The following is a 288358-nucleotide window of genomic DNA, read 5'->3' on the forward strand; positions in this document are numbered from 1 at the left end:
TGAATCTAGTTTTATTCAAAGTCTGTCACCCTAATAAGGAGGGTCACCCCAGTAGAACAGGAACTGATTTAGAAAATGAAGTGTATAAATTAGGTAATTTTACGCCTAATCTTATGATTTTGAATGTCAAATCCGAAGTTGAACTAATCCTGCCCACTATGTCAGTATTTCCAGTTAAGGGTGAATTATGTGTGAGAAAAGTTGGTTCCATACATATGGGCCATAGCCAATGCGTTACTACAGTAGAATATAGTGATCAAGGTAAATCTTCATTTAGAGCTTCTCGCCATTCTTACTTTATATGTGGTCAGACGGCATATATGCATCTGCCTCTAGATTGGGATGGTACCTGTTACATAGCATTCCTTTTGCCACCTGTTTTCCTAGCTCCCCCTGATTATTATCGAAATGTTCATTTAGTACACAATAGAGAGCGAAGAGATCTCCCAGTTGTCGATTATACTGAGACGGCATGGGACAAGTATGTAGATTTCAATAAAGGTATCTTTCCCTATATAGGTACAATATCAAATAGTAAGCTGATACGCAGACTCACCAAGACTCTTGAAGCTGTAGTAAACGAGACTATAGCCGCCCTAGGCAATCTGACAGAGGAACAATCAGTGATGAGAATTGTTGTTCTCCAGAATCGTCTTGTCCTTGACGTCATCCTGGCCGATAGGGGCGGAGCTTGCAGGGTCATCGGATCCAGCTGCTGCATATTCATACCAGAAAATTCGCCATCTGTATATAAAGCTATAACACGCCTTCATAAGATTGTAAGCCAGATACACGAGGATCCAGGCACTTGGACGTGGTCCGGGTGGTTTTGGAGTGTGATATCAGCCTGGGGATGGAGAGTTCTATCCTTCCTAGGTATTGGCCTTCTTATGCTATTCAGTTGCTGTCTATGTCTACAATGTGGACCAGCGATCTGTGGTCTGTGTGCCACATCGTGTATTCCACATCAAGGTTTTCGTTCAAAATGCCGGAAGAAGAAGGAAGAAGAAATGATGCTCCATGAGCAAATCAATGGAATGATGAAGATTGATGTCTCGTGAAGGGCAAGAAGGGGACAAGGAGGGAATGTGGAAATGTGGATTTTCCTGATCAGTTATGTCCCCTATCTTGGACCCCAACGGTTCTATATACATGTTACAAGTACATGTATGTTCCCTCCAGTTCCAGTTTCTAAGACGCAAACATATGTGTGTCTACCGTCAACATGTTCTCTGTCAGATCCGCCATGAATGGGCTGGATATTCGATTCCTAAGCATGACAGGCCACCGACTTTATATGGCTAAGTTACTCCGTTTTTACAGTTCAGGCAAGTAGGCCCGATTCTGTCCTCAAAGCCTTTCCCTGCTCTCTGTCTTTGACAGCTTCAGCTTGAGCTCGCATCTGTATCCATGAACTTTGTCCTACTCCCTGTGCAGCTAACGGTGCCTGCCTCGGCTAGTTTTCGCCTGTCTGCCAAGAAGCTGTATTTCACCTTCGAATTATCTATTTTGCTCTTCAGCCGATGCATTCCTGTCCAGTGATTTAGGTAAACATTTCCTTTAGCTCACAAGCAAAGGACTCAGCCTTTCCGTCCTCCTGCAAGTGATTCATAGCCCTGTTGCCATGGAAAGTTTTCTGCCCCTCGCATCTCATATAGACACTTAGACGCTTGTACACGCACACACAGTTAGTATAGAATAGATTCTGTCCGAGAGTCCTTCCTTGTGGATAACATAGTTCTCTAAACATAGGATGTTAGATATGATTTGGGATTAGGTTGACTTGACCCTCAGACTTCTCGTCTCCACATGCAGAGCTAAATGTCAAGTCCCCTTCACCCCCTAGTTGCACGTCAATCACACGTCATGCTGCCGCGCGCGCATCTATACCAAGTATTATCTTATAGATCCACCTATGTCTGATAATCCTAACCAATTATGTTTCTTTTATTCCTTATTACGCCTAGTTTCGATTATGTCACTGTCACGTCATTTTTCTTATCAAATGTTACGCCTTCTACATTCGTTTCATTGTAATGCACTTATTATAAAAATGTATGTCTATCAACAAATTATTGTACTTCACTTCCTGAACCCTCGTGGTGACGGAACCTGAAGGCCGCCACTCGAGTCGGCCATTTTGAATGGAATAAAGCCCATTAGAAAACCTCTTATACCACGGATTCTGCCTCTTGTTATTTTGAGCTATTTTACTTTATTTTAAGATTCCGCATGAAATTCAGTCCGGTAATATTTATTTTATTTACCACACTGCAACACCACAGACCTGATCCATTCCAGTTATGATAGAGGTCCAGTCTTCTGTTTTCTAGTTGAATTTGAAAGGAGATCTAAGAAGTTGGATACAAATCAGCCCTGAATTAGTGATTATAATGCAAAACACGTGTTGGCCGGATGTCTACTTTTTTGAGTCCTACAATATTTATGAAAACGATTGAAAGAATGCTACCAGAAAGCGAAATTGTATCAAAAATTAGACAACTGAATAAAATAATTATCTGAAGCAGAAAGATTGATGGATTTCTTAAATATATTTTCTCTCCGAGAACTTTGAATTATTAACTTAAATTATGATTAGCTTCCATAAAAGGAATGGCCACGCCATTATTAAACACCAATATTACATCATCCAGGATGGATTATATTTGCCTCTCCTGCAAAGGATACGATACATGTATGTGAGTTACTGGCGAAGTATTAGTGCAACAAAAAAAAAAAAAAGCAAAGAAAGCAGGCATCATACGAGCCGATGTTAATATACCAGCTAGAGATCTTGCGCTGTAAAATTTAATTTTTTTATTTCTTCTTATTGTTAACAAAACAACAGCACAGATTTCCTGATATTACAATCAAATTATCATAGTAGTCAGTGATGCGGTACATACAGTTCAGCATTCATATAAAATCCTTCATGGCTCGAGTTAGCTAGTATGCTAGGGGTATGATTCTTCTGGGGATAACTGACGGTAACTCAGGTGGCACACGTATATTTCCTCAATATTCGTTCCATTTCCTCCATATTTGCATCCATTTTCCAGGGCATCCCCTTGATATGTACACTGTTTTCTCTCTAAACCAATCCATATTGCCTTTCCACTCCCGCAATGTCGGAACCATCTGCACTCCCCACATTCTTGCACTGTTCCTCCTGGCGACCATCAAACCTAGTGTCACCCATGTTTACTCCTTGCTACCCAAGTACGTTGGTTCCCATATATTTATAAACACAGCTTGGCATCCGTTGTTATGGTCTCTCCAATGATTCCCCCCCCATACATGAGGTGACATCGCTCCGGTATCTACTAATATAAGGGCATTCCCCTATAATATTAAAGAATTTGCCTCTGCCACATAATCCTCTACAGCTAGACTCGTCTCTGTACCCCATCTTGCCCAATGTTTGCCCTGTAACATAGATTCTTTGCAGTATTTTCAGCTGTACCAATCTTAGTTTAGAGGATATTTCCCCCTCCCTTGGGAATGCTAGCGCTTCCAGCCACTCCTCCTCCACTTCTAATTCTGCTAAGTCACCCTCCCATTTTGCACGGCGGCGCGGAAAAGGGTCAGGTGAGTGATTTACCAGTTTTAAATATGTCAAGGAAATTGCCTTCTTGGGCATATATCTGCCCAGGATCCTATCCTCGAGAGTAGAGGCCTCAGGAGGGGTTTCTCCTTTCGGAATCACCGCTTCTAGAGCGTGCCGCACCTGCAGATATCATAACCCTTCAGAGTCAGCTAATTTGTAATTCTGCTGGAGGGCTGTGAAGGGCACCACCCCTCGCTTTACCCAGAGGTCGCCCACCCGAGAGATTCCTATTATATCCCATTTATCAAATCCCTTAGTTCTCCAGAGAGCCCAGTTGTTCGCTATCCCATTGTGGGGTGGTTTGTGTTATAGTCTTTGCCCATCCTATGCTATTTTGGACCGAATGCCAAGCCTGCGGGTCCCCATTCTCTGTCCGTAGCTCTGTAACCAGACGGCTCGCTAATTCCCTCTTGTCTAACCAAGCCAGTAGCTTCTCCGCTTTATCCCCAGCTCGTATATAATCCCCAGCTTATGGCTAATCAACCTAAGATGGATCTAGACAGCTCAGACTCTGGCTTTGACAGGTTCTCCCTGACCTCATCACATTGGACCTAGGAATGACCACAGTATCGAGGACGTATAAACTAACAAGACCCGATACTTTATAAATATAGTAGGACTATTAAAATTAATTAGTTGAAGATCTATGAAATGTATTCAATGTATGTTAAGTTCTGCTGTCACTGTATATAGAGTTTTATGCAAATTGTCTGTTGAAAAAGTTTTCGTTATGTTTGGATAATAGTTTCTCTGTCTTGAAAAAGAAAACTAAGAAATAGAAAAAATCCAACAAATACATCAATTTTGATAAGATGAACCCTGAGTTCACTTAGGAACGAAGTGCTCCAGAAACTGGATCTTCCTATCTATCAAAACAGCTGAACGCATGAGCCGAGAAGAATTGGAACAAATTACAGAGCTTGAAGAAGCCTTTTTTAGGAACGAGGCGATTGAAAACACGAAGGCTGCATTAACTAAGTTGGAAAAAGAAAACGCTACCTTCAAAAAGAACGCCGAGGATTTCAAAAGAGCTAAACTACAAAAAGACATAGCAAATTCCAGTCAGATAAGAACCTACCCCTACCTGGAACAAGCATTTTCAAAACAATGGGTCTCTCATTATGAAAGTTTGAGCTATTGGCGTTGCATCATTATTTGCAACACCAATAGCTCAAACTTTCTGTGATACAAGACCTATTGCACAGGCTTAGGGAGCGCCCGCCATGGCGATGTAAAAAAAAAAAACAAGTTTTCAGCTTCCTTGTCACATCATAAAAGCGGTAACGGGGGGATGGCGCTTAGTATCTAGAAGCTCTGGAGGTGAGCTGTCCATAAAACAAAATAAACTGGTAAGGTAGCTCAGAGGGTTCTGCTAAGCATCGCAGAGACCCACGTGTAACTGTATGCCACAGCATTAAATGGCAGACTCACGTTTAACTAATGAAATGAATGCCAATGATGTAGGTGAGAACACGTGATATGCCAGAGCTGCTCAGTTTGTGGCCTGTATGCCATTTTAATGGTCATTAGTATATTACTGAACCAATAAAATCACAGTGTGCGGGTAATACAATTAAGGGTCTGCACGTGCTTGTTTAAGGTTGTTTTATGCAATTATCGCAGAATGGATGCTGAATTAAATCACCTCGTAATCTCCAAGGTCAGCTAGACTCCATCTAGGTCGGTGTCTTCTGCGCTCCACTCTTTAATCTGAAAAATGTTCCTCTGGCTATGGTTCAAGCTAAAGAAAGCCAGCGCCATTTCTCGCGCCAGTGGTCCACCATAAAGGGCTGCTAGAGAGAAGCCGGACGCTTCTCTCCAGACGGAATGATGTCCTGTGAAAGCACACCGTCTCAACCGCAACGATCCATTGGCATGCATCGAAAGCCCAGGACAAGGAGCTTTCATTTTTCTTTGCAGATCCGAGTTGGATTGGTAACCAAAAATTGAAAACCAGCACCGATGCCGGCTGTAGGAGTAATGGCAAGCGGCACCACTGCTCACACAAAACAGGGGCTGGCATTCCTAGGATGCCATGGTTCTGAGGTGGGGGCGAACAGCTTAGCAGCTTTGTTAAACAAGGAAGAACTAAACCTAACTTAAGTTAAAGCAAAATATTGTGACGTGTGGGCGTGCGTTTTTCGTACATATAAAGTGTCAAAGCGCCTTCCAAAGCAGCTGCAGCCAAGGAGGAGGGCTTGCAACAGAGACGCAAGCAGCCTCACACCGAGCACAGCTGATGGCTTACAGTGATACCCGAGCAGTACCTCTAAAGACCGCCGATTTCCGGTTACTCCAAAGGCATTGAGTACACCAGACCAACACAGGCGGTGCGCATAGGTAGGGCGCTCTGCCGCTGCACAGGCAGAGCCAGGCTAGACTGCGAGGGGCCACTCGCTCTCAAACCTTGAAAAGCAGAAACCATCTTAAAACGCTTAAAATTGTTTAACGCACTGCACCGTAAATATCAAAACAAAAAAAAGCATGAATGATTTTCAATATCATAACACCCGAGGTTATCATTTTGTACAAGATAAAAAATTTCTTTTTTTAGAACGTGATCAGCAAAAATAAGCAAACATTACTTATAACAATATTTCATTATTGAAATATTTTAAATTAAAAAACTTACTATTTTATTATGGAAAAAAAGCACATGCGTTCAAGCCGTGAGCTTTAAGCCAAACCGCGCTCAAGTAACGCGTGTTGGTTTCAACGTTGAACACAAACAGGTTAGCTCCCTTTCAAGATGGCCTCTTCATTAACCTTCACCCTCACTTGTCCTTTAGTTCAATCGAAGAACCAGACTCCCAGCCGCTTTTCTCGCAAGATTTGCCACTGTGTGCCCTTGCAGCGTTGAAGATGGGGTACTGGGACGCAGAGGCCGGGACAGACTGTTTGCAGAAGACATGGATCCCCATCAAGCTTTGGGCACCCATTGGTGAGGGCATGGTTCTGCCAGAATCCTCCAAACTCAAAATAGTGGGGTTGTGTGATTTTGGGAGTGGGTGGTAGATGTGGCTCCCGTTTGGATGAGGGGCAGTGCGGTATATCGGTGACATTCAGGGGCGGGCAAAGCTGATGGAGAACTTCATTGGCTAAATTGTTAAGCCAACGGGTGGTGAGCGCCCAGTTACATTTACAGCTATGACAAGGGGCGGCAGGGAGCGAGCGAGCAGTAGGTGTGATCACGCCGTGCGCGTGCACAACACATGTTATCCGAGTTGTGCTAACACCGCTGTACGCGTGCGAGCGAGCAGAAGGCGTGACGCCATGAGTTGTATGTGTGCACATCTCCTGTCCTGCGAGTTGTGTTATCGCCGCCATACGCGTGCACAACTGCTGTCCTTTGTACACGTGCACATCTCCTGTCCCCCATCGAAAGCAAGTCGACAATAATAGATCTCGCCGATAGCGACCAGATTCTTGCGCTGCGTCGCTAGGCGAGACCTAAAAAGAGTACTACAAAGAACCGGACAACATGAGGATATTAACCTTCGGGGAAAGAAGCAAAAGACAATTCACGACCTTCTCTGACGCTTCTTCATATTCGGATAACTCAAGCGATGCCGAACCTACAACAAGCACAAGGGGCAATCAACAAGTACATTTCTATCAGGGACCACAACCTCTTTTAGAAAGAGGCAAGGTCCGCCCCGGAGTACAAAACAGACCTCAACAGTGGTTCAACCCAATCCCAACCAGTACCAGGGAGAGAGAACCACACGGAGGAACACCTACAGGTGGTAAGAGCTGCACAAAGTCCGATTTATAACTTAACCAAGCACGAGCTCACGACTGAAGAAATCCAATTCTTAACCAAAGGACTCTCCTTCATTCCGGCAAGTCTGCCAGACATGAGCCAAATGAAGTTGGAAATGATCCAGCTCTTTCGAAAAATGCATCTCAAGTCCTTCTTCGCTGAAAGACCGTACAATCCGAAGAAAAGTTATTCAGGACTTAAAGACCAATCATCGTTCTTCCCAGCTAACTTCTTGGTGTGATCTAGAAAGCTGAGGGAGGAGTCCATCCAGATTCCCAAGTTTCTGACCGCTGTCTTGGGGATAGGCATACTGCCGAGAGTGGGTGGCCACCATTGCTCATTCCACAGGCTCCTGTTCTTCCCCACCAACAACACCTCGGTTTTATTAGCATTGAGCTGGAGGCAGTTAAAATTCATCCACTCCGCGACTGCCGCAAGGCCGTCTCTAAACTTAGAAGCGTCCTGCATAGAATCGTCGGAGAGGGCCACCACCAGCTGTGTGTCGTCGGCGTAGGAGACCATAGAAAGACCTTTGTGCCTAGCCACCATCGCAAGGGGTTGCAAGTACAGATTGAAAAGTACTGGACTCAGAGCAGAACCCTGAGGAACCCCCTGCCCAATTCCCTAGACACAGGAAAGAAAAGGTGGGGTGGACACTTGGAAGGTTCTCCCTGACAGGAAGGATCTAAACCATTCCAAGGCTAAGCCAACAACACCTGCCTCCTCCAGACGACGCAAGAGAATGCTGTAGGAGACAGTGTCACTGAGATCTAATAATATCAGTGCCGCCGTGTGCCCTGTGTCAGAATGACTCGCAGATGTTCGGACACAGCCAAGAGAGCCGCCTCAGTGCTGGGGCCAGGGCGGAACCCATTCTGGGAGGAATCCAGGGGGCCATTACTATTAATTAACCCAGTTAAGATGTTATTAGCATAAGCCTCCGCGATCTTAGCTACCCAAGGTAGAAGAGAAATGGGGCAGAAGTTTTCCAATTTAGTCGGGTCCAGTGATGGTTTCGTCACCACCATGGCTTGCTTCCAAGTCTCAGGCACCACCGCGGTAGCAAAGGAGGAGTTAACAACCGGGCATAAAGGGGCCAGGAGCACAGAGAGAGAGTCTCTAAACTGTGCGGGCTTCAAAGGGTTAACTGGGGAACCCGATTTGATTTTACCACACAGCAGAAAAAACTCTTCCTGAGAGATGGAAGGAATAGTCTCCAAAAGAAGTGCGGGGAATAACCCATGAGGGGCAGTAGAAGAGGGGGGAAGCAACGGGAACGACTTGTAGATATTATCCACTTTGTTCACAAAATAAGTTGCCAAGTCATCACACAGTTGCTTAGAGCTGATCACCGGAGTAGTCAGGTTTTTTCTGACTCTAAGATCCTTAATAATTTTAAAAATACATTTAGCTGGATTTTGACTAAGTTTAATTTCCTTAGCAAAATAAGCCGCCCGAACAGAATGTATAGTTCTGTGGTAACTTTTAATTGCAGCCTGATAGCCGGCTTTGTCCCCGGGATCATAGTCCTTTCTCCAGATACTCTCCAACCTTTAAAAAGATTTGCGGATCAAGTGTCTCACGCCTGTACTTTTAGAGATAATTGAAGGGTGTGGAAGGACCTATATAAACCTATGTATGCTGTATTATTATTGTTTGATTATAATCAATCCCTGTTTATTTTTAAGGTACTAGGTGCTACTCTCGCAGTCCCAGAGGTTCCATCCTGGCTGGCCAGGTGGCAGCAGAAGAGTAGCTGTGTCATTTTCTTTTCTCTCTCTCTTCCAAATCCCCTTCCCTCTTGGGACACCTGCCAGGGCCCCTGTCTACTTCAGTAGCGCTGAAAGGTGTTCTAAGAGGATTGGGGAATAGACATTGCCCCTGTAGACGGTCCTGGATTTCAAGTTAGTGGCTGGACTCACATCTAACATAAAGCCAAGCCACAACATTCAAGTCTGTCTGGGCGATGGATTTCCCTACAGAGGAGACCCCCTCCGTACAGGAATTGTCCAGAGCCTTTATGGCTCTACAACAGGAAGTAACAGCCCTAAAACAGGGAAATCATACCTTGGAATGCGAACTACAACCATACAAACTACGAGATAATTCCTGGGAGGATGCCAGTTATTCAACCTCCTCGCTTTCATTTTTCCCCAACTACCACAGACATTTCTGGGGTTCAACCAGTGAATGTCACAGTTAATACACCTACGCCCATTCCTTTAGCCCCTCCCGAACGCTTCTTTGGAGATCATGTAAAATACAATATTTTTATGAATCAATGCCAGTTTCATTTTCTCTGTTGCCCGTCTGCCTTCCCGAATGATACTGTGAAGGTAGCATTCATTTTGTCATATCTCGGTGGCACAGCGGCTATGTGGTCAATTCCATTTGTGGAACGAAATGACAAGATACTGCATGATTTTGATAGATTCGAAGAAACAATGCGCAAGTTATTCGCTAAACACCAGTTCGTACAAGCAAGCGACAACGAACTGCTGAATTTACGTCTGGGTAACAAGGACTTGCTATCCTATACTACATCCTTTCAGAGATTAATAGCCGAAACATAATGGCCAGATGAAAAAAGAACGTCCTTGTTCTATCGCGGTATTCAGGACGAGCTAAAAGATGTGCTTGCTCAGATTGTGGATCCTCCCACTGACTGTGCAGAATTCATTGATTTGGTGGTCCGATTGGACCACCGTCTTGGTGAACGATGAGGTGAAAAAATGTGTGGATAATCAACACAAGTAGTCATAGTAAAACATGAAAAGAAAGAGGTTCTTGGTTCTAACTCTGCTTCTGATTCTACGGAACCTATGCAAATTGGTAGCATCAGGGGACCTCTGTCCAAAGACGAAAAAGACCGAAGGCGTTGCTTAAATCTTTGCCTTTGTTGTGGTAGGTCCGGGCATTTCGCTCGAGAGTGTTCTTTCAAAAGACCACCTAAAAAGGTAATAGGTCTCACTGAAATGTTATCTTCTGTTTAGGACAATGACCAGTCAGGAAACTCGCTTGCCCGGTAAGGACAGAGGCCTCCTTATCGAGTATGTTCAACAATATGGCCTCTTGTCATTATTTGGCTAATACTACTACACCCACACTACGACATCAAACCTTGATTGTGACATTGCTTTTTGCCACCCAGATAAGGAAAGTTATTCCTATTCTATTAGACTCGGGGCTACAGGGAATTCCGTAGACATCGGACAGGCAAAGACTCTTAATATCCCTATTATCCAAAAGGCTATTGCTGAACTAGTAAGGGCTGTTGATGGGTCCGAATTGTCTACCGGCTTAATTTTGCATCACACAGAACCATTGACTCTAATTTGTGCTGACGGACACTCCGAACAGATCCAGTTTGACCTTAGTGACACCCCTGTCTTCATAGCCATATTGGGAATTCCATGGCTTCAATTACATAATCCCAAGATTGACTGGACTAAACGCACGGTCACATTAGCTTCCCACATTGCTTGCATGCTTGCTATACAAATAGACAACAACCCATCACCCCGTTACATTGTGCTTTGATGCTTGGAGCTATGGAATAAGAGACTGAAGTCTGAATTAATCACTCTACCAACATTATATGACATTTTCCATGATGTTTTCTCAGAAAAACAGGCTACTCAATTACCACCCCATCGGTCTTACGACTGCTGCACTGATTTACTCCCTAGAGCAACCTTGCCATGTAGTCGGGTGTATACCCTATCTGAACCAGAAACTCATTGTTTACGGGAATACCTGGATGATTTATTAATGAACGGCTTTATAAGACATTCCACCTCTCGTTAGTTTGCCACTCTTCTTTGTGCCAAAAAAGAATCATGACCTTCGCTTTTGTATAGATTACCACGCAGTGAACCAGGTCACAATCAAAAACAGGTATCCCCTACTCATAATACCGGTTTATATTTAACCAGGTGTGCAATTCAACCGTTTTTACGAAATTATATCTTCGTGGTACATATCATCTTATACGAGTAAAAAATGGGAATGAATGGAAGACGGCCTTTTGGACCAAGTTTGGACTCTTTGAATATACAGTGATGCCCCTCGGATTGTGCAATGCTCCTGCAGCATTCCAATTCTTCATCAACGAAGTGTTGCAGGACTTCTTGGACGTCATTGTAATTGTTTACATAGATGACATCCTCATTTATTCATCTACAACTGAGGAACACATAGGGCATGCCCGGGTCGTCTTACAGCGCATGCGAGAACATCATCTATTCGCCAAATTAGACAAATGTGTTTTCAATGCCACCAGTATTGAATTCCTGGAGTATGTGATCTCACCCAATGGTATTGCTATGGATCAAACTAAAGTGCAAGCTATTCTGAGATGGGAAACTCCAGGATCCTTAAAAGACATCCAGCGATTCCTGGGTTTCGCAAAAAAATTTCGGCGTTTCAGTCACAATTTTTCCACTACTGTTTCGCTAATTACCCATCTGTTAAAAAAGAGGTTAGATTCCATTGGTCTCCAGCAGCTGAAGATGCGTTCCAAAAGCTGAAAAAAGCTTTTACTGAGGCTCTTATTTTACATCACCCAGATCCTTCTCAACCCTTTTATGTAGAGGCCGACGCATCACAAATAGCTGCAGGAGGAGTTTTATCCCAAAGGGATCCTGAGTCTGGTCACCTTCATCGGTGGCCTATTTAAAAAAAACTTTTACCCACTGAACAAAATTACACGGTGGCAGAACGCGAGCTGTTAGCCATCAAAGTTGCTTTTCAAGAATGGCAACATCACTTATTAGGAGCTCGACATAATGCTATCATTTATTCTGACCACCGCAACTTATAATTCTATCAGAATGTAAAGGCCTTAACGCCATGTCAGCTTCGTTGGCTTTTGTTCTTTAACAAATTAGATTTTATTATCACCTATAGACCTGGAATCGAACAACAAAAAGCTGATACCCTATCACGACTAAGTTACCCTAGTCCTGAGGTTACTTCAACTCCACCTATCTCTATCATTCCTAATCATAAGATTGTTGCTCATTCAGAAACAACAGTCATACCGTCATACACTCCACAACAACATAATAAGTATGCCACATATAAATTGTGATAACACAAAGGCAATTGGCATCCAAAGTATAAGGGTAGTGAGGTTTCAACTACCCAGTAGCCATAAACAACGCCAACGCGCGTTTCGGTGTCAAGCCCCAGCCGGGGCTACACCTTCATCAGGGCAAGGATGGGCCAATAGTGTGGAACAGACAAACCTGGCAGTAAAATTCTTTAGGGTAATCACAAGATGATAGTCACCCCTCAGGGCTGTAACAGGATCTTCCGGAAGGGAAGATACCCTATCAATATCCACTGTGTGTTTGTTTGTTTGGATTTTTGTCTGTTTCTCAATTCTTGTGTGAATCTACCACGATGGGTGGTTATTATTATTAGGACCCTTGTTAGGGCCTATTTTGAATCAATTGTGGCAGGTATTCTTTTTGTTGGTTGTTTCTTAATTGGCAGTACCTCCAGAATTCCAGATCCATCCGGTGTTCCATGTGTCCCTCTTGCGACCCTATGTACCCACCACCCGCAAGGGCCCACCACCTCCTCCAGTGAAAATAGATGTGGGAGTTTGAAGTGGCCAAAGTTCTTGATTCCAAACGAGTGCGGGGGGTTTTATACTATTTGTTGGCATGGAAGTGATATGGAACAGAGGAAAACTCATGGGGACCTGCATCCACTGTCCATGCCCCACGTTTGGTACAAAGATTCCATCAACAAAATCCCTCAAAACCACACCCAGTAGCAGGATTTTTGAGAGGGAGGACTGTCAGGAATGTGTACTGAACAGGTAGTTTCAGTGCCTGCGTCATTTATCAACATCCTAGAGGTTTCCATTCAAATCACATTGCAGTTAATAAATGTGTGAATACAATCACACTGCAGTCGATACATGTGTAAATATATATACTATCAATCAGGAGTGAATACCTGCCTTTTGTATGACAAGCTATGTTTTTATGGTCCTCATTTTAGTCTTAAAGCATTGCTGTCACAATCCTAGTGGTGCTGCCAATGCTTGTTTTGTTCTATTGGCAGCAGGGACTTCGTGTAATGAGAAATGCTGAAGCATGCAAGACTGTGGAGGATGACAGGTGCTAGACACGTGGAAATAAAACGTGGCTAGGCACGTTATAAAACACACCCAACAACGCCCTGTCAGTTGTGTTATGGTATATGTGCTTATAGAGCGCGCGAATTACCCCATAAGGGTATCTCTGCGCTAGGACCCCTAGGTGAGCTGGTGAGAGATGATTAGAACAGTGAGGTTTTCAACAGTTTCCTGAAAGCCAGGTAATCCGTGCATTGACGTAGGTGTAAGGGGAGTTTGTTCCAGTAGTGTGGGGCTAGATGGTAGAAGGCCTTACCACCTTGGCGTTTTTTTTTAAACTGCGGGACTTGAAGCAGGGCTTGGGCTCCGGAGCGAAGGGGTCTGGAGGGCACATAGTTAACAAATTTATCATTTAGGTAGCTGGGGCCTGATCTGTTTACGGCTTTGTATGCCATACAGCATATTTTAAATTTGATCCTTTTTCGTATAGGTAACCAATGTAGTTTATGAAGCAAAGGGATGGAGGCAGTTCTAGGGGGGGGGCATTGGTCACCAGTCGGGCCACGGTGTTCTGGACCACCTGGAGTCTGTTTATGGCACTTTCGTTGGCTGAAATCAGCAGCGCGTTACAGTAATCCAGGCGGCTTAAGATTAGTGCCTGGATCAGGGTTTTCCTGGAAGATAGTGGCAGGAAGGGGAAGACTCTTCTGAGCATGCTGAGGCTATGAAAGCAAGCTCCGAAAGTGGAAGAGACATGGTCTCCCAGCGTAAGTTTGTGGTCCAATCGTACTCCAAGGTTTTTTACCACCTGTTTTGGACATGGGGTAGGACCCAATTCCTCTGGCCACCAGCTAGGAGATCATTTCACAGTTTTCATCCACTCCGCTATAGTCTTCATTCCTTCAGCGAAGGTGTTTTGAATATTGGAGTTGGATTTATCAAACGAGAGGAGTAATTGGGTGTCATCCACGTAGGATATGGGGATAAATCCCAATTTCCTCAACTGTCTTGCCAAGGGAGTAACGTAAATGTTAAACAGGGTTGGGCTCCGGCATGAGCCCTGCGGTATTCCCTTGGTCACCTTGGTGGTCTTAGAATGAAATGGGCCTAGGTTAATGGTCTGTGTTCTGTCGGACAGAAAGTTGGACAGCCATTTCAGTGCATTTCCTGTGATGCCTATGTCGCCCAATCTTCTGAGTAGAGTTTGGTGGGAGATGGTGTTGAATGCTGCGGAAAGGTCAAGCAGCACCAGAAGCACCGCTTGACCCTTATCCAGCAGCATCCTGATGTTGTCCGTGACTGCCACCAGTGTGAATTCTGTGCTGTAACTGGGACGGGATCCCGATTGTGAGGGGTCTAGGCAGTTAGTGGATTCGATGAAGTCTAAGAGGTGTTTATTAATGTGTTTTTCTAAAATTTTAGTGTGAAGGGGAAGAAGAGAGATGGGTCGATAATTGGTTAAGTCTTCTGTCGAAATTTTGGGATTCTTTCTAATCGGAAGTAACTGCACAGCTTTCCAATCTAGAGGGAGGGCCCCTTCCTTCAGGGAGCTATTTAGAATAGAGCAAATGGGGTTGGCTAGTTGTTTGGACAGAGTGGTGGCTATTTTCGCAGGTATGAGGTCAAGTGGGGATCCTGACTTGGCGCACCTTAAAAGGGCTTCTGTACCTTCTGTTGTGAGTAATGGGAAGTTCTCTAGCGATCGAGAGATGGGTGGGATGGGCGGGAGTTCAAATTCAAGATTAGTTTGAGGATCTATCGAAGAGGTGATTTTATTATAGATCATGTCGATTTTCTGAGTTAGATGGCTAGCAATGTTGTCGCACAATGTTTGAGATGGGGCAGATGCAGTATCACAGGCCCTAGGGTTTGTGAATGTTTTCAGTATCTGATAGAGACTTTTCTGAGAACTCCCTGCTTGTTCAAGAGTGGTTGCAATGTAAGTTTTCCTTGCGTTTTTTTTTAATTGTGGTGGCAATGAGTTAAAGCATGTTTAATTTTTTTGTTATCTGTTAGGTCATGTGATCGCCGCCATAGGCGTTCAAATTGTTTGCATAAACCTTTTTCTAGCCGTAGGGAGGCCGAGTACCATGGTGCCTGGCATAGTTTTGTGTTAGTAGGGCATTGTTTCAGAGGGGCTAAGCTGTCTATGGTTGCAAGTAGGCTGGCATTGAAAGAGGCTAGGCATTTTTCAACATTTTCCGATTCTGAAATTTGAGGTGGGTAAAATGCAACTTCAAAGTGTGCTAGTGTGATTGTATGCCAGTGTCTGTAGCTTTTATTTGGCTAGCATCTGGGAGCAAGCTGTGCTTTGGGGCTGTTAATTCGGAACTCGACCATAGAATGATCCGACCATGTCAGGGGGAGTGTAGCTACGTAGGATATGTCGGGGGAGTTAGTTAGTATTATGTCTAAAGTGTGTCCAGCTCGGTGGGTAGGGGCTTTATTTATTATGGTAAGATTGAGTGCAGACAGTTCTGTCAAAAGAGATGAAGCCTCTGAGTTGTCTTGGATTTCACTGTGTATATTGAAATCTCCAAGAAGTAGACAATTCCTGGAGGATATGACGTGTGGAGCAACGAGTTCCTTAAGCTGTGTAGTGGTGTTGGTTAGTGGTCGAGGTGGGCGATACACTACAGCTCCTTTCCAGCTAAGATTATGTTGTACATTCATACTAGAAACCAGTATTTCCAACTGGTCATTGCTTACTTGGTCTAGAATGGAAAATGTGACAGGGTTTTTGTAAATTACGGCTATTCCTCCACCAATCCTGTGTGGTCTATCTATTTTTTGTATGTGGTAGCCATCAGGGAGTGCTACTGCAATGTCTGGGTTGGAGTCTGGTTTAGTCCACGTTTCTGTCAGGAACCCTATACAGCAGGTCCCATATGTTAGCTGCATGCTTTGGAAGAGACCTTACATTGGCCAAATAAGCAGCTCCAGCCTTCGCTACTATCTGGTCTGAAAGGATACATACTTTCTGTGCCTTGTGATCAGATCCAATGCTCTGCTTAGTTACTGTGTTGGTTCTCTGAGTGTGGGCTAGTGTGCTTTGGTATTGACAGTTGTTGCAAGAAAAAGGTCCTATTACTTCAGTGGGAGTGGGGCAAGCCTTATTAGCTGTTACTTTGTTTGTATAGCCATTCTTGATCTCAACCAACTCTCTGCTAGTATAAGTGTGAAGAAACCTCACCTCTTGATCTGAGTTTGGGTAAAACCGGCAGTGGTTCCCGCTCCTGGCGACGTCCGGGTGCGGACGGGCGCAGACGGGCTAGCCATAGGTGCGCCTTTGGTGTGCCAGCAGTGCGTCCGCTGCGCGTCTGTCCAGGCATGTGATTTTTATACTAAGGTAAGCTAGACTGCTAACCTCCCGTCGGGATTGGGAGGGAAGTGGTCAAGCTTCACTTCCGGTCTGTGGCGCCTCCCTCCAAACAACCGGAACAATCCGTGCTGGACCGGGAAGGACGCCGATTACGAGGTAAGAGGAAATCATTAGAATATAGTGCGCTGGTTTTTAGAACAATATGTGCAAATGGGGCAAATTCAGTAGCGATAAATAGACGTTGTAGGAAGGTGGAATGTGACTACATGGTTGCCCCCCACTTTTTTTCTGGTGTTTTGATGGTTTTTGACTTAGTTTGGCTGGGAACCTGCTATTCAGGTCCCCAACCTATCTGCTTTCTCTTAAAAAAGGATTCCAAGTACTTTAGGTACACTCCAGATTGGATTCTGGGGTACCCTTATAAGTCCCTAGTATATAGTATACTATGTACCCAGGGCATAGGTACCCCAGAGGCCTACCAGGGGCAGCAGCATGTATTTTGCCACCCCTGGGAAGCGTTCCAAAATGACACCACAGGTCTGCTACTGCAGCCTGAGTAAGGTGGTGCATGCACCCCTTACTAAGATATAGATTCCCTATATCTCACCCTATCACTGCACATATAAACCTATCAGTCACCCATATGGCAGGCCTTATCAATCCTGAAGGCAGGGTGCTTGGTTTTGTGTGAGAGGGTGCCCATGCATGAGCAGAGCCCCACCGCAGCCTTCGGAATCTCTTTTCTGGGGTTGTCTGTGATGCAGCCTGACCATATACTCTTAAGTGCATTATAACCAAACGGTAAATGCTAACTTTGGACTGGCTGCACGGAGACATGTTGTGTTTGGTGTCAAACACCTTGGAATCATACCCGATCCCACCCTTCTAGAGGTAGAGACATGACAGCACTGGTATACCCGATACCAGCTAACAGAGTCCTGGCATCACAAAATGGTTGCTGCCAGCCACAGACATGAGTCTGGCCTCCTGCTGCTGACTGAAACTCCGGCAGGGGAGGCCTGGACAATAGGTTTCCTGTCACAGGGAGGTGTTGCCACCTCCCAGACAGGCCTTAGTGGACTGGGGCTGGTAGGGTGCACTCCAAGAGTGCTTTGAAGTCCTGCACTGGGGGCACATTTGGTGTCCCTGTGCATAGTCCAGTTCAAACTGGTTGCAGGGGCTACCAGCCCCTGCTCTGGTGCAAAACTGGACAAAGGAAATGGGTATAGCCACCCCTCTTACCCAAACCCTCCCTTAGGTGGGTCCGCAGAGTTAGTCCAACCCTTCCTTGGGTATAAAGAAGGAACCCCTGTGTAATAATGAAAGATGTCTCGTAGACAGGCCGCTTAGAACAAGTCGTAGGTTTATTCATCAAGTTACAAAGTCCATATATAAGCTCATTTAAAGCCCATGTAGATCTCTTGTAGAGCTCCACCAGGAGCAGCCTCCCTGCTGCTCAGCCCATCTCTACCAACTGCCAACTCCTCCAGTCCCACACACTCAACATTCCAAGTGACATCACTCATGGCTGAGCAGCAAGGGACAGAATATTAATAAGGAAGGTGCACCACAACAGCAATAGGTTATAACACATCTCCCTTCCTTACGAAAACAAAGCATAAAGATATAAATGCATCAACTCAAGATATCACCAAAAATACCATCACTTACATAAACAGGAATCAATAAGAAAATACATTATGCAAGTAAATATACATCAAATCAGCAAATACTCGCAAGAAAATATTTAACAAAAGAATAATGAACCCCATCCCCCTCCCTAGGGAAACTAGTTAGATGGGTAAACACTACCAACAAATTAAAAGTAATAGGGTAAACACACCACCCTATAGAGGAATACACCTCCCATAGAAACTACAACACCTCCCTTAGACTGCAATAGGGGAAAACACCTCCCTATAGGGGAAAACACCTCCCAAAGACTCCTTGAACACTGTAATAGGGAAAAAATAACTTTCCCTATGATACTCCAAAATTCCAAATACTGTAATAGGGGAAAACACCTCCCTATAGGGGAAAAACACCTCCCAAAGACTCTGCGAACACTGTAATAGGGAAAAAAAAAACTTTCCCTATGATACTCCAAAATTCCAAATACTGTAATAGGGGGAAAAAACACCTCCCTATAGGGAAAAAACACCTCCCAAAAACTCTGGAATAGGGAACCTCCCTATGATACTCCATAACACTAAACACAGTAATAGGCGAACAACGTCACCCTATAGGGGAAAACACCTCCCGAAGACTCTGAAATAGGGAAAATAAACCTCCCTATGATACTCCATAACTCTAATCGCAGTAATAGGAGAACAACGTCACCCTATAGGGGAAAACACCTCCCAAAAACTCTGTAATAGGGAAAATAAACCTCCCTATGATACTCCATAACACTAAACACAGTAATAGGGGAACAACGTCACCCTATAGGGGAAAACACCTCCCACAAAAACTGAACACATCCATTTGCATTGAATGTTACATCCACAGCAGCACCTTTGCACACACACAACTGCGTTGCAGAACACATTGCTTACAGGGTTGCACATGTCAATCCACAACCAAGAACAACAGCATGACTAAGAATAAAATACAGATACAACACAAAAGCAAGGAAAGATATAACGAACACCGGTGAGCGAATTCTCACCCGAGAACTTGACATGAAAAGAAAATTTTCCAAGAGCTGCATGCAACTGCCGCCCTCCGATTCGCTGCTGCACAGCAAGTTCACCCCAGACCGTGTTAAGAACTGCTCCTCAATTGTGCACTGTGCACTCCCCCGCACCAAGAATAAAGATGTGAAAAAAAAACTTGAAAAACTGTCCTCCAACACTCTGTACTAAAATGTCTCAACTCTTTCTATCCAAGAAATGTCAAGTCACCAACCCAAAATGCTCACTTGAGGAGATCAGGATATTTGGCAAGAAAACGAAACATGCTCTTCCACGAACAGGCAGCGAGAATGTAAGTGATCCCTTTAAAATCTCCCAACCCAAAATGGATGCCAAAAGTACGCGTGAGCTGACGCGTGAGTTGACGTCTCGCAGGTCATCTCGTTGATGAGGAAAGTAGAACAATGCAGCGCGCACCACACGCATCACATTACGTACTTGGTCTTGTCGGCTGAGACAGGAAGAGGATTCCATTGCATCATCACTCCCCTGATGAAAACGAAGAGGAAACATCTCTCGCACCAACGGACATCCTCGTCGCCAGTGTAATAATGAAAGATGTCTCGTAGACAGGCCGCTTAGAACAAGTCGTAGGTTTATTCATCAAGTTACAAAGTCCATATATAAGCTCATTTAAAGCCCATGTAGATCTCCTGTAAAGCCCCACCAGGAGCAGCCTCCCTGCTGCTCAGCCCATCTCTACCAACTGCCAACTCCTCCAGTCCCACACACTCAACATTCCAAGTGACATCACTCATGGCTGAGCAGCAAGGGACAGAATATTAATAAGGAAGATGCACCACAACAGCAATAGGTTATAACACACTGACTACAGGACTTTAGATTACACCTGGACAAAAGCCTGCTATAGAAATCCCGATACTTCAACGATCTACACGACTAGATGACTGAAGAATCTCCCTTGAAGTAAAGGAGTTACGCCCCTGCTTGGCAGGCACCAAAGACGCATCTGTCTGGTCTGCATCTCTGTAGGTCCCGCCGGACGCTGAAGAATTTGCACCACAGGAGGTGGGTTTCCAGACTTCCCAGAGGCTGACCCGAGTCCCCAGCAAAGCTGAGAGCCGTAGCCCTCATGGGTACAGTGGAACCGGAACCCCTGGACACCGTGAACATTTGCAAGTGCATCAGCTTCTCGATGTCCTGTGAGGCTGTGCATTGGGTTACTTGTAGCCCAGACCCCGAGCACCTTTTACACCGAAGATTGCTGGCCTACACTCCACGAGTGTTCCGTGAGCTCGCTCTTTGTGTTTTAGCTCGAGGCTCCTTCGCGATCCCTGGTCCGTTGACTGGTGGGTCCCTGTGAAGGCAACTTTAACTTTAATTGGGCTATCCTGATTGCTCCAGACATACCCTAACTTTCCATCACTTGGGGCGTCCCCAGGGCCTTGCTGGTCCGCACCGAAGCATCTTTCCTCTTCCTGCGTGGGTTGCTGTTGCCATCGCTTGTTGTGTCCAATCCGGGCACCGACACTGCAGCACTTGACTCCCTTCGCGGGACAGCTTGAATCCAGCTCCTGGTCATCCTCGACGCCTCCTGGCTGAAGAGTCAAGCTTCCCCTCCTCGTACCTGAAGCACCCGACATCAGTGGGCATTCGACTATCATGCCCCTGGTCACTGGCAAGTGACCCAGACTCTGTCCCCTCTGCTTTCAGGTTCTTCACATCTTCGATCCAGACTTGGACCTCTTTGGACACTTCTCATCTTCCCGGCAACAGCTCTTTTCAGCACGCTACCATTGAAAATGACGACTCGACCCGTTGCCATTTGACACCTATGCACACGGCTTCCCTGGGTAAGGTAACACGAGTACTCCGGTGCTCCCGTGGGTGTTGGCCCTAGAACCATCTATGTCCAAAAGGGTTTGTTCCAAGTCCATTCCTAAGCGTCTTTAAACTCTAAAATTCTAACAGCGACTTTCTCCATAGAAGCTAATGGGAGCTCGCGGCTGTGTTCTCACATTGCACACGACCCCCGTGGGTCCCCTCTGTCACTACCTTGGGTGGTTCCTTGGGGTCCCAGCGATTCTACAGGCTCTAGGCCTTGTGTCGTGCTTCTCATACCACTTTCTTAATATATGGTTTGGTTCGCCCCAGGGCCTATCGTATATTGTGCTAATTTACTGTGATATTTGAAGTGTAACATATGTACTTTTACCTCTAGCCTCATAAAGAGACTAGTAGGGTGTGTTTAGATATAAATACATATATTTTATATATATACCTGGTGTGGTCTCCTTTCATTTAGCCATTCAAGAGATTATAGACTGGTAAAACAAGCTGCTTTACATTCCTTCAAGACTTAGCCTGAAGGCTGCTCTCCATAGCTACCACTAGGATAGCTTTCAAATATTGTTGTCTTTAACCTATCATCAATAAGGGGTTGTTTGGACTGGTGCAAGGTGCCCACTATAACTAGTGGACAGCATATACCAGGCCAACTTCTCACAGACGTCCCCTTCAGCACACGATGCTTGGCTTTTGTTTTCATCTCTTCTGAATGTGCATTTGAGCCTTTTTCCTCCTGCTGCCTGAGATCGGAGTTTCTTGTTGCCGGGCCTTTTCAAGGACTCCGGACCTGTGAAGGTCAAGAATTCCAGCTGGTTTCTCTGAGGATACATTCAGGACTTCAAAGCTAAGTGAACATTTCTATTTTTTCTGTGTGACCTCCAAAACTAAAGTGAACACTTTTCTTTTAATTGGAGATCTGCTCAGTGCAGTTTATTATTTGAACTGCCACTTTTTGTGGTATTGAATGGAGTGCTTTACTATTGTTTAGTTTCCCTGAAAAAGACAAGAATCTTCTTTCAGTGTTATTACTGCAGTACTTTTATGAGGACATCAACATTAATATTTCGGACTTCTGATGACATTCAATTTTGATTATTTTGTTGGAACAATTGGAGCAGCAGAATTAACAATAATCTTCATGCGCCGGAGATAAATATCGCAGTGGTTATTTGATATCTCCATGTCTTCCCATTATTCAGGTGAGAGAGTGTAGGAGTGAGGGCATATCATTACTTCCAAAGGAACTCTTATTTGCTAGCATCATACAAAATAACTTGTGTCTTCTAGATTTCAATTGTTATATTTAAAGCAATAGTTCCCCAGATCCACGAGATGAGAAAACGTGTAACAAGTGTCTCACGCCTGTACTTTTAGAGGTAATTGAAAGGTGTGGAAGGACACATATAAACCTATGTATGCCTTATTATTGTTGTTTGCTTTAATCAATCCCTGTTCATTTCTAAGGTACTAGGCGCTACTCTCGCAGTTCCAGAGGCTCCATCCTGGCTGGCCAGATGACAGCAGAAGAGTAGCTGTCATTTTCTTTTCTCTCTCTTCCAAATCCCCTTCCCTCTTGGGACACCTGCCAGGGCTCCTGTCTACTTCAGTAGCGCTGAGAGGTGTTCTAAGAGGATTGGGGAATAGACATCGCCCCTGTAGACGGTCCTGGATTTCAGGTGAGTGGCTGGACTCACATCTAACTCTTACCATAGGTTAATTCCAGCGTTGCTCTACTTTGCTACCTCCTAATTGGTTCACGCACCTGATACATTACTTCCATTTGTAGCTGAGGAGCATCGCTCAACTACAGATTAATGCCCGTTGATAAGTGGCCGTCAGCTTTGATACAGGTACTATTTCTTTAACCTCCTCCCATTCCCCCTGCCCCCTTTGCCATTGTATGCTTCTCTCAACCCCCGCAGCCTCCAGCTCCCCTTCACTCTTGTACCATACGCTTCACAATCCGAGAGCCTGCGGTTCCAGCCCCTCCCAGGACCACTCTGTCCGAGGACATGTTGGTAGGCACCTGGTAGCAACTGTGGGCGACAGCAAGAGCAAGCTCTCAGTTTGCTGTCCAATGGATTCCTTTTAGGATCGAGGCAGCAGTGTGGCCCCTCCCCTGCTCTTCGAGCCTTGCCTTTCACCAAAGAAACCAATCCTCGCATTTTTAGGTCTTGGCTAGCGAAGGCTGCGCTTGCGCAGTCTCGCTCGCGAGATTTAATGTTTTTTAGTACGGGGCTTTAACCCGCCCCTCTTCTCCATTGGCTGGCTTCCTAAACGGAGGCCAGCCATTGGAGGAGAGGGGCGTCTGTCCGTTTAAGCCCCGTCTTTTTCGGATTCGGGGGCGTGTTTTTTACTTTCTATCTCTCCTCTGGAATGTAAACATTCCAGCCAATGGGAAGAGGAGAGAAAGAAAAACACGCCCCCCAATCCGAAAATGCCGCTGCGTTTCTCCGAGGCATTTCTGCTTGACCTCGGAGAAAGGCGGTGGTGTTCATGGCTTCATGAACATCACCCTAACTTTTATGGCGAAGATTGGATAAGATATGCCCGCTGCCTCTTGACGCATGATGACAAAGACTTCTTTCAGCAATGACAGGCCAAGGCTTTGCACTGGGCACCCCTTTAAATGCGCCGAAAATGCGGGGCCGGGAAGAGCGCTACTCGCGCACGCGGACTAGCGCAGAGCCCAATTTCGCCATCTTTCTTCTGTTTACATCGGCGTCACCATCTTTCTTCTGTTTACATCGGCGACCGCCTCTGTCATTCCTGTGCTGGAGGAGCCTGTCTTGAGCCTTGGCTGTAGGTGGCCCAGATTGCATACCAGCCAGGGTACGAGATGTCAGAGGCGTTGTACGAGAAGTTTCTGGCACCAGAAGAGCCTTTTCCACTGATGTCTCAGCGCCGGGGAAGCGCCAGCGAGGAGGGTGGCGGCGGGACACTGTTATTTGATGTTAGTGATTTTGGCTGCCAACTCTCCTCATGCCACCGCACCCACCCGTTGCAGCACGGATTCCACGGCAGCTGGTGAGACACACGGCCCTCGTTCGTATTTGCAGACTCGGCTTTTTCAGGGGGAGGAAAGAGGCTAGCTGTTTTGGCACGCGCCCAGCGCCGAATCTCCACCCGCCAGACGCGGGACCAGCCGCTTCCCCGGACTGTTTACACATCAGATGTCTTTGCTAAATTTGGACCCGGGCCTGTTGGCAGTGAGTCCGCCATGCTTGGCGCGCCTGGCGCGACGCTACTTCAGGAGGCTGCGGTCTGGCGGTCAGCGCGCTGGCTCTGCGTGTCCTGAGCTCCAAGAGGGCCCGACCTCCGGACCTGACCGGCTTTCTGCTTCGCCATTCCTTGCACTGTTCGTGCGCCTTTGGACAATGGGAACATTTAGGCCATCCTGTCATGACTCGCTGCACGGGCCTCGCATCTTCAGGTGGTGAGATTTTGGCGCTAAAGGGTGGGAACACCTGTGAGTGTTTGGCCAACAGCAGAGAACTCCAGAGTTGAAAGGGCACCTCCCAGACCCAATCACGCCTCTCGCTCTAATGAGGCATTTGCCCGTTTCTGAACTTGTCATTGCCAATGGATGTACAGGTAGGTTACTTTGCCCCTGCCATCTGCAAGGCATAAAAAGGCGGCTGCCAGTAGGTCAGATACTTGTGTTCAAGGCCTTCGCACTTCTGCTACCCTCCAGAACAGAAATAATCTCTTACTGAAATAAGAAATGTATATAATAAAGAAACTGAGAACATGAAAAACAACATTTCTCCCCTGAAAAAAAATATTTCTCTCATGGTATGCCTTGCTCAGGAGCTCGCTCAGAAACATTTACTCAAAAGCATAAATTACAACTTTTTGCTGATCTACATGCATGGCAGCACGACTCATGTAATGTATGCCTTACTTACATTGCATATGCAAGTATATGGAATGTACGTTCATTGGGGACTTGCAGATGTTTTTCTCACCCCGCAACAGCATAATGTATGCTAGAAGGGCAGTTATAAAAATTCACCAGTGGTAACACTTTAGCCAAGCAAACAAAGTCTCTTAGTCTCTGACTGGGGGCCGGGTTGGGCAGAAGACCAAACCTATGGCTCCGGGAGATGTTGTCAGTCCCTGGCCCTCTTGCCAGTTGTCCATAGAAACTCCAGCCGGGATGCTTCCTGTTGACAGTTGATCCTGAGATAACGACAATGAGACACCACTGGTAGGCGCTCTCCTCGGTGTTTGCGGGGTTGCGAACATTGGGGACCATGGAGTATTCTCCACCACTCCAACATAAACAAAAATAATGTCATGAGCAATGCCAATAGCTCTAACTTTAACAATGCCGAGACCATTGCATTGTAAATGCTTGTTTTTAACCCACCACAGATATTGCTGCATAGCTAGCCAGTCACTGAATATTCCACCGTGCCTTTGGGCTGCTGTAGTCCGGCCCGTGAAGCTATTGATCAGTGTGATGCCAACGTATGCAATAAGGCTGGGTGCTACTAGTGCCAAGAGGTAGATGCGTACTGCTAGCGCCAAGAGGTAGATGCGTACTAGCGCTAAGAGGTAGCTGCGTACTGCTAGCGCCAAGAGGTAGTCCGCGTGCAATTGAGGATACTTTATAAGTTCAATACTGTGTTTTCTGAAGCATGAAACATGAGCATCTTGCAACTTGCTTAAAGTTCAGCGAGTCTGCTAAAATAGCACTGGCAACTTTACGGTAAAGTGTAAACAATTTTATTTCAGTAGGTTCAAGTACCCTTCCCTACCGAGAGAGTGAGTTTGTGAGCCAGGTGCCCAAGTCAGTAATGTGTATGTCAATATTAGAGCGGTGTATGTTAGAAAGAGATGCACCAATGAAGAGGTGTTTATGGTAAAATGAAGTATGAACAGAAGTGCAACCCACGGCCGTGCTCAGGTCAGGGATGGGATATCGCCACCCACTCTCAGTCCAGCATTTCCATACGTCTCCAGTTGGATCTCGGTTCTTTGAAGCATTACTCTTCTTAGCATTATAAAGGTCTTTGCTACACACAGAAATAATGCCGCCACGCTAGTAACGGAGGGTCTCGGTTACAAACAAGAAACAACTTTGGAGTTGACGTCTCTTACCCCATTTTTCTCCCCCACGGAGCACATTGTATTGTGACAGATTAAGTAAGTCGTTTTTCTGAATGGTTTCAGTGATAGGTATTTGTAAGCATAGTGTTGACTCGAAGATTCCTCGGGAGCGGAACGATGCAAAAAGGGGTCCACCTCTCGACAGCCCCAACCCTGACTGCTATTAAAGCACAGGAGAGTGGGATGGTCAAGCGGGGGAAGGAAAGGATGGGAACAGCTGGGAGGGAGATCTGAAAGTGAAAGACACTAAACACATTAGCCTGTTCTTTAATATGCTTGTTCAACTCACTCTAGAGGAAGAATGCGTACCTGCAAACAAACTTAAACAACGTTTTCTCCAGGTGTACTCATCCTGGATCCCACTCAAGCAATACCCTGTTCTGAATGATCTAGAGAGTTCTAGAAACAAAAGGAAGGCAACATGAAAACACTTCCTCACACTCTGTGGCCCAGCAACCCGCAACACTCTATTTGTGCTCCTTATCATACACACCACAAGGGTTGACTTGCTTCACTTCACAGGGGATGAGCAGACTGCCGCCTCATGGCCCCCTGTTAATAAACAATGGTCCGGAGTTAAAATGCTTCTTTCAACTCCGTGGCATTTATTTCACTGTCAACCGTTGGTTAATGTTTTCAGGGTGAATATATACAAGTTCCACTAAACACCTAAATCACCCAGGAACGTGTGCACAGGGAATGCGAAATAATAACACACATGAACATAGAGTAGTCAGGAGACCAAGGTAATCACTCAGCAAGGAATAGCAAGATATGGTCTCTCTCGCCTCACAAGAAAAGTCTAGGCAGGAGTACGAAGTCTTTGTAAGAACTATATCGAGAGCAGCGGCTCTCAATTATCCAGGTGGTGCATGTGCACCCTTACCCTACACGGGCGAACTGCAGACGTCGGGGATCTCGGCTGCAACGGGAGAATAATCAGCAACGAGTGAAACGCCGAACGGCGTTTTCAAGGTTTACCTCTTCCGGTTTCTTCCCATGTGATCGGACTTGGTGGCGGAAGTGCAGGGATCATGTGATCGGACTGGGTGGCGGAAGTGCAGGGATCATGGGAATTGTAGTCCTAACTCCCGTTTGGCTCTCGTTCCGTCTCCACCATCCGGCTAACCACCCCATCAGCGCTCTCGTCTTAGCGTCTGGTGAGCTATTCAGGGCATGACGTGAGTCAGGCGAGGCACGGAGAGGAAGGAGTGTGACAGCACATCCTTTCTTCGGGGCCCCTCTTTGAGGGCCAGGTTTACTAGGGTTCTTTTTATGAAATAGATGTATCAATCGAGGGGCATGCACGTTCTTTGCTGGCTCCCAGGAGTTTTCTTCAGGTCCATAATTCTTCCAAGCCAAAAGGTACCACAGGGATTTGCGTCTCCACTTGGAGTCGAGTATTCTCTTTACCTCGTACTCAGGTTGTCCATCTATTATCGCCGGAGACGTTGGTTGTCGAGGTGGTTTGGCAGATGGTTTCAGAAGGGAAACGTGAAAAACCGGATGGATCCTCATGTGTGTGGGTAAGGCGAGTTTGAACGCCACTGGATTAATCTTTTTCACTATGCGATACGGGCCCACGTATCGTGGATTGAATACACTGTATTTGCGAAACCTGAAATTCCTTGTGGACAACCATACATAGTCACCCTTCATATAGGTGGGACCTGGTCTACGATGCTTGTCGGCCTGTTTTTTGTATTGTTCCTTGGTTTTTTGTAGATTACTTCTGGCGGTTTTCAGAGTTTCTTGAATGACTGTTACTCTTTCTTGTACACTCGGTATTTTCTCATTATACTGAGGTTTCCCTATGGGAAGAAAGCGTGGATGAAATCCATAGGTACAGAAAAAGGGTGTCATTTTGTTGGAACTATGCTGAGCATCGTTGTAGGCCACTTCTGCTAACCACAGAAGGTCCACCCATTCGTCCGTTGTTTGATCCACGTAGCAACGTAAGTACTTCTTTAAGGATTGGTTCAGACGTTCTGTTTGACCGTCTGTCTGGGGGTGGAAGGCCGTGGAGGTGTTGTTTGCTATGTGAAGTGTTGAGCACCAGGTTTTCCAAAATTTGCTGGTAAATTGAGGACCCCTATCCGTAATGATGACTTTGGGTATCCCATGAAGACGCACGACATTAGTGAGCAGCAAGGTTGCCAATTGGGATGAGGAGGGCAAGTCAGCGCACGCTATGAAGTGACCCAACTTAGTTAGGTTATCCACGACCACTAAAATGGTTGTACAGCCTTTATCCTTTGGTAAACTGACTATAAAGTCCATTGATATGTATGCCCAAGGTTCTTCTGGAGAGGGTAATGGTTGTAGCAGTCCTTGAGGTTTTCTATGGTCTGCCTTGGCCTGACAGCACACAACGCATTCTTGGATTCTTTTTGTGATGTCTTGTTTAATCTTGGGCCACCAAAAGTGGCGCTGAATTTTTTCCATCGTTTTCTCCAAGCCTGTATGTCCAGCGCATGGGTCTTCATGGCACCAAGCGAAGACAGTTTTTCTTAGTGCAGAGACAGGTATTAACAGTTGATGCTGGCGCATGGGAAGACCGTCTTTTAAGTGCCAGTCTGTATTGTCCTTCATCCAGGTTTTCCAAGAGGGCTTTTTAATGGCCTGTTTTACTTGGTCTAGGAAGTTCTCTGTTTGTATTACACCCACAATTTTTGTGGAGGGAATGATGGCCTGCGGCTCCTGTTTGTTCTCAGCAAGGGAATTGTCACGACGAGATAAGGCGTCTGCCTTCCTATTCTCCACCCCGGGTCTATAGGTAACCACAAAGTCGAACTCCGCAAAGAACAACATCCATCGTAGTTGACGCAGAGTGAGTAACCGAGCCGACTTCATAAATTGCAGGTTACGATGGTCTGTATATACCGTTACGGTATGTCTTGCCCCCATTAGATGATGCCTCCATTCTGTAAAGGCGTCTTTGATAGCAAGGAGTTCTTTTTCTGCTATGGTGTAGTGGGTTTCCGCCGTGTTTAATTTTCGGGACATATAGGCCACCGGATGTAATTGCCCGTTCATTTTGTTTCTTTGTGATAAAATGGCTCCAATGGCCACATCCGAAGCATCTGCCTCCACTACGTAGGGTATGTCACTGTCAGGGTGGGCAAGAATAGGTGCAGTGGTGAAGGCGGTTTTTAACACCGTGAATGCCTTCTGGGCTCCTTCAGTCCACACATAAGGAACGTTCTTCTTCAGTAGTCTGGTCAGAGGAGCCGCCACTTGCGAGAATTGCTGAATAAAACGTCTGTAAAAATTGGCAAACCCCAGAAAACACTGCAGTTCTTTTACGCTTTTGGGGGGTAGCCAATCTAACACAGCTTGTATTTTCCGTGCTGCCATCTCTTGTCCTTCAGCCGATAGAATGATTCCTAGGAATTCCACCTTCCTCACGTGGAATTCACATTTGCTTATTTTACAAAATAAGCGATGTTTTCGTAGCGTGAGCAGAACCGCTCGAACGTCTTCTACGTGGTTTTCTTCTTTCTCAGAGTATATTAAGATGTCGTCAATATAAATGATAACCGTAACATCAAGGAACTCACGCAAGACGTCGGTCAAGAAGAACTGAAAAGCGGCTGGGGCGTTGCATAGGCCGTATGGCATCACACAGTACTCAAATAAGCCATATCTTGTGCGGAAGGCCGTCTTCCACTCGTCCCCAGCACGCATTCTTACCAAATGGTAAGCGCCTTTCAAATCCAGGCGGGTATATATTACCGCTCGGCGTACTTGGTCTAACAACACCGGAATGAGGGGCAGAGGGTAGCGATTCTTAATGGTGATGTTATTCAACGCCCTAAAATCCACACAGGCCCTGAGTTCTCGATTGGCCTTAGGGATAAAAAAGAGGGGAGATGCAGCGGGTGATTTGGATGGTCTTATAAACCCGTTGTCTAAGTATGTGTCTAGATAGTGGCGTAAATGCTCATTTTCTGGTTCGGTGAGCGCATAGATTCTTCCACATGGCACCACAGCCCCGGGAACCAGATCAATTTGGCAGTCGTAGCTACGATGCGGTGGTAAAATATTGGCTTGGTCTTCGTCAAACACGTCCCGGAGGTCGTGGTATGGTGAAGGTAAACGAACGTTTTTCTCCTCAGCAGTGGCTATCATATGCGTTCGAGAGGACCCTTTCGTTGTGCTCTGTCGATTAGAACTACAGTGTTCTATGCAATAGGGTGAATTAAATTCAATTGTCTCTTTCTCCCAATCAATTATCGGATTGTGTTTCCGGAGCCAGGGAAGACCCAATATGATTCCGTACTGGGGTGCCTTTATCACATTGAAACAAAGCGTTTCCCAATGTTGTTCTTCCCAAGATATCTCTAGGTTTTCCGTACAATATCGAATGGGACCAGAAACCAATTGTCGCCCATCTACCGTCATCACAATTTCGGGTTCTGCCTTAGGTATTAGTTTTAATTTCAAAGCGTGAGCTAAGTCCTTGTCTATAAAAAGACCAGTTGCCCCCGAATCTACCATGGCCTTGAGGGGGCGTTTCTGTTCTCCCAGATGGAGGTGTAACGACACATGTAAATGGGACGTCGAACTGTCATCAATGTTTTGTACGGAAGGGATCGCCATTATGCCCAAGAACCTCCCTTCTTGTCTTCTTGAGCCTTGAAGTTTTCCGTCTTCAGATTGTCTCCACTCCTACGGGATAAGACCTCTCTATCCCTTCCTGGAGGTTTAGCCAAACACTCCCTCACATAATGCCCTTTCTTTCCGCAATATAAGCACAGCCCATTCTAGCGTCTCTGCTCCTTCTCTTCTGTGGTAAGAGAGGCTCGAACTGAACCTATTTCCATGGGTTCCGAAGTAGAGTTATATCCTCCAGGAGCTGGTCTAGCTCGGTCAAACCGAAATGAGGTTTTCTCTCCTCTCCTTTTATCCACCCTACGATCTGCTAATCTGTGGTCTAACCTCTGGGTTAGTTCAATAAGAGCCTTGCAAGAGGTGGGTTGTGGATCTATCGTAGCCAATGCGTCCTTCAATTCGTCTTTAAGACCCTGATAAAACAACGCGCGTTGATTATTCTCGGGCCACTCTGTCTCTGCAACTAATCGTTGGAAGGCGTTGACATACACAACTAATTCTTTATTCCCCTGTCTTAATTCTAGCAGTTCACGTTCAGCTGTAAAGGTGGCGGCCCTGCGATCAAACACTCGTTCAAATTCGTCTCGAAATGCATCCCAGTCATACAAAAGTGGATCATCGCGCCGCACCAAGGGAACAGCCCACTGTGCGGCATCACCGTTCAAATAGGAAATGGTGAAGGCTACTCTAGATTGATTGGAAGGAAAGGCCTTGGGTTTACACGAAAAGTGTAGCAGGATTTGTGTAATAAATACCTGCACCTTATGGGCATCTCCTGAAAACCTTTCGGGTGGTGCAAGGGGAATAGGTGTAGGTAGTTCTACGCTAAATGGTGTGGCTGAGGCTGAAAAGCCACCTAAAGGAACCCGCCCCATACCTGCATCAAAGGGGTTGCGTTGCATTCCTTCAACCCTCTGTCTTAAGGCTGCTGTTTCGGCTCGAGAAGTGGCTAGTTCTTGCTGTACCAAGGCTAAGGCCCCTACAACTTCCTCTAATGTGGCCATGTTTTGCATCGACCCGCCCAGGAGGAAGTCAATTCGTGGGCTGATTATTCTGTTGACTCGAAGATTCCTCGGGAGCGGAACGATGCAAAAAGGGGTCCACCTCTCGACAGCCCCAACCCTGACTGCTATTAAAGCACAGGAGAGTGGGATGGTCAAGCGGGGGAAGGAAAGGATGGGAACAGCTGGGAGGGAGATCTGAAAGTGAAAGACACTAAACACATTAGCCTGTTCTTTAATATGCTTGTTCAACTCACTCTAGAGGAAGAATGCGTACCTGCAAACAAACTTAAACAACGTTTTCTCCAGGTGTACTCATCCTGGATCCCACTCAAGCAATACCCTGTTCTGAATGATCTAGAGAGTTCTAGAAACAAAAGGAAGGCAACATGAAAACACTTCCTCACACTCTGTGGCCCAGCAACCCGCAACACTCTATTTGTGCTCCTTATCATACACACCACAAGGGTTGACTTGCTTCACTTCACAGGGGATGAGCAGACTGCCGCCTCATGGCCCCCTGTTAATAAACAATGGTCCGGAGTTAAAATGCTTCTTTCAACTCCGTGGCATTTATTTCACTGTCAACCGTTGGTTAATGTTTTCAGGGTGAATATATACAAGTTCCACTAAACACCTAAATCACCCAGGAACGTGTGCACAGGGAATGCGAAATAATAACACACATGAACATAGAGTAGTCAGGAGACCAAGGTAATCACTCAGCAAGGAATAGCAAGATATGGTCTCTCTCGCCTCACAAGAAAAGTCTAGGCAGGAGTACGAAGTCTTTGTAAGAACTATATCGAGAGCAGCGGCTCTCAATGATCCAGTTATAAAAATTCACCAGTGGTAACACTTTAGCCAAGCAAACAAAGTCTCTTAGTCTCTGACTGGGGGCCGGGTTGGGCAGAAGACCAAACCTATGGCTCCGGGAGATGTTGTCAGTCCCTGGCCCTCTTGCCAGTTGTCCATAGAAACTCCAGCCGGGATGCTTCCTGTTGACAGTTGATCCTGAGATAACGACAATGAGACACCACTGGTAGGCGCTCTCCTCGGTGTTTGCGGGGTTGCGAACATTGGGGACCATGGAGTATTCTCCACCACTCCAACATAAACAAAAATAATGTCATGAGCAATGCCAATAGCTCTAACTTTAACAATGCCGAGACCATTGCATTGTAAATGCTTGTTTTTAACCCACCACAGATATTGCTGCATAGCTAGCCAGTCACTGAATATTCCACCGTGCCTTTGGGCTGCTGTAGTCCGGCCCGTGAAGCTATTGATCAGTGTGATGCCAACGTATGCAATAAGGCTGGGTGCTACTAGTGCCAAGAGGTAGATGCGTACTGCTAGCGCCAAGAGGTAGATGCGTACTAGCGCTAAGAGGTAGCTGCGTACTGCTAGCGCCAAGAGGTAGTCCGCGTGCAATTGAGGATACTTTATAAGTTCAATACTGTGTTTTCTGAAGCATGAAACATGAGCATCTTGCAACTTGCTTAAAGTTCAGCGAGTCTGCTAAAATAGCACTGGCAACTTTACGGTAAAGTGTAAACAATTTTATTTCAGTAGGTTCAAGTACCCTTCCCTACCGAGAGAGTGAGTTTGTGAGCCAGGTGCCCAAGTCAGTAATGTGTATGTCAATATTAGAGCGGTGTATGTTAGAAAGAGATGCACCAATGAAAAGGTGTTTATGGTAAAATGAAGTATGAACAGAAGTGCAACCCACGGCCGTGCTCAGGTCAGGGATGGGATATCGCCACCCACTCTCAGTCCAGCATTTCCATACGTCTCCAGTTGGATCTCGGTTCTTTGAAGCATTACTCTTCTTAGCATTATAAAGGTCTTTGCTACACACAGAAATAATGCCGCCACGCTAGTAACGGAGGGTCTCGGTTACAAACAAGAAACAACTTTGGAGTTGACGTCTCTTACCCCATTTTTCTCCCCCACGGAGCACATTGTATTGTGACAGATTAAGTAAGTCGTTTTTCTGAATGGTTTCAGTGATAGGTATTTGTAAGCATAGTGTTGACTCGAAGATTCCTCGGGAGCGGAACGATGCAAAAAGGGGTCCACCTCTCGACAGCCCCAACCCTGACTGCTATTAAAGCACAGGAGAGTGGGATGGTCAAGCGGGGGAAGGAAAGGATGGGAACAGCTGGGAGGGAGATCTGAAAGTGAAAGACACTAAACACATTAGCCTGTTCTTTAATATGCTTGTTCAACTCACTCTAGAGGAAGAATGCGTACCTGCAAACAAACTTAAACAACGTTTTCTCCAGGTGTACTCATCCTGGATCCCACTCAAGCAATACCCTGTTCTGAATGATCTAGAGAGTTCTAGAAACAAAAGGAAGGCAACATGAAAACACTTCCTCACACTCTGTGGCCCAGCAACCCGCAACACTCTATTTGTGCTCCTTATCATACACACCACAAGGGTTGACTTGCTTCACTTCACAGGGGATGAGCAGACTGCCGCCTCATGGCCCCCTGTTAATAAACAATGGTCCGGAGTTAAAATGCTTCTTTCAACTCCGTGGCATTTATTTCACTGTCAACCGTTGGTTAATGTTTTCAGGGTGAATATATACAAGTTCCACTAAACACCTAAATCACCCAGGAACGTGTGCACAGGGAATGCGAAATAATAACACACATGAACATAGAGTAGTCAGGAGACCAAGGTAATCACTCAGCAAGGAATAGCAAGATATGGTCTCTCTCGCCTCACAAGAAAAGTCTAGGCAGGAGTACGAAGTCTTTGTAAGAACTATATCGAGAGCAGCGGCTCTCAATGATCCAGGTGGTGCATGTGCACCCTTACCCTACACGGGCGAACTGCAGACGTCGGGGATCTCGGCTGCAACGGGAGAATAATCAGCAACGAGTGAAACGCCGAACGGCGTTTTCAAGGTTTACCTCTTCCGGTTTCTTCCCATGTGATCGGACTTGGTGGCGGAAGTGCAGGGATCATGTGATCGGACTGGGTGGCGGAAGTGCAGGGATCATGGGAATTGTAGTCCTAACTCCCGTTTGGCTCTCGTTCCGTCTCCACCATCCGGCTAACCACCCCATCAGCGCTCTCGTCTTAGCGTCTGGTGAGCTATTCAGGGCATGACGTGAGTCAGGCGAGGCACGGAGAGGAAGGAGTGTGACACATAGTACTTGTACGTGTGTAGTCATCGCTGCACTCTGCTTTTGTTATTCATCCATATGAGGTCATTGGTATTAATGGGGAGTTTAATAAAAAAGTACTCCCATGGTCGCAGTAAAGATACCTCTCCACAACACCAAATACCATTCCCCTAAATTACACTTGATAACACACAATCCCACTACACATAATTCCAGTCCACTCAGTACCACATAATTACTGAGCACACCATGCCACATAATTCCATTACACAAATCCACTCCACACCACACAATGCCATGCCACAAAATTCCATTACACAAATCCACTCCACACCACACCATGCCACGCCACATAATTCCATTACACAAATCCAGTGCTACTCACAGCAGCCAATGAAAACTTTTCTTATGTAAAACAAACTACATTTCCCATGATGCATATACCACATCACTTCCTGCAGGGCCCCATAAGAGCCAGTAACACCGGAACTAGTCCTCTTTCTTTGCTGCTCACGCAGACAGTTAAGTTGAGAGCTCCGATTTTACATTGATTGTACTATGGCTTTTGTGTACTGGTGATGCAATGTTATTGTGATAACAGTTTCGTGGTGCAGCAGTAGCATTGGCGAGAGCGCCCTGGGCTTATGTAACCCTCGGGTTGAACGGTCCGATTAACGTGCGGTGGCGCTTGGTGATTCCCGCTGTGTGCGGAGTGATCTTGGGGGCATTGCGGACGATTGTGGTCCGTGGCGCGAATGCGCGCATACTTGAATAATTGGTCAGTTTCAACGTGGCGCTCGGCCGCTCCGATTACCCCGATCAGCGCGTAAGCGCTTCCTTCGTTCAGGATCAGCACACGGTACCGCCCCACCTTCGGTGGGCTCAATTTTATGCTTTATGTGGCGCTGAGGCTCCCCTGATATGCCGATGACGCCGGGAGCCTGTTAGTTTTGCTTTCGATCACGTTCCCACGTGCGTAGCCCAATTGGGCTGTTTTGGTAGGATTTGGGCTACGCACGTCGAAACAACCCGGTTTGATGTTGTTAGTTTCACTTTTAGGCATTTAGGCTGTTTTTTCCTTCGGAGAGCACTGCTTACGCCTGGCAGGCTGCAAAAACGACCTGGGCCTGGAGGGAGCACACCTCCTTGGATCTTATTCTTGCTCTTTGGCTCCACTACGCCCTGGGGGCTGTAATAATTGGTCTACAGCTGCTGCTGAGGAGCTAGGTACCGGTGCTGTTGTGCTGTGGGTTGGCCCCCCCTTTGGATTATCCCTCCTTGCTGTTGCCTTATGAGCAAATACATTTACAAGTTTGGTTCCACTATGGATAATTGGGTGCATTACGAGGAGGATGATACCTTGTATGAAGAGGAGGTAGGCAGACCTGCCATTGAGGATAATATTGTTGAGGCCCTGGACGCTTCTGTGCAGGAGTCGGTCAACAAGGCCCTGGAAAAGACAGTTCCGGGAACTGTGCAGCAAGCTTTGGCGACTGCTTTAAAGCCTATTACTAAGCAGCTGGAGAAATTTGCGAAGAAGCATGGCTTCAATACCCAATCGGAGGGGACGTCAGGAGAACCCCGGGCTAAGTCTTGGCCGCATTCCGATTCTTATGAGTCACTTCCGCGCCCGGCTAGGGAGCATGAGAGGGTACAGGATACTGACTCGGAGTCTACTGCCACCTCTTCTGACACCCCTGATGACTCGCCTCCCAAGAAGAAGTCTCGGAAGGTTAAAAATGTGGAGACTTCTCCGCCGGCTCCCACGCCCTTTACATTCAACCCCTCGGATATCGTTCACCCCAGATCTTTGGACTGGTTGCCTGCCCCGGAGGTGGCTGCGTATTTACACGAGAACTTGCGCAAGTGCTTTGATAAGGAGGTGCGCAACAGGCTGCGGTCCGAATGTCCCAGACCGGATCTCTCGGACAAGGTAGCGGAAATGCCGGACATTGATCCAAGTATGCTTACATTCCTTAAAAAGTTCGCCAAAGACCCCAAGAAGGGGATAGATCGCGCTTGGCGAGGGTGCCAAGATAAGCTCCTGGACGTGGTCGGGCCCCTAGCGAAAATATTGGAGATGGCTCTGTGCTGGCAGGCTGGACCCAACGGGCTATCTGCCTGCTCGGGAATGCCAACTGCGCGATTTCACCGGAGCGCAGGAAATCAATATTGATGCGCATGGACTCTAATCTTACAGAGTTGGCTGCGGCGGAACCTGGGCCGTTGGCGGACGGCAACCTTTTTGGTGACCGATTCGTCAAGGACGTTGCAAAATACGTGGGCACTTTCACGAACCTGGACAAGGCTCAGGCTGGGATCAAACGCGTTTTCCACGCCGGTGTTTTCAACCGGGCCGGACGAGGTCGGGGACGCTCGTTTGGCCGTCAACATTCCCAAGGTCCTCAGTGAGGAGATTTCGGACGCGGCAGAGGAGACTGGGACTCCACCCGCGGTGGCACCTTCTACCCCACCAGGCAGCGCTTCAACAAGCGGCGCTTTAACAAGAGATCCTATCGGGGAGGATTCCAAGCCACCGAGTCTTCAGGTGAGCGCTCCAGATTTATTTCCTCTTCCCTTGGGGGGGCGTATTCGGCATTTCTATCACAATTGGGTTCAGATCTCACAAGACGCCTGGGTGTTACAGACAGTTCAGGGGTTCCACCTAGAGTTTTTTCAGACTCCCTGTCAGGTACATCGTCCCAGACAGCTTTCTTTTTCCCAACTAGAGTGCGATTTTATAGATTCAGAAATAGAAGGGTTGCTGCGGAAACGCGCGATAGCTCCTTGCAACGAGGGCCCTCGCGGTTTCTGCAGCAATATTTTTCTGGTGCAGAAGAAAGGCGGTGGTTACAGGTTGGTACTCAATTTGAAAGATTTCAACCACTTTCTGACCTACAAGCACTTCAAGCTGGAGGGCATCCATCTGCTGGCAGACTTACTAAAGCAAGGGGACTGGTTGGTCCGGCTGGACCTGAAGGACGCCTATCTGTCGGTCCCCATATATCGCCCCCATCGCCGATTCATTCAATTTCAATGGCGGAACCGATGGTACGAATATTTGGTCCTTCCTTTTGGACTTTCCTCAGCACCGTGGTGCTTCACCAAGGTTCTGAAACCGGTCGTTGCTTACCTCAGAGAACAAGGGGTTCGCATGATTGTCTATTTGGACGACATGCTCATCATGGCACACTCTCAGGAGTTAGTAGCGCTCCACTTGCGCATGACCACTCATATTTTGCAGAACCTGGGGTTTGTGATCAACGAACCGAAATCGGTCTTGTCTCCCACATAGCGGATAGATTTTCTGGGGTTCGTCATAAACTCGCAGACGGCCCAACTCAGTCTCCCAAATTCCAAACTTCGGGATATAAAGAAAGAGCTTCGCTCGTTCCTGACCAAACAGATGGTCTTTCTCAGGGGGATTGCCCGGATAGTGGGACTTCTTGCATCGTCCATTCAAGCGATATTTCCGGGTCCCCTGCACTACAGGGCCCTTCAGCGACTCAAAATTCAGCACTTGCAAATGGGCCTTTCCTACACGGAAGTAGTCCCTCTTTCCCAAGAAGTGAGGGAGGAGATGCAATGGTGGTTAGCCCACGTCGAGGCATGGAACGGCAGAGCAATTTTTGGCTCTCTCCCAGAGGTAGTCATAGAATCCGACGCCAGCCGTTGGGGTTGGGGAGCGCGCTGCGGAAATATTTCCACAGGGGGACGTTGGTCCCTAGGGGAGTTAGATCTTCATATAAATTGTCTAGAGCTCCTAGCAGGTTCGTTTGCGATCCGGACGCTGGCTCCCAAACGGATCTCATGTTGCATCCTTCTTCGGATGGACAACATATCGGCGGTACGGTACATCAACAAATTGGGGGGCACGAGGTCCTCAATGATGGTGGAGATAGCGAAACCACCAGATCTCGGTAATAGCGGAATACATTCCGGGTCAGTCCAATGTGGTGGCGGACTGGAATTCATGCCACCTCAAGGACTACAGCGACTGGCAGCTTCTCCCACAAGTGGTCCTGTGGCTGCAGGAGATTTGGGGGATTTGTGAGATAGACCTGTTTGCCTCCAGACTGAACCGTCAGATGACGAGATTCTTCAGCTGGAGGCCGGACCCTCTGGCTCTGGCGAGGGATGCCTTTGCGCAAGAGTGGACTCAGAAATTGAACTACGTGTTCCCACCATTCATCCTCATTCCGCGCGTATTCACTCAAGTGGTGCGTCAGAAAGCGGAGGTGATATTAGTGACTCCCTTGTGGAAGTCGCAGCCTTGGTTCCCATTGTTGCTAGAGGCGAGTTGTGACTTCCCCGGGAGGATCCCATGGTCCTCGACGATGCTTCAGGGCCCTCAGGGGGAGAGACACCCGATGGTCCTATCGGGGCACCTGTCCCTGATGGCCTGGAGACTTTCAGACAGCGTTGGCAAATGCCAGGATTTTCGGACCAGGCTGCAAGCTTTATCAATCAAGCGTGGGCCCCCTCTACCAGGAAGCGGTATGCTTCAGCCTGGGGAGGCTGGGTTCGTTGGTGCATGGGACAACATGTGGATCCCGTGGGGGCAGGATTACCCTTTATTGTAAATTTTCTGTCAGAAAAGGCGGCGGAGGGTTTGGCGTATCGCTCGGTTAATAACTTCCGTTCCGCCATTTCGGCAGGCCACTCTTAGATTGAGGGCAAACCTGTCGGAATGCATCCTTTAATTTGTAAACTCCTAAAGGGTATCAGAGTAGCTAATCCACCCAAACCGAAGTATTCTTCTTTGTGGGATGTCTCACTGGTTCTGTCTCTGTTTAATAACTGGCCGGACAACAACAGGTTGTCCAGGAAACAATTGTCGGCAAAACTGGCCATGTTGCTTTGCTTAGCGGCTTGCAGACGTTCTTCGGATGTTAAAGCACTGGATATTACAGGTAGAGTATTTACTCCGGAGGGAGTTTCGTTTTCTATTACGTCTAGGACTAAAACAATGTCGCGTAGTGTGGATTATCATGCTTTTCCCGCTAATGCTAAACTTTGTGTGGTCCAATGCCTCAAGGCTTATGAAGAATGTACCAGGTCTATTAGGCCTGATGGTGTGGCACAATTGTTAATAGCTCTGCAAAAACCGTACAAACCTGTGACTGTGGCTACCATAGCCAGATGGCTCAAAGATGTTATGCAAGAAGCAGGGGTGGATACCCAAGTGTTTGGTGCACATTCTGTTCGAGGCGCCATGGCCTCTAAGACTTTCATGCTGGGTTCTTCTGTACAAGATATTATGCATTCTGCAGACTGGTCGTCTGAATCAACGTTTAAGCAGTTTTATTACAAACCGGTGGGTGATATATCCTCTGTTGTTTTTAATCAGCGTTAAACTAGCATAATACGAAGCCTCCGGTCCTGTAATAGAATAAAAAATAAGCTAGCATTCGCGCCAAGAATTTTCAATTCTATTAAGGACACGGAGGCGAGGATTATCCCACCCGGTTAAATTACTGTAATGTAATTTTTTGCCCACCCGTTGTATATATTCTGATTATACAGAAGTTACGGGTTGTTTTATCTCTGTTTTTTTCAGGATCTGACAAGAAGATGGATTAATCCGGTGTGCAGATTGACGTTCTTCCCTGCTGGTCTGGTGTTCTTCCACGTTGGAAGCTGTTGTTGAACTTTATTACTTATTGGACTTTTGTTCGGAGCAAAGAAAGAGGACTAGTTCCGGTGTTACTGGCTCTTATGGGGCCCTGCAGGAAGTGATGTGGTATATGCATCATGGGAAATGTAGTTTGTTTTACATAAGAAAAGTTTTCATTGGCTGCTGTGAGTAGCAATAAATAGAAAGAGAAGCATAATCCTCGCCTCTGTGTCCTTAATAGAATTGAAAATTCTTGGCGCGAATGCTAGCTAATTTTTTATTCCCAAACTAACTAATCCAATCTAATCCACATAATTCCACTACACGCCACATACATACACATAGGTAAAAGACTTTGCCATTCACAATGCCAATACCTCTAACTCAAACAAATGCAAGACCCATTGCATTTCCAGTGCTTGTTCTTATGGGTGGGAAAGGCCCTTGCATCGTAGCGAAGACCTGAGCTTTCTGACAGTGTGACTGGGAGGGGCTTCCGAGTGTCTGAAACTTGGAGATCCCCACTTCCGGTCCTCTGATGTCATTACATGCGTCAGATGCGAATACAGCTCAGGTGGTGGCTTGCAAATACTACTGTAGGTATTCCTAAAATAGTGCGAACCGTTGTCTTTTCCAATGCTTGTTATAACTGACGGAGAACAAATGTCAGCATCCAAAACGCAGCTTGATGAGGGAGTGGGGGATATTGTGGGGGCACCTCATGACTTGTGTCTTTGACTCTGAATTTAACACTCTGGGTGAGCCCCGAGCATGTAAGGAGGTGGGGCTGGGGGGAGCCGAGCTCAGAGGGCAGCCTGGACTTGGAGACCGATATAACTGCACACAGTGCACACAGATCCGAGGAAACTCGCCGCACAGACCTTCCCAGCTCAGAAGGTTCCCTTCCCACCTCAGCTGCAGACACTCCCAGCTCAGAAGGTTCCCTTCCCACCTCCGCAGCAGACACTCCCAGCTCAGAAGGTTCCCTTCCCACCTCAGCTGCAGACACTCCCAGCTCAGAAGGTTCCCTTCCCCCCTCAGCTGCAGACACTCCCAGCTCAGAAGGTTCCCGTCCCACCTCAGCTGCAGACACTCCCAGCTCAGAAGGTTCCCTTCCCACCTCCGCAGCAGACACTCCCAGCTCAGAAGGTTCCCTTCCCCCCTCAGCTGCAGACACTCCCAGCTCAGAAGGTTCCCTTCCCCCCTCAGCTGCAGACACTCCCAGCTCAGAAGGTTCCCGTCCCACCTCAGCTGCAGACACTCCCAGCTCAGAAGGTTCCCTTCCCACCTCCGCAGCAGACACTCCCAGCTCAGAAGGTTCCCTTCCCCCCTCAGCTGCAGACACTCCCAGCTCAGAAGGTTCCCTTCCCACCTCCGCAGCAGACACTCCCAGCTCAGAAGGTTCCCTTCCCCCCTCAGCTGCAGACACTCCCAGCTCAGAAGGTTCCCTTCCCACCACAGCTGCAGACACTCCCAGCTCAGAAGGTTCCCGTCCCACCTCCGCAGCAGACACTCCCAGCTCAGAAGGTTCCCTTCCCCCCTCAGCTGCAGACACTCCCAGCTCAGAAGGTTCCCGTCCCACCTCAGCTGCAGACACTCCCAGCTCAGAAGGTTCCCTTCCCACCTCCGCAGCAGACACTCCCAGCTCAGAAGGTTCCCTTCCCCCCTCAGCTGCAGACACTCCCAGCTCAGAAGGTTCCCTTCCCCCCTCAGCTGCAGACACTCCCAGCTCAGAAGGTTCCCTTCCCCCCTCAGCTGCAGACACTCCCAGCTCAGAAGGTTCCCGTCCCACCTCAGCTGCAGACACTCCCAGCTCAGAAGGTTCCCTTCCCACCTCCGCAGCAGACACTCCCAGCTCAGAAGGTTCCCTTCCCCCCTCAGCTGCAGACACTCCCAGCTCAGAAGGTTCCCTTCCCACCTCCGCAGCAGACACTCCCAGCTCAGAAGGTTCCCTTCCCCCCTCAGCTGCAGACACTCCCAGCTCAGAAGGTTCCCTTCCCACCACAGCTGCAGACACTCCCAGCTCAGAAGGTTCCCGTCCCACCTCCGCAGCAGACACTCCCAGCTCAGAAGGTTCCCTTCCCCCCTCAGCTGCAGACACTCCCAGCTCAGAAGGTTCCCTTCCCACCTCCGCTGCAGACACTCCCAGCTCAGAAGGTTCCCTTCCCCCCTCAGCTGCAGACACTCCCAGCTCAGAAGGTTCCCTTCCCACCACAGCTGCAGACACTCCCAGCTCAGAAGGTTCCCGTCCCACCTCAGCTGCAGACACTCCCAGCTCAAAAGGTTCCTGTCCCACCTCAGCTGCAGACACTCCCAGCTCAGAAGGTTCCTGTCCCACCTCAGCTGCAGACACTCCCAGCTCAGAAGGTTCCCTTCCCCCCTCAGCTGCAGACACTCCCAGCTCAGAAGGTTCCCTTCCCACCTCCGCAGCAGACACTCCCAGCTCAGAAGGTTCCTGTCCCACCTCAGCTGCAGACACTCCCAGCTCAGAAGGTTCCCTTCCCCCCTCAGCTGCAGACACTCCCAGCTCAGAAGGTTCCCTTCCCACCTCCGCAGCAGACACTCCCAGCTCAGAAGGTTCCCTTCCCACCTCCGCAGCAGACACTCCCAGCTCAGAAGGTTCCCTTCCCCCCCTCAGCTGCAGACACTCCCAGCTCAGAAGGTTCCCTTCCCATCACAGCTGCAGACACTCCCAGCTCAGAAGGTTCCTGTCCCACCTCAGCTGCAGACACTCCCAGCTCAGAAGGCTCCCTTCCCCCCTCAGCTGCAGACACTCCCTCCCAGCCGAGCTCCACCTGCGGAGTCAACAGTCAGTTAAAGGACAAAGGTGCTGTGGGGTTTATAAGGAAGCGGGAACGGAACCACCCACTTTACACCCTGTGAGAAACTTAACTGAACTCCGCTTTCCCCCCTCTGCAGGATCATGGCTGCAGAAAACCAGCTCCGGAGCCTGAAGGAGGAGGCCACGTGCTCCATATGTCTGGAGTATTTCACCGACCCCGTGTCCGTGGAGTGTGGACATGCCTTCTGTCTGTCCTGTATCACTCGGTGCTGGGAGGGGCTGCAGACAGACTTCCCCTGTCCCCAGTGCAGAGAAACCTCTAAGAACAAAACCTTGAGGCCCATCAGACATTTGGGAAACATGGTGGAGCTCTTGAAACAGCTTCACCCCCCAAGTGCGAGCCCCCGGGAAGAGAACCTGTGCAGAGAACACGAAGAGAAACTGAAACTGTTCTGTGAAGATGACCTGAAACCCATCTGTGTGGTGTGCAGCATGTCACGTGACCATAAGCCTCACACGGTGCTCCCCATTCTGGAGGCTGCCCAGGAGTACAAGGTGAGTTTACTGCAGAGGGTTGCGCAGGTGTCTGCCACCGGTGTGTGGCCGGCTGGGGCCCCTTCCTTGATCCTCATTCCATCGGCTGTCCCAGGACTACAGACTGTGTATGCCCCAGCTTTGTGATGGGACTGGGGGTCTCGTGTGTGCCCCATTCCACAGGCTGCCCCAGAGCACAAGGTTTAAATGTCTCAGATTTCTGAAAAGACAGGGCTCCTGTGTGTGTGTGCTCCCTATTGCACAGGCTGCCCAGGAGCACCAGGTGTTTGTTACATGTTTGTGCAAGGGGTGAGGTGGCTTCTCCCATTCCACAGGCTGCCCAAGAGCACAGGGTGCATATGTCTCCTGTTTGTGACAGGAGTCGGGTCTGTCTGTGTGCTCCTTAATCCAGAGTACACGCTATGTATGTGAAATGTCGCGATCTCGGCGCTTCCCATTCCGAAGGCTGAACAAGAGTACAGGCTGTGTATGCCACCGGTCTGGTACAGAGGTGTGCCCCACTGGCCTCCCATGGCATCGGGTTCACAAACCTTTAGCTCAGGTGTAAAGTCCACCTCCCGTTGAACGTTTCTGTCCCTGCAGGAAAGAGCAAAGGAGCGGGGCAGACCATTGAAAAACTTTGAGGGAACTGCCACAAAAATCTATTTTGTTGGATTCACATGTGGTACTATTAGTTTCCATTCTGTAAATGTATCGAAAACAAAGCTGGTGCGTGTTTGAGGGGCGAGGAAGAGAGAACCCGCATCCTCTCGAGAAACGGAAAATAGATTTTGATGCTGAGCCCTGCAGACCGCCTGCTAGAGACGCGCCCCCTCTGTGCTGTGGAAGGAGCTGTACACCCCGAAAACTGCGAGAGACTAGACCGGTGTCAGGCACCTGTTCTGTGAATTCCAAAGTAAACACGTACCAAACATAAGGGTACCAGACGCCCCCCTATTCAAGGGGTCGCAGGGCAGAGATGGGTCACCCAGGGGGTAGTTGGAGACAAGGGTTCAGACTCAACAGAACCCAAGAGACACAACAACGTATTGTCTGACCCAGTGTTTGTCTTTTGGAAAAAGAAACCACTTTAAATTGCACAGCGGTGCTCATTAACACAGCGGTAACCCCGACCTGGGCTGATATTGCAAGCCAGAGGCGGCCTGGCCTGGGTGGACACACACAGCGAGGTGGGTGCAGCCTGCCTGGGGCCCTTGGGTGGATGTACTGAGGCGTTCATAGGCCTCTGCAGAGAGAGAGCGGGAGACCCCCACAGCACAGGGATCTTCTGGCTTCTCCCTGGCACTCCTGGTGTCCCCAGCTCTTCCTCAGGAACACACTGGGTCCCCCCTGGACAGTCTCCTCTCTTGCAAGGCCAGGCAGACTCCCTCCATTGCTCAGCCAGGCCCTGGCAGACCCGCTGGCAGAACATGCAGATTCCAGGTGCTGCCCCCTCCCCTCTGGGAGGCTGCAAGACAGACACTGGCCCTGGTTACTCAGCAGTCTCTCAGGCCCTCTACAGAGCACTCCCTTTCTTGCTCTCAAAGAACCTGCAACAAGAACAAAGTAGGGTTGTTTGGAAGTCTCCTTCTCGGGCTGCCCTCTGGTCACAGCCTTTGTGTAAACTTCTGCTGCTCCCAGCGGGCAGCACTGGGGCAAAATATGGGAAGAAAGCGGCCTCTCTGAAGCAGTAATCTGGGGGAGACAAAGGGGCAAGCCTGGCTTGGAAACACCTCATTATAAACACCAGAAACTGCAGGGTGCTTGGGTGGATGTACTGAGGCGTTCATAGGCCTCTGCAGAGAGCGAGCGGGAGACCCCCCACAGCACAGGGATCTTCTGGCTTCTCCCTGGCACTCCTGGTGTCCCTAGCTCTTCCTCAGGAACACACTGGGTCCCCCCTGGACAGTCTCCTCTCTTGCAAGGCCAGGCACTCGCAGACCCGCTGGCAGAACATGCAGATTCCAGGTGCTGCCCCCTCCCCTCTGGGAGGCTGTAAGACAGACACTGGCCCTGGTTACTCAGCAGTCTCTCAGGCCCTCTACAGAGCACTCCCTTTCTTGCTCTCAAAGAACCTGCAACAAGAACAAAGTAGGGTTGTTTGGAAGTCTCCTTCTCGGGCTGCCCTCTAGTCACAGCCTTTGTGTAAACGTCTGCTGCTCCCAGCGGGCAGCCCTGGGGCAAAATATGGGAAGAAAGCAGCCTCTCTGAAGCAGTAATCTGGGGGAGACAAAGGGGCAAGCCTGGCTTGGAAACACCTCATTATAAATACCAGAAACTGCAGTCCCACCCCTCACGCCAACCATCTAACACATAGCAGCGTCATGTTTGACAGTGTTACCACTTTTGTTTTTTAGCTAAGTGCGCCTTGCACATTGGGAATTTTTAACCCAATTTTCCTATGTTGGAAGCAAAACTACAGGTCCCACAATGCACTCGAAAAGCCTGGACTGCCAATGGTACCACATATGGTATTTGGCCTCTTTGCTAGCTATGCCACAGCACAGGGTGTATTAACTATGTACAGTTGAGTGGCGTGCAGCACATTCCTCTCTGGGGCCTGAGTCTCCTGCTGCTGTCCAAGAGTACAAGAGGTTTATGCCAGGGCAGGAGTTGGCCTCGACTGGAAGCTCACATGAACCTTGCCCAGAGACTCCCCACTGTGTTCCACAATTGGCAGAGAGATGAGGCAAGTCTTGCGAAGTGCTGTCTAGCCGTCCCATCCCAGGCCATGCTTTTTGATACAGGTTTAACTCTTGCCACGTGTTAGATCCCTTCTGGAGGTCCACAGGACAACGGGCATTACTGGGCTACAACCATGGTGGCCAGGGTCACGGTGCCTCTTTTGGCCTGAGGTTTGTTCTACTATGGCTCTGCAAACTGGGCCATGTGCCACCCTTTCTGCACTTGACTCTCAGAGTAGCAAGGGCGAGCAGTCACAGGCTTCTCAGGGGGGCAACAACTTACTTGTAAAAAAAGAAGTACTTTAATAATGCAACAGTACTTAACACTACAGATATGGAATTCTGTTGCAACCAATTGTAAAGCTCTTGGGCCTACTCGGTGTGGAAGATTTACAATCCTGCCAAGGAATTTGTGGTGGCTTCTTGCTGAAATTCAGTGTGCAGTTTTGAGGCAAGACCCAGTCTCTCAGTCAAGCTCAGCCTTGTGTTACCTGTCCATGCAGAGCGCTGTCCAGTGTTATTGCGGTTCGGCAGATTCCTCCAGCAGTTGGAGCAGGGTCGCTGCCAAGGTCTGGCCTCTCAAAGCGAGTCGGAGACTGTACCCTGGTGCCAGCAGTGGTCTGTTTCTTGGCAGCTGTATCTTCCTTCTATTGGTCTTCACTGCATTGTCTGGATGCCCAGGCAGATGCCAGACGGTACACTGCTACTTAAAGTAGATGTTGCTTCACATACTTTCCTAATGAATCACGGAGGGAATACCCACAAACATCAGTCCGATTCTTCTGGATGTTCCACACAGCTGTGCTTCTCCTCCTAGATAGGGTCCTCATGTTGGGTCAGGGACATCCCTCATACAGACGCACATCTTCTCTAGCAAGTTGTGCAGACTTCAGATGATGGCTCCTTACCTCTGGGAGACTGGCTGTCCTGCAGATGCCAGCCCTGGTCTCACAGCAGCTCTTTGAGTACTCTACATAGCACTCCCTTTCATGGTCGAGAAGAAATTGGTACTGGAAAAATGTGGCGTGGTTTGGGTCCCCCATTTCATAGTCTTTGCCATGTGGTGGAATGTTGATCCTCTGTCGATCTTGCAGCCACTTTGAAGTGGTTTCCTTTCTGATGTCTTCTTCTGGCTTCAAGGCCTTTGTGCAGGGTGATCACGCTCACAGCTGGCAGTGATGATGCTGGCTCCAAGCCGGAGTAGCCACCTCATCGGCACAATAAAGCATGAGGTTTCTGCACCTGGGAGTCAAGAGAACTCCTGAAGTAGCAACAGGGGACAGCAAAAGACATGGCCCTTCTCTAGAAATGTCTTCATCTCTAAACATAATCCGCTCACAACTTCTCCCCTATGATCCCTTGCTAAAGTCATTGTAGAATTTCCAAATGTAGCCCTGTCTGCATCCTCCCTCACGTCATTGTCTGGTTCTCCATCATCCAGTCAATGAAATGCAGGCAATATACTTCCACTGAGAAGCTGTAACGACTCCGCATCATGTGCCAGGCTGAACCACGAGCAATCAAAATTGGATCACTGGTCCCAGCAATAACTCTCTCATCGCCTAATGAGTCTTGCCACCATACATTTGCCACACATCCAACATGCATACATGCAGTCGACCAGCACACGGAGTGTCAGGCAATGGTTGTGGCGTTACAGTTCAGTGGAACTTTACACACCTACCCTGAAACAAAAAGGTCTGTTTAGGACCAGGGATTTCCAAACATCAATATGCTGCCACCACCGCTGTATGGCCACTAGCTCGGGCATGGATGGTAGTCACATGTTGTTACAGAGGGATGCTTGGTGTGCTCCTCCAGGTCATTGAACAGGTTCTGGACGTTGGCTTTACCATCAACAGGTTTAGGCTGCACTGCACAGACTAGCATGTTACTTGTTGCCCTAATTGGGCTGGGTATGCCCAGACGAGGGTCCCACGTTCACCACGCCACCGCATTCAAGCTAGCCTGGCTGATGAGGGATGAGCCCCTGAAACCGGTCCCAGGATGCTTGCTTCTTGTCCGGGGAGGACCTGGCCTGGCAATTTGACCTGGACTCTTCCCATTGGGAGCAGGGTCATGACTGATTTCCTTGAAAATGCGGTGCCAAAGGTCACTGCTGTCCATATACCATGAAGATTGGCTTCAGCCATTCCTGGATTATTTGTCAGAAGTGGTTTGGATTCTGAGGCTTGTGGTTTGGCTTCCTGGTTATAAAAAGCATTTGCAAAGCAATAGGTCTCGCGTTCACTCGAGCTTGAGCTATTGGCATTGTTAATGGCCATGCCTTTTATTTATGTTTTGGGTTTTAAAACCTGAATAAAAGGCATTGTCATTTACAATACTAACAGCTTAATAGCAAATGCGAGACCTATTGCATTGCAATAAAGGGCCTTCTCGACCACTTGTTAGATTGTAAATATCAGAGGAAGAGACCAGCCTGCGACGTCTTCAAAGTAGTGATAAATAGTGCCCTGAAGATGTGTAAGTGTTGTAAATTACACAGACACAAAATGTTAAGTGAGAGTTACATATGATCACAGCTATAAACACTAACAAAGACCTCCAACACCTTTTGCTCTGTGATTACACTGTTGCGGCTCAGGAGGAAGAGCGGGGGGGCTATTTCCTGTCCTCTCCATGATTTGAGTGTGTAGTGTGGCATTGCGTAATGTCATTGCTATCTTTGGCCTAATAAAACACTCCAGCTGTAGTAGGGCCCTGGCTTTACTTCCTGGTGCAGGGCAGGCTGTGCTTTATGGCAGGCATGGAGCGAGGGACAGATGGTCTCAGCTGCAGCTCCGGCCTCCTACAGTGCTCCTGCTATTACTAGAGAGCGAGAGGCGCTGAGGTGGTGGTATTGGTGGCAGTGGTATTGATATTGGTGGTGGCGGTGGTATTGTGGCGGTATTGGTGGCGTGGTGGTATTGGTGGTGGCGGCGGTATTGGTGGTGGTGGTGGCAGTATTGGTATTGTTGGTGGTGGTATTGGCCGTGCCTAGACACCTCCAGGTATTAGTGCGCGTTATAAATGTAAATTTCTTTCATTTCTTTGGTATTGGTGGTGTTAATACAACAGGCTTTTGAAAACCACCCGTCAGGTGGCTTGGTGCAGATCACATGTAACACAGATGTGGTGTTATCCGCTTCAGCCCATTAGCACACGATTTTGTGCTACCTGGAATTCACACGACTTAATTTGCCTTTCATTTCCAAATCCAGTTTACTTTGGCGGGGGTGGGGGAGGGTATGAAACACACAAGTTAATGCGGGGTAAAATTGTTTGACGTCTGGTGTCCGTGTTACGGGTTGGCCGTGCTGCTTAAAGTACACACGGTTTCAGCTGAAGCAGCACATGTCCGGCCTGCAGTAAGAGAAACTCAATTAAGTAAATAGTGCTTACAGACGAAATAACGGGTCCGGTGTAACAACCGAAGTAAAGGGGCCAAGTAGCCATGGGAGGTTACAAATGAAGACCAGGCTGTACTAAGTAGAGACTAACAAGCCTATTAACAAATCTGAAGGCAACATTTACGAAAGACAATGACACAAGCCAATGAAAAATATGGGAGGAGAGTGGGCGCAGCTTCCCTCCCATACTCTACTACAGCAGTCTCGCATAGCGAGCAGCTCATGCGCGCTGCCGCCAGGCTCGACGGAAAAAGGAGTCTAAAATCCCAGAGTCCAAAGTTCTAATACAAGGTTACTGAACTTTGACCTCTGGCTGATGTTAGAACTTGGAAGAGCGTGGCTTTAAAAGTGCAGACGTTTTCGCACTCGATCAACGCATTACCACTGACCTTTGTACAAAAAGTATCTGCATCTTTCACGATTTGTGGCCTTTACAAAGCAAAGGTGGCTAATTGAGGGGAGCAGATGCACATAAATATGAATGACTCATCTTCTGTTTAACAACATCCAGTAGCTATCCTGTTCAATTAATGTGTGAACTGTTCTTTCAGAAAACACTTCACAGCCACATGGAGCGACTGAAAAAGGAGCTGGAGAACCTGCATACGCGGGAAGCTGAACAAAGGAGGACCGTGTCAGATCTGGAGGTGAGTGGAGTCCTGCTTGTGTCGGTGGGAACAGTAAGTGAACAGAGATGCAAGAAACAAGGGAGAGGGGTCCCCTGGACAGTCAGAAGTGGAAGTCAATCAACCTATCATTGGTTTGTAAAGTGCGACTATTCGCCTGTAAGGGTCTCAAGGCGCTGGGAGGTGGTGGGAGAGCTGCTGGTCCGTTGGAGGCGCTGTGGTTCAGTCGAAGGAGGTGAGAGACATTGGGGACCCTTGATTGTCCGCATCTGATGTAAGCGACGTGAGGGCACCCCAGACCCTCAGAAATGGAGATGAGAGAGATGAGGAAACCATGACCGTCAGATCTGGAGGCCAGAAGCAATGCAGCTCCCCGACACTCAGAGCTGGAGTTGAGCGACATGGGGGGGCTACTGACAGTTAAAACTTGAGATGAGACGTGAGGTAAACATGAAAGCCCGATCTGAAGGTGAGAGGAATCTTGTGTGCACTTCTGGAAACAGTAATAGGGTAGAGGAGTAAGAGACCAGGGTTCCCCCATTAGTCACAAGAAGGAAAATGTCAGGGACGCACCAACATATAAAAACATTGGAATGGTGTTACCACACACAGTTTTAGTTGCTTTATAACTTGTTTTGTGTTAATGTATGTTTCTGGTGGAAGGAAGTAAAGGGGTGCCAATATCAATACTTTTACCAAAATGAATATCTCAGTTCTATTGAGGAGTTTGCATATGTGGTCCCCCTAGAATCTAAACAATCAAAGCCAGTCATCGGATAACTGGGAGCTGACCCTAGATTCAGAAGTGTAGAAACAGATGTCAGAGAAATACTTCACACAGTTTGACGAAGCCAATAGGTATGACCATTTTTGAAATGTAAATGATTCTTCACTGATTATCAAGTTTATGTACTTGGTGAGCTGTGAATCAATCAGTAGATTTGTAGAGCGCGTCTTGTCATCAGTGAGGGTATCCAGGCGTCGGCAGGGTTCTGTTGAATAGCCAGGTCTTCAGGGACTTTCGGAATTCTGAAACGGTGATTATATTTCAGCAGTTAGTAGGATGGGAGCAAATGTATGAATAAGTAACTCCGTGCCTGAATATGTGAAAAGTCAGTGCGTTCTAGGTGGATGGATAGTTGAATCCGTGAGTGCTTTGGAGGTGTTGAATGAATTGTGGGGGTATCAATGGATAGCAGTGATCATGTAATAAAAATGGCAAGAATTGCCAATACTCTGCTAGTGCAATTATTACATTAAGGCTGGTTTAAATAACACCTCACAGCAATATGCCAGGAGTTGCTGCCAATATGCCAATGCGAGCAGCACACCGTTGTGGATGGCATTATGACCAGAATGCCCACCATATGTCAATACATTCCACAACTACGCAGGCTTGTCCCATCACTATTAAGATTTGTTCACTTAATTTATAAAGCACACAAACACCATGGGTCTTTTGGCGCTGTATGAAGTGAGCAAGAAACGAAAGAATGAACAGGCTAATGAGGCAAAGAGGTAACTTATTTGTTGAAATGCATGGCCTCACGAAAGAGCGAGGTCTGCAGTTATGGAGGGATGTCTCATGTCCAAGCCCACCAGGACATGCCAGAGCTTGGTGGAATACATGGCAGTCTGCAACCACCCACCCTGTGCTTGAGGATGAAAAGCCGATTGGTAGAGCATGGTCAAAGAGTGTTCTGTACACAATGCAAGAGATTTAAATGTTCTCCTTTGCTTAACCGGTAACCAGTGCGGTTGAAGGATGAGACGACTGGCATGAGCAAAACAAGATGGGCCGGAGAGAAAATGTGCTGCCGGATTGTGGATAACTTGTAGTTTCTTCAGCAAATATTAGAGTATGAGATGAAGGAAATGGCATAGTCCAAGTGTGAGCCATGAATAGTAACAATACCACGTGTTAGTCATTGTCGATAGTACATATAGGGGGAGCTCCTGAGGACTCCTGGCCTGCCACTGAGAGCTGATGGTCAGTGTTCACTCCCAGGCTTTCACGGTGTTGGCGGGAGAGGCCGGCGGGCTCTTCTCAGCAGCCAGTAGGCATCAAGCCACAGGTCACTTAAGCCATTTGCGGTTTCGATGATATGTCATTGAACCATTATTATATCTCTAATTTCAGGAACCAGACGAGTCGTAAGACAAAGCAAATCATGGGGCTTGTTTATATCTATCGATTTGTAATGACTCAAATTCAGTTGAGTTTATTCTATTGCCCATCGCTTTTTCATGTTAATGAAAATCTCAAAGATATTTGAAAAACAATCGAACTACTTATTAAGCTGTTCCCATTACTCAGTAATCATTAGTGCCTGTTTAAATTTGCCTCCATCACTCATTCCTCTCGAGTGCTTGTTCAGGTTTGTACTAAAAAAAAAAATCTAGAGTCATCAGTAGCGGCTCCTCCGCTAAGGTGGAGGAGCGTCGCCCTCCTGCTTCTCAGCAGTGTAAATAAAGGGAAAATAAAATGATAATTCTGTTATCGTTTTTATTTTTTCTTGCTGCTGCAGCTTTGCGGGGCAGGGCTGCTCTGCTCACAGAGCAGTGGGAGGAGTGGGAGGCACTTTGTGAGTGCTCATGAATGCTTGGTCGGACAAACAGTCAGGTGGACTTTCCATGTTCTCCACCCAAGCTGTAATACAGCCTGGGTGGAGAACCTGCACAGGCTTCCAGTCCCCGTCTGAGCACTGAACTACGGTGCTCAGACCAATCACAATGCCAAACTTTGCACCTTCAATAACTAACACTGCTAGATTTCATTTGCAAGCATATGAAGGGAACCATCTTTACCATACAGCAGACACAGCGCAGTGCAATTACCACGCATCCATGACCATGCAATGCTTTTACCACACATTGCCTTTACAGCACAAGGTAAGTGTATTTAAGGTAAGTGTGTTCATTATGTGTGAAAAAGTGTGTGTGTGTGTGTGTATATATATATATATATATATTACCTACTGGCGGTCGCCAGTAGGTAGTTATAGTTAGGACCACGTTTCCATAGGAAAACCTCAACATTCTATTTTGAATAACTTTGGCGCCGGTCGACGAATCCTCGCGAATTTCTCAAAATAGGTGGGGCGCTACGCTCCGCTCCTACCCTGAAAGTCTCGGGGGGATTCGTCAAGCGGGGGCTGAGATAAAAGGGGGGTCCCAAAACGCGTTTTTCCCATGCATTTTTCCATAGGACCTTTAGAACGAGCTACAGCCCGAACGGCTGAACAGAATTACTAGAAATTTGGCAGAGAGGTAGTCCCTAGGTCAAGGAAGTGCCTTTTGTAGGTTTGGTGTAAATCTGTTCAGTAGATTCTGAGAAAATAGCCTTTAAATCAATATATATATCTGAGCCCGCTTACGGTACGCTTACCGTACGCTTACCGTACGCTTACCGTAAGCTTACGGTGGCGTGCGCGAGCGCGATTCTGATTGGCTCTTAGATCTTAGTAAACATTCGAATCGGCCGAAACCAGGAAGCGGCGTCCGCCATTTTGTCTCTCGCACTGAGTGTTGTTTATCAAACATGATGGCCAAAAACATGTTACGGGGCTGTTTTGACAACTCCCTCCCACATAGTCATGTTGACGGAGTCCCCAAACATCCCCCAAGAGCAAAAACGGTTTTATTTTTTTTTCGGCAATTTCGCGGGGTACGCTTACCGTACGCTTACCGTACGCTTACCTTAAGCTTACCGTACGCTTACGGTAAAAAAATAAAAATAAAAAAAACACTATCCACACTTACCCCACCCCCTGTGCTTTTGGTGGCCGCAGGCCACCAAATGTGCAGGGCTTATTAATAGAGAAAAAAAACGTAATTTTGGCAACATGAAATTATAAAATCGAAATAAAAAAAACACTATCCACATTGACCTCACCCCCTGTGCTTTTGGTGGCCGAAGGCCACCAAATGTACAGGGCTTATTAAAGTTGATAAAAACCGTGCACGGAACGAACTGCGTTAAGTGGGCGCGCACGCCACAAATGGCGTAAAGTAACTTAGCATTTAAAAAACCGTACAAATTCACTGAAAAAACCATAGGTTTCACACACGTTATAGTTAGGAAATAGCATTTAAAAAACCTTGCTAATTCACTGAAAAAACCATAGGTTTCACACATGTTATAGTTAGCTGGACATTTTACTGATAAAAAACCAATGAAATTCCCCCGTTATAGTTACTGTAGGCAACTATAACTCACGCGACCGTAATCCTCTGCTGATGACATATGTGTCTTTATGAAAAAAAAATATTTGTAATATATGTATAGCTAAAATTTAATGGAAGAAGATATGGGCAAATAAGTGTCTAAATACAGTATTAGCATCAGCAGAGGATTACGGTCGCGTGAGTTATAGTTGCCTACAGTAACTATAACGGGGGAATTTCATTGGTTTTTTATCAGTAAAATGTTCAGCTAACTATAACATGTGTGAAACCTATGGTTTTTTCAGTGAATATATATATATATATATTCACTGAAAAAACCATAGGTTTCACACACGTTATGGTTAGGAATTAGCATTTAAAAAACCTTGCAAATTTACTTAAAAAAACCATAGGTTTCACACATGTTATAGTTCAGGCAACTATAACTCACGCGACCGCAATCCTCTGCTGATGACGTCTAGCTAAAAATTAATGGAAGAAGACATGGTAAAAAACCAATGAAATTCCCCCGTTATAGTTAGTTAAGCTAACTATAACTCGCGCACCCACAATCCACTGCTGATGACTTCACATATTACATCACTCATGACATGGTCAGTGACATCACTCATGACATCACTGATGACATCTTAAATGACATCACTGATGACATCATCCAGTGAATGTGTGTTTTTCTGAAAATTAAATATGTTTTATATATGTATATCTCAAGGTCGATGGAAGAATAAATGGGTATATAAGTGTCTAAATGGATGATTTTTTTTGAAAAATATATTTTGTAACTGACTGATAAAGTGTATCAAAGTGAATACATGGCTTAGTGAGTAATGTTTTAATATGTAAATATCTGTATCAGTCTCTCACTTTGTGTATAAGTGGCTGCATGGGTTGGTGAGTAGCTACATGGGTGTCTATATAGGTTATTAGTTGGTTTTTTGAGTATCAGTCTGAGTGTCTGCATGGTTTGGTGGGGGGTATTACGTAGTGCATAGGTGCATGAATGAGTGACTCACTGTATGTGTTGAAGACAGCATGTGTGTATGGGTGGATGAGTGTGTGTATGAGTGTGTTAGTGAGTGAATGACTGTCTCAATAGTGTCTCCATGAGTAACTAGTTATGTTTTAAACTAGTATATGTGACTATTGTTGTATATAAGTGAGTATATTTGATATTGAGAGATTGGAAGAGTTCCTGTATCAATAAGTATGTGTTTCTATAAGTGATTGTTTAAAAGACCAAGTATGTGTAAGTTTCCGTAGAAGTAAGTGTGGTGGTGTGTGTATAACTGTATATGAAGGTAAATGGATGTTTGATTCTTTATTAGCATGAGTGACTATGTGTGTGAGTAACTCTATGGATGAGTGGCATTGTGTAACAGGATGTACAGGTGTATGAGTACATATGAGTGAGTACATGTATGAGTGACTGTATAGGACTGTTGGTAAATGAGTAGATGTGTATGTGGTTCTTAGAATTACAGAAGAGTTTGTTGAAACTGGTATTCGAATTTCCATTAATTTTTTATTTTTTAGTCTCTATTTTTTAATGTGTGTATCAAAGGTTATATTAGGGTGAGAGGAGGTCTGCCACTTTTTCACAAGGATGATGTCATCCGTGATGTCATCAGTAATGTCATTTGAGATGTCATCAGTGATGTCATGAGTGATGTCAGTGACCATGTCATGAGTGATATATGTGACGTCATCAGCAGTGGATTGCGGGTGCGCGAGTTATAGTTAGCTTAACTAACTATAACGGGGGAATTTCATTGGTTTTTTACGAGTGAAATGTCCAGCTAACTATAACGTCTGTGAAACCTATGGTTTTTTCACTGAATTTGCAAGTTTTTTTAAATGCTAATTCCTAACTATAACGTGTGTGAAACCCATGGTTTTTTCAGTGAATTTGTATGGTTTTTTAAATGCTAATTCTTATATTTAACGTGTGATTTTTTTTTTTTTGCAAGGTTTTTTACATCTTTTTATTTTTTCTTTATATTCTCTTTAAACACTATGGTAAAATTTGAAAAATTCTCAAATATATATTTTTTTCACCTTCTTTTTTTTTAACCAAACAGGTAAGATATATTAGTATAACAGAGTGATTCTTTTTTTCCAATTTGTTTTTTATTTTTTTACGTGCGCGTACAGTAAGCTTACCGTAAGCGCACGCAATTTACGTAGACGTGCGTACGCGGCGCGTAAGCGCATACGTTACACGCGTACGTTACGCGGAAGTGTTGGGGCGTGCCTGTTATGCGCATGCGCGCGTGTCTTTTATACGCGCATGCGTACTTTTACCGTAAGTGTATTTGCATTCCTCACTGCAACCTCAAACACCACTCGGTTGTGAATACTATGCATGATTCTACAGGATAAACAGCTGGGTGTGTGCTAAGAGTCTGCTTCTGCTGAAAAATAGCTGCCCCTTTCCTACCAATGCAAAACTAAAATTACCAGAGTAATACGCAATAAATCTCTGTCAACAATTCCTCTTTGCACACAGAGTCATGGTTTGATATTAGGCAGAAAACGAAATTTCTTTGACAATTTGAAAGCACACTTACTACTCTTTTTTTGGCAAGTGATAAGTACTTTTACAGTCTGGCACTTTTTCAATCCACTTTTCAGAATCTGAAAACAGCACATGTCCAAACAGCTTTTTGAGACCAGGAACATGTGTAACCTGGGTGAATGACTACACTCCAGCAAAGGCAACCAGCCTTAGTGATGTTGAATGTATTTGCATTACTCACTGCAACCTCAAACACCACTCGGTTGTGAATACTATGCATGATTCTACAGGACAAACAGCTGGGTGTGTGCTAAGAGTCTGCTTCTACAGTAAAAAAGATGCCCCTTTTCTAGTAATGCAAATCTACAATTACCAGAGTAACACCAAATAAGTCTCTGTCAACAATTCCTCTTTGCACACAGAGTCATCTTCTCATTCTATGCAGAAAACAGTATTCCTCATTTACACCAGTACACCTTAATTTATGGTGAAAACATAGTCCATAATATTTTACATGTTCCTTACATTTAAATTTCACACAAAATGAAAAACACAACTTCAACAAAAGGAATCCCAATTCTATTATTCATTTCTAAATTTACCACATACATCCCCTCTCAAACTCATAACTCACCTTTAAAATTAGTTAGTGGTGAAAGAAATGTGGCACTCAAACAGCAGATTATCAGAGCCAGGATCTCTGTTCTGTACACCTCTCTCCTCTCAGCAGAACCAGATAATGGCAATGTTTCCCTCTCTTTTTCCACACATATACATGTTAACTTCAAATAACACTGCTTCCCACATTTTTTCAAATGGAAACACACATTTCTATTGGTTGAAAATGTCAACCCTTTTCCAAATGCACCCTTCCCCCAACATGACTTCTACCTCCTAGCATAGCAACAGCTCATGGAACACTGGTGTGAGCAGAGAGGTCAGAAGTTCATCAAACAATGTTTCTATTACTAAGAGCAAGACTGCTTGACCTGTCAAACCTTACAGCAAATCCAATTTAATCTTCTGTGGGAACACAATTTTCTGAACCAATACAAAACATGCTTCTAAAAATGTAAACATGCAGCCTAGTTTTGAGTGTAGAATGGTTTGAAACAGCCAATGAGTTCTTTTTATTAAAAAAAATATGTATGCCTCCATTTTCCAACTGTCTTTCATTTCATTTTCCCATTCTACTGAAATACACCTCCTGAGTGCATCCAGATCTCCTTGGAAGATGTTCACAGTGTGGATTGTAGGGCACAGCTATGTCTTCTGGAGTGAAAAGTATGCAGAGAAAACAGGTATGGTGAGAGACCTTGCTTTGCCAAATGTAGACATTAAATGGATTGGTCAGAGAGGGTTAAAGTGGCACCAATTGATGCCATTGGTGAAATCCTTCATGCAAATCCAACACCCTGACCTCATAATAGTGCACTGTGGTGGCAATGACCTAGGCACTTTGACTGGCGTAGGTCTGGAAATGCTTATGAAGGAGACCTTTGCACAACTGTTTTCACTTTTCCCTAAAACTGCCTTTGCGTATTCTAACATATGCCAAAGGCAAAAATGGAACTGGTCCAATCAATTTTGTCCACAGATTGACAAAGCAAGAAAGCACGTCAACAAATCTGTTTCTGCTTTCCTCCGAGACTATGGTATGGGTTCCATTTACCACAACAACTTGCGTTACAACATGCAAGACATTTATAGAGGAGATGGTGTACACTTCACTGATGAAGGGAACAGAGTCTTCCTCTTGAACCTTAGACTCTGCATCGGTACTTACTTGTAGGTACCACTAAAAATCACTTCATAAACACAACGGCTCTTTCACTAAAAAATCACTTCTTAAACACAACGGCTCTTTTTAGAGCCCCCTAATATCTAAACACTTAAATCTGAATTTTATTTCTTTTTTTATTTTTTTTTCTGCCGTAAGCTTACCGTACGCGCACTCAGCGATTTTTTTTTTTTTTTTTTTTTTTTTTTTTTTTTTTTTTAAATTAATAAATTTATTTTTCGTACTTTTGTGTCCTTCTTTGACCCCCTTTCAAATGTTAGGGGGTCTATAACTCTCTTCCTTGCCCCCTTTTCACGTTATCTCCCTTTTTCTGTGTGAAACACACAAAATGGCGGCCGACACTTCCTGATTTCGTCCGATTCGAATGTTTACAGTCATGTGACAACCAATCAGATTTGAGCTCGCACACGGCACCATACGCGTACGGTAAGCTTACCGTGAGCGCACGGAGCGCGCTTACAGATATATATATTGCTTTAAATGCTATTTTCTCAGGAACTACTGAACAGATTTACACCAGACCTACAAAAGGCACATCCTTGACCTGCGGACTACCTCTCTGCCAAATTACAAGTAATTCTGTTCAGCCGTACGGGCTGTAGCTCGGACTAAAGGTCCTATGGAAAAATGCATGGGGAAAATGTGTTTTGGGACCCCCCCTTTTTCTCAGCCCCCGCTTGACGAATCCCCCCGCGACTTTCAGGGAAGGAGCGGAGCGGAGCGCCCCACCTATTTTGATAATTTCGCGATGATTCGTTAACCGGCGCCAAAGTTATTCCAAATAGAATGTTGCGGATTTCCTATGGAAACACGGTCCTAACTATAACTATAACTACCTACTGGCGACCGCCAGTAGGTAATATATATATATATATAGTTGTATACCTTGTAGTCGACTACATGCAAGTTCTAATGTATGAGTACTACACTCATATTTGTTGTGTAAAAGAAATTTTATTTTTTCTTTTCTTGTTGACATAAAGAAAATAATTTTTTCTATGTCTATTACTAAACGGTTGGGTAACTATGGCAACAAAGGATTTAAATAATGTGGTAATTGTGCTGTACCTGTGTTCAGTGACCAAGGCGGCGAGTCCGTCGAAACGCGTTTGGCCATTTTGCTGTAAATAAATATTTTTCTTTGACGAATTTCCCACGGAGTCAGCGCCTCTTCATAAACAGCTTGAACTGGATTGTTGAATTTACAGAGACCGGCCGGGATCTCACACGCTGACCCTCCTTGCTCTGGAGCTCTTCGGTTACCGGTGCACTTAATGGTATTTCTTTGGAGACAAGGAATTCGAAGAGCCCCCCGACGAGCCGAAAAATACGGGAACGAAGCGTTTTCAGTGCACTCTCACGGAAGCAGGCAAGCCGGGCCCCGAGGTCGCTGGAGGGCAATCCGGGTTCTCAGGTAAGCCTGTGAGTGAGCGTTGTGCGCGTAACGCGATCCCTCATAGTGGCTTGTGGGAAAGGTAGTTCGCAAACTTTCATTGCGAGCAGTGGGCGCCAAAGACTGACATATAATTTACAGCGATGGCAGAGGAGTGGGTTAGAAGACGGGAGGAAGAGGCCCTTGATATTTTCAGCGATGTAGACACTGGTGGGTCTTCAGCTACTGGCAGCAATATATCGAGAGATTTACAACCAGTGAGTGATGTCAAGAGGCTTACACATGAGCTAGAGAAACTGAGGAAGACGGAAGTCTCCAAATGGTGGGAGTGTAAATCTTTGCAGAGATACTTAGACGTTGGACGCATTCCAAGGGGTTTGAGAATCCTAATCGCCCCGACATATGAGAACCCCGATCCCGCAATGCTACAAATGTGGGCGGAAAACAGCGCACAGTCATCGAAAAATATGTTGCAAATTTTGATAAAATTCGCTGCAAGTGATCGTGAAAAACTAATGGAAAGAATAAATGAAATCCTTAAGCAACTGCAAGAATTAGAGAACCAGGATGAAGTTACTAAATTACTCACGGAAATTGAAACAAAGTTATCCAAACATGAACAGACCATAAAAGAACGAAAAGCTATGAAGTTCCAAAGAGATAGGAACGATTATCTCCAAGGAAGAATTTATACATTTTCAAAAAAGTTTGATAACATCAGAAGACAACAGTTATCAACATCGGCAAGTAACATCCCAAGAATGAGTGACCCAAGTGAGTCAGAATTAAGTTCGGAATTGGAATCAGATCCTGAAGGTGCAATGGCTAAGGACTCAATCCAGAGTGCTCCCACACCAATCCAAGAGTTTGGTTTTTTACGTCTAGAAAGAATTATGAGTCTCAGACCACGAACGTCAAGACCAGAACCAACACAGAAAAATCAACCAACACAAAAACAAAAACAAAATCAAGGCGAAGGAAAAACCGGAGGTGGGGGAAAAGTGCAGCAAAAAACCGGAAAATCAACATACAGAAGGAACAATCGCAAATGAACAGCAATGAAGAATCAGATAACACAGTGATCAATTTAAGCAAGATGGATATCACAGAAAAAGAAAAAAAGATTCTATCATTAGGACTCTCATATTGTACCGTCACAAATTTTGATTACACTCAGACGAGAATAGATCTATTTCATTACATCAGGAAATTGAAATTGTGCAAATATTTCTATAATGTAAATAGGAATCAGACACTAATGCCCTCGAAGGACAGCACCGAGCCCGCTACCAATATTTTAACAGTAGCAGACATGCCTCTTCTTCAACATCTAGAAGAATTGAATCAAGAGATGAGTCAGATATCTCCTACTGATGCAGCCACAGGTTCTAATATAAATATATTTTCAAAAACGCAAAGTCCCTTTAAACCGAAATCAATCTTTCTACCAATGATGCCCAGAGATGGCATAGACATTTTTTCAGAAAATGTGATTAAAGATCTGAAAGAACTAGCCACAATGAGTAGCAAGCAGTTCAGAACAAGTCTGAATAAAAATATCTTTGAATACAACAATCTAATGAAAAAGATCAAATCCAGGAATGACATCATGGTTAGATGGTCGGACAAAGGTGGCAATATAGTCCTGTGGCCTACAGACATGTATCAGCAAGAAGCAATGAAACAACTTCAGGACCAAGACTGTTACTGTCGCATCAGCTCTACATACTCAACAGGAGTTAAAGAAAGATTTCATGTAGCACTATATGATTGGAAGAGAATGGGTTTGTTATCTAAGGAAGAGATGGAGTTTTTAAAGAATGATTTCCCAGTAACACCGGAATTATATCTCATTCCAAAAATTCACAAAGATCCACTGAGTCCCCCTGGGAGACCGATCATCTCAGCTATTGGAGGGCTATTTGAAAATACGAGCAGGTACATTGACCACTTCCTTCAGCCCTTTGTTCGGAGTCTACCAGCATACATAGGAGACACTAGAGACTTTTTGAACAAAATTGACAATCATCTATGGAGTGACAACTATGTGTTTTTGACGTTGGATGTACAAAGCTTGTACACGAGTATCAGGCACAAAGACGGTTTGAACGCCATGGCTTTCTTTCTAAGCAAAAGAGAAATGGAACTTTACCAACACACAGCCATGTTATTGGACATGTCACAATGGTGTTTGAACAATAATTTCTTTCTGTTTGATAGGTTGTATTATAAACAGATCCAAGGTACAGCCATGGGTACCTGCTTCGCCCCCAGTTATGCTAATTTGCATATGGGCTGGTGGGAGGAGCAGGTACTCAGGCATCAATACTCGCAAGAAATGTCAAACAACATCAAACTGTATACCAGATACATAGATGATATTTTTATTTTGTGGGAAGGTACTGAAGAATCTGCTATCAAATTTGCTATTGATTTAAACCAAAATGATCTAAACTTAAAATTCACATGCACTACCAGTAATGAGATGATTCATTTTCTAGATTTAGAAATATACCACAAGAATGAAAGGATAGAGACAAAAACATTTAGAAAATTAACATCAGGGAACTCCATACTACACGCTAGTAGTTTCCATCCAAATAAACTTATTCACAACATTCCATATGGGGAATGTTTGAGGATGAAAAGAAATTGCAGCTCTGTCACCTCTTTCAATCAAGCTAAGAAAGAACTCTTTATCCGACTTAGTCATAGAGGATATAATGAACCAATATTGACTAAAGCAGAGAATAAAAGTGCAAAAATTCAGAGAATAGAGCTACTGAAACCAGACAACAAGAAAAAGTCAGAAGAGACAGGAGATTATCATAAAAACACACCCCCCAGACTCATCACTGGTTACAATCTCTATCACAACAACCTAAGAAAAATACTGCTCAGACATTGGCCATCAGTACGGAATGATCCCGTAATAGGCGAGTTATGTAAAAAACCACCGCAAATTACATTTAGACGGGCCAAATCTATGCGCCAAGAACTTGTCTGTAACTCCCCTAGAGCGAGTGCCACATCTGAATGGCTCAAACCGCAAAAAGGATTTTTCAAGTGTGCAAAATGTAAGGCATGCAAGTATGGGAGTAACACCCGTAGCCTTACACTACCATTCAGGAACACTCCGTTTGAAATCCGCAGCTACTACACTTGTAAAACCGATTTTGCGGTTTATGTCTTAAGGTGTTCTTGCAATAAGTTCTACGTTGGTAGTACCATTCACCAAGTACACGTAAGAATATTGCAGCATCTTCGTGCCATTAACAAGGATGATCCAACTTATCCGGTGGCCCGACATATAAACACCATACATAATGGCAGAAGTGAAGACCTAACATTCTTCGTAATAGACAACATCCCTAAGAACAACAGGGGAGGGAATAGATTGTTGTCTCTACGTAAATTGGAATCTAGATATATCATGTTACTAGACAGCAAAATCCCTACAGGATTGAACGCTGACGAAGCTCTAAGTGTACATCTGCAATAAGTATTGTACTTTAAATCAAGTTAATTTAGAAAAGTATGGGTTCTATTTCCTCTCTGTTTATCCTAATCCACTCCACCCACACAGGTAGCACCTTAGGCATGCAGATATTCGTTTCTTTCTCTCTTTTTGTTGTCTCCCAACCAATGTCAAAAGATCGAATAACAGAGTCACATGTTATCACTACCCACTAGGGTCAAAATTATTTAACATAGTTGTATACTTTGTAGTCGACTACATGCAAGTTCTAATGTATGAGTACTACACTCATATTTGTTGTGTAAAAGAAATTTTATTTTTTCTTTTCTTGTTGACATAAAGAAAATAATTTTTTCTATGTCTATTACTAAACGGTTGGGTAACTATGGCAACAAAGGATTTAAATAATGTGGTAATTGTGCTGTACCTGTGTTCAGTGACCAAGGCGGCGAGTCCGTCGAAACGCGTTTGGCCATTTTGCTGTAAATAAATATTTTTCTTTGACGAATTTCCCACGGAGTCAGCGCCTCTTCATAAACAGCTTGAACTGGATTGTTGAATATATATATATATATTCAACAAAACTTCCTCACAAGTAGGAAAGCCGACGCCGTGTCTTGTGCTTCAATAATTCTTTTATTCGGTCAGCTAAAACGTTGAACGCGTTTCGCTTGTCCCGCAAGCTTGTTCACCAACATTTTACATAAAGTTTTGCCGCCATTTTAAGTGCTCAGTGCATACGTAGTGCGTAAAGAACTAAATCATAAACAGTAACAACAGACTCGTAGTTCCATGTATATCGAAGTTGCTACGGAGCTCGGGAAATTAATTTATATATATAATTCATGTTAATGTAACCATTCTTATCACATTGGAACAATTCCGCGATAACAATTCTTTGTCATATATTTGCATGATACAAATTACAGAGAAAATAAGGCTCCTCCTCTGAATAGCCTTATATCAATAAAGACACTATTGCCCTAGTGGGCCAACATTCAAACCGCAGAATTGTTTTCGTAAATACAATCAGTACATGATCCTAGTGGATTAAGCCCAAGTGGGCATATACCAATATTATCAAGCTCAAATTCATTTATTCTAGACTATTGTTTAAACTAAGTCTGTTGAACATAAATGTGTACATAATCCATGAAACTACAAAACTCTACTTACAAAAAATAAATTAAAAAATGGTAAAAAAAAAGTTTACTGAAAGGAGAGGGAGGGAAGTTCACTTTAATTTTAATTTTATAGATGTGTATGAAAATCTTCTTCTATATTAAGGCCTTCAGGGATCTTAGTATTAAGCCTAATAATATAGTTAGATTCTAACCTCCTCAATTTTTTGACTCGATCCCCACCTCTCTCACTCAGTGGAACTGCATCAATTACAAAATACTCAAGTCCTTTGGTGTTTCTGTCGTGGAATTGGTCAAAGTGTCTTGCCACGGGGTAGGATTTATCCCCGTTTTTAATGGCCCTCAAGTGTTGTAAGACACGCTTGTGTACTTGTAGTATTGTGCTCCCAACGTAACGTAGACCGCATGGGCAACAGAGGACATACACAGCAAAATCTGTTTTGCAGGTGTAATGGCCCTTGATTTTGTTTAGAGCCGGTGATAGGCCTCCCGCATAGTTGGATGTATTTTTGCCGTGGACACAGGCCTTGCATTTAGCACATTTAATGAAGCCCTCTTTTTTACTGAGCCAGCTTTTGATAGTTCTCCCTTTCGTTGTAGGGAGTGTATTGCTGACCAGAGACTGCTTGAGTGACTTGGCCTTCCTGAAAGTTATCAATGGCCTACGTCCCACATGTTTTTTAAGCACAGGATCGTTGGCAATGATGTGCCAATGTTTTTGCAAAATTTTTCTAAGACTGCCCTCTTGCGTATTGAAGCTAGTGATCAATCTGCATTTGCTGTCACTGTCATTGTCTGGCATCTCATGTCTGTTTTGGTGACTAAACAGGATTTGTTCTCTCGTTTTCTTACGGGCCTTCCAGATTGCTGTATCTACCCATTTACTAGGGTAACCTCTAGCTGCAAATCTAGATTTCAAACATGTTAATTCTGTGCTAAGGTCTTCCTTGTTGCTGCAATTCCTCATGGCTCTACAAGTACACAAGCGTGTCTTACAACACTTGAGGGCCATTAAAAACGGGGATAAATCCTACCCCGTGGCAAGACACTTTGACCAATTCCACGACAGAAACACCAAAGGACTTGAGTATTTTGTAATTGATGCAGTTCCACTGAGTGAGAGAGGTGGGGATCGAGTCAAAAAATTGAGGAGGTTAGAATCTAACTATATTATTAGGCTTAATACTAAGATCCCTGAAGGCCTTAATATAGAAGAAGATTTTCATACACATCTATAAAATTAAAATTAAAGTGAACTTCCCTCCCTCTCCTTTCAGTAAACTTTTTTTTTAAACATTTTTTAATTTATTTTTTGTAAGTAGAGTTTTGTAGTTTCATGGATTATGTACACATTTATGTTCAACAGACTTAGTTTAAACAATAGTCTAGAATAAATGAATTTGAGTTTGATAATATTGATATATGCCCACTTGGGCTTAATCCACTAGGATCATGTACTGATTGTATTTACGAAAACAATTCTGCGGTTTGAATGTTGGCCCACTAGGGCAATAGTGTCTTTATTGATATAAGGCTATTCAGAGGAGGAGCCTTATTTTCTCTGTAATTTGTATCATGCAAATATATGACAAAGAATTGTTATCGCGGAATTGTTCCAATGTGATAAGAATGGTTACATTAACATGAATTGTATATATAATTTAATTTCCCGAGCTCCGTAGCAACTTCGATATACATGGAACTACGAGTCTGTTGTTACTGTTTATGATTTAGTTCTTTACGCACTACGTATGCACTGAGCACTTAAAATGGCGGCAAAACTTTATGTAAAATGTTGGTGAACAAGCTTGCGGGACAAGCGAAACGCGTTCTAACGTTTTAGCTGACCGAATAAAAGAATTATTGAAGCACAAGACACGGCGTCGGCTTTCCTACTTGTGAGGAAGTTTTGTTGAATATTATCGGAACGTGCTTGGGAGGTCCGTTCGTCGACGCGCCCACTGGTTTGGAGGCGGTAGGCATACCTGAGCAAACGGAGGAGCAATATATATATATATATATATATATATATATATATATATATATATATATATATATATATATATATATATAACATTACCTACTGGTAGTCGCCAGTAGGTAGTTATAGTTGAAACCATAGGTTTCAGTGCTGTTATTGAAATTCCTCCGTTATAGTTAGTTCTGCTAACTATAACTCGTGCGCCCGCAATCCACTGCTGATGATGTCACATATTACATCATTCATGACATGGTCAGTGGCATCACTGATGACATCACTGATGACATAACTGACATCTCAAATGACATCACTGATGACATCATTCAGTGAATGTAGTTTGGTTCGTTATTTAAATATGTATTACATATATATGTTCGAGGCATATGAGCTGCAGATTACACACTTGTGCATAGATCGCCATCTGGTGTTGGGCCCGGATGTTTACAGTTGTTTTTCCTCTTGGAAAGTCTTTGGAAGTCACGAGGTCGGTGACTCCTCCTTTGGATCGTATTGCGCATGGGCTTCGGCTCCATCCTCGGATTGTTTTTTTGTGCCATCGGGCTCGGTTGTGATCTTCGCACTCCGGTTCCGAACAGGTTTCCAGTTCAATCGACGCGCAATCCTCACCCCTATTCGCGGTATTGTTTCGATCGCGATCTCCACACTCTGCGCGGCTCTCATCGATCAAGACCTTCAATTCCAGTCGTCGACGCCGGCCTTCGGGCCTACCCAAGCTCTGGTCCTGGCTAATGGAAAGGACTCCCTTCAAGAGGTGCCCTCTATGTGGGTCCAAATTCCCCCATACCGATCTCTACGAAGTATGTAATCTCTTCCTCTCCCCTGAACACGAGGCTCGAGACTGTCTGGCGTGCAAGTCCTTCCGGTCCAAGAAAACTATTCGAGACCGAAGGGCAAGAAGAACCATGGCACACTCGTCGACAGCGATTCCAGATGACATCTTCGGAGAGGGCGTCGACGCTCCAGAAGAACACCACACTGACAAGGGCCTCGTCAGCACCTCCGAAGCCGACAATTCAGATGTGGAGGACATCACTCCGGCACAGAGTCGTGAGTACCAATTTGCCCCCCACCCCCACACCCTCACCGGCACCGAAAAAGGCTTCGTCACGCTTTCGCCTCTGGGCCTAGGTAAGACCAAAGACACTGCTTCCCACACCGCACCTTCGGGACCGGTAAAGAAGCCGATTAAGCCTTCTGGCGGCTCGGGCTCGAGCCAGCCCACCGTCGGTGCCGACAAACACTCCTCCGCACCGACACCGAAAAAAGAAAATGGCCTCCTCTTCGGCACCGAGCCCCATACCGAAACACTTGGTGCCGAAGCCCAGTTCCAGCTCCTCGGTACCGACACCTTCCCCGGAACCGACAAAAGCACACAAGGCCACCGGCACCGAGATCTCAAAGCCGTAACCCATCTCGGCACCGACCAAACAAAAAGCCCTTTCCAAGCCGCATAGTTCCAAACAGGACACTAAAGCCAGAAAACCAACGGCCCGATGCCTTCGGTGCCGACGGATAAACCACTTTCAGAAGAACTCTTTACACCGGATCCCTTGCAAAAGACATTGACCAAGGATCCCAAAACTGGACATTTGATGCTCCGCATCAAAAAGAGACAGCTGGAAAAACCTGCCCCAGCTCCACCTCCAAAGAGGAAGGACTCTGCTACCTCACCTTTCAGAATCCCTTCACCACCTCTTCCACCCCCTCCACCTCCCCCCCCCCTCCACTTTCTCCTTCTCCACCCCCTCCTCATCATTCCCCAACACCCCCTCCGGATGATGATCATGATAACACATATGATGACATAGGGGACGTGCCCTATGACTTACCTACAGGGGACCCCACTCCCACAGGCTCCTCAGATCCATGGAACGACTATAACATCCCCGACATCCCTAACGTCCCACAAGATGATCTCTATCCTTCGAGACCATCCCCACCAGAAGACTCTTTGGGGTTCAACCACTTACTCCAAAGGGCTGCTGTTGGAAAACGAGGCAGCATCTGTGATGCCTGCACAAATAACATGAATACATTTGTCCTTCACTGGGAACCAAACACCCAATTGTAGCGCCTGACTATCAGAGGGTAGCGTTGCAGAGCAGTCTGAGGCTTACTCAAGGGAGGTGGTGTGGGCTAGTAATTGCCATTTGCTGGTGCGCTAAAATAACACTCAATAATTGATTGTCCAGTCTGTAGTTTGCTTTATAAAAGTAAGAGTACATTTATTAAACATACACACTAATCAATACTATGCACCAATCTACAAATATACATAAGCTGTTGGAATTACTTTGTGACATTGCATAACATCTCCACCCCTCCCGCAAAGGGGGGGTGGGGTTTAGTACCACCACTCCCATGTATGCACATTGTTGTACATTAATTCCCTTAAGTGCATTCCCCTCTTAGCTGCTCAGCCAGAATGAATGTGATGGATGCGTGGAATGTTGGAAGGCCTGATGAGAGAGAGAGTGGAATGTTGGTGTGCCTGCTTGCGTGGAGAGAGTGACAGTTGGAGAGAGTGGGCTGAACAGCAACCATGCTGCTCCTGGTGGGGCCATCATCTAGACTAATCTTGTCATCTACTGAACTACCTTGTACCATCGGGTAACCAACTAATAAACCTACTTAAAATATACCTCAAGGCTACGTCTGGAATTTATTACTATTTATCTTTTCTACATTGGCGACGATCTGGAAGAAACCCTGCGTGACAAGGCTACTGAAGGTGAAGATAATGTGATTTATGCAGAACTTTATTTACAAGAAACTACTCTAAGCAAAGCAACTTTAAAAAGCTAGGAAAAGAACCCCCTCGCTGTTCCCACCAGTGTCCTTCACCATCTGGACAGCCTACCCAGGGCGCTTCACATTCCTCATACTTATGGATCTATACTTCAAAAGAAATTAGATACAGCGTTAATCAATATATGTTTAAGACTGGCTAACTTTCAAAATCCTGCCTACCGAACCGTGATCTTTTTTTTAAAAAAAAAGAAGGGAAAAGTTTAATGATCTTTAATCCACTGTCCTCAGCAGGTTTTAGCAGTGTGTTCAAGCATTTGGAGATGCCCTTATCTGCAATCTTTTGAAATGGTTACGGTGTATTGTACTATCTATGGGTGTGTAGAGACCACCATCCACTCGTAAACGTTTTGTTATTCACCTGATGTCGGAAGACACCGTTCATCTTTGTTCATCTCTGTGGCTTTCACCTTGGACATTACTGTGGCATTGGATAACTTGTCTATGGCGTTTGGAGATAAGCGCTCCCTGACTGACAATGGACTTTGTCTACTATGGCTGCTTGAATATTTCAACTGACATGTCAGCATTTGCTTTCCACCAGATTGGCAGCTACTGGACAAGTGTTGCGTCTCTTGAGTCATGGGCAATTATGGCACTTTACCTAAGTCTTGGGTGAGTTTTTGTCCATGTTGTTTTTTAAACCTTTGAGCCTTGTGAGGGTGTGAGCCGTTAGCAATGCGCGTTGCTGTTTGCCATTTGAAATTGTTGCGCGTGGATTCCTCGGCGCGCTCGAGCTCACCTGCATTCCCTCGTGAAGCGTCTCAGCTTCCATGCCTGTCGGATCTGCTCCTTGACGCTTGTGTGCACGGACGCACTGTGAGCCATCCGGCACTGCGTCATGAAGCGTGCCGCCATATTGCGCTTCCACCAGAAGCCATGCACCCAAGCCACGGTGTCTTCTGCTGTTCATTCAGCGGTGCTCCTTCTGCCAACCACGTTTGTTTTTCTTTTTGGAGGACAATAAAGTTTTTTTTTTTTTTCTTCCGAAAATAACACCAGGACATTGTATCCTGCTAATCCTTCAAGTGCCTGTAAGCTCAGATGTTCGGCGGGAATCGAGTAGCGCGGATTTATGAACAGTCGCACTGGTGAAAGAAAAAAAAAAAACCTTTTGAACTTAACTGATCTAAACATTTTTCAATAAGGAAGCAGAGAGCCAACCATTGAAGCACACACAGTAATACAAACGCTGAATGTTTCCAGTCTGGATGAGTTGGTACAATTGCAGAGAAGTACCTTTAAAAGTGGAACTACGGTGACAACTTTATTTGTTTTAGTTTATTGTGTTTCAATGGACAGTGTTTCTTGACTTGTGTTTTGCACTGTGGTTACTTCATAAGTTTTCATGTTTTCTTCATGTGTAATGTTGGCTTCATTAGTTATTTTACAATGTTAGTGACATCGCACAGTAGTGAGTTTTTCACTCTTCATAATATTCTTATTATGGTTGCCGTTGATACTTCATAGAGTTACGCTTTGCCTTATTTGTTTTTCCTGATGTAGAAACTTTCGGGGTATCTGGCATTTTCTTTAGGGTATTTGTTGTTTAGGAGCTGGTCTTCTTACACTAGTTTCATTCTTCGGTGGGGGTGGTGCGCACACCCTTCACACTGATTTCACCCTACACAGTCTTTGGTGCCTAGCAGTAGTGTTACGCTTGCATTACCCTTTAGATTGTTATCTATCAGTGATTACTTGCGCAGTGGGCTGTGTACCCATCTTTGGTGAAAAATGCGCAATGGGCAGTATACCCACATTTTCTTTAGTAATAAGTAACGGGCAGTGTACTCCTTTTTAGTTAAATTAAAACATGTAGTGGGCAGTGTACCCATCTTTAACTAAGATGCGCAATGGGCAGTGCACCCATCTTTGTTTGTAATGCGCAATGGGCATGTACCCACTCTTTAGTTTGTTATACTCAGAGGTGCTTTAATGTTTTAGTACATGAGGCGTGCAAAAGAGGATGAGTGTATAGGTATTTACATCTCTCGGGGCTCTTATTTAATGTATTAGTATATTAGGTGTGCTAAACATCTCCCGGGGTTCTTCACTCTCCTAGTCCTGCACTATTTCCTCCATGGTGCTGTGTGTAGAAGTGTAGTTGGGGTGTCAGACCTTTTAGTTTTTTTTTTCCCCAGCTGTCAGTTACGCTACCGCTTTGCACTTCTTTTTACCCACTTTACTTGTTCTGCCTTCTCTAATCTCTGTTATTATCTACTTATATTCTGTTTTTCACTTTAATCACACTTGAATGTTTTACATGCAAGGTTCCAACCTGTTCTATTGTTTTTCCCAAGAGAAGGGGAAGTGCTATTTGTATGTTTTGAACTTGAATCCTTGCTAACTACCATTCTTCTTTCATTCTTGTTGCTTTTGTGCTATTTACTCATCCCTTACTTCTATCTCACTGCATTTTCATATTTATTCTTCTTATTTATTGTGTGCGATGTTACATGCATACTTATTCTTATTTTTGCTGCAATTTATTTATTTATTTATTTATTTAGGTTACTTATAAAGCGCTAACAATCATCCCGAGGGATATCACGGCGCTGCGATTGCTACAGTGAGGATGCAGTGGGAAAAAATAGGTGTCTTTAGTCATAGTCAGGGAAAAGAAAAGTTTTCAGTTGTTTCCTGAACGCCAGATGATCCTCTGTAAGTCGAAGGGCAATGTCGCAATTAGTGTTGTTTATTGTTGCCAAGGGATGGGGATATGTTGTACCTTAATTCCCTTAAGTGCATTCCCCTCTTAGCTGCTCAGCCAGAATGAATGTGATGGATGCGTGGAATGTTGGAAGGCCTGATGAGAGAGAGAGTGGAATGTTGGTGTGCCTGCTTGCGTGGAGAGAGTGACAGTTGGAGAGAGTGGGCTGAGCAGCAACCATGCTGCTCCTGGTGGGGCCATCATCTAGACTAATCTTGTCATCTACTGAACTACCTTGTACCATCGGGTAACCAACTAATAAACCTACTTAAAATATACCTCAAGGCTACGTCTGGAATTTACTACTATTTATCTTTTCTACACACATCAACTTGCCCCCAATGCAGATAGTTGAACATAACCTGGAGCGAGGGCCCTGCGCACTGGCACCATCCCAGTGGCGACCCACCCTATTACCTCAACAAGCATTAAAAAGGGGTAAGCCTGCCTTGGTGACACATGACCCTGACTGAGCATCTCCTACTGACCATAAAGTATGCACCTCTATATCTTAAGGGCTAGCAGTCTGGGGTCTTCACCTAAGCGCAGCAGCAAGAATCCATGTTTACGCACACTTTAGAATGACAGTACTCATCACCTTGGTTGATCATTTGAATGCATTGCAATTACAGCCCCTAAAGGCATCACAGATGAAATCACAGGATTGCGCATATACAGCCAGACACCCTAGCAGGACTGTCTGGCAACATAGCCCCACTTGGCTTATGACATCTCCTTACACATGTGACTTACAGTCCCTTCAAAAGAAGTACTCCTGGCAACTACACTTCTCCTGCAGTGCGCCTCTTCACTTTAAAAGGAATCACAGGTAAAAGCATGGGATTACGTAAATGCAGCCAGACCCCCTAGCAGGAAGGTCCAGCAACATAACTCCATTTAGCTTAACATCACTTTACACAGGTACTTCACTTTACACATGTGACTTCCAGTCCACCTAAAAAGAAATAACCAATAGTAAATGCATTTCGGTGCAATTACACCACTTCACCTCCAGGGGATGCCCTTCTCCAGACATCCCCAACTCAGCCCTTCACTCCATGATGCACTTCATAGTACACCCTCAGCTGTAGAGCATAAGTTCCAGCCTAGAAGGTGTTAAAGGCTGGCTGAGCCCTTGAGGGGTTATTCTTGCAGATGCCCCGTGAAACTTATTGGTGGACTATTCTTCTTTATGCTGGGGTAGACTGCGGGGCTCCTGCAGCCCCCCTGCACCCCTTTTCACACATGAGGGTGACCCCCCCTCCTCTGGGGGCCACTAGGCACCAAAATGGCAGATTTCTTCGTGCTTAGGGGGGTGGGGGGGGGGGGGGGAGACTGCGCTCCTCCAGCAGCTCCCCAGCCCATTTTCACAGGTGAGGGTGACTCCCCTCCTCTGGGGGCCACAAAGCACCAAAACGGCAGATTTCCAAATGCCTGGCGAGGCATTATGGGGCGCTTCATGCTCCTCTTTACCAGCCCCAGCCACTGGGAACACTCTCCTCTGCCCCCAGGGTCTCTGATTCAGCAGGGGGCTGTCTTCACGGGCTCCCTGCACCAGCCTTTTGCCTGGCTCTCCTCCGTGGTCTCTTCTCCCTGCGCAGAGGCCACTGCTCCTGCACACCGGTCCTGGGCTCCTCTTCTGGTGCTGTTATGGTCCTGGGGGCAGTCAGTGGGTCTCTCCTTCCAACTGCCCATTGCGCCAGGCTCCAGCACCTTCAGCCTCAGCAGACCACACCCCAGAGCTTCTCTTCCTGTGCAAGCACTTTTTAAAAGTTGAGTAGGGGGCTGGCAGGAAGTCTCTGTTTGTCCTATCAAACAGTGACACATCACTTTCCTGCCCCTGCTCCCTCCTTCTTGTCCAGCCTCTGGGTTTGTTCAAAATGGCGTCGTTCAGGTTCTCGGCCACATGTCTCGGAAGCACCTTTCCCCCTCCCCCCCCCTCCCCCCCCCAAGCTGCCTTCCCTCCTTGGTGCAGCCTGGTGCCTGGCACTCAGCGACAGCGGTTGATGGATTGGCCTGTAGCCCCACCCATCTTCTCTTCGTGGAGAGGAGGCCCTCGCTTGTGGAAGAAAGGTCATCAATCCATCCAGCTGAGGTCAGCTCTCAGCCTGGGTCTGACCCAAAAGCAGTACAAATATGACTTTGGACTCTGCAGAATACTTATGTTCACATTCGCTACATTGGACTTTAAGTGCGTGTCTGGAATCTGTAGGCCTAACGGAAGTTAATCTAGCCATGGGCCCCACATCCCCATAGGGGAATAATGAAGTGAAAACACAGTAAAACAAAATGACTTTCCCTGGCATGTTTCTTTCCAGTGTATAAAGCCTATTCCATGTCACCACCCAATACTGCATAAGTCCTGCCACACCATTCACTTTGCTCCTGGACTGCGCACGCTAGCAATCTCCCCTGCGCAGCCTGTACACGTGTGCACACGCATGTACACATGTGTCTGCATGTAACCAGCCCGGTGTCCCTTACTCCAGCTGCTGCGCAGTGGCCTGGTCAAGCCAGGGGAACACCAGTAAAATCCCCATGCAGTCTCTTACATCCTGAGTTCACTGTGGGTGAGTCCCAACTTATGAGGCTCCCCCACAGTAAAAGCTCAACAATTAGGTGCTCAAAAAGTGAAAAATCTGGGCGGCCCATAGTGTCAAACCCACCTTCTAACAGCTGCACACTATCACGGGGTAAATCTCCATACCGACCCCATGGAGGAGGATATCCTCCTCGATACTTTCGACACCACGCATAGGGCCACCTCCATACTGCCCATGCTCAAAGGAGTTATAAAACCTGCGCCGGAGGTCTTTAAAGACCCAGTCAGAGCCAGTGTCCTTAACCCGCGCATTGAGAAAAAATATATAGCCGCCCCTACAGATCCCTCCTACATCAGAGGGCCAGCACCACTAGATTCCCTGGTAGTGTCCACAGCATGAAAGAGGGCAAACTCCCAGGCGTCAGGCGAAGCACCACCACCTGACAGAGTCAAAACTCTTGGACGCATCCGACAAGCGCACTGCATCACAAGCTGCCAACATATGGCTTGTCGCCAATACACAAGCGCTACTAGCAAGATATGACCGGGCCCATTATGACGAACTAGAAGCCATAATGCAACACCTCCCTGACAAATACAAAAATAGGGCAAACGAGTTAATTCAGGAGGGCAAAACAATCACTAATACCTCCATCCGTTGTGCCCTAGATGCAACCGACATTGCCTCCAGGGCCATCCATACTAGCGTCCTCGTCCGTCGCCATGCCTGGCTAAGGATCTCAGGATTTAAACCAGAAGTACAAGCTTCCATCCTGAACCATCCCTTTGACCAAGAACATCTGTTCTGCCCAAAAGTGGATAAGGCCCTAGAAAAGATCAAAAAAGACACGGACACGGCAAAATCTATGGGAGCCTTACAATCACACCCTCCCAGGTGTTCCTTTCACCTTTCATCTTTTCCGAGTACTTCCAGAGGCTACTCCTCTGATACCGCTTCCACTTCATATAAAGCCCCTACCCAATCCACCTTCACAAGGGGTTACCAAAGAGGCGGCTACAGGGGCAACAATAATAAAGGCAAGACAAACACCGCCCGCTCTGCCTCCACACCTACCCAATGACTTCCCTCCACTCCCCCAGACCATCCCACTCCGGTCGAGGTGCAGACTCCAAAATTTCCTTCATGTCTGGGCTACCATCACCTCAGACAAATGGGTAACACAAATAATTCGGTCAGGCTACTGCCTAGAACTAATATCTACCCCCCCCCCCAAACATTCCACCCAGACCACGCCCAATGTCACAGGAAACTCTAACATTACTAAAGCAGGTGTTAATCTCCCTTCTACAAAAAGGGGCGATAGAACACGTTCCTACCAACGAACGAAATCTGGGGGTTTACTCCCTATATTTTCTCATACCAAAAAGGGACGAGACTCTACGGCCCATCCTAGACCTCCGGCCCCTAAACACATACATACACTCAGACTATTTTCACATGGTAACACTTTAGCAGGTACTTCCACTGCTCTCCCAAAACGACTTACTGACCACTTTAGACCTAAAAGACGCTTATTTCCACATTCCTGTGCACAACGCTCACAGGAAGTTCCTCAGATTTGTAGTGGACAACCAACTCTACCAATTCAAAGTACTCGCATTCGGAGTCACAACAGCACCACGAGTATTCACCAAGTGCCTAGCAGTCGTGGTAACACACCTCAGAAGTCAACACATCCATGTCTTCCCATACCTAGACGACTGGCTAATAAAAGCCAGTTCATACAACCAGTGTGTACAACACACGCATGCCACTATCCAGCTACTTCACCAACTGGGCTTCACAGTAAACCACGCAAAGTCCCATCTACAACCATCCTACATGAAACAATACCTCAGTGCCACCATAGACACCTCAAAAGTGCTAGCCTACCCCAGTCCTGCCAGGATTACAAGCATTAAGGCTCTACACGCAAAATGTATGACACAACACTCTCTTCCAGCTCAGGTGTTTATGCAACTAATAGGGATGATGGCCTCTTGCATATTCATAGTACCACACGCAAGACTCCAGATGTGTCCTCCAAGAGTGCTTAGCGCGCCAATGGAACCAGGCCCAAGGTCAATTAACAGATCTGGTGTTGGTAGACGGTCGTACCCATCGCTCCCCGCAGTGGTGGACCACCACAAACCTTTCCAAAGGTCGAACGTTCCTGGACCCGGTTCCGCAGATAGTACTGACAACGGACGCATCGCTCTCCGGCTGGGGAGCGCACCTATTACATCACACCATGCAGGGCAGATGGACACCTCAACAAAAGTTACTCCACATCAACCATCTGGAGTTACTAGCCATATTTTTAGCCCTAAAATCCTCTCAAACACAGATTTCAGGCAAGGCAGTCCTAGTCTGCACAGACAACATGACAGCCATGTACTATATACAAAAACAAGGCGGCACGCGCTCTCCACAGCTCTCTCAGCTAGCACAGAGCATATGGAGATGGGCCATACCCCACTAAATCTTTCTCCTGGCCCAACATGTCCCAGGATGCCAAAACACTATAGCCGATCTACTGAGCAGACAAACTCAACAGATCCACGAGTGGGAACTACATCCACAAGTTCTTCACCCGTACTTTCAAATGTGGGGGCATCCACAGATAGACCTCTTCGTCACCCATGAAAACGCCAAATGCCCAAGCTTCGCTGCCAGATATCCACACCCATTGTCCAAAGGCAATGCGATATGGATGAACTGGTCAGGCAGATTACATATGCTTTTCCGCCTCTCCCACTCATTCTTTTAGTGGTGCGCAAACTACAACAACACTCCCTCACACTCATCCTAGTAGCTCCAACTTGGGCCAGGCAACCGTGGTACACCACACTGCTGAAACTCTCTGTAGTACTGCACCAAAAGTTACACCTCTCTCCACACCTCTTAACCCAGAACCATGGAGAGATCAGGCACCCGGACCCAGCTCCGCTCAACCTAGCGATCTGGCTCCTGAAATCCTAGAATTCGGTTACCTAAATCTTCCCCCTGACTGCATGAACGTCATCAAAGAAGCTAGGCGACCCACCACTAGAGCGTGCTATGCCGCCAAGTGGAAACGTTTTGTTGTCTATTGTCACACCAATACCATCAATCCCCTAGATGTGTCCATTCAACACATCATAGGCTATTTACTACACCTACTAAGATGCAATCTAACCTATACATCTATTAGACTGCACCTCGCAGCCATAGCAGCTTATCTACAAAACATGCAACATCTATCACTCTTTAGAGTACCTGCCATTAAATCCTTCATGGAAGGCCTTAAAAGAATAATTCCCCCCGGACTGCCACCCTCACCTGTGTGGAACCTAAATATCGTTCTCACCAGACTAATGGGGCCTCCCTTTGAACCTCTGCACAAATGTCAACTTCAATTCCTAACATGGAAAACCGCTTTTCTTGTAGCCATCACTTCCCTCAGAAGGGTCAGTGAGATACAAGCACTTACCATTCAAGAACCTTTTCTCCAAATGCACTATAACAAGGTTGTTCTCCGTACCAACCCAAAATTCCTCCCTAAAGTCATTTCTCCCTTTCACCTAAACCAAGCGGTAGAACTACCAGTATTATTCTCGCAACCACAGACCGTTGATGAGAGAGCTCTTCACACACTAGATGTCAAAAGAGCCTTACTCTACTACATAGAGAGAACACAACCTTTCAGAAAAACCAAACAGCTATTTGTCTCTTTCTCTCCACCACACAAGGGCAACCCCATCTCCAAGTCGGGAATAGCTAGGTGGATTGTCAAATGCATTCAGATTTGCTACCACAAAGCAAAACTAACGCTATCCGTTCCCCCTAAAGCCCACTCTACATGTAAAATAGGGGCTTCAATGGCATTTTTAGGGAACATCCCATTAGATGATATCTGCAGAGCAGCTACATGGTCAATACCGCACACTTTCACTAAACGCTATTGTGTAGATGTGCAAACTAAGCAACAGGCTAGTGTGGGCCAGGCTGTACTCAAAACATTATTTCAAAACACTGCAACAGTTACGGGTGGTCGCCGCGACGGATGGGTACTGCTATATAATCTATGCACAAGTGTGTATTCTGCAGCTCATATGCCTCGAACGGAATATGCTACTTACTAGTATGCATCTGTTCTTGGCATGTAGAGCTGCAGATCTACACACGCCCACCCGCCTCCCCGGCTACCTTTATCTGTTCCAGTTTATCTTATTTAGATAGTACACACATAGGCATCTTTCATGTTATTACTAAGCTCCATCTTTTTCTGCTGGCGAAAAACAATCTGAGGATGGAGCCGAAGCCCATGCGCAATACGATCCAAAGGAGGAGTCGCCGACCTCGTGACTTCCAAAGACTTTCCATGAGGAAAAACAACTGCAAACATCCGGGCCCAACACCAGATGTCGATCTATGCACAAGTGTGTAGATCTGCAGCTCTACATGCCAAGAACAGATACTGGTAAGTAGCATATTCCATATAGCAATCTGCATTGACGAATGAGTGGATATATAAATATCTGGATTGAGGGTTTAGTAGCAGTGTGATTGACTGTTTACTTGACTAATTTATAGTGTCTCACTAAATATATTGGATAGTGACTAAACTGTGTGAATATCTGTATCACTTTGTCAGTTGTTGTGTAAACTGCTGCACCAGTTGGTTACTAGCTACGTGAAAGTCTATATTAGTTATTGATTAGTTAACTGAATATTTGTATGGGAGAGTGAATGGGTGTGGTTCGGTGGGGGGGTGTGTGACTGCTCAAAGATGTGTGAATAGTTGATTCAGTAGGTATATGAGGTTAAGACTGCATGTTATAACAGTTGTTTGGGTGAGTGAATAGCTTTATGGGTGTGGTGATGAGCAAATATATCTCTCAATGGTACATGTCCAACAAACTAGAAAAATAAAAGGCAGTGTATGTGACAGTTGTATATAGAGAAGTATACATAAGACTCAGTGATTGTATGAGTGACTGTATGGATAACTGTATACTTGTAATAGTGATTTTATAACACACTAAGTATGAGTTACTATGAAGTGGTGTTTGTATAAGTGTGTAGTTGACTAAATGGAAGTATGATCCATTGTTTGCATAAGTGAGTAGGATGACTGCATAAGTGAATAGGTTGTGTGCTGGTGTGTAATGTCGATATAGGTGTATAAGTATATTTGATAGTGTTCTATTGATCATTGACAGCATGTATGAGTGAATCTATAGGTAAGTGATTAGATGTGTGTGTAGATCTAGGAATCACTGAGTGGGTTTTTAGAAACTTGTATTGGTGTGTCAATGGATTCAAATATAGTACTCTGTATTTTACAGTGAGTGATAGGTTATACTAGTGTATGATGAGGTGTATCTGATTGTCACATAGATGATGTCATCAGTGATGTCACTGACCCTGTCATGAATGATATAATATGTGACATCATCAGCAGTGGATTGCGGGTGCGCGAGTTATAGTTAGCTGAACTAACTATAACTGAGGAATTTCAATGGTTTGTACAAGTGAAATGTCCAGCTAACTATAACAGCCCTGAAACCTATGGTTTTTTCAGTGAATTTGGAAGGTTTTTTAAATAATAAGTTTTAAATGTAATAATAGTTATATGTATTTTTTGGATACTGATTTTCTAAAGATTTCATAACTGTTTATTTTTACATATTACATTACATATATTTAATATAAATGGAAATAAAAAATTTTTGGGAAATATTGAAACTGAAATATTATCTTTTTTTTTTTTTTTGTTGAATGTAGAAGTGCAGAACTAGAAGTGTGTTGGTTAGTTGGGGGACTGCATGCATAGTGGATAGGGGTTTGAAGCAGTCCATGTGCTAAGGCCTGGCTCGGTGCAGGAGTACTTGGGTACTGACTGAATGATAAGAGTACTGCAAGGAGAGTGTCTGGGTGAATTTATAAGTGGTTGGGTTTTGGCGCAGTGAATGGATTAGTAGATTGTGCTGAATGGGTCACTAGAGGAGTGCAAGGGGAGTGACAGGCTGTTTGCTGGAAGTGTATGGATACTGACCGGGGAATTGAAGGTGTGAAAGACAAGTGTGTAGGTGGTTAGAGGACTGCATGAATAGCGGATAGGCGTTTGAAGCAGTCCCTGTGCTAAGGCCTGGCTCAGTGCATGAGTACTAGGGTACTGACTGAATGATTAGAGTACTGCAAGGAGAGTGCCTTGGTGAATTTATAAGTGGTTGGGTTTTGGCTCAGTGAATGATTGAGTACATGGTGCTGAATGGGTCACTAGAGGAGTGCAAGGGGAGTGAGTCCTAGAGCCAGTGCTATGCTAAAAGATATTTAGAATACAGTTAAAACACCTACATACACTAGGGAACACTATGCGTTGGGGTACCCCTGTGATTAGAATGACCTCCTCTGTAAGCCCCTACTACATAATAGGGCAGGGGGATTAAAACTCCCTCTTAATACGCGCCACAGGTGAAGGGGCGGGGCTAAACTGACGTGTGCAAACACGCCCTGTGGCTGTTTGAATTTGGGGGATAAAGACCCCTTGAATCCTGAGTGTCCCTTGGGTCCAACTAGCCCACCAGGTATCTCCAGTTAGTGCCACAGAGCTGCATTGCAGAGAGGTGTAAAAAGTAGCACGGCCTGGACCACCTCTGCAACGTGGCGCTTACTGGAAGCACCTGGTGGACTAGTTGGCCCCCAGGGGCCCTCAGGATGGAAGGGGAATTAATTCCCCATCTTAAAACGCGCCACAGGGCATGTTTGCACACGTCACCTCAGGCCCCGCCCCCTCCGTTCACCACTGTGCAAACGCGCCCCATGCTGCGTTTTAAGTTGGGGGTTTAACTCCCTTTGAATCCTGAGGGTCCCTGGTGTGCAGCTAGCCCACCAGCTACCTCCATTAAGCGCCACAGAGCTGCGTTGCAGTGGTGTAAAAAAAAGGGGCCTGGCCTCGGAACACCTCTCTGCAACGCAGCCCCCTGGCGCATACTGGAGGTTCCAGGTGGGCTAGGTGGCCCCCAGGGACCCCCAGTATTCAAGGGGATTTCGTTCCCCATCTGCAAACGTGCCAGGGGGCGCGTTTGCAGAGTGCGTGGCAGAGGGGCGTGGCCTCAGGCCCTATCCCATTTTTTAAGAAGGGGGGCTGTGTGGCCCCCCCTTCTTTTTCTAATTTATGGGCCCTGGGGACCCCATCCCCCAGGCCCTGTCCCCAATTTTTTTTTTTTTTTATAAATAAAATAAATTAGGAAGGGGGCCGCGAGGCCCTCCTCCCGAGGCCTTAATCAGGGCCGGCCTTAATTATGGGGAGGAGACCGCGTGGCCCCCCCCCTCCCAGGCCACTTGTAGCCCTGGGGACCCCATCCCCCAGGGCTGGCCTTCTCCGATGGGGCTTGTTATGGTCAATTGTGCACTGCTATGGTTAGAAATACGTGTTCAAAGTCTGTGCCGTGCTCCAGGGTATCACTCCCTGCCAGAGAGTGTGAGCAAATCAAACAATGGGTAACGACCCCACCCATGTGGGGTGTCTCCCCGGGCACTGGACTGTAGTGAAGAAGCTTATCGTAGTTGTCAATAAATGTTTTGCTCAATTATGCGTTTGAGAGTTTAAAGTTGTTTTAATTTTGCAACCTTGGAAGAACCAGACACTGCTTTACTTGAGATTCATCGATGACATTTTCCTATTATGGAAAGGAACCCATGAAGAACTTGAAGACCAAATCACACTACTAAACCTCATTGATGACAGAATTCAATTCACCCACGAGATTAGTGAACACACGATCAACTTCCTGGATGTAAAAGTCACTAAAACTTTGAGAGGTTTCGAAACCAACCTGTACAGAAAAACTTCGGACAGAAACAACACTTTAACATATGATAGCTTCCATCCCCAACCACTCAAACAACATTTACCGTACTCCCAACTATTGAGGGTGAAAAGGATTGTCTCAGACTGCGTTAAGTCCACCGAACAACAAGAAGACATGCTACAAAGATTCAGACAGAGAGGATACCCAGAACACATATTGACACAAGCTAAAGATCGAGTCAGCAACTTTACCAGACAACAACTCCTCTCGACAAGACCCAAAACTACGGATGAAAGAATAACATGCGTAAGCAAATTCTCTACTATGAGCCAACACTTGAAAAAGTCAGTCAAAAAACACTGGACTTTGTTACAACTAGAACAGGATTTCAAAATCACCTTCATCCGTGAACCAGTATTTGCTTACACACGAGGTAAAAATATTGGAGAGCTCATTAAACACCCACCTACAAAGTCTTCTCAAGCTACCTACAAAGGCACGAGTCCATGCTTAAATTGCAGTAACTGTCACAATATTATCAAGGGAACTTACATCACGCATCCCATGAAAGGTCATAAAATCAAACTGCATGTGACAGCCACATGTGACACTTCAAACATCATCTACTTGCTAAAATGCCCATGTGGGAAAGTCTATGTTGGGCAAACAGAACGCAAATTAAAAGTTCGGTTGAACGAACACAAAAGCAACATAAGAACAAAACAAACTAAATCAATGGTAGCCCACCACTTCATTGAAGCTCAACACCACAACAGCCAACTAAAAGCTTGCATCTTAGAGGTCGTGCAAAAACGAGAAGGAAAAGATAACCACACATCATTACTGCAAAGAGAAAACTATTGGATTTACCATTTAAATTCATTACAACCGCATGGAATGAATGATAGGGTGGAATTTTCATGTTATCTATAAATCATGAACATCTCTTCTAGCAGACTCAACTACCTGCGATATTGGCCCTGGGTACCATATCGGAAGGCTGCCGTTTCCTCCTTGATTGATCGCGAGATCTTTGAACTGACCACTTGTAATATTTATACAGACTTTTGTTGGTAAACAGTTTGCACCACGTCCCACATTACTAGTACACTATGTTCGTTTGACACTTTTTTTTCAGCAACTTTTTTTAGCAACTTCACTTTCCCTTCATACACACTCATGCAGTCCTCTTTCCACCTTTAGCAGCACGTCAGTTACGTTAAATACCACACCAAACAGCGATTTCGAATCAGCAGCACACTCACGGAAGACACCTGAGCGCATTGACAGTCACAGCTTCGGTAAGATCTTGATACTTGCTAGTAACCACACATAGTGGCCTTCTTAGTCTTTCTTAGTCTTTCCATTCAATCTTTAATATCCGCTACACTTTTATTTAGTGATTTTTGATATAACCACCAACCATTTTCACTTAGCCAGCAACCGCTTTAGACACGCCGCTCATCCACACGTTTTTCCTTGCAGTTGGTTTACAGATCACATATGCCTCCCGAACTGTAAAAACACGCTAACACATTCAGACATCACCTGATTAGCATTCTGACAATGTATGTGAATAGTACTGTGTATTATGTATATCTTTCTTGTATCACTACATATAGTTTAAATCTTCTGTTTTAGATGTTCCCTGACGAAGGCATTATGCCGAAATGCATTGGAACACCGATTGAGACAACGTTGTGAAATTAACATGTTGCATTTTGGGAAATGAAGTTTTCCAATGGATTAATGAAAATTTGATTGCAAAATTAAAACAACTTTAAACTCTCAAACGCATAATTGAGCAAAACATTTATTGACAACTACGATAAGCTTCTTCACTACAGTCCAGTGCCCGGGGAGACACCCCACATGGGTGGGGTCGTTACACATTGTTTGATTTGCTCACACTCTCTGGCAGGGAGTGATACCCTGGAGCACGGCACAGACTTTGAACACGTATTTCTAACCATAGCAGTGCACAATTGACCATAACAAGTTTCATCTAATCTTCCTGCTCTACAATTGTAGCACGCGAGTTAAAATCATGTCATATGAGGAGATAACAAACCTCACGGAATCGAGGGCGGAAACTTTCGCTTTCGCCAATGAAGAGATTTCCAGAATATATGCACTGATACAAGAGGAAACCACTGTACACACTACCAGCCGCAGCAAAGAACAGAACATCAGGCAACTACTCTACCTATCCAGAAAGGCTATCAATCAACGACTACACGCCAGCACGATGATACGATACCACAAAGCACAAAGAATTCCTAGAGGTCTGAGAATATCCCTAAAACCCTCATTATGCAAAAACGCACAGAAATTCACAGAAAGGTGGTATGCTATTTTAAACAAGTGCTCTTTGGATTTGATCCTCCTCATTATTGAGGAATTGTCAAACATATTGGAAGAATTAAACCAAGAAATCTTGACGATAAAAACTGAGCTGGATAAAACCATGTCCACCGAAGAACTCACGAAAGTACTAGACGACATTAATAACCAGCTCGCCAAACACTCACTAGAGGTCAACGAAAGAAAAATTCACAAATACCGTAGAGACACGGTGGACTACAAAATGGGGGAAGTCTACACGTGGGCTGACATCTACGCTAAAAGACGACAAAACCGCCCATACACCCCCCAAACCAATACCTCATCCTCTGAGAATGAAACCACGACAAGACCACATCAGACATCTTCAATCACACCAGAAACACCAGCCTCAACCTCACGAGAAATGCCTTTTTTAGACGCAGGCCGCGAAGAACAGGACGACCCAGGCGGGCAAAAAGAAAAGGACAAAACAAAAGGGAAAGAAACACCTCAAACGAGGAATGTCACAGCAGCCAAAAGAGACAAGAACAAGAAAGGCACCCAATAGAAAGTTTGGTGATCAACATATCGGATTACCACTTCAACGAGTTTGAACTTAAAACACTACAAAAGGGAACTTCGTTTGTGCCCACTACACAATCTAATCTTTTAGAATCCCACATCAGTCTCTACAAACTTATGAGAAAGATACGCCTACGGCATTTTTTTGAAAACATCATCACAAAACCAACTACAGAGATTGAAGACCCACTAAAAGGATTGAGAGCTACCAGCACATATGGAGCCCCCATAAGTCACAAAACCATCGACTTATTTGAACAATTGGTAAAACAAGACTTAGCCAAAATCAACTTCCAAAAAAGATCGCGACATCGAAACCTAAATACCAAAGAGTTCGCCACCCTAAAATCCATATCTAACAATTCTAAGATTACCTGCCAAAAGGCCGATAAAGGGGGAGCCCTCGTAATCCTAAACACCACCTACTACCAAGAACAAGTTGAAACCCACTTAAAAGATGAGAATACCTACATGGAACTGACTTCAAATCCTACTGAGGAGTTTAAAACGATTCTTACACACATCATACAAAGAGCCTTTGATGGGGGCATCATCAATGAAAAAGTAAAGAAGTACCTTACGCAACCACAACCCAGGAGTCCTAAGTTTTACATGGTACCAAAAATTCACAAAGACCCCATTCACCCTCCCTGTCGCCCCATAGTCTCGACACGTGGGAGCATACATGAACCAGTTGGCAAATTTTTGGATACTTACCTCCAACCATGTGTTCTTAAAATGACATCTTTCCTCAAAGACACCACAGACTTCCTCAATAAGCTTAATCTCACAAACGTTACGGAAGAGGAAACCACACTACTGTGCACAATAGATGTTAAATCCCTATATACATCAATCCCACATCAAGCAGGGATAGAAGCTGTCGAAAAGGCCCTATTAAACACAGATTATGATGAAGGCATGAAGATTTTTTTGATGGAACTTCTAGATTTCACCCTTCTACATTCCTACTTTCAGTGGCAAAACACATGGTATTTACAGAAGACTGGCACTTCGATGGGCAACTGTGCAGCGCCCGCGTATGCCAATATCTTTATGAACTACTTTGAGGAAGAACACATTCTAAACAATCAACCTTGGAAGAACCAGACACTGCTTTACTTGAGATTCATCTATGACATTTTCCTATTATGGAAAGGAACCCATGAAGAACTTGAAGACCAAATCACAATACTAAACCTCATTGATGACAGAATTCAATTCACCCACGAGATTAGTGAACACACGATCAACTTCCTGGATGTAAAAGTCACTAAAACTTTGAGAGGTTTCGAAACCAACCTGTACAGAAAAACTTCGGACAGAAACAACACTTTAACATATGATAGCTTCCATCCCCAACCACTCAAACAACATTTACCGTACTCCCAACTATTGAGGGTGAAAAGGATTGTCCTCAGACTGCGTTAAGTCCACCGAACAACAAGAAGACATGCTACAAAGATTCAGACAGAGAGGATACCCAGAACACATATTGACACAAGCTAAAGATCGAGTCAGCAACTTTACCAGACAACAACTCCTCTCGACAAGACCCAAAACTACGGATGAAAGAATAACATGCGTAAGCAAATTCTCTACTATGAGCCAACACTTGAAAAAGTCAGTCAAAAAACACTGGACTTTGTTACAACTAGAACAGGATTTCAAAAACACCTTCATCCGTGAACCAGTATTTGCTTACACACGAGGTAAAAATATTGGAGAGCTCATTAAACACCCACCTACAAAGTCTTCTCAAGCTACCTACAAAGGCACGAGTCCATGCTTAAATTGCAGTAACTGTCACAATATTATCAAGGGAACTTACATCACGCATCCCATGAAAGGTCATAAAATCAAACTGCATGTGACAGCCACATGTGACACTTCAAACATCATCTACTTGCTAAAATGCCCATGTGGGAAAGTCTATGTTGGGCAAACAGAACGCAAATTAAAAGTTCGGTTGAACGAACACAAAAGCAACATAAGAACAAAACAAACTAAATCAATGGTAGCCCACCACTTCATTGAAGCTCAACACCACAACAGCCAACTAAAAGCTTGCATCTTAGAGGTCGTGCAAAAACGAGAAGGAAAAGATAACCACACATCATTACTGCAAAGAGAAAACTATTGGATTTACCATTTAAATTCATTACAACCGCATGGAATGAATGATAGGGTGGAATTTTCATGTTATCTATAAATCATGAACATCTCTTCTAGCAGACTCAACTACCTGCGATATTGGCCCTGGGTACCATATCGGAAGGCTGCCGTTTCCTCCTTGATTGATCGCGAGATCTTTGAACTGACCACTTGTAATATTTATACAGACTTTTGTTGGTAAACAGTTTGCACCACGTCCCACATTACTAGTACACTATGTTCGTTTGACACTTTTTTTTCAGCAACTTTTTTTTTAGCAACTTCACTTTCCCTTCATACACACTCATGCAGTCCTCTTTCCACCTTTAGCAGCACGTCAGTTACGTTAAATACCACACCAAACAGCGATTTCGAATCAGCAGCACACTCACGGAAGACACCTGAGCGCATTGACAGTCACAGCTTCGGTAAGATCTTGATACTTGCTAGTAACCACACATAGTGGCCTTCTTAGTCTTTCTTAGTCTTTCCATTCAATCTTTAATATCCGCTACACTTTTATTTAGTGATTTTTGATATAACCACCAACCATTTTCACTTAGCCAGCAACCGCTTTAGACACGCCGCTCATCCACACGTTTTTCCTTGCAGTTGGTTTACAGATCACATATGCCTCCCGAACTGTAAAAACACGCTAACACATTCAGACATCACCTGATTAGCATTCTGACAATGTATGTGAATAGTACTGTGTATTATGTATATCTTTCTTGTATCACTACATATAGTTTAAATCTTCTGTTTTAGATGTTCCCTGACGAAGGCATTATGCCGAAATGCATTGGAACACCGATTGAGACAACGTTGTGAAATTAACATGTTGCATTTTGGGAAATGAAGTTTTCCAATGGATTAATGAAAATTTGATTGCAAAATTAAAACAACTTTAAACTCTCAAACTCATAATTGAGCAAAACATTTATTGACAACCACGATAAGCTTCTTCACCACAGTCCAGTGCCCGGGGAGACACCCCACATGGGTGGGGTCGTTACCCATTGTCTTCTCCGATGGGGGCCATTGGGGGGTCCCCAATATCCCCCCACGGTCCCTCCTGTGGGAGCCGGCATTGCTTTTCCACACTGGGAGCTGCTAAGATGCAGCTCCGCGTGTGGAAAAGCAATTTGGTTTGAATTTTGAAAATCCAAACCAAGTTTGCTATGGCAGGGCAGGAGCTGTGAGGCTCCCGCCCTGCCATAGCATACTTCAGTGTCCCGGGGGTGGGCACCCCGGGACGCTGCAGGAGCTGGACCTGGGGGGTGGCGGTCCCGAGGGCCACGACAAGGCTCCAGGAGGGGGGGCTGCGCGGCCCCCCCCTCCCACCATGTCCAAAGCCCCGGGGGGTGGTGGTCTCCGGGGCTTGGGGGTCCTTAACGAACCCCCAAATTTAAAGAGTTAGTGCCCCAGGGAGGTGGTGGTCCCTGGGGCATGTGGGGGGAGCTCTAGCCCCCCTCACAGGATTATTTAATTTTTTTTTAAAAAAAGCCCCTGCGGGTGGCGGTCCCCGGGGCTGTGTGCCCCCCGCTACACATAAATTAAATATTTAAAGCCCCAGTGGGTGGCGGTCCCCGGGGCTTGGGGGGGCTTGGATGCCCCCCCCACGTTTAAAATTAAGGCCCCGGGGGTGGCGGTCACCGGGGCTGTGGGGATCCTTTGTGCCCCCTCCCATTTCTTTTTGTAGCCCTGGGGGGCAGTGGTCCCCAGGGCTGGGGGGGGCTGAGAGCCCCCCACATATTTGCAAAAAGCATCGGGGGTGGCGGTCCCCGGGGCTGGGGGGGCCGCCCTGGGCCCCCCTTTACATTAAAAAATATTGCCCCCCAGGACTTGGCCCACCCGGGGGCTAAATACTAACGAAGCGCGGGAGGCCGCGCTTCGTTTTCTTTTTTTCTTCTCAGCCCAAATTCGCGCTGGGTGCCCGAATCCATGAGACATTTAATGGTTATATTTAAAAAAGATAACATATTAACTATGTTCTTTTCTTTGTTCGGTGTGTTTCGGACTCAGCCCTCTAACATTTAATTTACTCTGATTCATTATCCTCGACACTAAGCAATTGTTTCATCCGAGAGAACACATTGTAGCAATTATTGTATAGTACCCCCAGGGGCACCCCGCTTTCCCCCTTCCCCCAAACTAGGTTACCCAATGAAAACACAAGAAACAGTTGTAAGTGGGTAACAAATGCTGCAGGTTTTATTACATAATTCCAGGGTATGTAATAGGTGGGTTATCTTACGGGCGATCCAAGGGCAGGCGGCCATCTACTTCACCTGCCCGCCTGATGAGCCGGGCAGCACGGGAACGACACGCAAGTGCTGCCCCCCAAGTGATTCTTTTTTCGATCACGTGCCGTTGAAATTCTACTCACACCCCCCCTCTCGGGGCGGAGCGTCGCATAGCAAGCCCCCGGTTGTTCAGGCCCACAACCGCCCGCAGACCTAGCGGGGCGCCGACCGGCTTCCGGGACCTCTCTGGAGGCTCCTCGTTTTGGCTCAGGCACCACGTGGTGCCGCGCAGAGGTACCCTTTGTACCGGCCTGCTTCCAGATCGCCCTGTAACTCCGCCTGCAACGAAAAGGAAAAACATTACAACGCTCAGCAAAAACCTCACCCCACCACGCCTACGCCGGGTAAGCGGTAGGGAGGGAAAAAGGCGAGGTGGGCGACAAAGAGGTCGCCAGTGAGGGTGGGGGAAGGCTAAATAGCCTCCCCCTCACACCTGGGCCCGGAAGTGACGCGCATTGCGCGTCACTTCCGGCCCTGACACGAGGGGGGGGGGCACCAGTCGGAGTCCCTGCCCCCGCCCCCCCCGAAGGAGGGAGTGGGGAGGGGAGACCGGGGCCCCGGGGCCACTAAGGCGCCGACCGCCGAGTGGCCCCCTGCGGGGGCCGCGGTCAGCGGCATAGTACCCCCAGGGGCACCCCGCTTTCCCCCTTCCCCCAAATTAGGTTACCCAATGAAAACACAAGAAACAGTTGTAAGTGGGTAACAAATGCTGCAGGTTTTATTACATAATTCCAGGGTATGTAATAGGTGGGTTATCTTACGGGCGATCCAAGGGCAGGCGGCCATCTACTTCACCTGCCCGCCTGATGAGCCAGGCAGCACGGGAACGACCCGCAAGTGCTGCCCCCCAAGTGATTCTTTTTTCGATCACGTGCCGTTGAGATTCTACTCACACCCCCCCTCTCGGGGCGGAGCGTCGCATAGCAAGCCCCCGGTTGTTCAGGCCCACAACCGGCTTCCGGGACCTCTCTGGAGGCTCCTCGTTTTGGCTCAGGCACCACGTGGTGCCGCGCAGAGGTACCCTTTGTACCGGCCTGCTTCCAGATCGCCCTGTAACTCCGCCACAGCCCTGGAGGCGGCTAACCGTCGCAGCCAGGGCCCCCCACCAACCCGCTATAGTCTTACCTGCCACCTCTCCTATCTAGGGCTTCCTGCGACTAGCTGGAAGGGAACCATCCTAGCAGAAGGGAGAGTTTGAAATTCTGCCACTTCATGACAGTGTGACAGCGCTAGCGGGACTCAAACCTTGTGAGATCCCTTATATCCACAGGCCAAAAAGATGATTCTGAAGTTTTGCCACCTTATGACACTTTGACAGCGTTTCCTGGACTCGAACCCTTGTCCTGTGAGACCATTACAACCGTAGGCACAAGACCTACCATTGAGCTATGGCTCCTGGTTGTTGAAGAGTTTGAAATTTGCCAACTTCTGACACTTTGACAGCGTTTGCGGGACTCGAACCCAAGACTTACCAGTGAGCTATAGCTCCTGGTGTTGTAGATGGCCCCATCAAAGCCCCCAAGGCCCGAGACGCTATCCTAATCGGAATAGGGTCTGCTGAAATAAAGGACCCATTGGGCCTGGGGAGATGTGCCAAGAACTATTCGCCCCCCATGCGGGCAGGTTACCCTCTTCACAATATGGGCCTGCCCTCTTAGGCTATGAAGGCGAGAAGGGGTTTACTTAACCTTTGGCCAGCCCCTCTGATTGCTAAACCCGGGGCACAGGAGTGCTCCTCGCTGCCAGCACGTGACCATGGGCAAGGGGCGACTCCTGCCCCTGCCCCTGCCCACCATCCCCTATTCCTTATGGGAATTATGCCCCTACAGATCCCTCAGTGATGTAACCCCCTAGGCATACCAGCTTCGGGAATCTATCCGGCTTAAACATTGCGCGCTGACTGTAAAGTTCACGCATTGAGGATTGACTAAGTCCTGCTACGCCCTTCCCATCATGCTCCTCAGAAGGAGGGTGGCGGGGGGTGCCCCCCACCACAACCCAGAGCATCCCCAGCGGTGCCAAATTCCCACTCCGTTGAAGTAGAGATTCAGTGCACCCTGGGCGTGACCAATGTTCTATTGCCATAATGTCCCCTTGTGTTTGCCCCGCTGACACCCCAGTTATTGGGACAGCAGCCCCCATATGCTGGCTGGCGGCGCCCCCTGAGAACGGTAAAAGTGTCCGTAACCAGGATCCCAGTCTCCGCAGCTGCAGTACGCGACCAGTGATTCCGGTGGAGAATGCCACCAGCCGCAATGGTCCTCTAGGCATTACGAAAAGCACTATTTTACCTGGGCCTATCTCCAAATGATGGTGATTTCACCCAGCTGACGGCCGGAGGCCCGCCTCTGGAGCCTATTCACTTGTTTTGCTACTCGGGCCCCCTTCTGGGTGGGCCTCAGAGTTAGGGCAACGCGCGTGCTCCCAGGGCACGGTGCTGCTGGAAAGCAGATATCTGATACCCGCACGCTGGTACCTTATCTGTTGCTAAATGCCCTACCGCTGGAAGCTTCCCAGGAAACGTAGACTTCGAGGTCCCACCTAAATTGATCCCATCGCCTGGGGGGAACCCAGTGGTGGCAGGACCTGCATGGTAACTCCATCCCGGCGTAGCTATCGCTTATTTGTGCCGCCGAAGCAGGCAATGCCCCCTTAGTCTCAAGTTCTACCCCTAGAGGATAACCTTGGGGGCAGACAAGTCTGTGGGAACCAACCGGAAACTTTGGTGCAAATACCGGCCCTATTCTGAACGTTGCGAATGCTGCACGGTCAATAAAGCCCTGACGCCCTGGGGCTCTACGTGGTCTTTACCAAACTTTGAACGACCGCACACTTGCTATATAACAACTATACCACCCACAAACCGGGTGGAAGGTCTTCATTGAAGCAACCCGAAATCTGTCTTTGGTTGCATGGGAATGCCCCCCAAAGTACATCTGGACCTATTCCTATATGGTTCCTTCAGCTACTCCTCCTGCAGGCCTAACTCTTGGTTATGGTGCCCCGCTCAGTGTTCTGCAGGCTAATCGGCTTAACCATGAACTATCGGTCGATTTGAGACAGAGGTAAACCACGGGTTGCCATCCGCTCGCGAGCGGCGCACCCGCAACCACTTGGACAATCACGCTGGTAACCTTGTGCCGTGATTTAGGCCCTAGTGATGCGCTATGTGGTGACCACTTATTCTTTGCCGCTATGTCAGTGCGTCCCCGTATTCAATGCGATTGGGGCACTGACCTGCACCCATATCTAACCCATCTAGTGGCTCAAACCAGACTTCCTTTAGCATTAGATAATAACTACCATTCTATCTTGGTTGCGTAGCCCTGCCCGACTAGGCACCCACCCGGGTGTCTAGGTTACAGTTAGATATGTGTGAGTTCCCCATATCAGTGACCGTTGAAGGCTGCCCACATAAGCATGTTGGCGGGGCCGAGTTGCAGGCTTAAGCATACCTCTTTTAGACTGTCGGCAGCGACCCGTGTGTAACTGTCACTAACATGGCAATGACCGTTCTACGTTAGGACTATCTCCCCATGGTCCGCCCTGCCCAAGGACTGATGCACCTGGGAGGGCGAGGCCGTAAGGAATGGGGGGTGGGTGTCGAGACAAAAACAACAATGACAAACGACCCAAGCCCCCTTTCAGCAAAAGGTTGGAGACGAGCGACACGTGGTCACGTGTGGTCGGGATCGGACTGCGCGACCCTTGCTGTAAGTAGCACTTTTATGACGCGTGAACTCGACCCGAAGTTATGGCAACACTGTGCATGAGCAACATATTTACACACATATTCGGGCACGGGAGTGAGATCATGAGCCGCCAGGTCCACCACCCTCGGGAACCCCGACATACCAGGTCCAGCAGCTCGCATACATATTCGGGCACGGCGATATTCATTGATTTACCCAGCATCGCAACCCAGCGTGAACTCGATCCGAAGGTAATGGCGCGCCGTTCATGAGCACTGTATATACATGCATCATCGGGCACGTGGATATTAAATTATCTGCCCAGAGTCCCATCGTGACCCGCCCGAAGGTGTTGGAGTGCAGTACATGAGCCATAGGTATTAACATACCTATTCGGGCACGGTCGATTAGTGATTAGCTCAAACCGTAATGTGCGCGAAATTAATCGAGCGCCGGACACAAGCACCGACTGAATAACCCATTCGGGTGCAGGGGGTGTCGTAATGCCCGTAATCATCTACTGCGCGCGAATGTGGGCACAAGCAATTCTTGTGAATAATACGTGCACTTGTATCATGTGTCTGCGTTATAGGAAGCCAGCAATACATGCTGCATATTTATCTAGCGTGAAATCGACCCGAAGGTATCGGAGCAAAACTTGCGAACTATGCCTGCACTTGTATCAAGTATCTGCCTTATAGCAAGCCAGCACATACACGTTGCATATTGTATAGCGCGAACCAGACGCCAAAGGTATTGCACCGCTTCACATGAGTAATGTCTTTACGTTACAAATACAGGCACGGGGGGCGTGAGAGATACGTACCATAGAACACGATCCCCATTCCAGGTCACGCGAGCACCGCACCAGATTAAGCCTTGAGGTGCGTGGGGGGATTAGTAATACCCGTAATCGCCTGATGTGAACAGTGCATGTACTGGTATCATGTATCTGCCTCATCGGAAGCCTGGAATTACATGATGCATATTTATATAGTGCGAACTCGACAATAAGGCATTTGGAGCACTTTACATGAGCACCGTATTTACATTACATCCTCACGCAGGGGGTGCTTAAGAAATTCGTATCATATTACCCGATCCCCAAAACCGGATCACGCGAGCACCGCACCAGATTTTCCATTGAGGTGCGGGGGGTTTATTAATGCCCATGATCGCGTATGTGAACAGTGCACGCACTTGTGTCATTTATCTGCCATATAGGAAGTCAGCAATACATGTTGCAGAATTATATAGCGCGAACTGACCTGAAGGTGTTGGAGCGCTTTACCTGAGGTCCTTATTTACATTACACATTCAAGCACGGGGAGCTTACAAGATTCGTATCATACTAAACGATCCCCGTGCCAGGTCCATTGCGCCAGCCGCACGCAGCCCACTGCATGCCCCCCCACCCTCAACGGCAGCGTAGCCGACGGGGGGCGATAACCTTAACCAGGGAGCGCCACAGGTGTTGCACCTCCCGCGATCAGCGGGGACCCAGGCAGCTCCCAGCCGTGCAGTGCTGGTGTATTGGGGCCGTGAACCCACGCTAATCTCCAACCGGCTCCCACGGCACAGAGTATGCGGCTTCTTAGCCGGCCGCCCCCCCCTTAATTTACTCTGCTCGCGAAGCCGGACCGAATACGAACTATTCCCCCCTTACGGGTCTCAAGGCGCCGGGGGCCACTGAGGAATTGGAGGCCTTGTCCAAAGTCACATGGGGCTGAGGGTGTCACCGGGGATCGAACCGTGAGCTTTGTGCTCCAAAGTCGGGTGCCAAGGCCACCGCACCACACCGCTCCACATTAGGCCACAGTGACTGTATGGCATCACGCTGCTGCGACGCTTGGGCAGGGGATAGTCTAATCGCTGCCGAAAATAGATGTTCCACAGCTTGCCTCTTTATAGACGGGGCCTCAACAACGCTGACTCATGGTCAAACGGGCTCCTGATACAGGAATCAGGACATCATGACCCACACCTCGCCCATGGCCAGAACCGGAAGATATGGTGCTTTGCTGGACATCCCCACAGTAACTGAAAGACGCAGCGAATTAATTTAACTGGAAATGGTGCCTGGCAGCTGCCGCCTGCATCGCGCCAGAGGCCCAGCCAGGTAGAACATATCGCGAGGGAGAGGGTTGTCTCGCGCAGCACTGGAATCGAGCTGCAGAGAACCGCGGTGCGGGCCGCCACCGCGACCCTGGAATCAACCCTGGCGCAGATCCCTATCCCAAAGAGGCCCGCAGCCAGCAAATCCTGCCCTTTTCTTTGACAAGGTGACAGGAGGGTTCTTATTGTGCATGCTTAAAAAGCGCGAAATGGACCCGAAGATATTGGAGCGCTCTACTGAGGACCTCTCTCCGAAAAGTAGGGGTTATCCTGTTACCTTGGAGTGGAGTGGGGTCGGGGGCAGTGGCGCACCGGAGACGGATTAGGAGCAGCGCGGGAGCCGCTGTGCACCTCACTGCTTCCCACCACGGGGGGTCTGGTCTGGGCGCTGTGGGGGCAGTGGACGCGGCCCCGAGACTCTAAAACACCAACCAGATTGAGATCGAGGACCTCAGCCTCGGTCCTTGACTACATGTAGCTCTTTATGCATATCTTCTTTATCTAGCGCGAACTCGACCCGAAGGTATTGGAGCGCGTAGCACCGTATTTACATACATATTTAGGCACGGGGAGATTAAGTGATTTGGCCCGAATCACAGAATGCGGCTGCGGCCCCGAGACGCGAAACACCAACCAGATTGAGGACCTGAGCCTCGGTCCTTGTATACGTTTCGCTCTTTATGCCTATATTCTTTATCCAGCGCGAACTCGACCCGATGGTATTGGAGCCCGTATCACCGTATTTACATACACATTTAGGCACGGGGAGATTAAGTGATTTGCCCCGAATCACAGAATGTGGACGCGACCTCGCGGCTCGCCCCCTGTATTCCTGCACCAGAGAACGGGGCAACCAGAACACATGCGTGACTGTACACTAGGGGGGGGGGGGTAGCACAGAGACGGGAGCCCAACGGGCGGTCATACATATCACTTCTTACAATATACCGCCTCGCCCGCCTCTACCCCCACGACCCCCCAGCCGCGGCACCTGGTACGGCACTGCGGCCTTGGAGGATGCTAATTTAGCCGGCGCCACCCGCCTAGATGTAGCGGCGCCAATTCACGACCATGCAGCCCCCGCACTAGAAGCGCCTCCCTGTGTAGCATTGGACCAACCCGAAGGTAATGGGAGTGCTTAACGTGAGCGCTGGTTAAAGCGCTGTTGTAATTGTGAGGAGGGGGGGGGGGAGCAGGAGTGCCTATCCCCCCCCCCAATATTATTTATTTCATGTACGTTTGAATAGCGCGAAGGTATGACGGCGCTTTACATGAGCATCAGTTACAAGCTTACATGAGCAGCCATCAAAATATTTATTTCATGTAGGTTTGTACTGCGCGAAGGTATGACGGAGCTTTACATGAGCATCGGTTACCATATTCATTCAATGCAGGTTTGTACAGCGCGAAGTAAATGAGCACCGGTTACATTATCAGACCACAATCGCTCTCCTACAAGGCACGATGCAGCCGCGGGCCCGAGCGCGAAAACCCCGCCCCCCGGATTGAGGACATGACCCAGGCCCTTGTGAAGGTTTGCTCTCTAAGTCTGTATTCGTTATCGAGCAACCGCGCGACCCGAAGACATTGTAGCGCGCAGCACCGTCATTAAATTAATATTTAGGCACGGGACTAATCCCCCTATCACAGAAAGCGGACGCGGGCCCAGGATTCAAACGCACCACGCCGCTTGAGATCGCTAACCTGGGCATGCCTGTATTCGTTATGTAGCGGGAAAACAGGCCGCAGTTATGGGCGCGAAGTAGCGGCGTAACGTATATTACATACATCTTTAAACATGGGGAGATTAAGTGATTTACCCCGAAATCCAAGATTGCGGACACGGCCCCGCGACTGGAAAACCCCGACCGGATTGTGTTTGAGGACCTGCGCCTCAGTCCTTGCAATCAGATTCCTTATCATTGTTCCTTATCCAGCGGGCACTCGACCCGAAGGAATTGTCGCAGCGCCCAGGAGCAGGCAGGCCGCAGGGCCCAACCATCGACACCAGGGGCCGGGGCCGCAACTCAATGGCATCAGCCATGCTTGGCCCGCACTCCCCAACCTCCGCAACGGTCCGGGCGAAATCAAAACAGCATGCTCTTTAGCCCAACCCCGCCTCCCCAACCCCCCATGCCCCCATCTTGCGTCCCCTCCGCCCGTGGCGATCCTCGCCACAGGGCCCCGTCGACCTGGTACTGCCCAGGGACAGGGCCGGGGCGGAGTGGGTACAGCAAGACTCACCAGAACAAGAAGCGTAGAGGCGACGACAATCAGCAGTGCCACGGGGGCCGGAGGCGCACGAGGACGGAGCGGACGACGGACCGATGCAGCGAGGAAAGGCGAGGTGGGCGACAAAGAGGTCGCCAGTGAGGGTGGGGGAAGGCTAAATAGCCTCCCCCTCACACCTGGGCCCGGAAGTGACGCGCATTGCGCGTCACTTCCGGCCCTGACACGAGGGGGGGGGGCACCAGTCGGAGTCCCTGCCCCCGCCCCCCCCGAAGGAGGGAGTGGGGAGGGGAGACCGGGGCCCCGGGGCCACTAAGGCGCCGACCGCCGAGTGGCCCCCTGCGGGGGCCGCGGTCAGCGGCATATACCCAGGTTCTGAGGAATACAGGGCTACCCCGTTACAATTAATGGGTCATACCACTTATTTACCATTGGTTCACTCCACTGTTCTTCTTTGCTTCCTCCTAACTTGTTGGCTTTGCAGATTCGTCCCTTCCCTTCCAGACGGTGATGCACAGGTAAAGTGCAGTTTCCCTGCGCTTTGGTTCTTCAACTGTTGTGTGGAAGAATTTTGTTTTAAAATGTTTACTTTCCACTGTTTATGCAACTGTGCGCCTGAAACGGACGTTTTTCAACACATTGCTGGTAGTTCTGGTGCGGCACTCCTGCACACAATTTGTGCTGCTTCAGTGCGGGCCGCTCTTCAATACACTTTTCATTATTCGATTTATGGCGCTGCGCACCCGAAATGGATGCTTTGTTACGTTTCAAACACATTACCCGAATTTAGTTACTGTGCAGTTGTTTTTTTTTTTAACAACTGAACGTGTTTGAATGCGCCGTTGAGTGCCAAACTGGCAACTTGAAGCAGTGTAAAATGGTGTTTCAAAATAACATCTATATTATCAGATTAAATAACTGTTTTCCCCTTGCGCCACTGCGTAACCAAACTTGAGGGGGCCCTCCTGCAAGGTACGTCGAGGGCCCCCCTCCACAATCAATCTGGAGCTCTCCGCCAGAGTACTGTGCAGAGGGGGCCCCAGGGGCGGCTCTAGGCTTATGGTGGCCCTGTGCAGGGAGCGCAGGTAGGGGGCCCCGGAAGAGGGGGTCCGGGCGGGGCGGAGCTCAGGAAGGTGTTTTAATAAAACGTCCAGAAAAGGCGTTAGATGACCAGTAACATGGTAACAGAAAAACGAAGTTTACTTTTTGAGTGCTCATCACTTGGATACTTTGTTTTAGAATCTGGGTCTCTGGAGGGACCCCTTTCAACAAGAAAAACACGTTGCGTGTCCGTAAGAGAGTTCGGCCACAAAGCAGAATCCCTCCAATCACATAAATCATATTCAGAACACGGGTCTGTAACATGGTCTTGCTCTTTGGCTTCCTTTTCAATACCAGCATCATCCGTCTGTAAACTCTGAACCTCCTTCAGAATGCCAGATGTTGATGGACCAATGAATGATGTTTCAGTTTCTCTGTCTGAGGGTCTTTTGCAATAATCCTCACCCTGAGTTGGTAATTGCTGCATGTTTGTATCAATTTCAGAGTCACCTTGTTCATTTTCATTGGTCTGCTCATGAGTATCATTCTACTCATGGATATCATCATTTTTTTGTTCTTCTTTATGGTCGTCAGCGCCTGTTTTACTGAGTGCATCAGCAGTACTCTGGCCAGAGGATTCTCCATCTTTAGGTTTCCCTTGGGTGATAAGGTTCAGGATTGCTCCTTCCTGTGACACTACGAAAGCCTGCTGAGCCACCTTTCTCTTTCGTTTCGAATAACCAGATTTGTGTACTCGAATTCTCTTCATTTTGCTTGCAATGCAGCGGGCGAGGCTAGCAGTGGGTAGGGAAAAAAAGAAGACAATCAGCAGTGGCGGCTGCTGAAAGATTTTGATGTGTCATTTTTATTTTCTTGCAAAAACAACAGTTGATGGACAGAATGCAGAACAATGTCATACCTTCACCCCAGTACAGACATCTGGGCCTAAATCCATCGTTTGTTTGCTCACCACACCACCCCAGTTCAGACATGGCCATATGCAAATCAGCCTTGATCCTGTGCCTCATGGGAACAGTCCAGCCCGAACTGCCAAGCCATGTCTTCCCTGGACTACACAATGAAGGACCAGCATACCTTAGTGAACGAGTGAATTTCCACCAACCTACCAGGAAAATATGTTCCAGAACCATCTCCCTAGCAGCCACCCAATGCAGCCGCTGATAAAACAGTGGAGGCCGCTACTTCTCCCACCTGGCAGTGAAGACCTGAAAACCCTCCCCCTGCACCTCAGAGTCTCACCATCGCTCCAGCAGTTCAGGAAGGACCACAAGACCTTGCTGTTCAACCAACAAGCAGCATGATCCAGCAGCATGAATCCCACACCGCCTCGAGACCCTTATGTGTGAAGCAGCTGAGCTTTACAAACCCTGACTGATTGATAGTAATTACCCTTCCCACTACATGTATGACACATTATGAGGACTAGCCACATATGGAAGGTTTATTTGAAGAGTGTTATAAAACTATAGGGTAGATCATGTGACTTGGCATACAAGGTCTGTTTTCTCAGTCCACTGAGAACAGTAGAGCCTGGAGAATAGTTCATGATCTATTTGGGAAGTGACCTTAGCAGGAAGAGAGTAAGCTACCTTGAAATCATGGCACACAGAGACCTGTCTCAGTACGTCACTAACTGATCCTGAAGACAGCCTACAGGTAACCAAAGACTCGTCCACTTTACCACATTGTCAAAAGACAAAATACAATATATTTAATTAAGGTTTCTTGTATAGTGCCATATTCCAGCAACCAGTTCTGCTCGCTTTCAGAGCACCTATTAAACAAGGATTAATTACAGTGAGTCCTAAGGCTATGAAAAGGCACTAGAGGTTCACTGAAGCAAAATGAATGTGCAAGGAACATCCAGTCAGGAGACAACTTTCAAGCAGACGTACGAATCACTAGCACAGCGTACCAATGACCCCATGGGCCGTGGCATAAGCAAGGAAAATGGCCCCTTTGGCTGCTGCTCAGGAAGTAAAATATAGCAATTATCAGGGTTCAATGGGCCCCTGAGGGTTTTGGGTCTCAGTACCACTGTACTTGCTGAACCAATGGTAACTATGCCCCTAGTATGGACAGAGAAGGCTGCTTCACCAATTGCAAACTGAGGACTAGTTAAACTAGTTTTCTCTGCTAGTCACATGACAAGCACTGGAATGTAATTAAAGAAATGATCAAGAAGCCAGTCTCCTACCAAGGTCTCTGCAAAAGGGCATTAAATTGAGTTAACATGGGTATGCACTGCCATCCTATTCCAGGCGTCCATCCATAGGTGCTTGCATTTCATGTCTGCCTCAACACCATATAAACAGACATAACCAAATGCCAAGTACATTCGAACACTCGATGTTTTAAAAGATTTGTGCAGGCAGATCCACTCATTAGATCACAAGTATCAGCTTCATACTCTGTTTTCATGATTGTTGATAAGTAATTGTAATCATTTTAATGAATCCTTAACATTACGTCTAACACCTCGTACCCTGCTCTCCTCTTCCCCCCAATACGACCGTGCCTCCCAAGTTACACCTCCAAAAGTCACCGTGCCTCCCCTCAGCCACAAGTAAACACCGCCCCTGCACTCCTGACTCACTCTTCCCTCCGACCCGCGCCGTCTCAGAGATGAATCGTGAGAGAGAGCCTCTCTCTCACGATTCATCATGCCCTCCCTTCCCATGACCACCAGAATACCTCCAGCTCGCCACCTCACATGGCTTACCTCCACCCAGACCCAAAGCACACACCATCTACAATAACATCCTCACCCCACCTTCCCCACGCCCCCGGCTCCTCACCCCCACGGGCTGGGATACATTCCTACGCCTGATCTGCCCTCCTCCCCAGGGCTCCCCACACCCTCGTCCAATGGCTCACCTTCCCTCGGGTTCACTCTGCAGTAGCACACGCTGACCTCCTCACTCCCCCTCCCCATGCCCTGACCCTCGGGCTGCTCACCTCGTAGCTGGCACCAAAGGTTGCACACTGGCATGCTATCCTCTGCAAGGCGGCCTTTCTTGCCCAGGGTCTCTAGGCGCGCCGGTGCATGGCCTCGGCCGGTCTCGGTGCTGCTCGCTGCACGCCGGGCACGGGTGCTGCCACCCCTCCTGCCGCCAGTGATGCGAGGTGCTTCTGTAACCCCTTCGCTGCAGGACTCGCGGGCACTGCTCATGCGCGCGCATGCGAGCCTCCGGAGGTGCCAGATCTGGACTATTAAAACAAGCTCGATTCTCCTGGAAAAAAGTTCTAAACAAGCACAAGACCTACCAGAAGAGCCCGAAACAAGGCCGACCCCACACAAAGACTAGACTGGGTTAGAAAGGAAAAGAGTAGAACAACCATTCAGCGTGCATCACATTGGATTTAGCACGCCTCAGTCGTTTATGCGCCAAATCCCTGCCAGGGGCCGCCAGGAATATGTATTGTATCCGATTCCTCGTGGTGGCCCCTGGGGTTTGGTGGCCCTGTGCAGGTGCACAGCTTGCACATGCCTAAGGCCGCCCCTGGGGGCCCCCTGGAGCTTGCCCCCCCCCCCGCACTGCAGGGGCTGCGGAGGCTGTGTTACGCCACTGCCTTGTGCCGATGCCAGTGATGCTTGTCTTGACTGTGTAAAATGTTGAGCACCCCGCGATAGTCGAGGTGTACATAAGATTGTCATCACGTACAGGAAAGACATGCATAATTTGCAAAAGCAGTGATGAGCCCTGGAACCTGCAGCACCCTTGACTACTCTCAGCAAATGAAACCCAAGTTTGAATTTCTTTTTTCTGGATAGTCTTGCTTCTAAGACCCCCCTGTTATGTCATCACACATAATATAGTGGTGTACATGAGACCTCTGAGGGCCTTTTTAAAGTTTTGTATTTTGCATTACCACATATGAAAGAATGTTTGTTACTGCACATAAAAGTGCAGAGTTGTGGAGGTTTGAAAAGTATTCTGATTCACAAGGTTAGGGACCCTGAAATTGCCCTGGAAGGACAAAGAGGTCGTCACAAAAGGGACACATCCTCCCTGTTAAGTATATCCACAATGAAAACAAGTATCCCTTCTGGAACCGGAGTGGTTTCTTCTAGGAAAAAAAGGAAGGGGGGGTTAGTTTTCTCTCGAGTAGACACAACACCAAGAGTTCCTACGTCAACCTAAAACCAACCCACTATTGTGGGTGGGAAGGGAAAAAGACCCTTCTCTTACTATAGCCCTCACTCACTCTAATAGTGACATGCTTCATCTGGCTCACCCCAGCTGCTAAAGGTCGGGGTGGGCTCAACCATGTTTCAGGGAGTTCTTGTGAGAAAAAGCTGTATGGGGGCGTAACGTTAAAGATAACATTCCTCCCCCACTCCTAAAGTATCCTTTATTAGTGGAGTGGGAGGGGAGGCTAAAAACACTGTAGTAGGGCTAGAGGATGTAATGGTTCTATGACCCTAAGCTAGATCCCAACATGTTTCAGCCCTTTCTAGTGGCCTAACAACGGTCCTGGGCTTTCGTCAGGGTGGGATGCGATGAAGTCACTTCCCCCAAAGACGTAAGTGCACACTGGGCATGCTTTTTTCATGTGTCACATTAAAGAATATTCTTAGAACAAGTCTGATACTTGCCGCTGTTTTTTTAGAAGGAATTACCTCTAGGAAAAAGACCAAAACAAACACAAAATCCAAATTGCAGTGGATGTGCTGTAAAACCAAATGGAGGCATTCTGCTGCCGTGAAACTTCAGTGTTGTCTCCCTGGAGAGAGAACGTGTAGGTGCCAGAAATGGACATTGATATGTTCAGGTGGCGCATGAGGTTTTATACCAGTGGTACTCAAATATGCTTGTTCTAAACACCATAAGTACTACGGGATGAACATACATGCATTAATTTATTCACACTTGTCATTCGTAATTAGTGCTGCTACTTAGTGTCACACTTGTACACATCATCCTAGTTGTGTAGTCCGTCATAGGCGGTAAAAAGGCACTCACTCCACAACAGGGTGTCTGTTCTCAACGGGGGCATGAGGGGGAGGCCTTGTAGTCACACACTGTAGGTAGGGGAAAACATAATGTCAGGATATTGTAAGAAAAAAGGTCTTTTTTGACCATCAATGAGCATGAGGCTTCTTGTATGCCAGGCATCTCAATGTAAGAAAATCAGTCACTTACTTCGCCAAAGGTCGATCCCTGCTTCAGACCTACTTTGTGCTCTGCTCCCCTGCTTGTCCAGTTTGCGAGTGCGGCTGCATAGATTAAATACCCTTATTCCGCATGTGCATGAAGCCCCGGACGCTGCTGGTTCAGCCTCGCCTCGTCTTACTTACTGTGCCAGTATTGGATGCAGAGTGGGGGCTTGGCTCATGTGTCGAAGGGAACATGACTTTTCTCATGCTTCTGTGAAGTTTCTAGACTTCTGTCAAACTGACAGACCTGTAAGAAGGCACGTAGTTGTGGTGCTGGACCGCTCGCGCCACTGAGTAAGCCGCGTGTCTCCAAGCAGGTCGCGTGCTGGTTCTTGTGTCAGCCTAAGAATCGGGCGGTGCTCCTGAAGTCAGTCAAACGTGCCTGCGGAGACTCCATGTGAACCAGTGATCTCGCCGAAATGGGCAGATAGGTTAAGGGGGGGGGTGGGGAAACCATTGTTGCATAAAAAGGTGAAACGACCAAAGGTATTTTTTGTCGCCTTATAGACAACAATCCTGGACTGCAGGATAAGGTTCTTGGAATATATTTGGCATTGTTCGTATGGACTCGAGGAAATGGTATATAGATGCAAATGAGGCTTAATACAAACGTTCCCATGTGCGCATCGCGTCATAGTAAAGGGAACCTATGTCTAGTTTGCACATACACAATATACACCCCAGAGGCGGGCTCCCGGACAGTCTGGTTCTGCGCTGTGGTTACTCCGTGGGGTGTCATGAAGGAGTGAGGGTTTGTTGTAAAAAATAGTACTGTGAATATTGTGAAAGATGAGTAATACTAATAATGGTACTGCACTCGCGATCTGAAGTCGCTGGTCCGAGTGGATTTTTGGCTATAGCAACATGTTGAGCTCTATTCATTATCCATTGAGATTATTCAGCTAATTCCAGGGAATGTCATCATTTAGACCTTTGCTGTGTGTCTGTAATCGGTACACCCATCTTTGTTCTTTCAAAAGGAGTGTCCTGTGGCCCCCACTTTGTTGTGTTGCTTTTTCTAGTATTGTCCACTGCATATCAGTGTCTGTATGGTGGGTCTCTAGAAAATGAGCCGTGAGTCTGGTCGTGGCTCTCTTGCAACGAATTGCACTCCTGTGCTCACTCATGCGGATCTATATGTTCCTGGTAGTCATGGCCACGTATTTCAAGCCACATGGGCAGGTGGTTATGGGCACAACATTCATACTGTTACAATTTGTGTATGTTCTCTGTTCACATGGGGTCTTGAGTCCCAGATCGATGGTTCTGGTGTGTGACGTCAGAGGGCATACAGAACAATTTCCGCATGGGAAATGGCCCATGACTGGTGGTAAATTCCAGAGGGTGTCCCGTCTGTTAGTAGTTCTGCTGGTGATGTTGCTGTGCACCAGCCTGTTTAGGATACTCCTATCTTTATTTTTTCCCTAAATGAAAACCTTGCTTTTTCAAGGGCCAATTGGTTTGATGTCAATATGCGCCAATGTTTGTTGATGGTTCGCTTGATTAGGTTGGAGCCTGAGTTATAGGTTGTAACGCATATTAGGTTGTTGTGTTCCAGTTTGTTGGTCTTTTCAATGAGGCTTTCTCTGGGGATGTTGTGCACTCTTTTTCTTGCATTGTTTACTATTTGAATGGGGTAACTGCGATCCTGGAGTTTCTTGGTCAGTTTTTCTGCCTCCTTCTTAGAATCCTCAGTTTTAGAGCAGTTACTTCTAATGTGCATGAATTGTCCTACTGGTAAGTTTTCTCTTAGTGTTCTGGGGTGTGCACTTTCAAAATGTAGAAGAATGTTGTGATCTGTGGGTTTGGTGTAGAGTGAGGTACAGAGTTTTCCTTCTTCAGCAATGATATTGACATCCAAGGAGGACACCTGTGTGTTGTCATGGTGAATATCAGTAAGGCGTTTCTTTCATTTATCCATTCGTTGAAAGAGTCTGTGGTGGTATTATCTGCCAGATTACCAGGATGTCGTCCATGTATCTAATCCAAAGACCTATCTAGTTGCTGTATGGGTTATTGGCCCAGATGTTTTGATCCTCAAACCAACCCATGTACAAGCAGGCCACGCTGGTGGCAAAGGTGCTGCCCATCGATGTTCCGTGGCGTTGCAGGTAGATCTTGTCTTTGAAGGTGAAGAAATTCTTGGTTAGGGCTAGTTTGGCCAATTCCTTGATCCAGTGTATTGGGGTGTTCCATATCCACTCTTGGGTTTGTAGAAGGTCTTGGATTACCATTAAGCTCTCTTCTTGAGTGATACTGGTGTAAAGTGCTTCTACGTCCAGGCGCATTAATGTTTCTTTGTTTCGATTAAAATCCACATCTTTGAGTATGGTGTGCGGTATTCTTGACGTAGAATTTGGGCTTGTAATCCACAATTTGTGACAGGGGTTCCAGGACTGAACTGATACTGGAGACAATTGGTCTGCCCGGTGGTGGGGTACGTCCTTTATGTATTTTCAGGATCGTGTAGAATCGCGGGGTTCTGTGTTCCTTGGTGGTCAGGAACTCCCTCTCTTCGTTGTTGTTCCAGCCCTTCTTACTTGCTTCTTCTAGTAGCAGCTTAAACTTGTTTTGAGGTCTTCTTGTTGGGTCGATGTGGAAAATGGTGTGGTTTCTCTCTTCTTGTAACAGCAACAGGCATGCTATAGTCTTCATTGCTCTGGATTACGATGGTGCCACTCTGATCTGCTGGTTTCATCACAATGTTTTCTCTTGTACTTAGTGAGTTGAGGGCAGCTGTCTCCCATTTGGAAAGGTTGTAGAAATTGTTGGGTTTGGGTCTGTACATTTCAATGTCTTTTATGACTGCCTCCTCAAACGCCAGGATCTCTGGAGGGATAGTAGAAAGGGGAAGGGTGAAGTTCTATTTTCTCTTGAGGTCTGTATGTCCCTCTTTTCTTTCTGCTGGGGGGTAGTTCATGAAGAAAGCCTTGATCCGGATTTATCTGAAATTCCAAGTTCACACCTGGTCCTGAACTTTTCCATTTTAGTTGTAGGAATGAAGCCTAGCTCTTTGTTGAGAACCGTAAGTTCGTCTTCTGAGAAGGATTCATTGGACAGTTTGACCACCACATTCATTGTTTGCTTGGGCCTGGTTGTGCATGTTCCCTGGTTTGGCTCCTGGTGTTGGCCCCCTCGATCGTTCCACTGGACCTGCCGCCCTCCTCTCTGACTTCTTCCTCGTCGTCCGCCAAACCCTAAAAAATGTTGGTTGGGTTGGTAAAAGGGTATCGGTTGTGGCATCGGTGTTATGTTATGTTATAGTGTGTTTATATAGCGCACGGCTACTCCAGAGGAGTGTCCCGGCGCTTTCCACAGGCAGCTCAGTGTAACACAGCAAAACAAACAAACAGCATAGCACAAGGCAACAGGGGAGAGAGAAAAACCTAAAGGTTGAAAAGCCAGGTCTTCAAGCTCTTTCTGAACTGCAGCAAATTAGCAGAGCTGCGTAGAGCCAGCGGAAGCGAATTCCAAAGCTGGGGTGCCTTAAAGCTAAAAGAGCACCCCCCAGTGCGCACCTTCCTAACCCGCGGCACCACGGCCAGAAAGAGAGAATCTGACCGCAGTGAACGGGCTGGACGGTAAAAAGACAACCTCCGTTGCAAATATCTTGCACCAGTGCCAAAGAGTGCTTTGTGCATCAGCGTCAAAGATTTAAACATAATCTGCTTCCGAATAGGGAGCCAGTGGAGCGTCTGCAGCAGCCCAGATACTCGCGCTCGCCTATGAAGGCCAAAAATGGCACGAGCAGCAGAGTTCTGGGCCACCTGCAGGCGCTGTACCAAATAATCCGGGAGACCAAGGAAAAGGGCATTCGCATAATCCAGCCTGGATCCAATCAAAGCTTGCACAGTAATCCGCCTGTGCTCCACAGAAAGTAATGGTAAAAACTTGCGGAGCATCTTTAGAATGCCAAAACAGGAGCCAGCCAAACCAAGAACATGTGCTCTCAGCAAAAGTTTATTGTCCAGCTTAACTCCCAAGTTTTTGGCAACCAGCGATGACTGTGCAGGAGGACACATATCCGGCGGCCACCAATCCTGCCACTCTGGGTCGGTGGCACAGCCGAAGAATAGGACCTCCGACTTACTGGAATTGGCCTTCAGGCTATTCTGTTGGAACCAGTCGAAGACCATCCCCAGGCACCCCCGAATGCTCTCTCCATCAAATGCCTGATCTTTCCCGCATGTGAAGAGGAGTTGCGTGTCATCTGCGTAGGACACGATCTGGGCCCCATGAGCCTCCACCAAGGCCGCCAGGGGAGACATGAAGATGTTAAACAATGTCGGGCTCAACACAGAACCCTGTGGAACTCCGACTCCCAATGGCGGCATCTCGGCGGCGCTCTGGGAAACCCAAATCGTCTGGCGGCGGCCCTCAAGAAAAGATGTAAACCATTTGAGCACCGTCCCCCTGATGCCGATGGCATGGAGCCTGGCGAGGAGCGCCACGTGGGGGACGGTGTCAAAGGCCGCCGACAGGTCCAGCATGACCAGCATGGCCTTACCTCCAATATCCAGAGTCTCGCGAATAACCTCCGAGACCTCCAACAGAGCCGTTTCCGTACTCAAATTAGGGCGGAACCCAGATTGGGATGGGTGCAGAAGATTATTGGTTTCGAGAAAACCCGACAAGATGCCATGCACATGTTTTTCTGTGATCTTCGCCAGAGCAGGAAGAAGAGAAATAGGCCTGTAATTGGCCAGGACCTCAGTATCCAAACCGGGCTTTTTCAGGAGGGGATCACCATCGCCCTTTTCCAGGTGCGTGGGACACTCCCTTCCCTCAGAGGCGTTAATAAGAGGATTAACCAGTGGATTCACCACCGCTGCCATCCTAGCCAAAAATTTGGCAGGGCAGGGGTCTAACGGCGAGCCTGATTTCAGGCCGGCCAGCAGCAGCAGGGACGCATCACTGGAAACAGATGGAAAAACCGATAGTGCAGCGGCAAATATGGGCGGTGGAACGCAACCGGCCCTAGGGCCGCAACACCCCTCCTTCGGCCTGTCCAAGAAAGAAGCCTGAATCGCCTTAATCTTGTCAGTAAAGAAACTGGCCAGATCACGCGCCCACAGGTCAGGTGAGACTGATAGGGGTAGGTTGGAACTGGGGGTCGTGAACTCCTTCACAACCGTGAAGATCTCCTTACAGGGGTTCCCCGACTCCTCAATCCTCCTAGCGAGATAACCCTTCTTAGCACACAGGATATCCCGATGATACGCCTTCATAGCCAGCCTATAGGTGGATTTGGCCTTCTCATCATACTGACGGCGCCAGGCCCGTTCGGCAACCTTACATTGGCTGCGCGCCAATCGCAACCCCTCCGTAAACCACGGCGCAGATCGCCGGATTGCCGTGGACCGGGGGGCCGTTCCAGGGGCAAGATCGTTTAGCCTTTCAGTCAGCCAAAGCTGCAGAGCCTCAGTGTCCTGTTCCAGAGCGCCCAAAAAGGGGCAAGGATGATTCACAAGCGCCTGCTCCAATATATCGGGCGTTACTCTATGCAGCGCTCTCGCAGCTGTTCTGGGCAGTATGGGGGCACTACTGTTCGTTCGTCCGTTCTCCAACACGGAGAACCTGATCAACCTGTGATCCGTCCAGAGCACAGGCAGAGTCTCAATATCCGCAATCGGGACCGACGAAAACACTTGGTCCAGGGTATGCCCTTTCTCATGTGTAGGACCAACCACAAAAGGTACAAGGCCCATCGAGGATGTAATATCCAGCAGTTTAATTGAGTCCGCATCCCCCGCCACATCGAGGTGGCAATTGAAGTCGCCTGCCACCACACAATGCTGTGTGGACAGCACCAGATCAGAAATAGCAATCTGCAGGTCCTCCAAAAAGGAGCCCATAGGACCAGGAGGCCTATAAACCAATAACCCCTTCACGGCTTGGGATGAAGACAATCTGAGCGTGAAAGCAAGGGACTCAGAACCCCCGATAGAAATCTGGGGGAGCACAGAACAAGACACGCTCTTCTTCACCACCACAGCAACCCCACCACCCCGACCCTTCACTTTGTCCTGCCGAAAGATATTATACGCCGGTGGGATGGCAGAGAAGATGTCCGGATTAGATGCCTCGCCTAGCCAGGTTTCAGTCAGTAGCAGACATAATGGATTTTCCCTGACAAGAAGATAATAAATGTACAGGGCATGGCTACCTACTGACCTCGTGTTGAGCAGCAGGCAGAGATGTGTAACACGAGCCGCGGCTGCTCGGCAACCGGTGACCGAAGTCCACATAGGGGACCAGCCACAGCCCGGGCAACGCCTTTTGCCCTTAACACGGCCCGGAAACACAGAGCGACAGGAGCAAGAAAATGTCTGTAGGGCGCGCAGCGTCGCCGAGGAGTAGCAAATCATCTTCGGCTGAGGCTGGCCGGGCCAGAGTCTACCCTCGCTTCCGAGACGCTGACGGGCGCAGACGGGCAGGACTCTGGCGCAACTCAGGCGCAGCGAAGGCGCCCACCGCTGCGCGTGCAGGTGGCTGGCTTATATGCACCGACCGAGCATAGGCTGCAGGTCTCCTCCCCCAATATGGCGCCCGGCAAAGTCCCACCACTACCCCAATCCAAGATGGCGAGCAAACACTCCCCGACGCTACCCCAGAAGGACAGGACCCGCCAAACAGCAGTGCTCAAACAATTTAAGGTGCAGGTAAGTGGACAACGGTGCAATTAAAAGCAAGGAAAAACAAAATAAAAGTTAAACGCAAATATTAAAGAGGAGATTTAAAATAGTACTACAAACAGCGCTGCACTGAGCTGTGCGCTAATATCATGCCGGTCAAAGCTGAAATACCTTATCTGGCTGACCCGTGCAACTGCCCGCCTTATATGCACCGACCGAGCATAGGCTGCAGGTCTCCTCCCCCAATATGGCGCCCGGCAAAGTCCCACCACTACCCCAATCCAAGATGGCGAGCAAACACTCCCCGACGCTACCCCAGAAGGACAGGACCCGCCAAACAGCGGTGCTCAAACAATTTAAGGTGCAGGTAAGTGGACAACGGCGCAATTAAAAGCAAGGAAAAACGAAATAAAAGTTAAACGCAAATATTAAAGAGGAGATTTAAAATAGTACTACAAACAGCGCTGCGCTGAGCTGTGCGCTAATATCATGCCGGTCAAAGCTGAAATACCTTATCGGTGGTCCCTGGTAAGGGGGTGGGACATACCCGCCTGGCCAGTACATCATCTGTGTTGGTGTTAAAAGGTGGGATAGATGAAACTTCCTCTTTGTTGTCTTCTGCGTCTTCTTCTTTACCTATTGGATTAAGAGTTGTCGCATGACCAGCCATCTGTGTCTGAGGTGGTTGATCCATTTTCGCTTCTTCCTGATGTTTACACATCGGATTAATCTTTTTTTATTGTAGTCTCCTCTCGTGTTGAAAAACGCATTTGTGGGAGAGTTTCTTTAGGTCCTTTGTAGTTTGGTGATTTTAGATAGTAGATAGTCTATGTGTTCAGAAATTTCTTTGTTAACTTCATCAAGTTTCTTTCTTGAACATCGAGATCTTAATCTGAGTGCTAAGGGCATCCTCACTGGTTTTCATTTTTTATCAGCATGGCTCTGAAATCCATTTTGTAGTGTTAATGATTAGTATTAGTCAATCGCGGGTACACCGCCACGCAATTAGTGACCACTCTTTACTGAACTGGGGATCTTGGATAAAAATGTGGGGTACATTGGTCACCATGAGTCCTGTGGGAGCTGCATTGCCGCGCCGGTATTATGTCATGATTACCCCGTGCAGTAAGGTCTTCATCTGTTCTCTCTTTAGTTCCTTCATTTCGTCCCAGTTTTGGACTTGTGCCAGACTCTGGGTGATGCTTGTGTCTGGGAGTAGAGAAGGGGCTGCTAAGATGAGGGAAGCCATCTCATCTGGGTACGCAAGGCCCATTTGTTCCACCATGCTGGTGGATTTAAGGACTAGCAGTGATGTGTGACAAAAGGCAGCTTTGTTAGGCCACTAGAAAGGGCTGAAACATGTTGGTTTCTAGCATAGGGTCATGGGACCATTTCAGGCATGTTTGCTTTCGGATGGCGTTGTATTCTGGTAATTTATTTGAAATGGTGGCTTTCAGTGCTGTACGCGGACCTCTCTTCAATCTGACGGGGGCTTCCAGTGGAGCAGCAATATATAATTCCACTTCTAAAACACCTCTTTATTAGTAAGCTCGGGGACAGCACAGCTGAATTTGTTTCTGATAAGTTGTTGGAGCATTTATACAAATTAATGTAATTTGTAGTAATAAATCAATGCCAAATGGCAGAAAGGTCATTCAATTGTCAAAACCGTATATGCACCAGACCATATATATATTTAATATTTAATCCTTTCCTGACACCTGAGTCCACTGAAGCCTTGATATGGCAAAGCAGCAAATAATTACATGTATTCATGCCCACTGCTTCATTTTCCTTTCCTCTTCTGTACTATCCTGCCCTCTCTCTGTTTTACCTCTGTTACCTCTTCTTCACTCATTCCATCTTTTTTACCTTTTATTTAGTTGTATTCCCTCCTTTTGCTTTCCTGTTCCTTTCTTCGCTTCTCCATAATTCCCTCTTGTGTCGTTTTATATGCCAGCCCAACTTTTCCTCTCCTTCCCATATTTTCCCTCTCCGGTCTCCTCATACACTCCACTGATCTTGCACTCTCATATTCCCTTGGTCTCTAAATGTGCAACTACGCCTATTCTTGCAGATTTCTACCACACCTTTCCATGCTTTCCTACCAGTTCTGCTGTACGATTATTAGAGAACGTTTCAAATCCTCCCACGTAAACTACACGCCTCGCCCTGTAAAGCGTGCCCTTTGAACTGGGGGTGCCCACGAGCCCGGTGTGAAATCAGAGTGCTTCACTGCCTCGGAAGGAGTATGACGTGCTGTGTGATATAAGCGGATAGTTCAGTGTCTTTTTAAAAAAAAAAATCCATAATGCGTGTTTCTGCTGCTAGCGACTGGGACACTTCTCTTTATCTAACTATCTTTCTTTACCGGTTCTTGTTTTTGAGTAATAGTTGTTCTTAACTATGACTGCTGCCCTGAAAGCGCTGTGGATGCTGTAGAGCGCATGTGTGACTGTCATTCGCTGTTGTTTGCTTACTTGTGCTCCCAGCTGCCGTTGTCCCAGGAGGGGCTGTGTCCACTTTGTTTTGGTCAGAGCTGCTGCTGTCGGGTGAAGGGCCTCTGCACTGGACTGCGTTTTCCAGGAGTCCGTGCGCTACACCAGCTGGCTTCCCACCCGCCCACCTGCCTATTGGTTGACGCCTCAATAACAATCTGACTCTATCCGCTGAGCGGAACGCGCGCGGGACGTGCCGGACGAAGCCCGGACAAAGGGCGGGCCGTCTGAGGCCGTCCGAGGTCTTGTGAGGACAGGACGGGCCACCCCCCCTTATATTTTCTACAAGGACCCGTCACCGATTATGGCACGGACATAAAGGTACTGTTGACCCTCGAGTGTTATTTGTTTAGTCTACATAGCATCGTAACATTGCAAAATATCGGTGGACAATCTTAACTGTCGAAACATCAATTCCTACTCACGGATTGGGACATTCAGTATAGAGTAATAGTGTGGTATTGTCATAAATTGTTTTTGAGATATGTCTAAACTAAAGGTCTCCTCTGTGCCTAATACCATGGACAATTATCTGGTGCAGGTTGTAAGTAAAATCAATAATGATAGGAGGGCCTCACTAGGGTTGAGCTGCTCTTCCATTCCCTCTACGACGAGATCCCTATCAGAACCTTCGCTAGATTCCTCATTACAGGTTAATAGCAGTGTCGTTGCTGACGTGGAGGTTTTAGTTAGTGACACCTCTGAACAAAGTGTGTCTTTTGTCACCAACCTGCAAACTAATCTCGAAACAGATGTAGCTTCAGATGTTGAAGTAGTGAAATCCCCGTCTCCAGTCCCCCCTCCTATGACCAGAGCAGTTAGAGCATGTAGAAAAGCTCAGTGCAAAAGTAGTGGGTCTCGTCCAGGTAGGAAAAAGTTAACCACCGTATCTAAAAGCCTGGATAAGAATGAGACAAATGGGACACACGATAACAAAGAGAATGAGGATGAGCTAACCATAAAAATAGCTAGCATGATCGATTCTAAGATTAAGTGTATTATCAAACCATTGGTGGCTAAAATTGAACTGCTTACGGCAGAGGTATCAAGACTGTGCGCTCTTATAAATAAGACTGTGGAGGAGGTGGATAGCTCTTCAACCCCGGTGCTAAGTAGATCTGCACCAAATGTGGTGCTCCCTAGTTGTGGGGTAGGGGCTGAAGAAAAAGTGATAGTGAATCCTCCCCCTATTCAATCTATAGTAGATAGGGACGTACAGAATGTAGCCATTGAAGGTCCCCCATTAAGACCTATTAAACTAGACCAAGCGAGAGACCCATTCCAATGTATTGTTGAGACTTCCCCATTTGTATTGGTTCTTGCTAACGTACCCACTCTGTTACCTGGTAAAGCGGAATCTACATCCTCTTTGATTAGTAAATCGCTGCACTGGTTGTCAAATATGAAGATGTCTCCTTGGGGTAAACAACAATTAGCAGGGGAAATTATTATGGCAAGAAGAGTAGCATGGTTAGGGAACAATCCGAAAAAATTTGCGGGAGACTGCATAGTCCTTAATTTTTCAAACCTAGGCGTTCTCCCCAATGTCCTGACGAACATATTTCCCCCACAACGAAGGTGTACCGCTATAATTCCACTAACGCTAGAATATTTCTATCGTAAGGGAGGCAGCGAAGCGAATCCAATGAGATCAAGACTAAGGCGGATTTCCGTCTCTAATAATTGGGGCAGGAGTGACTTAAACAGTAACTGGAGTATTAGCTTGGAAAACAGGTTCGGGGTCTTGTCTGATCTGAACGAATGTGATTTACTTGATAGGGATGATAGATTAGAGAATAAGAACAAAGACAAGTTTGATAGCCCGTGTGCTCCCATGGTGCAGAGATTATTTTTATCAAACGTCGATCCTATCCCCCGACCTGAAATGAGGGGAGCATCTAACCTTATAGAGAGACAGTTCGAGACAACTGACCCAGGCATACCGATATGCTCCAGCCCTCCAGAATGTGATAGTCCAGGATCTAAGGTACTACTAATAGAGCCACCTGGTAGCTCATGTATTAATGCTGAGCATGAGAATGGGACGGAGGGGGGAGGCCCAAAGCTTATTAACAATACAAGACCCTTCCTGTTTTTTAGCAGCCGAGGCAGGGTTGCTTCTTCTTTCTTGGAACCTTCTTGAATTGGTAATAAGCTAGGGTCTCCTGAATGGTGTAGCTTTGTTGACCAGTTTGACATTATCCTATTTCTGGAATCCTGGTCATTGGTCCCGGTATACCGCTTGGGGTTCCTTAACTTTCAAATACCCGCCATTAAAAAAACCAAAGGTCGACCATCAGGGGGTTTGATAATTTTGATCCGTCAATCATTAAGCTGCAAAATCAAGCAACAGAGCTCTCCATCCAATGACATTTTGTCAGTGAATATCACATGGTCACCGGCCATGGAATGGCAATCTTCAACATTTATGCTAGAGGGATGGCCGGGGGACATTTATCTGAGGTAATCACTGTTCTTGATCATCAGCTTGCAGCACTCCCAACTCAGCTGTCTATTATTGTGGGAGGCGATGCTAATACGAAATTTGAGCCACTTGGACCTGAGGACCAATTTCTTGCTGCTGAGGAGGACAGTAAATGGGGCGTCCCTCAGTTGGATCTTCCCGCAGTCAGAAGATGGTCAGCAGTAGCTATCCAACTTAAAGCTCTATGTCTAGAGAGAGGGCTTAGAGCAGCCAACGGGCGTACGTCGTCTGATCGCCTGGGAGTAAGAACATTTGACAATGGCAGGTCTTCTAGCCGCATAGATTATTTCCTGGTGGATATTAGAGAATGGCATAGGCTGATTGATATGATTATAATATCCAGGGTGGAAAGTGATCATAACCCTCTTTGCATGGAATTCAAAGCTCCTAATGAGTTTAGAGAACCTAAACTAGGGGGGGAGAAAACTACTCTGGACATTGTAGCATCGAATAACATGCGCCATGTTAAATGGGGCAGATTTATTGAGAACCTAGAGAAACTGGAAGATCTTAAAAAAAGTGGTGATTGATGAAGTGGCTAATTTAAACATTCAATCTGCCAATCAAAATTTTCCCCAAGTCATGCTTGAGGCTCATATTCTTTTCTTTATTAAACTTCAAGGGTTCTTTATGAAGACCATAAAGATAGAAAAGACAGAAACGGCCAATAAAATAAGAACATTTGAGGCGGGATGGTACAATAAAGCTTGTAAAGTAGCGCGCCAGAACCTTGGTGCTGAAATTAGATCTAGAAACATTGAAGGTGTGAGAAAAGCTAGAAAGATATACAGGCACACACAGAAAGTGGCCAAGAAACAGTGGGATGAGGAACAGTGGCGTGATCTGCAACTTGCTTGTGTAGCTAAAGATCAAAAGCAATTTTGGGCTATAGTCAAGTGGGATAGAGGAGGGACTGCCCAATCGCCCCAAAATAATGTTGCTAAACATCAGTGGGTTGATTTTTTTAGACCGCAATATGCTTCCAACCCAACTGAAGGAGTGTTCACTTCCCCCCCACCATTTTTTATCAAAAACAGATATTCTCGATCAAAGACGTTAATTTAGCACTAGATTGCGTGACTGGGGGTAGAGCCCCAGGAATGGATGGGATCCCAGCCGATCTAAGTGATAGATCATCTTGGTGTCAGTATTTTGAATGGTTAGCTAATTCTGTGGCTATGGGTGCACCTATTCCCACCTCATGGAAAGGTGCGGAAATAATTCCGGTTTTTAAAAAGGGTGACCAATCACTTCCTAGCAACTATAGACCTATCAGTCTTATAGACTCAGCCCAAAAACTTATAGGTCGATTAGTGCAAAATAAACTGCAATCATGGGTAGAAGAAAATGATAATTTATCCGGTCTTTATAGACCTGAAATCAGCCTTTGATTTAGTTCCCCGTTGTAAACTTTGGAGGGTTCTTGCTGAAGCAGGGATGGCGTCGGAACTGTTAACGTTACTTGTCCGCCTGCATGAGAACAACTACGCAAGAATCAGGTGGGGGGCTCAGGGTGAGGTGACCGGCCCATTTCCTGTCGAGCGTGGTGTCCGACAGGGGTGTGTCTTGGCACCTACGCTGTTTTCTCTATACTTTAACGGCATTGTAGATCACCTTAGCTGCTCCCCTACGGATGCCCAGGTACTAGCAGGGGCTCGCGTGCCAGTCCTCATGTTTGCGGACGATACGCTGATAGTTTCGTGGACACCGAGTGGGCTCCAGAAGGCATTAAACGCGTTTGGAGTTTTTTGTCAAAAGCGTGGACTTGAGATAAACACCTCCAAAACCAAGTTCATGTCCCTGAATCAGCGGAAAACATTCAGAGGTGTAATTAATTTTAATGGTACCCCATTGGAACAGGTTGAGGCATTTACGTACGTAGGAATATCTCTCCAGCGCAACATGAGCTGGAAAAGTCATATTGATATGGCTACTTTAAAATTTCACCAGCTGGCGGGTGCAATTGTCTCTAAACATAAATCTTCCTTAACTAAGCCCATTACTCCTGCTGTAGAAATCTATAATATGAAAGTCATAAGTGCTTCTTTGTACGGCTCGGAACTGTGGGGTTTCGCTAACTTGAAACAACTAGGACTGGCAGAAAACAAGTTTTTACGTTGCTTAGCTGGGGTTCCACAAAGTACTCCAACCGTTCCGCTCGCATATGACCTGGGCAGGAAAAAAATAGAGGATCTAGTACGGTTACGTCCCCTTCTTTATTGGCGACGGATTATGACAACTCCCGAACTAGCCCATTATGCCATTGCCCTGAAGGATATCATCAGGGCTGATCGCTTTCATTCTATTCTATGGCTTAAGGAAATCAGGGGCTCGTTAACAAAACTGGAATTAGATTACCTATGGGATGATCCAAATGGCTCAAGTATTCCATCTAAGTCAACCCTTAAAAAAATGTACTGGGATATGACCTTGATGCATGTGCCTAGACCTGGCCAAAACGCTAAGTTAACGGGTCGTTTTCTTGATATCAAATCAATACCATTTTGTGAGGCTTACTGGGACATTATAGAAAGGGTCCCTGATAGAAAACTGTACTTTCAGTTCAGAATTGGGACCCTTCCTGTAAAAGCATTCACCCATAAATGGTCTTCTACTCAGGACAACAAGTGTCACCGTTGTAAAGATCTGACCGAGGACATTGGCCATCTGCTGTTTGCTTGTCCCCTGTACACTAACCCACGCCGTAGGTGGCTAAAACCAGTGTGTATACATTTGGGGACACGCAGGTACAAGGAGGCCTTAAGAATACTCGAATCAGATTGCACACCCTGTATGGCAATTGCTGTCGCAAAATTTTTAGGGTGGGCTTGGATCATACGCTCCCGCACCTTAAAGCCTTCAGAAGTTGGCCAATGAACTTTTGACATCAAAGGATGTATGATTAACTTTTAAAATTAAGTTTTCTTTCTGAATTGTTTTTATCTATTGTTGTTGAAATCCTTTTTTTAATCCCTGTAATCGACAGCATCATGATTTCATGAGTTCTTTAAAAATGTATATAATGAATTTTATCTTGTAGTATTTATAGTATATGTTAGGATGTTTACTTGCTTTTATGACATGCTGTCGAATAAAGCTTTGAAATCGTCATTCGCTGATAACGTGGCATCACATTGGCGGGGGATGGGGGGGGGGCAGCTTTTTTTATCGTCCGTCGGATTTCACAGGAAATTCGAGCTCGAAAGAATCCTTTTGGGAATGAGGCAGCAAAAGCAGAAATTGTATCTCTTTATCTAATAAAGTTTGTATTTAGCCTCAAGCCGAGACTTGGTTTTACGGTGCATTAAGACGTATTGTGAATAGAGGTTGGCGAGCCGCTGAAAGCTCGAGTCTGGTGGCTGGCTCTGGCTCAGCTTGAGGACCAATTGAAACCTCGGGCCCAATACGAGCCGAGCTTTCACAGGAAGTGAAGTGGCTTAGCGGCTACACCCACCAACCATGCAAAATGGGAAACCCAGGTTCGAATCGCTACCTCGGCTCAGCATACGTGGAATCTTGGCACATCTATCTCTTCCAGAAAAAAAGTGTAAATTAGTGTGCATGTCTTGTGAAGCGCTCTTATGACCTTGTGCAAAGTGTGCGCAATGTAAAAGTGCCAAAAATACAACCTGGATTCTGCCTGTCACCCACGCTCCTCCTCCAAGAAGTAAGGACCATGCATTAACGTTTGTTGTCTGAAAGATATTCTTCTTGTGGCTCAGTTGCAGAGCTTGAAACTGAAAAATCTGGGATCCATCCCAGTTTCCCTGCTTGACCAAACTGTGTCCTTCTATGCAAGTCGCTCTTTCTCACAGCCTCTTTTGTGTGTTCATTCACATATGAGAGCACCTTCTGATACCGGTGTTCAGGCGCATTGTGCAAACACTTCTCGTGTGTTTGACTTAATAGTCTATCATGTTGCACTATCTATAATAAGACAATCAATCAATCTTTTATAAAGGGTACACATTTGCCTCTTAGTTCACGGTGCATGTTTAAAAACGTACTTTTAATAAATACTCCGCAACGCAGAGATATAATCTGATGTACTATAGTAAAATGCTTCCGTGTGTTAAAGATCTACCTCTTTTTAAAGATCCCATATCACATTCTAAAATGTTAGTTGCATGACTTGCATGCTAAATATTTTCAAGGCTCGAGTTGTGCACCAGCTCTTGGAGTCAGTCGACCCTTGACTCGTCTTCGGCTGGGCTCTCCCTGTAAATTAGTTGAATTGACCACATCTATTCTTGAAGGCCAAATTGCTGCACCCCTTTTTTTTTTTTTTTTTTTTTTTTTTTTTTTTTTTTTTTAGGGTAATCCTCACACGAGACGCCTTGACCTGGCCTGGAGGCTTTGGAATCATACAGTCTTGTGCCAGGATTTTCTTCAACTCTTTTGTCCACTTTTTAGGTCGAGCCTGGGCAGCTCATGCGCTGCTCTGTTAGGCATGCTGTATTCAGGTAGGGACCTGAGGCTCCGCCCACTCTCTGACAATATTTTTCATTGGCTTGTGTCATTGTCCACTGTAAACTGTGGCTGTTTATTGGTCAATAGGCTTGGTAGTCCCTCCTTCGTACCGCAATCTCTCATTTTGTAACCTCCCATGGCGATATCCCCTGTCACATGGGAAGCTTTAATTACAGCCTCTGAGCAATATTTGCTCAAATAGCTTGGACACACTCTCTCCTAATGCTTTTTAAAAAATGTTACAGCACGGACGCCAAACGCATGTACAATGCAATAGGTCTCGCATTTGCAAGAGTTTGAGCTATTGGCGTTGTAAATGACAATGCCTTTTATTTATTTATCTGTTTTATTGTTTTATAAACAACACCTAGATAAAAGGCATTGCCATTTACAATGCCAATAGCTCATAAATGCGAGACCTATTGCATTGCAAATGCTGGCTATAGCTATTTGTTGGGTACAGGGAGATTAAGGGGTTTAACCAGAATTGCAGGATGTTGAGCGTCCCTGCCAAGGCTCAAAGCCACTTCTCCAGCTCTGAGGTCGACCACCTTAGACGTAGGGCCACACCCTCTCCCATCTAATCTCACATCTAATGTTAACCTCTCACCTTTGCAAAGAAGTATACACATGAGAGGGCTTTCGAAGAGTCACACCATTTTATACCATCCTATAAACGAAAGTGGAAATATCAAGGCATGTCCTCATATGATGTGACATCGATACATCCAAGCAGTTACATCCATGCAACCAAGCAGATGCAACTTATTACTTGGCTGCTCTGGATGCAGTCCTGCTGTTGTGTGATTGGCTGCCAGTTTCTTCCTGACCTGAAAGACCGGTTCCTGTATCTCAACCAGATGCCAGTTTGATCTTCCACAGTCTCCATACTTTTGGTCTCAAACTTTTCTTGCATGTATTTATTGCTTTTTCCTCGAGTTTGTTCTGAGCGCAAATATTATCCTGAAAAGCCCTGCTTCGGGATTTTCTTTTTGAAAATAAAACCAAAAACAGTTTGATGCAGGGCATTGTGATGTTGATGGAGCCCCGCACCAAGCTGAAAACCGCACTGACAGGAACCGCTGTGAGGCGTTCCCTGCCAATGATTTCAAAATTACTGTCAGCTTGGCAGTCATTTCTAAAGTGCGACTGAATAATTTACTCCTGTCTCCCTGACGGAGAAACAGACTGCAGCCGTTATATAAATTAGTCCCCAAGTCTTTTCTACGAATCTTACAATAATTGTTGCTGTTCAGATATCCTCCTCCGTACTATTACATGTTTCTTATTTCACTTTGATACTTTGGGTGGAATAAAGAATAAAGTTCCATTACCCCTTTGAACTGGATATTCCAGAACATTACGCTTTGGTTGTCTCAAGAGTAACAATGAGGGGGAGGGAGCTGGAAGCGCAGCGGACGAGCGCAGCGGGCGCGCCGTCAGCGTGCCGAAGGCGTGCCTAAGGCAAGCCCGTCTGCGCCAGGACGAGCCTAGGGCCAGGGACTCTGGACCTCTCTACTCAAGTAAGGCTGTCATACTCCAGAGACTCCCTGCTCCAACTGAACCAGTCCCTACAGCCTTCCTGTACTAATATCCTTAAAGGTGAGAGCTTGTGTGCCCACTGCCCTCATTGCCCATTCAAACTTACTCCTGCTTTGAAGAACCAAGCACCCCTGACAATCACTAAAATGGCTTTGTTAAATTGCAGATCTCTGCCCAAACATGCGCAGGAAATCCATATGCTACTAGATGAGGAGCAATTTAAGATTCTGTTTCTCACTGAAACATGGCTCACCCCAGACTCAGACTACGATATTGTACAGGCGCTACCTGAGGGCTACCTCCTGCAACACTTGGACCGAGCAAAGGGAAGGGGAGGAGGGATTGCTATTATCCACAAGGAACAATTTCCATGTAGATTTCACGATAGTCCCCTATTGGATTGTGAAAATGTACACTTTAGCATTCAACTGTCCCCTTGTAACTCCCTCTCAGGAGTCCTCATCTACCGCCCACCAGGGCCTCTGGGCCAATTCTGTAGCTCCCTCCTGGAATTTTCGACGGCCATGTCTAGCACTTTATCCAACATGATAATTTTAGGGGATCTTAATATCCATATCGACAACAGCGATGACAATACCGCATCAGAACTACTTACAGACCTGGCTGCTCTTCATCTCCATCTTCAGAGCGACCAACCTACGCATACGCTTGGACATTTACTCGACCCCATCATATGCAATATTGACGATCTTAAAACTAATGCCCCGATTCCCCCTGCCATGGTCGGATCACCTGCTCATCCCCTTTAGGTGGGAGATCCCTAATATCTCTCCTCCCAACAATCCCCCCGGCAAACCGACGCGTCCTTGGGCCAAACTAGACATCGATAAATGGAAGCAGGTTTTGGAACTCCTTAAACCAAACCATGAAATAGACCCTGTTACAGCAGATATGGAGTTTTCCTCTTGGATTGAAAACTCTCTCAACACGATCCTTCCTAAAAAACCATATTTGACCTCCTGTAAAAAAACTTCCTCCCTATGGTTCACCCAGGAGACTCGCCATCTGAAGAAGCTCTGCAAAAGGGCCGAAAGAGTGTGGCGGAAAGACTTCGACCCTAATAGCAAGAAGGACTATAGATTGTCCATTCTTAACTCTAAAAAAGCCCTGAAAATTGCCCAAACCGCTTTTTTCCAAGAGAAAATCAGTGCGGCATCTTGCTCATCTAGGGAGACTTTCCAAATCGTAAAACCACTTCTAAAAACACCAGAACCCACAGGCTCGATTGATCCTTCGGACAACCACTGTGATAAGTTGGCTACGTTCTTTGATCAAAAGATACAAAATATTCTACAGCAACTTCCGCCCCTCTTCCCTATGGACCCCTCATCGCTGTCCGTAATGCAGGTCAACAACCTCAACACGGGACTTGACATACTCGTACCCATAAGCCCGGACATTCTGTCCCCCATCCTCCATTCACTTAAAAGTGGCTCACCGTCAGACCCCGCCCCAGTAAAAATTTTAAAGCAGGTAGCACCTTCCATTCTCGCACTAATGGTAAACGTGATCAATGCCTCTCTGACAAACGGATTGGTACCCCCTAGCTGGAAGAAGGCGAAGGTTAGGGCCCTACTTAAAAAACCTAATTTAGATCCCCTCAACCTATCCAACTTCAGGCCGATCTCTCTTCTCCCGTGTATCAGCAAGATAACAGAAAAATTCATCAATTCCCAGCTGTCTAACTACCTCGAAATTAACGAACTACTCAAATCTTCACAGACAGGCTTTCGCCCGGGCCAGGGTACTGAAACTGCGATGGTGACGGTGGTCGAGGAGGCCAGGAAGATCATGGATGCAGGAGGATCAGTGGCAGTGATCCTCCTGGACCTGAGCGCGGCCTTCGACACGGTCAACCACCAGATCCTGGCCCAGCGACTTAAAGATCTTGGGATCACAGGCACTGCCCTATCTTGGCTGAAATCGTTCCTTCAGGACCGTTCATTCCAGGTGATAGAGGGCAATTACACATCTAAAGAGACCCCTATACGTTGCGGAGTGCCACAGGGCTCTTCTTTGAGCCCCACGCTCTTCAACGTATATATGTCCCCCCTGGAAAAGATAGTCACCCCATATGGGATCAAACTCCTGACGTACGCAGATGAAACGCAGCTGGTTGTCACTCTTACTCAGCAGGAAAATCCGACCATCGACCTCTACTCCTGCCTGAGAGACATAGTCAGCTGGATGGACAGATCTCACTTAAGCTTAATGGCGACAAGACGGAGATTCTGGTGATGGGGAATCAGGCCCACTTTCATCCAGACTCTCTCTGGCCCCCATGCATGGGCAAGCCCCCAACTCCTAAAACCGAGATTAAAAGCCTCGGTCTATGGCTAGACCAAAATCTCACCATGCATACCCAAGCTAGAAAAACGGCTGGAGTCTGCTTTGGTCTCCTGCGCTCCACCCGGAAAATCCTACCACTGCTCCCTTTCCAATCAAGGAAACTTCTGATCCAGGGCCTCATTTTGTCAAGGCTGGATTACGGAAACGCACTGTACCTGGGCGCACCGCGGAAAGTTACAACTAAATTACAGGTAGTGCAGAATGCGGCCGCTAGGATTCTGACCAACACTAAGAGTCGCTGTTCGGCCAAACCAGCCATCAGAGAGCTGCACTGGCTACCCGTCGTGGAAAAAGTGCAGTTTAAGGCACTCTGTCTAACGCACAAAATTCTCAATGGAAAAGCACCCCCTATCCTCAAAGACCTGGTGACTCCCTACACCACCTTCAGACCCCTCCGATCCTCTAATGCCCACCTCACTCTGCCGCCCAAGATCAAGAGAGCACGTTCAGGAAGTCGACGTTTTTCATACAACGCTTCCAAACTGTGGAACTCCCTCCCCTCTGACCTCCGCGCACAACCCAACCTTCTGACATTCCGCAAATCTCTGAAGACCTGGCTGTTCCCGTGAGCTTCCCCTCTTGATTCCACCTGTACTTGTTCAGCGCTGGGACGCTCACGGGCAGCCATGCGCTTTAGAAATCCGGTAACATTTAACATTTAACAAAGAGGCAACTTGTATGTAAAATGACAAATGTGCTCCCCCCACCCCCCAAGGCGTCTAGTCAAGACTTCGGCAGCATCCACCTCAGCTAAGTGTTAATCTTTTTTTAACCTTTCTGTATGGCACGAGACAGTAAGAGATAATGCTCAGTCTTTGTAAAGTCACTACACCTGTGATATGTGGTAGATCAGACGCACTGTACATGGTGTTGGCTCCAGGGAAACGGTTCTGTTTGTAATAATAGGTGAATGGTTAACATGGAAACCAGTATCAGTGAAACGTTCAGGGAATGTGATACATTTCACTGTAATATAATACAGATATGATGTGCTTTGGTTGTTGTTCATTAAGGAAAGCTTCAAGAACCAGATTGAGAAGATCATGAATACATTTGAGCTTCTGAAGCAGTTTCTGGAGAAGGAGAAGCAGCAACTTCTAAGCAAACTGGAAGAGGAACACAAGGAAAAGATGAGGAAGTTTCAAGAGAAACTGAGTGAACTGGAGAAGCAGCAATCCACCCACCAGAACCTGATCAAAGACATAGAGGGGAACTGTCAGCAGCAGGATGTGGAGCTACTGAAGGTGAGAATTAAAAATCTGTAGGACTAGAAGAGTAGTGATCCTCTGAGGGAGTAAGTGTCAGCAGCAGGATGATGGAGCACTGCAGGTGAGAGTTTAACATCCAAGGAAGTAGAAGAGTTGAGGTCCTAGGAGGGATAAGTGTCTGTAGCTGGATGTGGAGCTACTGAAGGTGAGAATTAAAAATCTAAAGACATAGAAGAGTAGAGTTCCTCTGAAGGGTAAGTGCTAGAGGCAGGATGTGGAGCTGCTGAAGGTGGGAATTAAAAATTTAAAGACATAGAGTAGAGTTCCTCTGAAGGGAAAGTGCCAGCGGCAGGATGTGGAGCTGCTGAAGATGGGAGTTACACATCTTTAGAACTAGACGAGTAGTGTTCCTCTAAAGGAACAGCCCACCTGCGGAGGTTGGTAATGCCAGTTTTTGGATACCTCGGCAATGGGCCACTGAAGGCAGGGTCTCCTCAAAGTGTTTTATGCCACTTGCAGGCAATGGCCAACATATTGACAATGTTGGGTTTTTCCATCAAAATGCCGAAGTCACAACGGCTCACTTACATCAGAGGCATTCTAAAGATGGTGTTCTGTCGAGCTTTCTCTGTGCCTCAACGAGTACAGGACGTTTGGGCTATGATCCCGATGTAACAACCCTTGACCTAGGTCACAGTGAGAGCGTCTGAGGCTTCTCGATCGCTTGATCTCCAGCATCCTGCTCATGCACCACGACAGGTGGTACATGCGGGTTTCACAGTGGGACCTGAAGTCTCAGTGGGCTCCACACCAAAGGAACCTCTTAGATTCCATCCAGGTGTCAGAGGTGTCTGCAAAAATCTGCAGTGGTGGCTGTTCTACCACAGTTGAACTGGCAGCAGGACCCCTCACCCAAACTTATCCAGAGCTAACGGTCATTACTGATATATTGTTGCGGGGTTTGGGAGGCCATCTGGGAGAGGCAGAGATCTGAGGACTCTGGTCACTGGCAGATACTTACCTCCACGTCAACTTGTTGGAGTTGCGAGCTGTTCGCTTGGCACTGAAGGCATTCCTTCTGACTATTAAGGGGTGGTAGGTTCTCACAGACAAGACAACTGCCATGTTGTACTTCAACAAACCGGGCAGTGTGGGGTTGTGGGTCTGTCATGTAGTTCCTAGGAATTCCCCAGGACCTGCGCGTTTTGGATTACCTAAACTGAGGGCTTGGTGTACAAACGGACTCTGGACACACCCACAGGATACGTCAGCCGCTAGACCAGCTAGTTCTACTGTGCAACTACCACCCCCCTGTATTCTACAGTGGTGTAGGTAGTTTCTGGCAAACACGGAACACGACCACCCTGATTGCTCAGGGATCGTGAAAAACAGTACTTTTTGCTCAGTCACTTGTGCTCGCTTATTCTCATAAAACACATAGAATGGCGATTGAAACATTTTCAATAAGTATTTATTGGTCAAGCGTCTCAAGTGTAAAACATATTTGCTGCGACAATCCGGAGACCGAAGCATACGAAAGAAATTGTAAGTACTGTAGGAGAGTAGGGTCTGCTATCCTATGGTCACCCCAAATTTTTGCTTTTTGCTTCACTGGTTTTTGACATATTGAGGCTGTGGGCCTGCCAATCAGACCCCCAGCCTGCTGTTCTCTCTACTAAATTAAAACTATGCACCCTAGGTGCATAACCAATTGGAAGTGGATCACCCTGTCAGCCCCTGTACCAGTGTACACTAGGTACCCAGGGCATTGGTGTACCCAAGGCCTGCCAAGGGCTGAAGCATGTATTATGCCACCCCAGGCTTGGCCTAACAATTTGACACAACTGGCTGATCACTCAGCTGGGGTAAGTTGGTGTAATCACCTCTTACTTAGGTGTAGTATACCTATACCTAACCTTAAATGGGACACCTGGTAACCTATAAGTCACTCCTATGGCAGGCCTTAACAATCCTGAAGGCAGAGTGCTTGGTTCCATGTGAGATGGTGCTCTGGCATGAGCTGAGCCTGTCTGCAGTGGTCGGAACAACTTCCTTCTACTGTTTCCAGATATCGTCAAACCATATACTCTTAAGTGCATTATGAACCTCGCGGTTAAATGCTATCTTTGGTTTGGCTTTATCAAAACATGTCGAGTAAGGTGTCATACGAATTGGAATACTAACCCCTCGCCAATTCTGGCGACGGGGTTAGCATTCCACCCTTCTAGAGGAACACGACATGTACAGTACCTGAAACCCGGGTAAAATCAGACATAGCCTCAGCTCCACAAAATGGATGCTGCCACCACAGACACAAGTCTGCCCTCCTGCTGCTGGGAGTCCTTCCAGCTTGGGAGGTGTGGACAAAGGGTTTCCTGCCAGGGGAGGTGCGTGCACCACCCCAGACAGGATTTTGTGTATTGGTCAGGTAGGGCTTGAAAGAAACCAGACATGCCTGTGGCTCACAAGGAGCCTCGGTGCATATGCCAGTTCAAACCGGTCCTGGGGCACACCAGTCCCGGGCCTGGGGCGAGCTGGACAAAGGATTGGGGGTGTAACCACCCCCCTTCCTGGTCCCACCCATAGGGAGGGACCTAGCAGGTAGTCCGGCCCCTAGAATCCGCTTAAAGGTAGGAGCTGTGTCCTAAGACTTCAGACATCCTGGAATCAACTTAACACTAAGAAGAAGACGGGAACTTCGACGCTCTGCTGCACAGAGGACTGAAGCCAATCTCCCCTGTGGTCAGGGAGTGACCACCTTGCTAACGCAAGCACCATCCAGCGAATCAACGTCTGCTTTGCCGCCGCCTCCCGCCGGAGCCCGAGCCCAGAGACTGACAAGACCTGGACCTCCAGACCTCTCACTGCCCGATCCACAGTCCCTGAAAAGAAGAGACCCGTGGAGGCACCGAGACACGTGGAGCCAGCCATCTTGGAACGACTACGACAAGCTGACAAGTGCAACAACCGAGGCTCCCTCCAAGTTGTGCTTTGGGATCTGAGAAGCCCAACACTCGAGCAGCATCTGCACCAAAGGTGAGCCCTCCAGCATCTCCACGATCTGCGTGGGGCCCTTCTGCATTTTGCCACGCGACGCGCCTAACCGGTTGCTGGCCCGCTGGCTAGTAGCCATCTTGGCGACGAACTCTACGAAATACACCGCTGGTCTGGTTGCTCCAGACTGGCTCTTGGTCCCCTCCAAAGGAGCAGTCCTTCTGACCTTGCTGGTCAGAACCACCAGCTTATTTCATCTCCTACAACAATTGCTTTTGCCAAGGCTTGTTTGCTTCGATCAAGTCGCCAACACCGCCGACAGCGAGAGCCTGCGTGGGACAGCTCGTGAACCGACTCCTGGACGTCGTCGACCTCCAGGGACCACGTGGCTGCAGAGACAAGCTACACCTTTCTTCCTGTTTGCACCCGACATTGCCTGGTACCCACCTGGTGCCACGCTGGTCACTGGCTAGTGACTGTGAACACTGTCCCCTCTGCTTACAGGTCTTCAACATCTCCGATCCACTCTGGGATCCACTGCATCTCTCCCGGACCGACCGCCTGCAGCATCTTTGTCTTCAAGCTCCACGGAACAGATAGAAGAAACCCGACGCACTTCGAGGCCTATGCACCCGCTTCCTGTGGGTGAGGTAAAGCTGGCACACCTGTGCCCAAGTGTAGTATTACATCTCTAGTGCCTGTGTTCCAAATCTTGAGTTCCTAGTCCATCCGGAAGATCCTCTTTGCAGTAACTTTGTACTTTTTACGCACCCATTGAAACCTATGGGAGCACGCGTGTGACTATTTGCTCTGCACACGCCACCCGTGGACCTCCTGGTCACTAACTGACGTTAGCTCCTTGTAGGCCCAGCGATTCTAGAGGCCCTAGGCCTTTTCCCTTTTCTGTTCGTGGTACTTATACCACTATTTTAGTATATGGTTCGAGTGGCCACCAGGGCCTATCCATATAAAGTGCAACTTCTGTGTATTCTGTGATAATCTTGTTTGACGATTTGTGCTCCTGTGCTCATAAAGAGACTAGGGGTTACTTTGAGAAATAAATACATATATATTTTGAATATATATCTGTGTGGTGTCCTTTCATTGGTATAAAAGGGGGTTGCATTTGGTAAAACAGCTGGCTTAACACGCTTCACGAGTTTAGCCTCAAAGACTGCTTAGCCTACGCTACCACTAGGGCAGCTAGTCCGAAAAGTTTGACTTACAACCACACCATAAGGGTTGCTTGGCATGGTACAAGGTGATCACTTTAACTAGTGAGCATCATATACCAGGCCAACTTCTCACAAGTACCGATATAGTAAACGGGAGATACATTTCTACCATAGTGCTAAAAAGAGGAACATGGACAGTTTTTTTAAAAGCGATAGCATTTGAATATTCCTAAAATGCGCATTCTACTTAATATGCCTAAATGTACCTGGCCTAGAGATGTAGGTGTAGCATGTATATGTATGTAGGTAGCCAAGAATCCCCTAGAGAAGCTCTAACCCCCTCTCCTGATTGTAGAGCACAAAGGACCCCCTCTCTGCTCCGAGGAGGACACCCCGCAAAGCATGTCAGACCACTGCATGTCGAAGATTCATCATGCAGGACCCCAGCTCGGCTTGGAAGGAATTCTTCTCTAATTTGCAGGGGGGAATGAGGGTCTTGTATACTAGAGTGGTCACTCCAGGGTTTCTTCTAGAATATATATGTTTTGAAAACAATCATAAATGTTTATCAAAACAATGTGCTCCTGCATAGGTAGCCTGTTGGCCGAGGATGAAAAAAAGCGGTGACCCTTCTACAGACTATGTATGCCATGCGGTGACCCTTATACAGAGTATGTATGCCATGCCTTGGGACATATTTATGTACGTCAGGTACAGCGTTATTTTCATAATATATCAAGAGCCTGTTCACGAAGGGACAGAGCTAACTACTAGGTAAAAGGTTACCCTTCAGAACCGTTATTGTCATGTGGATGGGACAATGTATGTAAAAGGGGGTATACATGACAGGACTAGCCTAATGAACATGACGGGTCCTGTCCCAGGAGGCGCTACTTCTCTGGAGATAGCTGAACGCTCTGGGCATCTCCCTGATCACCCAACTTCTGTCAGATCTTTAAATGCCAGGGCGGACAAACTTAGCTCATGTTGACTAACGCATCACAAATGGCAACTGTACTCTGGAGTGGCACACGGCCCAGAAAAAGAAAGGACCCGTCTCAAACTATTCGCCACTGTGGAGAACACACAGGGGCTGATTATGATCTGGTTAGGCAGTGCTCCAAATGGGATTGTGAAAAATCAAATCCGATTCAGAGCCAATGTTTCTGAACGAATCGTACCCCTTTCAGAACGACCAAGTACAATGCGATTAAGCTGTCAGCGCTGACCGAATTGGTTCTGAACCCGAATCAGTCAATCAGAGCCGTTTTGGAGCAGAGTCGTCCAGCTCAATGGGGACGGCTTCCAAACGAGCGAGTACGATGACCGAGTCGAACAGCCGTACTGACTGTTTTGTGGAGATGAAACGGCAGTGGGAATCTGACTTCTGGGGGCTGTAGCAGGCCCCCTATCACCCGGGGCCCTCCGATTTGGTCATAGGGGGTACCAATGGATTCCCCCTGTCCGTGGATGCACAGTGTGGTGGACACCATGGGGTGCCTGCCACAGGGTGCGCAATTTTCTCCACCTATCCCTTTTTTCAATGGGAGCCTGTGTTCATGTTGGGTACACAGGCCCCCATTGAATTCAACGGGAGTCCGACCGAACCGAGTCCGTACACACACGGACACATCGTACTCTGTCAGTGGGACTCCCGGAGTGCGATTCGTACGGAAAGCATTCCAACCCGGTTCGGTGGGAATGCTTTCCAAACGAGATCGTAATCAGCCCCACAGTGTCCAAAGTTTTGGACATTGGATTTCTGAGGGCAGCTCTCCCACAGAGACACCTTCTGCTTAAACTGGGGTTCTAGATTTCTGTATGCCTTTCCATCCTTACCTCTTATGCTGAGAGTACTGAAAGAGATCAAGAAAGACCTGGCCGAGGAAACTGTGGTACCCAGAACTTCTGGTCATGAGCATTTATTTTGCTGCCCCTTCAAGAGCACCTCCTGACACGGTGGCACCGCTGAATCCTGCCTGCACAACCGACAGTTCCATGTTTGGAGACTTAACAGTGACAGCTGATAACTTTGAATCTCCTTGCCAAAGTGGTTTGTGTCATCTTGGCAGTCCGGCGTCCTTCCGTAATTGGTTGGTTTAATCTTGGCAGTCCGGCGTCCTTCTACTAAAACTATGTATGTAGGACTCTGAGACAAGTTTGTTGTGATATCCAGCCCTTAAATGTAAAGGTTTTTGACACTTTACAGTTTGGTCTCTTCTTGAAGCTTAAAAGTGCCTATCAAATGTTTTACACTGCATTCTGTCCTCTTGGCAGTTTAGGGTCTACCCTAGGAGTGATTTGCATGTAATAAAAAGGGAGGTTTAGGCCTGGTAAAAGGATTACTTTTCCAGGTCGAAATGGCACTTTAAAACTGCACACAGAGGCTGCAATGGCAGTCTACAGACTTGTTGTAAAGGGCTATTTAAGTGGGAGGCACAATAAGTGCTACAGGTCCACAGGTAGCATTTAATTTATAGGTCCTGGGTACCTGGAGTACCACTTTACTAAGGACTTACAAGTAAATTAAATGTCCCAATTGGGTATAAGCCAATTTTACCATGTTTAAGGAGAGAGCAGGAGCACTTTAGCACTGGTTTACTGACAATTGCTGGTCTCTAATCCCCTCCTGTGTAGCCCCTGTTTATGGTGGGATTTCCATTGACAAGTTGTGCTTGGTGAGTGAAAATTGCTTTACTCGAATTGTTTAATAGTGGTTTGTATTGGTAAACCTATTTATGTGTCTGATTTATCAGGCGGTGTTTTTGGATGTATGGATGGTTTTTGTGAACGATTTAGACAGTGTTTGGTTCATTGGGTTTCACTGAGGTGATTTGTCCATCACTGGTATTCAATCAATCATTTGTAGAGCGCGCTACTCACCCGTGAGGGTCTCTAGGCGCTGGGGGTTGGGGGATGGGGGGGGGGGCTGATACTGTTCGAACAACCAGATCTTGAGAAATCTCCTGAAGGTCAGCAGGTCCTGGGTCTGTCGCAGATGGATGGGGAGGGTGTTCCATGTCTTGGAGGCGAGGTTGGAGAAGGATCTGCCGCCGGTGGTCATTCAGTGGATGCGTGGGATTGTGGCGAAGTCGAGGTCAGTGGAGAGGAGCTGGCGGTTGGGGGTGTAGAAGGTGAGTCGCTTGTTGAGGTATGCTGGTCCGGCGTCGTGGAGTGCCTTGTGAGTGTGGGTTAGGAGCTTGAAGGGGATCCTCTTGTTGACGGGGAGCCAGTGCAGGTCTCTGAGGTGGGAAGTGATGTGGCTGTGGCGGGGTATGTTGAGGATGAAGCCTGCGGAGGCGTTCTGTATGCATTGGAGTCTCTTCTGGAGTTTGGGTGTGGTTCCCGCGTAGAGAGCATTGCCGTAGTCCAGCCTGCTGGTGACAAGGGCCTGGGTGACCATCCTTCTGGTTCCAGTGGGGATCCATTTGTAGATCTTGCGAAGACTGCGGAGGGTGTTGAAGCAGGAGGAGGATACGGCGTTGACTTGCTGGGTCATTGATAGAGATGAGTCCAGGATGAACCATAGGTTGCGTGCGTGGTCGGTGGGTTTCGGCGCAGTTCCCAGCGAGGCCGGTCACCAGGAGTCGTCCCAGGCGGATGGGTTGGAGCCGAGGAGGAGGACCTCCGTCTTGTCCAAGTTCAGTTTCAGGCGACTGCTCTTCATCCATTCAGCGTCTGCCTTCATTCCTTCGTGGAGGTTGGTTTTGGCGGTGGTGGGGTCTTTGGTGAGGGAGGGGGGATCAGCTGGGTGTCATCGGCGTATGAGATGATGTTGTTGTGTGATCGAAATATAAAGAAACAGTCTGTTCTACCTATCTCTTTCAAAGAACGCAATTAAGTCACTAAATAGATAGGTCACTCCAGGTATGCCATGTGCTTAAAACAGAAGAGTGTAAATAAGTTGTTTAAACAAACATTTTATTTTTGTTTTACTGTTATTCAAAAATTACAAAACCGTGCTTGTATCAGGTCTTTACCTCATGAAATATATACAACAATGACACTGGCCCAAAATCGTGGAAATTCCCATGGACTACCTTTCAAACCAATCGTTCATATAAACCCATTCAGACTGTGAACACACACTAAACATTCATCAAACGTTATATCTGGTTATGATTTACAGTCCCTATACAAGTGCAACATAGAACAAGTTTTTTCCTTTGGGCAATTGGGTTAATGATATACAGTTCAATGCTAACGAGAGTTTACATCAAAGATTACGTGACTTAATATAAACAAGTTAAAGAAATTAATCAAATCAGCAAGATTTTTTTTACATAAATTGCACAGTAGGATTCAAGTATAGGGAACAAATCACGTTCAATCAAACCACGCTGACGCGTGTTTTGGTGTAACCACCCCCTTTGCGGGGGTATCACCTTCTTCAGGGTGTGAAGGTAAATTCGTATCAAGAGTCCATCGGGCCTGGTGAATGGTAGAAAATGTCAAACATAATAATAGAATTCATTTTTCAGACCAATAATACATTTTCAAATTTATGTAAATACTACTCAATTAAATAATTTTAAGAAGAACATGGTCAGGCTTGCGGGTGTGAAACCCTTAATAAAATTATAATTTAATAGATTTACTCTGCACACATTGTGACAGTACATAGAACAAAAGAATGCTGACATATAAAAAAGAGAAATAAAAGAAAAACAATGTCAAGCAACAAATACAAGAAAGATAAAAAAGAAGGAAAACAGATAAAGACAAGATAACTACACATTGCATTAGTTTCTTAGGTCTCGCTGAGCCCAGCGCATGCGCTGGCTCAGAGAGACATTTTGTATGTACGTTTTTTAAGTGCTGCTGGCTGGCCTAGCGCTTACGTGCATGTGAGCGTGCACGCGCGCAGCCGCCCTGCGCTAGGCCAGCCAGCAGCACTCAAACACCTTTAGCGCGTCATCGCGATCACTTTCTCTTTCACAGCGATCGTGATCACTTTCGTGGCCAATGCTTGTTTCAAGCTGCAGCCTTGTTTTTTTGGAAAGCATTGGCCGTGGGCGCACACAACTCCCGCTTCTCCCGCCACGCGCGCGGCCAATGCTTGTTTTTCCTTAACTTTGGGTATAATCACGGCACCCGCGCTTTAATTTTAACATTAAAAGTAAAGCGCGGGTGCCACGATTATACCAAAAGTAAAGAAATGGATGTTTTTTCTATTTCTTTACTTTTGGTATAATCGCGGCACCCGCGCTTTACTTTTAATTTTATAAGTAAAGCGCGGGTGCCGCGGCTGCCTGGCAAGCGCTTGTTAATTTAAATGCAGAGTGTTCTTACTAGACATGGAAATGTAATGTCTGCTTAGCACATAGCAGGGCTTTCCATGCACTGTTGTGTGAGTGGTCAGAAGTTTTACAGGCCGCTGCAGCATTTCTTTGTCTACACTCAAGACCTGAGTCTGAGCTCTTTTTCCGACTCTATACCCTTGCAGCTTCAATCTTCGGAAAGCCACTTTGTTGTGGTGCTAAGGAACGGTCTTGGGCTCCTGTTTGCCTGAAGTGCCCAGCGGGTCTACACATGGGCTATTGCATGGAATTCTGTCATAAAATGGGCTTCATTGCCAGTGGTGTCCTTCAGCATCTTTTTCCCCCCGGTTTTCTGGGCCGTACCAGCGGAATCAGTCCTGTTCTTCTCCCTTATGGGACAGCAGAGCGAGCTTCTTCATTGTGTGTAACGAGAGTACCCGTGCAAGGCCATCAAATGTCAAGATTTGTGAACTTCACAAGATCCACATGAAATCCCAGAATTAATGCTCTGACTTTCAGCATCCTCCTCTTTGTTGCGAATTGTTGGGCAAGAAGTGGAACATGAAGGCACAACAGGCTTTGATGCAATGCCTTAATGACCTCCGAAATTGGAACCAGCCCCTGTAGTGTCAGGGGTGCCGAGAGGCAAGCAGAGGTAGCAGCCGCTACTCCTTGCCCTCCCTGATTTACTACCACGTGTTAAAAGAATTTCTGGTTCCATTGTCACTGGGGATTGGTACAAGTGTGAGGGCACATGATCACCCTACCCCCTGTCAGTGTCCACGTAATTCTGTTACCAGCTTCATTTGCTGCTCAGTACGAGTGAAAGGGCTAATCCCCCCACTCCCCCCCAAAAAACGTTTCAAGTGATTGTGATGTAAGTGTGTGACCCGGTACAAGTAAAAGGGACAGATGACCCCACCCAGCCCCCACATGTTCCAGTGATTCTAGTGTGGGGCTCATCGGAGTCTGGTGCTGAAGACTTGCCTCCTGGTAGCTGCCTTGAGGGTCCTTCTCTCTAGAGTGCATTGGGGTGCCATGCACAGCTCTCTCCCTGGAGTAAAGAGTTGTCTAAATGTGTGTACGAGCTGCACTTCCACAACTTATTCAAACATTCGTGGTGACACGCAGGAAGCACATCTTCTCCTCCAGTTCATCCTTTGCGATTCTGAAGGATCCTGAGGCATTGAGGGTCGTTTAATCACAGATGCTTAAACCAGTCCACCTGTCTGACGCGGGCCTTACAAAGGATGTACTAGAAGGTGATAATAGACATGATCTAGAAGTGAAAAGGCCACTTTTTGTATAGTGAACAGATTATCCAACTCTTTCCTTCCACACACAGGACATGCGCAGCGCCAAGCTATCACATGGAGAGCCTCAAGGATCCAGTGACTTCTTCTGGAGAGGGAAACGGCGTGTGATGTGCAGGGCAATCCTCTCAAAGGGGTTTTTATAGTTTGCCCCCAGGCACAAGCTTCTCTGTAGAGCTAAGAGGGCACTGTCCCGGTTCCAGTGCGTTGAAGGAATCATTCCCCACATTTTCACTATGGTGCGAGCGACCAGTTGCATGGGTGAGGGCGCTTTCTTTGCTGTGACTTTGTCTCGCTTGTCTAGCCCGCTTTCTTACACTAGTGCGCGCTAGTGTCAGTCATTCCAAAATGCAAAAAGGTCTGCAATTTAAACTCTCCTAGGAATCCCCCAGCCTTTACCCCCAAGGTTTAACAATCTTGAGAACACCACCATTCTGACACTTCACCAAACACCAGCCGAGGACATTTTCTTCCTGAAATAGTTTTAAAACAGATGTCAGTATAAAAAGGGTCTGGAGCATTTCCCTGATAAAAAAAACCCAAAAAAACCAAGCTCTCGCATTTGCGCGAGTTTGTGCTATTGCCATTGGAAATGACAATGCTTTTTATTTATCTGTTTTCAAAACCAACATATAGATATAAGATTTGTCATTTACAATGCCAATAGCTCAAATTTTCAAAACAAACACATAGATTCAAGGTTTGTCACTTAGAGTGCCAATAGCTCAAACTTTTGCAAATGCGAGCCCTATTGCATTGCAAATGCTTGTCCTTCATGGCTGCGTGATTATACCTGCCTGTCAAAGAATGGAAAACCAAGCAAGATACGTTTGTTAACGCGGAAGATCAAAACCGGGCAATTCAATTGATGAAAAAGTCTGCAGTAGAAATCAAACAGACGAAAAATGCAACATCCAAAATAAGAAACGATCTAATGGAACATGAGCAAAGAAAGACAGCTGTTCATTTAGTTGCTTTCCTTAACAAAAAGATAAATGAAAGATGCCGAGAATCGAACTCTAAAGATTACAGCGAGTAGATTCGTATTGGTGTACCCAACCACTAGGTGGAGTCATAGGCCTGCAAGTAGAAACAAGAAAACAGATCGTGCTCAATTGAAATAGTTCCCTGGTTTTATCAAGACTGGTGTACGTATTTAAATGGACAAAATGAAAAGATTAAATGCAGAAGCGTTTTTGAAGGCTATAAATATATCAACACGAGTTTTACTAAACTACTCCTTATATAGTTTAAGGCATGCTGGCGACATAACAACGATCTGACTCCAATGCTTTCAAAAAGCTTCAACATGCAGTCAAAATCGTAATCAATAGCCGATTCGCTGAATAGTATAAGGCATACAAGTGACCACACACTAATACTGCGGATAGTCGCACGTGGGGGGGACACAGTGGTCTACCTGGGGAGAGCGAATCTCGGCTAACCAGGCGATGGCGAGGCTGCTTAAAGACCAGAAGTTTTAAATGATCTGTCAAATTCTGTAAGAGATCAAACAAAACGATAACTAAGTGGAACAGACTACAATCCACAATCGCGCAAATCCGTCAAGTCAGCCGACCAAAAGCCCGCAGATAAGAAGAACGGCTACCTGATAATCCACTGGGTCTGGTCTTCCGGCAAGTTTAGTGGACAAGCCCCGAGTCGGTAGTCCAACGAGAACAGTAGTGTATAGCTCCAAGCAAAAAGCTCCTAGAATACAAATGGAGCTTAAATAAGATAAACAGACTATGGCATAATGCCAAACATTGAAACTGGAGCCAGCTCGAAATACGCACCGGGGTACCCAGATAACAGAAATGTTTGGGGGTGGGGGGACCAGGGACCAACAGGATACGGTAGCCCGCGGGGGTCCGCGAAGTGCTTAAGGTGGAAACGCGTTCTTTAAATACTCACTAACGCACGATTGACGTGTGGTGGACGTACCACCTGACAGTCCTGGGGAGGGGACGATGGCACACTGTGCCGGCAAAGAGGAAATTAAAGGGACAGAAGTCCAAGAGAGATAGAAACTAACGCTGTTAAAAGGAATGTAAAAAAACACTAATGGAAACAGTGTTGGTCAAGCGATAGAATCTTACACTATAGATAAATTCTAGTTGACTGTGCTCATTGATGCACAAAATAACTACATCATAGACACATGATTATAGGGAATCGCCTGAATGAATTACATTTTCTCGTCAGTGTATTAATCAAATAATACACATCTTTAAATGAGACAAATACCAAAAGATGCCAGAATACAGTTAGGGTCTTTAAAAGAGATTCAAAAGGACAAGATGCGGCATCAGTAAAGATCAAAGGAATTTGCGCATTTAAATGATGGCATTTTCCCATTGTAGAGATTCATTCAGACCCTTCTCTTTTGAATCCAACAGGAAAATCCCAAAAACCTCACGCTTTTTTCGAATGTTGTTGCTGTCTGATCCCTTCTGTGCACACATTTTTTCCAAAATAGTCCATCGAAGATCATTTTCAGTGTGATTTCGCCTCCTTCCAGTGAAACACTATAGGGGCTGTAAGGTTACCACGCCTGGTGTTGGACTTGTGTTCCCCTATGCGAATCCTGCATTCTCTAGCAGTTTCACCGACATAGGGGATGTCACAGGGGCATATGATCACATAGACGCAGTTAGAGGTTTTGGAGTTAGTCATTTCGCGTAAATCGATAGTCCGATTGTTGATTTTGATTCTCTGGCTCACAATGGCATTGAGGCATGCATGGCAGGTCCCACACTTATGATGCCCGCGTACTAGATGGTTCCCAATAATAGAACTCTGTACGAAGTTGTTTGGTTCAGGTAGTAGGTTGGCCTTGACTAACAGGTTCCTAAGATTTTTGTTTCTCCTGAATGCAAACAGGGGTTTAGGAATCCTGAATGTTTGACTGTCAAGGTTTAATAAATGCCACTGTGAGTTCACTATTTGACGAATCTTGTGGTCAATGGAGGAATGTTTTGTAATACAGACCAGTTATTCTGTTCTGAGGTTGTGTGATTGAACAAGGTTGGCGAGTGGTGTCATGTAGACGCTGAAGATGGTCGGGCTGAGGGATGATCCTTGGGGTATGCCGCAGGTGATCTTGGTGGCTTTGAATCGGAATGGAGGCAGGCGGACTCTCTGGGTTCTGTTGGTGAGGAAGGAAGTGAACCAGTCCAGGGCTTTGTCGTGGATCCCTGCGATGTAGAGGCGTGGGCGTAGGGTGTGGTGGCAGACGGTGTCGAAGGTGGCCGAGATGTCCAGGAGGATTAGGTCCGCGTTTTCGCCGTTGTCCAGCAGAGCCCTGATGTCGTCGGTGGCGGCGAGGAGGACGGTTTCGGTGCTGTGGTTGCAGCACAATCCGGATTGGGACGAGTCCAGGGTGTTGTTTTCTTTGAGGAATTGGGTCAGTTGTCTGTTGACGATCTTCTCGATGACTTTGACCAGGAACGGGAGCAGGGAGATGGGACGGAAGTTCTTGAGGTCCTTTTGGTCTGCCCTGGGTTTCTTGATCTCTGCGTGTTTCCAGCTTTCCGGGAAGGTGGCGGTCTCGAATGAGCTGTTGAAGATCTTCCGGAGTTGAGGTGCGATGATGTAGCTCGCTTTGTTGAAGATATGGTGGGGGCAGGGGTCTGATGGTGAGCCGCAGTGGATGGTGTTCATGGTCTTGATGGTGTCTTCGTCGTTGACGTGGTTCCAGGAGATCAGGTGGACGGTGAGACTGGGGGGCGGTGAGTCCAGGGTGTCAGTGGCTGATGTGGGGGGCTGGGTGTTGACGCTGTATTCAAACAGCGAGGGTATTTTACGAATTGCCTTAAATAGGAGTGAGCCAACGGACTCTCCATAAGTACACGCACTCTCTGCTCTGAATCTGCTGCTAAGCTTTCACAAAACAGCTAAAGATATTGCTTTTTGCTTCCTTGTAAGTTCTCTTTAAGATTTTGCGTCAAGATGGCCTCCTTTGGTGCACAAGGTGCTTCATAATTTTTTTAATAATAGAGTATTACACACCAACGTGCATTGTGACTGTTCTGCTCTCTCAACCCACGGTCCGTGGTGAATATTTGGCTGCCTAGTGGCTTAATATAGGCCATTTTACCATGCAACATGTCAGGAATATCTAATAGCAGCTCAGTGTCTCTTAAAAAGGAAATCTGCACTCAGAATGATGTGGTATAAATACTTATTTGTCCACTTTCTCTCTTTTCTCTCTAGGGAGTGCAGATTATCTTGGGCAGGTATGTTCTCTTTTTCCTATGGACAATATAATGAAAACTTAATTTTGCCCTTTGTGTGAATTTTTGTTCTCACTAATATTATGACGCAAGTTTTTATAAATGATAACTGGTTCACGAAAAAGTAGCGTCTTGCTGCTATTATTTCAAAACTGTGAACTTGTATATCAGTCTTAGATGGCAGAATAAGTAGCCTTGTTTTAAAAAGTTTATTGAACTGATATAATTTGCGCAAAACTAAGGATTTGCTGGCACTGTGCTTCAAAAAATGCCTTGTGAGTAACACAGCAGCCTGCCACCCACACACAGCAGTATGAAGCACCCATATATGATAGTGGCCCTCCCATCCACACACAGCAGTATGAAGCACCCATATATGATAGTGGCCCTGCCACCCACACACAGCAGTATGAAGCACCCATATATGATAGTGGCCCTGCCACCCACACACAGCAGTATGAAGCACCCATATATGATAGAGGCCATGCCATCCACACACAGCAGTATGAAGCACCCATATATGATAGAGGCCCTGCCACCCACACACAGCAGTATGAAGCACCCATATATGATAGAGGCCCTGCCTCCCACACACAGCAGTATGAAGCACCCATATATGATAGAGGCCCTGCCATCCACACACAGCAGTATGAAGCACCCATATATGATAGAGGCCCTGCCACCCACACACAGCAGTATGAAGCACCCATATATGATAGAGGCCATGCCATCCACACACACACAGCAGTATGAAGCACCCATATATGATAGAGGCCCTGCCACCCACACACAGCAGTATGAAGCACCCATATATGATAGAGGCCCTGCCATCCACACACAGCAGTATGAAGCACCCATATATGATAGAGGCCATGCCATCCACACACACACACAGCAGTATGAAGCACCCATATATGATAGAGGCCCTGCCACCCACACACAGCAGTATGAAGCACCCATATATGATAGAGGCCATGCCATCCACACACACACACACAGCAGTATGAAGCACCCATATATGATAGAGGCCCTGCCACCCACACACAGCAGTATGAAGCACCCATATATGATAGAGGCCCTGCCATCCACACACAGCAGTATGAAGCACACATATATGATAGAGGCCCTGCCACCCACACACAGCAGTATGAAGCACCCATATATGATAGAGGCCCTGCCACCCGCACACAGCAGTATGAAGCACCCATATATGATAGAGGCCCTGCCACCCACACACAGCAGTATGAAGCACCCATATATGATAGAGGCCCTGCCACCCGCACACAGCAGCATCAAGCACCCATATATGATAGAGGCCCTGCCATCCACACACAGCAGTATGAAGCACCCATATATGATAGAGGCCCTGCCACCCACACACAGCAGTATGAAGCACCCATAGATGATAGAGGCCCTGCCACCCACACACAGCAGTATGTAGCACCCATATATGATAGTGGCCCTGCCATCCACACACACACAGCAGTATGAAGCACCCATATATGATAGTGGCCCTGCCATCCACACACACACAGCAGTATGAAGCACCCGTGTTAGACCCGGCCCTCGTAACATAGCCAGACCTGACCCCTGCACCTCACACAGCCCCCGAGCCCACGGCCTAGCCGATCCTTCCCACCAGAACACACACACCCGACCCGGGCTTCCCCCCGTCCGTGGCCTTCCTCCTTTCGGCCACCCCGGGCCCGCGTGCCCACTTCATGCACCAAGATGGCCGCCCAGCCCCAGCGCGACCCTGGCCTAGAGGCGCCACTCCGGCTGGAGGACATCGCGCTCCCCTTGGGATGAGAAAGGGAGGAGCAGTTCCATCACACCTCTGCGCTTCCCTGGGAAGGTGGGTTTCGATCGACCCGCCGGCCTCCCCGAGGGCTGGCTCCACGCCTGCTGGGTGTCTGGGACTGATCCCGACCCGGCCCTGTAAGCATCAAAGGACAATGGCAGGAAACCCCAACAAGCAACCCCCAGGTGACAAGACCCCTGCCTGCACAGACTCCGGACATCAAAGAGGAGTCGACCTATAACAAAGGGTGCTCTGGGACTGTCCGGCAGATTCGCCTTGGAAATACCTGAGCCCTGCTGAGTGACTCGCGGCTCCCTGAAGATCGTAAGACCTCCGAACTTATGCTTGAGCCCTGCTGAGTGACTCGCGGCTCCCTGAAGATCGTAAGACCTCCGAACTTGTGCTTGAGCCCTGCTGAGTGACTCGCGGCTCCCTGAAGATCGTAAGACCTCCGAACTTGTACCTGAGCCCTGCTGAGCAACTCGCGGCTCCCACAGACTCTCTTGGTCCCGCCGGACCCCACTACGACCAGCGTATCCCCCAGCTCGAGGATTGTGAGCTGTGCGCCGGGTACGCTCCTGCATCGGATCCTTATCCCCAAAGACTGTCCCGCTACCTCCTACCCCCCTCCAAGACTTTGTGAGCCCGCGCTCCACTTGTATATATTTGCCTTGCTGATCATAAAGATCCTACAACTCCGATCTGATAAAGATCTATTCTTAAGAACTCTCGGTGTGGTGTCTCTTTGTCGTGTGGTGCCGAGTGTACGATCCTAGATACGAGATTTCTCCCCTGAGGAGTCTCCCGCCAGTGCCCAGCTACGATACCTCCTCGAGGGTGGGTCTCAGGACCGGCAGGGCCCCCTCCGGGCCCCTCTGAGGTCGCCTTCTAACAACCCATATATGATAGAGGCCCTGCCACCCACACACAGCAGTATGAAGCACCCATATATGATAGAGGCCCTGCCATCCACACACAGCAGTATGAAGCACCCATATATGATAGAGGCCCTGCCATCCACACACAGCAGTATGAAGCACCCATATATAATAGAGGCCCTGCCACCCACACACAGCAGTATGAAGCACCCATATATGATAGAAGCCCTGCCGCCCACACACAGCAGTATGAAGCACCCATATATGATAGAGGCCCTGCCACCCACACACAGCAGTATGAAACACCCATATATGACAGAGGCCCTGCCACCCACACACAGCAGTATGAAGCACCCATAGATGACAGAGGCCATGCCATCCACACACACACACAGCAGTATGAAGCACCCATATATGATAGAGGCCCTGCCACCCACACACAGCAGTATGAAGCACCCATATATGATAGAGGCCCTGCCATCCACACACAGCAGTATGAAGCACCCATATATGATAGAGGCCCTGCCATCCACACACAGCAGTATGAAGCACCCATATATGACAGAGGCCCTGCCATCCACACACAGCAGTATGAAGCACCCATATATGATAGAGGCCCTGCCACCCACACACAGCAGTATGAAGCACCCATATATGATAGAGGCCCTGCCATCCACACACAGCAGTATGAAGCACCCATATATGATAGAGGCCCTGCCACCCACACACAGCAGTATGAAGCACCCATATATGATAGAGGCCCTGCCACCCACACACAGCAGTATGAAGCACCCATATATGATAGAGGCCCTGCCACCCGCACACAGCAGTATGAAGCACCCATATATGACAGAGGCCCTGCCATCCACACACAGCAGTATGAAGCACCCATATATGACAGAGGCCCTGCCATCCACACACAGCAGTATGAAGCACCCATATATGACAGAGGCCCTGCCATCCACACACAGCAGTATGAAGCACCCATATATGATAGAGGCCCTGCCACCCACACACAGCAGTATGAAGCACCCATGTATGATAGAGGCCCTGCCACCCGCACACAGCAGTATGAAGCACCCATAGATGACAGAGGCCATGCCATCCACACACACACAGCAGTATGAAGCACCCATATATGATAGAGGCCCTGCCACTCACACACAGCAGTATGAAGCACCCATATATGATAGAGGCCCTGCCACCCACACACAGCAGTTTGAAGCACCCATATATGATAGAGGCCCTGCCATCCACACACAGCAGTATGAAGCACCCATATATGACAGAGGCCCTGCCATCCACACACAGCAGTATGAAGCACCCATATATGATAGAGGCCCTGCCACCCGCACACAGCAGTATGAAGCACCCATAGATGACAGAGGCCATGCCATCCACACACACACACAGCAGTATGAAGCACCCATATATGATAGAGGCCCTGCCACCCACACACAGCAGTATGAAGCACCCATATATGATAGAGGCCATGCCATCCACACACAGCAGTATGAAGCACCCATATATGATAGAGGCCCTGCCACCCACACACAGCAGTATGAAGCACCCATATATGATAGAGGCCCTGCCACCCGCACACAGCAGTATGAAGCACCCATATATGATAGAGGCCCTGCCATCCACACACAGCAGTATGAAGCACCCATATATGACAGAGGCCCTGTCACCCACACACAGCAGTATGAAGCACCCATAGATGATAGAGGCCCTGCCACCCACACACAGAAGTATGAAGCACCCATATATGATAGTGGCCCTGCCATCCACACACACACAGCAGTATGAAGCACCCATATATGATAGTGGCCCTGCCATCCACACACACACAGCAGTATGAAGCACCCATATATGATAGAGGCCCTGCCATCCACACACAGCAGTATGAAGCACCCATATATGATAGAGGCCCTGCCATCCACACACAGCAGTATGAAGCACCCATATATGACAGAGGCCCTGCCAACCACACACAGCAGTATGAAGCACCCATATATGATAGAGGCCCTGCCACCCGCACACAGCAGTATGAAGCACCCATATATGACAGAGGCCCTGCCATCCACACACAGCAGTATGAAGCACCCATATATGATAGAGGCCCTGCCATCTACACACAGCAGTATGAAGCACCCATATATGATAGAGGCCCTGCCACCCACACACAGCAGTATGAAGCACCCATATATGACAGAGGCCCTGCCATCTACACACAGCAGTATGAAGCACCCATATATGACAGAGGCCCTGCCATCCACACACAGCAGCATGAAGCACCCATATATGATAGAGGCCCTGCCATCTACACACAGCAGTATGAAGCACCCATATATGATAGAGGCCCTGCCACCCACACACAGCAGTATGAAGCACCCATATATGACAGAGGCCCTGCCATCTACACACAGCAGTATGAAGCACCCATATATGACAGAGGCCCTGCCACCCACACACAGCAGTTTGAAGCACCCATATATGATAGAGGCCCTGCCATCCACACACAGCAGTATGAAGCACCCATATATGATAGAGGCCCTGCCATCCACACACAGCAGTATGAAGCACCCATATATGATAGAGGCCCTGCCACCCACACACAGCAGTATGAAGCACCCATAGATGACAGAGGCCATGCCATCCACACACACACACAGCAGTATGAAGCACCCATATATGATAGAGGCCCTGCCACCCACACACAGCAGTATGAAGCACCCATATATGATAGAGGCCATGCCATCCACACACAGCAGTATGAAGCACCCATATATGATAGAGGCCCTGCCACCCACACACAGCAGTATGAAGCACCCATATATGATAGAGGCCCTGCCACCCGCACACAGCAGTATGAAGCACCCATATATGATAGAGGCCCTGCCATCCACACACAGCAGTATGAAGCACCCATATATGACAGAGGCCCTGCCACCCACACACAGCAGTATGAAGCACCCATAGATGATAGAGGCCCTGCCACCCACACACAGAAGTGTGAAGCACCCATATATGATAGTGGCCCTGCCATCCACACACACACAGCAGTATGAAGCACCCATATATGATAGTGGCCCTGCCATCCACACACACACAGCAGTATGAAGCACCCATATATGATAGAGGCCCTGCCATCCACACACAGCAGTATGAAGCACCCATATATGATAGAGGCCCTGCCATCCACACACAGCAGTATGAAGCACCCATATATGACAGAGGCCCTGCCAACCACACACAGCAGTATGAAGCACCCATATATGATAGAGGCCCTGCCACCCGCACACAGCAGTATGAAGCACCCATATATGACAGAGGCCCTGCCATCCACACACAGCAGCATGAAGCACCCATATATGATAGAGGCCCTGCCATCCACACACAGCAGTATGAAGCACCCATATATGATAGAGGCCCTGCCACCCACACAGAGCAGAATGAAGCACCCATATATGATAGAGGCCCTGACACCCACACACAGCAGTATGAAGCACCCATATATGATAGAGGCCCTGCCACCCACACACAGCAGTATGAAGCACCCATATATGATAGAGGCCCTGACACCCGCACACAGCAGTATGAAGCACCCATATATGACAGAGGCCCTGCCATCCACACACAGCAGCATGAAGCACCCATATATGATAGAGGCCCTGCCATCCACACACAGCAGTATGAAGCACCCATATATGATAGAGGCCCTGCCACCCACACACAGCAGAATGAAGCACCCATATATGATAGAGGCCCTGACACCCACACACAGCAGTATGAAGCACCCATATATGATAGAGGCCCTGCCACCCACACACAGCAGTATGAAGCACCCATATATGATAGAGGCCCTGCCATCCACACACACACAGCAGTACGAAGCACCCATATATGACAGAGGCCATGCCATCCACACACACACAGCAGTATGAAGCACCCATATATGACAGAGGCCATGCCATCCACACACACACAGCAGTATGAAGCACCCATATATGACAGAGGCCCTGCCACCCACACACAGCAGCATGAAGCACCCATATATGACAGAGGCCCTGACATCCACACACAGCAGTATGAAGCACCCATATATGATAGAGGCCCTGCCACCCACACACAGCAGTATGAAGCACCCATATATGATAGAGGCCCTGCCACCCACACACAGCAGTATGAAGCACCCATATATGACAGAGGCCCTGCCACCCACACACAGCAGTATGAAGCACCCATATATGATAGAGGCCCTGCCACTCGCACACAGCAGTATGAAGCACCCATATATGATAGAGGCCATGCCATCCACACACACACAGCAGTATGAAGCACCCATATATGATAGTGGCCCTGCCATCCACACACACACAGCAGTATGAAGCACCCATATATGATAGAGGCCCTGCCATCCACACACAGCAGCATGAAGCACCCATATATGATAGAGGCCCTGCCACCCACACACAGCAGCATGAAGCACCCATATATGATAGAGGCCCTGCCACCCACACACAGCAGTATGAAGCACCCATATATGATAGAGGCCCTGCCATCCACACACAGCAGTATGAAGCACCCATATATGATAGAGGCCCTGCCATCCACACACAGCAGTATGAAGCACCCATATATGATAGAGGCCCTGCCACCCACACACAGCAGTATGAAGCACCCATATATGACAGAGGCCCTGCCACCCACACACAGCAGTATGAAGCACCCATAGATGACAGAGGCCATGCCATCCACACACACACACAGGAGTATGAAGCACCCATATATGATAGAGGCCCTGCCACCCACACACAGCAGTATGAAGCACCCATATATGATAGAGGCCCTGCCATCCACACACAGCAGTATGAAGCACCCATATATGATAGAGGCCCTGCCACCCGCACACAGCAGTATGAAGCACCCATATATGATAGAGGCCCTGCCACCCACACACAGCAGTATGAAGCACCCATATATGACAGAGGCCCTGCCATCCACACACAGCAGTATGAAGCACCCATATATGACAGAGGCCCTGCCATCCACACACAGCAGTATGAAGCACCCATATATGACAGTGGCCCTGCCATCCACACACAGCAGTATGAAGCACCCATATATGATAGAGGCCCTGCCATCCACACACAGCAGTATGAAGCACCCATATATGACAGAGGCCATGCCATCCACACACACACAGCAGTATGAAGCACCCATTTATGACAGAGGCCCTGCCACCCACACACAGCAGCATGAAGCACCCATATATGATAGAGGCCCTGCCACCTGCACACAGCAGTAAGAAGCACCCATATATGATAGAGGCCCTGCCATCCATACACAGCAGTATGAAGCACCCATATATGATAGAGGCCTGTTAGAAGGCGACCTCAGACGGGCCCCGAGGGGGCCCTGACTGCCCTGAGACCCACCCTCGAGGTATCGTAGCCGGGCACTGGCGGGAGACTCCTCAGGGGAGGAACCTCGTATCTAGGATCGCACACTCGGCAACACACGACAGAGAGACACCACACGAGGAGTTCTTAAGAGCAAATCTTTATCAGATCGGAGTGGTAGGATCTTTATGATCAGCAAGGCAAATATATACAAGCAGAGCGTGGGCTCACAGAGTCTTGGAGGGGGTTAGGAGGTAGCGGGACAGTCTTTGGGGATATGGATCAAATGCAGGAGCGTACCCGGCGCACAGCTCACAATCCTCGAGCTGGGGGATACGCTTGTCGTCGTGGGGTCCGGCGGGACCAAGAGAGTCTGTGGGAGCCGCGAGTTATTCAGCAGGGCTCGGATACAAGTTCGGTGGTCTTACGATCTTCGAGGAGCCGCGAGTCACTCAGCAGGGCTCAAGCACAAGTTCGGAGGTCTTACGATCTTCAGGGAGCCGCCAGTCACTCAGCAGGGCTCAAGCACAAGTTCGGAGGTCTTACGATCTTCAGGTAGCCGCGAGTCACTCAGCAGGGCTCAAGCACAAGTTCGGAGGTCTTACGATCTTCAGGGAGCCGCGAGTCACTCAGCAGGGCTCAAGCACAAGTTCGGAGGTCTTACGATCTTCAGGGAGCCGCGAGTCACTCAGCAGGGCTCAGGTGTTCCAAGGCGAATCTGCCGGACAGTCTCAGAGCACCCCTTGTTATAGGGCGACTCCTCTTTGATGTCCGGAGTCTGTGCAGGCAGGGGTCTTGTCACCTGGGGGTCGCTTGTTGGGGTTTCCTGCCATTGTCTTTTGATCCTTTCAGGGCCGGGTCGGGAGGAGTCCCAGACACCCAGCAGGCGTGGAGCCAGCCCTCGGGGAGGCCGGCAGGTCGATCGAAACCCACCGTCCCAGGGAAGCGCAGAGGTGTGATAGAAACTGCTCCTCCCTCTCTCATCCCAAGGGGAGCGTGATGTCCTCCAGCCGGAGTGGCGCCTCTAGGCCAGGGTCGCGCTGGGGCCGGGCGGCCATCTTGGTGCATGAAGTGGGCACACGGGCCCGATGTGGCCGAAGGGCGGAAGGCCACGGACGGGGAAGGCTGGGTTGGGTGCGTGCGAGTTCTGGTGGGAAGGATCGGCTAGGCCGTGGGTTTGGGGGCTGGTGTGAGGTGCAGGGGTCATGTCTAGCTATGTTACGAGGGCCGGGTCTAACACGGGTCACCCCCAGCTGAAAGCCGGAGAGAACTACCCATCTTCTTGGGGGTTCTCTTCGCTGAGGCGGAAGAACCGGGAGAGGCCATCGGCGTTGGCGTGGTCAGTCCCAGGGCGATGTTCCACGGTGAAATCCATTCCCTGGAGGGAGATTGACCACCGCAGTAGCTTGGGGTTTTCTCCTCGCATCTGCATGAGCCATCGCAAGGGGCGATGGTCGGTTTGGACCTTGAAATGGGTGCCGAACAGGTAAGGGGGTAGTTTCTTGAGGGCCCAGACTACGGCGAATGCCTCTCGCTCGATGGTGCTCCATCTCTGTTCCCTGGGTAATAGCCTTCAGCTGAGGAAGGCTACGGGCTGGTCTAGGCCTTGGTCATTTACCTGGGAGAGGACTGCCCCGATGCCATGCTCGGAGGCATCAGTTTGTACCACAAACTCTTTGGAGTAGTCGGGGGCCTGGAGGACGGGGGCAGTACACATGGCCGCTTTCAGGGCCTCAAACGCCTCTTGGCAGGCAGGGGACCATTGCACCTTCTTGGGCTGCTTTTTGGACGTGAGTCCCGTGAGGGGACCGACCAGGCTGCCGTAATTCCGGATGACTCTCCGGTAGTAGCCCGTGAGGCCCAGAAAGGCTCGGACCTCCGTTTGGGTAGTGGGGGGTTCCCAGGCGAGGATGGTGTCGATTTTGGGCTGTAGAGGGGCGACCTGCCCGCTTCCGACCTGGTGCCCCAGGTAGGTTACCGAACCTTGCCCAATCTGGCACTTGCTGGCTTTCACGGTGAGGCCTGCCTGGCGCAGGGCGGTCAGCACCCTCCGAAGGTGCTGGAGATGCTCACTCCACTCAGAGCTAAAAACTGCGATATCGTCGAGATATGCGGCACTGAATTTTTCCAGCCCGGCCAGGACTCTATTTACCAGTCGCTGGAAGGTGGCCGGAGCATTTTTCATCCCGAAGGGCATCACGCGAAAGCGATAGTGCCCATCCGGGGTGGAGAAGGCGGACCGCTCCTTGGCTCCTTCTGTGAGCGCAATTTGCCAGTAGTCGCAGGTGAGATCGAAGGTGCTGAGGAACCGAGCAGCCCCGAGCCGGTCAATGAGCTTGTCGGCTCGGGGAATGGGGTGGGCATCGGCTCGGGTGACTTCATTGAGTCCCCGGTAGTCCACGCAGAAGCGGAGTTCTGGTGCGACCCCGGGGGCAGCTGCTTTTGGGACCAGGACCACGGGGCTGGCCCAGGGGCTGTCTGAGGGTTCGATCACGCCTAGGGTCAACATTTTCGAGACTTCGGCTTGGATACAGGACCGGACCCGATCAGGGACTCAGTAGGCCCGGTGTCTCACTGGTGGACTGTCCCCGGTATCCACGTCATGGACACACCAGTCGGTGACCTTAGGGACCAGGGAGAAGAGGTCCGAAAACTGCCCTAGGAGCTGGCGGCAATCTTCACGTTGCTGGGGAGTGAGAGACGGGGAGAGGTTCACTCCCTCTACGGAGCCGTCCTTCTCTTTGGTGCACAGGAGATCGGGGAGAGGATCTGACTCCTCCTCGGACCCATCATCAGTGGCCAGTAGGAGGCTCAGCTCCGTTCGCACAAAGTGGGGCTTGAGGCGGTTCACGTGGAGGACCTGGAGGGGGTCCCGGGGGGACTGGACGTCCACCAAGTACGTGACCTGGCTCTTCCGCTCAACCACTTTGAAGGGCCCGGTCCATTTATCCTGGAGGGCGCAGGGTTTCACGGGGGCCATGACCCATACCTGCTGGCCCGGCTGAAACTCGACCAGAGTGGCGTTCTGGTCGTACCAGCGCTTCATCTCCTCCTGACTCGCCTCCAGGTTGGCCTCGGCCATCTCTCGGAACCTTCTAGTCTGATTTCGGAGGGTCAGGACGTAACGGAACACATCTCGGGGGGGGCCTCGGGGCGCCGCCTCCCAGCCTTCCTTGACCAGGCTGAGGGGCCCCCTGACGGGGTGCCCGTAGAGTAACTCAAAGGGGCTGAACCCCAAGGATTTCTGGGGAACTTTGCGGTATGCGAATAGGAGGCAGGGAAGCAGGATGTCCCACTTACGCCGGAGGGGCTCTTCCAGGCCCGCGATCATCCCCTTCAGAGTCCGGTTAAACCGCTCTACCAGGCCGTTTCCTTGGGGGTGGTACGGGGTGGTGAACTTGTAGGACACCCCGCATTGTTGCCATAAGGACTTCATGTATCGGGAGATAAAGTTGGTACCGCGACCGCTCACGACCTCGCGGGGGAAACCCATGCGGGAGAAGATTCCCATCAACGCCCGGCCCACCACGGGGGCCGTGACGGTGCGCAGGGGGATGGCCTCAGGGTAACGGGTGGCATGGTCCACCAGGACGAGGATGAACCGGTGCCCTTGGGAAGTTGGGGGGTCCAGGGGTCCTACAATGTCGATCCCGACCCACTCAAAAGGGGTACTGACGACAGGGAAGGGTTGGAGGGGAGCCTTGCTCTTCCCTCCGCTCTTCCCACTGGCCTGGCACGTGGGACAGGACTTGCAGTGGGCTCCTACATCTGCTTTCATACTGGGCCAGTAGAAGTGGGTCACGAGGCGACTGTACGTTTTGTCCTGGCCCAAGTGGCCTGCGAGGGGAACATCGTGGGCCAAGCCCAGGAGGAGGTTTCGGAAGCGTAGGGGTACCACCAGCACCCGGCCGGACCCTAGCTCCAACGACTTCTGTTCGCTGTACAGGAGGTCATTCTCCCAATACACCCGGTGCGTCCCCGTCTGGTCGCCTGCGGCCTGGGCCTCTGCCTGTTTCCGGGGCCCGACCAGGGAGGGACAGGTAGCCTGCTCTCGGCAGAACTCTTCTCAGGAGGGGCCCCCCTCGTGGCGCCACTGGGCTAATTCGGGCAGATCGCCTAACTCGGTGACTGGGGTGGAGTCGGAAGGCGGTGGTTCGTCACTGGCGATCGACTCTTCTGGTGGGGGAATGGGGGGACCCTCGGCTGGGACCATCCTATCTTCAGGGGTCGGGGCGTCGTCGACTTCCCTCAGGGGGGTCAGTCGAGCCGCCATGGATCGAGTGGTGGCGCACACCCACTCAGGGAGGCCCATCATCCCTAGATGGGTCTTGCGCTCAACTTGTCCCCAGGGGGAACTTTCCAGGTCATTCCCCAGGAGGCAGTCGACGGGCTGGGAGGTTCTCACTGCAACCTTCAGTTTACCGACCACCCCTCCCCACTCAAAGGGCACCAGGGCTACCTTACATAGGCTTTCTGTGTTGTCGGCTGAAATGACAGGGCAAAAGACGTTGGGGAGGACCTGGTCTTCGTGTACTAAATGGCTGAGGACACCGGTGATGCTGGCCCCGGTGTCACGGAGGGCTTCTACTTTGTGGCCATTGATCGTTACGAGCTGCCCATATTTCTTTGTGTTAGAGGGCAGGAGGCTCCCAGGGACCATCTCTCTATCTCCTAAGGATACTAGGGCCATAGCGGCGGGTTCCCACTCCTCGGCCTCCTCAACCTCCTCCCCCAGGGCTACATTGGCTATCTGTCTAGCAGGGGGTGCTGCCTGGGTGGTGCGTGGGGCCATGGGGCATTCAGGGTCGTTGGCGTAATGCCCGGGCTTCTGGCAACGGAAACAAGTAATGGTTACCCGGTGCCCCCGTCTAAGGGGGGGGCCGGATACAGCTGGTGGGGGTGCCGGGAAAGGTGGAGGTTGGGACTTCGGGGGACTAGCCTGGGACTCTCTCTGCCCTCCCTGGTTTCCCCCCCCTCTCTGGCGGGGTGGTCCCTGACTTGTTCGGGGGTACTCTCCTACAGGGCCCCGGGAGACCCTGGTGTTGGTCCAGCGATCCGCCTCGACAGCCAGCTTTCTTGGGTCTGTGGGCTTGCTGTCGAGCAGATGCTGGCGTACTTCCACAAAGCAGTTGGCCGCCAGGTGTTCCCACAACATAAGGTCGGTTAGTTCTTCCAGGGTGGTTACCTTGCTGCCCTTGATCCACCCATCGAAGGCTCGGCTGAAGAAATTCACATATTCCACCCAGGTGGTACCCGGGATCTTCCTGCAGTCCCGGAACCGCTGGCGGTACATCTCCGGGGTGAGGCCGTACCTTGTGAGGAGGGCCGCTTTCATGTGTTCATAGGAGGTTTGCATGGAGGTGGGTCGGTCGAGCAGGGTGTCTCTCCCTTCGCTCAGGAATCATCCCCATAACCCAGCCCCCCAATCCTTCTGCGGGACCCGATGGGAGGTCATGGCGACCTCGTAGGCCCGGAACCACTGCTGAATGTCATCATTTTTGTAATATTCTTTGACCACATCCTTGGGGATGTGGACCTTCTGCTCCGTCGGGGCGGCCGCCTCCCGGTTCCCCGGGGGCCGGGTTTCTTCGCTTCTTGCTTTCAGTTCTATTTCCTTCAGGCTGCGTTCATGTTCCAGTTGAAGTCTCCTTCCCTCGTGTTCTCGTTGGAGTTTCTTCTCTTCTAGTTCTCCTTGTACTCGCAACTGTTCTACTGCTAGCTTTTTCTCGGCTAATTTCAACTCGCCCTCAATTTTGAGTTTGGCTAATTCGAGCTCGTGATGGCGACTTTTTTCTCTGTCTGCGAGTTCCTCCGGGGATAAGCCCCCGTCTGGTACGAAGCCTCGCACCTGGTTGCTGCTGCGTTCTCCTTGGGAGGGTCCCGCTTCGTCGTGGGGCTCCCCCGCTTATTCTGGGCGGGAGGCTCCAGAATCCACCCAAGCTTTCAGGCCTTTTGCATATCATCTTTGGTGTTGAGACCAGTGGTAGCGATTCTGAGTTCCTTACAGAATTGTTTTAGTTCTTTGTGAGTGTACTCTTCCAGCTGTTCCACCTGGAACACGGTACTGGCGTCGTTTTCTATGAGAACCACGGCGTTTCCTTCTGCCATCTTTGTCGGTAGTGTGTCAGCCGTTCACGGTACGATCTCTAGATTATGGGCCCGAATCCCGTCGCTTGCCACCAATGTTAGAAGGCGACCTCAGAGGGGCCCCGAGGGGGCCCTGACTGCCCTGAGACCCACCCTCGAGGTATCGTAGCCGGGCACTGGCGGGAGACTCCTCAGGGGAGGAACCTCGTATCTAGGATCGCACACTCGGCACCACACGACAGAGAGACACCACACGAGGAGTTCTTAAGAGCAAATCTTTATCAGATCGGAGTGGTAGGATCTTTATGATCAGCAAGGCAAATATATACAAGCAGAGTGTGGGCTCACAGAGTCTTGGAGGGGGTTAGGAGGTAGCGGGACAGTCTTTGGGGATATGGATCAAATGCAGGAGCGTACCCGGCGCACAGCTCACAATCCTCGAGCTGGGGGATACGCTTTTCGTCGTAGGGTCCGGCGGGACCAAGAGAGTCTGTGGGAGCCGCGAGTTACTCAGCAGGGCTCGGATACAAGTTCGGTGGTCTTACGATCTACGAGGAGCCGCGAGTCACTCAGCAGGGCTCAAGCACAAGTTCGGAGGTCTTACGATCTTCAGGGAGCCGCAAGTCACTCAGCAGGGCTCAAGCACGAGTTCGGAGGTCTTACGATCTTCAGGGAGCCGTGAGTCACTCAGCAGGGCTCAAGCACAAGTTCGGAGGTCTTAGGTTCTTCAGGGAGCCGCGAGTCACTCAGCAGGGCTCAAGCACAAGTTCGGAGGTCATACGATCTTCAGGGAGCCGCGAGTCACTCAGCAGGGCTCAGGTGTTCCAAGGCGAATCTGCCGGACAGTCCCAGAGCACCCCTTGTTATAGAGCGACTCCTCTTTGATGTCCGGAGTCTGTGCAGGCAGGGGTCTTGTCACCTGGGGGTCGCTTGTTGGGGTTTCCTGCCATTGTCTTTTGATCCTTTCAGGGCCGGGTCGGGAGGAGTCCCAGACACCCAGCAGGCGTGGAGCCAGCCCTCGGGGAGGCCGGCAGGTCGATCGAAACCCACCGTCCCAGGGAAGCGCAGAGGTGTGATAGAAACTGCTCCTCCCTCTCTCATCCCAAGGGGAGCGTGATGTCCTCCAGCCGAGGTGGCGCCTCTAGGCCAGGGTCGCGCTGGGGCCGGGCAGCCATCTTGGTGCATGAAGTGGGCACGCGGGCCCGGTGTGGCCGAAGGGCGGAAGGCCACGGACTGGGAAGGCTGGGTTGGGTGTGTGCGAGTTCTGGTGGGAAGTATCGGCTAGGCCGTGGGTTTGGGGGCTGGTGTGAGGTGCAGGGGTCATGTCTAGCTATGTTACGAGGGCCGGGTCTAACAAGGCCCTGCCACCCACACACAGCAGTATGAAGCACCCATATATGATAGAGGCCCTGCCATCCACACACAGCAGTATGAAGCACCCATAGATGACAGAGGCCATGCCATCCACACACACACAGCAGTATGAAGCACCCATATATGATAGAGGCCCTGCCATCCACACAGCAGTATGAAGCACCCATATATGATAGAGGCCCTGCCATCCACACACAGCAGTATGAAGCACCCATATATGATAGAGGCCCTGCCACCCGCACACAGCAGTATGAAGCACCCATATATGATAGAGGCCCTGCCACCCACACACAGCAGTATGAAGCACCCATGTATGATAGAGGCCCTGCCATCCTCACACAGCAGCATGAAGCACCCATATATGACAGAGGCCCTGCCACCCACACAGCAGTATGAAGCACCCATATATGATAGTGGCCCTGCTATCCACACACAGCAGTATGAAGCACCCATATATGATAGAGGCCCTGCCACCCACACACAGCAGTATGAAGCACCCATAGATGACAGAGGCCATGCCATCCACACACACACACAGCAGTATGAAGCACCCATATATGACAGAGGCCCTGTCACCCACACACAGCAGTATGAAGCACCCATATATGACAGAGGCCCTGCCATCCACACACAGCAGTATGAAGCACCCATATATGATAGAGGCCCTGCCACCCGCACACAGCAGTATGAAGCACCCATATATGATAGAGGCCCTGCCACCCGCACACAGCAGTATGAAGCACCCATATATGATAGTGGCCCTGCCACCCACACACAGCAGTATGAAGCACCCATATATGATAGAGGCCCTGCCACCCACACACAGCAGTATGAAGCACCCATATATGATAGAGGCCCTGCCATCCACATACAGCAGTATGAAGCACCCATATATGATAGAGGCCCTGCCACCCACACACAGCAGTATGAAGCACCCATAGATGAGGCCATGCCATCCACACACACACACAGCAGTATGAAGCACCCATATATGATAGAGGCCCTGCCACCCACACACAGCAGTATGAAGCACCCATAGATGACAGAGGCCATGCCATCCACACACACACAGCAGTATGAAGCACCCATATATGATAGAGGCCCTGCCACCCACACACAGCAGTATGAAGCAGCCATATATGATAGTGGCCCTGCCACCCACACACAGCAGTATGAAGCACCCATATATGATAGAGGCCCTGCCACCCACACACAGCAGTATGAAGCACCCATATATGATAGAGGCCCTGCCATCCACACACAGCAGTATGAAGCACCCATATATGATAGAGGCCCTGCCATCCACACACAGCAGTATGAAGCACCCATATATAATAGAGGCTTCCAGCCACAGATTCCTTACCTTAGAATATTTCTCAAGTGCCAGACTGCATCCAGAAATTTTCAAGCAGGACAACTGCGTGCCGGGAGGTGGTGTTTGGCTCCGTATCAACACCGGCCACACTAGCGCGCTGAGGTCAGTTCTTTTCTTTCTGTGCCAGTCAGAGGCAGCTACCCAGAGGCAGCTACCCTCAGTCATTTGTTTGACTGAGTTTTTTTCAATGTTTTGTTGAAATGTTTTGAGATTTTCCTACTGGTGTGTGAGGGTGTCCCCCCAAGAAACAAGCGGCTCCATGTGGTGACTGTCGCAGGCAGATGTCTGCCAGACCCACGCTTGGTCTGTTTGTGGTGCGTGGAGCAGGACCACGAGTCCAAGACCTGCGAGGACTGCTCCACCATGATCCTCAAAGTGTTGTGGGAACGTTATCTGAAGCTTCTGGCCACCCAACGTCAGAGACCCTACGACGCTCATGATCGTGGTCGCACGGAAGTTACTGGGACTGCTTGTGGAGTTGCTCCCTTCGCCGGTCCATGTAATCGGATGAGGCACAGGCACATCCTCACTGTAAGATCTTCTGTTGTGGAGCCTGTGCCAGGGTCCGCTCCAAGCCTTCTTGAGTTTCCAGGAGAGGAAGCAATCCCCGCCCAACTCAAAGAGTTCTCGGAGGACATGATCCTCGTATTTGGGCAGCCCGACCCCTCTGGAGCACCTTCAGGCTCCACGGAGCAGGAGGGGCCCCTACTGGATTTCCACCACCGGGTCTGCCGTCACTGCCAGTCAGGCCCCTTGGATCGAGTGCTGGGTCCAGAGCAGAAAGGTCTGCGAGACCGATCTTCGGTCCCCTTTCCGGTGTCATCACTCCCAGCGCTGCCATCCCCATCGTCATACCCTACTCCAACATGGACTCGGGCGCTGCCTGGCACCATGCCCTCCGAATCAGAGCCATTGCCTTTTTCCTTTGACAGACCTCATGAGGGTGACAATTGGAAGGGGACCATTACCACCTAGATGAGCCAGAGGACAACTGGGAGAAGGAACTGGCAGGCGCCAGTAGTTGGGACACCTCACCAGGCACTGGCCCGGTCTCTCTCCCTACCATGCATGATACACTGTGACAAAAGTTCATACAAACCCTTAAATTGTACCGGAGGACTGGTGGTAAGCTCTAAATTTGGTGGGCAGAGTAAAGGCAGAATGGTGGATGTAAAGTCCTTTGCCACCCTCACTACACCATCCGCCAAAGTCTACTGTAGTGTAGTTCCCATTTCCCTTATAGGCTCTGCGCATTGGAATAATATACACTATAGTTTTTGCATAGGACTACGGTCAGTATAATCCTATCGAGTACATTAAACGTAATTACTTTTGTGTGCCAGCTAACTCAGAGGTCACTAGAAACTTCTTTAATGAACAAGAAGGGATTTGTTTCTTACAACGGCATAAACATGACAACTTTGTTTCCCCTAGAATCGGAACGCGTCTCAGAATCGTGGAAACAATAGATAACAGTTTCACTCAGTCAATCGTGCATGCTTAGTTTCTCCAGAGTTACACAGAAATAGACGGGCGTTTCAATAAAAGGATTTATTGAACAGTCTTGTTTCTCGTGTAAGAGATATGAGATGTTACAATCATTAGACAGTAAGCAAGATATAATACGCACTGCGTAAGCAGTATGAAGAAATAATACTGCAATAGCATTGTCTTTTAGCTATGACATATATTCATATATACATACATAAATAACACAGGCTAAAAAGTGAATACTCGTCTGATGCTTCTAAATAGTTCTACCCCAGTGTACCTAACCTAAGTGTAGTGCGAGGTAAGAAGTAGGTGCTGTTTTCTATAGCTGTTTTCTATAGTATGGTATATACAAAGTTTAGTATGACAAGTGTCCCTCTAGGTTCTAGTCAGCTCCATACCTTTAGAATGAGAGAGGTGGGTATCTCTTTCCGGGTCTAAAACTCTAACACCCCGCGAAGGGAGTCAGAACACTGGAAGCTGGATTCTCTGCGAGCAGGGATGACAGCGTCTGGTCAGTGTGTCAGGTCGGGATATGGTCTCTTCCGAACTTGCTGTGGTGAACCGTGCAGTCAAGTCGTGCTGAGTCGTGCCGTGGTTTGCCATGGTAAGGGAAGGTATATTTATACCTGGAAGGTGCTTAGGAATGTTAGCATTGACGTAAAGTCGGGCAGAGGAAGAAGTCATGAATGAACCCCTAAGGAATAGTAGTTTATGCATAATAGATGAGTTTTTGGAGAAATCAATAATCCTAGCTGGGGAAAGTCCTGTCGGCTTAAGGGTCTGGTTTCTAAGAACTCGTTGTGACGTGTGATGAATGGATGTAGGTGACCATGCCTGTATTTGGTTAGCATGGCTAATGCCTAAATAAGGACTGGGAATCTTATGCCTAAATAAGGGCAATACGAATTGTGCCTATACAAGGACATGATTCAGGGAAACCTATATATGGGTATCTAAATCGAAACACAACACTACATTGAGCCCTAAATGGTGGATAAATATAGTGGTTGTGAGGGATGACCTCCGCATGGGCTGCCTGCTGCCATGACCACGTTCACTTGATTCCGTCAAAAAGTGTGCCGGGAACAGTTTTGAAAAATGATCATTTGGGTGGAAGGTGAATTACAAGTTGTCTAATGTGATGGTAGAACATTCCAAAATAATCTAAAATAGAATGATGGGTTCCTTGGAGCAGCAATAGAGGAGGAAGTAGGGCACTTTCTACTCAGGCTTGTTTTATGCCTGTGTGGAGGTTCCCCAAATAGGCCTGGAAGTTAGACCTGATGAGATCTGCTTTGTCAAAAACAGGACGCCAGGCACATTTTAATGTTGTGGAATATGTTCCTTAGGATGCTAGTGACTAGTTGATGCTTAAGGCAAAGCACAGACTTTACACGAGTGAAAAGCTCATGAAGGAGTAGAGTTTTAAAGAGGCTTGGTACCATAACTGGTTAATGGATCTTCAAGCCAATTTGTCCTTGCCAGAAGAAAATGTATAACCACTTCTTAACCAGAGGGTTGATGCCCTGCAGTGATGAGCATGTACTACCCTTGTGACTTGGTATGCAAATGGTACTTCAGGCCCTTGGACACCAGCGGTAAAGGGCAATGAGATCCAAGAGAGAATGGTGCTCCCTTATAACAATCACATATGTGCACTGAGATCCTGTAGAGTTCCTACATCCTAGAGTAAATAAAAGTGTGCAGTGAGTGCGAACAAGAAGAATGTGCTGTGAACGACGAGGTCATCTACAATATTGTTTTCTAATCGGCAGGTGCGATCAGATGAAAGCTGAGAAACCCCAGGAAGATGCTGCTGTGGAGCAGACGCTTCAGAGCAGACAACATGGCTCCTGGCAGGATAAGCTTCTGGAGTTAAAAGGTAAATACATATCTGATCACAAATGAAACCCATCTAAGGAAGAATTGATCATGGTGGAAGGTTGGGCGAATGGCCAGGGCACTTTTACATACTATAAAGACTACACTCCTAGGTTAATGTTACAGTAAGTGCTGTTATGGCCAATAGATTACCTTATTGTTGGGTAGGAGGGTAGTATAAAGTGTGTGAGTTTGGACTCTGTGGAAAGTGAAAGAGAATAAAGCGTTGTGAGATCTCAGTATGAATGCTGCTGCCAATGGAGGGAAGAGAAGCATCGGGTAGGTGTGCTGCTGATAGTGTAATGCGGGAACAGGACCGGTGAGAGTTCTCTGTGAATTTTAGAGCTGTTGGAAGCATGAGCCTATGAATCCACAAAATTCCTTCCACCCTGCATTTCTACATTTCTCTTGATAAAAGTGGCACCTCTCTTGTGTGGGTGGGCCAGGTACCTGAGACAAGAACAGACAAAACTGTGGCCCATATTGACTTCATATGGTCACAGTTTTCATCCTTTCCTGTTGCAGAAGCTATGCCGCCAATCAATCAATTTTTATTATGATTTGGCACGCCTAAGAGTTCCACATAAAAGTATACAAATAAAAAGGCACTGATGTATTCAATCCTGAGCTATAATAACAATAACACAATAAAATACATACAACACCATAAATTCAACAGTTTTGTTGAGCTTTGCAAGATACAAGCAGCATGCTAGAATTAAATGTGCAAATAGGCAAATATTAGACCAATTTCCCCATTCTATTGAAATACTAACAAGACCGTTCGGATCGAGCTGTGCCGTTAAATACTCTAAACTTTAAGTTCATTATACAACATCTTAAAATTCTATATATAATAGAAGTACAGGGTATATGCAGAGACCTAATGGTTACAGATTTCATTGTACATACTAAATTCATAAAAGTGTATAAGATAATCAGAAGTGCACGTGCGAGTATAGTACCAATATCAGTCATCCTATAACAAATTCCATTAAAAATAAAACATTATTTGCTCAGACGGACCCAAGCAGAAATACAAGCAATGACCTAAAGATGCAAAATACATTCATTATGCTATACAGCCTACATAGCAGCATACATGATGTTGCAAGTGCGTAAGTGCTCTGCCAGTTCCATTAATCTTTTGATCCTATAGGAAGCCAACCATCTAGGGAGGTGTTGTTCAGATTGTACCATCAGATTCTATAACATCATCACAAATGTCGTACGAGGACCCTCAATCAGAGTTTGTAAAGCGAGCTACTCAACTGTGAGGGTCTCAAGGCGCTGAGGAGGGGGGGCAGCAGATCCGTTGAGCCGAAGAGCCAGGTCTTGAGTCTTCCTGAAAGTGCTCAAAGAGGGGCGTGCCTGATGTCTGCTGGGAGTTCGTTACAGGTTTTGGCTGCGATGTGGGAGAAAGATCTTCTACCTGCTCTGGCTCTGTGGATGCGTGGGGTTTCAGCCAGTGTGAGGTTGGAAGATCGGAGGTTCCTTTTGGGTACGTGGAAGTTGATTCTTTCGTTGAGGTATTCGGGTTCGGTGTTGTGCAGGCATTTGTAGGCGTGGTTTAGGATTTTGAAGGTGACTCTTTTCTCCATGAGGAGCCAGTGGAGCCTATTAAGGTGTGGGCTGATGTGTTCGTGCCGGGGGATGTTGAGGACGAGTCTGGCGGCGGTGTTCTGTATCATCTGAAGTTTGCGGGGTAGGGACTTGTTGATGCCGGCGTAGAGTGCGTTTCCATAGTCCAGCCTGCTGGTGATGAGTGCATGGGTGAATGTCTTTCTTGACTCAGGGGGGATCCACTTGAAAGTCTTGCAGAGGATTCGGAGGGTGTTGAAGCAGCTGGAGTTGACGACGTTAACCTGTCTGTTCATGGTGAGGGATGAGTCTAGTTCTATGCCGAGGTTTTTGGAGTGGTCTGAGGGGGTCGATGGGCTTCCGAGGGCGGACGCCCGCCAGGTGTTGTCCCATGCCGAGGGGTTGGTTCCAAGGACGAGGACTTCTGTCTTCTCCGCGTTGAGCTTACCACGGCTGTTGGTCATCCAGATTGCTACTTCCTGCATCCCATTTTGGAAGTTGAGTCTGGCGGTGGCGGGGTCTTAGGTGAGGGACAGGGTGTCGTCGGCATAGGTTACAATGTTGAGGAAGTTTGGACAGACTATGGCTGCGAGGGCTTCTTGGAGATCGGCGGTGAACCAGGCGGCTTTCCTGGGGCGCGGTTTGTCGGTGTTGCTGGCTGCGGCACTGATGTTGGATACCAGGGTGTGGTTGTCTTGGGTGAGAGTGCAGTTGAGTTGCTAGTCTATGACTTTGCTCCAGCTCCTTTGTGTTGGGTGTGGGGTTGGTTTGTGTGCTTTCGGTTTGTCGATGGTGAAGTGTACGCAGTGGTGGTCGGTCCATGGGGGTTGCGTTGTGTGGGTGAAGTGGACGCTGTTTCCTGCTGTGAAGATGGGCTCGAGGGTGTGTCCTACCCTGTGTGTCGGTGCGGTGATGAGTTGGTTAAGTCCGATGTTGGCGAGGTTGTCCTGCATGGTGGTGGAATTGGGGTCGCTGGGGATGTCGAGGTGGAAGTTCAGGTCGCCGATGAGTTTGTAGTTCATTGAGGCTATGGTGTGGGGTGCGATGAAGTCGGTGATGGTTGTGGTGAAGGGGGCCCTGGGGCCGGGGGTCTGTAGACGAGGGTTCAGCGGAGCGTCAAGTTGGGGCTGGTCTGGATCTGGAAGTGCGGGTGTTCGGCGGAGGGGAAGTTTTCGCTGGTGGTAGTGAGGCGGAGGGTGTTCTTGTGGGCGATGACGAGGACCCCTCCCGGGTGGTTGAGGCGGTCCTTCCTCTGGATCTTGTATCCTTCTGGGATGGCGGTGCTGATGTTGGGGCCAGAGGAGGCATTGGTCCAGGTCTCTGTGAAGGTGATGTCTGGGGAGATGGAGTTGAGTAGGTTCCAGATCTCCATGGCGTGTTTGTGCACTGAGCGCACATTGAGGAGGATGCATCTGAGGGTGTCACTGGTGTTGGTTTTGGTGGTGCTGGAGGCAGGGTTGGTGGTGAAGGTCTGGCGGCAGTGGAGGCAGGAGAACTGGCCATGGGTTGTGTTAGGCGCAGCCTGTTGGCAGTCTCTGCATCTTCCAGGGTTGAGTGCGTGGAGGGTGGCTGAGTTGTACGGTGGGATGCAGAGTCCCTGGTGCTGGTAGCGGTTGGGTCACGGTCGGGTGCAGACGGGTTTGCCTTTGCCGCGCCGCTGCCGGCGTGGCCGCGCAGCATTCTCAATTAAGTAGGGGAGGGGGGAGGCAGGAAGTGGCGATTGGGAGGTGGGCGGCAAAAATTTATTTTTATTTTATTTTTATTTTAGCGATTTCTACAGCGCCTGGTGACCCAAGGGTATCCCCGCGCTATGTAACTTGAACCTATTGAGACGGGAGGTAGTCGAAGGGTGTTACTTGGGAAACAAGTGGGTCTTAAGTTTTTTTCGGAACGCAAGGTAATTGGATTCCAATCTGAGGGCCAGGGGGAGTGCGTTCCAGCCTTTGGCCGCCTGAACGGAGAATTGGCGGCCTCCCGTGCGGACTTTTTTGAATCTGGGAATGTGGACTCGATTCTCATTTTGCGATCGTAGCACTCTGGTTGCTGTATAGGGTGTAATCATGTTGCTGAGGATCGCTGGGCCGGAACCGTTGTAGAGCTTGTGTGTGATACACATTGCTTTAAAGTGCACCCTTTGGCGCACCGGGAGCCAGTGCAGGGTTTTAAGGGCTGGCTTGGCAGATGTTCTGGAGGGGGTGTGGGTGATCATACGTGCTGCCGCGTTCTGTGTGCGCTGGAGTTTCGAGATGGTAGCCTCGGGGGCACCCAGATAGACTAGATTGCTGTAGTCTAAGCGGGACAGCACTAGGCCCTGGATAAGGAGCTTTCTGGACATAGGAGGGAGTAGGGGCAGGATTTTACGAGTCTTACCCATGAGCCCAAAACATGTGCCCGAGGTTTTGGTAGCCTGGGTCTTCATCGTGAGTTGTGGCTCTAGCCACACCCCGAGTGTTTTGATTTCAGATTTAGGGGGGGGGATTTCACCGAACACATCGGGCCATATCGTGGGAGGGATAGATGTCCATTGCTTACCGAGTAACATTACCTCTGTCTTTGTGCCATTCAATTTCAAAGATGATTCGTTCATCCAGTTGTGGATGTTTATGAGGCAGTTAGTCAGGTTTTCCGGATGGTCAATCAGCTGGGACAGGGAGACAACCAGTTGGGTGTCATCGGCGTAACTCACCATTTTGATGTTAAATGGTGTTACCACGTCCTCGAGGGGGGCCATATAGACATTAAAAAGCGTGGGGCTCAGGGAAGAGCCCTGAGGCACGCCGCTGGTGAGTGGGAGGGTGGATGAGTGGTGACTGTCATCCCAGACTTGAAAGGTGCGTCCTGTAAGATAGGATTCGATCCATCCGATAGCTGTCCCGGTAAGTCCTGCTTTCGCCAGAGAAGAACGACAATCACAAGAGACAAATACAGAAAAAAGTAACTGGGAGGAATGGAACCACAATGAGGCAGGCACTGAAAAAAGAAAAAGGTGCAGGGAGCGGGTCGAGAGCGGTCTCGAACCCTGCTCTTCTGTGTCAGCGGCGGCAACAGCTGGGCTGTGTTGCGTGGAGGGAGAGCTGTTCCTAGGCCAGGAGGTCAGGGCAATTGACCCTCCAATTTGAATTATATGCAATAAATATTGTCCACAAAGGACCCTCTTCAGCATACCACAGCCAACTTCACCACATCAGTTCTTCTCTAAAATATATTTAAAAATTGTTTAAAAAATATATCTATTTTAAAACACACCTGTTCGGGTGGGGGGAGGGGGCCCAAGAGGAAATTTCAGGCTTCCTCGCCTGTGGCAATGTTATATTTTTAATGCAGTAGCCTCAACAATCGACGTCGTAATGATTGTACTAGAGGACAGACAAATAAAACCTGATTTAGATCCTGTACCCAGCTTCCACATAGGTGACAAAGTCTTCCCTGCCTGGTTAATCCCTCCCACGCCCCTGTTATAATACGTAGGGGCAGCAGATTCATCTCTAACAAAAGGATAGTTCTGCACACTCCATGGGGGAGATTCCATACAGCATACGGTTGAGGTTGTTTATAAATACCGCTCCCAACTACTGTATCATTGCTGGAATGACCGAAGCACAAGGCAGTATCTCTTTTACGACAAACTTCTTGAATGGTCCTATGAATAAGCATTTTGCCAATTTCAAATAAGTCTGCCGCTTGCACATAATTCCTGAAAACCACGCTTTTCCCCTTCAGGCTTGCAAATATTTCCAGTCTTAGGGCTGCCCGTCAAGGGTCTTCCACGCTGTTCAGTAAGGCATTACTCCATCTCAAACATGCAGCCATGGCAAACACATAGGTCGCAAGGATCCCGAATTCAAGCCGGATCACCGCTATGGGGGCTGCTCGGTTCAAGTTACAGATCTGACGCCAAATCCGCCCCTCTACCTTCTCAAAATAAACCCACTGCTGTTTGTTCAAAAGCATAACTCAGTATGGGCGGGATTTAAATTTTGTATACTGATAAAGCGTGTGCAAAGTGTCTTTGCCGCAACAATTGTAAAATCTACCAATTGCGCTTGCCTGAGATATTGCCTTACTTCTACATTGGTCAGTGTGATTACTGCTAGAGCATCTCTTTGTAAAAATTCTTCCTGGGTACAATTACACGACATCAAGTTTGTCTTTCCCCCAGAAACCAAAGCATATTTTTCTTAACTCGACACCACGATATCTAAAAATCATAATTTTACTTTTTGCTGTATTTATCTTTAGAAAACGATCATTCGCATAGCGTGCTAACTCATTAAGGCGCCTTTGAAGTCCTATCGGGTCTAGATCCATCAGGATGGCATCATCCACATAAAGCAGACCACTCAATTTCATTGTTCCTAATTTTGAGGAATCCCCTTTACGCAGCCCCACCCTACTCAGCAAGTCATTCATATAAAGAGGGGATACAGGCACCCTTGCTTGAAAGAGTGAAATAGAATAAAGTGTTGTTAGATCTCAATATGAATGCTGCTGCCAATGGAGGGAAGAGAAGCATCCGGTGTGTGTGCTGCTGATAGTGTAATGCGGGAACAGGACCAGTGAGAGTTCCCTGTGAAATGTAGAGCTGTTGGATGCATGAGCCTGTGGCTTTTCTGAATCCACCAAATTCCTACCACCCAGCATTTCCACATTCTCTTGATAACAATGGCATCCTCTTGTGTGGCTGGGCCCATTACCTGGGAACAGACCAAACTGTGGCCCATATTGAGGTCCTGTGGTCACAGTTTTCATCCTTTCCTGTTGCAGATGCTATGCCCAGCCACACAAGTGCAGATGTTGTGTGTAAAATGATCTGAAATTGAGAATGCAATGCAATTCTGTCCAAGTGAGTGTACTACAGAGACCAGAAAAATCAATTGACTCCAGAAAAAGAAAAGTAGCACTTATTTTTTTATCACTCTGTGTTGCAAAGAAGCTAAAAGTGAAAAAACGTATCCCATCAAATTGCAACACACACAACAGAGTAAACAAATGCATTTTATCCTCAAAAAGGACACATTGTCATAGCAATCCCTGGTAAATCAGGGGAAACCTTTGTGTTAGGTTGTGTCTTTAAGAAAAGGCAAAGTGCCATCCCTAAGAGTGAAGGTAGCCAGTAGCTGAAGTAGGCAAACACTATGCCGCATGCTGTTATGCTAAGATGGGCCCAAAACAAATGTGAATGACAAAGGTATGTTCCAATGGTAAAATTAAGAGGAGTGTGGAGATCACCATCAGTGTAAGATAAGGAATGTCACCGAAACGAGTGTCATGGCCATCAAATACATTTCCTGAAAAGGTGCCATCAGTTGGTGAGAAACGAGAAAAGCTTTTCCTTCGGGAACAGGTGAAAGTCCAGCTTAAAGATTGCAAATTTGTCTGTCAACTTGAAATCGCGGGTGCCCTTCACACTAGAGACTGATGAATCCTCATTTGCTATTGGTGTGGTATTGTTGCCAAGAGATCCTGAGACGGAGGCAGTACATCTGGTTGCATAATAATCAATGTTAGAAATTGGGGTTCTGGTTGGCAGAGGTGTGCACCCTGTTCAAGCAGGAACCACATCCCTAGTCAAGATAAGTCAATAACACACTTTAAATTAACCTGTGCTCACCCTCTAGTAGCTTGGGACAGAGCAGTCAGGCTTAACTTAAAAGGCAATGTGTAAAGTATTTTTGCAACACTTCTAACAGTAATGCAGTGAAAGCTTCACTAAAAACACTCCATGCCACTCTAGAAAACTAGCTTATATTTGTACGAATAAAACAAGACCAAATCACCAAAATTCCAATAAATAGAAGTAAAGATATGAATTTTAAAAGAATAAACTGTTTTGTAGTGCTTAGAAACAAATAGACCCAGTTGGTGCTATCTGGTTGCGCTAGACCAGGTCAAATCCAAAAGTTCAGGCTGACTCCAATACAGCGTCGGTCATATGCAGGGTGGCCCGTTGAACAGTACCTTGGATGTGTCAACGTTAAGGGCGAAGCACGAAGCAAAGAAAATGATCTGTCATCGTTGATCTTGCAAATGTAGGCGATGCATTGGTTCTGGGCTGCACACTGTTGAGGATGCGTCGAGGATCAAGATGCGAAGAACACCGAGACGATGCATCATTGTCGAACCGCCTGGCTCTAGATGATGCTAGCCGCACGAAGCGATGCATTGGTGCCGAACCACCAAAGTCAGAGATACATTGGAAACTGGAGGTGATGCATCGTGCAGTCGGCGATGCGGAGTCTGCGGTCCATGCAGCAGCAGCGATGGGCCAGTGTCCAGGGAAATGCGCCGGTTCTGATTGATGCAATTTTGTAGTTTTTGAAGATGCAGCACTTAAAACTCACTCCCAAGGGCCCAGGGCTGGATTGGCACCACTTGGCAGGCAGCAGGTCAAAACAACGATTAGCAAAGTGACAGAACCTCCAGCAGCACATCAGTTCTTTATCCTGGTGGAATGCCTTCAGTTCCAGAGGTGTTTTGAGTTGGTAATGTCAAAGGTTCTGTACTTATGCCGAGTCGGGCCATTAAAGTGGGGGAGACTTCAAAGAGATTCTTTTGAAGTGCAGAAGTACCTTTCTTTCCTGGCCTGGCTCTGAACTCACTACGTGGGGCATGTAATCCTTTGTGTGGGGACAGGAAACAGCCCTTTCAGATGTAAGCGTCAGCTCCACCCTCCCATCTTGCCCAGGATGGCCCATCAGAATGCAGATTGCCAATCAGTTACACCTACCCTTCCTTTGTGTGTGACTGTCTAGAGGGAATGCAGAAAGCCAGCTGTCACCCACCCCAAAAGTGTGTCCCATAGGTATGCAAAAGGCACCAAATGGGTACAGTAAGAAAATGCCAACTTTCTAAAAGTAACAAAAAAGGAAATACAGCACAAATGCACTCAAAAGTGATCTAATTAAACACAATAATCTTTTCTTCAAAACTCTGATATTAAAGTGTGCACCCTGCAGGGGGCTCTGTTCGCCTCCTCAATACAAAAGTAGACCAGATTAGCCCGGATGAATGTCCAGGAGCTCAAGGTGCACTACTGCAGTGTCACTTAATCCAAAGTGTACAATCTCAAACAAGTGATCAATGGGTCATTTTCTTTCAACACAAGTTCTCAATACATTTCCAAAACATATCAAACAAAGAGGATATCCAAAATCTGCTTTTATTCAGTCCATAGCAGAATTACTTCAAAAGAAATGCGATGATGCTTTACTCCGCATAGTAAATCAGGTAACAATTGTATTTTCCTTTCCCAATGCATTTTGGGCGGGAATCTGCCTTTCGTCAGGGGAATCTACAACATCAATGGTTATTATAAGTATCAAAAAGGTATCAGGCCTTAGCATATTTAAAGGGCTAATTAAGTGGGTGCCACAATCCGTGCTGGAGGCCCACTAGTAGCATTTTATTTACAGGCCCCGGGCATATGTAGCGCACTTTACTAGGGACTTTTAGGAAAATTAAATATGCCAGTTGTAGATAAGCCAAGGTTACCAATTTTATAAGTATAGAACACATGCATTTTAGCACTGGTTAGCAGTGGTAAAGTGCCAACAGTCCTAAAGCCAACAAAAACGAGGTCAGAAATCCAGGAGAAGGAAATCAAAATGTTTAGGTTCACCCTGCAGAAAGGACCATTTCCAACAATCAAGGGCCCTTTCCACTTCAGAATGGCAGTATGTGATCTATGATAGGGAGTTACTAGTGATAAGGAAGCCTCAATACAGTGATGACACAATTTAGAAAGGGCATTACTTGATGTCACTTTCAGGATGGACAATAAAAATCTACTGTGTATATATAATCAGTGAAATGTCTAAATGCAAAACGTGAGATATCTTTATTTTCTCTAAATTTCAGTATGCAATCACTTGTAGAGCAAATAATCAACATGGCAGGGTGGATGTTCTCTCAAGACAATCAGAAGTACAGGAATAATTGAGGCCTGCTCCTAATATCTTAAGAACCATGCCACAAGCTTCTGATATAATCACTATGATTTTAATACAACATACGAGGCAGACAAGGAAAGTTAAGCGGGGAAAAGTAGTTAGAGAATAATTTAAGAGATTGGAATAGAGTAGGAAAATTTGCTATATTTGCCTTATCCAAATTTGTAACAACATGGAATTGTGCCATGTGTCACCTATTGTAGGGCACCCAGAACACAGAAAGATGAAAGATGTATTGTAAACATTTTTGGTGGCCTAGCGCGTCAAAATCTATTCAACAATATATCAGTTCATGTTCCTTCAGACAGAGAAAGTCAAGCCCATGGGATTTTAACAACCTTTTCAGGTGCCCTCACAACCTGGGTCAAGAATTTCTATGGATTTTTTTGTTGAACTTCACATGTTACATGGGATTAACTGATATTCTGATAGATACTTATAGATAGATAGACCTCCTCGACAGCACCACTCCCAACATCACCTTCCTTACCGAAACCTGGAAGAACGCCACCTCAGAACCAGACATCGCAATCACCTTCCCCGAAGGATACAAAGTCACCCGAAAGAACTGCCCTAATCGCCCCAAGGGAGGCATCGCCATCGCCCACAACGTCAACCACAACGTCTCAGCACCTACACCGACGAACTGTCCGACCTAATGGAACAACTCCACTTCAAAATACAGGCCATTGAGTCCACCACCCTCCAAGGCACCCTCATCTACAGACCCCCCGGACCCTGCGCACCTTTCTCCAACTCCATCACCGACCTTATCACCCCGCACGCCATCACCTCCACCGAAATACACCTTACTGGGAGACCTCAACTTCCACCTCGAACTGCCAAGATCCCAACTCCACCTCCCTTCTGGACAACCTCCACATCATCAGACTCAAACAGATCGTACTAGAACCAACGCACTCAGCAGGACACACCCTTGACTCCATCTTCACAGCAGGAAACTCCACCACCTTCAGCTGCACCTCCGAACTCCCATGGACGGACCACCGCTGCATCCACTTCACCTTCAAACCAAACATCTCCCACAGATGCCCCCTCCAGCTACAGCGCAGGAATTGGAACAAGATCTCTGCCACTCTCTGTCATTTCTTGGAGCCTAATGTCCTTCACTGTTCGATGTATTGTTGATTTGTTAATGTTAAACTTCAGCCCGGGACTAAAAATAAAAGAATATGTATAGAGTTTGTTAAACTTTCCATGCTGTAGAGCTTGACACATTGTAGATGTGTTGGATAATTTAAACAAAATGGATCATTTTATACCCCTCAAAGGAGTTACAACGTGCTATACAACTGGCTCACATGTTTCCTAATTTAATTTGGAAAACTACTGTGCCTAGCATATGTCAGGGACCCATTTCTGGGTATGGGCAGAGCGAGTCTGGCATAACCTGGCATAGTCTGGCATAACCCTGCCCCACAATTTCTAGAAAGGAACTGGTTTGGAGTTACAGGGAGGGTAAACTCGCCCGTCTGCAGGGGGCTCAGCACCAGGATCATTAACAGTTGTGTTTGAGAATAAAAGTACATCCTAGAGTCTGCCCTGGATAAGAATCCACCCGCGCTAGTGAGGAAACTGTATATCCAATGTAGGCACGGGGTTCTCCCGCTGCGCGATGTTTCCAACTAATGGGCAGGGGCACTCAATCTAGGCTGTCCGGCCTGTAGCAATGCAGAGGAGTCAGAGTTGCATGTATTTTCTTTGCCCCGGTTACAAAAAATCCAGACGTTGTTGGCTGACCCAAATATGTAGAAACCTGGGTACCAAACACTGTGCAGAGGCATCTAGGCTGCTGAAATACAATACTTTATCGCCAATTGTATTTACGTTGTCACACTTCCTACTCTCTATGTGGTGTGTGCGTAAGTCACTTTGGAAAACTAATGTACAGGATTAAGTTGATGGGAAAAAATCTAATTGGGCTTGCTCTAATTTTAAACTAGTCTTATCTGTGATTTTATAGAGTGCTCTTTTAGTGTTTTATTATTATGAAATGTATTACTTTCATTTCTGCCAAATAATTGTATATGTTCGAGGCATGTGGGCTGCTGAATTCATATCTGTGCATAGATCGCCGCCTAGTGTTGGGTCCGGATGATTGCACATTGTTGTCCTGGAAGAGTCTTCGAAGTATCACGAGATAGGTGGCTCCTCCCCTGGACTACAGTGCACATGGGCATCCTCTCCATCCTTAGATTGTTTTTTTCCGCCATTGGGTTCGGATGTGCTTATCTTCGCTCAAGTTAGGAAAATTCAGTTTAAGGCCAAAAGGCCTTTAGTTATCGTCGGTACTGTTCCCGTTCGGTATCGACTAGTTTCTTTAGTGCTTTAGCACCTTCTTCCAGCTTTTCGGATCCGCTTGGTCCGAACATCGAACTTCGATCGATGATGGAATCGAGGACTCCCTTCAAAAGATGTCCTTTATGCCACGCAAAATACCCACACATCGACGTCCACCCGGTATGCAACAAGTGTCTCTCACCGGATCACGATGAATCGAAATGTATGGCCTGTGCCCGATTCCGCTCGAAGAAAACTCTCCGGAATCGACGGGCAGCGAGATTAGAGGTGCAGCAATCGGCGCCTACCCCAGCCAACATCTTTAGCACCGAGGACGCCGAGAGCGTGGAAGACGTAGACTCCAGCCCCGCTTCCGAACACGAGTCCCGATCGGAAGACGACGATGAGGTGATCTTTCAGGGAGAAGAAGTCGTCGAAGAGGTAGGAGACTACGATGAGGCCCTTGGGGCCGAGGAAGATAGGTCCAGCGAAGAGCTAGGCCAAACCGCCGATACGGAGGCCGAAAAAATAAGTCGTCATAAGGCTCAGGTCGAGGGATCGCCTTCGGGCCTTACCCAAGATCAATCTCGAAGACGACTGGGTTCCCTTCAGCGAAACCGAAACCATCCATCTGACCAGTTCCATCGAAACCGAAAGTGAAACTGGTTGTGATCGGCTCGAAGGCCTCGAAGCCTTCCACTCCTTCGACGCCGACAAAGGTCATCGGCTCCGACCGCGCAAAAAGGGATTTCGGTGCCGAGCTCACCGCAGCGGATACGGGTGTCGAGCCAAAGAAGGCCTTCGGTCCACACAAGGCGCCTCGGCCTCTGGCACCGAAGACTACGGCCCCAACCACCAAAGTCAAGGTGGCCGCCCCGTCTGCGTCGACGTCGAAGAAGGCGGCGCCTGCCAGGTCATCGACTCCGACGAGCGTCGATGCCTCCCTTCGGATCGATGACCCCATGACTGCAAAGAAGTCGGATGCCGCTTCGACGCCTACCTCCAAGGTGCCGATCGGTTCCAAGGAGCCATCTGCGTTCACCGTGCAACAGGTCTCGGCATCATTGCAGCGCATCAGAGAACGGGCAGCTCTCCCCTCTACGTCGGGCCCCGACACGCACAAGGCTGCGAAGGCACACTCGGCGCCCGGCAACATCACGTTTGGGTTGCCGCCGCCCACGGCGCCGAAACTGTTCGAGATTCGGACACGTGTCCGCCAAACACAGTCCCCATCCACTGGACGAACGGATTTCGAGCGTTCCCAGCCACAATTTATCGACGCCAACACTGGTAGGTTGATGCTCCGCAAGCGGAAAATCACGCCAGAGAGGGGATTGGACTCCTACAAAATTCCTCTCAAACACAAATTGCCGGCAGAATCAGAGCCAGTGCTTCATGAACACTTTCAACCCTTCCATCAGGATCCACCGTCCTTTTCTCCAACGCCTTGAGAGGCAGACGCAGGAGAGGACTATCTAGGGGATGATGCCACCTACCCTGGGGATGTCGATCCTGATGATCACTTGCAAGACCCAGATCAGGCATGGGATGACACCACCGACCAGGGTACCGCACCAGATACCCATGACACGCAGCTTTATAACATAAAGACATCTCCCACAGAGGACACTGTTGCCTTTAATGCCCTCATAGAACGGGCTGCTTCCAATCATGGAGTAGAACTCCATTCTGACACTGTCGAAGAAGACTTCTTGGTGGACACTTTCGCCTCTTCTGAAAAAACTGTCAAGACTCTGCCCATGTTAAAAGGAGTTCTAAAACCTGCAAAAGACATTTTTAAAGAATCAACCAGGGCACGGGTGCTGAACCCCAGGATCGAAAAGAAATACAAGCCTGCACATGTACATTAGGGGTCAGTTACCTTTAGACTCCATGGTTGTTGCCAATGCTCGCAAACGAGCCCACTAACAAACAACGGGTGATGCTCCTCCCCCAGACAAGGAGTCCAAAGTGCTGGAGACATCAGGCAAACGGATTGCAGCGCAAGCAGCAAACATCTGGCGCATTGCCAACACACAGGCACTCCTGGCCCGTTATGATAGGTCCCACTACGACACACTAGAGTCACTCTTACAACATTTGCCAGATGAATATAAAGAGGCAGCGGAGCTCCTTATCAGAGAGGGACAACTCCTTACCAATGCATCCATCAAGTGGGCATTGGATGCAGCCGACACAGCGGCGAGGGCAATCAACACAAGCGTCATGTTGAGGAGGCACGCATGGTTGAGAATCTCAGGCTTCAAGCCTGAGATTCAGAACAATATCTTAAACCCACCGGTCAACCCAGACTATTTATTTGGCCCTGAAGTTGACACTACCCTCGAGAAAATTAAAAAAGACACTGACACTGCGAAATCAATGGGGGCTCTGCAGACGCAGCAGTTTCGTAGTGGCTCCTTTCGTCGCCCCGGGAATAGAGGAGCAGCTAGAGGTCAGGGGTCACAGCAGCAGTACAATAAAGGGGCCACACAAAGTAACTATGATAAAACCACCAGAGGTGGATATCGTGGATCCAGCACCAAAGGCAGAGGACGTGGGTACGGCAACACCAGGTCCTCCCCCAAAAACAAACAGTGACGCCCTCTCCCTGCCCCCCGACCACATAACACCTGTCGGGGGGAGACTTCAACAGTTCCTGTCAGTCTGGAAAACCATCACCACAGACAGGTGGGTCAGGGACATTATCCAGCACGGTTACTGTCTCGAATTAACGTCCACTCCACCCAACATACCGCCAAAGCACCGTCCTATGTCCGTAGACCACTTGGCATAATTGCAGCAGGAAGTGCTAAGTATGCTGCGAAAAGGTGCAATAGAGGTCGTGCCCGTCAACCAACAGGGGACAGGGGTGTACTCTCTGTACTTCTCAATCCCAAAAAAGGATGGTTCGCTCAGACCTATACTAGACCTGAGACCCCTCAACCAATACATTCTCTCGGAGCATTTCCATATGCTCACCCTACAGCAGGTTCTACCGCTCCTCAGTCAGGGAGACTTCCTAGCCACACTGGACTTAAAAGATGCGTATTTCCACATACCCATACACCCTTCACACAGGAAATATCTCAGGTTCACTATTCAGGGGCATCACTATCAGTTCAAAGTTCTCCCCTTCGGAGTAACAACAGCACCCAGGGTCTTTACCAAGTGCCTAGCAACAGTGGCTGCACATCTACGGAGACAACACATTCACGTCTTCCCTTACCTGGACGACTGGCTTGTTCAGGCAAAGTCAGCCCAGCAATGTGCCAGCCACATGTCCCTCACCATTCACCTTCTTCACAGTCTGGGATTCTCACTAAATTACCCAAAATCACATCTCCATCCCGCACACGTACGACAGTACCTGGGCGCGACCATAAACACTCTGGCAGCCACAGCTCAGCCAAATTTAGTGAGGATCAACAGCATGCAACTGCTGATCTCAAAGTTCAAACCTCAACACTTCCTTCCTGCGCGAGTGTTCATGCAGTTGATAGGCATGATGGCCTCCTGCATTTTCATAGTCCCGCACGCGAGACTACATATGCTCCCGCTTCAGGAGTGCTTGGCACGTCAATGGAATCAGGCTCACGGACAATTAAAAGACCTAGTGTTGGTGAGCGGTCGGGCATACAACTCTCTGTATTGGTGGAATCCACAAAACCTTTGCAAGGGCCGACCGTTCCACGAGCCCGTTCCACAAATAATACTGACAGCGGACGCCTCTCTCCAGGGTTGGGGAGCTCATGTACTCACTTACACAGTGCAGGGACTATGGACGACACAACAGAAGAAGATGCACATCAACGTTCTAGAACTGATGGCAATCTTGCTAGCCATGAAGGAATTCAAAGTACACTTGTGCAACAAAGTCGTGTTGATCCGGACGGACAACATGACTGCCATGTACTACATACAGAAGCAGGGAGGAACACACTCTCCACAGTTGTCTCATCTGGCTCAGAGCATGTGGAAGTGGGCCATTCAGAGGAACATATTCCTCATGGCGGAACACCTCCCCGGCAAGGACCACCAGATGGCGGATCTGCTCAGCAGACACAGCCACCAGATGCACGAGTGGGAGCTACATCCGTCAGTGCTCCAACCGTACTTCCAACAGTGGGGTCATCCAGAGATAGACCTATTTGCCACAAACGATAATGCAAAATGCCAAAGCTTTGCCGCCAGGTTCCCACATCCGCAGTCACAGGGCAATGCGATATGGATGAACTGGTCCGGCAGATTTGTGTACGCTTTTCCACCAGCGCCATTGATACCGCTAGTGGCACGCAAACTGCGACAACACTCACTGACACTCATCCTAGTTGCTCCCACATGGGCGCGCCAACCATGGTACACCACCTTTCTAGAACTTTCCGTGGTGCCGCATCAAACGCTGCGGATCAAACCCGCACTTTTATCGCAGAACCATGGCGAAATTCAGCACCCAGATCCGCAACAGCTGAACCTGGCAATCTGGCTCCTGAAGTCTTAGAGTTTGGCTACCTAAACCTGCCACCTGACTGTATGGATATCATCAAGGAGGCCAGAAGACCCACTACCAGAGCTTGCTATGCGGCTAAATGGAAGAGGTTTGTCATTTACTGCAACAACAATGACATTAACCCCCTGGATGCATCCATTCAAAACATCATCTGTTACCTCTTACACTTATACCGATGCAATCTGGCATACAACTCCATACGTATCCATTTAACCGCGATAGCAGCCTATCTTCAAAACAGGCAGCACCTCACTTTATTCAGAGTGCCTGCCATCAAAGCCTTCTTGGAGGGACTTAAACGAGTAATTCCCCCAAGACACCCACCGGCACCGGTGTGGAACCTCAATGTGGTCCTCACCAGACTAATGGGTCCACCCTTTGAACCTCTCCATTCATGTGAGATTCAATTCCTCTCCTGGAAAGTAGCTTTCTTAGTGGCAATCACTTTGTTAAGAAGAGTTAGTGAGCTCCAGGCACTAACCATTCAAGAGCCATTCATACAGGTTCACGCAAACAGAGTTGTACTACGTACCAACCCCAAATTCATGCCCAAAGTGATATCGCAGTTCCACATGAATCAAACTATTGAACTGCCTGTTTTCTTTCCAAGTCCACAAAATGTCGCAGAGAGAATGCTCCATACACTAGATGTAAAGAGGGCCCTCATGTACTATATAGACAGGACTAAGGACTTTAGGAAAACAACTTTTCGTTGCCTTTTCTCCACAACACAAAAGCAGCGCCATTTCCAAAGCGGGGATAGCCAGATGGATCGTTAAATGTATTCAAATTTGCTATCAAAAAGCTAAACGCACATTAACGATTTCCCCACGAGCCCACTCAACACGAAAGTTAGGGGCGTCCATGGCTTTCCTAGGAAACATTCCTTTACAGGAAATATGTAGAGCAGCCACATGGTCCACTATACATACATTTACCAAACACTACTGTGTAGATGTACACTCAAAACAGCAGGCAGCTGTAGGACAGGCTGTTCTCAAAACTCTTTTTCAGACTGCTGCAGCTGGCACGGGTAGCCGCCGCTAATGGAGGAACTGCTATGTATTCTATGCACAGATATGAATTCAGCAGCCCACATGCCTCGAACTGAATATGCTACTTACCAGTATGCATCTGTTCTTGGCATGTAGGGCTGCTGACATTCATATCGCCCACCCTCCTCCCCGGCACCTGTAGCGGCTGCAGCACTCAGAATTACTGTATAGCATGGTCATGGGGGACTCTGTCAACTAGCTGTCCCCCGCATCAAATTTGTCAGATGGGGAGCCAGAGCCTTTTCCGTCGTCGCTCCGCAATTGTGGAACTCCCTCCCCATGGAGATAAAAACTCTCCCTTCCATCGACTCTTTCAAAAAGGCTCTAAAAACGTATTTCTTTAAGAAGGCCTACTCATGATTAAATAGGACTAGGTAGGGTCTTTAGTTGCTGTATTTAATCTAGGCGCCTTGACGCCCACTGGGCTAAGTACGCGCGATACAAGAATCTCCTCATTCATTCATCACTTACTGTATCTACTCCATCACTGCCACAATGGCGAAAAACAATCTAAGGATGGAGAGGATGCCCATGCGCACTGTAGTCTAGGGGAGGAGCCACCTATCTCGTGATACTTCGAAGACTCTTCCAGGACAACAATGTGCAATCATCCGGACCCAACACTAGGCGGCGATCTATGCACAGATATGAATGTCAGCAGCCCTACATGCCAAGAACAGATGCATACTGGTAAGTAGCATATTCATTTATCAACAGGGCACCCTATACATGTTGTGATGTTTCTTGTTTATTTATTGGGGTGAGAGACAATAGTCTGTAATTGCAACATAGGAATTTGGGGCTTTGAGCTTATGTACTGGAAGATGCTTTTATGTATCGTCGGTTCAGTTCATTGCATTTGCACTTTTTTGGTCTAATGACCGCAATAAAGTATTTGAATTGAATTTAAATTCCATGCTTTGGTGGACATTATTTTTTCAGATTGAGGGCACAATTCATTGCACATTTCCAGAAAGAATTAATGAAAGTCACAGGAATCAAACATTTTCAACCAACATTGTATTATGTACAGAGAGATCATAACATAACTTAAAATACCTCAAGACTGGACCATGTACTAGAACAATACAATTGCTGTTTCTTAATGGAACTCCCAAATGCATAGATTAATTGGATCTCCCTGGCATAGTTTGCATGGAGCAACTCTTTACACTGTTCCAGAGGAGTCCCTCTTTTCTATTGCTCATTGCTCTTCTGGTGTCCATCCTCAAACCTTTCATGCCCCTCCCTCTCTCCTAGATCTGTTCCTGCTGTAATACATCTCCTCACACTTATCAAGGCAGTTAGGAGAGGGGTTTATTATCCTATTTCAAAAGCAAGGGCAGCATTTAAAAGACCGGCTGATAAACATCATAAACCTGCTTCAGAGTATTAGGCGGGACAGAAGGGTGAGCTATCCATGAAACACTTACACTTGCCTGATTGCATCTTAAGCTTGCTCCTTGATTTGTGGACCACTTGCTCTATTTTGAAGCTGCTAGGACAATCTGCAATTCAATACGTTTGCCTAAAATGTGGAAATTGCACTCTTTGTTTTATGTTTCTAGAGTAGAGCCATGGATTACAAAGACTGGAGCACCTGCAACTCTGATATTACTAGAGTATGTGGTGGAGACTATACTAGATTGCTGAATTCATTTTGGCAATCTCCAATGCTTAGGTCTAGATTTTGAAAACAGTCACAGAACGCAGCACAGCAGCCAAATTTGATGCCTGCGTTGCTTGGCAGGGACTGAGCATGCGAGCGCTGTATATCCATAGAGATATGGCTCAATCCTCCCCTCTCCCTAGTGCCAGTGGAGATTTTAGTTGCTGTGCATCAGGCACACGCCTAGGCGCTGTAGTGCAAGGGTGTGTTCCTGAGTCAAGCATATGTTTTGTACTGGAAGGATAGCGTTCCAGTACAAAATACTATGCTTAGACACACTTAAACTTTTCCTTTGTGCACCACACATGCAAATTTAAAAAAAGAAAGGAGAAATAAAAACATTTCTCCTCTTAACGCCTTCTTTCCAATGGCATTAACAATTGGCTCTAAACCCGGTCCACTATTGTTTGTAGATAGGGTTTTGCATCAAAAGGCATGAATGGTTGCATGGGAATTCCCATGGAACACCCCTAACGGTAGCTCCTCTAAGAGAAATTTCTCGATGGAGGAAAGCTCTGACTGAACTCCGACATGCTGACGTCTTAAGGGCGTCTGCAGGGATGTCACCAGCAAGAGCACTTCTGGAGGAAATCATATGGGGAACAGGAGAGGATGGCATTCAAGGCCACTCACAGAGATAATAATATGGCTGTTACCGAAGAAATATCTCTCTATTTGACTAACTTATTTGAAATGCATGAATCCTCTAAAGAGCATTTTGCACTTCCCAGCAGGTAGCTGCACCTCCAGTATGTCCAGAAATAGAGAGATCCCAAGAGCTTTTTAACAAGCTTGCTGTATTTTTTCAGCATAAAATCACGAATATCTATTCTGAACTGGACGCCCTTAACACCACTGATGAAGATGTCTCCAGTCTTAGCAGCAGAGCCCTATGGCTCCTAAAAAGGATGAGGAGCAGCGCCTAAGGATGCTGGGGGCTTCTCCGCTGACTACAAACTATCTCACTGAATCACTCCTCTTTCATATTAAATCTGGATTCCCCAGGAGCCCGCCCTGTAAATCATGGCTTCCATAGGAACCATGGAACAGAAATGGCTTTGATAGTTGCTATGGACCGCATCGGGCGTCTTGTCGATGCAGGGGAGCCAGCGGCATTGATCCTGCTGGATCTTTCCACTGCCTTTGATACCATCTCTCCCACCCTGCTGACAGGGCACCTGCATGAACTGGGCATTAACAAACCCGCTCTGAATTTGCTCTACTCCTTTCTCTATGACAGGTCCCAATAGGTATCATTGAATCCGTTTTACCCTGAGCCTTTTGTGCTGCCATGCAGGGTTCCTCAGGGCTTGGCCCTGAGCCCCACCTTATTCAACCTTTTACGTGCCTCTATTGGCTAAACCTGTCTGCTCCTTTGGTTTTGAGTCCGTGTCATAAGCTGATGACACTCAGGTTATTGTGTCAATCTCTAAAGACCCTCTGGGCATTGCACACAACTTCAATCTCTTTATGAAGGCTGTTGCACTTTGATTGGCCTTAAGCTAAAAGGAGAGCAGACAGATACTGCTTTTTGGCGATCCTCCCTCGATCTGTAATAATAACTTGTGGCCGGATTGTTGGGCACCCCACCCATCCCAGTGGACAATGCAAAACCTCATGGTGTCCTCCTGGACAGTGATCTCTCACTGCATCACCAGGTTAACTGCACAGTCTCCACATGTTTCTGGATCATTAAAATGCTTAGGAAGGTATTGCCATCTCTGACCCTTCCAGCTCCTAAGCACATTGCTCCTGCATTGTTGCCTTCAGAGATAAATTACTGCAATTCAATCTACCTTGAGACGAAAAAGTTAACCTTAGCAAAGCTGCAACTTGTGCTGAATGCACCTGCATGACTTACGCTGGACATCCCTAAGTGGCAGTCTGTTTCAAAAGATCTCCGAGAACTGCGCTGGTTACCGCAAGAGAAACATATATGGTTTAAGACTATATGTATGGAACACAAAGCTCTCTACACTGTAAATCCAGTCCATATTAAAACCATGTTTAAATTGTATGTGCCCCCGAAAACTCTCCATTCAGCACATACAAATTATGGGGATGCAGAGTCTTGTCAGTTGCAGCAGCAAGGCTGTGGAACACTCTCCACTCTGTCTTACATCCTTGAAAATGCATTTCTCTTAGGAATGCACTAAAAACCTGGTTATTTACCCTATGATGGGCACTATATCTTTTGTATTTTACTAGTCTTCTGCATTCTGTGCTATTCTATAGCACCTTGATGCCAATGGGCCTTTGTGTGCTCTATAAATCCTGATCAGATCAAACGCAAAGCAGTGCATTGCGTTACTTTGCGTTACTATTAGGGTACTTTCCTGTGTATAACCTGTTTTGCACTGGAAAGTAAATTAGGAAAAAAAATAATTGTGCCGATTAGTGTTACTTTTGTGATGCTAACCTAGTGCAAAATGTTTGTAAATCTACCCCTTAATTTCTTGGAAGAGTTATGGTGCCTTGGAAAGATCCCTTTTTCTCCTGATCATGGGATCTGGCGACCTCGGTGTATCCCCTCAACTGTTTTCTCCATTCATCAGTAGTACCCAAAGATACTAGATCCCAGTGCAAAACTCCAAGGGAGGGGTTTTGACGATGAGGGGTCCATCATTCAAGTTCAGAAGAGTTCAGGATTAACATATATGGAAGACAGGAGATTAGCTTAATGGACACTTACAATTCGCTGGCGGGACTTCTGGGAGGTAGTGTAAACTCAGTGTAGGTACTGGATCAGTGTTCAGCAACATCCATTTCTTTCAGCTCCATTACTACCATGAGGTTCGGCCCTCTGCAGCCCCTTGTCACACCCTAATTGTTTAGTTCTGGCCAGTCACTTCCCCTCTCGAGAAGCTTTGCACTTCCTACCTGTAATACCTCCTACTTACCATCTGATTCCTTCCTTTGACCATCCTGGAGCTTCCCCATTGAAGTTTTACATCTTTCAGCAGCCAGAAGGCTCATCCTGCTTACTGCTGAGTGAGCCCCATTCCTACATCTCAGTAGTTCTGGAGACTCTCCTTGGCTCCTCCACTCTAGGCCTGATGCTGAGTCTGACCGAGGCTGGTCAGTCTTTCCTCACTGAGACGCCTAATGACGCCCTTGGTGTTGTAAATGATAAAGCTATAACATAGAATATTGCAGTGTATTTTGTGTTTCTTCTATTCGAGATGTCTGAGCAGGTTCTGAGAGGATCTTGTTGGTTTGAAATTCATTCCAAACTGGTATCTTTGATGTTGTTTTCCTTTTTCCCTGGATTCCATAACCTACATATTTTTGTACCTGAGTTGGAACAGGTAGAGGATTGGGCTCGGTGGTTTAAATTTTCTTGGGAGGATTACATTTTACCCCTAATCCTGATATATATTTCACCCTTTCACATGAAGGCTACCTCTGTGGTCCTTTCATGTGTATGTGACATTGATATTTCCAGCCACAACCCTTATGGTGTATAGTCTGCTGTTATGTTTTGGGTGATTTGATATTACAGGATTGCAAAACTAAAAGATTTGAATATTTCAGTTGAAATATATAAAAATTTCCCTCACATACATATTTACAAGGTATTCAGTATAAGACATTCAAAAGTAACGTATGAACCTAGATTGTTTTCAAAGCATCAAAACATATCTGTTGAAATCAGTTTTGCCTTAAATAAACATGTTGGAGTATAGAAATAAATAGAGGAAAAAGATCTAACCGTATTGTAAGGTTAATTCCAATTACTACTCAGTAAGCCCTGGGGCAAGGGTCTGGGAAATTCATAATTCATCTGCGCTGCAGGCTGCTTAAAATAGATTAACCCATTGTTTGCTTTCACACCCCCAAGGTTCTGCCACCTTCATCTATCATAAGGAGTTGGGGCTATTTCCCTTGGAGGATCAAACTTATGTTGTGGCACAGACTCTGGATTAATGAGGCATGAGCATTAAACAGGTCGATAATTGAGGGCTGCCTGTCTATGGACCACGAATGTAGGAAGCTGGCTCTTTATATAATATACCAAAAAGAGGTCTATTGTGTAGGGAGTCCACGTATCACCAACGAGTGGCAGGGCTTGCTTTAAGAATCCCATGGTGCTCTTTTTGTGGTCGAGCAGCCTTAGGCTTATCAAGGAGGAATGTTTGACACTCACTCGATAAATGATATACAAACACACTCGATCAGGAGATCCACACCAAAGTAGAAAAAGAACACATGTTTATAGAATTTTAGACCCCAAGACCTTTGTTAGTGACTAAGTACTTCTTAAAATAGCAGTTCTGAAGAAAATGGGTAAATACAGTTGTATCCGCTCAAATGCGGTAATATTATCTTGGAGGGGAAAAACGCATAGTCTGCATACGGGCTCTTAGCAGTGACCTACAGAACCAATCTTCTGGAGTTAAGGTAAACATGCAGCAAGGTCCAAGGCAGCACCAACTGGTCACCTCGGGGGGCTATGGGAAGTCCGGGTGCAGAATTTCTCTTCCGCGTCGAGTGCCATGTTGGTTTCAGTGGGAAGCGGTCCTGGGACAAAGAGGCTGCAAGTAGAGACTGGGGGGCCAGTCTGGCTGAACGAACAGGGGGCACAGGTCTCGAGATGCTCATGCACGTAGGGACACTGTCGGTCCATTTCCGCTCAGGCTGTGGGGCTCGGGTACAGCGGTGTTTTCAAGCATCAGGGCCACTCAAGGGAGACACTTGCAATTACTGGGGCCTCCACAAAGAGGCTGCCAGCAGCACAGTACCCATGTCTGGGCATAACCGCCCCACTTAGGGCAAAAATGCTAAAAGAAGAATTGAAGGATGGAATGCTGAACAATGTCAAATGTTCTGCCCCAATACAGAGATTGGAGGGTGAACTGGGGCGGTGTGGTTAGCACAAAAAGGATGGATTTAACCCAGATCGGTGACTAGGGGTGAATGTTTGATTTGATCTGCATTCCCTCCATCATATGTTCTTTTTTGCTTTGTCGCCCTACGTGGGAAGGATATACCCAGACGTAGGTCTTGTGCTCACTATACCACTGGATTCAAGCTAGCCTGGCTGAGGGGTGATGCCCCGAAACCGGTCCCAAGATTCTTGCTTTCCATTCCAGGGAGGACCTGGCCTGGCAGTTCAGTCTGAACTGTTTCTATGGGGAGCAGCGTCGAGATTGATTTGCATTTGGCTGGGTCCAAACTGGGGTGGCGTGGTGAGCAAAAAAAGGATGGATTAACCCAGATCCATGCCTGAGGGGATGAATGTTTGACCTTCTCTTCATTCCATCAATCATTTGTGTGTTTTTAGGCTTTGTCGCCCTAAGTGGAAAAGGTATGCCCAGATGTAGGTCCGTGCACACTATACTACTGGATTCAAGCTAGCCTGGTGGTTGAGGGGTGATGCTTCGAAGCCGGTCCCAGGATGCTTGTTTTCCGCTCCAGGGAAGTCCTTGCCTGAGAGTTATGGACCTGACTGTTCCCATGGGGAGCAGGGTCGAGACTGATTTGGCTGGGTAATTGTAACTTAGTGGACTGATGCGTCCACTACAGGGGCCTGTGTTCGACCTCATGGTCACAGGTTCAAATTCCGGCGGATCCACTCAGCCTTTCATCCATCTGAGGTCGATAAAATGAGTAGTATTGAGTTGGGTAACCATAAATATTGGTTACTCAGCGCCAAGATACCCAAGGGTGAACGTGCACTTTACAAATACACATGTTATGTTATTGGCATACAGTTGGGTCCAAACTGTGGTGGTGTGGTGAGCAAAACAACAATGGATTTAACCCAGATCTGTGACTGAGGATGAATTTTTGATTTGTTCTGCATTCCGTCCATTATTTGTGTGTTTTTTGTGCAGTGCAGGGGGTTGGCATTTCCCCTGTCTGGGGAAGGCGTGGTCACATATCAAAGGGGGCAGAGGCCTTTGAAGCCTCCTGACTTGATATGCTGATTACTTAGCCATCCTGCTTAGAGGAGGTGACAACACCTTTGGCCAGAAGAGGCATTGCTTCCATCCTCTTAGAGTGTAGGGTCTCACCTGCAGGGGGTCAGAAACCTATCTGTGGTGGCAGGCTGGCCTACGCCAGAGGTTGCTAGGTTTTCAGGGGGCACCTAAGATGCCCTCTGGGTGCATGTATTAATAAATCCTCCACTGGAGTCAGTTTGGGTTTATTAATACAAGATGTTTGATACCAAACACCATAGAGTTTAGTGAAACCTTCATGTAGCTGGGAACTTGTTTTCACCAGTGTCCAGCACATGTACTTAAAATGGCTTCCCTGTTCACATGTGATATCTAAGAATTGACTTAGACATCACAGGGTCATAGCTGCTAAGAGAGGTATGTCCACACATATAGTATAGTGCACCTTGCCTTAGAGCTGTAAGGCCTGCTGTAGGGGTAACTTACTTATACTGCATCCAGTATCTGTAGGCAATGTACATATCGCGTTTTCACTTTTGGCTGCGCCATGGCATGCAACCTGCATGACAGCGTGCATGTTGGTGCTGAGGGTCCCATAGTGTGGCGCAATACATACTGATGCCCTTAGGGACCCTTTTAAGCCACCTTGACCTAGGTTCCAGGGGTGCTATTTACTATAGACTTAGTGGGGGTGCTAAAGGTATTGCCAATTGCGGGAATAATTGTGCCATTTAGGGAATGCGATCTGACACTGGGGACCTTGCTAGCAGGAATCAAGAGAATTTTATGTCAAAATTGCATCAGATACCAGACACAAAGTGGGGGTGTCCATGCCAGAAAGTGGCACTTTCCTTCACAGCTGTCTTGAGATCCCTTCGCTTAGGGAAGTCGGGGACACTGCCACAGGCCTGTCCAGACCGGATTGTTTCAAATCCTACAACTTTATCCTCTTTGGGAAAAGGGCAATCAGGGATATGTGTTCCACACTACATGTGGCTGCGAGGTGGGAAAAAGTTAGAACATTGCCATCTGTTATTTCCTACCTATCGTTGGCCCCCTATTGATGGTCGCCAGATATTTCTACTACTTAATGCACAGCATTTGCTGCACTTTAGTCTTTTGAGGTTTAAATGAAACGTACTTCATAGGTTAGTTGCCTTTTCCCACTACAACAACTGGGAGCATAATCTTGAGTTGGGCCATTGCGATCCGGTTTCCCCACAAAGCATTTTACATACAGTGCTCTTCTGTAGTTGTATTCAAAACTCAGATCCTGCACCATTCTAGCCCTGTTGAATAAACACTTCATGAGACACTGCACACAAGCACTTTAATTTCTTCAATGCTTAGTATCCCATAAAACAATAGTGACAGTTTGTACCTACCTGAGACTTGTGCTTAACATCAGAAAGACTTATGAGCATGCCTCTAAGTGATATGTCTGGGTTTATTTTGATTTGCAGTGCTGCCTTGAGGTATTTGTTTTGCTATTTGCTCCAGCAGGAGCACATAGAGGACACATTTATTTCATGTTTATGTTCTCTTTGCGCTTGTTCGATTAATGTGTCTGTGTGAGAGGGCCTTGAATTCGCGCTTTTGAACATCAAACTATTGTTTAGTAATGACGACTGATGAAATCTAGAGCTGCCGATGCATTATGTTTTAGATTGCAATAATTCTAACTATTTGCACGGTTTTAACATTTCTTTATATTATTGTATTTGAATGCATCATATTGTACTTTTAAGGGCCTAGAAATAGACCCGAATAAAGTTATTTGAGTGATTGATTGATATTCAGTCAGTCAGTCCACCAGAATTCCTAATTCTGCTTTCGAAGCACCAATGATGCTGTGAAGTCATCTCCTCGTCTCAGATGCGGGAGCGCCTCAGCAGGCGCAGGAGGAACTGTTTTCCATATTTGCTCATTCTCAATAGCCTTTGTAGTGGGTTTAAAAACAGTACTATACCTATACATTTCAAGTATTTTCAGGGTTTAGAAACAGTACTAGTTTCACATACAATGAAAATGGTCACTAGGTAAACCAAGCTCACTTCTCTCTTGGAGGAACCATGTTTTCAGGACCCCATTGGTCATGATGGGATGATGTGTCTTGCTACATCAAGTCCATCCAGTCTCAACAAGGCTTAGATCAACGAGACAATTTCCTGAGTAAGGAAATGCTTCTGTTTTTTTGGCAAAGAAGTATAAACTTAGGGATTTTTAAGTAAATTGATATTGTTCATTGTATTACTGTCAGGTTACATTTTGGATACAGTGGCCCTTGGGGCAATGAGTGTAAAGGAAACAGCATATTTTACATTGAAATGGCCGCTGAATTTTCAGACTTTGTTTACTAATACAACTATATTGCACAGAAATAATAGTAATGTGTGAAAATCCGGTTTCAGGGAATATTTATTAATTGTGCATCATCAAGAAGTGTCTTGATATGTGTTGATGCTATTAAAGTCTTTGTTTACATCAGAATTCAAAATAAAATGTGCTTCATTTTTAATTTCCCAACTTCTCAATGTGTACAGTTCATTTGCAGGTATTTATATTTGTTGTGCGTTACAAAAATGACATCCTACAGCCTTGCCTTTCACACTCCCTGCAGCCCAGCAAGACTGTCACACAACTCACTTTACATTTCTTTTTCTGACTAAAAAGTGAAAGGAGTTTGTAAACCCCAAACCCCAGGTTGCAAAATAAGCAGCAATTTGTCAGAAGACCAAGCCCGACATTTGGCTTCTGTCTTCGAAGTGCAGCAAATGTGGCCAGATTAAGGCAGAGTTTAAAGGCATACTTGTTTCTTGCTTGGACTGTCGCCACCCCCATTTTGAGAAACACTGACTTAGATTGTAATGGGGAGTTCCCCAGGATACATTCAGTAGAGACCAGCATTCTAGTATGGAAATTACATCCCTTCTCAGTCTCTGACCATGTATAGAAATTGTCTCTTCCATTGATCAATTCTAAGTGTTTAATTTGAATATGTTTGATCATATAACCCAGAGCATGGTAAGTAAGTCTCTAGACCAAAAAATGATTTCAATTTATCATGGTGTCGTTTATCTTTCATCCGTTTTGAATAATATTCGATAATGCTTATCATCGTTTTGAAAGATGCCTCTTGTATCTGCATATGCACTGTCTGTAAAGAATTTAGTTACTGATTTTCTTGTGTAAATTCCTGACTTTACCTACGAATGTCACCCTATTCTAGAAGGGGTTCAAAGGTGAGGATAAATAACATTAGAGAAAGCGGGTAACCATGCTGGGTACCAATATATAACGAAAGGCTCCTAGAATCTGGGTATTTACAAAACAGCAAACCTCTTTGCAGCCATCTAAAAGAGATGCTTTCTCAGCATCATTAGATATTATTATCAGGCATTCTTTTTGAGGCAGGTTATTGTTTGGGCTACGAGAATTATTAGAAAATATTCTATCTGGGGTTTGTTATAATGCTGTTAAACCCTCCGCTGGCCTCCAAGTCTATCTTGTTTTTGGAGACCATCAGGAACTCCCTCTTATCCTTTGCTGGGGCTTATTAGTCATCGCCACAGGCTCCATGAGCTGGTGCCATTAAGAACTGGCGAATGGATTTGGTGCTCCTTACAAATGTATCTACTTTGTTCTTAAAAGTATTCAGATGGGTTCCCCGCTAGATCCTGGTGCTGTTCATGTTCTCTATAGTGTCTTTGCCTAGTCATTACTGACCTACATACCACATTTGGCCTTAGCGTTTTATCCTCTGGACTCCAAGACATCCCTGATGTTTCCTCTCCTAAAACCTGCTGGCCCATTGTTTCTTAGCAATGTCTGATGGATTTCTCTGTTGCCCTTTCTGGCCAGAATCTGGTGAGTCTCTTGCTTTACTGAGGTAAATTAATTGCCTACTTGACCCTGTGCAGTCTGGTCTTCGCCTTTATATGTGGGACAGAATCCAGAGCTCTTGCTTTCACAGCTGATCCTCGCCTCTTCTTACATTGAGGATGGCTGCACTGATTGATTGGATATTGGTGCAACTACAGTTTCTCATGGCACTTTATGCCACAGCTTATTTCAGTTTAATGTCCAGGGACAAGCCCTAGCTGTCCTATAATCCCTTACGATGAACAGATGTTGAGAAATCAATTAATCTCCTAATGATTCCTCTTTTCATCCTTTGCCTTGTGACGTCTCCCCGCAATATTCCCTCACTCAAAAATATTTTCATATTTTCTGTGATTCCTCTAGTTCCTTAATCCTATGCTTTGGATTCTCATTAAGGTCTTCGGCTGAGAACCCGCAAATCCTTGTGTCTTTTCAGGGAAAATATCAATTGGTCCTGATCGAACTTCCACAACTCTGTGGTGTTCACCGCATGGGTACTAGTTTGTTGAAGCTCTGCAGTTATGAGCCTTGTGTTTTGACTTTTGGAGTTGCCCATCTGTTTGGACCTTGGCGTGGTGGTCCTCAGAGTTAGGTTCTTCGCCGTCACCTTCCGCTTCTGTGTGTAATCTGGGAGTCATTGTTTACTTTCATTTAAGGAGCAAGTCAATTTGGTCACTTCTACGTATTTTCATATTCTTTTTATTTGCAAAACTGTGCCCTTCTTAAGTCCTAACTGAAGGCAATGCACAGTACGAGAGCTTATCCTCTCACGCGTGGAGTACTGTAACTCTTTAACCCCTTCCATGCGGGGCGGATTCCCCCGCGGTGCTGACCGCTGCTTGCGCGGGCGTGGTCATGACGGAACGGTTCCGTCATGAGCACAGCTCAACCGACGCTCATGACGGAACCGTTCCGTCATGAGCGTCGAAGGGGTTAAATCTAGGTCACCCAGAGTGTCCAATGCAGCATCTGTAAATGGTTCATCCATCACCACGTTTCCTTCTTTGCTGGTTCTTCTATTTCCCCCCATCTGAACCCTTTTAATTGACTCCTTGTTTTAAAGTCCTTTGTATTAAGACCTTTTAGTTTACAAATAATTACCTTCAGCAGAACCCCCACCTTATAGACCGGTTAGGTCACTTTGTTCCAGTACTTCTAACCTACTTCAATTAATTCCCTGCCTGTCAAACTTCAGTCTGTGTCTCTGGTTTTCCAACCATAATCTCCATTTAGCGCCCCTCAGATCCCCTTTCAGCATGAGTGCGCCCTTTTTGTGTAACCGAAAGCTTAAGGCTTATTTAACAAGACCTAACAGCTTCACATGTCTTTTCTGTTATGCTGAGAATCTTGCATATCAGCCTAGAATTTGTTCCTGCATGTCTGTCTTTGATAAATCTGTCGTGGTCACATTTGATAAAGTTGGCGATGAATTTTTACTAAGTGCAGAGATAGAATCTTTGCAAATAGACAGATCCCCACTTTATTTACTCTTTCTAATGAAGAGCTGCATACTGTAGGCCATATCTAATACTGTGACTTAGCTAATTAACATAACAGGAATACAAGTTGCATCAGTGTGACCCTGGCTGTCCCAGCAGCTGGGTGTAGTGGCTTTCAGAGTTTGGTTCTTTGCCATCCCCTTCAGCTTCTGTCTCATCTGAGAAAAGTCTGTTTATATGTTCGCTTTGGGCTCAGAGTGACTTTTGAGGTGACAAATACTCCCTAATCGGGGCCTACAAGCGACGAGGACTCAAGTTACCTGGTGTGAAACACCCTGGTTTTCTTGGGCTGATAGGGAGACCAGGGCAGGATGGAGCTGAAGTATGTTTCTGGGATGGTACTTATGAACTGGGGCCCATCAACTGACCCAAAGTGCCCGTCCGTTCCTAGGGCAGAGTTTCACAAACTCCTAGGGAGCACCTATGTTCCTCCTGTGTTCCTTCTTAGTTAGAGCTAAAGGAGACTGTGTGCATGTCTGTGCACACACCTCGTACCTGGGCTCCTTCCAGTAAGACATGGTTCCAGCTTCTCTGGAGAAAAATGGACTTATTAAGGCTAACTTAGAACGTCTAGAGGACCCCATGCAGGTCTGTGGTGTAGCCACTTGTGTGTCCACCTGAATGCCATATGTCCCAAGAGGCCCCCCAGACATATCTCACATGACACGTCCTATGATGACCCCAGTTAGAGCTGCAGAAAGCATTGCCAATGCATGGTCCTGGACCTAGACTCCAGACTCTGATACGAGGACTCTCGGCATCCAAGGTAGAGTTCCAAATGCACACGGGGTGTTCCCAGGCTCCCTCAAGAAGCACTATTGATAGTGGTTAACTTGTCTAGGGTGCAGTCCCCAGACTTGAACTCCAGTCAGTGACCCATTGCTAGACAGAAGGAGTGAGTGTGTGGGCTTAGTGGTTCAGAGGAAAGTGGACTGAAGATAGAGTGGTGCAAGAGGTGGAGGGTCAGAGCAGCAGAAGTGCTGGTGGAGAGAAGTAGAGTGAGGGGTGGAGGAGAGAATGGGACCAGGTGTGCAGGAGAGAGGAGTCGCACATGGAGGGGAGATTGAGGAGTACGGTGTGAAGGCCAGTTGGTTCAGGCATGGATAGGCTTGAGGTAAAGGTGAAGGAGAATGACAATAAGAACCCTGGTAAGGTATGGAGGGAACAGCCGGTAAGGGTTTGAGAGGAGATTAAAGTGTGGTGTAGAGCAGGAGTGAGGGTGAGGTGTTGAAAAGACAACTTGGGATCCTTTTCTATAGCTCATACTAGTTATTACTGTTCTTTATTTCTTCGCTCTCATTATTGTTCTTTATTTCTTATTTCATAGAATTTATGAAGAGTAGTTGTTAATATACAGCTTTTAGTATCAGCCAGCAATATTTTCTTTACATTATCTTACAGTATTGGGGTTAAGGTTCTCTGAATGTCATTACAATTGCAACTGATCTGGTTTTGCCCAATGTATGTATCAAAATAATTTTGCTTGGCTGTACATAGTTTATTGCTTGTTGTCTTTTTGTTCCTTCTTTTTGAAAACCACTAATAAAAATTATTTTAAATCGAAAAGACATCTTTGTGACATGAGAGTAGAGAGTAAGGATTGATACAGATATGATAGTAGTAAAGGTGTGGAGTGAAATGTGGGGAAGGTGAGAGAGAGTGAGTGAGTTGAAAAGGATTCATAGGTTGTTTCAACTATCAGGAATGCAAGTAAGAATTGGCTAAAATTGTTTGGGGTCTAATTCAACATTTCTGTTTTATTTCAGCAACCATTCCTGTAGAACTAGGTAAGGTCATTAATAATTATATATGGTTTTATTAACTATTTTCCATTGTTTTATTTGATTTCACAAACTAAGTTTTCTCTTTTTACTTTCAGAGTGGAGATACATAAAAAGCTATGCAAGTGAGTAAACCTAATTCAGATTAATAGTACCAATAAATGTGGGTCATACTGAGACGCTTGCGGGATTACGCTCACCGGGGTCATGCTGACTCACAGGACTGGCTGTGATACCATCGGGTCAAACTGAAACACAGGCTGAAGCTCGGACACCCTGGGGTCCTGCTGAACAGGCAGAGTCTACAGAGACTATGACTATAATAATATAGGCATTACAAAACACTGGGGTAACCCACAAAAAATCAGAAGGACCTGGGTAAAGTGCGATAGAAAAAACAATGGTCCAAACGCACAGCAATGATGGATCAAATCAGGTGAACTATCCTGAATCCAAATTCAATGAAAGCAAAATCACAGGGAGAGAACCTATGAGTATGAAAACCTCATCACACAAGACGCGGTATTATTTAAAAACAGGAAGTACAATTTCTATGGATGCAAAGCATCCCCTACTTACATACAATGGTCACTCCAGGAACCATAGCAAAGTGCTCAAGAGAAAGTGCTCCTGCATAAAAAGTAGAAAAGGAAGGGAAAGAACTATAACATTTACAAACTTCTTTCAACTGCGCCTGTTTGTAAATCATTTCATACATTCAAAACCCCAAACTTTCACTTTAGGGTTTCTAGTTCTGTTAGCCAAGGCTAATGACCTTATCTGAAAACTTGATTATTGACCTCCATCCTGTCCCCCTGTGACACCTCAGGGATGGGACCATCTGTCCAGTGTTCCTTCTCTTGCATGCATGGCCCCACTCTGTTCTAGTGCATTACTTTCACTGAATTCATCTGCATATAATTCCTGATTCTGAACTTCATCGGCAGTCTTACTCTTGAAGTCCTACATCAGGTTTCCTTTTAGTATTGACAAGTATATCTGCATATTTCCCACTTGGATCTCTTGGCTGGCTTTGTAAAGCATATTTAATCTCAACCCCTGGAGGTTTTCATATTTTAGGAGGTATTCATGCTCCACGGACTGAATCTTGATGTTCATATATTTTGTAATGTGGCCTCTTCTAACTGTCCTGAAGGCTTCCCAAACTGCAGTGAGTGATGCAGGTCTCTGTTGTAGATTTAATCCCAACAAAGTACATATTGCTATTTAGGACATAATTAAACATCAGCTTTTTTGCACAGATTGTTGCCATTTTTCCCACAGACAATAGAAATGAGTCGCTGATCGTGGCCTACTACTGTGTGAGTTTGTGGCTGTGAGTTACAAATGGAAGGTGTGGTGATGTTCTCTATTGTGTATGGGTGGTTTGAACAGTTCATATACATGTACAGTTCAAAGTGTTCAAGCACCCCATACTCTTCACACTTGGGTACCCCAAAATGTGGGTGACTGTGTGTCTGCTTTAATATCCTACTCCATCAATTTGTTATGAGTGTCAACCAGTGTAGGGTTCATTATGTGGATACAATCAAGAGCAGAGTTTAAAGACCGAAGCTGTGGCATCAGGTGTTGAAATGTTGCTGATATTGAAAGACCAAGTAAAGAAGACAGAAACTGTAGTGGTTCCTCTTTCTGCTTAACTTTAAATTATCATCAGGTTTGAGACTACATGGGAGGCCGCTTTAGGAAAGGGCCGCACACTAGTAACTTTTTCAGTGCTTCTACATGAATTAAGGTGGTGGAATGCCTTCCTCCCTAGCTTAAGACACATTTTAGAGCAGTGTAGGTGGTAAAGTACATCACTTGGAGTATATTGATACAGTCCCCTATGGTAAAACGCAAGATCAATAATCACAATGTGAAGGTTTTTTTTTTATTGTAGCATGAGTTTTAATTCAAGATCCAACATTAATTTCATGACTGAGCAATTTTTAGAAGTTGAAGAAAATTGCTGACATAGGTTAGACCCAGCACACAATGTAGCCAGAGTTTTTTCAAGGTTACAAGCAAAAAAGATACGTTTATGTATGGCTGATATAATGCAAAACATACATAATGATTAGTTTACCTCCAAAACAGAACACTCTGTATTAAAAGCTATGCAAATCATCTCAAACCTATGGACAAGTGAAAGATGTGCCTTCAGATTCTTCTGGCAATACTGCACGTTGAGGCATGACCGCGACCAGAAATGCCAGAATACACAAATCAGCACTAACGACTAACCGGTTTATTGAACTCAAAGCACTTTTTCACAGTAAACGGCAATCTACCTCAGTTTGCGTTTATGATTAGAATAAATATATGTCAGTCTTGCATGAAGTGGAGCTCAGGATGAGTTGTAGTAGTTTAACTAACAGTCAAGGTAGCAGGCAGGGAGTGGGAGGTGAAAAGCCCCTGGCAGTCCGCTGTGTGATGGATGCATTGTACAGAGTAATCAGTTTCCTGTGGTCTGGAAGAAACCTGATGCAGTCTGCTCGGCATCCTGTTGGTGTCCAGGATGTTTCCATGTGTCTCCGATAGTAGTGCTTTGTAAACAATAAAAAGTGACTAAGGTTAAACAACACCAAGCACACAACAAATGTACATCAAAATATCCATTGACAACCAGGCAGTACAATAGCTACAGTCAAAATGGTCCATCTTTACATCTATCAGGAACCATGATAGACTATCGGCTATAGAATACAAGGCACTGTGATGAGGACCACGTATGCACCCACAAACGCTAATCTTTTCATGGGCAAAGTGGAGCGGAGCTGGCACTGGGATGAAGAACATGCCACCTATGCCCCTAATGTCATACACTAAGATTGCTGGGGTCGATATATCAAAGATATTCTTCTAATCTGGCAGCAGCCTGCAGATGGTAGAGAGCCCCTGTGGCACTGGGACATATGTCTGGCTGTACATTGTTCTCTGAGGCAGGAACCTTTACAGTATGTGGTCCCGCTCTAGTGTGATGCTGACACTAGGTTTCCTTTCCAAGAGGCACCTTCCAATGATGGATTGCCTCTTCCTTTGGGTTTACCACCACAGTAGGTGGACTGATGTCCGCATTCCCCCCCAAGAGGTGGGAAACCGCATGATACCTGTTGACTTCCATGGTGGTAGGGCAGAAGTATGATTGTCGTTGTTGGGTTATTTTGCCAACACATCTCCATTGCAGTTTAGACCAACACAACAGAGACCACTCCATACATCCTTCCCATGATCCCAGGAAAGGTACCAGGAAATTTCCTTTCCAACACTGACATGAATATAGACACTACACAGACCAGAAAGAAGGTTCTTAATGAAAGATTGTGAGTCATTGGAGGGACCACACCATAAGCCTTTCACACAAGCAAGACGTAGGGCCAATCCGAGGGCAGAGTATGCCCACAGTTTCATCCCAAGAGCAGGGCAGAGAAAGGCACAGCTTTTCCTATGTAAAGAGGACAATGGAAGAAAGCCTGGGGAGTTCCTCTGGTCCAAGGAAGATCCTAACATCTGCCTTCTGTTTTCACTAGAGAAGTGGTGGCAGCATTGGTAGGAAAGGGAATCTATGCGGTAGGAAAAAAAATTCCAGCAGCCCATGTAAGATTCTGACATCTTGCTTCTCTGTGGGCTTTTTGTATGAGGTGATGTGAAGGACTCCAGGGATTGTGAGCAATAGCATTGGACATGTAGATGTGAATATAAAATATGAATAAAACAAGCTATTGCATTACACCCATGCAAGTGCCCTGAGAAGAGAATCATGGAAAACCCTTGACATGGACAACGCACACTTTGTTTTGTCACAAACTCTCGTGTGTAAATAAATGTTTTTGGGGTAACCGGTAGAGAACTACAGAGCACTTCAGATAGTGATCGAGACAACAGGACCTATTGGAGGAATTTCCAAGTTTCTGAGCCATCTGAATGTCTTGAGAGTAATTATAGGGAAGGAAAATAAACATTCCCCTGACCAGCGGATCAGTTGGAGAATTTTCCATCACTCTCAGTCTGGAGACCAACTCAGATGATGAGAGTTGCTGTGGGTGACAAGGGGGTCTTTGGTAGGGAAGGCTGGATCCTATTTTCATGACCTTGAGGTTGAAATCCCATTCACGTAGTGCATAATGATGCCTTCTTAGAGTACCTTCTTCCACATGCCTTATCTGCTCTAAGTCCAAGGCAACTGGAAGCATGTCGGAATGAAGGGACAGTCCAAAAGGTGAGTTATAAGCTTACAAAAATTATAAAGATGAACAGAACAATTTGTAATCTCCCCACATTACATTGTCTCCACACCTTGTGGAAGCTTCTGTTTGACCTGTCCGCTTTAGGGTGGTCATCCCCAAAACATTTTGCCTACTTACCTCCATTTCGTGCTGCGATTTGTTTTTGTTGGCCTTAGGACTCTGTGCCCTTTACCACTGTTAGCTGGTGCCAAAGTGCTTGTGCTCACTCCCTTGAACTTGGCTTGATTGGCATATTTAATGTACTTATAGGTCCCTTGTAGAGTGTTCTACTATACACCCAGGGCATGTAAATTAAATGCTACTAGTGGGCCTGAAACAAAGAAAACAAATGATGGACGGAAGTCTTGACCCTGTGCCTCATGGGAACAGTCCAGCCCGAACTGCCAAGCCATGTCTTCCCTGGACCGGAATCAAGCATCCTAGGACCGGTTTCTGGCTATCAGCCGTCATCAGCCAGGATAGCTTGACTCCAGTGGCGTAGTGAGCACGGGACCCACGTCTGGGCATACCCATCCCACTTAGGGCGAAAAGCGTTACAACAAACAAATGATGGACGGAATGCTGACAATGCAGACATTCTCCCCCAGTCAAGAGATCTGGGTTAAATCCATCGTTCTTTTGCCCACTACACCACCCCAGTTTAGACATGGCCATATGCAAATCAGTCTTGACCCTGTGCCTCATGGGAACAGTCCAGCCCGAACTGCCAAGCCAGGTCGTCCCTGGACCGGAAACAAGCTTCCTGGGACAGCTTTCAGGGTATCACCCCTCATTAGCCAGGCTAGCTTGAATTCAGTGGCACAGTAAGCACGGAACACACGTTTGGTTATACCCTTCCCATTTAGGGTGACAAAAAGAACAAATGATGGACGGAATGTGGAGGACGTGGTTGTTGTTGCCGTAGAGATAGGTTTTGCTTAGCAGATGTCAGTTGTGGGTTTTTTGGGCTGTAATTTTTCAATTGGAAATTGAGTTTTCCAGTTAATTCCAGTGACATTTATTCAAAGTAATGCTGTATTAAAGTCAGTGGGGAGGTGAAACTTTCTGGAGAACAATAACAAAACAAAAAAATAAAATTGTTATTGAACTCGTAGAGGGGAGCGGAGGAGGTCTGCACAGCCACCATTGGACACATTTCTTGTCCGGTCTCACTGGGGAGTAGGGACTGTGTACAACCACTATAGGAAACATTGCATGGACACTTTCACTGGGGAGAAGAGGGTGTGTGCACAGCCACCATCAGACACATTACTTGTCCAGTGTCACTGCTCCCCCTCGGGACATTTGGATCCCATTCTGATCCTACCTCCTGCACACCGCAGAGACTCCCTCACCCCCTCTCTACCTAGATTCAATTGTACCAACCCCCTGAGGTGTTCCGCTCTCAAGGTTAATATGGGTCTTAAAGCATTGTAGGTGCCTGTTGTATCCCTCTTATGTCCCCAGTGTTCTGTAGCTCAAATGCACTGCTCCTGATGTAATGCAATGCTGTGGCATCTGCTGTTTTGTTTTTGTTTGATTTGTTGTTTGTGGTACAGCTAGTCAAGGAATGTGGTCTGTGGCAATCGATGATCAAACCTCATGGTGCTGCTGTGGTCTTTCCAGTACGTGGCCGCTGTAGTCAAACCTTCATGCTTTCAGAAAGGGTGTGAAAACTTGGCTTTTTAATCAATGACCTCTTCATGACTGGACCTCTGCTTGGCACTGTTGGCTCCTTACTTTTCCTCTACAGCAAGCGGTGCCTACATGCCCTCGGGCAGTAGTTGTGCTATATAAATAATAAATTAATTTCATTCAAAACATAAAGCAAAATGTAGGGGACGTCCCCAAGAAAACTGATCAAAGTAATGAAGGTTTGATCGGGGAACAAGATTTGTCGAGGGCACTGGGTGGGTCCTTCACATCATGTCACTCTCGTACAGGGTGCCTTAAAGAAAGGGAGGTAGGTTAGTGCAAGAATCCAAAGAACGAAAATGGGTGCTGGCAGGGTCCCCACGTGTCATTGAGGACTCCCGGGTTCATGTCCATGTGTTTATCACCCATATCCCAAAAAAGTAGGTCAAGTTTTCCGTGCTCAGTGAATGCACGGGTCACCCCATCCATCGTGATGATCATAACAGTGGGTTCTAGGAGGCTGTATCAAATATTCAGCTTTCATAGTTGAGGCCAAATGGGCCTAGACTTTTTTTCCTGAGAATATTAGTATCATATGAGTAATCCGCAGCCAGGGAGAGAATGCTACCCTTGTACTGAAGCGGGCCAGAGCGCTTCGAGCCGGCAATAACTCCCTTATGCATTGGTAACGTAACAGACAGGCTATGACAGGCACGGTGTGAGCCCGGGGGCTGGGATTTAGAACACAGTCCATATACCAAAAGATAAAATTTCAGGCCCATTAATGTAGGCAAAAACCAAAGGAAATGATGGACGGAGTGTTGAACATTGCAAGCACTCGCCCCCAGTCAACTGATCTGGGTTTAAACTGCTCCAATATCATCAGGAATAGGAATCCCACAGAGCTCTCAGAGGGGCGGAAAAAACGGCCAGTGGCAGTAGTTAAAGAGAGAGATAGCAGGGGAAGATGGCCTGGCACAATCCAAGATGGCGCTCATTTGGGCTAAGCAGCTGCTCCCATTAGATGGGTGTGAAGGATCCAGAGCCCAGTGTCCGACAACATGCAAGGTGACGGCTCACCCACTCCTGACTTATTTCTAGCTCCAGGCCCAATGCCTTTCGTGGCAATCGGTGAGTGTGGGTTGCGGGTACCGGAGGTGGCTTACTGTGTCGGAGGAGAAGCAGGACACCGCAGTACCAGCACCTCTGGGCAAGTCAGCTTCTTGATCTTTCTAAGGACAGTACAGCGGGGAAATAAGTTAGGAGACAAGTCCAACCATTAGTTTCTCTGTCCAGGTACTAAGCCACACTTTGTGCAGGAGAGACGGGGGTCAAAACGGTCGGCAGATGAGCAAGCCCACTCCAACTCTGGAACTCTGTGATGTCCCCTGGATGGCAATATTCACTTGATACCCTGAACATTATGGCAAAATAGGCAGCAAAACATAGGAGCCATTTATGAGTCGGCCAACTCACTTGTGGTCAAGCTGGGCCTTCTGGTATTCTTTAGTAAATCAATATTGGGAATAGCTAGTTTGGAGAAGGGACTCGTTTTTATAGGAGGCAGATCCTGAAACCAAGTTTTCTGCAATGGAATTTTTGACTTCTGATAGTAGTTTGCTCGCCCAATATCCTTGACTGAGGCCGGTACCAGCCAATCCCAAATCGCCTGAACTTTGTAATGACATGCTCTAAATACTTGACTGACGACTGATGAAAAAGACTTTTCAGGTTTACCCAGAAGTTTTTGTTGACATAGTCCAGAGAGAACCTTCTTCACATCTCTCTCACGTTGGTGATGGTCGTTTGAGAAAATAAATACAATTATTCATATAGAAGAACATTGAGTGTAAGTGAAGGTCAGAAAATATAGCGTTCATGAACCTTTGAACAATAGATGGAGCATTGCTCAGGCCGAAAGGCATAACTGTATTCAAAGAGGCCAAGGGGACTTTGGAACTTGGTGTTTCACTCATCGCCTGGCTTGATGGGCATTAAGCGATAAACTTCCCTTATATCCAGCTTGGAAAATACTTTTGCAAGGATATCAGAGATCAAGGGCACTGGTTACTGATCTTTAATTGTTATTTTATTTAGCTCCTGTAACACATGCATAGGCATAGTTGAGTTGAATCTCTCTTTGGAACCAAAAAATGATGATGCTCCAGCAGGACTGTCCATCCATTCTTTGTGTTTGTGTCAAGTTACTCCTTTTCTAGAGGAGACAAAGAAAAAAAGATTAGAGCAAAGGGCACAACAGCATCTGGAATAAGGTCTATTGTGCAACCGAAAGGACAATGCTGAGGAAGCTTTTCTTTTGAGGTTCATAGAAAACATCTAAAAAAAATTGGAAGGGCTACTACTAAAATTTCGCAACAGAAGCTTTCGGATCTAAAGTTCCCTGGTGTATTTCTAAAATCTCTGCTTGAGCAGAGTAGTTTTGAAGTTGACGATCTAACATCTTTTTGAACTCCACCAAATGACCCAGAAAGTTATCCAGGAGAGGAGTAGCTCGAGAGACAAGAGAACTGGCACAAGCGAGGGCATTCCAATGGTGTCAACAATTATAAAACCTACCATGACGTTATCTGAGGTATGGATATGGGGTTGAAAATTTAGTGAATCCGGCAAATATCCAAAAACTCTTAATTTGTGATAATTCCTACTGAATTTTTGTTTCGCTTATCTAACTAACGGAGGGGCCAAAAATCTTTTTTAGAGTACTTCCAAGGACTGCCCAAAGGCAGTATTTTCATTAGTTAACGTTTGTACTTCAAGAGTCCATGTCAATAATGAAAGGCTATAAAAGTTAATGCCAAAATATGCAATCAGTAAACCCTCATATATTGATATGAGTTTTTAAACCTAAAATACCAATACATTATAGCTTAATGCATAGAACTTTAAAAACCAACCTCAAAAACAGATTGTTATATTAAAAATATAACATAAATACAATAGTTGCTCATATATTTACATCCAATCGTAAAACATCTAACACCTCATACTGTTTCATAATCATGAAAGTACTTCTAAAATATCCACCCAGCCTTCAACGTCGAATATTGGCTTGATGTAAAATCAGAGACAGAAAGGAGATCCGTGGGGCAGAGTAATAAGTGCAAATTAGCATAAAGTACCTTGAATAGGGCCACTATCGCAAGGACAAGGAGGCAGATCCCCAAGCCAAGTTTTCTGCAGTAGAAAAAGGAACCTAACACTTGCCTCGGCTCTGCTGAATTGTTGTAATCTCAGTTAAGAGGGACAAGCTTAAGGAAGAATTAAGTGGATTTCCCCGGTAATTGAAGGACTTCGACTTTTCCAGGTGGACACCCCTCATTTGATATAACTGGGTCTTAGTATTGGAGGGCCCACAAGTGATAACAAATGGTTTAGAGTAATTTACCTTTAAATCCAAGTCCTCCATAAATGAGTCGAGCATGGGTTGGAGGCCATTGGCTGTTCTGGCAAAAAGGACTGCATCATCCGCATATAGTAAAATAGGGATGGGATGGTTTCCCGTCTGGGGTGTGTCTTTTCACTCCCGTGGTAAATAAAGACTAACCCTGTTTATATAAAGTAGAAAAAGAAATGGAGCGAGGATACAAGGTTTAATCTCATTAGGAGGGTGCATTCTTCTAACGGGCCACAGTGAACCTTAACAGATGTTCCCCAATGTAGACGTCTTATCAGGGTGAACAATTCTTTTCCCACCCTCATCTGCTCCATTAAGGCCCAAAGTTTGGAGCCATGTACCAAATTGGAGGAGCTGGAGAGGCCCATAAGTGCTAAGTTGGTAATACCCTCCTCCCTGTGCCAAAAAATAATTTCCTGCTAAAAGATACAGATTAAAACATTGATCCACAGTGCCAGTTCTAGGTCGAAAACCCAAACTGCATTTCTGATAAAATATTTTCTTCAGCCTAAGTCTCCAAAGGTGACAGAAGCACTTGTCTCAAAACCTTAGCACTATAATCAATAAATAAAAATGGTACAACTAGGTGAATTACCTGAAGAGCCAAATTTGTACAGCTGTCAACAAATCCAGTACTTGCTCCATGGTTTTAGTCTTTAAGCATCACAATCTGTCAAGAGCTGCATTATAGGCTATTGAATCAAACACGTGAGAGGTTTTTGCACAGCGCACATTCTGAGCACACGTGTTTAAAGGTGCTCTTGAGTGTGATCATGAGCAAAATTTTGGTTCGAGAAATATATTTGCCTAGGATCACACTGTTTGGTCAAGCAGGGAAGCCAGGATAAATCCCAGATTTCAGCCACTAGATTGCTATTTCTTTCTGATATTATAGGTTAATAATTTAATTCTTGAAAGATCAGATTAAAGGGGTTGGTGACAGACAGATTCCACATTTTACTTTTGGTAGTTATAAATACTGCGAACCTTGCCCAACAGTATAAGAGCGCTGCTGGATTCGCATGATGCTGAGCAGCAGCCAGGTTTCAAACCTGGTTCCTCATGTTACACAGTCAGCAGCGGTAGCCACGAGGCCTGATCGCCTCCCGTAAGAGCTCAGCTCGTTGTGGCTTCGGGTTCCAATGGGACCTCAAGCTGAGCCCGAGCCAGGCCTCTGACTCGACCCGGGCTCTCAGTGGCTCGCCCACCTGCAGAAAGCTCATGCCTGCTATGTGCTTTGTGGCTTCTTTACAACACAGCTCTAGATGCCATTAATTTGCACTCCATAAAATGTTGGCCCTGAGTTGTGTCTATTTGATTGTATAAATGTTTACTCTATATTTACAATTTGTTTTGTAAACAGTTACACATGGTGACCTATCGGAGGTTTTCTGAGCTCAATCTTTGATTGCACATCATCTGCATTTGTGTATAATATGCATAATTGAGATGCAAGCATTTGTGAATTTCGGATGAGATGTGTGCTTGTATAAGAGCAGCCTGAGCTGTGTGATCACAAGCAGAGTGATGTACTCTAGGGAATGCATAATGAAGGGGGTGTCTCTGTGATTGCACTGTGGGCTGTGTGCCCCTGAGTGTAGGGTGAGCAGCGTTCTGTCTGAATGCAGGTTGAGGGGTGGCCTTAGTGAGTGCAGGGTGATTTGTGTGCCTGTGCATACAAGGTGAGCAGTGTTCTTCTGTGAATGCAGGTTGAGGGGCGGCCTTTCTGAGGGTAAGGTGATCTTTGTGCCCGTGAGTGCAAGGTGAGCTGCGTTCCTGTGTGCATGCAGCATAGCTTAATTTAAAAGAGCAGGTCAGTTCTCGCTTACTTTTCTTTTTTTACGGATGTGGCTGCTACCTTCCCCATTGATGCTAATCTGAACTTGCTCAACTGGTAACTACTAGGGGTGTTTTCTTAGCGGCTCTGTACATTCAGCACCCTAGCCATAACTTCCCTAATCACCAGTAAATACCAGTCTATACCCACCCTTGACAAGTGGACCCCATCGCCTCTAAAAACAAATTCCACCGTGTCAAACTTAATCTCCCTATGCGCAATCCTGTAGAAACCCAAATCCCTACAATAACGCACCATTTCTCAGTTCATCTTTCCCCAAGCCCTGTCCACCGCCCTAGGATTAATAACCCCTCTCCACACCCTACGCGGTGCAACTCCGTCAAATGACAGAGCACCCGGACCACTGGCGCTTTAACAGGGCCAGGTCCCTCCTCCTGCTTCTCATAAGGACCAAACCCTTCTCCAATCAATCAATCAATCAAGACATTTATAGAGCGCACTACCTACCCGTAGGGTCTCAAGGCTCAAGGTCTCCCTTACCATGTAATTTTCCCCCAGGTGAATCAACAAAATTCGGGGCATCTACCAGCCACCAACATACCATTCAATAAACGCATAAGTTCCTTCCACAGCATGCCTCCCCGCCCTTTCCACAAAACCTTGAAGAAATCTTTATTAAAACCCAGATGTTCTCCAAAATAGCTGGACCGCGTCCGGACCTGGGCCCACTTCATGAATTAATGCCCCACTATCTATATGGTCACTTCCTTAGCGAGGGGGCCCGCGACCGAACCTGAAATAAAAAACTGCGTGAACATACGAAAAACACATAACCGCGCTATATACCTCCTGCGGCGCCGCTAGCATAACTCTTGTCACAGTCTGGATACCATCCTTATTGCCCCTCGTGAACGTTACTCTCTTGTATCCCCATTTGTGCCCCCCCCCAACTGACAGTCACCTGGTGATGCAGAGGTCTCGTCCCGTCATCGCCCCCCTCCCCATCGTCTACCCAAGTCCTCCCTATCCTTCCCATTTTGCACTCCCAGCGAGGTGTCCCCACAACACCGGCCTTTCATGAATTGTGCCTCTTCTCTCTAGCCATCATTGCCTCCTGCAGCCCCGCCTCTGCTGCTTTTTATCCATCAGCAAACGAGCCTCCCACAAGCGGGATTCCAACTCAATGCCCCAAAATCAAGAGCCGTACTGGGCCCCATTGGTTGGTCCATGCTAAAGGCACTCCAATTTCCCTCATGATCTCTTTGAACGGTCGAGTGCTGCCTGGCATTCCGTGGAGTCTAAGGTGCCATCACAGAGGAAGTCATCCAGTTAGTGCATTTCCACTGGTGACCCGTGTGCCTGGAAAACCATCACTGGAGGAATGTACTGAAAAAATTCAAGGGATGAGCCAGACATAAAGCCGCCCATCGGTAATGCTTTGCCCACGTACCATTCACCTTTGAAATGGATGCCCAAGAGGTCCCCATCCTCCGGGTGGACTGAAAGCAATCTGAAAGCTGACTATGTCGCATGCTGCCCTGTCCGCTGTTGCGCCCGTGGTCACTTACCAGTGACATGGCCACGTCAACCGGCTAATCAAACACCATGTCCTCAGTGCCATCGCTACATTCATGCACCTCATTGCCTTCCGGCCATAACAAATGCTGGCATAACCGGAATTGCCCTTGCCTTCCTGGGCACCACCACCAAACTGTAAAGCCAAACTGTCTCTCTGCAACGGGGCCCGCCATGCAAGCCTCGCGCTCTTCTTGGTCCCCTGCTGGCTGAAATTGTCCATTTGTCGCCTCCCACCCTGGGGCCTCTAAGACCCAAAGAAAACCGTCTGTAAACCCGTCCCATGGCGCCTTCGCTGTCTCCTGGTTGTTCTAACCGCGTACTACTGCCCTGGATTTGACCACCCTAATTGGTGTACAAGCCTTTTGGCCCGCCCCTCTAGCCCCCCTTCCCCCCAAAAGGCTGCTGCTGCTGACCCCCCCCTGCCTGTGAATCCACTTGGTGCCACTGCTGGCCCCCTGCTTGACGGGCCGCCCCCCAAAGCGATTAACCAAGGCGTGTCTGCCCCCGCATTTCGAGCAGTCATTCCTGAATCTACAAACGTCCCGTGTGCACATTCCCTTATTAAACTCCCAGCAGGCCCCTGCAGAGGCAGTCTGCCCCCTGCCTGAACCCTCTCCCCAGGTGGGCTGCCCCTGAGAAGGCCCATAAACGAGCGATAGCCCGCTGGCCATGAATACCTTCTTCCCCGCCCTGGCGGACCCCATCGTGTGTTGCCACAGGTCCGTATCCAACTCCCCCATTCTGCTTCTGTATCCCATGCCATATGAGCTCTAAACTCTGTGTCTTACTGAGCCCAAGCGTATCCTTCCCCTGTGATCTGAGCCTTCCTAATGACGTCCATATACTTAAAAAGGGGCACGCACCTCACCGGGTATTTTTCGTAATATACGCAGGCATATATTAGAAACGCTGCTGTCCAGTTTTCTATAGTGAGGGGCACCCTTGGCCGCTTTGCCAATTCGTATTCCACCTCCTTTGACCCTTCCTTAGCTCGCACCTCCCTGTGCAGCAGCTTGAGCATTTCCACATACTCTCCCTTCCATATACGCTCTTTAGTGGCCAACATCAGATGCGCGCCCAATGGCTTTGTCACTCCCATATAGGGCAGCTTCTTGATTTTCAAATCCTTGCTCTTCAATTTTACGTCCGACTCTCCTGTCCCTGCTGCCCCCGCGTCACCTGCCGTCTTTGCCTTGGCATCATCCCCTACACTTACCGCTGTCTTGTCCGCGTCCTCCGTGCCTACTCCCACATCTAACACACATTTACACCTGCTTAACCTCCCCCACGCTTCCCCCACCCCTTCCCCCTCCAGTTCCCACCGAAACCATCACAGGTTTCACCCTTTTGTCCTTCTCTTTACCTGGCTCCAATAAGGGTGCTGTCTCGCTGTAGCCCGCCTCGCCACTGGAGCGGTTGCTGCTGCCAACCCAGCTGTCCGACCCATAGGCTCAGTCTGGCGTCATGACATCTGCAAAGTACTAGAAACAACAAAATTCGGCCCCCCGCACTCCCTTCCTCGCTTTCCCTCCATTCACCCTCCTCCAGACTATCCTCCTCATAATGTAACTCTTCGGGCTCCAGCTGCCCCCAATTCCTGTCTACAGGGGGTGCCGACTGCCCTCTCTTCTGATCCCCGATATGAAAGCCATGCATAGTCCTGCGTCCTCGATGACCCGTTGAGGGCCATCGGGTGTTGGGGCCAGTGAGACCGTTCAGGGCCTACTTATGCCGGCCACAACGGGCTCCCCTACCGGTACAGGGCATTGCGCGCGGGGCTCCACCCTCCCGCACCTCGGCGCCTATGAGCCGCTCCCAGCTCTGCCAAGTCTGGCTCCCGCCGCTGTTCCACCGCCTGCAACAACAAGGAATAGTCTTGTGTGCTGGGCCTAAATTCTTTATCCCTCCCCACCCCTTGCCTCCTCCTACCTACTCCCAGAGTATTAGCCACCCAATGACGCCTTCCTCTGCTAAGGTCTATCGCAACCCCCCCCAAACCTATCAACCCCTCGTCACTCCATTCCAATCTTCCCAGACTCACACACAAGCCCGACCCAGCCCCCATCGAGCCGGAGCCCAGACCTCCCCCAAACCCACCCTCACACCTGACCCTTCGCCTGCCTGGTCCTTCCGCCTAGCTTCCAGACCCAGAGACCCCCAATGCGCCATTTAAGCATCAATCTGCTCCCTCCTTGACAAGCCCCGTTCCTCCTCATGCCTTGAGGTAAAGATATCCAGGCCCCCCAATCCCGACCCTCCCCCCCGACCCACGCTCCTCTGGGATACCCTCCTCCTCCTCATCCAGGGCCCAGCCTCCCTCCCCCTTTCCCTCCCACCGCACCCGAGAAAGCCCCCACCTCACCCCAACCTACCCTTCCCTCCAGCGCGTCCTGCCCCAACTCTGCAGGAGCCTGCATAGTGCCCAGCTGCAAACCCCCTTCCACATGCGGCCCACAAGGCCCCCTTGCTCCCCTCCACTCGGCAGGCTCTCAAAGAGAGGGGCAGCCCTGCCGGTGGGCCCCCGTGTACTCGTTCCCTCCCCGCTCTCCACAACTATACCCGTGCCTGGAGCCCCTTCCCCCTATGCGCAGTGCTGCTCCAGGGCCTGGCCGGTGAACCATGCAGCCCTCTTCTCCGGTGGGCCCCGCCTGCCTCCGGTCTCGCCAGGGCCTCCAAGGAGACGAGAGGCTCTGGTGCATCCCTCCCAAGCGGGGCCACTCTCCTGGTATAGGAGCTGCCCTGCACCTTCGCTGAACCGACCGGGGAGATGCGAGACGCGCTCTGCCGGCGAGCCCCGCCTGCAAACTCTCCCGCCGCAGCCTCGACACCTACTAGAGGCTGTGGCTCTGTGTCATCACCCCAGGCCGCCCGCACGCCACTCTTCCGGCCCGGGTCACTCACCTGCCAGCGCGTCGCCCTCTTGGCGGATGAGCAGGCCGCGATGACGGCAGCCACCCCGTCGGATGCGTGCCTCACCGTGCGTTCGCCTTGCCATGCACGTGGGTTCCGACGCCTCGGGCATAATTAAATAGAGCTGGCCGGCCTCACTGAGCAGCCGGACCACCTCCAACACTCTCCAGTCCTCGCCAGCCATAAAAGATCGTCAAATGCCCGGTAAATCCCGTGAACCAAACTGAGCTAACTGCTAACTCTAATCCCTCACAAAATTCTAACTACAGCTACACTCCCAGCCACCAGGTCACCAAACCTAAACTGGTGGCCCGGGAGAGGGAGGGCTAACCCCTTAAACCCTTTGGGATATAAATTAAATTGGGCTACATTTGGGCTATACTCAACGTAGCCCAACAAAATTGCAAAAAATGGCCGCTGCCGGCCGCCCCTCCCCCTCCCAAAGCTACCCTTGGGGAAGACCTTGCGGGCTCGGGTGCCCCCCAAACTCCTATTCTACGTGACGACAGGCACTCCCTCGAGTGCACAGTTATAGTTCCAGCGGCTGCTCTGCTTCCGTTTTGAAGTGCTATAGCGCCACCTGCTGATCATAGCAGCACACCTGTTTAAGTCAGTTCCAGTCTGCAACAATGTTGTCTGCTGATGGTGAACAGTGATCAGCGCACTCTGGGGTTGTAATATCTGCATTGATGCAGTGATTCGCACTCTGAAAATATAGTTAGCAAAATTATAATTTAGTCTATTTTTGTGACCATTTTCAGATTTACTGTGATTACATTTTTCAGTCACAATTTGTCCACTTTCAGCCAACAGTGTATGTTGTCTTGTTTTACATTGGGTATTCTTTCTGTTCTGATGGGAAGAGCATAGTCCTGCAGAATGCCAACATTCCCACACCTTTTCTTGCTGAGCCAGGAGTGCAAACATTTAAGTGGAAGCAATGGTATAATAACTTTGATAGTTACCTCATTGTGTTTGATGGTAAGAAATATAAAGCGGCAAGGAAACTAGCCTTATTGTACAATTGTTTAGGTGCTGAAGGTCAAATATTTTTTTATCATTTACCTATGGCCATTCAACCACCTGATGCAGAATGGGAAGTCTATACTGAATCTATAAACATGTTACACAACTATTTCAAGACAACACAAGTGTAATCGTGGAATGCCTTAGATTCTTCACTCGTAAACAGTCTCAACATGAATCAGTAGACAGTTTTTTGGTGGAACTAAGAGCCCTGGCGTCAACGTGTGAATTTGTTGGCCATTTAGATAGTTACTTTAGAGATCAGATTGTAGTTAATTGTCATGACAAAAAATTGTTGTGTTGTCGTAATCCTAATCTGCATGAGACCTAGAAATTGTTAGGGGAATTGAATGGTCACTGATGGCCTCTAAAGTACTAATTAGAGGAAAAGACCTGGTGAAGGTTGAATAAAGCGAATCCGGTCGTGGCAAAATCCAAATATTAGCTTAGCGAAAGAGAGTAGACCCTCAACAAACATTACTCCCAAATCATGTTTAGGTGTGGGTTGAAAAAAAAATTGGCATGTTTTAAAGGCTGCATTGCTTTAGGTAAAGCCTGTTTAAAGTGCAGGAAAGTGGGGTATTTCCAAGGATGTGCAAGAATGTTCATGGAGTCGGTGTATCGGGGATAAAGAGAACCTGGACGTTCATGACGAGGTATCCGAACACAGTGATAGTGGGGTAGTGTTATCCATTAAAATGATTGAGACTCCACAAGATTCCCCCAAGGGTGGTGATCCAGTGTGCTATAGGGGAGGTGAAAGTAGCATTCACTGTGGATTCGGGCTCACCTATAACGTTTGTCACTGAGAAGTTGTTTGAGAGAGTGGAGTGCAGTCCAATTGTTCCCTCTAGAACGCATTGATATGATGGGGTATTGGCATTTAAGGTTATCACATAGACAGTACCTATCAGGAGTCCATCCAGAATCCTCCCGCCCCCACCTTGTCCCCGGAAGTATAAATGAACCACATCGCATTGCACAGTCAATATTTCCGGTTCCTACGTCAGACCACAGCCACAATTTACATAATCAGGAGAAAAAGGTCTATGCATCATCTAATTAGCATCCCTGCCGAGATACTGATGTCAGTCATGTGACAACCTTCGCCACAGCCCATGAACCCCCTTGGACACATCACCTGATTGACACCTTCCCAGACTATGGAGCCCAGAGGAGAAAACAGCCTGACACGTGACTGACTCCTTCCCAGCCCATGAACCCCCTTGGAGACATCACCTGACTGACACTTTCCCAGCCCATGAAGCCCCGAGGACACAGCAGCCTGACAGGTGACTGACTCCATCCCAGCCTGTGAAGCCCCATAGAGACCGCATCCTGACACAGGACTGACTCCTTCCCAGCCCATGAAACCCCAAGGAGACAACAGCCTGACAGGTGACTGACACCTTCCCAGACCATGAAGCCCCGAGGAGACAGCAGCCTGACAGGTGACTGACTCCATCCCAGCCTGTGAAGCCCAATAGAGACCGAATCCTAACACAGGACTGAGTCCTTCCCAGCCCATGAAACCCCAAGGAGACAACAGCCTGACAGGTGACTGACACCTTCCCAGCCCATGAAGCCCCGAGGAGACAGCCTCCTGACAGGTGACTGACACCTTCCCTGCCCATGAAGCCCCGAGGAGACAGCAGCCTGACAGGTGACTGACTCCATCCCAGCCTGTGAAGCCCCATAGAGACCGCATCCTGACACGTGACTGACTCCTTCCCAGCCCATGAAACCCCAAGGAGACAACCGCCTGACACGTGACTGACACCTTCCCAGCCCATGAAGCCCCGAGGAGACAGCAGCCTGACAGGTGACTGACTCCATCCCAGCCTGTGAAGCCCCATAGAGACCGCATCCTGACACGTGACTGACTCCGTCCCAGCCCATGAAACCCCAAGGAGACAACCGCCTGACACGTGACTGACTCCTTCCCAGCCCATGAAGCCTCGAGTACACAGAAAGCCTGATCGCCGTGGCTCGTGTAACATCACGCACGGGGTCGGTTGTTCACAATAATAAATAAAGTGCGTGCAGGGGGGCGGCTCGTGCTAGGGGCGATGGAGGAGGGTGGGGTTTGTTTCTGGGCACAGAGAGCGCGAGCAGCCTGGGGCTTTGTTATAAGAGCCATACAAGAAGACCCCTTCAAATACATAAATACCCACCAGAAAAAAATAAAACTAATTGTACATTACAATAACAGCAGATAAAGAGGGAGAAATGTGGGGCGCACACTTGCATGAAATTCAAAAACACACACAAATCCACGCAGCGGTATTAACAAGCATTGGCATAGCCAATGGGTCTCGCCTTTGGGAACTTATAAGTGTTTAGCCATGCAACAGTTGCATAACTAAATACTTATAAGGTCCCAAAAGCGAGACCATTGGCTATGCCAATGCTTGTTTTTTTTAAATCAGTTTGTTGGCTTTTAGCAATACATGAGGAAAACAGCAGATTCACAAGGTAAGCCATACATGGCAGGGATCTTTACATAGAATAACCAATATTCATATATAGCAGTCATAAATGATAGCGGATTAAACATTTTCTGAGAGGTAGATTGCAGGGGGGCAGCTGTGCCAAGACTGACACAGGGGTCAGGGTAATTCTGGGGATTTCACGCAACTCAGCTGATGAAAAGTTAACTCTACATGTTTCTAATTCTGTCTCATTAACAGCGAAGGTAATTGTTTAACCAGCAAGCCGCCCCACCCTCTTTTTACGCGACTTACAGTCGTATTGACGTACAATCAATGTATTAACCTCCTTATCTTTCATGCTGTATTTTTTTATCCCTGGATTTGCTTCCTTACTGCCTGCCTACTATGTAATGCAATTTTCGTTCTTCTTTTTTCTGTACAGTATGTAAAGCGCTCTGATACCTACGGGTCAAGCTAGCGCTATATAAAACTTTTAAAATAAAAATAAATCATGGGGAGTGTTGTGGCATTGGTGTATGTGGCCCAGCCCCCAAGGGAGCCCCTTTGCTTTACTGACGCCGGCGCTGCAGTGTGTGCGCTCTCATATGCACCCTCAAGCATCATAGACTGGGAGCCTCGAGACCGGCTTCCAAGAAGTACAGACACTTTGATACATGCTTGTTAGTGTTACCCTCCAAAAAGTACCTTCATAACATGAATGGGCAGCGCAGTGCTATCGTGGTTGACTCGGTAGTACACTGGTGGGAGAGAGCCGTAAGTGCGAACGGCTCTGACTGTCCTGTGTCGGGTGCACCCTGCCCGTATAGCTTCTGGAAGTGCCCAGCCCTGCCAAGTACCACGCATCTGGCAGTAGACTAATGCATTTAAGTGTGGTGGTCCATGTCACCAAGCTGAAACAAGCATTTGCAATGCATCAGGTCTCGCATTGACGCAAGTTTGAGCTATTGGCATTGTAAATGACAATGCCTTTTGTTTATGTTTTGGTTTTCGAAACCTAAAACGCATTGTAATTTACAATGCCATTAGCTTAAACTTGTATAAATGCAAGACCTGTTGCATTGCAAATGCTTGTTTATTTTGAGAGGGAGAGTACCAGCACTTCTCAAGAGAAATGCTATACTTTTAATAGGAGAGTACCGGCACTTCTCCGAAATAAGCAGGTACTCTCCTATTAAAAGTATAGCATTTCTCTTGAGAAGTGCTGGTACTCTCCCTCTCAAAATAAACAAGCATTTGCAATGCAACAGGTCTTGCATTACTGGCTAAAAGGTATATATTTTCACACACAGGACTCTAATGGATATCATGTTACAATACCAAAACAAAAGAGCTATTCAGGTGCAGAAACTGAAATTGTGGAATAATGCACATTCAACATTCAAATGTATACAAAAACGTAAACTTTTCATAGCTGAGCAAGCTATTTGAGAATTCTCCTCTATGATGCCAGGCATTTCAGTAAGGCTTTGCACGTCAGAGACAGGCACATCTTGGTAGTGTTGAGCAAGAATATGACTGCAGCTGGTGTGTCGGGAGGGGCCCTTGAGATGGTGTTGCCAAGGGGGCCCCGGTAATTCAAATAAACTGACGCAGGTTATCAGTGCGGTGTGGCCTGCAAAGAAATACTCGGACGCAGTGACGCTGATTGACACGCCTCGCAGACAAGGTCATGATCCCCCTAGAGGCCACCACATCTGGCAGATCCCAATATTTGTTAACCACTCCTCTGGTGACCACGGGGTCTAACCATTATTGCAGACTGTGAAAGGGGTGTAGCCACGAGTCCCCCGTTCACACACATTAATTAACCCTTCCTGCGCTCCAGTTACGTCACTGGAGCGAAACTACATGCAGCTACTATGTTAAGGCAATTTTTCGAAAATCCACAACATTCGCATATGGTCTGACGCAGACACTGTTCAGGGACTCTGCCCGGTATAGGATCAGAACCAGGCGCTGCCAAGGATCTCTGCTCTAATAAGTACTGGGACTATTAGCAACCTCTTTCTGCAGGCATAGCCTGAATCAGAATTACAGACTGTATATAGCACTGGGCTACAGGTGCATTTTGGATTAGAACAGGGGACTGCCTGAAATCAGAGACGGTCTTTTTCTAAAGTAAATCAACATTTACAAAGCAAAAGGATTCGGTACCATTCTGTTTCTCATGCGGGAGGGGCCGCTACTTGGCCTTGCGCAACACATTCATGAATACAGCATAAACACGTTTAAAAAAAGATGATATAGCCTTATCGACTTGGGTTTTGAATGCCGCCTTGCTCTGCGATGTAACGGAGTGATTTTGCAGCAGAAGGCTTCCTAAATTAAACCTGAACTCTCCAAATACCTTCTTAATAACCGTTGCCCAAAACAAAGAAGCTCCGTGTATATTTTTGCCACACTTTCAGCGGGTTCGTATCCTCTGCATTGAGATCTGGTAATTTAGCCTGTTGCGCTGCAAATATAGAAATATCACCTCTCGCTGAGCAAAAGCCCAATATCTCATTAGAAAGGAAAATAGCAGAAAAGGGGAGTACAAACGCTGTCAGTTGCGACAAGGAGGGACCGGAAACCTCCGGAGGCTTGTATATTTTCTAGGAAAGATTATTCACTGCCAGGCTGTATAAATCATGACAGAGCTCGGAAGCGGTATTGGGCTGGAAAATGAACGAGAAATGAGACTGCCGAGTTTGGTTTTTACATGAAAGTCGAATGTGGTGGTGAGAGTTCGAACGACGTCAAGTTTTCGTAAAGCGCATGCCCCCAAAGTTTTGCTCCTAACCCCAATATAAAGGCAAGTTACAATAAAAAATGTATTTTTAAAAAAACAGTGCGTGTTTGAACACCGGCGTTACTGTTGCCAAATCTATGTAGCACTAATGAAATGACAAGTTAACCTGACAATTCAAACAACTTTCTTCACACTGATATTCGAAACCAGTGTTTAACTCGCTGGCATCTTACCACCTTTCCACAGACCAAGGTAGTAGTTGGTACCAATAACAAGCAGGAAGTGGGATAAGGGATGGGGTAGGGCACGTCGCGCCCTCTAAGGGGAGAGAGGCACGCAGGCTGACAAATGGTGAGCACTTTCGCGGCCGCTCTGATGTTCTCAGTGGCCGCACGGCTCACTGAGAACATCAAAGCAGCTGCGAAATGATCACGCAGGCTGCCAAATGGTGCGCGCGCCCGGCGCACATGCACTGTATTTGGAGGCCTGAAAAGCACTAGTTTGCACTTCCAAATCCCCCATTTACTAAAGCTCTCGCCAGAGCAGCGCTAAAGCGCTGGCTCAGGCGAGACCTAAAAATGAGAATTCCCGCATATTAGCTCCTCCTCAGCTGTGCCTGTCGAGCACAGCGGCCCGGAGAGTGATGGCTGGTTAATTATAATAAGCTGCTGGAGCGTCGAGGAGGGCAGGCAGTGTACGCGCTGCAGCTCGCCAGACTTTTGGGCTGGCTGAGCTCGCAGCAAAAAATAAGTGATATAAAACGCCACAATAACAAGGAGATAGATTAAAAAATAAACAAATGGGGGAATTTATTTCCCCATTAATGTGCATTGAAGAGGAGCAGTTCTGCGCACGCATGCGTACCTTATTGCAACAGTATACCAAACATTGAAACATGTTCCTCGTATACGAAATGTGCAAGTCATATTTTGCATAAAATATGTCTGCATATGACTTTCATGCTTTTATTGAAAGCTGAATCACCTCTCGGCAAACATGGCTTGTTTTATGTGAGATTACCGCCCTGGTTGTAGGCAAGGCTAGAGCACATGCAGAAACTGAGAAAAACATACCTAGACCTTCCGCCAAGGACACAATTTCAAAATAGAGGAGGTACTTGTGAGTCAAAAGCGGTCACTTCAGCGGCCCGCAGCGCATGGCACAGTTTATCTTGTTCAGCAAGTTACCAGCAGCAGGAGAGCAGGGAGGAAGCGGCATTGGTTCTCATCAAGCTGAGAAAACTGCGACAGTCTGTGTATGGAAACAAAATTTGCTCTGTTGCTTCAGTCAGTGCCCATCTTGTTTATATTTTGTGTAATATTCAAGTAACTGGCCGCCTCTAGTACAACCATTTCTTAATGCACAGGCCATTGAGAGAGGGCTGTGTGCAGGCGTTGTCCAACCAGAATTATTTGGGAATGTGAGCATAGGCAGGCAGCTCTAGCAAGAGTCACTGTGAAACAAAAGAAAGTTTGTTTGCACAAGGTATTTGTTTTGAAACGTATGTCATGCAACCAAAGAAAGTTTGTTTACACACAGCATTTGTTGAACAAGCAGGAAGTGGGATAAGGGAGGGGGGTAGGCGGAGAGAGGCACGCAGGCTGACAAATGGTGTGCACTTTCGCGGCCGCTTTGATGTTCTCAGTGGCCGCGCGGCTCACTGAGAACATCAAAGCGGCCGCAAAAGTGTTCACGCAGGCTGCCAAATGATGCGTGTGCCCGGCGCACATGCACTGTATTTGGAGGCCTGAAAAGCCACTAGTCTGCACTTCCAAATCCCGCTTACTAAAACTAAAGGGCTGGCTCAGGCGAGACCTAAAAAGCTTTTGTGAGACAGTCATAAAGACTCGATTTTGGCGACGCACAAGGTTCAGGGGTGGGCTGCTGGTGTGTTCGTGGTCACCTGGGGGCAGATACAGTCCCCAGCTCTGCCTGGAGTTAAGAGAAAGGCCCGTGTAGTCACCAAAGCACAACCCGCCTGCTTGTCTTCCCTCCCCCCATGCACCTCTGCATTTCCATCAGTCTCAGCCAAGCCCTCTTTAGTCACTCAGCAGTCAGTGCTGCCGAGTACAATAACCTGCATTTACAAACCAAGAATGGACTGCCCCTGAATACTGAGTCGTGTCCAGTGGTATCCACCTAGAAAGGATGAAAGGCTGGGAGAGCCCAATGTGGGGGTTCCTATGAATGATTTACTTGTTAAATGGGGGCTCGGCCCACCACAGAGTTACCCTTTCCATCCTATTCAGACCGCAGAGCCTCACTGCCCCCTCTCTATTCTCCCCCCCCCCCCCCACACACACTCCCCAGTGACCTTGGACCGTGCCGGTTGGTCAGCAGGACCGTGGACAGGAAATAACTGTATAGGTGTTACATTTAGAGTCGGACCTCCACCTATTTTGCCCCCTGCAGATCTCAGCTCATTCTCAATAAACAAACCAGAGTCTCTTGTGAGGGCTGGGACTGCCTGCCAGATATGGTTTCTATCACGCTGAGGGTCAGGCCCTGATAGGAACCCGTCTCGGCACCTGGTGTTTAGCACCGGTAGGACCCGGCAGACTTAAAGCCCTGCCCATCCTCATTCAGTTGTGAGCTCTCGCACCTGTGAGCTATAATAACCTGATACTTACAGCACTTACAGACAGAAACACTTCACCAAAGGGTGTTTTAAAAAGAAGCTGTGACGATGACTATACACTTAGGGGCAGATTTACAAACCCCGTGCGCCACTTGTGCGTCACTTTTCCCATGTTAAAAGTGACGCAAAAGTGGCGCAAGGGGCTTGTAAATCTGCCCCTTAATTACTACGATTAAAAGGGGTGCTGCTAGTGAAATGAGGATGACGTCAGTCGGGGTGGGGCTGCTGCAGCGACGGGCTGAGTATTAGTGATGTCTTTATTGTGGACGGGTGATCTCTGAGCTCTCATCTCGTCTCTCTCTTGCAGCTGCGGTGACCCTGGATCCGGACACTGCACATCCGGAGCTCGTCCTGTCCGAGGACGGAAGGAGCATGAGGGACGGAGACACAGACCAGGGTCGCCCCGACACGGACCAGAGATTCGATCCTGTCGTCGCTGTCCTGGGGAGGGAGAGGCTGAGCTCCGGGAGGCATTACTGGGAGGTGGAGGTGGGGGGCAAGACGAGCTGGAGCCTGGGGGTGTGTGACGAGGCTGCGAGCAGGAAGGGGGAGATCACACTAGCACCTGAGGATGGATTCTGGACAGTGTGGCTCAGAGATGGTAAATACAAAGCTGGCTCCTCCTTTCCCTCCCTTCTGACCCCCGTGTGCCCCCCAGGGCTGTGGGTCTCTTCCTGGACTATGAGACGCGCAGGCTCTCGGTGTACAATGTGACTGACCGGTCTCTGCTCTTCACCTTCTCCGGGGCCTCCTTCCCCCCCACCCTGCGGCCCTTCTTCAACCCAGGTCTCCAGGATGGAGGGAGGAATGTGGTGGCGCTGCGGGTCCTGCCGGTGACACAAGAGTGAGAGCAGCTCCGGGTGAAACTGTATCCAGAGCCCTCCCACATGAAGCCATTGTTTCTAAGCATTGTTCAGGATGGTAGGAATGCACATTGGAACAGCGGTGTCGTTTCTAGATCCGCTTCTGTTTGCGTTTCAATCCTCCGCTCTGTGAAGAGGAGCGAAGGGATTTGTTTCCGAAGCTGAAGGTGCTGCCCCTTGTACTTGAGTGCTGCTGAGCACTGGCACGCAAGTGCAGGGTAAGGCTTCCTGCTGCTCCTCCCCCCTCCCGGAGTACAGCTCCCTCCGTGGTCAGGGTCACGGCTGGGAGTGAGGGTGATGATGCCCCCCCGCCTCCCCACACACACACTTTTCAAGGTTCCCCCCACACACACTTTTCAGCCCCCCCCCCACACACACACACACTTTTAAGGGTCTTCTTCGGTGATGCCCACCCCCAGTGCTTTAAATGGAAAAAAATAAGTGCAGGTACTCACCAAATTGAAATGTTTTTCTAGGGGTGGGGTTTGGGGCGGGGCTATGGGGGCGGGTCTACTGACAATGCTAAGGGACCCGGCCAGAGACACACATTTAATTTGACTGAGATTCAATTGATTCGCAGATGTGCAGACTGATACTGAGATGCAAAACATACATTCACCTTAGCTACTCAATGCAAATTTGCTTCTAATCTAGCCTGAGAACAATTTGTTTACGCTTCACTAAATAGGCCAAGAATCTTCACAGCAGCTAAGTCTACTCACAAAACCCAGCAAAACGTGAGGAAAGCAGATTAAATCGGAGTAATTGTCCTATTACAGGGTCGCCCCTAAGGCTGCAGCGTTTCTGCCTTCTCAGAAGAAAAAGAGTGGGTGCCCAAAATAATATTGTTGTACAGCACTAGTTTTTCACCATCTCCGTGCAAGTCACAGGGGAATTTTGGGGACCAAAGAGATGCACCAGCTTGGCCAAAATATCAAGGAAGCTTCTTGTACTGAAAAAGTTCACAAAAACGAAGTACAGAATTTATGCCAATAAAATACTAGTTTAGAAAATCCAAAGGACTTTGGTTTAACATTCTAGGTTCTTTCCTAGATCAGGTGGCCCTGCGAGTTCAAGAGCTTTAAGGTACAGACCGCCAACTCGTGGTCTTCGAGAATTTAGGATATTCCATGGGCGGAGAAAAACAATTCACAAAGTGCTCTGAATTAGGGTTTGGTCATTATTGAGGTAAAGTGGTTCGTTTCTCCTAAACTAGAGCATTAGACCTTACCATCAATTGACCAACAAATAACAAAACATTTGCTTTAGGCAACACACAAATGAAGCAAACCTATTTGCTGGTTCACTCACAGAGAATTATTGCTGTACTTCTGAACACAACCTCTTTATCCACAAAGCAAACTTCACTCTCTATGAGAGTTTTAATTTCCGCTCGGAGTATTTCTTACTGAAAATGAAAAATGTTGCTTCTGGTTGTAATGCCCCCTGCACCCTTCACGTCCAATGGGCATGACAAAGGACAATGTTTCAAATGTGCCACGACTCTCGGGGGACTTGCATTTTGGGAATTTCTCGTCATAAGCTCTTAGTGGTTGATTCGATCTCGACGTGCTGGGCGAGCAGGAACTCCTGTTCACAGTCAGTGTAGTGAGCAGAAGGGGTGACCGAAATCTGCATCCTGGGCTGGGGGCCGCTCGCACATCAGTCCTGTCGATGACTTGTCTCCATCAGAGTTTAAGCACTATTCAATACATAATCAGATCAACTAGCAATTGTGCCTGCCAAAGGTTTTGCTTTTCCAACGTGAGTGAAATGTAGCATATACAAAAAAGAAACGCGACACAGCTGACGAGTTGCTCCGTTTTCCTGAAACACTCTGATGGAGTGCTAATCTCCCCTCCTGCTGGCATGGCAGAATACGGCAACGTTTGTTTGGAGTCCGATAAAGGGAGTCTGCGGACATTACTAAGCCTTCATTCCCATCGGCTACAGCGTCACTATCACCACCTTCCTCCTTTATCGGACTCCAAACAAATGCTGCCTATTCTGCCATGCCAGCAGGAGGGGAGATTAGCACTCCATCAGAGTGCTTCAGGAAAACAGAGCAACTCGTCAACTGCGTTGCGTTTCTTTTTTGTATATGTTCAATTTCCCTGAGCTTGGCTGGATGCCCCATGAGTACCGGTACTCTCTTTGTACAAGGAAAAGTTCCGGTACTCAAGGGCCGAAAATTTAGAAGTGCCGGTACTCCGTACCGGTGAGTACCGGCCAATTTAAAGCACTGCCCACCCCCCATATTCCTCTCTCCAGTATCGGGGAGCACTGAGAAATAAAATGTTGACCCGATCATGTGTCTTTTTGGAAATTGTCTCGATCCGGACCAGAACATCTCAGTCGAGTGGACTCTGTGGTGGGTTTGTTTCCTTTCTCACTTTTAATAAAGACCGACAGTCGCCGCACTGGTTTCCAAAAGCAGGACTTTACTGAACACTTTCTAGCATTGGGTGATGCGGGGTTTGTAAAGCTGCACTGGGGGCGTATGTATCAAAGTGCTGGGTTAGTGACACTCATAGAGGCAGGGGCATAACATAGGCCCCCCAGCCCCCGCGTTGCGGGGGGGCCCCCACGCTCCAGGGGCCCCCTCAGCACGGAGCCAGCAAGCACTAAACATCCATGACCGTCTGGGATTTTTTGATAGGGAATTCATTATGAGTTAGTAAGGTTACGTTACAATACGCATAACAGGTGACGGTTTGATGAGAGCGATATTGTGTGTCACACGTGCACCATTTGAATCAGTAGGTATGAAGTGTGCATGGGGCCTGCCTGGTGCAGGGAAGGTAATTGCCCCCTCTGGCCGCTTTTTGAGTTAAAACATACAACAATAACCAGGGTTCAGCGGGCCCCTCAGGCCACCGGCGCGGTGCCACTGCACCTGCTGCACCAAATGAAGCAAAGCCACAGAGCCGGCAGATTACTCCCCAGATGATATTCGGGGGGTAAGCTCCGATTTAAGGCGACAAGCATTTCAAGTGGAACAGATCAGTCCACCAATCGCACACTGACCATTCAATGACAAGAATGACGCAACATTTATCACTCTAGGCAAAGTATGACATCAACTTGTGCCACCCATTGTCGCCAGATGTGGAGTCAAATCAATCTAACACTGTTTTGCCCTCATTAGAGCTCATCCAAGTTATGTGGCTTTAGTGCAAGAACGAGCGGGACAGTTATTTTCGATGTCATTAAAGCGCCGAGAAGCTTAGAGTGACGCATATATTATGCGAAACACAATGAGCAGGAACTCTGGGTCCGTTCCTGTTTTAGGCTCAGTGCGCTGGAAGTGACGCCCGTTAATCCACTAATTGCAACATATTTGAGCCGATGAGATGACCCTGTTCGAGCAAAGTGCTCAAGCACGTGATCAGCAAAATGCATTCTGGGCCTGGCCTTAGAGCAACAGAAGGATCCCACATGTACTGTTGAGGGACGAGGCTATTGAATGGGTTTAGCTGCAAGCCTCGCTGTAGAAGCGAGTAGAAGGCAACTTTGAAATGCTTTAAATACAGATTGGCTGCGGTCTGTATCTCTGCTTACAGCCCCCAGCGGTCTAAACAATATGAATATTCGTTTTCAGCCTTTGGCTCTTCCAAGCTAACTAAAGGGCAAACGACTCAGGAGCCTTCGATGGCTGCAGAATTGTTCTTCGTTGGCCTCACAGGGCGAGACGGGGGATGGGCTGGATTCTGAGTCAGTTTCTCCCTTCCAGTCCTATTTTCAAAAACAACGATTCTCGTTCTGTATCGACTATGTCAGTGACGACCAACGCACTCCTGTTCTATGGACATCTCTCTCTGTTATTGGATGTGTGTCATCACTATCCATTGAAATACCATGGCCCTTATTTATGAGGCCTTGCGACAGTTTTATGCTGCTGTTGAGTCACTTTTTGTGACGCATCGGTGGAATAAAACATGCCCCCTGTTGCGCCCTATTTACAAAGTGACACATCTAAGCAGATGCGTCACTTTGTATAACCCTGCGCCACATTATACCTGCGTCAGGTATAATGTATGCTGGGGGGAGTCCCCACACACAGGAGCGTAGCACAGGCCCCTGCAGCCCCCACATTGCAGGGGGGGGCCACGCTCCTGGGGCCCCCTCAGCGCGGAGCCAGCAAGCACTAGACATCCGTGACCATCTGGGATTTTTTGATAGGGAATTCATTATTAGGTAGTAAGGTTACGTTACAATACGCATAAGCTCTTAGCTCGCTCTAGATTAAGACTTCATCATAAATTAAATGGTTAATCAATTGATGGTAATGGTGGGCCGTGCGCAGCGTGCAGATGTCTCCGCGTCTGCGAGGTATTACTCTTCTCCATTAGGGTGGGGCTGGTGACCAATTGTCATACGCATCGCGGCTCGCGCAATTAAAAGTGCGCGTGACTGGTGGTGAGGCGAGTAGGCATCCCAGAGGCACCGTGCGGCCATAATTTCATTATTTCTAGCCCCTGGGCCCTGGCTAGCCTTGCCCTGTCTTCTGCCGCATGCCGCCCGCAGGTGAGTCTGTCCATCCAGTCGGGGTGGACCGTGGAATGGGATGCATGCAACAAGGGGCGGCCAAGCCGGGATTAAAAGCAAAAAGGTATAGGCCCGGTGCCTGGTTCTGCGCAGCGGTGCGGAGACCGTGAAGATTGCTCCAGTTTTTGAGAGCGGAAGTCAGGTCCCACAGTGCAGTTGGTGCAATTTTAAGCCGATAAGCCTATTAATAGCTGTGTGTTTGTGTATCCCTGCTCCTGTGTGAGCTCCAGAGTGAGATGATACACCCCCGGTTTGCTGCTTCCTCATTCTCTAGCAACAGTCCTGGCCCGATGCTCGAGAAATCCTGCCGGAGGCCATTTCATGCGAGAGAATTAACCTATCGACTGCCTAAAATCTTTGCCTTGCCCCCTTTGATATGTGTCTCCATTTTGTATCACTCTTGACACGGAGTGGCGCGTATGCACCTGCACATAACATTAATTCAACAAGTGCTGGATAACAAGCATCGCCCGTAGTGAGCAAGTACCACTGACACTGACCAGTAACATAACCCTCTGGTAAACCTCCAACGAGAGATTCTTCTCCTGGATCAGGGCAGGAGCAGAAGTTACATAAATATTCACTGGCCGCACCCATTGGTACCTTAAAAAATTGCCTACGTGGTTCTTCTGCCTGTGTCACGCATCCGGGATGAAGTTCCTCTTTTATCGAGTTTTAGATTATGTTCTTCACATTTGTGTTGCGCCAACCATAACTTCCGTGGCATTGGAAGTGTATTCGCAAGCTGGCCTTCCATTGCTGCTGGCTGGAAAGGCCATCAATTGATTGTGTGCTGGTTGTTGGATTTTGGTTGTGTGCGGTAAATAGAGTGTGTTCAAAGTTTGATTTAGTGGTTTGTGTACATTAGCCAGGGCCACTGAAATCATGCAATTTTGTGGCTGCAGCCATATTCGCATAGTTTACGATTTGCCTCATATAATCCATAATCTTCAGATTTTCATAAAAGAAATTGTTTCTAGTTCAAACGGATCAAAAGTTACTAAAAGCGTGGTGGCATGGTCACGAGTATTAGAAGACCATTCCCAAAGGTTTACTGATCGTCTTGCAGTTGCTTATTTCATTATTAAGTTGTTAAACTGGGACTAATGAGGTGACATTTTTGGCCAGACAGGATTGCCACGAGTAAAAGTTACAAAATAATTAAAGCAATACTATAAAAAAATGTGTTGTGTTATGCTGCGAAATTTTCATTTTCTTGCCACATAATTTAGTGAACCCTGGCGCATAATTTGTTGCTCCCCTGCCGCATAATTCCGGTAACCCCGACTTTAATCTGAAGGTGAATTGAATTCCATTTTAGGAGATCTTGATACATTTTAGCAGAAATTTGGGACTACAAGAAACTGTAAAAGGCAGGAGCGTAACGCAGACGCCTACGGCTCCTGTGGCACAGGGGTCCCCCAACACTTCAGGGGCCAATGACTATCCATGAAATATGGGAGAATTGGTTACCCCTCATCCCATTTTGCAGGGGGCACAATCATTTTGCGTTTTGCCACTGATCAGAACAAGGGGCGTTAAACAGACCCCTGCAGCTCCTGTGGCTCGGGAAGGGGGGGGGCAACCCTTTAGTGTCCCCAAACCCTTCAGAGAGGGCCCATTGCGCAAAGCCAATGAATATTTGTAAAATATGAATGACTCGGGCCCCTCTTCACATTCTGCAGGGGCGGCCCATCATTTTTTGCTGCGTCACTGATAACAGCACCTCTCTGGTCAATCACATACAACACCAAAATGCTTCCAAGCAGGTCACCTTGTAACTTAACACTCTTACAATCAAGCACTCCCGCCTCGTGTAGCAGTCCACCATCCATTAATGCACTTTGTTGTCTCATCAAGGGTATGATGCTCTATGCAAACCCAATTGAGTAAAAGCCTAAACATACAGCAATAGAAGCCTAAAGTTCATTCATGCTGAGTAGCTGGAGTTCCAGGAAGCAAGCACGTCCACTTTGCCAAACAACCCAAGATGGTGACGACTGGCCCCTGTATTCTACAGAAAGACCAGGGAATGTGTGGTTGGGAGGTGACGTACACTCTTGCTACCTTCTGAGATTAGGTTGAGGTGCATTGGTAGTTATGGGTACTGGGGGCGAAGCGGAACTTATCCCTGTTTATAGTATTTCTCCCCTGTAGATACTGGGAGGTCTTTGGAAATTATCTGTTTCACGTTAGGCACCCAACATAATTCAGTTAAATTCTGTCATTTTACGATTGTTGTTTTCTTCTATTTTACTGGGTATTTTATAGCACAACATTCTCTACCTACTTGGCTTCTTTGCGCTTTGTGCAGACATCAGTGTATGGTTGTGATTCATCCTGGGCAGGTTCTCCTGTGGGGATTCCAGTCCTAAACTGCAGTAGTAGGCTTGATGGTTTGGCGGGTGTAAATTATCCTTGTGAAGGCATCCATATTGAGGCGTGGGTATGTTCTGCTACCTTCAACCCAGTCTGTGTGAATACCAAGTTTGTACTGTATTGCCCAGTCAACATACCTTTGTAAACTGGTTACTGAGGCTTAGTTTTTTTCTGGTTCCAGTTCCCCCTGGGCCCCCACTCTGACTATTCCTTGCATTTGAAATTTACATTTACTGCTGTAGTGTGAGAATGCATTTCATGAAAAGAAATATAAAGTAGGGTTGGCAAAAGAAAAATGCCAGCCATGTGTTTAAAGAGCCTGGAAAGACCTCGTCTTGGCACTAAATAGGGTTATAAATAAAAACGTGAGTATTCATTTGTAATTTGACTTTTCTGTTTTTGTTCCCTTTAATTATCAGTCATGGATCTCATCATTCAGGCAGAACTAGAATAGAAAGTGCATTCTGTTTATATTTGCTGTTCGATGTATGCACAGATAAGTGCTGAAAATAAGGCTTTAGGTGAGGGCTTATTTTTGTGGGTGGGGGAGGGGGAAGTGGTAGGTGGTGGGCCGTGCCGCTGGGGGGCCCCCTCATTATACTTTGCGGGGGGGCCCCCTCAAGTTTTGTTACGCCACTGGGGAGTGGTGGCAGCACCTGTATGATTTAGTGTAAATAGGACTCAGTAGGTGCAAATTTGTGTAAGTATGAGTAAGTAGAAGTAACTGTAGGACTAAGAGTAAATAGAGATGTGAAATATGATTCAGCGTAAGTAGGATTAAGTGAAGGGTTATGGGTAGAGTAAGAGCGATGACAGAAAGGATGAAAGATAATGAGGGAGAATATGAAAGGTGCGAATATATAGAATGGTTTATTAACATTCGTGCTTTCTGAAAAGTGCTTGAAAATGCACCATTTGCCTGCTCTTTTTTCTAAATTTTCTCGGGGGAGAATCCCCTGAAACCCCTTAATAGTGTGGCACTCGCTTGCTACGCTTGCTCGCTACATTGCGATCCCTGTGAATTTTACGCCTTACCTCTTTCAAATGTCACCAGCCGCCACTGGGTAGTAATAATGCAGCTAAGAGCTACATTTCAATATACTATTATTGCAACATAAACCAAAACCTTTAACTCCCAGCCCTTAATTTGTACAACATTGATTTCCGGCGGGCCTCACATAAAAACTAAAAGCAAACAACACGTTACAAGTGCGTAAGCATGCACTCTAAAACAGTTTTTAACAACCACACGTCAGACAGTTTATGTGGCAACTTGAAATGCTCCTCTATAATACATTATTTTTAATGTATGAGCACATAGATCAAACATTACATCTTTTCATAACCCAGAAAAAAATTTAAGAACATATGACTTCGCCACATCCTATCCCTGTGTAGCTGATTTGCTACAATCATGCAACTGAAAGCTAAAATAATCTATTCCGTTATTTCAAAATAATACAAAGCCTTTTATCACCAGCCCTTAATTTGAAAACATTAAATGCCGGGGCTTATAATCAAATCCCCCCAAAACGGGACACCTGCGAAAACAAGCCAAAATGTATATACCCATTTTTAATATAAACTTTACAATACATTACCTAAATACAAGCTAACCCGTGGCAGGCCGATACAATAAAAGCGGACGATTTAAAACATTTAGCTTTGCCACACACTATCCCTATTCAGCTGAAGGCTGCATTAATATAGTCCGCTAATGTAACTTACAGCACATACCATTACGTGGTTCACATGAACACATAAAAAACAAATTCCACATACTATCACTGTTTTTATGCATTTAATTATTATGCAGCCATAATCTACATTAGGATATCGGTAAACAACGTCACTTGTGCTCGCAAAAGGTAAAACTGTTTGTAATACACGCTCAAAGTGCATCCAAGCAAACGGAGATGGCTCCAAAATAAAAGTGTGGAGTGAGGCAGACAGCAGAATAAAGAGAGACCATACAACACACTACACAAAGGCCACACAAAATCGTTATACACATTGTGTCCACATCACTTAATAATCCACAAACTGTTAAACTGCGCGCCCGCTGTGCATTTAAGTAGACAAAAATGACAGCCAAAGAATGGAAAGTAAATGTAAACAACAGACTAAACAGAGGCCACACAAAACCATCATACTCATTCCGTGAACATAAGTTAAAAATTCACAAAGTGTTTGTAAGGCGCGCTGGATTTGCAGTAAAGCACACGGTGATCCTAGCTGAACCTAAATACCTTCGCTCCATTTACATTAAAGTGCCCAAAGATCGCAGCCAAACGTAAATACCTTCAATAATAAAGCAAACCAAATCCATAGCAAAATTCGAAAGCACAAAAAGTGGATATGAAAAAATAACAGCAGCCAAACGTAAATACATTCAGTAATGAAAAAAACCCAGAATCATTGAAAAAATGCGCGCTCAATTTGCATTAAAGCAAACGGCGATCGCAACCGAACTACAAAACCTTTGCTTAATTTGGATTAAATTAAACAGAGAGCGCAGCTGAACGTGAATACCTTTGAAAATAAAGCAAACGAAATCCATCACAAAAATGCACGCTCGTTTTGCATTAAAGGAGTCAAAGATCGCAGCACAAAGTAAATACCTTTGCAAGATTTGCATTAAAGTAAACAGAGATCGCAGCACAAAGTAAACACCTTCGATAATAAAGCAAACAAAATCCATAGCAAAATTCAAAACAAAAAAGTGCATAAAAAAAATAACGCCAACGGAACGAAAATACCTTCGGTAATAAAGAAATAAAACATTTTAAAAATGCGCGCTTAATTTGCATTAAAGTACACGGAGATCGCAGCCGAACTAAAACACCTTCCCTCTCGGTTTGCATTGAAGTAAACAAAGATCGCAGACAAATGTAAATCCCTTCGCTGGATTTGCATTCAAGTAAACAGAGATCGCAGCACAAAGTAAATACCTTCGATAATAAAGCAAACAAAATCCATAGCAAAATTCAAAACAAAAAAGTGCATAAAAAAAATAACGCCAACGGAACGAAAATACCTTCGGTAATAAAGAAATAAAACATTTTAAAAATGCGCGCTTAATTTGCATTAAAGTACACGGAGATCGCAGCCGAACTAAAACACCTTCCCTCTCGGTTTGCATTGAAGTAAACAAAGATCGCAGACAAATGTAAATCCCTTCGCTGGATTTGCATTCAAGTAAACAGAGATCGCAGCACAAAGTAAATACCTTCGATAATAAAGCAAACAAAATCCATAGCAAAATTCAAAACAAAAAAGTGCATAAAAAATAACGCCAACTGAACAGAAATACCTTTGGTAATAAAGAAAAAAAAACTAAAAAAATGCGCGCTTAATTAGCATTAAAGTACACGGAGATCGCAGCCGAACTTAAACACCTTCCCTCTATTTGCATTAAATTAGACAAAGATCGCAGCCAAACATATATACCTTTGAAAATAAAGCAAACAAAATCCTTCACAAAAATGCACTCTTGGTTTGCATTACAGTAAACAAACATCACAGCCACACATAAATCCCTTTGCTGGATTTGCATTACAGTAAACAGAGATCGCAGCTCAGCGTAAATCCCCTTGATAATAAAGCAAACAAAATCCATCAGAAAAATGCGCGCTCGGTTTGCATTAAAGTAAACAAAGATCGCAGCCAAACGTAAATACCTTCGCTGGATTTACATTAAAGTAAACGAAGATCACAGCTGAGCGTAAATCCCTTTCGCAAACAAAATCCATAAGGAAAGTGGAAAGCAAACAAAGTGCATAAAAAAATAACACAAAATGCAATGCCTTCGGAAGCCTTCGGAAACAAACCAAAACAAAGCATGGGGAAAAAGACCAAGGAAACCACCGCATATTTCAAACAACGACGTAATACGAGTACAGGGGCCAATAGCTATAGGCGTGAACAAGTCTCAAAAGGAGAGACTTTAGAACACATTTCACCAACCACTAGTCAGGCGGTTTAAGTGACACACGAAATAATGAATGGAAAGTCCGGGGAAGAAAAGAGGCGGTTACAAACATCGTATAGTATATACAGCATCTCTCGACGAGACAGTGCATGCGATGCCTAGGCGAGACCTAAAAAGTGCAAATGAAATTGGCTGCTGCCAAACTATTGACATTCACAATTTTAATGAGCATACTTTTGGGTTTGGCACTAGACCTGGGTTTTTTTTTGTGTTACTATAACGCGGTCACTGAAACATAAACAATGCCTCCGCCACTAGGCCCAGAGGCGCCTGAATCAGCACCAAGGCGAGCTCCTTTTTCCCAGCACGCCTTTGTCTCTCCAGGAAGGGGGCTGTCGCTTTGCTGTGTCTCCGTTGACTTTACAGTTTACTGTGCGCTTCTCAGAGACAGGGATTGAGTCAGTCAATATGCGCGGGGCTGTAAGAGAGCTCCTTTTTCCCAGCACGCCTTTGTCTCTCCAGGAAGGGGGCTGTCGCTTTGCTGTGTCTCCGTTGACTTTACAGGTTACTGTGCGCTTCTCAGAGACAGTGATTGAGTCAGTCAATATGCGCAGGGCTGTAAGAGAACAGATAATCCGTTCTTTGTGTGCTGGGAACTGGGTGTGACCTTCATCACACTTATTTTGTCTGAAAGGGCTAGTACTGCACCTGGGTACTAGTTGCAATGGCCGCTCGTAGATACTGACACTGCAACTGGAGTTTGTTCTCGCCCTGCTGCTGCTCATCGACCGAGGGGTGGGCTGCGCTGCTTGTGGAGGTGCCGCCCTGGAGCTTGAGAGGCCGGGACTGCGAGGACCAGGGTGCCTTCTGATCGAATAACTTGGCACACCTGGAGACTCTTCCCGGCCCCGCCCCCACCGCCTACATTACTCCTCGCGGCCCCCGCTTCGCGGGAGCCGCTCGTAGATACTGACACTGCAACTGGAGTTTGTTCTCGCCCTGCTGCTGCTCATCGACCGAGGGGTGGGCTGCGCTGCTTGTGGAGGTGCCGCCCTGGAGCTTGAGAGGCCGGGGACTGCGAGGACCAGGGTGCCTTCTGATCGAATAACTTCGCACACCTGGAGACTCTTCCCGGCCCCGCCCCCCTCTTGGACCCCTCCTCTAGTATATCCATTTTGCTCTAACGCGCCAGCGGTTCGCGCCCGGGGCGAAGACCGGGCAAAGAGCGGGCCCTCTGAGGCCCTCAGAGGCACGAGGAGACCGGACCGGGGGAATCCATCATCTCTACCAACTATTGTGAGTTCTGATACAGCTTATTGCCTCGCTAAGTATGGCCGAGAATTTGTCCACAAATTCACTCATAATTGGAGGAGGTACCAATAAAGGTACACTGGATGATTATTTTACTAGGGCTGTTGTGACTATTGGGAAGGAGACTATCTTAGCTGAACGGAGGGCTGAGCGACGTCGTTCTATAGAATGCATCAAAAATAGACTGCCCACGGACATTTTGCTTTCTACTACTCCTTCCGAGCCATGTCCACTCACACTCACTCAGGAGTCATTAGCCACTGATAATGTTCCCATATTGCTCCGAGACACCCAATCTCCACCTGATAAACTTAACAATTCGCATGTTTCCATCAATCCATTTCCCTTTAATACTCTTAATAAGGAAATTGATATGATCACTGTTTCCTCTCAATCCGAGGTTAAGGCTACCAAAAAGAAGGTGGGGAGGGTGGCTGTGTCCAAAGTTCATAGACCCCCTCCTACTAAAAGAAGAAAGAGGCTAGGAGACTCTTTAAGGAACAAGATTAATCATTCTGACTTTGGCAAGGGACCAAGGCACATTTTAGACACTGTATGCATGCCAAAGTCTAGTGCACCACCTATTTCATCTACAGTGCCCCTTATGGCCACAAGCACCATTGTTCCATTGGCACCCTCCTCCTCTGATTCAAACTGTCCCCCACATTGTCCAACTAATGAAGGTTTGCATGTTGCCCCTCTTGAGAGCATTGAACAACTACTAAGGTCATTTGCTCTACCCATAATGGAAAGATTAAAAAATGTTGAGCAACGCCTGGGGGATCTAGAATCGGCTATCACTGAACACGTGGGGGTACGTAAAGATCACGCACATCTAGTTTTGCTCCCCCCCGTGGCACCAGTGACATCCTCCATCCACACTAGGAAAAACGATAAGGTCATCTCTGATAGCCAATCTATGGTTACATCTCCCAATACAGCTCAACATTATTTAGTACAAAAAGATATGGGTGAAGCGCCAAAGGGAGTGTTAGAATCTACCTCAGGAAACATCCTAAATGCAAGGGGAGATACTTATTCTTCAGCTAGGGCAGTGGACCAACCGAGGCATCAAGTTGATCTACCCCCAGAAGCGGTCCCATATGTGGTAGTGCTTACGAGAGTTCCGCCATTGGAAAAGGGTAAAAAGGAAGGCTTTTTTGAGCTTATAAACAAGACCATGCATTGGCTTACCCTAAACAGGCCCCTTCCTTTTAATGTAAATGGGGAGATACTGCATGTCCGGAGACTTCCCTGGTTGGGACGTAGAGCTAAGGATACTGAGGGGGATATAATTATCATTAACTTTAGAGACCCCAGAGTAGTTACACATATCCTTGACCATACTCCGACCAAAAACTGCGGGTCCATTATGCCTCGCGAATTGACATACTTCTACCCAAGACCCTTAGTCTTTCATAGGGCATATTCCAGGGCCCCAGCTAGAATGCAGTCATACCCTCCTGTATTACCTATACCCTTTGATAACCAGCACCTCACTCATGCACCTATCCCTGCGGCTCACGAAAGTGTATCTGATTGGGTCACTGTGCCCTATGGGAGCCACCGATACGGTTCCAGGAGGATTGATCTTTGGCCACCATTTACCCCCCTGGAAGTAGCAAATAGATTCGATGCCCTCTCAGGCTTTGATGATTGTGATTGACAGAGGAGATCCTTAATTAGTGGGCCTACCACTTTGGGCCACCAGGCTGTGGATACCGAGTTGATTCCCCCACCGCAGACCTTCTCCCCGCAACAATCTATTCCCTCTGGAACAGTCTCATCCCAATCTGATCTATACGTATTGCCCTATGAGTATGCCTCTGCGCCAGAAGAGGGATTTGCTACGATTAATGATCCCTGTAGCCCTTTGCCCCATGATCAAGCTAATCAAGACCTACTGACCTGCCATGTGAAAATCCTTTCCTGGAACGTGGCGGGCATTAAGAGTAAACTGCCCATTCATGAATGGGGCTCCTTTATGGCCCTCCACGATATCTGTATGTTACAAGAAACTTGGGCACTAAAAAGTAATCAAGCCCAGGGTTTTGCTACATTTGATATCGTGGCTAGTAAGGGTGAGAGGGGTAGACCGGTAGGGGGTCTGTCCATATGGGTTGGTACGCACTTAGGAGTGACTGCAACACAAATAAGTACTAACTCGCAGGATGTTCAGTGTGTATTGCTGACTACACTAGATGGGCAAAATATTGCATTATTTAATGTATACTCAAGGCCAGTTAGGCGGGGTTTTGTTTCAGAGGCCATTGAAACTCTGATGACTCTTATCCACACAATGGACCCATCCACTGTGTTGATCGTGGGCGGTGATTTCAACTGTCACTTTGAGCCACTGATGGACTTGTCCATGGGTGACTCAGATGACGTTGATTCATTGTGGGGGATTCCCCATCCACTGGTTCCCCGGGTCAAGGTTTGGACACCGCTAGTTTTACAACTGCAGTCATTTGTACTAACAACTTCATTTCGAGCCTGTAATGGAAGGGTGGAACCTGACAGACCGGGAAAGGTGACATTTAATCGGCCTAACCAGTCTTCCATAATTGATTACATCTTTTTAGAGGCCAGGCACTGGGATAAGGCGCTTGAATTTAGAATTATTGAAAGAACTGACAGCGACCACAATGCCTTGGTACTCTCACTTAGGGCAGGGAGCTTTGGGCTTAAATGCCAAACTTTGGCTGAACATTCTGTCACCGTGACTTTAACTATTTCAAATTGTAGACGAAGAGTTAAATGGCTAGACTTTCAGATGTCCGATGCAAAGTTAGCCGCCTTATATAAGATCATTATCCCTTACATAGAAGAAATGGGAAAAGTTGAACAACTAGGCAGGGCGTCGGATATTCATGTCAACCTGGTGGCAGCAATTAAGGACATCTTTTGTCCCGTGAGGAGGGCCAATCTTCCACGGACTTCGTCCCCACAGTGGTATAATGCCTCCTGTCGAGCCACCAGGAAGGCTCTTATTAGAGCCTTAAAAACTAGTAATAGGGAAGCCATTAAGCTACATCACTCTGCGTACAAGAAGGCGCTTAGTGATGCCAAAAGGGATTGGGAAGTTGCCAAGTGGGAGAATCTGGGCTCTGCACTTGGTAACAATAACTCGAAACTTTTTTGGACTATAGTAGCCTCTGGACTTAGCGGCCACAGTTTGGCCCCCGCCCCTAACATTGCCCCCTCCGCTTGGGAAAGCCACTTTTGTGCCCTTTATGGCACTTCTGAGTGTGGCGATATGGTTAACAACGTTATTGAACCTCAGCAACCCTATAGCCCTAATATACTTGAAGAACCTGCCCGGTTAACTGTTGCTAGCCAATGTCTCGTACCTGAGGAATTAATCACTCTCTGTGAGGTTGAGATCGCCCTAGGAAATTTACTCCCAGGAAAAGCTCCCGGCCTGGATAAACTGCCTGGGGACCTTTTTGGGACACAACCAAAAATTTGGGCTCCTTACTTGGTCACCCTATTTAACGGGATTTTGTTGGGCGACGATTTGCCGCCTACTTGGCTAGGAGCCGAAATTGTGCCGATTCACAAAAAGGGTTGTCCTTTAATCCCCTCAAATTACAGACCCATCAGTTTAATTGATACATCACAAAAACTGATGGGGAGGGTTATTTTGGACAGGATCCTCGGGTGGATTGAGGAAAAGGGGATTTTATCCACTCTCCAGGCAGGATTCAGGCCTGGCACTTCTACTTTAGACCAGATATTTCGCCTGCAGGTCCTGTATTGGAAAACAGCTAATGTGGAGGGTGGCAGTCTCTACCTTGTATTTGTGGACCTGCGGGCAGCTTTTGACCTGGTCCCGCGTGGGAAACTTTGGAATGTCCTTGCGGAAATGGGTCTCCCGCCGTATCTGTTAGCCATCCTTATAAAATTACACCAAAACAACTTTGCTCAGGTTAGGTCTGGAAGGAATGGAGAACTCACAGAACAATTTCCAGTCTTGAAAGGAGTTCGCCAAGGGTGTGTCTTGGCCCCTACCCTTTTTAGCCTTTATATAAACGTCCTTATTGAACATCTGAATGGCGCACCCAATATCGATGCACCTAGATTGGTTACAGGCAGAGTGCCCGCTTTGATGTTCGCGGACGACACACTTTTGTTGTCCAGAACATCATCGGGCATTCAAAATATCCTTGATGCCTTTGTAGAGTTTTGCCATCTTCGGGGGCTGGAAATCAACATAGGAAAAACAAAGTTTATGATTTTCAACCCCCCAAAACGTACCCGCCCCAATCCTGTGCTTTGTGGTAGCCCTCTGGAAAGGGTTAAAACGTTCATATATTTAGGCGTTACCCTTACTGAGAAATTTGATTGGCATAAACACATTGATAGATCAACGCTTAGGCTTACCCAGCTAGCAGGGGGACTAACTAAAGTTTTCAAGGAATCTACATTCAGGCCGGTCTCCCCTGCACTTACAATTTATAGTCGCCAAGCAAGAATGTCAGCAGTCTATGGGGCTGAACTTTGGGGGCATATGCAGTCCCAGTCTCTTGATCTTAAAAGGGTGGAACAGTCTTTTGTTAGAAACTTAATTGGTCTACCGCCTAGTACACCGCTGATCCCTCTTAGATTTGATCTTGAATTAACCCCTATAGAGGAGATAATAGGCGCCAGGCCACTTATGTACTGGAAGAGGCTATGGTCTGTCCCTGAACTGGCTGACTATAGAGCTGAATTCATTGAGATTTGGCCTACCCTTAGATCCAAAATGATCCCTTGGCTTAGGCATATCAGAGCACTCTGTACCCGGCTTGGTTTCCCCGGATTATGGGACACGCTGGAGATTAACTGCCCTGGGATATCTAAGAAGACACTCCTCTCCTATATTTACACGTCTAATCTTCAGACGCTGATGAGTTCACCCTCCGTGGGGAGGTTATCATCTGAGTTCCTTCTAATAAAAACAGAGCCTAGGGCCGAGGTTTTTATGGACTTAATTGAACCCCCAGCTGCCCGTAAGCTGTATGTTCAGCTGCGTTATGGCACTCTTCCTATAAGATCTTTCACTTCTAAGTGGACTAAATCAAATATTTTAGCTTGCCCTGTATGTACTTACCATACTGAGAATATTTCCCACGTTTTGTTTTTTTGTCCCGCTTATTCTGTACCTAGAAAACGCTGGTTGATTCCTATTTGTAGGATTTTGGGATTTTTGCATTACACACATGCTTGTAGGATATTGACCTATGACACCCATCCTCCCATTGTGTTTGCTGTTTCCCGTTATTTGTTGTATATGTGGCGTATTAGGCAGAATTTTTTTAATTAATTGTTTTAAATGTTTTTTTTATTCTCTTTTTGTATGTATCTGTACTTTTAATGGTCGTTCGACCGAAATAAAGTTACTACAACAACTAGTTGCAATGTTTAAAATGGGACAGTATGGACACGTCTTCATACTGAGGATTCCGTGGTACCTGCAGTAATTATTATCTGCACTTTTTATTTCCATTTCAAGCAATGATTGTATAAACACACGGTGCCTGGGAAGAAATAGTTGCAGCAGAGATGACCCCCCCGCCCGCCGCCCAAAGACACAGCCTTATAGACTAGCATTTTACCTTTCCAGGAGCTACTAGGAAGCAATACGAGAACCTGCAGCGAAGCAGCATTAAACGACCAGTGGTATACTTTAATACAACTCGGCATATCGGTCATTATTCGTAAAAAGTGAATGGTCAGTCTACTTCTGCCAACGGTGTCCCTTGGGCGTGGCTAAAGGCTACGATTCATTTTCTGGGTTCTTCAACTCCGCCAATTCATACTGAACTGTGGAGTCATAAGCCAATTCGGGAGATCAATAGGTTTCTATACTGTTGCGCCCCCGGATGCCGATGTATAGCTCGGAGAGCTGATACAACGCCGCTTTCACTGTCACGATATTGAACCTTCACATGTTTCGGTTTTCACGAGGGCTCAGGAGATGAGGTGAGAGTCCTTGTGAGACATCCTGACGTCACTGCGGTGCCCACAACTGTCTTAGAGTTGTCGGGCGACGGACATTGGCACTTGCGTCTTTGTCCACGTGATACCCTCGCACATGCTTAATACTTTAGATGCCTCACCGTAATGTACAGTCGGTCGAATCCAGCACATACGTGAGGTGATCGCCTGCTAATGGCACCAACACGCTTCTCGCGAGAACTCCGTGATTCCCAACTCTGCGACTTTCAAAATCTAGTTAAAATTCGAAGCCATCCCCTGGGCTGCCCAAGGGGCAGTGGCGCAATCACTAAATAAATCAAAGGACGGGCAGTGCAACGTCAAATCTGTGTGTCCCCGAAATGAGCCGCACAGCCTTATGTGGAACATCTGGAGCAGTTAAACTTAATTTTAACTAAAACATCTGTATTCCTATTTTTAAACTCTTTAGGCAATATTTGCCTTTACTGTCTACACATGATTTATGATACATTTCGAAGGGATACGCTGCTTTCTCAATTAGCCACCTCGCCCTGGTCCTCGGGATCTGCTAGATGACTCAGATAGTTAAACTCTCGCTGCTGACATCTTTTTGGGGTTTACAGGTTGCGAGTTTGAATAAGACCAAAACCAGCTCAGCTTTCTACCCTTTTTAGAGCTGCAAATTGAGTAGGATTCAAAGGGGTGACAATACCACCTGTTATAAATAGAGCTTAGAAATGGCAGAAGTGTGGTATGAAGCGCTTCACGTTGTTAATATTTGCAGCAGCAGTTTTGTAAATATAAAAATAAAATGAATGCAATGTTTCATTTGGCCTCATCTCCAACGTTACCGATGCCAGAAATGGAGACAAACTTCCAAAGTTAGAAGTCAGGCAGTGAAAGACTGAAGTGCTCAAAATATCTTTTTCAGCTTTCCGACATATTCTTAAACTGGCTGCAGGCCAGGCCCTTCCCAGGAGCGTCCCCCTGAGCTGGTGTGAGTCATTTTCCGGTTACATATACCATGTTCTAATGGACACTGCTTGGCTGTCCACTAAACAGGGCCCTCCCTGGTGCCCTAGCCCCCTCCCCTGCAGGACTTGATTCAACCTCTGACGTCAGCTGACCTTTGCATACATTCTGAAGCGCATGTTATAGTCTCACGGTCCTCACACCAATGTGCCAGTGTCTTGCCCTGAGGAGGGATGTAAACAATTAAAATTCTGATGAGTGAACTTGTCAAAGGAACCACAATTGTCGACTTAATTTTGTTACCTTGCCACAATGTCAGCAGTGAGGCGAAAATTCATGCAAAAACAAAAAATGCAGATTTCATTACAAAACGTTTACAAGAAACATTTCTCTTGAGGGTAATTTCATGGAAAACTCTACTATTAGATTTGATTACATGATTTTTTAATGCCACCCACGTGAACTTCAGCTTTTAAAACAAGCATTTGCAATGCAATAGGTCTTGCATTTTCACGAGTTTAAGCTATTGGCATTGTAATGCCAATGCCTTTTGTTTCTGTTTTGAAAACAAAAATAAAAGGCACTGGTATTTGCAATGTCAATAGCTCAAACTTGCGTAAATGCGAGACCTATTGCATTGCAAATGCTTGTTACCGTATGCGAGGTGGCGGCGTGGCGCGCAAGTTTGTTTATCCACATTATGGACGTGGGAGGAATGGAGTACTTCAGAACGGGACGTGACCGCCACCTACTGGTGGAAACAAGCATTGGCATAGCCAATAGGTCTCGCCTTTGGGACCTTATAAGTATTTAGTTATGCAGCAGAATATCCTTACTGCAACAACATTAACTGTTGCATGGCTAAACACTTTTAAGGTCCCAAAGGCGAGACCTATTGGCTATGCCAATGCTTGTTTTAGTATTGTTTTGGTAGACAGTCAAACCAAGTTCATCCATGTTCTAGTCATGGGTATTGTCCAGCCATGCCTAATCCAATGCAGAAACGATTGATTTACCTGAATTTCTTTTCATCCCCTTGAAATATGTATTGCACCAATATTGCTTTATAGGGTCTGGCAAACTCTGCTCATAAGTAACACTGCGGATATTGACTTCTGTGGCAGTGATTTGTCGAATTAACCCAGAGGGGCATATTTTTTTTTTCTTTGACTGACCTGACACGGTAGTAGATGTGATTGAGAGTAGGAAAATCTGCTTTCTATAGGCTTAAGCCTTTACAAATAGAGATATCGGTAGTTTTTTTTTTTATTTGAACCTAGAATACACTTTTTTATTTTAAGGCCTCCTTGAAAATTGAAATGTCAAACTTCTCTAAGCGTCTACGTTGAATGTATCAACATGCAAACACGTTTAATGTGTAATATTTTAAAAGCAGTTGCACAAACATTCATACATGTATTTAAATTGAATCTCATCTCTAACTAGGATTACTACTTATAATATTGCTTGCTGTCAAGTTATTTGTAGTTTGGGATTGAAATCTAATCTCACTGGCAAATTCTACCTCTCGACTGCTCATTATTAGGACAGGTAAGGGAATATGGCCATCTCTCCGGCTACACCTTGGAAAAGAGAACAGCCTGTCCCGGTGCATGGCTAAACACTTATAAGGTCCCAAAGGCGAGACCTATTGGCTCTGCCAATGCTTGTTGTAGCCTGTGAGTAGTACTAGTTTACGCACTAGTTTACGTACTACAAAATGCAGTTTGTGAACTGACCCCATTTTCTTCCGTGTGGAATTTCCTTTCTCAGCTTTGCAGACACAAAGCCAACAAGCCCGCCCTACTGGCAGAACAGAGGCACCTGTTCCAGCAGAGTGCTGACAGAGGCTTGGAGTCATCACTTTCACCCTCCTCCACTCTCCAGCATGTGGGCAACCAAGAGGCAAAGATAAAAGATCACGCTGTGGTATGAAATGCACCTCAGCCGTATGTGGGTCGAGGGAAATATCCCGAAGGCTGGTGCGCAGTGCGATGGGGAGTGAGGGGGAGCCCCATAGAATAAAAGGGATATTCAGGTGAACATGGGCTTCAGGGAGCCTTAAGAGCAGGAAGCAGTGACGAGAGGCTGCAGGCACAGCGCCAATCCCTGCAAAGAAGCACACCAGAGGACAACCTTCTGGTGCAAAGAGAGGATGCAGGCACAGCGCCCATCCCTGCAAAGAAGCACACCAGAGGACAACCTTCTGGTGCAAAGAGAGGCTGCAGGCACAGCGCCCATCCCCGCAAAGAAGCACACCAGAGGACAACCTTCTGGTGCAAAGAGAGGCTGCAGGCACAGCGCCCATCCCCGCAAAGAAGCACACCAGAGGACAACCTTCTGGTGCAAAGAGAGGCTGCAGGCACAGCGCCCATCCCCGCAAAGAAGCACACCAGAGGACAACCTTCTGGTGCAAAGAGAGGCTGCAGGCACAGCAAGAGGCTGCAGGCACAGCGCCCATCCCTGCAAAGAAGCACACCAGAGGACAACCTTCTGGTGCAAAGAGAGGCTGCAGGCACAGCGCCCATCCCTGCAAAGAAGCACACCACAGGACAACCTTCTGGTGCAAAGAGAGGCTGCAGGCACAGCGCCCATCCCTGCAAAGAAGCCCACCAGAGGACAACCTTCTGGTGCAAATAGAGGCTGCAGGCACAGCGCCCATCCCTGCAAAGAAGCACACCAGAGGACAACCTTCTGGTGCAAAGAGAGGCTGCAGGCACAGCGCCCATCCCTGCAAAGAAGCACACCACAGGACAACCTTCTGGTGCAAAGAGAGGCTGCAGGCACAGCGCCCATCCCTGCAAAGAAGCACACCACAGGACAACCTTCTGGTGCAAAGAGAGGCTGCAGGCACAGCGCCCATCCCTGCAAAGAAGCACACTACAGGACAACCTTCTGGTGCAAAGAGAGGCTGCAGGCACAGCGCCCATCCCCGCAAAGAAGCACACCAGAGGACAACCTTCTGGTGCAAAGAGAGGCTGCAGGCACAGCGCCCATCCCCGCAAAGAAGCACACCAGAGGACAACCTTCTGGTGCAAAGAGAGGCTGCAGGCACAGCGCCAATCCCCGCAAAGAAGCACACCAGAGGACAACCTTCTGGTGCAAAGAGAGGCTGCAGGCACAGCGCCCATCCCTGCAAAGAAGCACACCAGAGGACAACCTTCTGGTGCAAAGAGAGGCTGCAGGCACAGCGCCCATCCCAGCAAAGAAGCACACCAGAGGACAACCTTCTGGTGCAAAGAGAGGCTGCAGGCACAGCGCCCATCCCTGCAAAGAAGCACAACAGAGGACAACCTTCTGGTGCAAAGAGAGGCTGCAGGCACAGCGCCCATCCCTGCAAAGAAGCACACCAGAGGACAACCTTCTGGTGCAAAGAGAGGCTGCAGGCACAGCGCCAATCCCTGCAAAGAAGCACACCAGAGGACAACCTTCTGGTGCAAAGAGAGGCTGCAGGCACAGCGCCCATCCCTGCAAAGAAGCACACCAGAGGACAACCTTCTGGTGCAAAGAGAGGCTGCAGGCACAGCGCCCATCCCTGCAAAGAAGCACACCAGAGGACAACCTTCTGGTGCAAAGAGAGGCTGCAGGCACAGCGCCCATCCCTGCAAAGAAGCACACCAGAGGACAACCTTCTGGTGCAAAGAGAGGCTGCAGGCACAGCGCCAATCCCTGCAAAGAAGCACAGCAGAGGACAACCTTCTGGTGCAAAGAGAGGCTGCAGGCACAGCGCCCATCCCTGCAAAGAAGCACAGCAGAGGACAACCTTCTGGTGCAAAGAGAGGCTGCAGGCACAGCGCCCATCCCTGCAAAGAAGCACACCAGAGGACAACCTTCTGGTGCAAAGAGAGGCTGCAGGCACAGCGCCCATCCCTGCAAAGAAGCACACCAGAGGACAACCTTCTGGTGCAAAGAGAGGCTGCAGGCACAGCGCCCATCCCTGCAAAGAAGCACACCAGAGGACAACCTTCTGGTGCAAAGAGAGGCTGCAGGCACAGCGCCCATCCCTGCAAAGAAGCACACCAGAGGACAACCTTCTGGTGCAAAGAGAGGCTGCAGGCACAGCGCCCATCCCTGCAAAGAAGCACACCAGAGGACAACCTTCTGGTGCAAAGAGAGGCTGCAGGCACAGCGCCCATCCCTGCAAAGAAGCACACCAGAGGACAACCTTCTGGTGCAAAGAGAGGCTGCAGGCACTGCGCCGATCCCTGCAAAGAAGCACACCAGAGGACAACCTTCTGGTGCAAAGAGAGGCTGCAGGCACAGCGCCCATCCCTGCAAAGAAGCACACCAGAGGACAACCTTCTGGTGCAAAGAGAGGCTGCAGGCACAGCGCCCATCCCTGCAAAGAAGCACACCAGAGGACACCCTTCTGGTGCAAAGAGAGGCTGCAGGCACAGTGCCCATCCCTGCAAAGAAGCACACCAGAGGACAACCTTCTGGTGCAAAGAGAGGCTGCAGGCACAGCGCCCATCCCTGCAAAGAAGCACACCAGAGGACAACCTTCTGGTGCAAAGAGAGGCTGCAGGCACAGCGCCAATCCCCGCAAAGAAGCACAGCAGAGGACAACCTTCTGGTGCAAAGAGAGGCTGCAGGCACAGCGCCCATCCCCGCAAAGAAGCACAGCAGAGGACAACCTTCTGGTGCAAAGAGAGGCTGCAGGCACAGCGCCCATCCCTGCAAAGAAGCACACCAGAGGACAACCTTCTGGTGCAAAGAGAGGCTGCAGGCACAGCGCCCATCCCTGCAAAGAAGCACACCAGAGGACAACCTTCTGGTGCAAAGAGAGGCTGCAGGCACAGCGCCCATCCCTGCAAAGAAGCACACCAGAGGACAACCTTCTGGTGCAAAGAGAGGCTGCAGGCACAGCGCCCATCCCTGCAAAGAAGCACACCAGAGGACAACCTTCTGGTGCAAAGAGAGGCTGCAGGCACAGCGCCCATCCCTGCAAAGAAGCACACCAGAGGACAACCTTCTGGTGCAAAGAGAGGCTGCAGGCACAGCGCCCATCCCTGCAAAGAAGCACACCAGAGGACAACCTTCTGGTGCAAAGAGAGGCTGCAGGCACAGCGCCCATCCCTGCAAAGAAGCACACCAGAGGACAACCTTCTGGTGCAAAGAGAGGCTGCAGGCACAGCGCCCATCCCTGCAAAGAAGCACACCAGAGGACAACCTTCTGGTGCAAAGAGAGGCTGCAGGCACAGCGCCCATCCCTGCAAAGAAGCACACCAGAGGACAACCTTCTGGTGCAAAGAGAGGCTGCAGGCACAGCGCCCATCCCTGCAAAGAAGCACACCAGAGGACAACCTTCTGGTGCAAAGAGAGGCTGCAGGCACAGCGCCCATCCCTGCAAAGAAGCACACCAGAGGACAACCTTCTGGTGCAAAGAGAGGCTGCAGGCACAGCGCCAATCCCCGCAAAGAAGCACACCAGAGGACAACCTTCTGGTGCAAAGAGAGGCTGCAGGCACAGAGCCCATCCCCGCAAAGAAGCACACCAGAGGACAACCTTCTGGTGCAAAGAGAGGCTGCAGGCACAGCGCCCATCCCCGCAAAGAAGCACACCAGAGGACACCCTTCTGGTGCAAAGAGAGGCTGCAGGCACAGCGCCCATCCCTGCAAAGAAGCACACCAGAGGACAACCTTCTGGTGCAAAGAGAGGCTGCAGGCACAGTGCCGATCCCTGCAAAGAAGCACACCAGAGGACACCCTTCTGGTGCAAAGAGAGGCTGCAGGCACAGCGCCGATCCCTGCAAAGAAGCACACCAGAGGACCCCCTTCTGGTGCAAAGAGAGGCTGCAGGCACAGCGCCAATCCCCGCAAAGAAGCACACCAGAGGACAACCTTCTGGTGCAAAGAGAGGCTGCAGGCACAGCGCCAATCCCCGCAAAGAAGCACACCAGAGGACAACCTTCTGGTGCAAAGAGAGGCTGCAGGCACAGCGCCAATCCCTGCAAAGAAGCACACCAGAGGACAACCTTCTGGTGCAAAGAGAGGCTGCAGGCACAGCGCCCATCCCTGCAAAGAAGCACACCAGAGGACAATCTTCTGGTGCAACGAGAGGCTGCAGGCACAGCGCCCATCCCTGCAAAGAAGCACAGCAGAGGACAACCTTCTGGTGCAAAGAGAGGCTGCAGGCACAGCGCCAATCCCCGCAAAGAAGCACACCAGAGGACAACCTTCTGGTGCAAAGAGAGGCTGCAGGCACAGCGCCAATCCCTACAAAGAAGCACACCAGAGGACAACCTTCTGGTGCAAAGAGAGGCTGCAGGCACAGCGCCCATCCCTGCAAAGAAGCACACCAGAGGACAATCTTCTGGTGCAAAGAGAGGCTGCAGGCACAGCGCCCATCCCTGCAAAGAAGCACACCAGAGGACAACCTTCTGGTGCAAAGAGAGGCTGCACGCACAGCGCCCATCCCTGCAAAGAAGCACACCAGAGGACAACCTTCTGGTGCAAAGAGAGGCTGCAGGCACAGCGCCCATCCCTGCAAAGAAGCACACCAGAGGACAACCTTCTGGTGCAAAGAGAGGCTGCAGGCACAGCGCCCATCCCTGCAAAGAAGCACACCAGAGGACACCCTTCTGGTGCAAAGAGAGGCTGCAGGCACAGCGCCCATCCCTGCAAAGAAGCACACCAGAGGACAACCTTCTGGTGCAAAGAGAGGCTGCAGGCACAGCGCCCATCCCTGCAAAGAAGCACACCAGAGGACAACCTTCTGGTGCAAAGAGAGGCTGCAGGCACAGCGCCCATCCCTGCAAAGAAGCACACCAGAGGACAACCTTCTGGTGCAAAGAGAGGCTGCAGGCGCAGCGCCAATCCCCGCAAAGAAGCACACCAGAGGACAACCTTCTTGTGCAAAGAGAGGCTGCAGGCACAGCGCCAATCCCCGCAAAGAAGCACACCAGAGGACAACCTTCTGGTGCAAAGAGAGGCTGCAGGCACAGCGCCCATCCCCGCAAAGAAGCACACCAGAGGACACCCTTCTGGTGCAAAGAGAGGCTGCAGGCACAGCGCCGATCCCCGCAAAGAAGCACACCAGAGGACACCCTTCTGGTGCAAAGAGAGGCTGCAGGCACAGCGCCCATCCCTGCAAAGAAGCACACCAGAGGACAACCTTCTGGTGCAAAGAGAGGCTGCAGGCACAGCGCCGATCTCTGCAAAGAAGCACACCAGAGGACACCCTTCTGGTGCAAAGAGAGGCTGCAGGCACAGCGCCGATCCCTGCAAAGAAGCACACCAGAGGACACCCTTCTGGTGCAAAGAGAGGCTGCAGGCACAGCGCCAATCCCCGCAAAGAAGCACACCAGAGGACAACCTTCTGGTGCAAAGAGAGGCTGCAGGCACAGCGCCAATCCCCGCAAAGAAGCACACCAGAGGACAACCTTCTGGTGCAAAGAGAGGCTGCAGGCACAGCGCCAATCCCCGCAAAGAAGCACACCAGAGGACAACCTTCTGGTGCAAAGAGAGGCTGCAGGCACAGCGCCCATCCCTGCAAAGAAGCACACCAGAGGACAATCTTCTGGTGCAACGAGAGGCTGCAGGCACAGCGCCCATCCCTGCAAAGAAGCACAGCAGAGGACAACCTTCTGGTGCAAAGAGAGGCTGCAGGCACAGCGCCAATCCCCGCAAAGAAGCACACCAGAGGACAACCTTCTGGTGCAAAGAGAGGCTGCAGGCACAGCGCCAATCCCTGCAAAGAAGCACACCAGAGGACAACCTTCTGGTGCAAAGAGAGGCTGCAGGCACAGCGCCCATTCCTGCAAAGAAGCACACCAGAGGACAATCTTCTGGTGCAACGAGAGGCTGCAGGCACAGCGCCCATCCCTGCAAAGAAGCACAGCAGAGGACAACCTTCTGGTGCAAAGAGAGGCTGCAGGCACAGCGCCAATCCCCGCAAAGAAGCACACCAGAGGACAACCTTCTGGTGCAAAGAGAGGCTGCAGGCACAGCGCCAATCCCCGCAAAGAAGCACAGCAGAGGACAACCTTCTGGTGCAAAGAGAGGCTGCAGGCACAGCGCCAATCCCCGCAAAGAAGCACACCAGAGGACAACCTTCTGGTGCAAAGAGAGGCTGCAGGCACAGCGCCAATCCCCGCAAAGAAGCACACCAGAGGACAACCTTCTGGTGCAAAGAGAGGCTGCAGGTACAGCGCCCATCCCTGCAAAGAAGCACACCAGAGGACAATCTTCTGGTGCAACGAGAGGCTGCAGGCACAGCGCCCATCCCTGCAAAGAAGCACAGCAGAGGACAACCTTCTGGTGCAAAGAGAGGCTGCAGGCACAGCGCCGATCCCTGCAAAGAAGCACACCAGAGGACAACCTTCTGGTGCAAAGAGAGGCTGCAGGCACAGCGCCCATCCCTGCAAAGAAGCACACCAGAGGACAACCTTCTGGTGCAAAGAGAGGCTGCAGGCACAGCGCCCATCCCTGCAAAGAAGCACACCAGAGGACAACCTTCTGGTGCAAAGAGAGGCTGCAGGCACAGCGCCAATCCCCGCAAAGAAGCACACCAGAGGACAACCTTCTGGTGCAAAGAGAGGCTGCAGTGGTTTCAGTGGATGGAAAGACACACGCAAGAGAAGTCAAAGCAAAAGTCCCTCTGGGACAACTTTACAGAGGAAAGTACCAAACAGCACCGCTGCAGCTCTGATGCTTAGTAGCAACTAAAAACCAAGTTACTCCTTCATGTTGTAAATGATGGGTGGACTCACTGGCATTGAAACCCATGGACAGCAGCTTAAAGACACGTCTGCGCTGCAGACGTATGACTCACGGAACGATATAACCCCAAAACACCACGATGAACAATTTAAAATTATGGTAAAAACACATAGTGCTGTGACATGGAGCTATATAAGTTTGAGCTGAATCCCTTTAAATGTCTAAAGCCTGATATGAGCAAGCGAATGACATCCAGGCGCTGAAGGAGAACAAGGAACTCATTACACTGATGTTTCATTCCTGTTACTAAATTATAATTATTAATTGTATGACTTCTTTGGGAAGTTTGTTTTCTCCAAGAGCATCCTGGTAGAAATACATCACTTGGATTAACCCTGGACACTAACCTCACCCCCAAGGAACACATTGAGAAATAAACAAAGATAGCCTGGTACCAGGTTTCTCTTCTAAAGAAAGTCACACTGTTTCTCCCAGAAAGGAGACTTAAAACTGCTGTTCATTTGTCTTATGTACAGTGACTATGGTAATTTGGAACAGTTAGCCCGTACACATAGAACGCAGCATACATGGCTTTCACTAGCCATTATCTGCAGCCATAGCCGAAGTGAAAAGAATAACAGTTTCCCAGGAAGTGAAAAATAGGGACACACTGGACAGATGACATTCCTTACAAGCCAGTTAGACACAAAGGGCAACTGGAATATTCAAAGAGTTCCTAGAGGAGCCCATTCATTGACAATTTCACAGTATGGGTCTCAGACCCGATTAGGCTTTTAAGGTGGGCCGAAACATGTTGGCACGAATACAAAAGGTTTAATTGAAAGATTACATTCAACTAAAAACCTCAGAACAAGTTTTTATTTATACCCCAGGTATCCGACGATTAAAGGAAACCTTTGGTTATACCTGTAGGTATTTTTAATAGCAAATATTTCCCCTGGATCCCTGCTTATCCAGTCAGGTTTAATTTAAGAACTCCCAATACAAAATCTTGATTGAGTCCACCCTGGTGGTATCATGCAGGGAGTGGATAGGTGCTGATGAAGAAGCATGTCACGATAAGTGAGTGAGGCATCTACTCCAATATCTTTGGATATTCAAGAGGTTACCTTTGATACCTATTCTGTTAAATTATCAATGAATGGGCCCCACCAAGAACACTTTGAATATTGCCGTTGCCCTTTGTGTCTAACTATTTAAATTGGGAGAATGCAACAGGTCTGATTGTCTCTCGCTCCCCTATTTGTGGTACACATTGCTTGCAAGCCCTCACAGCTGATGATAGATGAATGTCTAGCCCCAGAGGAGTTTTGATTGCCTTGGCAGACAATTTTGATCGGCCGAACGGCATGGTTTCTACCAGATCGATTTTCCATTGTGAAATCCATTACATGCAGGGAAATGTTGACACCTTGGGATCTGGATAGATCTTTCCTCCGAGAGGGAGGATTTGTTTAAAGAAGCTTTCCACCCCTTGCCATTAGGAGAACCCCTTATGGAGAGGAGGAGCGCGATGATGACTTGTTTATATGATAACATATTGCCTTATGTTCTGTATATTCCAATCCAGAACCTGACCTTGATTCCAGTCCTGCTTCCCTCTGAGCCCAGTTTCTGTGTTCCTTCCATTGCACCCCTTTTGCTTCTTGTGTGTTTGTGTTATAATCCTGATTGTCATCGCAAGTATGCGGGACAGTTAGATTCCGAGGCGTGCGCCTCTAGCACGGGGAACCACCCCGTGCTCTTAACCATAGGAGGTTCTAGGTGTCTTCCTGAACCATGTGAGATTCATTTGCTTCTTCCATTCTTGTAAGATCTTTTCACGTCACAGAAAGATGGCTACCCAAAGAGTGTACAAGCTATCATTTGTGATCGATTGTCTATCATTTCCCTTGTACCCCTTGGTTGTAGCACTTGTGTTAGCCTATAGTTACCCTTTGCAGACTTTTGGTTTCCTGATCCCAACCTGCTCCAGTCCACAGCTTGTGTTGCGCCTTCCTTTCCATCTTTACGGTATTTAATTGTATATGTTTAACTCTTCTCTGGAAATCCCTTCCCTTTCAGAGAAAACTCCCAGTTATCCAGTCTTTTCCTGATCTCACCCAGCTAGACCCCTGACAGAATGTGGGCCCACCCAAACCATTTGTATGAAGATGTTTAGTGTATTAAAACCCAAGAAGCTTACATAGGTGGGTAGATGCCCATGCACAGGCAGCACAGTTCTTTACCACCTTCTAGGAACAAACTTGACTTAAGACACCAATTCATCAGAGAAAAATCGATATTTACATGCTAAATATTATTCCCTGTCATTGGCTGATTTTCTGTGCTAGTTTTAGAGTCTGTTTGCGATCCTGACCATGACCAGATGTCACTTAGAGAACTGAACGGTGAAACCAAATTTCTGCAAACTTTGGTTACAACAGAAAGGCAGAGCCGCTATTCACGCAGTGGCGTTAAAAGGATACTTTTTGTCATGTTGGCAGCCACAGAAACAGAGCCAAGAGCTTACAAGCGCTATAGACAATCTGCAGCCATTGCTAATAGCGCTCTGCCATCACCCCTGCAGTGTAAGCTTGCGTTTGTTGTGCTCTACCTCTTGGTTTGTTGTTTACCAATAATTCCTGAGAACTGTTGCCTGCTGATACCTTTCAGTCTGGCACAGCAAAGCCAGTTGTGTTATTGAGTCCACAGGCTTATCCTTTCCTCAACTCCATGAGTCAAGCCTTGAGTGCACAGGCCTCAAGGTCCTGTTCGTCAGGCCTGGTGCATTATTAAGAGTTGGTTCAGTTTCCAAAGAGTCTGCTGCTGCCTCTGTGACCGCGACTAACTTTACGCTCCTCAGAGACAGATCATGGATTTATTTGATAACTATGCCAGTATTTATTGACTAGGGATACATGTCCTCTCCGAACAATCGCTGCTCTTCTGAACCAGGGTTCCTCTCGTTGAACAGCGGTGTGGTTGATACTCCAGGACAGGCGCATACGTGTACGCAAGAATGGATGAAACAGAAAGAAGAGCTTGAGAAACAACTGGCCTACCAGATCCAGATTCACATGAAACACTCTTCTTTCCCTGCTCCTGAGATCAAGCCAGCTGTTATTGAGACAAGCTCCAGTGACAAGCTTGGGACCCATGAAACAGTCAAGACTGCTGAACTGAGAGATCACAGAATTGTAGAGTAGGGCTGAAACGTCACTCTAATGAAGAAGCTATGAAGTGGCCATGCCTAAATCCCCTTCAGCTGTCCCTGCTGCATTGGCCTCCCCACTGCTTCAAGCCAGCCCAACAGTCTGCTTGGGACAGAGAAAGCATCTTGGTCTCTCCTGGCTAAGGCATAAAGTTTTGCCACTGATCTAAAAACAGAAGCTTCAGTGTTCAATCCACTCCTTTCCCTACCTATGGTTCTTGCTAATCCTGATTACAGAAACCTTGAGTCCACTTGTCTATCAGACATTACTTGCACGGTCAGCCCACTCTCCTCTGCTATGATTCTAAAGCATTCCAGTCAAGAATCTGTTTGGCATCTTACTGAAATAAAGAACTCTGAGTCTGAATTCAGTTACATATCTGTTCTAACTCTGTACCCCCAAACCTGCTGACGAGTGCTGCGCTCAGCATCATGCAGCTCAACATTGTGGGTCAGCGTATGGGGGTTGAAGAAGAAACAAAGAGGTACCAAAGTTGTCGACCGACAGCCATCCACAGCTTTGCTGAGACCTGTAAGCGTCACTCCAGTAGGTTTCTTCAATGTGAGTGTTTCTGCCTCCAGCGCAGATTGATGAAAGTACGGAGCTCAGAGACATTGTACCCAAGAGACAGCTTTGCGTTCCAGTGGCAGATGCAAAAGGGCATGGACAGATGAAGAAATGGCCACTCACAACTATGAGTAACTTGTGCCTTCAGTTGCAAAAGAATGTAGTCCTCACTTCCCAAAAAACAATTCAGTAAATGTTTTTGTTCAAGACCTTTCTGCTCAGAAGCAGGTGTTTGTAATAATGTTTGTCACTGATCCTGAGAATAGCCTGGTCCCCAAGAAGGTGGTGGCTGAGCAGACCAGAAGACCATCTGGGCTCAAACAAAATGCCGCTGATTGTCATTCCTTCTCTACGGGACTTCATGTGAACCACGAAGCCGACACTGAGTAGTGTCCTTGACTGGAGAGAGACCATGAAATATGAAATCACTTCCTACAGTGTCGACGACAGTTCCAGACCACAATCGTGGCTGCATGAAGAAGCCAGCCGTGCATTCTGAAAAGACTACACTTGAAATTTGCTGCTTGCTCAAGACTCAATGTATCCTCCTAGCTATAGAGTTTCCACGGAGAAGCTCCCTTAAGACATCTGGGAAACAACCAATATCCAGTATTCCGAAGAGAAGAGGATCCGGATCAGCCAATGCTATCCTCCCTTTGCAGCATTTCACAAAATCCTTCAGGCTCGTGAAACGTTACGGATTATATTCCTTGTTGGCATTCGCATTTGCATTTGGACACTCAGGGTGGAATTTTTGGGGGAAGATACTGTCAAGATTCTGTAACCCTGCCTATAGATGTCGCTCTTGAGGGCCGCTTGGGACCCATCCTTTACATCCATATAGAAAATGATACATATCTATACTTCACATACTTAGATTTTCTTCACCTTCCAGCCCGGGTTTTTATCTCACTTGCTTGATGTATTATGGTCCTTGCAATTCCCTCTATTATCAAACCGTGCCTACATCACTTCCTGGTGGTGGTGCTCTGTCCACTAGCTTGGTTGCTGGCTCGAACAGGTATTCTGACCCTTTTATATTTGCATTCTGGGCTTTCTCTCTCATGGCTCCGATCCGTACTCCATTCCTGGCTCTCCTATCCTCTTTCTTACGTCTCCTGGTTTTTCTAGTCTTCCCTTTTACAAGCCCCAGTTCAACCATCTCTTCCTTGGTGGTTTGCCAATTCCTTGCACCTGGTTTATTCTTTGCACCTAGGTGAGCCCTCCACATGTGCTCCTCGAGGCTATTTCAGCCTGGTGAGCCCAGCGTACAGCAGCTCGCAATGACTCCGTTTTTGAGTCTGCTCATGTTCTGTTGTGTCCTTGCCGCTGTGTTTCCAGGCTTGCCTTTTGATTCAGTTTTTATCTCTAGCTTTCCTGACAGTGTTTCTGTGATAGTCATTGTTCTCAGCCTTCAGTCCTGAACCTGATCTTCTCAAATCTTGTATAAAAATTAAAATCCACCCTATTACTAAAGATCCCTCCGTCGGTAGTGCCAAATAAAAAATTTGCTCCAAATCTCTGTTTCTTCAGACAGGGGGCCATTGTAATTAAAGAAGTTCAACACCTCACCTGCAACACTAACTTTCAACCAAGTCCACCTTCCCTTGCTGTCCCTCGCGACCGACTTGACTCCTTGGGCTATAGAATTGGAGAGCACTATGGCCCCTCCCCGCACCCCCACACCAGCTGAGCCATGCAATGCCCGGGGATATTTACCAGAGAGATAAGAATTGGGCATGTTACTTCTGAAATGTGTTTCCTGGAGAAAGCAAGCCTCCGGATTAAAAGAGGGTAGCCACTTTATCAAAGCCCCACTCTTCCGCCTATTCGACAGCCATTCACATAACAGGTAATCATTTTAATTTGTTGACCCCTTATTTCTAGCTGTTGCTGTCTTAATCCTTCGTAACGCTCTTTTACAACCCGCGCTCCTGCACACTTGTTGCTTGATATTCATGGTTACATTAAGAAATACAACCAAACCTGTATCCTGCTCACTTTCTCTGCACACCAAACCTACCCCATCACCCATTTCCCTCCCCTTCCTTGGACCCGGAAATTACCTCCCTTCCCTTCCCAAGGTGCCCTACCCTCACTGGGGGACCTGTTGCTGCACCCGGGGTCCCACGGGCAACCCTCCCCTCGCTGACCACTGTGAAAAGAAAAAAACAAGGAAAAAATGAAATATAATTAAAGGTGGTGATGACCATCCCTTTGCCACAACACTCTCTACCCTCACACCGACGTCTTACTAAATATTAACATTTTGCAATTTGAACATTTTGAGAGAAGAGCCTTTGCCACCTCAACCACCATGAAAACATAAAATAGACCATCGGCAAGGACCTTTAATTTAGATTGCTGGACTAGCGAGGCTTGCACCCCCAAAAGTTTAAATTCTCAAGCCAGTCCGTGAAAGCTTTTTCGCCGTAGAGCGGATGTAATGGACAAACCCAAGAAAACCCTCATATAATTATTATACACCAGAGGAAACGACTTTCTTTGAATTGCTAAGGTCAGAATCTGTTCCTTAATTCTATAATCTGAAGTTAACCAAGACTGTTCGTGGCTATCTCATGTCTGCAAATTGATGTGCTGCAACCCTACAGGCCCTCATGTTTGTCAGATCCACAGGGGCTTCGGGAAGACTATGTTCCCAAATTAATTGATCTATTAGCTGCATCACACTCTAAGCCGAGCCTTGGACTCACTGCCCTCCGGTATACCAGTAAACTGGAGATTTGAATGCCTCGCATGATTCTCAATTTCTTCAAGTTTATTTTCAATCTGGCGGGCCTTTTCTAACTCAATCAGAGCTTCTTTATTAAATGACATCACTTTTCTAGGTCACAAATTCTTTGTTCGACCTCTTGAAACCTTTGCAGCACCTGTCCAAGACTTTGCACGCTCTTAGTCAAACTTTGATTTAGCAATTTAATCTAGTGGCCCGTTGCTGCTTCAGGTCCCTTATTTCTACCAATATTGTCTCAAACAATGCTTTAGTGTCTCAGGATGTAATACTGGGGCTCAATTGCTATCCATGTTACTGCAATTAGCAAATTCGGCAGACATGGTACATCCAAAGGCAGGGAGCATCCTTGGCCCTCGCTCCCTGCAAGAGATTTCACACCCAGGGCTACGCCATCGGTCTGGATTGCATCTACCCTTGGGTGAACCAGTGCTTGACTGGCTGAGTCCCCCGCTTGGGAGCTCTCTCCCTGCTCGACATTTGACTTGTTGGGTTGCTCCCTTTGCTTGTGTTGCACATTGGTTTTCTTCCCTCTCTCCGACAGACTAGTTACTGACATATGGAAAACAGGGTATCCTTTAACCACATTTGATGGATTTTGGCTAGGGACTGAGACGGGGCCTCGCTCCCCATCTTCACCTGTGTGAATTGATCCTAAAGACACTTTGTTCTAGCCGTCCCGCCATGCATCTCTCTGCTCACGATTATACTGATTTGCCATGGGTGCACTTGCAGAGGAAGAACTTAATGGTGCATTACACTCCATCTTATCTGACGGTTCTAGTTGGTCTTGATTAGTGTCTGCATTAGAAACAAATGTTTTTCTGACATATTGAGACAGTCTTTCTGGCCTGCGCTTCTATGAGCCATGGTAGCCAGACGACCTTGTGTTGCCCGTGGCTTTGATTTCTGGGCTGCAGGACTACTATGAGTCGTAGTTGCCATATTAAGCCCTCGCCCAAACCAACACACATGGCTCTCTTAAACCTCTTGAACGGAGCTCTCTGCCACAGCTCCTCTTGGCCGACACTCCCTTCCTTCAGGTCATCGAGGGGGTTGGCCAGCTGTGTACTGTTGTCTACTGCCATTCACTGCTTCTCCACCCCATTCACAAGAAACGGAGACGCAGGGCCCACCTTGTCCTCTGCACAAGCGCTGGTCTCACGACTAAGATGCCTGCTCTCCTCTTCTGCTCTGTGCCAAGTCCGGAGCCGTCTCTGCACCTCCACCCCTCTAAGTAAGTTGCAAAGAAGCCAAAAGCTGCCAGGGCTCCCGGCTCGCAAACCACCACCAACAATCAGCGAGTCCGGCAACCAACGAAAGCGTGCACGAGTGTGAGTACGAAGGGTGGGTCACCCATGCAATGGACACAAGCAGCAAGCCACGATAGCTCCGCCTGCTAGTCCTGAACCTGGTCTTGATTCCAGTCCTGCTTTTCCCTGAGCCTAGTTACTATTACGTGCAAACTCATTGCCTCATATTCTGTGTATTCCAGTTCTTTCCACTGCTCCCCTTGGTCTTCTTGAGTTTTTATGTTATAATCTTGATTATCACTGCCAGTAAAGGTGCCATCTCGCTTTTGAGCCCTGTATATCTGGCACAGACAACCGCCCAGTTCTCTTTTTCAATAGGAGCAGCTGGGTGCTCCCCTGAACTTTGTAGATTAATTTGCTCCCTGCTTTCTTGCAAGATCTTTCCATCTCACAGCGAGATCACTTATCACAAACTATGAATTCTCTTGTACCTCATTATTGTAGTGTTCATGTTCTCTTATAGTTTCCCTTTGCAGTCTTTAATTTTCCTGTTTACAACCTGATCCGGTCTCCTAGGCTTCTGTGCTTCCTTCCTTTTCAGCTTTCAGGGATATCATTACGTTTAGCTCTTCTCTGGCAATTCCTTCCCTTTCAGACAGCACACACCATCTATTCTCCAGTCTTGTCCCCAACTCACCCAGCTAGTCTCCTGCCTGAAGCAGCCTGGAGGCCCCTTAAATGAATGATGTGCAGAACCATGCCCTGTGGACACATGCCAGCTAGAGATGAGGAGGATCTGAGGATGAAGGAGCCTGGAAGCACTGTACATAGATACTGTGCAGAATCAGGACCTGTGGACACATGTCAGCTAGAGATGAGGAGGATCTGAGGATGAAGGAGCCTGGAAGCACTGTACATAGATACTGTGCAGAATCAGGACCTGTGGACACATGTCGGTTAGAGATGAGGAGGATCTGAGGATGAAGGAGCCTGGAAGCACTGTACATAGATGCTGTGCAGAACCATGCCCTGTGGACACATGTCAGCTAGAGATGAGGAGGATCTGAGGATGAAGCAGCCTGGAAGCACTGTACATAGATACTGTGTAGAATCATGACCTGTGGACACATGTCGGCTAGAGATGAGGAGGATCTGAGGATGAAGCAGCCTGGAAGCACTGTACATAGATACTGTGCAGAATCATGACCTGTGGACACATGTCGGCAAGAGATGAGGAGGATCTGAGGAGGAAGCAGCCTGTAAGCACTGTACATAGATACTGTGCAGAAACATGCCCTGTGGGCACATGTCGGCTAGAGATGAGGAGGATCTGAGGATGAAGCAGCCTGGAAGCACTGTACATAGATACTGTGCAGAACCATGACCCGTAGACACATGTCTGCTAGAGATGAGGAGGGTCTAAGGATGAAGCAGCCTGGAGGCCCCTTACATGGATGATGTGCAGAACCATGACCTGTGGACTCATGTCGGCTAGAGGCGGCTATAGATGAGGAGAATCTGAGGAGGAAGCAGCCTGTAAGCACTGTACATAGATACTGTGCAGAATCATGACCTGTGGACACATGTCGGCTAGAGATGAGGAAGATCTGAGGATGAAGCAGCCTGGAAGCACTGTACATAGATACTGTGCAGAATCATGACCTGTGGACACATGTCGGCAAGAGATGAGGAGGATCTGAGGATGAAGCAGCCTGGAAGCACTGTACATAGATACTGTGCAGAACCATGCCCTGTGGACCCATGTCGGCTAGAGATGAGGAGGATCTGAGGATGAAGCAGCCTGGAAGCACTGTACATAGATACTGTGCAGAATCATGACCTGTGGACACATGTCGGCTAGAGATGAGGAGGATCTGACGATGAAGCAGCCTGGAGGCCCCTTACATGGATGATGTGCAGAACCATGACCTGTGGACTCATGTCGGCTAGAGACGGCTAGAGATGAGGAGAACCTGAGGAGGAAGCAGCCTGTAAGCACTGTAGATAGATACTGTGCAGAATCATGACCTGTGGACACATGTCGGCTAGAGATGAGGAGTATCTGACGATGAAGCAGCCTGGAGGCCCCTTACATGGATGATGTGCAGAACGATGACCCGTGGACACATGTCGGCTAGAGATGAGGAGGATCTGAGGATGAAGGAGCCTGGAAGTACTGTACATAGATACTGTGCAGAATCATGACCTGTGGACACATGTCGGCTAGAGATGAGGAGGATCTGACGATGAAGCAGCCTGGAGGCCCCTTACATGGATGATGTGCAGAATCATGACCTGTGGACACATGTCGGCTAGAGATGAGGAGGATCTGAGGATGAAGCAGCCTGGAGACCCCTTACATGGATGATGTGCAGAACCATGACCTGTGGACACATGTCGGCTAGAGATTAGGAGGATCTGAGGATAAAGCAGCCTGGAGGCCCCTTACATGGAATGTGCAGATCCATGACCCGTGGACACATGTCGGCTAGAGATGAGGAGGATCTGAGGATGAAGGAGCCTGGAAGCACTGTACATAGATACTGTTCAGAACCATGCCCTGTGGACACATGTCGCCTTGAGATGAGGAGGATCTAAGGATGAAGCAGCCTGGAGGCCCCTTACATGGATGATGTGCAGAACCATGCCCTGTGGACACATGTCAGCTAGAGATGAGGAGGATCTAAGGATGAAGCAGCCTGGAAGCACTGTACATAGATACTGTGCATAACCATGCCCTGTGGGCACATGTCGGCTAGAGATGAGGAGGATCTGAGGATGAAGCAGCCTGTAAGCACTGTACATAGATACTGTGCAGAATCATGACCTGTGGACACATGTCGGCAAGAGATGAGGAGGATCTGAGGATGAAGCAGCCTGTAAGCACTGTACATAGATACTGTGCAGAACCATGCCCTGTGGACACATGTCGGCTAGAGATGAGGAGGATTCAAGGATGAAGCAGCCTGGAGGCCCCTTACATAGATGATGTGCAGAACCATGACCTGTGGACTCATGTCGGCTAGAGACGGCTAGAGATGAGGAGAATCTGAGGAGGAAGCAGCCTGTAAGCACTGTACATAGATACTGTCAGAATCATGACCTGTGGACACATGTCGGCTAGAGATGAGGAAGATCTGAGGATGAAGCAGCCTGGAAGCACTGTACATAGATACTGTGCAGAATCATGACCTGTGGACACATGTCGGCAAGAGATGAGGAGGATCTGAGGATGAAGCAGCCTGGAAGCACTGTACATAGATACTGTGCAGAACCATGCCCTGTGGACCCATGTCGGCTAGAGATGAGGAGTATCTGAGGATGAAGCAGCCTGGAAGCACTGTACATAGATACTGTGCAGAATCATGACCTGTGGACACATGTCGGCTAGAGATGTGGAGGATCTGAGGATGAAGCAGCCTGGAGACCCCTTGCATGGATGATGTGCAGAATCATGACCTGTGGACACATGTCGGCTAGAGATGAGGAGGATCTGAGGATGAAGCAGCATGGAGGCCCCTTACATGGAATGTGCAGAACCATGACCCGTGGACACATGTCGGCTAGAGATGAGGAGGATCTGAGGATGAAGGAGCCTGGAAGCACTGTACATAGATACTGTTCAGAACCATGCCCTGTGGACACATGTCGGCTTGAGATGAGCAGGATCTAAAGATGAAGCAGCCTGGAAGCACTGTACATAGATACTGTGCAGAATCATGACCTGTGGACACATGTCAGCTAGAGATGAGGAGGATCTGCGGATAAAGCAGCCTGGAGGCCCCTTACATGGATGATGTGCAGAACCATGCCCTGTGGACAAATGTCAGCTAGAGATGAGGAGGATCTGAGTATGAAGCAGCCTGGAAGCACTGTACATAGATACTGTGCAGAACCATGACCTGGGGACACATGAGGGCTAGAGATGAGAAGGATCTGAGGATGAACCAGCCTGGAAGCACTGTACATAGATACTGTGCAGAATCATGACCTGGGAACACACTTCGACTAGAGATGAGGAGGATCTAAGGATGAAGCAGCCTGGAAGCACTGTACATAGATACTGTGCAGTATCATGACCTGTGGACACATGTCGGCTAGAGATGAGGAGGATCTAAGGATGAAGCAGGCTGGAGGCACTGTACATAGATACTGTGCAGAATCATGACCTGTGAACACATGTCGGCTAGAGATGAGGAGGATCTGAGGATGAAGCGGCCTGAAAGCACTGAACATACATACTGTGCAGAATCATGACCTGTGGACACATGTCGGCTAGACATGAGGAGGATCTGACGATGAAGCAGCCTGGAGGCCCCTTACATGGATGATGTGCAGAACCAGGCCCTGTGGACACATGTCGACTAGAGAATAGGAGGATCTGAGGATGAAGCTGCCTGGAAGCACTGTAAATAGATACTGTGCAGAACCATACCCTGTGGACACATGTCGGCTAGAGATGAGGAGGATCTGAGGATGAAGCTGCCTGGAAGCACTGTACATAGATACTGCGCAGAATCATGACCCGTGGACAGATGTCGGCTAGAGATGAGGAGGATCTAAGGATCAAGCAGCCTGGAGGCCCCTTACATGGATGATGTGCAGAACCATGACCCGTGGACACATGTCGGCTAGAGATGAGGAGGATCTAAGGATGAAGCGGCCTGGAGGCCCCTTACATGGATGATGTGTAGAACCATGACCAGTGGACACATGTCGGCTAGAGAGAAGGAGGATCTAAGGATGAAGCAGCCTGGAAGCACTGTACATAGATACTGTGCAGAATCATGACCTGTGGACACATGTCGGCTAGAGATGAGGAGGATCTGTGGATGAAGCAGCCTGGAGGCCCCTTACATGGATGATGTGCAGAACCTTGACCCGTGGACACATGTCGGCTAGAGATGAGGAAGATCTGAGGATGAAGCAGTCTGGAAGCACTGTGCATAGATACAGTGCAGAATCATGACCTGTGGACACATGTCGGCTAGAGAGGAGGAGGATCTAAGGATGAAGCAGCCTGGAAGCACTGTACATAGATACTGTGCAGAATCATGACCTGTGGACACATGTCAGCTAGAGATGAGGAGGATCTGAGGATGAAGCAGCCTGGAGGCCCCTTACATGGATGATGTGCAGAACCATGCCCTGTGGACACATGTCGGCTAGAGAGGAGGAGGATCTAAGGATGAAGCAGCCTTGAAACACTGTACATAGATACTGTGCAGAATCAGGACCTGTGGACACATGTCCGTTAGAGATGAGGAGGATCTGAGGATGAAGCAGCCTGGAAGCACTGTACATAGATACTGTGCAGAATCAGGACCTGTGGACACATGTCGGTTAGAGATGAGGAGGATCTGAGGATGAAGCAGCCTGGAAGCACTGTACATAGATACTGTGCAGTATCATGACCTGTGGACACATGTCGGCTAGAGATGAGGAGGATCTGAGGATGAAGCATCCTGGAAGCACTGTACATAGATACTGTGCAGAACCATGCTCTGTGGACACATGTCGGCTAGAGATGAGGAGGATCTGAGGATGAAGCAGCCTGGAAGCACTGTACATAGATACTGTGCAGAATCATGACCCGTGGACACATGTCGGCTAGAGATGAGGAGGATCTAAGGAAGAAGCAGCCTGGAGGCTCCTTACATGGATGATGTGCAGAACCATGACACTTGGACACATGTCGGCTAGAGAGGAGGAGGATCTAAGGATGAAGCAGCCTGGAAGCACTGTACATAGAGACTGTGCAGAATCATGACCTGTGGACACATGTCAGCTAGAGATGAGGAGGATCTGAGGATGAAGCAGCCTGGAAGCACAGTACATAGATACTGTGCAGAATCATGACCTGTGGACACATTTCGGCTAGAGATGAGGAGGATCTGAGGATGAAGCAGCCTGGAAGCACTGTACATGGATGATGTGCAGAACCATGACCTGTGGACACACTTCAGCTAGAGATGAGGAGGATCTGAGGATGAAGGAGCCTGGAAGCACTGTACATAGATGCTGTGCAGAACCATGCCCTGTGGACACATGTCAGCTAGAGATGAGGAGGATCTGAGGATGAAGCAGCCTGGAGGCCCCTTACATGGATGATGTGCAGAACCATGCCCTGTGGACACATGTCGGCTAGAGATGAGGAGGATCTGAGGATGAAGCAGCCTGGAAGCACTGTACATAGATACTGTGCAGAACCATGACCTGAGGACACGTGACGGCTAGAGATGAGAAGGATCTGAGGATGAAACAGCCTGGAAGCACTGTACATAGATACTGTGCAGAATCATGACCTGGGGACACACTTCGGCTACAGATGAGGAGGATCTAAGGATGAAGCAGCCTGGAAGCACTGTACATAGATACTGTGCAGTATCATGACCTGTGGACACATGTCGGCTAGAGATGAGGAGGATCTAAGGATGAAGCAGGCTGGAGGCACTGTACATAGATACTGTGCAGAACCATGCCCTGTGGACACATGTCGGCTAGAGAATAGGAGGATCTGAGGATGAAGCTGCCTGGAAGCACTGTACATAGATACTGTGCAGAACCATGCCCTGTGGACACATGTCGGCTAGAGATGAGGAGGATCTGAGGATGAAGCTGCCTGGAAGCACTGTACATAGATACTGCACAGAATCATGACCCGTGGACACATGTCGGCTAGAGATGAGGAGGATCTAAGGATGAAGCAGCCTGGAGGCCCCTTACATGGATGATGTGCAGAACCATGACCCGTGGACACATGGTGGCTAGAGATGAGGAGGATCTAAGGATGAAGCAGCCTGGAAGCACTGTACATAGATACTGTGCAGAATCATGACCTGTGGACACATGTCGGCTAGAGATGAGGAGGATCTGAGGATGAAGCAGCCTGGAGGCACCTTATATGGATGATGTGCAGAACCGTGACTTGTGGACACATGTCGGCTAGAGCTGAGGAGGATCGAAGGATGATGCAGCCTGGAGGCCCCTTACATGAATGATGTGCAGAACCATGCCCTGTGGACACATGTCAGCTAGAGATGAGGAGGATCTGAGGATGAAGAAGCCTGAAAGCACTGTACATAGATACTGTGCAGAATCATGACCTGTGGACACATGTCGGCTAGAGATGAGGAGGATCTGAGGATGAAGCAGCCTGGAAGCACTGTACATAGATACTGTGCAGAATCATGACCCGTGGACACATGTCGGCTAGAGATGAGGAGGATCTAAGGATGAAGCAGCCTGGAGGCCCCTTACATGGATGATGTGTAGAACCATGACCAGTGGACACATGTCGGCTAGAGAGAAGGAGGATCTAAGGATGAAGCAGCCTGGAAGCACTGTACATAGATACTGTGCAGAATCATGACCTGTGGACACATGTCGGCTAGAGATGAGGAGGATCTGTGGATGAAGCAGCCTGGAGGCCCCTTACATGGATGATGTGCAGAACCTTGACCCGTGGACACATGTCGGCTAGAGATGAGGAGGATCTGAGGATGAAGCAGCCTGGAAGCACTGTGCATAGATACAGTGCAGAATCATGATCCGTGGACACATGTCGGCTAGAGATGAGGAGGATCGAAGGATGAAGCAGCCTGGAGGCCCCTTACATGGATGATGTGCAGAACCATGACCCGTGGACACATGTCGGCTAGAGAGGAGGAGGATCTAAGGATGAAGCAGCCTGGAAACACTGTACATAGATACTGTGCAGAATCAGGACCTGTGGACACATGTCAGTTAGAGATGAGGAGGATCTGAGGATGAAGCAGCCTGGAAGCACTGTACATAGATACTGTTCAGAATCATGACCTGTGGACACATGTCGGCTAGAGATGAGGAGGATCTGAGGATGAAGCAGCCTGGAAGCACTGTTCATAGATACTGTGCAGAACCATGCTCTGTGGACACATGTCGGCTAGAGATGAGGAGGATCTGAGGATGAAGCAGCCTGGAAGCACTGTACATAGATACTGTGCAGAATCATGACCCGTGGACACATGTCGGCTAGAGATGAGGAGAATCTAAGGATGAAGCAGCCTGGAGGCCCCTTACATGGATGATGTGCAGAACCATGACACTTGGACACATGTCGGCTAGAGAGGAGGAGGATCTGAGGATGAAGCAGCCTGGAAGCACTGTACATAGAGACTGTGCAGAATCATGACCTGTGGACACATGTCAGCTAGAGATGAGGAGGATCTGAGGATGAAGCAGCCTGGAAGCACTGTACATGGATGATGTGCAGAACCATGACCTGTGGACACACTTCAGCTAGAGATGAGGAGGATCTGAGGATGAAGGAGCCTGGAAGCACTGTACATAGATGCTGTGCAGAACCATGCCCTGTGGACACATGTCAGCTAGAGATGAGGAGGATCTGTGGATGAAGCAGCCTGGAAGCACTGTACATAGATACTGTGCAGAAAAATGCCCTGTGGACACATGTCAGCTAGAGATGAGGAGGATCTGAGGATGAAGCAGCCTGGAAGCACTGTACGTAGATACTGTGCAGAATCATGACCTGTGGACACATGTCGGCTAGAGATGAGGAAGATCTGAGGATGAAGCAGTCTGGAAGCACTGTACATAGTTACTGTGCAGAATTATGACCTGTGGACACATGTCGGCTAGAGATGAGGAGGATCTGAGTATGAAGCAGCCTGGAAGCACTGTACATAGATACTGTGCAGAACCATGACCTGGGGACACATGAGGGCTAGAGATGAGAAGGATCTGAGGATGAACCAGCCTGGAAGCACTGTACATAGATACTGTGCAGAATCATGACCTGGGAACACACTTCGACTAGAGATGAGGAGGATCTAAGGATGAAGCAGCCTGGAAGCACTGTACATAGATACTGTGCAGTATCATGACCTGTGGACACATGTTGGCTAGAGATGAGGAGGATCTAAGGATGAAGCAGGCTGGAGGCACTGTACATAGATACTGTGCAGAATCATGACCTGTGGACACATGTCGGCTAGAGAATAGGAGGATCTGAGGATGAAGCAGCCTGGAAGCACTGTACATAGATACTGTGCAGAATCATGACCTGTGAACACATGTCGGCTAGAGATGAGGAGGATCTGAGGATGAAGCAGCCTGGAAGCACTGAACATACATACTGTGCAGAATCATGACCTGTGGACACATGTCGGCTAGACATGAGGAGGATCTGACGATGAAGCAGCCGGAGGCCCCTTACATGGATGATGTGCAGAACCAGGCCCTGTGGACACATGTCGACTAGAGAATAGGAGGATCTGAGGATGAAGCTGCCTGGAAGCACTGTAAAGAGATACTGTGCAGAACCATGCCCTGTGGACACATGTCGGCTAGAGATGAGGAGGATCTGAGGATGAAGCTGCCTGGAAGCACTGTAAATAGATACTGCGCAGAATCATGACCCGTGGACAGATGTCGGCTAGAGATGAGGAGGATCTAAGGATGAAGCAGCCTGGAGGCCCCTTACATGGATGATGTGCAGAACCATGACCCATGGACACATGTCGGCTAGAGATGAGGAGGATCTAAGGATGAAGCAGCCTGGAAGCACTGTACATAGATATTGTGCAGAATCATGACCTGTGGACACATGTCGGCTAGAGATGAGGAGGATCTGAGGATGAAGCAGCCTGGAGGCCCCTTACATGGATGATGTGCAAAACCATGACCCGTGGACACATGTCGGCTAGAGATGAGGAGGATCTAAGGATGAAGCAGCCTGGAGGCCCCTTACATGGATGATGTGCAGAACCATGACCCGTGGACATATGTCGGCTAGAGATGAGGAGGATCTGAGGATGAAGGAGCCTGGAAGCACTCTACATAGATACTGTGCAGAACCATGCTCTGTGGACACATGTCGGCTACAGAGGAGGAGGATCTAAGGATGAAGCAGCCTGGAAGCACTGTACATAGATACTGTGCAGAATCATGACCTGTGGACACATGTCAGCTAGAGATGAGGAGGATCTGCGGATGAAGCAGCCTGGAGGCCCCTCACATGGATGATGTGCAGAACCATGCCCTGTGGACACATGTCGGCTAGAGATGAGGAGGATCTGAGGATGAAGCAGCCTGGAAGCACTGTACATAGATACTGTGCAGAACCATGACCTGAGGACACGTGATGGCTAGAGATGAGAAGGATCTGAGGATGAAACAGCCTGGAAGCACTGTACATAGATACTGTGCAGAATCATGACCTGGGGACACATGTCGGCTAGAGATGAGGAGGATCTAAGGATGAAGCAGCCTGGAAGCACTGTACATAGATACTGTGCAGTATCATGACCTGTGGACACATGTCGGCTAGAGATGAGGAGGATCTAAGGATGAAGCAGGCTGGAGGCACTGTACATAGATACTGTGCAGAATCATGACCTGTGGACACATGTCGGCTAGAGAATAGGAGGATCTGAGGATGAAGCAGCCTGGAAGCACTGTACATAGATACTGTGCAGAATCATGACCTGTGAACACATGTCGGCTAGAGATGAGGAGGATCTGAGGATGAAGCAGCCTGGAAGCACTGAACATACATACTGTGCAGAATCATGACCTGTGGACACATGTCGGCTAGACATGAGGAGGATCTGACGATGAAGCAGCCTGGAGGCCCCTTACATGGATGATGTACAGAACCATGCCCTGTGGACACATGTCGGCTAGAGAATAGGAGGATCTGAGGATGAAGCTGCCTGGAAGCACTGTACATAGATACTGTGCAGAACCATGCCCTGTGGACACACGTCGGCTAGAGATGAGGAGGATCTGAGGATGAAGCTGCCTGGAAGCACTGTACATAGATACTGCACAGAATCATGATCCGTGGACACATGTCGGCTAGAGATGAGGAGGATCTAAGGATGAAGCAGCCTGGAGGCCCCTTCCATGGATGATGTGCAGAACCATGACCCGTGGACACATGGTGGCTAGAGATGAGGAGGATCTAAGGATGAAGCAGCCTGGAAGCACTGTACATAGATACTGTGCAGAATCATGACCTGTGGACACATGTCGGCTAGAGATGAGGAGGATCTGAGGATGAAGCAGCCTGGAGGCACCTTATATGGATGATGTGCAGAACCGTGACTTGTGGACACATGTCGGCTAGAGATGAGGAGGATCGAAGGATGATGCAGCCTGGAGGCCCCTTACATGAATGATGTGCAGAACCATGCCTTGTGGACACATGTCAGCTAGAGATGAGGAGGATCTGAGGATGAAGCAGCCTGGAAGCACTGTACATAGATACTGTGCAGAATCATGACCTGTGGACACATGTCGGCTAGAGATGAGGAGGACCTGAGGATGAAGCAGCCTGGAAGCACTGTACATAGATACTGTGCAGAATCATGACCCGTGGACACATGTCGGCTAGAGATGAGGAGGATCTAAGGATGAAGCGGCCTGGAGGCCCCTTACATGGATGATGTGTAGAACCATGACCAGTGGACACATGTCGGCTAGAGAGAAGGAGGATCTAAGGATGAAGCAGCCTGGAAGCACTGTACATAGATACTGTGCAGAATCATGCCCTGTGGACACATGTCGGCTAGAGATGAGGAGGATCTGTGGATGAAGCAGCCTGGAGGCCCCTTACATGGATGATGTGCAGAACCTTGACCCGTGGACACATGTCGGCTAGAGATGAGGAAGATCTGAGGATGAAGCAGCCTGGAAGCACTGTACATAGATACTGTGCAGAATCATGACCTGTGGACACAGGTCGGCTAGAGATGAGGAGGATCTGAGGATGAAGCAGCCTGGAAGCACTGTACATAGATACTGTGCAGAATCATGACCTGTGGACACATGTCGGCTAGAGATTAGGAGGATCTGAGGATGAAGCAGCCTGGAAGTACTGTACATAGATACTGTGCAGAATCATGACCCGTGGACACATGTTGGCTAGAGATGAGGAGGATCGAAGGATGAAGCAGCCTGGAGGCCCCTTACATGGATGATGTGCAGAACCATGACCCGTGGACACATGTCGGCTAGAGAGGAGGAGGATCTAAGGATGAAGCAGCCTTGAAACACTGTACATAGATACTGTGCAGAATCAGGACCTGTGGACACATGTCCGTTAGAGATGAGGAGGATCTGAGGATGAAGCAGCCTGGAAGCACTGTACATAGATACTGTGCAGAATCAGGACCTGTGGACACATGTCGGTTAGAGATGAGGAGGATCTGAGGATGAAGCAGCCTGGAGGCACTGTACATAGATACTGTGCAGAATCATGACCTGTGGACACATGTCGGCTAGAGATGAGGAGGATCTGAGGATGAAGCATCCTGGAAGCACTGTACATAGATACTGTGCAGAACCATGCTCTGTGGACACATGTCGGCTAGAGATGAGGAGGATCTGAGGATGAAGCAGCCTGGAAGCACTGTAAATAGATACTGTGCAGAATCATGACCCGTGGACACATGTCGGCTAGAGATGAGGAGGATCTAAGGAAGAAGCAGCCTGGAGGCCCCTTACATGGATGATGTGCAGAACCATGACACTTGGACACATGTCGGCTAGAGAGGAGGAGGATCTAAGGATGAAGCAGCCTGGAAGCACTGTACATAGAGACTGTGCAGAATCATGACCTGTGGACACATGTCAGCTAGAGATGAGGAGGATCTGAGGATGAAGCAGCCTGGAAGCACAGTACATAGATACTGTGCAGAATCATGACCTGTGGACACATTTCGGCTAGAGATGAGGAGGATCTGAGGATGAAGCAGCCTGGAAGCACTGTACATGGATGATGTGCAGAACCATGACCTGTGGACACACTTCAGCTAGAGATGAGGAGGATCTGAGGATGAAGGAGCCTGGAAGCACTGTACATAGATGCTGTGCAGAACCATGCCCTGTGGACACATGTCAGCTAGAGATGAGGAGGATCTGTGGATGAAGCAGCCTGGAAGCACTGTACATAGATACTGTGCAGAACCATGCCCTGTGGACACATGTCAGCTAGAGATGAGGAGGATCTGAGGATGAAGCAGCCTGGAAGCACTGTACGTAGATACTGTGCAGAATCATGACCTGTGGACACATGTCGGCTAGAGATGAGGAAGATCTGAGGATGAAGCAGTCTGGAAGCACTGTACATAGATACTGTGCAGAATTATGACCTGTGGACACATGTCGGCTAGAGATGAGGAAGATCTGAGGATGAAGCAGCCTGGAAGCACTGTACATAGATACTGTGCAGAATCATGACCTGTGGACACATGTCTGCTAGAGATGAGGAAGATCTAAGGATGAAGCAGCCTGGAGACCCCTTACATGGATGATGTGCAGAACCATGACCTGTGGACAACCAGATCACTCGGATTTTGACGACCGGTCTGGGAGTAGGTGGATTTCCCAAGCATGAAGGCCAGTTATTCAGAGGCCTGGGGATGGGCATATTACCCAGAATCATGAGTTCGGTTTTTGCTCCGTTGAATTTAAGGTAATTGTTTGACATCCAGTTTTATAATTTGGTCAAACATGGACCCAATTGAAGATTGTCTTGGTTGGGAGTGCTTGGCATAGAGACGATCAGCTGCGTGCCATCGGCATACGACAAACCTGAAATGCCGAACTCCTGCGTTATAGAGGCTAGTTGTCTTACATAAATATTAAATCTGGTGGGGCTAAGGGAAGAGCCCTGTGGCACTCCGAATTTTATGAGTCGGGGGTCTGAGAGACAGTCCTTTTCCATAACTTGGAAGGATCGGTCGTCCAGGTAAGCGCCAATCCAAAGCTTTGTTCCTGATACCGATCTCCTTCAATCCATCTTTCAGTATGGCATGATTGACGGTATCAAAGGCCGCCCTGAGATCCAGCAGGACGATGGCTGCAGCTCCTTCATTATCTAATAAGGCTTTTAATTCCTCAGTGAATGACAGAAGAGCTATCTCCGTGCCATGGAGGGCATGGAAACCCACAATATCAAACTGCCTCCTTACATAGGAGACATGGCAAGCATCAGCTCCAATGTCATAGGTGCAGGGCCTAATTTTTAGCAGTTTGATATTGCATGAATTTGGGCCATGGACATTTAAGCGCTTTACATGACAATCAGAACTTTTGCAGTAAAGCTTCCTTTTTCTTAAGCACCACTGGTTAAGGGAGTTGTCCTGAATCACAGGATGATGAGCCGACAACGGGATTCGAACCTGGTTCTCCAGTTCCACTGTCGGCAGCTCTGGCCACATCCTCATTCTCGTTGCGATGCCAATTAGAACCTAAAACTGCAGGAGCACCTCAGCACAGGCATACACTACCCGTTGCCTGCTAGAGCGGCACATAAACACGATCCATCTGAAAGGGTTATTTTCAGTAGTTTTTGCATTGCACATACCGGTACTTCAGGGCATGATCCCTGCTGCTTCTGGGAATACCGGCACATTCCTTGCCCAAAAACAAGTTCCGGTACTAAGGGGGAGAAAACTGAGAAGTGCCGGTACTCAGTACCGGTCCATTTAAAGCACTGGACCCTAATGCTGATTTTTTTGTCATAGGTGAACACATATCATGCGGGGCCGCCATGACACAGGTCTGTCTCACGGTATGCTGGCTTGTTGGACCAGGAGGGGCACCCAGCTATCCTTATAGTGGTAGAAGGCTACAGCCTTTGTAGGTTTTAAGCAGCACGAGGGCGGTGGTGGCAGCATTCTGTGTAGTGATCAGTAGTAGTGAACAGGTCCTTTTAACCCTGTCAAGAGGTGCTTAATATATGTATTTTCACGCCCTCTTTCATATGCACCCCCCTTTTTTCAGAAAAAAATATTGGGGTGCCATATTTTCTAGCGAGCATCACCAGTGATGCATACTCCCCAAAGGTGTTTTTTCCCCTGGGCCCCTTCCCCAAACAAAAACACATTGACCTGAAGCCTAAGTGTATTCTGAGTCCCAAAAACTTTATTTGGTGAAAACATATTGTACGGTCACTTTTTTACACTAAAACTCACTATTTCTCACTTTTTTTAGGGAAAAAAAAAAAAATTCGCCGATTTTTTTTAAATCGCCCGATTGAAAAAGAAAATGCTCTTGTTGGAAGCCTTTGGACACAAGGCCACATAAATAAAATGAATTTTTCAAATATCTGTTTCCCTCACTTTTTTATTGCTGTTTGAATATTCAGACTTGACCTTTTGCATCATTGGTGATGCATGCTCCTATTAATCAGCTTGGAACAAAATTAAAAAAAAATCGACTTTGGGGATTGTTTACTAGGGCAAGTGATACATCAATTTAAGACTCATATTAAACTGGACCTCAAGCTGGAAAGAAAAACAAAATAGCATTTATACTCACTATTTTATAAGCAACTTTCGCAATTGTTTTTTAGCTATATAAACAAGCATTTACAATGCAATGGTCTCGGCATTGGTAAAGTTAGAGCTATTGGCATTGCTCATGACATTATTTTTGTTTATGTTTTTGTTTTTAAAACATTTAAAGAAACGGCATTGTCATGAGCAATGCCAATAGCTCTAACTTTAACAATGCCGAGACCGTTGCATTGTAAATGCTTGTTATTATTACAAATCTGAAGTTGTCGATCACAGCTCCGCCGCGACTGTTAATGAACTGTGTGATCTTGCGCAGGCTACAACGAATTGTTGGAATAAACTCTGCCCCGGACAGGTCTAAGCGCGTGTTCTTTAAAGGCCGCTTAGCATTGCTGAAAATACCTGCTGCTCCTCCAAAGTGTGGTGCCAAAAATCACACTTCTGACCTTTCCCCCAAAGTTAACATGTTCCTTCGCACAAACACGTTCGTTTTAAATGCCTCAGGTGTGGCTTGAGGGGGTCGAGCTCGGTTTAGGGTCACCTGCGCTGCCCTTTCCCTTGTCAAAAAGTTTACATTCCATTAGAGGTAATAGTGCGGAGGAGCAGAGCAGATTAAAGAGGGGGGGGGAGAGAACACATTTATTTCACTTACATCTCCTCGTGTTCGTGCAAGTTCAGACAGGGAAAACTTCAAAATACCTCGTTCACTTTAGGGTGATGTATGTTTTTTGGACAAGTTAAGATGTTCACAGATTTTCATAAAAAAAAAAAATACTGCCCGTCAATTTAGAAACACAAGGAAAAAAATCCGCAGGACAGAGAGTGTACACACCAGGCGGGTAGGAAGTAAGAAACAAAACATCTTCTACATGAGCTACCAAAAACCAAAGAAATGCACCATCCAGCCCTGTAAAATGCATATGTAAAATACAGATATTAGTCAAGGCGCAGTCGGGGTTGTATCCATCTTTTCCACTTATGTGGTTGAGAAAAATATACCGACTCGGCTACAGAACGGCGGCGGGAAGCGAGTTCGCGAGAGGCTGCGCACCTACGTTTCGCGGATTCGAAACGAAATAAAAGACAACTCGTGCCCGGTAATTTCCGTTGTGTGGTGAACAGCGCCCTTGTATCAATACACCTCGAAATAGATCGAAGTGTCGAGCACTGGGTTGCGAATACTTCCGTGCGACCTACAACCATGCCACAGATGCAGTGGGCTCAGCGCGCAAAAACTACGCAAATGCGTCTGCCCGCGCAGGCTCGTTTACCGCAGGCGGTAATCTCGGAAATTAGTCGTAATGTCTGCGTGTCGTTACCGCTGGGCCGTGAACTCTGGCGGCGTCGTTTGCGAAATGCAGATTAACGCTTCTTTTCTGGGTGTTTTTCGAGGGGTGGGGTGCCGGCGAGACACGTTCTTGCTACTTTCAAAACGCCATCCGTGCCTTAAAGTGCTGGGATGCCCGTGTGCTCTGCTGGGAGGCACTTTCGGTTTGTGTTGAGAGAGGAGGTACGAAAAAGGAGAGGGGGCAGAGAAACAAGCAGGAGTGTGTGAGACAGTGAGACGGCGCGAGACACAGGCATGCGGTGACTGTGTAAGAGAGGGCGAGGGAGGGAAGAGGGTGAAGGAGAGACAGAAAGAGAGGGCGGTTGGAAGATCTAGGGATGAGGAGGACGCAGAGGGGAAGGCAGCGAGAGGTAACGGTGAGGTGGGCAGAGATATTTACAAACAGAGAAGCAGAGGAAATAGAGATAGACAGGAGACAGATCGTGAGAAAGAAAAATAGGGGTGGGAGGGCTACGTCAGAAGCATTACAAAAACGAGCATTGAGTGCAGCGCGCAGCTGCAGCCATGTGGAGCTCTGATTTTTTTTCAAACTATTTTGGACGCCCTCACGCTCCGCAGCTCACCTTCCATTCACTCGTCACATAATCGATGTTCCATGTTCATTCGATCGTGGCTAATCTCTGAAGAGATCTAGGGACGAGGAGGACGCAGAGGGGAAGGCAGCGAGAGGTAACGGTGAGGTGGACAGAGATATTTACAAACAGAGAAGCAGAGGAAATAGAGATAGACAGGAGACAGATCGTGAGAAAGAAAAATAGGGGTGGGAGGGCTACGTCAGAAGCATTACAAAAACGAGCATTGAGTGCAGCGCGCAGCTGCAGCCATGTGGAGCTCTGATTTTTTTTCAAACTATTTTGGACGCCCTCACGCTCCGCAGCTCACCTTCCATTCACTCGTCACATAGTTGATGTTCCATGTTCCTTCGATCGTGGCTAATCTCTGAAGTTTGGACGGGATGATTTGACGTCACCAGACGTTCGCCTGTAGCGCAACGCCCTACGCTCACTCATCACAGTGTTTTTGAAGAAACGTGAGCTGATTCTTTAAAAAACAAGGCAGAGCAAAAGGCACACCACTGCCTTTCTCCGAGGTCAAGAAGAAATGCCTCGGAGAAAGGCAGCGTCCTTTTCGGATTCGGGGGCGTGTTTTGCTGTTGTCTCCTCCCTGAGACTTCTCGCAAAAAACACGCCCCCCGATCCGAAAAGGACGGGGCCTAATAGGAATGACTGACCTCTTCTCCAATGGCTGGCCAGCATTCAAGAGGCCAGCCAATGGAGAACAGGGGAGAAGAGGGGCGGGTTCAAGCCCCTCTTCTCCAAGTCATTAAATCTCGGAGCGAGGCTGTGCAAGCGCAGCCTTCGCAGCCGAGACCTAAAAAGCACCTCAACTCCCATAACTTGCCACTGCCCTTTGTAGATACAGAATCCTAGGCTAAGTGAAATCTTCCAGTTAAATCACATTAGGTTGAATAAATGTTTATGAGACAGGGTTGGATTTTGGGCAGTCTGGAACCCAGCGATGTGTCAGCACCAGAGTGCCAGTTATGGAATATTTTTTTTGGGGGGGGGGCGTGGGGGGCAGTTTTTCTTTGTGCCCATTATGATGCCCACCAGCTGTACTGGATTTCCTGAATGAAGCAGGTGACCTGTGGGCCTTGGTCATCACCCCCTCACCCTGTAGGGCCAGAATACTGCTTCCCACGCACCCCGCCGGCCTGGTGCATGGTCATAGAATATGATGTTAACCACTGGCACTGAAATGTACAGATTCAGCGAGGTGTGGGAAAGGTGGGGTTCAGCGAGGGCCAGAGTACCGCACTGGAGGAAAAGTGAGGTGGGCTATTTTCACCTCCTCATTCTTCCATGGGTGGGATAGAGGGAGCAGGCCTGAGAGGCAGGCTGAGTTGTTAAGGGACAACTGACATGGAGCTTTCAAGTAGGCTCTCGTGACCTCGATCCTCCTGCTCACAGGTCAACAGCAGGCGCATTAACCCACTGAGCAATTTTAGCTGCACTGGAATCTGCAATCAGCAGCTTGCCCACAGCGGTGACAACTAGTATATTTGACCTCCTGAACTACTTTGCAGGGATCTGAATCTGCAGATTGCAGCCTCCATTCCCAGTGAAATTGCTCAACAGACGTGTGTGAGTTGGAGGAAGAACTTTGAGCTATTGTCAGCCTCTTAAAAAGGAGCCAATTAAATGTAGCTCACCCATAAAATCTCACCTCTGCAACTGTGCCTACTTTATCACCAGTACCCAGCAGTGAAACTAGGTAGAAACATCCGAGTCAACTTAGAAAAGAAAAAAAACAAAACACTAAATGTCTATAGGTTTGGCTGCACTCTACATTCATATGGGCACACTACACTCATGCTACTCCCCTTCCACGCACAAAGGCCTGGCACACACTGCACTTAGATAGGTTTAGCCCTCACCCAGGACGGACACGGTCATACCCCTCACACAGAGGCAGACGGCTCATTATACACTCGCACAGGCATATTCCTATCTTCACACAGGCACAACACTTTCACTACACTCATGCAGTAAAACCCCTCGCCCTTCACTCACACAAACCTTCCTCGTTCTCCACTCAGACACTCCTCCTCACACTCTCCACTCAAACTCCCCCTGATCCCTAGAAACATACCGACAATCCCTCACACCGCCCTCACACATAACGAACCCGTGCACTCTCATGGCACACTGCTCACTTAGCTCTCACAAAGGCAAAACTCACAGTACAAATAGACACACCGGACTCATGAAGGCACTCCCCTTCTACTTAAAAACATTACAAATTCATATTTCAGGTCCCACTTATTTGATTTCTGTCATTTTGTTTATTAAATCCTACTCCATTTTTACTATTAAATCCTACTCCATTTTTACTAATTCAGTTTGGGATTAGTATTGTTTTGTATTTTGACTTTATAACTGTTTTGTTACAGCATAACTATTTTACACATTGTCCTAAATTAAGCCGGTCTGCTCTGTGCCATGGCTACCATAGGGTTGAGCTCAAGTTAATTTAGTGACTAAGGATTCATCCCGATAAGGGCTGTGATGATTCCTTGAGGTGGGGTGTCATCCAACCCAAATAATAATCCAATTTTTACAACAATGTACTTGGAAACATTACTCACTCTGTAGAAACACTGTTGGTCCTCACTCACACAGGCACCCCTCTATCCCTGAAGTCACACAGGAACAACTCACAATACACTCCTACAGACACTTCCCCTGCAATCACAAATGCACTTACCTCACCCTCATACGGGTCTCCAACCATCCTCAAGTCACAGTGTACTCCAAAGCCCTTCACTCATGTAGACTGCCTACCCGCCACTAATACAGACCCTCCCCTCGCTCCTTCCACTCACACTATCCCGCAACATCCTTTTACAGACATTCCCCATCACCCCGAAACTCACATGCAGATCACAACCATGCACATCGCTCAACCTGCACTTACGCTGCTCGTCCTCACTCATACAAGCATATCTTTCTACACTCATTCAGACACATACTTCCCCTGCACTCACAAAGGCACTGCCCACAGTCAACGCTCATACAGGACCTCCCTCAACATGTACTTAAACAATTACCACATTCACCCCTCACAATACACACCAAAATGCTGCAGTCCGATGCATTTCTCTCTCAGAACTCCCACAGACATAATTCATCCTTACATGCCCACACACAAACACTAGGCAGCCCTCTCCCAATGCACTCCTACAGGCACACCCCACACCCTTCACACCAGTACACTCTGTACTCACACAGACACACCCCACACCCTCCAATCACATGGCAAAATTCACAACACACTAATACAGACATATTTGTGCACCTACACCCCGTGCCTCACCCCCTGCAAATACCAGGCTATGGCATGGACTTTGGTAGCATTCAACAACGGGCAATCTGCCCACCACTAGCACTCACAAGCTAAAGGCGCTCGTCTTCAGCCCTACGCTTACCCAATGTTCACTGGGCACAGGTTTCAGGCATTCTCAGAATACCAGTACCAACTGTGCAAAGTCCTCAGAAATGTTTTATGCGCTCCTGCTTAACAATAATTATGTATGGTGATTTCACTCAGTGGCCAACCCATTCTTATTGCCTGCTCTAGGGCATAGGCACCTTTGCTACGCCACTGTTTTCACATGATGGGGGTTGCGGGATGGGAGAGCAGAGCTTTACCAAAGCAGAACTCCAAGGTTGTCCAGGTCTATGCCTGAATAGATTATATAGTCTCGATTATTAGGTCTTGCCTGAGATAGCGCATGCGCTGTTGCTCGCACAGCTTTTTAGGTCTCGGGACCATCCGGTCGGCAGACCGGAAGTCCGGAGATTTAATGACTTGGGAGAAGAGGGGCTTGAACCCGCCCCTCTTCTGCCCTGTTCTCCATTGGCTGGCCTCGTAAATGCTGGCCAGCCATTGGAGAAGAGGTCCCGTCACTCCACTCATGCCCCGTCCTTTTCGGATCGGGGGGCGTGTTTTTTGCGAAAAGTCTCAGGGAGGAGACAACAGCAAAACACGCCCCCAAATCCGAAAATGAGGCTCCCTTTCTCCGAGGCATTTTTGCTGTGCCTCGGAGAAAGGCGGTCCATACCCAAGGTTTGGCATCGTATTGCACTGCCCAGCATCACACGGCTTCTTTCCCCCTCTCGCTGAGCTGTGAACCCTCACCACGGAGGGAGAGGGCGAAAGCGAATCCCCTTCCCAGCGACACCAGCTGGCGGTCATGAGGCTCGCGGCGCTGATGGAGAGGGTGCGCCTGGCTCTCGAGTGTGCCCAGGCAGGGGTGGTAGACCCCGAAGAGGTTTTCAGGATGCGCATGCTCCAACTGTTGCTGCTGCTGGGGCGCTACGAGGAGGCCCTTCTCCTAGACACCGCAGACACCGTCTACGACCTCCGCAGGGACGTCCGGAGACGCCGCAAGCCCGCAGACAGACAGCACCTGGCCCACCAGCTCTACCAGGCCATCGAGGCCATTGCCAACGAGGAGGGCAAGCAGTGCTTGCCAGGAAGAGAGGGCGCCAGTCGGCTCCAGTCAGAGAAACCAGGGGCGGGGTCAGATACCCCCGAGGCGATGGAGTGCTGACCAGGGCCCGACGGGCCGCGAGGGACACGGGGGCAGGCGGCTGTGGGGGATCAGGTGAGACCCGGTGGCACTAGAGCACTCCTTCCCACGATACAGGATGAAAGATGAGTGCTATTCTGGACTGAGCGACGGGGTGCGCGTGGAATAGGATGCGAGCTCTTCACTGTGTATCGTAAACTGTTTTATTTTCTTTATCAGCAGCTTTTAACGTGCCCACTGCGAGTTGCACTATAATTACTTTGTATTCCATTGGTGTTTATGTAGCGCCTTCAATAACCTCTGTGAGACCTGAAGCACTTTCTGGGTGGTCAGAGTACGTTATTTATAGAGTGCTTGAGACGCCTGACCAGGTCGTAAAGCGCACTGATTTGTATTGGCTCCCTTCTTGCTGCAATATACACATTTGTAAACCTTTGTGGGCCGGATTCACAAGGATTTTACTACGTGTATGATCTGAATTTTCACACACAATGTATCCTGAATACGTTTTTGTACCATTCCTAGGAATCCTCCCCGTTATGTGCAACACAAGTTAGTTATTTAACTCACACAAGAACAGTCATTTCGTGCGTGCAGTTTGAGTAGTTTGCCTTTTGCTTTCTTCCAAGTAATATTTGTGAAAGTCACATGTTTGTGTTTCCCAGAAAGCGTGTGACTGACTGACAACATCTGCGAATTTTCTAGTTAAAGTCTTGTCTTTACTGACCAGTAGAAGAGGAGTTTTATAATGTATAGTTCTAATCTTTGCTGCAAGTTTCCCTCGTGCCATGGTCATTGTCTGATACCTGCACCACCTTCTCTAGGGAGGACGAGAAGGAGATTACATTTGACTCTGTGGGGGTGAAGAAAGGACAAAGCTTTAGAAGGCCTCCTCAAACTGCTGGGTTAGTCTGTAGCAGGCCTTTGTATGCTTCCTTCCAGCTACGAAGGTGCTTTTCACCTGACCCCAGCCTCACCATCACTCGTCCCTTTTAAATTCAAAGGTCAACATGGTGACTACTGCTTGCCTGTCTAGCAGGAGCTGACTGCAATTGGGAGCGTGCACACATTGAAATAGTAACACCTTCCGCAATCTTGTCTTTTTAGCCGTAAGCACCTTATCATTTTCTAATTGAGATTATGGTTAGGTAGGATGACTCAAAGACAATGCGAAATACACCACTATTCCAATATTCAGTTTTATTTTACAAATCATTGCTACAGTAGTGTGGGTTAATTAAAAGAAACACTACAAATCCCACAATACACGGATTTGTTAAAGAGAAGTCCGGGGTCGACAGTGGGGTTTCTCCATTGACAAAGAGCCTTCTTTAGGCTCCAGCAAAAAGAAGAGTCTTAGGGACTGACATGTCAGGACTGGGCTCAAGGAACTGGGACAGTAATGGCAACGTCAGCTGTTTTTAGGTCTCGGGACCATCCGGTCGGCAGACCGGAAGTCCGGAGATTTAATGTCTTTGAGAAGAGGGGCTTGCACCCGCCCCTCTTCTCTCCTGTTCTCCATTGGCTGGCCTCTTAAATGCTGGCCAGCCACTGGAGAAGAGGTCAGTCACTCCGTTGAAGCCCCGTCTTTTTCGGATCGGGGGTCGTGTTTTTTGCGAGAAGTCTCAGGGAGGAGACAACAGCAAAACACGCCCCCAAATCCGAAAATGAGGCTCCCTTTCTCCGAGGCATTTTTGCTGTGCCTCGGAGAAAGGCGGTGGTGTCTTCCGGTGCCCTCGGCTTGTTTTAAACCCAGACGTGTGTACAGTAGGGAGAGTGTATTCAGCCGAGAGTGGGGGGAGGGGCAGTCATGGTGACTTCGTGGGCTTGTTTTCTGCTCTAAAAGAGTCCTCTCTCCGATTAGGACCTAGTTTCTTTCTGTTTCTACAATCGCTCCCCTTTGTTTCCTGTCTCGTTTTCTTGTTTCTGAGGCAGTTCCTTCTATTTCTGCCCTTAGCTCCTTCTTTTGTGCGCCTGTCCCTTGCGCTTCTCATTTCTAGGTACCTTGCAGCCCCATTCTCTTGTTACAGATGCCGCTCTCCTTGTCTTAACCTCACTTGTTTTGTAGCCATCTTTATCCTGACTAACATTGTTATTCAATGTTGAATAGCGCTAGCTAGACCCGAGGGTATCGGAGCGCTTTACATGTTAAGTGAGGAGGTTCACTCGAAGTACGTGCGAGGATTCATGTGGGTCAAAACTGTCAACAAAAGAGTACAGAACAATACAGCAGTGAGGTATTCAAAATAACCACGGAGGGATAGAACAGCCCGCACTAAGGTAACAGCGCTAGAGGCCGCGCGAGCCAGATGACGCGTTGAGGGTGCTGTCCTTGGGGGTTGCATAGTCGGGTTAGGGGGCATGTTGAAGTAGTCGTTGAGCAGTAGGGAGAGTGTATTCAGCCGAGAGTGGGGGGAGGGGCAGTCATGGTGACTTCGTGGGCTTGTTTTCTGCTCTAAAAGAGTCCTTGGTGTTATGAGGCTTGTGTCAGTGGGCGCTTGGGCTGACATAAAGCAGTAAATTAATGTGCGATGCCTGACAGGGCGCACTTACATTCCAGTGCTCGCTCCTGGTCTGTAAGTTATGTACTGCGCTATTGGTACGTCTCTGTCTTTATATAGATCTATAAAAGCGCGCAGTCTGAAGCAGCCTTAAATCAGACATGTGGGCGCTATATAAGACACAAAGGCATGTGTACTTGTGTACTCTTCGAATTCCGCAGTTTTAGTTTGTTTGCTGTGTCTCCCTGGCGCTCGTGGTTTGTTTTGCATTTTCTACACATGTACAGTGCCTAGAAGCGGCCCGGATGCAGGGCAATTGCCCGAGTTCAAAAACAAAATTCTGACGTTAGCTCAGTCAATAGATCATAGTGGGCCTTCCTTCAAATTACTAAATCTATATATATTGTTTGCATTGTTGCTTCTTTGTAGTGCCTAAAACTCTCCAATACACCGTGTGCGTGCTACACACATATGTAGTGTATACATACATAAATCCGGTGTCCATCGGCTATTAGAATCGGGCTGCAAAAAGTTTCGGGTGACGGAAGAAAGATTTAACGGCCTTGGATTCACAAATTACTTTGGTTTGTTTTTTTGTTACATTACTTTATTGAAGTTTGGGTGACAATCAGTTTGACTGATAAGGATTTTTATGTATTCGGAGGAAACGATATTGAAAATGTACTAGAGGTCTGTTACTTTGCAATTCAACGAAAGCACCCCGGATTAGTACGGCAGCGATTTCATTTCTTTGGAAGGAAATGTCGTAGGAGGGGGCGCTTGCTTGGCCACAGCTGTGCCGATTGTTAGAGAGTAGAACAAGCATTTACAATGCAACGGTCTCGGCATTGTTAAAGTTAGAGCTATTGGCATTGCTCATGACAATGCCGTTTCTTTAAATGTTTTAAAAACAAAAACATAAACAAAAATAATGTCAAGAGCAATGCCAATAGCTCTAACTTTAACAATGCCGAGACCGTTGCATTGTAAATGCTTGTTCCACATGTTGGGGGCTGAGAACCAGTCCATTGCTTACCATTTGTTGCCTTTATTGTCAGTCTTATTTGCTGGCCCCTGTTTTGTTAGCACTTTGCTAGCCTCGCTTTGGCTTCACTGCCCGTTTATATGTGTACCCTGTCCCTGGATCAAGTACTGCTTACAGTGGTTTTTTTTTTTATATATATGAATCTTTCCACTTCTTACACTTAGTATGAATTTTCAGGTTGCCTCGCTCCTGGTTTTGCTTTGCGCTATTGCTTTCACCACTTGTTTCTGGCATTTATTACCTTTTACTTTACATCCTCTCCCCTTCTACTTTTAACACCAGAAGACCACAAATTGTTAGCGTTGCTTCTAACAATGACTTCAAAATACATTATTGGCTTTGCGCCATCTCTATGAAGTAATCACTTGTTTAGATTACAACAAAGCGCTTTTTTGGGATGCCTTGGGAATGATTACAATGTTTTAAGCAAAAAACAGGGTGTTTTCAACTGGTTTAGGTTTGCACAATTATGTGTTATAAAGAACATTCTGGCGTGAAAATATATTTATATTGTAAAACACTTTTTTGCTTCTTTGTTTGCTCCTATTGCGCTTTCTCTTGTAGCTCAATATGTACATTGTAACAAAAGATTACCGCACTAAACTATACAATGTCAGGCCCTACCATACCCTACAATGACAAGCCATACCCGATCATAGTATACAATGACAGGCCATAGCATACTATACAATGACGGACTACACCATAAAATGACAGACCATGGCACACTATACAATACAGACCATTCAATGACAGGCCATACCATACACCGACAGGCCACGAAACACCGCACCATACCCATACAATACAATGATAGGTCATACCTTTCTATACAGTGGCAGTCCATACCGTACCATAATATTCAATGAGAGGTCATATCAAACTATACAATGACAAGCCATACCTTTCAATACAATGACAGATCATATTATACTATGCAATGACAGGGCATACCATACTACCAATGACAGGCCATACCATAGCATTATAGGCAATAACATAACATACATCCCATACCATACGATAGAACACACCACACGAGAGTACATGCCAAGCCAGACGATACCATATCATACAGTACAATGACAAGCTATGCAGTACCATGCCATATTGTAGATGCAGTGTAGGGCCATACTGTATTATACCATAGCATACAGTGACAGGACATACCACTGTACAAAGGTTATTATGCAATCATATTAAACTGTTATATCCTATTATATATACATATTGTATTACGATATACAATTATGTAATATTCCTTTTGCTTGTTTCCTTGTCTTACCAGGATTTGGATTTTTATCAGCCTATTACTGAATCTTAATTAGGAGTTTGATCTGAATAAACTACTCGTGCATGGACCTTGGAACACTGCTCGGGTCGTTTTGAGGAGCAAGGCACAAAACCAGGGCTCTCAAGTTTCCCAGGTGACAGGTCCATACTCTTGTAACTCATTCAGTCCAGGTTCTTTATTTGTGCAGAGAGATAAGTATTCAAGGTTTTACAATGGGCTGAAAAAGTCTACAAGTTCCAGAATGCAAAGACAAATCTTGGTATGAACGAGTGACTCATTGGAAATTAAAGAAGTCTGTCGCATATCAATTCACCAAACGGGAATATATCAACTGATGGTGCAGTGGCCAAGGGGCACTTTGAACCAGGATTATTGCTGACTGTTGTTACACAACTAGAGGCCAAAGAACACATTTTCCTAACCTACTCTAGGTCCTATGGCACCATTCCTATGCCACTGAACCCGTGTCACAAAGGTTGGGGACGAAAGAGTCCACCAGTCAATGTGAAAGCGTGATCTGCTCCTCAAGTCCAGGGATTTTCTTTGCATTATGGGATTTTAAGGTATTTTTAAAATCCCAATATTAAATCAGAACTACAAGTTGTAGAATTTAAGAAAAAAGTTGAACTTGAGCTACTGTCGCTTGTGAACATAGAAATCTCTGCTAGTGAGGTAGTAAAATGTGTGCAGTGTGGGGTGTAGTGTGGCGAAGGCCAAGAGGAGAATAGTTTCTGAAGCCTGCAGTCCAGCTGGCAGAGACGAAGAGGCTTGAGGCGCTAGGACAAAGTGTTACAGGACAAAAGTGGTGCCAGCAAAGAGTAAGAATTTTTCCCGCCTCACGTTGGACACACACCCAGGCCCATCACAGGGCCCAGACAGGTCAGATGAGGAAGATTATTTGCTGGCTGCAGAGTGGCAGGTCTCCATTTGGATAACTCTCTGCACAGTACCAGGGCAGCGGCCATTAGCGGTGACCTGAAGGATGCAGCCGAGACTGAAGATTTGACAGCCAGACCCCAGGGCCAATAGGAGACCAATGATCTACAGAGCAGGCCACAAAGCCTCAGCCAGTTTGCAAATCCCCACCTTGCCCAGGAGGAACGCATGGTTAGGAACGGAAAACTAGAATTTCAGTGACCCATCCACCGACTAGCACCTCTGATGTCCAAAGCCTCGATTTACTCCCCAGTCCAGAGTCAGGGGACCATAAGCACCCCTAAAGCCTGGTGGGCTTCTAGGAAGGCGCAGGTAAGAACCAATGTGTTGATCAACGTTATTGGTTTGGAAAGATTTAAAACGTTTGATTCGCAACACATTTCTCCAAAACTTAGCCCCCGATACCAACCAAGCAATGCGAGAGGTCGCGATTCGCGTACTTGCGCCTCTCGTTTGGCGAGCCTAGGCCTATTTTTGGTCCAATCTGAGCCTAATTTGAGAAATCAAACATACATCGATAGTATATATGGCTATTTCTGGGAGTTTAAATGCAGTCCTAAAGCTGAGGCGAGGCGTGGCGAAAGCTATTGTATACAGAATTGACAGGCTACAGAGTTCGGGCAGGTAAAAACTGCGGGACAAAGTATAAAAAGGCAGACGACATCACTGTAGGCGCCTTAAAATACAGAATTTAAACCAAGCTTCAGGGAGACAACGGCAAGGAAGTGTTTTCGCTCATTTTTCAACGCTATATATTTCTTACTCTTAACAGGTTACCTTCTTGACGAGAATAATATTCACGAAGACGATTACAAACATTTCAGATAAACATTACAGCGTGTCACGTTTATATTAATTTCATGGAGGCATTGACGTCAAAATCCACATTAAAAAAAAAAAATCTGAGAGACACTGACAGGCCAGGTGTAAAGAAACCGAGGACACGCCCTCAAATTGGATAAGACTTGGGAGGCTATTTGTAAAATTGCTGGTGGCGTTGTGCTACCTCACACCAGGCAAACTGGCCCCTTTGGGGCGGAAAGAAGTCACACTCACAGGTTGGCAAGCCCAGCCTTCCGGACAGCGGAGGAGATGGCTTTCACAGCCGTGCAGAGGGAGTTGAGCAGCTGGGTCAGCTCTCCTGTCCCCTTGGCTTTCCTGCCCTCCTCCATCACAAACCGGGTCAGGGTGATGACATTGGTGTCGAAGGGAGCCTGGTCCGACATGGCTGTCCCGGAGTAAGAAGCGAGAGTCAGGGGACGGGTGAGGAGTAGGGTTTACAAACTGCCGCCGACTCGCACAATAGTGAATTGAAGTAGAAGAACACACCCCTTTGACATAAGGAAGCTTAACCACGCCCCCCATCCGTAAATCACACAAAATACATCCTGGTCGAGAACTTCAGCAGCGGAGGGAGTGTCGGTGGGCCGTGGCGTGGGAAGGTTTCCCGTTTACGTGCAAAGAAACACGAGAAGATGAGCTGGAAGTCGGGGAGAGGCAAAATGTTGTACTCCTCTTCTGATTGGCTGCAGTGTACTAAACGTAATTTCTTCCGGTCCCGTCTCCTAAGCCACGAGGAAAGAGCTTTAACAAGGGGGAAAGGCGTCCAAAGCACGGTGCGGATCCCAATAGCAAAACAAGGAGATCAGGTGAGGGAGCAACGCCGGGACACCACCGCCTTTCTCCGAGGCAGAGAAGAACTGCCTCGGAGAAACGCAGCCTCGGTTTCGGATTCGGGGGCGTGTTTCTTTTTCTCTCCTCTTGCCATTGGCTGGAGGAGAGAAAAACACGCCCTGCGAAAAGCAACGAAAAAACACGCCCCCCGATCCGAAAAGGACGGGGCTTCAACGGAGTGACTGGACCTCTTCTCCAGTGGCTGGCCAGCATTTAAGAGGCCAGCCAATGGAGAACAGGAGAGAAGAGGGGCGGGTGCAAGCCCCTCTTCTCAAAGTGACTCAAACTCATTAAATCTCGGAGCGAGACTGCGCAAGCGCAGCCTTCGCAGCCGAGACCTAAAAACCAAGGTAAAGCCGTAAATTTTAGGAATGAGATTTTTTCAAAGTAACACATAGGTTTGACTTGCCGTCACATTAGGCTTCATGAACAAAAGAAAAAACATCTCTATGTGTTATTTTCACTTTTTTGTAACACATTTTCGTTTTAGGCATAAGCAAAAGCAGCATTGGTGATGCATGTGTATTTCAATAGGGATTTTTAACGTCTACCAAAATACGGTTTACCAATACATTTTCATTATTTTCTCTTTAGTGTCTCATTATGCACATGTTAAGAAACATTTCCATGCATTATTAGCTAAATAGCATAAAAACACACTGAATTATGAACAATATTCTTTGGGAATTGGGTAACCAGATGGCCGGAAATCGAAAATCGCCTCGTATGGATTCAACTTCCATTTTATGTACTTTCTGTGTGGGACACATGCATAAGAATTGGTACCATAATGCGTACATATCTCAGCTACAATCTACAATTGAAATTAAGTCTTTACCTTTATACGCTTCAAGAATTATAGGGCACATTCTGCTGTTTTGGGTTTTGAGTTTGTCCGGCCATTTATTATTCAAGACCTTGTGAGCAATGCATAGGGATTTAAACTTTACCCTAGCATTGATTGGTAGCCACTGGAGCTGTGTAAGGGACTCTCTTACCGGGGTGTGCCTAGGAAGATTAAGCAGGAGCCTCGGGCTGCGTTCTGCACCATCTGCAGCCTTTTAATCACATACTTAGGAGATCCTAGGTAAAGAGAATTCCCATAGTCCTGTCGAGAGACTACGAGGGCCTGTAGGACTGTTTTCCTTAGCTGCTCTGGGATAAGATCCAGTATCTTTCTGAGGATTCTTAGAAGCCCGAAACAAGTGGCAGCCAAATTAATAGCCTCTTGATTCATTGCAAGGGAACTATACAACCAGATCACTAGGTTTTTGACGACCAGTCTGGGAGTAAGTGGATTTCCCAAGCATGAAGGCCAGTTATTCAGTGGCCTGGGGATGGGCATATTACCCAGAATAATGAGTTCGGTCTTTGCTCCGTTGAATTTAATGTAATTGTTTGACATCCAGTTGTATAATTTGGTCAAACATGGACCCAATTGAAGATTGTCTTGGTTGGGAGTGCTTGGCATAGAGACGATCAGCTGCGTGTCGTCGGCATACGACAAACCTGAAATGCCGAACTCCTGCGTTATAGAGGCTAGTTGTCTTACATAAATATTAAATCTGGTGGGGCTAAGGGAAGAGCCCTGTGGCACTCTGAATTTTATGGGCCGGGGGTCTGAAAGACAGTCCTTTTCCATAACTTGGAAGGATCGATCGTCCAGATAAGCGCCAATCCAAAGCTTTGTCCCTGGTACCGATCTCCTTCAATCCATCTTTCAGTATGGCATGATTGACGGCATCAAAGGCCGCACTGAGATCCAGCAGGACGATGGCTGCAGCTCCTCCATTATCTAATAAGGCTTTTAATTCCTCAGTGAATGCCAGAAGAGCTATCTCCGTGCCATGGAGGGCACGGAAACGCACAATATCAAACTGCCTCCATACATAGGAGACATGGCAAGCATCAGCTCCAATGTCATAGGTGCAGGGCCTAATTTTTGGCAGTTTGATATTGCATGAATTTGGGCCATGGACATTTAAGCGCTTTACATGACAATCAGAACATTTGCATTAAAGCTTCCTTTTTTTAAGCACCACTGGTTAAGGGAGTTGTCCTGAATCACAGGATGATGAGCCGACGTCGGGACTTGAACCTGGTTCTCCAGTTCCACTGTCGGCACCTCTGGCCACATCCTCATTGCGATGCCAATTAGAACCTAAAACTGCAGGTGCACCTCAGCACAGGAATACGCTACCCGTTGCCTGATAGAGCGGCACATAAACACGATCCATCTGAAAGGGTTATTTTCAGTAGTTTTTGCATTGCACATACCGGTACTTCAGGGCATGATCCCTGCTGCTTCTGGGAATACCGGCACATTCCTTGCCCAAAAACAAGTTCCGGTACTCAGGGGGAGAAAACTGAGAAGTGCGGGTACTCAATACCGGTCCATTTAAAGCACTGGACCCGAATGCTGATTTTTTTTCTCATAGGTGAACACATATCATGCGGGGGCGCCATGACACAGGTCTGTCTCACGGTATGCTGTCTTGTTGGACCAGGAGGGGCACCCAGCTATCCTTATAGTGGTAGAAGGCTACAGCCTTTGTAGGTTTTTTAGCAGCACAAGGGCGGTGGTGGCAGCATACTTTGTAGTGATTACTAGTAGTGAACAGGTCCTTTTTACCCTGTCACTGGAGTGAGGCCTACAGCTTGACCTTTTCTCAAGCCGAAAAAAAAAGGTGCTTAATCTATGTATTTTCATGCCCTCTTTCATATGTACAGCAGTTCCTGAATTCTGCCCTGGTGTGGGCTATTGCTCCCCTTAAGAGGCACCTTAATAAGTACGCCATTCAGCAGGGATGGCTACCGGCTGCGTCCGGACGCAAGAAGGCTAGAGAGGCCAAGATGGCCAAACCTCACACAGAGGACTTTAAGAGCACCATGTAGCACCTTCGCCACCCAAAGTGTTGACCTTTGAACCATCGGACATCGTCCACCCCAACTCCACGGTGTGGCTCCCGCCGCGGGAAGTGGCGGACTATGTCCAGTCCCATCTCCGCCAGCCATTCGATAAGGAAGTCAGGGCCCGGCTGCGTTCGGAGTGTCCCGGGTCCCGGGTCGCGGATACTCCGGAAGTAGACCAGACAATGCTTGCGTACCTTAAAAAGTACGCACGGGACCCTAAGAAAGGCATAGACCGTGCTTGGCGGTCCTGCCAAGTTATTGAACCTCTCAGGGCCCCTAAAGAAAATCTTAGAGATGGGATATCAGGCCAAGGAAACGGGGTTCCCAATAAGTCCGGATGCCCTCATTGGTTGGGCGCAAAGAGCGGTGTGCCTGTTAGGCAAGGCTAATTGCACCATGTCCAGCGAGTGGAGACGCTCTATTCTCCTCAAGCTGGACCCTAAGTTGGCAGAACTTTCCTCGTCAGAGGCAGGTCCTGTGGCTCAGGGTCTCCTCTTCAGCCAGCCGTTCTTAAAAGAGCTCACCAAGTTTGTGGCCAATTTTAGTGGTTTGGACAAGGCCCAGGAGTCGCTACGCAAAGTCTTTAAACTGGTTTTCACCAGGGCTGGACGAGGTCGAGGGTGCTCGTTCGGCCGGGGACACAACCAAGGCGCCCCCCCGTGGCCAGTAACACCACAGAGGTGGATACAATGACAATTCAAATAATTCAAACTTCTACCCGTCTCGGAGAGCCAGGAATCGGTTCTGCAGGGGACGTTTTGGAGGCAGCCACGGAAACTACCAGGAGACAGGATCTACAGGTGAGAATTATTCCATGTTCGGAAGTGGTTTTGGGGGGTCGTGTCCAATTATTTCTTCAACAATGGCGCGCCCTCTCACAAGATCCTTGGATCTTGGAGACGGTGCAGGGGTACAAGCTAGAGATGTACGAGACACCGTCTCAAGCCCTCTGCCCCCCTCCCCTATGTTTTTCCCAACTAGATCAGAATTTTATCTCAGAGGAGATAAGTACCCTTCTGCAAAAGGGGGCGATTGCGATCACTCACTGTCATCCTCAGGTATTCCTCAGCAACGTTTTCCTGGTCGAAAAGAAAGGGGGCGGGTCCAGGTTAGTCCTCAATCTCAAAGAGTTCAACGGGTGGATCGTCTACCGCCACTTCAAAATGGAGGGCGTCCACCTGTTACGCGATCTTTTGCAGGAAGGGGACTGGATGGTCCGGTTTGATCTAAAGGACGCGTATTTGTCCGTTCCCATCTACGCCCCGCATCAACGTTTCCTCCAGTTTCTCTGGCAAGGCGTGTGTTACGAATACACGGCCCTTCCCTTTGGTCTTTCATCAGCACCCTGGTGCTTCACAAAACTCCTGCGACCTGTAGTGGAATCTCTGCGTGCGTAAGGGGTGCGTCTGATTGTCTACCTAGACAAAATCATTCTCATGGCACAGTCCCCTTAACTGGCGTTCACGCATTTGGAATGGGCCATCCTTCTTCTCCAGAGCTTGGGTTTTGTGGTGAATTCCCAGAAATCGGTCTTGGTCCCGGTGCAATCCATAGAGTTCCTGGGGTTCCAGGTGGACTCCCACAGCTGCCAGCTTCTCCTACCCTCATACTAGATCAGAGCGATCAAGAGAGAGTTGAAATCGATTGTGAGCAGGCAGACTGTGCCCTTGAGGTCCATTGCCCGAGTAGTGGGGTTACTGGCCTCTTCGATCCAGGCAATCTTCCCAGGCCCCCTTCACTACCGTGCACTTCAGCGCTTCAAGATTCAGCATCTCCGCAAAGGCCTCGGTTACGCCCAACAGATACCTCTTTCGGAGGACGCGAGGTGGGAGATGTTGTGGTGGTTAGATCACATGGAGTCGTGGAATGGGAGAGCCATCTTCGGCTCGAAACCCGAGGTAGTGATCGAGTCGGACGCCAGCCGGTGGGGCTGGGGAGCCCGCTGCGGTCCGATCTCGACGGGGGGAAGATGGTCTGCGGAGGAGCTCTCCCTTCATATCAATTGCCTG

The 288358-nt window shown here is 47.5% G+C and overlaps 1 pseudogene across 1 annotated transcript; it reads left to right on the forward strand.

Annotated features, from left to right (window-relative positions):
- Window positions 1–43610: 43610 nt before the first annotated feature.
- LOC146869429 (E3 ubiquitin-protein ligase TRIM39-like) lies at window positions 43611–218819 on the forward strand (annotated as a pseudogene). Its single transcript, XR_014959685.1, has 8 exons — window positions 43611–44113; window positions 50738–50833; window positions 125831–126061; window positions 140984–141006; window positions 161193–161299; window positions 193414–193434; window positions 193527–193553; window positions 218149–218819. The product of XR_014959685.1 is annotated as an E3 ubiquitin-protein ligase TRIM39-like (transcript).
- The last annotated feature ends 69539 nt before the right edge of the window (window positions 218820–288358 follow it).

The sequence above is a fragment of the Triturus cristatus genome, chromosome 1_1 (genome assembly GCF_964204655.1).
Source record: "Triturus cristatus chromosome 1_1, aTriCri1.1, whole genome shotgun sequence".
Taxonomy (NCBI): domain Eukaryota; kingdom Metazoa; phylum Chordata; class Amphibia; order Caudata; family Salamandridae; genus Triturus; species Triturus cristatus.